The following is a 243,793-nucleotide window of genomic DNA, read 5'->3' as shown; positions in this document are numbered from 1 at the left end:
TTGAGCATCACGCTGCGATAGACACTGTCCCGGGCAGTGCGGGAAGCAGTAGCTGCCACAGGCCTGGCAGGGTGTTGTGGCAGCAGGCTAGACAGACATTTCAGTAGAAAGGGGAGGTGAGAGGTTGTGACAACAGCTTGGGTAGAATGGTATGTACCAGGCAGGGCATGGGGCGGGGGCAGCTGACTCAACTGGAGTATTTTGGAGCAGCCTGGGTAGGATGTTGTGACTGTAACAATGATGGGACAAAAGCTAGGTTTGAGACTGTGGAAGATGGAAAGCAAGATTTTTAGGGCAGCATGCTGGGATTAATACTGTAGCAGCAGACCCTTCAATATACTGTGGCACCAGGTTAAGCTGGATGTTGTGGCAGAAGGTCGGTATTCTAACAGTTGGATGAGCAGAAAGATTTAATAACACAGTAGATACAGTTGATGCTGTTAGAGCGGCTGGGCTTTAAGTTATGGAAGGTGGCCAGGTCTGAGGTTATAGCAACAGGCCGGTCTAGATGTGTGACAGCTGGACAGAAGAGGTTTTGTGGCAGCCGGCTGATAGAGATGCTGTGGCAACAGGGCTGGCAACATGTAAAGGCAGCAGTCTGGACAGGAGGCTCTGTGAGGCCCTGTTGGATGCATACGCAGTACAATGGTCTACCAGCTGTGGTAGGAGGCTGGGCTGGTGCTGTGACAGCAGGTCGGGCTGGATGTGATAGGTAGAGGCTGGATGGGATGTTGACTGTATGAATACCACACATCCAAGGGTGAAGGTTTTGCACATATCAAGTCGTATGAGAAATTTGGAAGGTCTGTGTTTCAACTAACCAAAAACAGTCACTCCTGTTTGTACACTGAACATCTGTCTTATTTACTCACATCACTCGAATCCAATCACTGTTGCTGTGTTTCTTAACCTGTGGTCTTTGGACTCCTGGGGGTCCCCAAAGTCTAGTCAGCAGGTCTGCATTAGATAATTAATGTAGTACATGTACCTAAAAAAACTAAATATACAAGTGACTATATTAACACTTTGCAAATGTGAAGGATTTTCTAAAATTGGAGGCTAAAAATGCAGTTGGTATCTTTAACACAATGTGTGGAAGCAGTGCAAGTGCAGTAAACAGAATCTGGTTTGGACGATTGGTGCACTCAGTTAAAGCACTGATATACGTGGACAAAAGAAACGTGTTAAGTGCAACAAAAAAAAAGTGAAATGCTAGAGTGTGGCATATTTCTTCATCTTTTAGGCATAAAAAACTAGTTGCTGACCTTAGGTAATGCTCTTTCTTATTAGGGATTCTGTCTAGCTGCAGATTCCTCACCTTTTGAATATTATTACCCAAGTGTCAGACAGGATCCGGAAGCTTTTCTTCAGTACTTCTGCAAGCAGATAGGGGGCACTGTGTGGCTCCACACTCATGCCGTTCTGCTCCAGAAATTATGTGCTGAGCCTTTGTAGGAGTGATCCTATGGAGGGTCATCAACGTAGCTGCCTAGCAAAAGTCAAGGACAGGGACTCCATGTGTCAGCCCAGAGGTAGTAGCTTTGGCCCTGGCAGAATGAACACATAGTCCTGTCCGAGGCTGCTTTCTGGCCAGTACATAACAGATCTTAATGCAGAACACAACCCACAGAAGCTGGTACTCTTTTGCCTGTGTCTTTTCTTGCTCCAGAGAAACCCACAAAGATCTGATCATTCAGCCGGTGTTCTTTGGTACGATCTATGTAACAGTTCAGTTCTCTCTTAGGATCCAAGCGGTGGGGTTTCTCCTTCTTTAGAGGAGGGAGGCAGAGCATAGAACGTCAGCAAGGTGATGTTGTGACTCGTGAAACAGCATCACAACTTTAGTCAAGAAAGATATCCATGTTCACAATACCAGCTTGTCTAGCAAGAAGATGGTAATGGTGGGTTGACACAGAGGGCTTGAACCTCTAAGCATCATTCTGGATACATCTGATGCTCGCTTTGTCTCCTCCACTACTTATCTGGGGATGAGACTTTCAGTGGATATGACAGAGATGATTTATTGAATTATGAGGCCACATTTGCAAGTTTGCTTGGGTTATCTAGGAAATGGGATAGACTACATCTTGGTCTTATTGGCAGATGCAATTTAATTAAAATACTAATTTTACTGTGTTTTCTTTATTTAGGTATATTCAGCTGTTTCTGCTGGAACCCTTTTTACAAACGGTGGAATCAAGTTGGCAGACATTCATATGAAAATGGGATATAACATTCTCAATCATTGTGGCCCCTGGTAAATGTGGCAAGCTGTTGGCTACAAAGGGAAGCACAAGATTTCAAAACATGGCAGAAGGAGATTATATCCTTAGTTGGCCTTGAGAAGTCGTTTTTAGCTGTAATCGAGCCGCCTAAAATTCTGGAAAATGTGTGCCCCTTTTAATTAATGGATGGCTGCCTGCAATCCGAGCTACGTAGATGCAGTTTAGTTTTCTCTGTTGAAATTTTCATTAGCTTGTTTTTTTCTGTTTATGTTCTATGTTTGACAAACTTGGCACTTTTATCCCACAGACTCTCGTCTCTTTTATAATTTTTTGTACTGAGATGGGAATGGAGTTTTGTTTTGTTTTCTGATACTTTCCTAATAAAAAAGAGAGAGTCTGAGACTCACTCATGCTGCACCGATGTAATGGCTACAAACAACACTTGAGGGTGAGAAGCCGCAAGGTTGCAGATGTGAAGCAGCTCAAATGGAGTGCGCACCAGGAAAGTAAGGACCAAGTTAAAGTCCCACTGTGGTATGACAAATGGACAGGTAGGAAACAAATGTTGTGACCCTTGAAAAAAAACATAACTGGAGACTTAAACAATGTTGGCAGATCTGCCAACTGCAAAAAAGCTGAAATAGTCAAAAGATATCCTTACACTGTGCTCAGAGCAAAGGCTTGCTGGACTACGGCTAAAACCCCCCAAAAATTCAGAAAACATCGCCTGTAAGGCATGTATCTGCAGAGTGCCTCAGTAAGTCACAGAACTGTCCTAACAACAGGTGCATACAGTTTTTCTCAGGGGATACCTGGCTGCCAAGATGATATCAACCACCTCTGGAGAAAAATCAAATGTGGTCAGCTTTTAACGCTCAGTCTCCAAGCACGAAGGTGGAAATTGTGAAGGCCCGAGTGCTGAATCAGGCCGAGCTGCTGCAACAGCAGATCCTCCCACAGGGGCAGCCTGATTGGAGGCCAAGCCCAGGATTTCTAGATACATATATTCTCCATGTCCAGTCTGGAGCCACAAGGATGACTTGGGTCCTGTTGGTGCTGGTCTTATTGAGAACTCAGGGCAGGAGTGATATCAGCTAAAAGGCATACAAGAGTTCTGAGTTTCACTCTAGGTGGAGCGCTTCTCAGACCGATAGACGCCATGGAAATTCCAGCATGCAAAAGTGCTGACATTGCACATTCTCAGTGGTGGCAAAGAGATTGGGCAAAGGTTCTCCCCATTCACAGAAGAGACCTTGCGCCACCTTTGTGTGTAGCTGCCACTTGTGATCCGCTAGGCACAGATGGCTGAGTTTGTCTGCCTTGGCCTTCAAAGAGCCTGCCAGATGGAAAATTCCTTTCTGGTCCAGCCATTTCCAGAGGCACATGGCCTTCTGGCACAAGGTCTGTGACCCCAACCCTGACAAGCTTGTTGCAGTATCACATGGCGGTGGTGTTGTCTGTGAGCACCTGCACCAGCCTCCCCTTGATGGATGGAAGGAAGGCTTTCAATGACACAGCTCTAGCTCTAGAAGGCTGATATGGAGCCAGGATTCTGCCAGTGACCATAGGCATCTGATCACCACCTCTCCCAGATGGCCGCTCTAACCTAGAGAAGATGCATCAGTCACCACTGTCAGCTCTGGGCAAGGAAGGAAGAGGGGTCTCCCGCTGACCTATTTGCAGTCAGTAACCACTACTGCAGATCTTTTGAAGTCTCCTAAGAAATATGAGCATGGTCAGAGAGATCCCCTTGATGTTGAGCCCACTGAGACTTCAGATCCCACTGCAGAGCACAGATATGTTACCTGGTGTGCTCCAACAGCAGGATGCAGGAGGCCGTCAGTCCCAGCAGCCTCAGAGTCAACTTCACTGAATGCCGGGACTGAGGCTGAAGGATTGGGATCATAGCCTGAATGTTACTGGGAAAGGAACAAAACCAAACCGTGTCAAGAATGGCCCGCTGAAGGGGAGCATCTGAGAATAAGTCAGATGTGACTTCGGCATGTTCATAGTGAACCCCAAAGATGACAATTGATTTGCATAGTCCGGAGATGATTGGTGACTGCCTGGGGCCAGCCCACATTTAACATTGAGTAGTAGAGGTAAGCAAAGACTGGCACCCCACCCTCCAAAGGTGTGTTACTACCACCAACATCACTTTTGTGAGCACCCGAGGGCTGCTGAGGAGAACCAAAGGCAAATCGCAGCTAGCACCAATGGGTCTGCAGCATGAGTGTACAGGAAGAGGGGTACTGCAGGTCCAATGCCACCCCCCAGTTTCCAGGGTCGAGGGCAGGCGAGACTTGAGCCAGGGTGAGCATTTTGAATTTCTCCTTCCAGAAGAAGGTGTTGAGAGAGCACATAATCAAAATAGGATGAAGGCCTCTGTCCTTTGTGGCCACCAAGTAGCGGGAATTGGAACAATGTTCTACATCTTACCCTGACAGGATCTCAATACCCCTTTGGCCAAAAGGGCAGACATTTCCTGCTGCAAATGTGACGGTGGTTGGTGCAGCGATGAGAGAATGAAAGGTAGGTTATATCCTTGCTGAACAGTTTGCAGAACCCACCTGATGTTATGGCTCCCAACCCAGCAAGAATTGTTCGATTCAACCTCCTACCTGGAGGCTGAGCTCCACTAAGGGCACACTAAAGGGGTTTGGTAAGTGGGGCTGCAGCAGTGGGCAGTCCTGTGACCTTGACGGCGGGGGTTGTGGGAACCATGGGCAAACAACTGCTGAGCATCTTCCGAAGGTTGGATTAGTTGGTGGGATGTGCTATCTCTGCTGAGACGCGAAAGGCACGATAGGGCTGATGTGGCTGGCAAGATGGGTCAAATAAGCTCAGCGAGCATGCCGTGGCCATGCTCTCCTTGAACTGCTCAAGATCAGAGTCTGTCTTGTCCCCTAACAGGGGAGTCTTGTCAAACGGCATGTCCACAAGGGACAACTGGACGTCACCTGAAAAACCAGTGGATCGCAGCCAAGCTTGGCGGCGAATGGCAACACTGGTGCCAATGGACCATCTGATGTAATAGGTGGTGTCCAAGCCAAAACAAATTGGGAACTTGGCTGCATTGTGACCATCCTGTATGCCCTGTGTGAGGACTGGTCAGAGATCGTGGGGGACACCTGAAAGTACTTGAACCACTGAGTCCCAAAGAGCAGCAGCTGGCATTCATTGAAATGAGCACCAAGCTGGTGGATGAAAAAACCCTCTTTCCGAACGTCTCCATTCATTTTGACTCCCTATCGGGGAAGTCTTGCTAGAAGATGCCTACACCACCATGCTTTCAGGTAGGCGGTGCGGAGATGAAAATACAGGGACGCCTTGGGCAGGTCATGAAATTTTGTGGTTGACGGAGTTCCAGAGCAAGGTTTGGCCAAGGACCCCATCAAAGTGTCTGTAATAACCTCCTTAAATGGTAAGAGTTGCTCAGTAGACATTTTTCCTGGCTGAAGTACCTCCCTAAGTACATTGGTCCTAGCCTCCAAGGTGGGGAGCTGGAGGTTAAGAACTTAGGCTGACCTATGCATAACTATGGCATAGGAGGTACTCTCCACAGTGGCAAGGCCAGGGAGTGACAGGAGACCGGACTCAGGGGAGGTATCCCGGCCACTAGCTTTCTGCATGTTGTCATACTATTTCTTCTCCTGATATGGTTGGTCAATCTCATCACCCTCATTGTAATCGTTATCTGAATTCATGCCGAACAGGGAATGCAGGTGTGCTGTTATTGTTGTATAAGCAGAGCAAGTAAAGGAATTGGAGCCTCATTGGCAGCCAGGAATGACTTTGTTCAAGGTCGACTCGACATCTGAGAAGACCATTGGGGCCTCGTTTTTTGGCATCGATGCCCCAGGAACCCGTGTGGACCATAGAATGACCCCTGGAATGACTGGCGACTTTTGGATCTCAAACAAGACCGGGACCAAAAACTTGGACCAGTGTTTGCACAGTCTTTTGGTGCCTGGCGATGAGAGTTTCGCTGCGCAGTCTAGTAGAGGCTGTGGTTCACTGACGTGCAGCCAGGCACCACTGGCAAATTTGGTATCTGACATGGAATTTGTGTGAGACAATCCTTAAAGGGTTTATCACCTCCCGAAACAACAGATTATGTAAAAGTCTAAAAGAGATGAGGTAGCTCTGGATCCACATCTGTTGGAACAGAAAGGAAGGAACTGGCGTCAACGAGTGGGAGTGGCACCTATCTATGCTCCTGCAAGTCATTTCTGGAGTAAATGGTGTCAATGTTGAACCACATGGCACCACCTAGTGTCATGAAGAGGTATTGCTGAAAAGTTTCACGATCCAGTCTGACACCTGAGGGTATATTCAAAGGTGAGGAACCTGCGGCTAGATATCTGTTTCAGGAACCACATTTTGAAAAGCTCCAGCCTTAATATTAAAATTTTCAATTTGATTTTTGTATTTGTTTTGTTTGTGAATTAAATAAAGTAGTTCTTAATCTGTGTATTTGTTTGATGTATACTTGTTTCTGTGTTGTTGTGGATTGTTTTGAGGTGTAAATCGTAGAAATTGCTAAGACTGGGGTCCCCACTTTCGTCTAGTGATTCAATGGGAATCCCCATAAGTCAAAAGGTTAAACCACTACCTAATGTTTTATTGCTCCCCTTTTCCTCGTGCATGTACATAGCACCCTTGCCTCAACATGACAGACGTGTAATAATGATAAAGGTGATTGAATGCTTCTGCAGTCAATATGATTGCCTCCTTGTTTCAAAATACAACGTACAGTGCTCTGAAATGTGTAGACAAATGTACTACGGTTTTGTGTGGATGCTCACATAGTGCAATGTGACGCAAAATGTAGACCCTATCTACCACACATATTAATGACAGCCCTCGAGGGCAGTGCAAAACTGCGTTGTGCTGTCATGAGCACAAACATTAATACATGGGTGCCTTGGTTGGGTAATGTTTGTGCAATTCTAAGACAAGAGAGACACAGATAAATAACTAGAGCACTTTGACCAAGCACATTTAAATTAAATTAAGTTTAAATGAAATGCAGTTAAAGAAAAATGAAAATATGTGTAGGATAACGGAACTAGTTTAACTTCGCACTGCAAGCCTGTGACCTGACAGCAAGGGGGATGCCATGCACTGAGACCTGAGCTTCCACTGCACTCTGAACCCATTTAAGTGTAGGGCTTCTTCACAAACAGTTGTTTGTGATAAGTAAGGGAAGGACAGTGACATTGAGATCTGAAAGTAGTGTAACACTTCCTTACACATAAGCTGTTTCTGTGGAGAAGAACCCACATGCACCTTTTTATCCCGCATAGTTTGATATGGCGCTTTATAACCATTTATCCGACATTCTTGTGATTGAATCATACTTTTTATCCCATATGTTTCTGGAAAGAAGTATTCAGTGGCAGATACTTTTACTATGTGATTTGTACACTTAGCAGGTCACTTTTATTGAGCTAACTGAATAGGCAGGGCCACTGATATTAGGTGGTAACGCAGGGGCACCTTATGCAGCAGCATTAACTAGATTATGCAGCAAGGAAAGGCAAATGGTCCAACATAATGGGGAGAAATCTGTAATATTGCAAGAGTTTGGCATTTAATACCCTTGCCCCATGTCTGGGCGTACGTTTCATCTCAGTAGTCCCTTTGTAATACTTAATACAGCAATCAGCAGCCGAAAGGTCACCAGTTAACCTTTGCAGAGGGTCTACCACTCAAACATGATGTTTGTTATTTAAGTAACTTTTAATCCGCTTGAGCTAGAAACACTTTTTGGCGAAATCTGCAAATGATGCCAAGGATGGTGGGTTATGTGCCCTGTGTGGTAAAACCATAATTATGCAAACATGCTGCAGCTACATTACAGCATAATGCCAGTGGCCCCTACTATAGTGCCCTGACTTAGCTCTCAAAAGAGGTAGACGCACAGAATGATCCTTTCTTGCAAAAATACAAATAAGAGGAGTTAACACCTTTTGCGTAATTTCAGACTGTGACTGAAAACTCTCTGCTTCCACACTATGCCAAGTTGTGTGATCCTGGGCAAACAACTTTATGACACTGCACCCGATAGTCCTGAACGGCAGCATTTGGACGCAATGACTAGCAAATTTAACAAGGATCAGTCCTGTACCAAAATGCTTACTCACTATATATTTAATTGAGTGTAATGTTTCTCAGTGTATAGGAATATGAGTGACCACTTGTATGCTGCCCACTAAAAGTATAACATCCTGTTGTTTCACTCGTGGAAAATCACCCAGGCATTCTTTCTAGGTTTATTGTTAGAAACTATGAATTTCAATAAATGTGTCTTGATACAGTGACATGAAATAACGCATTATTTGGAAACAAAAAGGTAAAAAGTACAATTTAAAAAAAAAATCTAAGCACTCATATATGTCCTTTGTTGTCTTATTGACAAGTATTTATTTGGCTCTTACAACGTCAGATCTCCATCCCAGTCCTGACTTACTGTCCTTTTGAACTGGACGGCTTGTCCACCTCTAACTGGTAATGACTGGGTGGAATTTAGCAATTTGGCTTTGACAATAGCCACCATGCGATACTGAAGGATGAAATCCAACAGTGGACTGAATACATTTGTTGCAGTGAAGGGCAATTCAATGACCTTATCAGCGTCCTCCACTTTAAAGAATGTAACCACCCTTTCTGGTGCATGCAAATTCTGGTGTTCATGTTTCTGGCAGTGGTGTCACTGAGATTCCCTGACTGTCAGTTTTTACTCCACCACGTCAGTGCTCGCACTGGACAGTCCTGCCTTGCCACAAAAGTCTATAACATGCCTTAGAATGTAAGTCAGGGTATCCCGCTGCGGATTTCACCAACTTGTAATGGTAGTGTGAAATACGCGCTGAGACCCGCAACTCTCAAAGCAAGTATGAACCATACTGTCCTTAAAGCAGATAACCAAAGACACGGGGAGCATGACAAAACCTCAAGGCAGTAAAGCACATTCCGGCTTGGCTCATATGTGGGTTCAGTAAACACGCCTGGGAAAATGTTGGGGGGTGTTTTTTTTTTTTTTTTGCTGGTGTGGTGCTGCCTCCCCTCTTTGAATTCCTCGGGTCAGAATGGGGGATATATAGATGTGTACATGGCAAGAGTGAATTACGGGGAGGTTTTGAACGATGGATTGTGAGTGATATCAAATAGACAATAGCGAAGGGCGAGTTGTCTATGATGTCACTCAGTATCAAGAGGTGAAAAAACATCCCTGTAACTCACTTTTTACCCATCTACAATTATAGGTTATGTATGGCACCCATAAACTGCTGCCCATGTTTTCAACTGCTACGAGGGGCTGAGGAATAATGGGAAGCCATACACAAAATGGCCTCTCGTTCCTGTCCCAAATGTGTCTGAATTTATGATGGGACTCAGAACCCAGAGGTGGAAAACGTCCTCTTAATTCACTTATTACCCATCAATAATCGTCTGCTGATGCTTTCAAGTGCTATGTGGGGGCAGTGGAGTAATAGGAAGCCATACATAACATGGCCTCTCATTCTGGTCCCAAATGTTAAAAAAAAAACTTGCCTCCTCCCCCCGCCACTCTCTGTGCCTTCCCATCTCCCTGCTCTCCAGCTCTGCTCTGACGGGCTCTGCGAGGGCCCAGCCACAGCAGCCTGGAACTCCTTTGTGACGCAGCAACTTTTGTTACCAACTGTTGTTACGTCATAGCAATGAATTACCAGATTTAGATTCTGGCTCTCAATGGGAGCCACACATAACGCCATGATTGTACCACACACACTGCAGGTTAAACCAGAATGGGGCACCATAAGTTCCTAACAGTAACATCAGGCCAAGCCTTGCTGCCCTTGAAGCTATTTAAACGGGGGAGCAGCTGGCTTGTGGAATGAGCAAGCACACCGTGGATGCTGCAACTCTCATGCGCCTCCTCTTACCTTTGGGTCCAACCCCGTCGTATTATTTACAGTGCTTAACTTGTGCCAGGGACTTATTTTTCATTATCAGGCTTTGACCCAGTGTAACGTAGAGACGGAAAAGTTAGGGAAGGAAGAAGCAGAGCGGAAGAGACAGGTGAGAAAACAGTGACAACGGGAGATAACGGGGATAAAAAAATAACCTACACGAGTGAAAGAGAAAGGCAGGAAGTAAATGCAGGGTGGTGGAAGAAGCCTTGGTATTGAAAAACTTTGAGAAGCTGCCATTTTAAAAACAGAAAAGTAAGCAAACGTGAACAGAAACGCTAGGTCTTCGCACATCAGCAGCTTTGCTACGTCACATGCTTTGAAATCCCAGCGCAACATCCGAGGGCACGTTTTGCATTAAACATAGGCCTGCGTTTGCTTGTGTAAGCTCCGAGTTTGCGTGCAGGTACACCGAGGCAGATCTGTGTTTGCCTCCAGTAAACAAACACTGGATTCGCCGGGTTCTGAGCACACATGCAGGCGGTGTGGTTGTGTACCTACTCCCCTGGGCTGTGGACATACACTTACCTGTTCTTGCTCGAGGCAGGCGTCAAGGGCTGTGTAACTTTGCTGCAGGTGCGTGTGCAGATCTCTCTCTCGCTCTCCACGTCTCTTTCCAGTAGTACTCACACGTGAACGAACGTCCGATTATGGAAAGTCGGGAGTAGCAACTCATACCCCTTCGCTTCCTAGCTGTTTGTTACCCCTGGCACTTCCCTTGCTGCCCATGGTGTGTGAGGGGTCCCGAGTTTAGCAGCACAGGCAACGCCCTGCTCCCCTTCTAGCGCCTCGGCAGCAAACAGGAGGCTGACGAGGAGCTAAACTCGTGATGTCACCGAGAATCCCTGACGTACATCATGCCACTTAAGCCAGCCACGCCATTTTGGTGAATCGACGTACATGATGACACTCTACTGATCCAAATCCGTCCCAAACGTTTATCCACCCTGTGGCCTCACTCATCAGTGTCTCTCCATTCTTCTCTGTCTCCCTCACCCGTTTGCCACTCTTCCGGGTTTCTGCCTTCCCATCCTTCATCATTATCCTTCCTCTTCTGCCCATCATCTCTCCACTCACTCCTGTAGTTCAGTTTCATCATTCTTTCCCTCACAGAGTTCACTTTCTGCGCTCCCACCCCTCCCTGCTGATCATTTACTTCGTGGCCTCTTTTCTTGCTTTTCCTCTTTGCGGCTGACCCTTTCTATCACAGCCATACTCTCCTCAGTGTTTGTCCGTCCCTTCTCTCACACTCTTTCCTTCTCCCTCCAAAGCATAGAAGATTTTGATGCAGAGCACAATCCATCTAGAGATGGTCCGCTTCTGTATCGCCTGACCTTTCTTCACACCAGCATACCCCACAAAGAGTTGGTAGTCCACCCGGGACTCTTGTGTGCCGTCAAGTTAAAACACAATACTCTTTTTGGGTGTGGTGGAGCAAAAAAATGGTTAGCAGAGTAATCAACTGGCCTACATGTTTGATTTGATTTCGATTTGAAATGTATAAATGGCGCCAATGCCCCAAGGCATCTTGGCGCTGACATAAGCTGAAGCCATCATCTTCTGCTCTGCCAGAGAATTAATAGTTCACATGTCAACAATTGTTAAATAGATATCGTAAACAGCCAGGTCTTTAGCATCTTAAGGAAACACAGAAAATTATCTTGAGTTTTAAGAGATAGTGGCATCATATTCCTGAGTGTGCTGGTGGAATGAACAAAGCTACGACCACCCCAGGTCGCTTTCTTAAATCTGGAAACAGCCACTGATCTAGTTGATGCAGATCGCGGGGCTCTTTTTGACGACTACCATCTAAATTTCTCTCTAAGGTACTCTGGCTCATGTCAAAATGTGAAAACATGAAACGTAACATGAAACATGGGATGGGGTAACAACTTTCGGTAGAAAGGAGGCCCTTGTGCAAAGCACAAGTTTGACAGGTAGACAGAGAGGTAAGGCAGCTTAGATGATAATGTCAGCAGCTCACTTATTCTGCAGGAAGATGTTATTGACACAAGGAAGCATGAGGGGACATTTATGGAGAGGCTCGAAAGGAGCACACATGAAAAATGTCAAGACCAGATTGAGATCCCACTGAGGCATGTTAATGGGCAAAGGAGGATAAAGATGAACAGGGCCTTTCAAAAATCCATGTACAATAGGGGATTTGAACAAGGAGGGTTGGTTAAGCAGCCGCAGGTAGGCAGAGAGATAGCCCTGAAGAGTGCCTAGAACAAAGGCCTGCTGGGCTTGGGAAAGAAAAAAGAGTAAGACTTCAGAAAGGATGCAGAGAGAGGATCAACATGTTTCTCTCCACACCACGTCACAAATTATTTCCAGCGGCAGGCATATACCATCTTGGTGGAGGGCCGCCCGGCAGTCAAGATAACATTACAGACTTCGGGAGGAAGATAGAAAGCTGTTAGCTGCTTCTGTTCAATCTTCATGCAAGAAGGCTGAGAGTAGACAGATTCGGGTGAAGAACCCTCCCCTGCTGCTGCGAAAGAAGATCCTCCTGAAGGGACAGCCCGATTGGAGGATCGATACCATGCTTAGTAGCTCGGGCTACAAGATTCTCTGTGCCCAGACTGTGGCCACAAGGATGACTTCGGCCTGGTCGTTCCTATTCTTCTTGAGAACTCTAGGCAGGTGTTGTATGGGCAGAAAGGCGTACAAGAGGCCTGAGCTCCGATCAAGATGAAAAGCATCTCCGAGCGAGAGCCGCATTGGAAACTACAGCATGCAAAACTGCTGACACTTCCCCTGTGGAGGCAAACAGATCTAACCAAGGCCCTCCCCATTGCTGAAAGAGACCTTGCACCACCTCTGGCTGGAGATGCCATTTGTGATCCGTTAGGCATCAACGGCTCAGTTTGTCTGCCCTGGCGTTCAGAGAGCCCATCAGGTGGTTGAACCATCAGGGATATTCCCTGCTGTTCCAGAGGCGCAGGGACTCTTAACAAAGTGTTCAAAACTCCACCTGCCCTGTTAGTTGCAATACCACATGGCAGTGGTGTTGTCAGTGAACACCTGCACTAGCCTTCTCTTTATGGAGGGTAGAAAGGCTTTCAATGCTAGTCAGATCGAACGGAGCTCCAGAATGGTGATGTGGAGTGTGTTGACCTGCCCTAAACTGGAGATACCGCCAGTGGGAGGGCAGGACGGGAATGTGGAAATAAGCAATCTGCAAGTCCAACACTACCACCCAGTCTCCTGGGTCCAGGGCAGACAAGACCTGAGCCACCATGAGCATTTTTAATTTCTCCTTGAGGAAGGAGTTTTTTAGAATAGGACAAAGGCCTTTGTCCTTTTTTGGAACCAGAAAGTAGTGGGAATAGCAACCACAGCCTATTTCTGGCGCTGGAACCCTCTCTATGACTCTCTTGGCCAAGAGAGTTGTGACAGCCTCGCTGAGAAGGACAGATGATCCTCCGCCAGCTGGTCGTATGATTGGGGTAAGGGGTAGTCTTGAGGCGAGGGAGAACCCCCTATGGACAATCTGCAAAACCCGGCTGTTTGATGTTATGGACTGGCTGCGAGGCAAGTGATGGCGAATCCTGCTGCCAACTGGATGCCCTATATAGAAAGGGGCAGATTAGGAAGGCCTGAAGCTGTCAGGAGGTACCAGACTGCTGGCTACCTGACCCACAAGGCCAGTGGGTATTGCGCCCTAAGCCTCACAGAGGCTGGGAAGCATATGTGCTGCGTGGCTGGGTGGGAATCGGCACAGCTGGAAGTCCCATCCGTAGCCACAAAAGGAGCAAAAGGCAGATTGTGGGTGATGCAGGGCCACAGCAGTAACCATGGATCTGGCCATAGCACAATAGCCCTTGAAGCGCTCTAGTACCGAATCTGCCTTGTCTCCGAAGAGATGGGTGCCATCGAAGAGCATGTCCATAAGGGAAGCTTGGACATCCCGTTAGAACTTGCATGCCTGTGGACTGTTTGTTAGGTAATGACCTAGAGTCCTCTGCATGGAAGAAAGTGGAACTCAAGGCTCATGGGGGGATGGTGAGGTTACCTGACTGGATCTGTGCTACCACAAGATCCATGGCTGCCCAGAAGGGAAGTCAAGTAGGGCTGGAGCCTGGAACAGTGGCACAGCCAGCTGCTAAGAAAGGGAAAGGCAGAGGGTGTGGTAAACCAGCTCCTGAGTGTACCCCTAGTGAGGTGAATGGGGCACCCACAGAGGCTGCCCCAGAGTCCACTGAGGATGGCACTGCTCCCCTTGGTGACCTGCCTCCACCTGCAGACTGGCATGTGAAAGGAGGACCCACCAAGGAGGAGTTCTCTAGGATACAAATGGAGTGTCCAACACTTGAGGGCATGAGGCGACAGGCCAAAGCCCAAGCAACAGGTGATGTCTCTAGGAGCTATCACATTTTACTAGGACAACCTCCTACACAGTGAGGCTAAGGCTCTTGTGCATGGGACAATAAGGGCCCTGGTGGTCTCCCTAATGTTACCGGGCCTTCCTACTGGAGCTGGCTCATGAGATACCCATGGCAGGACACTTGGGCCAGACCTTTGTTAGGCTTGTCCCCAATTTTACTAGTCCAAGATGAGGACCTCCTCAGACATGTTCTGTAGGACCAGCGTGACCTGCCAGGCCAGTGGAAAGACAGAGCAGAACCTGAAAGCAATGCCACTAATTAGCAACCCCTTTGAAAGGGTGGGCATCTACATCATTTGGCCTATGGCTCCCCAGACTACTTCTGGTCACATGTGCATCCTTGTTATGGTGGATCATGCCACACAGTACCCAGAGCTGATACCTCTGAGGACCACCACTGCACATGAAGTAGCATGAGCCCTATTGTGGATTTTTACCCGAGTAGGGTTCCCCAAGAAAGTGGCGTCTGACAGGGGAACCAACTCCATGCCTGGTTTTATACAGTCCATGTGGAAGGAGTGTGGAGTAACTTGCAAGTTCTCCACTACTTACAACCCCAAACCAACAGGCTTGTTGAGAGGTTCAAAAAGACCCTAAAAGGCATGATCAAAGGTCTGCCTGAGGGCCTGGGGAAAAAGTGGGATATCCTCTTGCCCAGTGTGTTGTTTGCCTACAGGGAAGTACAACAGAAGGGAGCGGGCTTCAGTCCCTTCGAGTTTCTGTATGGGCACCAGGTCAGGGGACCTCTTAGCTTGGTAAAGAAGGGTTGGGAGCAAGCTCCCAAGAAAGTCCCCCAGGATGTAGTGAACTATATGCTGGGCTTCGTAGCCAAATTATTAAGTTGTGGAAGCAAGCTTCTGACAACTGAGAAGCCAGCCAGACTGTAATGAAGCAGTGGTACGACCAGAATTCTACTACTGTGGAATCCCAACCTGGGCAGAAAGTGTGGGTGATGGGACCTGTGGAAAGTGGGGCCCTCCAGGATTGCTGGACCAGGCCCTAAGAGGTGATTGAGAAGAGGGGTAAGGTCACCTCTGTAGTAGATCTTAAGACTCCCAGGCACCCGTGCTTCATATCAATCGCCTCGAATCCCACTTTGAGAGATGTGAAGTCACCCTGTTGCTGGTGACTGATGGAGCTGATGAGAAGGAGTGAACCTCTACCTGACCTATTAGCCTTCAAAGAGAAGGAGTGATCCTTTCCCCCACCTTGACTCCTGAACAGCAAAGGAACTGTTGCCAAGTCTCGGAACAGTTCTCCTCCCTTTTTTCCTTACACCTGGGATTACCCAGCTGTGTACCTATGATGTGGACACAGGGGACAACCTCCCTGTCAAGAACAAGTCTTACAGGTTGTCGGATAAGGTGAGAGCCAGCATCAAGGGTGAGGTTGCTAGATGCTGGAGTTGGGGTCAATGAACCCTCCAGTAGCCCTTTGTCCCGTCCTGTGGTTCTGGTTCCAAAACCTGCCCCCTTGCACCATACCTGAACTAGGGTTCTTTGTGGATTACAGAGGGCTAAATTCTATAAGAAAGATTGATGCTCATCCCATCCCCGGGCAGACAAGCTGATTGACAGATTAGGGGCTGCCAAGTACTTAAGTACCTTTGATCTTGCATCAGGGTATTGGCAGATTGCCCTAACTGAAGAAACCAAGGAGAGGTCAGCCTCTCCACCCCAGAGGGCCACTACCAGTTCAGGGTGATGCCCTTTGGGTTATAAAACGCTTCTGCCAACTTCCAGAGGCTCGCGGACAGGTACTAGCTGAGTTGGAGGCCTTCTCTGCTGCCTACTTGGATCACATAGCTGCCTTTAGTAGTATCTGGAAGGAGAATATCTATCACCTCAGGGAAGTGCTTCAGGGCCTGCAACAAGCAGGCCTGACTATCAAGGTCAGTAAGTTCCAGATAGTGCAGGGGTAAAGTGCAGCCCCTCGAGGCCATGATTGAGATTATCATGACCTGGGAGCCCCCCAAAAGCCAGACTGATGTCAGAGCATTCTTGTGCCTTACTGGGTATTATAGGAGGTTTGTCAAGGGATATGGCACAATTGTTGCCCCCTTGACTGAGCTGACGTCTAAGAAGCAGCCCAGAAATGTGAACTGGACAGAGGCATGCCTCTGACTCCCTGAAGCAAGCCATGTGCACAGCTCCTGTGCTCAAGGCTCCTGACTTTTCCAAGGAGTCCATTGTACAAACTGATGCCTCAGAGCATGGTGTAGGGGCAGTACTGTCACAACTCAATGAAGACAGCCTGGATCAATCTGTAGACATAGGGCCTCATTCCGAACCTGGCGGTACAAGACCGCCAGGGCCGGGGGCAACGGAAGCACCGCCAACAGGCTGGCGGTGCTTCATTGCCCATTCTGACCGCGGTGTTAAAGCCGCGGTCAGAAAAGGGAATCCGGCGGTTTCCCGCCGGATTTCCCCTGCTTGGGCAGAACCTCCATGGCGGCGCTGCCATGGAGATTCCGACCCCCTTCCCGCCATCCACAACCGCCAGGAACAGGATGGCGGGAACGGGTGTCGTGGGGCCTCTGGGGGCCCCTGCACTGCCCATGCCACTGGCATGGGCAGTGCAGGGGCCCCCTAACCGGGCCCCAGGGAGATTTTCACTGTCTGCATTGCAGACAGTGAAAATCGCGACGGGTGCAACTGCACCCGTCGCACCCCTGCAACACCGCCGGCTCCATTCGGAGCCGGCCTCTGTGTTGCAGGGCCTTTCCCGCTGGGCCGGCGGGCGCACCCTTGGCGGGCGCCCGCCGGCCCAGCGGGAAAGTCAGAATGGCCTCCGCGGTCTTCTGACCGTGGAGCGGCCATGTGGCGGTTGCCGCCAGGCGGGCGGCGTCCGCCGCCCACCAGGGTCAGAATGACCCTCATAATCTCTAGTAGGTTACTTCCCAGAGAACAGAGGTGGAGTACTGTAGAAAGAGAAGCTTTTGCTGTGGTTTGGGTCCTAAAGAAGTTGAGGCCATACCTGTTTGGCACTCACTTCCTTATTCAGACTGACCACAGGCACCTCAAGTGGCTAATACAAATGAGAGTTGAAAATCCTAAAGTGTTGAGGTGGTTGAATCCCCTACAGGGGATGGACTTCAGGGTGAACACATTCCTGGGGTAGACCACTCCAATGCTGATGGTCTAGCTAGGTTTTTCTGTCTTAGTGATAAGAACTCCTTAGAGGTAGGGTAGTTCTCCCCACTTTGCCTTTACCTCCTGTTTTGTTGCTGTAACGTTTTGTTGGCCTTAGGACTCTGAGCACTTTCCACTGCTAACTGCTAAACTCCATATTCTGTTTGGCTGTCGAGTGCTTAGCGCCCCTGTGCTGGTGCAGATTAGTCCACCGAGGTACTCAAGTACTTATCAAGGGGTTGGGCTGCCTTCCTTTCCATTCCTGTGAGTTAATTTGAATTAATATATTAGAAGATACACGCAAAAAAGTCAGGACTTCACTTGGACATATGGTCCCTTGTAATTTGATTACAAAATGCTTTTGGGGATCTGTGGTTATTCCCCTATAATTTGATCCTATCTGTATGGAACAGTAATTGATGGCATTATTGAGAAAGTAAATTTGGAGCCCTGAAGATGTCTTCTATAAAGATGAAACATGTGTTGGGGACTGTTGGTTCTACATACCAACTTGATTCCGACTCCAAGGACTGTATGGACTCTAATTTTTTAAATAGAAGCATTATGCCACTGGATACAGCTTTTTAATTGGCACATTATGTATCTTTGGACTTTTATTATGCTTACCTTGCATTTCATTGGTAATAGAGTGTTCACAATAATACATTTGTTCTTTCATATGAACTTCTCAGAGACATTACAAAATTCTTCTAGATTTGACAAAAAAACTGTTCAGTTGGACACTCCTGATTTGCAAATATTTTAGTGTATGTGGCTGTGCTTTTTGGCACTTCCTACAATTGAACCTTTGCAGCAGGGGTACCGTCAATTGTAGTGCTCTAGTGTTTCTTACTGTAACCACTGTAGTGGGTGGGTTGGTGCACAGGTGATAATCCTATCGCTGCAACCTTGTAATAGTTCTAAAGTGCATCAAAGACATGTTCTAGTATAAGTGCTGGGTCTCTGACCCACTCAAATCAGTACACCTCTGGACTCGGGGAAACTGCTGGAGTAAAAACTGCTGTGTGCCAGGATTGCCATTCTGACAGATCTGACTGTTCTCAGGGACTGCTGCTCTGCCCTGTTGTGCTGCCCTGCTGATCTCTGCCCTGCTCAAGGACGACAAAACTATTCCTAACTCCAGAGTGAATCCAAGGGCTTGTTGGCTTGAACCCGTTCTTCGCGAGGTCCTAGGGACATCAAAGACCTTATCTCGTGCACCTCTCTCATCACCCCTGGTGCACAAGCTCATCTTGAAAGACAAGCGTCTCCCTGCTGGAGACCGCTGGACTGCTATTGCCTTCTTGTAATCAGTGCAGTGTGTGCTTGTGAAGCTGCAAACTGACCCAAGGAGAGGAAACCTCCTCCTCACTGACCAACTAGAGCTCTGCGCCCCCCACCCATAGCATATTTGACCACGGACTGCCTCCCCCCATGCACTTGGCAGGAGGGCAAAGAACGTGCAGGGCAAGGAGCAACATGCAGTGCACTTGATGGTAACAGCTGCCTTTCCGCAGGTACAGAAGGTTTCGGGGGCCAGATCATCCTGTGGGAGCGTACTGCACCACTGGAAGTCATCGCTTCACCACATCCTACAGAGCAATCTCTCTTTCCTTGCTGCACCGCATTGACACCCAAAGCCGTGTTTCACTCACCAAGCTCTAGCAGCATTAACAGACTATGCAGTCTTTCTTTGCGCAATACCCTTTTCCTGTAGAGGGTGCCAGGACGTTGCATTCCTGCAACCAAATGCAGCATTTCTCTTCACTACTTCCCCATTCAAACCAAATGCTCTCCGGAGCAAAGCACAGCTGAAGATGTTACCATATAATTCCTAATCCTTCCCGCGTTACTTGAATTCCGCAACTTATCCAAAGCACTGCAAAAGGGTGAAAAGTTCTTATACCAATTGGATTTGTATCCTTTTGGTGATATTTTTTTTCATCAGATAAAACAACTTATTTTTTAAAATCTGTGTGGTCTTTTTGTGGTGTTATCATTGTATTGCTGCATGTGAGTGTTGCACAAATACCTTACACATTGCCTTAAGCCTGCCTGCTCTGTGCCAATCTACTAAAGCGTGAGCACAGGTTAATTTAGGTTGTGTATTTGTCTTCCCCTGACTTGGATTGTGGTCCCTACTTGTACAGGGTACATACCTCTGCCAACTAGAGACATTGGGGGTTATTCTAACTTTGGAGGAGGTGTTAATCCGTCCCAAAAGTGACGGAAAAGTGACGGATTTACCACCAGCCGTATTACGAGTCCATTATATCCTATGGAACTCGTAATACGGCTGGTGGTATATCCGTCACTTTACCGTCACTTTTGGGACGGATTAACACTCCTCCAAAGTTAGAATAACCCCCATAATTTCTAACATCCCCCGAAAAACCAGTTGTCCTCAACCAGGCGAGGCACCTCAAGGTCACAGTTGATGAAACCGCCCTGCCCAGAGAGTCGGTCGTAATGAGTCAACAGCGTATTGTGAACTTTGCTGCGTCTCTCCCATCTGCAACAGTCTGAGAGTGCATGACCTGGCCTCCTCCAGGACCTGTGGCAGCACTTGCGCAACTGTGTACCACAAAGTGTGCCCAAAAGGCATGCAGTGTTCACAGACCACAATGCAAGGCTGGCTGAAGACAACTTCTTACCCAAACAGCCCAGCCTCTTGGATTCTCTCTCTGGTTCGGAGGGAGGGGTGTGTGTAGGGGGGAAGGTCAGTAGGGAATGCACTTTAGGATGTTGAGGCTTGGAACACCAACCTCTCAAGGGTAGTGTGTTAGGTGAGCAGGTTTGGGTCCCCTGGGCAATCGTCCTATTCACAGTAGCCCCTGTGTTGAGTTTGGACCAGGTACCCAAAAGGACGTCAGTGAGGGCATCATTAAATGGGAATAGAGGTTCGGTGAGGAAACTCCGGTTTTAACACCTCTGTCACGATGTTAGTCTTGACTGCAACCAAGGGCAGCAGAAGGTCAATGACCTCAGCTGCCCTCTACACCACCAAGGCATATGAGGCTCCCTCTTCCGTAGCCACAGTAGGGGGAGAAAGCAGACCCGTATATGGAGAAGTATCAAGTCCACTGGCTTCATCTAGTTCCTCACACCAGTTCATACTTGGGTCCTCCTCATACAGCTGGTATTCTACAGGGTCCAGAAACCCCTCTAATTCCTCCCGAGGCCTAACATGATGGATAGGGCTCAGGCTTTGATCTAAGAAGCAAAATTCCTGCTGGCGTCGGATGCAGTATCTAGGGTCACCCCTCCAGCTCCATGCTGGAGTTGGGGATCCCAGTGGGGATGGAACTGTGGGTGGGCGCCAGCAGCGCAGAGTGTCGGCATCAGAGCAGGCACAGGGGAAGGTAGAGATGGCATGACTAGCGCCGGTCCAGATCCAGAAGTGAATCCCTGGGGGCCCAAAGGAGCTGGGGCGCTGGTGCAGAACCAGATGGGGCTTCCTCCAAACCTGCGGGCCTGAAGGCATGTTGGAGGGTCAGACCGCTCAAATATGAGGTATATGGTATCGTAGAACTTTTAAAGTTGGGCGAGGGTCGCTTCACCTCCTGGACAGTTGGGGAGGCGCGGAGTGGGCCCAGGCACAGGTTCCAAAGAACTTGAATGCTGATGCTGTCTCGTCTCATCGGCCGATGGATGAGGCAAAGTCAAAGACTGCTTAGACTTCTTGCTCTTCTTCTCTTGCATCAACTTACCCAACTGCCCTGAGGACTTAGAGTGGGACCATGATGCCTTCGAACTCTGCAACAGGTCCCAAGATCTTCCTCTCAACCGGGACATTAATTTGTGTGGAGTCGCATGCCAGACCACCATGAACTTTAAGGAATGCTTCTGCAAAGCTTTTGGATGCATAGTGCGGCACTCGGAACACAACTTCGGGTCGTGGTCATGCTCTAGATACGACAGGCAGAGAAGGTTTGGTTCCATCACAGACACTGGCAGGTGACGGGCTCTGCAGGGCCTGAATCCTGTCTTCCTAGAGGACATCCTATCACACCATAAGGAAACCTAAAAATAAAAACGCTTGACAAAACATCAAAAAATTCAGTCAAAAAATGACTGAGGCGTAGCTCTTTTCCTGATCAGAGCTGATTGGCGCAGAAATAAAAGAACTGACGTCAACATGCCTAGGTGGTGTCTATATAGGTACTGTGATATCACTTCTGGTGCCGATGACACAAACAACACTCCGAGGCCATCAACTCCACTTACTGGCACGTAGGGGTACTGCTCATGAAAAATCTTCCAGATTTAGTCTGACGCCTGGGAAATTCAAAGGTAAGGAATCTGAAAATAGAAGTCCCTATAAGATTAAAGAGGTTCCCGCCAGCTCGGATCAACCAGGGTTCAAAGTCACTCCTCCGACTTCTGTCCTTTCACGTATATGCTCTGAATTAGACAGCGTGGAGTTTAGCATCGCAGAGAGCTTGATGATGCTGGGCGTGTGCCACAAGATTAGGCGATCTATGTCCCTGCTTTAAACAGGTGACTAGAGGGCAGGACAAAAGTTTGGAGGGTGAAGTATACTTTCTAGAGTTTAATGAACAACATATTTTAATATTCAGTGGAAATTACGAAGAGTTGGTCACGTGTACAAATGTAGGGGCAGCCAAACAATCATGTTTCATAACTAAAGCTACAAAGCTTAGAATCATACTTTATAAGAATAATATAAACACTGCGGTCCACTTTAATTTCCATATTTCTTTTATTCGCCTCATTCCTATGACTAAACCGTATGTAACTGAAGCATAAAGGCAAAAATTATTAAATTATCAGCAGACAACTAACATGATCAGTTGCAAAATGTGCAGTACCATTTTATTATTCAGCTTTTTTTGCAATTAACTCTTGAAAATATTCTGCCTAAACTGAATATTTCAATTTTAAATGGATGCTGGTTGAAAACTATTCCTCCTTCTGTATACCAACTGTCTTTTTGTTTTCTCATTCCTTCTCTATGACAGTCTCTTCCTCTCCCTCATATCCCTTCTCTCACCTTGTTTTTTTCTTTGCATTCCTACACTAGATCAATTTCCGTTGAGGCATTTTTAGTCTCTTTTGAACAAATGTTATACCAACTGGCACAATTTTAAACATTTAATCTTCAAATCCATAAAAAAATATTTTTATCACAAAATATGTCAACAGTGAGGTGAATCAGTGGAGACCGAATATTAACGCCTTAATGAAGTCAAGCCAGGAAGCTTGATGGAAGAGAGAAAAATGAAGGTTCATAGATCAATTGCTGAAGTTAGTATAAAAGTTGTAATTGGTGAGAAACAGACACAATGTGGATTACGAATTAATATAGTGTAGTTGACACATACCCTTAGAGGGAAACACTGATTTAGTTGGTGAAGTAACTAATAAATCAGTCCTAAAGATTGTGAAGTTGATGGAAATACACGAGGACGTCTATGTGGTCAACTGGACAGACATGGATAGATGGACAATCAATAGCTAGATTATTGGATGGGCAGATATAATGAGAATATAGTAGATGGAATCGCCATTTGGTGGTTGATTTCATAGATTGATACATGTTTTATTTACTGCAGATCACATCACTGCAGAATAACGTGTTTTGATCGACACATGGGTGATTGGTGGCAGGGATAGGCCCATGCTAAAGATCTGCCAAACAATCATTCTTTGCTCTGGGCGAAATCTGCATGGTCATCAACGAACAAGTTGTCACGATTCAGATAAGATCAGTCCTCGAGGTCCACTTTTGCATGAATTGTCCACTTTTCGTTTAGAATCTGCAGGCTACAGAATCGACTCATCTGCTTCTTCACGTGTCTCGTCATTCAGGTCTGAAAATTTTAGAAAGAAGTTAATCAATCAAGGATTCATTTTTGCACATGGCTTGAAAAGAGCTCTTTGAGAAAGGGCCTCAGTTTGTTGCTGCAACAAATTTGATGTTACCACTTAGGTACACTTATTTTAGACAGGTTAATGATCAACTTTCAAATAGTTTAGGAAACGTTTCATTATCAGAACTACCAAATAGCTGTAAATATTCCACAGAAGTAAGCACCACTGCACGCTGCTCTTACAGTCCCTTGCTGCTGATGGGTCTGAAGACTTGTCAGAACAGAGTAGGTAGCAGGTCTTTCTCGTTTGTGACAGCCAGACCATGGAATGATCTTCCAATTCTGCTTCATAGATTACACAGCCTTCCACAAACAACTCTAACCTTGGTTGTTTCCATCCTCTCTTACCCTCTAATTTGCCTCTCCTTTAGAGTCAATGCTTCTTAGCAGATGGATGCCCTCTGGTATCACTGTTTGAGCTTTATAAATCCCAGTCATTTGTTCAGATAATGGAGCAGCAGACTGCGCAACTGAGGCAATGGTCATTTTGTTCCCCCCACCCGTGGAAGGACTAATGGGGCTTTCAATACTTTCAAAGTCACATTTGAAGAGATTTGCCTTTTTTTTTTTTTTTTAGAAAAGTCCCAGTCAGAAAATTATTTTCATTAACTAATGTGCCTCTTAGGGGGTCACTCTTGTTAACCCAGGCAATTCAGCTCAGCACTAGATAAACATGAACTGGCCATTCCTTTAATTGCACAGTTATGACACAAGGATCATTGCTTGTTTGTCTGAGTGACATCCAAAGCATATTTCTCACCTCACTTAGGCACAGCTGGGAATTAATTCCTGCTAATCAAAACTCTGTAGCTGGGCTTTCCCTCAATTTGGAAAACATGGCTGAGACCTTTCCTATTATTTTAAGCTTATCTGAGCATCTAATCGTTCTTCCCCTAGGGCTTATAAAAGACTATTCTTTAGACATGTACTCAGAGCTAAGGGACCTTGAATCCCTCTTTCAGACGGCTAAAATAAATTTGCTTATTCCGCTCAGTATGTTTAAATGACTGAGGCATGCAATGGTAACTGGAGGAAATATGGACAGTAGTGGTAAAGCAAGTTCACTTTTATCTAGTGCCATATATTAGATGTACGAAAACGAGGATCTTTGCAGATGGGTCCCACACTTTTTGCCCCCATTTGAACTGCTGGATGCTGGTTTTGGACTCTGACTGTGCATTGGGGCCCTGCTAAGCAGGCCACAGTGCCAGTGTTCTTTCCTCTCAAAGTACCAAAATTCTAACTGCAACCCAGTGGGCTAGGACTTTGGCACCCCTGTAAGCCCTTAGTAAATGGTATACCAGGTACCTAGGGCGTGGTTACTAAAGAGAGTCCCTAAGGGCTGCCGCATATATGATGCCACTCTAGGAGACCCACACACAAATTGCATACAGACTGCCATTGCAGGATGCGTGAAATGGTGCAAACCATTTGGAAAACACAGCACTGCACGCACCCGGTGTGCAATGCTCACTACCTCTGCATGTGCTATGGGTACATCACCCCTACAGCAGGCCTTAGAGCCCTAAAGCAGGGTGCACTATACTACATGTGAGAGCCCATCTGTATGAGCAGATAGGCCCTTGTGATGTCTAGTTCCATTGCTAGATGTTACAAATGAACATGCAGCCATCTTAAGAACATGTGCTAGACACTGGTCATTACGAGTTACCCAGCTACATGATGGCTGCACTGAAACTAATTGTGTTTGGTATCAAACACCTTGTCTTAATAAATCTGTACTAATGCCAGTACCAGATTTATTGTGTCATGCACCCAGAGGCCACCACAGACAAGTTTCTGACCCCCTGCAGGTGAGAGCCCGAGCTCTCAGAGGTCAGAAACAGTACCTGCTCCAGAGGAAGGTGGTCACATCTCCTCCAGCAGGATGGGTAGCTATTTAGCATATCAGGGCCAGGGGCTTTGAAGCCTCTGCTGCCTTTAATATGCAACCCTGGCTAAACCCCAGACCTGGGGAATGCTCCTGGGGCCCAGCTGGCACCAGAGCAGATGGGAAATTAGTTATTCAGGAGGTGTGTTTCACACCTCTAAGATGGAGTACCAGAAGTGGACACTCGAGGAAGGGTTTCACCACCTTGTTTTTGGTGAAACTAGGTACTCTGGGACAGGGTGATGCCCACTCTGCACAACAAGTGGTCATATAGGGGGTGTAGACACCCCAGGGGTACATAGCCCATTGGCTACTACCCTACCTTCCCCTAGATGCCCCTAAATTCAGTATTTAGGGGTCCCCCTGACACCAGGACTTCAGATTCATCTACTGGTAACCAAAAAAGGACAAAAGAGCAGTCACCGTGAGAACAGAGGACTTAACCACCACTTGGAGCCAAACCCTACCCTGCTGCTGGAATCAACCAGGCAGCATCTCCCTTGAGGTGGAAGAGCCATCCCATGCATCTGCAGGTACTGACCACGTCTGTCCAGTAACAAGTGTGTAGGAAAGTGCCCCTTTTTGCATGGTTTCCCCCCATACTTTTTGCCTGATACTGATGCTGACTTGACTGGGCATGTGCTGAGATCCTGCTAAACAGACTCCAGCGCTAGTGTTCTTTCCCTAAACTGTACCATTGTTTCCACAACTGGCACACAGCTAAGTCCCTTGTAAAAGGTATCAGTGGTACCAAGGGCTCTGTGACCAGGGAGGGCCCCTAAGGGCCGCAGCATGTTTTATGCCACCCTAAGGGGCCCCTCATGAAACACATGCACACTGCTATTGCAGACTGTGTGTGTTGGTGGGGAGAAAAAGGAAAAGTCGACATGGCATCCCTCTCTGGGTGCCATGCTCACAAACCACTGCCTGTGGCATAGGTACGTCACCCCTCTAGCAGGCCTTACAGCCCTAAGGCAGGGTGCACTGTACCACAGGTGAGGGCATAGATGCATGAACAATATGTTCCTACAGTGTCTAAGTCCATTCTTAGACATTGTAAGAGCAGTGTGGCCATATTAAGTCCATGGCCTGGGAGTTTGCCAATACGAACTCCACAGCTCCATGATGGCTTCACTGAAGACTGGGAAGTATGGCATCAAACTTCTCATCACAGTAAACCCACACTGATGCCGGTGTTGGATTTATTGTAAAATGCACATGGAGGGCACCTAAGAGATGCCCCCTGTATTTTACCCAACCTTTTTGTGCAGGACTGACCGTTCTTTGCTAGCTTGCCACTAACAGACAACTTTCTGACCCCATGGGGTGAGCCTTTGTGCTCTTTGAGGTCAGAAATAAAGCCTGCTCTGGGTGGAGATACTTCACACCTCCCCCACCTGTAGGAGCTGTAACACATTTGGCGGTGAGCCTCAAAAGCTCAGGCCTCCTGTTACAGGGCCCCAGGGCACTCCAGCTAGTGGAGATGCCCTCCCCCCAGATCAAGCCCCACTTTTGGCAGCAGGTCCAGATGGAAAATTAGGAAAAACAAGATGGAGTGACCACTTCAGCTGGGACAACCCCTAAGATGTCCCTAGTAGGGGTGGGCGGCGAGCCAGTTTTTTTTGGCACATGCAGAGTTTGCCCAAAAACTCCGCTAGCCCCGCCAGCAGAGCGGAGCTCACCGCAGCCCAGTTATGGGCCACACAGCGCAAGCGCAAACTGTCTGCAATTGTGCTGTGTGGCCCATAACTGGGCTGAAGTGTGCAGTCTCATCCTGATGGAGCTGGTGCCAGTTGCTCTGGATCCAGGAGGAACATTCCGGGCCGCCCTCTGCCAGCAGCCCGGGACAGGGGCAGAGCGATGCAGATTGCCAGGCCGCTGGCAACGAGGACCCAGGAGAGTCCTCCTTTTTTTCTTCTTCTTTTGGGTACACTGGTGCACAAGAGGCCTGAAACTGCTGCTTTCGCTGCCTATGGCCCTGGCCTGCATTCAGGCCAGGGCTGTAGGCAGCGAAAGCTGCTTTTTCAGGCCTCTTGTGTACCGGCCTGCCCAGGACTCTTGTGTACCAGGCTGCCCCGTGTGCAGTGCACACATACGAGGCCGGTGCACAAGTGGCATGACACTGTAGTTTTCACTGCCTACGGCCCTCTCCTGAATCCGCCTGATCTCATAAGCGCTGATCTCATAAGCTAAGGCTAACTAAGCCCGATCCTGCTTAGCGCTTCTGAGATCGAGCACACTCAGGGCAGAGTGCCACCCCGCGGCTCACGGAACCCTGCCTCCGTGGAGTTTTAAATCAACTCCGCAGAACTCTGCAGAGTGGAACTCACTGAGGTCTGCCCAGGCCTAGTCCAGAGCTGCAGAGATCACCTCCTTGCAGAATCCTCTTTCTTATTTTGGAGGATAGGGACCAATAGGGTTAGGAATGTGCCTCCCTCGCCAAAGGGACTGGGCACAGGAAGAGTGTAACCACCCTCGGGGACAGCAGCCATTGGCTACTGCCCTCCGACCCCTGTAACTCCCCTAAATCTTGTATTTAGGGGCTCCTCTGAACCTCACTCGCCAGATTCCTGGTGACCCCAAGAGGAAGAAGAAAGAAGAAGGACTGCTTAGCCGACCACAGCAGTGAAGACTCCAAACAACAACTAACTTGGCCCCAGCCCTACTGGCCTGTCTGCAGCTTCAAACACCTCTGCTCTAAGAAGGTAATGCATCCTACAGGACCAGCGACCTCTACAAACCCCCAGAGGACTGCCTGCCCAGCAGAGGACCAAGAACTCCAGAGGAAAGAGGCCCTGTCCAGAAGAAACCTCCATAAAGGACTCCAGAACTGCCCTGGATCCGCAAGCCTTGCCCACTCTGCACCCGACATCGAAGGCGTAAGTCATTGTGGTCCACCAGTCCAGAAAAGGTCCCCAGGCAATTCCCACCTCGAGTCCACCCTGGGTAAACCCCTCCTGGCCAACACAATGACACCTGGAGCCTGAATCCGGAGAACCCCATCTGACCATGACCGTATCCGGCGAAGATTCAAAGGAGACCATTGCAGCCCCTGGGGAATCCAACCGACAGTCAAGCAACATCCAGCGGGCACTTGTACTTCCTGTCCAGTCTTTGTGTTCCTGGAACCGACCCCCTGGGTCCAACCAGCAGCATCTTTTGTGACCCCCGGGATCCCTCCACTGAAAAGCATTGGGCGCCCAGCTCTGTGTTTCTATCCTGCACGAGGCTGCCCCTCTGCCGCTGAGTGTGTGTGTTTGGTGTGATCCTGTACCCGCACCAGTGCTGACCTAAACCCCCAGGCCTGTGTCCTGGAACCGCAGGTACTTACCTGCAATCTGTTTTCTACCAAGCACCCCCACTGCAAACCCAAAGCCAACTTCGACCTCTGCACCCACCCGGCCCGTGTTGCTGGTGGTGCACTTTTGGGGTTATCCTAAACTTTGACCTATGGACATCCTACCGCCCGATGACTGGAATTGTAAGTTGTGTACTTACCTGTTAACTGCTAGCACTTCCTCTCCCCGTTCTCCTCCCTCCCCCCCTCTGATAAGCCTAATTGCTCGACCACAATCCCAAAAAAAGAGAGCATTAGTGGTAGCTACTTTAACCTCTGTTAAGCCTCTGGGGAACCCCTAGAGTCTGTACACACTATACCTCATTTTGGTACAATATATACAGAGTCAGCTTCCTACGCCGTGCTGTTGGCTATTGGGTCCACCGAGAGAGCAGCATGACAGGAGAAGTTTTTTGATGCTCTAGGAGGTCAGCCCTGTGTCACTGGCGAGTTTCTAGACCCTCCAGGAGCCCCCCTGCACCAATACCCTGACTACCTAGGCACTTGCGTACACCAAGGCTTGTTTGTGTCCAGCAAGAACACCGCCAAAACTTACCTGCATGTCAAGGGTCTTCTAGACAGTCAAGCTCCACATCCAGAGTGGCACTGCTGTTTTGTTTTTCGCCCCTCTGAAGGATAACCAAGAACCGTGGGAGCCTCTAATTCTAAGTAGCCAGCCAGCATCTCTGCACCCAAGCCCCCCAGCCCAAGTACAAGTCTTCTGCCTGCGTCCCCTTGATCTATGAGTCCCAACAAGCTGAGCCCCACATTGGGTTTTGCCAGACGTGTCCCCAAGTTCCCCTTGCAGACTCTGTTTTGACAGGTCCCTCTCAACTTTAACACTATAGCACTAGAGGCTATCAACGCAACCACTACCTCTGCACCAGGACACAACAGGGCAGGTAAACCCGAACTGCTGGTGGTGCTTGAGAGCTTGGCCTCCAAGCAGCCTAAGTCCTAAAGGAAACCCTCTACAACTGTTTGCAAGTATACCTATGCAGTGTATGTTTCTCCCATAGAATAACATTACTGCATTCCAGGCTCATATCTTAAATCTGACATCTTTGCTATTTTCACTGTTTTGTTATAAAAATCAATAACCTTTAAAGCACTTACCCAATATTGATGATCCTGGTGTCTAAATAAATATAAAATTCTGTATTATTTTCCTAAATTTGTCTTGGATTTCTATTTGTGTGTGCCTCATTTATTGACTGTGCCTTTACCACAAATGCACAACACTCGACCACACTACCACAAATAGAGCACTTGGGACTATTAAAGTAAGTCCCTGTAAACAAATAAGGATCGTCTGTACTTTTTACATGGTACACTACATAAAAAGCCAGCTTCCTACATTAGATAGCACTCAGATGGAATAGGGCATTAAAACAGTAAGGTGGCAGAAACATATATATAATTATATGAGCTTGTAGATTTTGACTGGTTTGCACATTAAGTAAATTTGAAAGTTTCCACTGGCAGATTGCTTCAGAGGCCCAAAAACTTTCCTCCTGCTCCTGTACTGCATTATGGGAATATAGAATGACCTGCTAATTATGTAACGGAGGGAGAGGCTGAAATATACTCACTGTGTTTTTGTAGATGGGAGCAGTCTCATAGATATTTTTCAGGGTTAAGGGTAGAAATTGAATAATACAATATTTTCTCTTATGGTCTATTGGTAAACACAGCGAACAGTGGAAGAAATATGATCTGGTTTGGAAGTAGAGTTTAACAGCTTTACCAAAGCAGAACACATAGGGCCTCATTACAACTTGCAGCCCGCCAAGTTGTAACCGCTGCACTCCTGCGGTGGCCATTTCGACATCCTCGCTGGGCCGGAGGGCGGAAACCGAGTTTCCACCTGCCGGCCCATCAGGGATGACAGCCGCAACATGGTAGCCGGCTCCAAATGGAGCCAGCGGTGTTGCGGCGGTGCGACGGGTGCAGTTGCACCCATTGCGCTTTTCACTGTCTGCTATGCAGACAGTGAAAAGATTCATGGGGCTGTGCCAGGGGGCCCCTGCACTGCCCATTCCTAAGGCATGGGCAGTGCAGGGGCCCCGCGACTCCCCTTTCTGCCAGCCTTTTCATGGCGGTTCCTACTGCCATGAAAAGGCTGGTGGGAGGGGGACTCGAAATCCCCTCGGCAGAGCTGCAAGCAGTGCTGCCCTAGAGGATTAAATCCACCGGGACGAACGTGGTGGAAAACCGCCGGTCCCGGCAGTGCGACCACGGCGCTTCCGCCGCGGTCGTAATTCCCAAGATTGCACCGCCAGCCTCTTGGCAGTGCAATCGACAAAACAGCCCTGGCGGTCTTTGACTGCCAGGGTTGTAATGAGGGCCATAGTGCCCCCAGATCAGTGTTAGGCTTCATCCTTTCAGGGTGCAATCATCTCCTTGCTTCACTTGTCCAATTTGGGATTCTGAAATCTCTGCTCCTGCTCACTGAAAGGAATTTACTTCCCCGATCCCTGCATAGGACCATAAAGGATCTCCCCCCCTCCCATACCATAGGCCTACCTCTTAGTGAGCTGGAGGTTGCCCTTTGTACTACATCCACATACAAATAAATTGCAGCCATTGTCTCCCAATTATTAGATGTCCATCGCTACCCCCAATATACTCATTACCACAACACTTCCAAAATTGCCCTTTTGATCAGCTTCCTGGCTGGGTGTCAAATAAACATGTCCGCCCAATTATGGGTATTGAGTCAGTTCTGGTAACCAGCGTGCAAAACCTGTGATTTGTGGTTGATGACATCAGTGTCAGCACACTGGTAGCAATATACAACACTGTCAGTAACAGAGTTAGGCGATCTTGCCCCTGTTGCTCGAGTTTCATTGTTGTATCACTGAACTGGCTCAGCTTCTTGTACAACTGTACGCTAGATACTTATTTCACTGTTACTATCGGAAGTCTACAATGAACTTAAGGACTCCCCTTTTCCATGAATTACTGCAAAATCTATCTCTGTCACCAGTAGATAGCTATATACTGGTTTTCCTTCACTCACTCACATATGTGAATGATACACAAATTATGCAATTGCTCTATTGGGCAACACCTATTTTTAGTCTCTCAGCTGCAGAGAATTCAGATGTTAGCAGCGTGCCAGTTAACTGACATAGGCAGCCACTACATGTTGTAAGAAGGAACCTGTGGCTGAAGCTCCACAGAAGGCAATCATGCTTCAAACATCTCCATACACTCCCATGAGACTTCTGGCAGATGGTTTAAGTGGGTCCCAGGACTAATGAGGAAGAGCTTAGTAATTCTGCCTTTCCCTTCTTCAGCCCGAAGGGAAGGAGATGTTAAGGTCCAAACAGCCTAAAATACAAAAGCAAGCTACCCGACATCCTCAGCTTGTGGACAGCTGCTAACTTTAAGACTGTAAGAACTTTTCCTTTCCTCATTTGTTCTAGGGAATGGCTGAATGAAGACCAATCACAACTGCATAAGAAGGGGAAGGGGTACAAGCTCACCACTATTGGAGGGACCCCATACCTTAGATAACTTGCAAGATAATATGTTTGCTACAACCTCATGTGTTCTGGCTCCCAGACACTACCTGGAGAGAGACAAGCAGCCTCATCTTCAAGACAATATCTGGGTGCCAAAGTGACCAACACACTCTCACTGACTCCTAATTGCCTTTGCTGCAAGTGTTTCAGTGGTAGAGAATAACATCCGTCCTCCCATCCAAGAGCAACTACAGTCTGGGCTCATCAACCCAGGATCACAAACAATCTACAAGCATCACCTTGATACCACAAAAGGCACTGCTTTGTGTGTTGACTTGCACTCTGCGGTAGAACTCAACATGGGAATCTTTATGTTCAAGTCCTATATTGCAATGTATATAGTAGCTTATTGCCAATCCTCATCCTTCCAATTACAGAGGACAAATGTGAGTTTTACTTTATATTCCGGTAACCTATAGAGAATGAAATTAGTTAATTTATGCATATGAAGCATACCACAGTTTTGAGCAGTGAGAAGGAACTTACTTATAAACATAGTTCTTCTCCCTGGCTATTCATTTCGAATTCATAAAAGTTAGAATATCTTACTGCATGTGTAAGATCACAGCACACAACCTTTCAAAATGTTCTTTAATGTTTTACATTTAACCAAGTAAATACAAAACATAACCAATTAGGCAACAGTTGGGTCTCTTTCTTATAATGTACGCAATTCACTATATATACAGTACATTTGGTAGAATCAGCACAGTTAAAGGTGTACCTAAATGAAGAAAGAAAGAAGCCCTGATGCCCACTACTCCATATACTGAAATACAGACTCTTCTCTTTTAAGAATCTTGGAAGATCTCATCATGCCCAACACTGTGACAGCCTGTTTTTTTTTTAGCAAAAATGAAGACACATTCCATACAAGTTAAAAATCTATATTCACAAAAGCAGGGAGACGGGTGGGTCTTTTATGAATTCCACCATGGGTATGCAGAAATAGCCATTATGACTTAACTTTTCCTTCTCCACCATGGGATTCATATTTAAGAGATAGATTCGTGTAGGAAGCCATCGCAACCCCAAAAGGCAAACAGGCTCACAGATTTGAACCTTTCAAGCTAATAAGTTATGGCGAGAAGTCTTGCCTAGTGCAGTATGTCCAGTTAATGTTTAGCAAAGGTATGGACTGACCTCCAAGTGGCAGCCTTAGACGTGTCAGGGATAAGGGCAGTTTTCATCAAAGCATCCGTGTAATGCATTCTACGATTGCTGGGTAGGGGCCTTTTGGCTTTCAGTGATATGACACAAAACAATTTACCTGTCTATGGTCTGTTTAGAAGAAGCTAGACATGTATAAACAGCACTATAATTTGCAAAGGGTTGTTTGAACTTTTAAGTCTCTTTACTCGTATTCAAATATTAATATAAAGTTAATTTAACATCCAAGGTATGTAATAACCTCGCTGCAGGGACCACGTATTCTGGTGAATCCTATCTTGTTTGAATGGGAAACAGGAGTTAGCTTAGTCTTTGGCTTGCAGACTCATGCCCCCATCACCGTGTAACTTTTACCCTACTTAGTGTGCTTTGATTCAGCGCATTTATTTAATTATATATTTTAAGATGGCTGCCTTGTTTCTAGTTAGGCCAATGTTTTAGTTTTACGTTATCAGTACCACTGCGCTAAAGCGTCAATATCGAGCGGAAAGATAAACAAACTGTAGGTGTTCACATTAGGTACTTTCTCTCTTCATGCCTTCAAGGGAACTGTTTACATAAATTGCCGTCCCACGCATGTCTTATTATCTATTGTTTGGGAACAAACCTACGTCAGGGGTCCGAGCAGATCTGTATAAATGCACCTCACTTAGACAGTCAGAGGGATTCCGACCAGATGACATCGCTGCTATAGATGCTGCACATCGACTTGACCCTGACCCAGTCTTTGTGTCCCTATGGAGTCTGAGTAAGGGACCTCAGGGTTAGGGGCTCTTCTCATGGACATGACATTGGCAGATTAGGTTTAACACACCTAGCTTTCTTCGGTTAGAGATTAGGTTCATTTTCTTAGGGTATTAGGACATATTATACATCTCATGTCACTACATTTCATTGCAAGATGGTGGGGGTCTTTGTATTAATGACTCTTACCTTTACCATTCTGTTTGTTGCATTATTCATTATTATCCTAATCATTGCAGCCCATGCAACTTATCGTAGATTGCAGTTTTCTTAAATAAAACCTATTGAAACCTAAATGCATCTTCTTCATTGGCTGTGTTTGAAAGAGACATGTTGTTCATGTGAGAAAGGGGTAATCTCCGTTCAACCATGACATTCCCTGAGATGTCACACTCTTGATTCCATGCATAAAGGTTGCCACAAATCACCATTTACTGTTTGGGTTTTTGGTGAGGTGCTGCTTGTCGGAAGGGTTGGGACTAGAGTTGCGACTTGTTGAAGGACTGGCATAGTCGCCTACAAACATAAGTACTGTCATCCTTAAACCAGCAGTCTTGCCTAGAGCAAGAGTCAAACTACGACATGGCACCACCAAGGATGGTATCCCTAAGTACCATTATACTGAGACGTCCGTGGTCTTGGGGAAGATCCTCCTCAGTTGAACAGGGAGCACCTAATTAGGCTGTAGGTTGTTCGAGCTCGAATCATTAATAGGATTTTTCTCCCCACTTGGTGTTCCATCTCTTTACCCACTACACAATACTGGCAAGCTAGACAAGCATTAACATTACATCAAGTAACACATTGCTTAACAGACGAGGGCGGGAATGTTACATTCATAGTAGAAGCTAGTGAAGCTTACCAAACAGAAACATTCTACTCTCGGGTCACCTTTCCCGAGGAACACCAAAGATCATTCACATTCCACACATACAGAATTGCAAACGTACCTCAGCGGTATCAAGCATACCAGTATCTTGAAATCCCAATTATTTATCAAGGATATCAAAACTGGTTTAATGGCGCCATACCACATGTAATACAAACCGTGAGATTAGGTCCTTTAGGTAATGACGGACCTACATGGCCTATGTTTGCCACATACACACCTCACCCAGGTATACAAAACATGCAAGCAGCTGACCTGCAAAACTTATACATTGAGCTAGTAACACTTTACAGACTTGTTCAGTTCATAATGCGAGCTCTGAAGACTACACCAGTGCGTCCAGCACCACCAGCACCTGCTGGATACCAATTGGCTACTGGGGATCAATCCACAAACAGTACATACTATCATGGGTATGGTACCCACGGAATGAGAGAAAATCCCATTCTGGATAGCCCAGAAAACAAATCAGCTGGAAGCTGTGATTCCTCATATGGGACCACAAGAGAAACATAGAATTCTCACAATGTGAAAGCCCTTCGGGATGGTTCCCTCGGTGGATGACTGCGCCACATGGGGTACAGTCTTCGCTGTAATTTATACTACCACACATGGTACCCTGACACTTGCCAATTTACTGGCAGTTCAGAATGAGCAGGGGGCTGCACCAGCCCTAGATTAAGGGATGAAATTAATGCGTAACTTTGACGCAGTCTCCTCAATCATATTCAGTAATATTAAAGGCAAAGCGGTAGCACTGGCTATACGCCAGCACGTCAGAGAGATTCCACATTTGTACCAGGAGAAATAGCTACAGAAAATTATTTCTGACACCTATACCAGTATAGGACGGGATAGTTTGGGAGCCAAGCCGAAGAAGCTCGAAATACAGAGTACCACCCATAAGGAAGGTACTAAACAAGCACAGGAGGATTCTAAGAAGCACTGGGATAAACAAAAACAATTTAAAGATAGACAAAATCAGAGAGCAGATTCTCCAAACCCGGAGAACTACAACAGGAGATATACTCTCAGAAATAAAGAATATATAAAAGCCCCTGACAGATATACTGATTCACGCCCCTCTTGTTCCTTTCAGGACGCACCGGATAGACATAGCGAGAGAGGGGGCCATTCTGATCGACGTCCTGAATACGTGAAACAGAAGAAAGACTCAACACAGTCTTCAGACAAAAAAGAAGATAAGTCCCCACAACAAAAGCCACAGTTTAAAAAGAAAAAGGTGGCAGCACTGTCAATTTAAAATGCCAGCACACTTGAGAACATTGCTGAAGAACGTGGGCAGTGACACTGTTAGACAGCGCAGCAGAGGTCACGATATGTCGCCAGAGTCTGGAAGATCATCTGGATGCAACAGCAACTAGCGATTTCATTGTATTTGAGACTGTGGACGGGCGCCTTCTCCCACCCGACAGGGTTTATGATTTAAATATCCAAATTGAGAGAGACGTAGAGCGCACCACTGGTGTGATATTCTGGGATGAACTTAGTTGTGATATCCTACTGGCCGAAAGGGAATGGCCTCCCGAGCACGTCCGTAAGCTCCCACATGGGGAAGATGTAATTTTGCCTTCTTTCTCTGATCTTGTTCCAGAAGCAGTAAAACAAGCCTACACTGTTAACTGGGCTTTAGCGCAGGCATCTGCATTATACCGCAATAATGTAGGTTGGGACAAGGACTCACCTTGCCATGTAATACCTATCAGGTCTACACCCCAAACTCAGCCAGAATATCCTGTTAAACATGAAGCAAGAGCTCCAGTGAGGGAGATCCTCACTCAGCTCGAGTACCAGGGAGTAATTGAGCCCTGTGTATCTGCAATGAATAACCCGTTATTCCCCATTGCAAAGCCAGACCATTCCTATAGAATAGTCTTGGATTACAGACATTTAAACAGTCATGCATGTACATACGCTATACAAAATTCACATAGCACAGCACTAATTAACAACATAGTGCACAAAAAATAAAAAACAACCTTGGATATTTCCAATGTTTTTTTTCTGCCAGAACCTAGCACACAAAAGTTGGGACCTGAGTGCAGTCTTATTTGGCTCCCAAAAACTCTTGTTGTTTGCCCCAAGGCTACAAGAAGAGCCCAGGGCTGTTCTCAGCCCGTGTAACATCAATATTACATGATATTGATCCTGAGGCATTGTCCTACGTGGATGACATCTATCTCACAGATGAAGACCTCAACATTCAACTTGCCAGAATCGATCGGATCGTTTAGGATTCGTAGCCCTTGGCTACAAATTCAGTTTCAGGAAGACTAAAATAGCCTTTCTCAGCGTATTGTTCCTGGGACATGAGCTATCAAATGAGGGGAGGAGCTTGGCCCCGCACTTTCTAGAAAAATTTGCTTAACTCCACCCACCTAACACTCTCAAGAAACTACAGTCTTTACTTGACTACGCACAACGTGTCAAGCCACTTTATGACTTGATACACCCTGATTTTTCTAGCAGACACTGGACAGTTGAACACACATGCATCCTTAGGGAACTGCAACAGGACATGCCAGAAGCAAAACACTTGCACACCTGTGATAACAAAGCAAATTTGGTCACCAGAATAATTGCTGGTGTTATTGGGTTCACTTATGTTACCTTTAACGAGGGCAACACAGTGCCCATAGCATATAAATCACATTTATACTCCAATGCAGAACGTTTTGTACCTACTGAAAAAATTCTAACTGCAGTTCAGATGGCTGTCATTAAGGAGAGGCCACTTGCCCAAGGGAAACACATTGTTGTCGTTACCCCGGTGCCAGCCTTGGAGGCTGTCACCAAAGCAAGCGTTCCTAACGCTAAAGCATTACATCACCGCTGGATTCAGTGGGCAACATCCCTGACTGCCACCGATGTTGATTACACCTTTGATCCAAAATTTCAGACTCAAGAATTTCTCCAATACAAACAGGAGTGGGAAACCGCCTTAACAACGCGGGTCGAGTCATATTGTGCCTTTACAACGCGGCCTGAACCACAAATGCATCTTTACAACGCATTCCTTTACCACTCAAGTCATTACAACGACTTGCCTTAGGGAAAGTGTTGTTGGACTGATGTTGGACTTTAAGTCCAACACTTTTCCTACTGTGGCGCTGACTGGCGTTGGAATAGTAAACTATACTATTCCAAGTCCAGCGCTTTCCCCAAGACAAGTCGTTGTAATGATTTGCGCGGTAAAAGAATGCGTTGCAGAGAAGCATTTGTGGTTTCGGGTGCATTCTTAAGGCAGGCGTGCTAAAGACCTGCGTTGTTCCGACACACAACCAACAGGAGTACCCCGCTCCTCTAGATATTTTGCCACTTGACAGATCCCATGCTGTCATTTACACTGATGGTTCGGCACAACCAGCTGTAGGTACCAAACATCAATATTCAGCCACTTGTGCAGTCGTGAGCGGAGTGATGAAGGATGGAGTCTTCTACCCTCACAATACCTACTTGCAGACCTTAGGGAACTGCACAGCTCAGCTGGCTAAACTCAAAGCCCTTATCTTAGCGCTAGAACACCGAGAGCCAGGATTACTGACTTTAATTGTCTGTGACTCATACTACTGCGTCTAGTCCTACAATGATTATCTTAATCATTGGTGAGTAAACGGGTTCAGAGATTCCAAAGGGAACAATATAAAACACAAAACTCTGTGGGGGAGGGTGGCTGATCTTAAGGATAGGCTACCTTGTGTCCATGTAGTACATACATTGGGCCACCAACATGTAGGAGTGCACGTTATTGTTCACACTTTGACTGATGAAGCAGCTAAATCCGCAGTAGCTATGGCTTCTGTGGCTGCAGTGACTTGTTCTCAGACGAGATTGGATAATTAAATTCTGACTGCCGTGAAAGCTTCGTCTGAAGGAAAGTCTCTTCCAAAAGGATACCCTACAAAATACTCTTACCATATCAGTGCACAGATTATTGCCTACGCAACAATTCCTGGGGTAGGAGATCAAGTGGTCCCCAATCAAGACTAGAGATTAGATCTCATTAAAGAAGCCCATGAGGGTGTCGCTCATGCTGGTATTTCAGCCACAGTAACACTCTTACAGAAACGCTTCTGGTGGCCAGGTCTATACAAACAGACAAAACAATACGTCCTTTGTTGTGACATTTGCAGCAAATCAAGGGCTCCAAAATCAAACGCCCACCGCAGACATCCCTCTTAGTGTCCAATAGGCCACTACAATGTGTGTACCTAGACCACTGCGGTCCCCTTCAACCTGATGGTGCATACAAATACATCCTAATCGCTGTAGATTCTTGTTCTAGATTCCTGTGAGTATGGTCTCAACGGTCGGCTGATGCGCTAACTGTTATAAAAGACCTGCTGATCATTATTGGTACATATGCGGTTGCAGCAATCCATTCGGATCAGGGCCCTTCCTTTGCCTCTAAGTCATTCAGGGACACCATGGGGACGATGGGCGTTGAACTCCATTACTCATCACCATACCAGCCCGAGGGAAATTCGGTTGTGGAGAGGAGGAATCGTGATATAAAGCAGTCTTTAATAGCTAGAGTATTAGGTTCTGGCCGCAGTTGGCTTCATCACCTATATGGGGTCCAGAGAGCACTGAATAATATGCCAAGATGGTCCTTGGGGGGGCGCACTCCCCATGAGGTTCTCTTTGAGATACCTATGTATGTCCCAGATCTTGATGGCACTGGTTTGGTGGCAGCAGACACAACTTTTGACATAAATGAACGTCTCACTGTTTTACAGGAGCTTTAGCAATTTTGTGATGATGAATCATTCGCCAGTGCTGCCACTTCAGGAATAAGGGATTTACCAACAACTTCCACTGACTGGATTCCTAAAGTCAGGGATCTGGTGCGTGAGAAGATCGCTGTCAAGAAGGAATTCGGTCCATCCTACAGAGCACCGGTCCCAGTCCTGGGTGTACAAAGAACCAGAACTATCATCTTACCACCGCTGCCTGGTTCCAAAGCAAACAGATTCATTTCCATTAACGATGTCAAACTTCACCATGTGGCCGATCCTGCACAGTAGACCCAGAGGTCCCTTGGGTAGTTCCCGATCCCCTCTGACTACCCAACAGGACAGACCTCTTCAAAGCAGAAATAACATTACTTGTGACTACACAAGCATGTCCAATGAGGCTACAAATATCTCCTCGACTGTGGGGAGGGCGGAAAATGAGATCTTGCTGATTCCAGTTACCACTTCAACGACAACGCCTGTCCAAGATTTGGCTGTTTTTTACACCAACACAACACAGACCGACAACAGCATCTACTATGAGCTTCCACGTGAAGTGGATCCATACACCAGTAATGCACCTGCTCCTGCGTTTGCAGAGACTGCTTCTGGTTACTTCATCGACATAGGTGTCTTTTCTTCAGACTCATCTACTCCTGTGATTGAAAATGTTTCAAAGACATGTAAGCTGTATCTATGGCTTAAAAATAACTATTTAATTCACCCATGGCACTATTTATGGTTATGTTTGATATTTTTTGCATTGTTTCTATGGATTGGTTTCGTGACTGTTTTCTTTTTACTTATAAATGGTCATTACCTTCCTGATTATCCTCTGGATGAAGCTGTGGATGAAGTCTTAATTCTATACCGTTCCTCACATAAGGCCCGAAGAGACTTGCCCCTTGTGAACATTTCAGCTGTACCTATTCCTGATGGGATTGTGTGGGACAACGTTCCATTCAATTTATAGGCGCCTACTGAGGTCATTCAAATTCCATATGTCTTCAAAATTTCTATGACTGATGTAATTACACCTGGTGTTATATCTGATGATTAGGATGTTCAGACAGTTGATTCTATGTTAACTGAAATGAAGGTCTATTCTGTATTTGAAAGTGATGATGTATACACAAATACAATGTTTTATGGGGAAATGTTCTGCTATAACAACTGGGGACAATACTACCTGCACTGTGATACTAGACATAGACCAGTACCTAACTACACACAGTGGGAACACTGCTTAACACCACCTGTGGGGAGCCCAAAACGTTATTCAGATAAATGTACTTATTTTTCTGGGCATGACCCAAAACATCGAGCCATATTATTTAAAATAACCGCCTTCAAAAATTAGGAAACTTTTGCTAACTGATACAAAACTGATTTATTCAGACTCCTTTATTTCCCGTCTTGCAGTTGAAGGTTACGAATACTGGAAGAACACTATTGATTTAAAGAGTGTAGGAGGAACAAAAGATTGGCAAATACAGCTTTGTTTAGAGCGTGTCTTATTCATGTGCAAATGGTCTTTTTGAATGATACCATTCAACAGACCTCCTGTCTGGGGTTAGCAAAAATAAAATAAATGAACACGCCCAGTATCCCTACTCTGGCAAAGTTTAATAATTGGCAGTCCTTCCTGAATGTCACCGAGGAAGAACTGGATGCAAAGGTTCAGGTTGGTACCTATAACTCATCACTTTCCAGTCCCAGCGGGTGGTTAATTTGGAGGTGTCAGGCACATTTTCTGAATTCCTCGGGGAGTTTCAAGATTAGCCGGCCAAACCCCCACTTTGTCTCGGGTCAACACAAGAGTACAGTTACTACATACAGTGTGGGTAAACTGTGCCAACAATAGGTACAGACTAAAACGTTAGCCGCAGTTAAAGAACATATTAACACTCTTTCTGAAGATATAGACTTGCAGGACTTCCTGTTAGGTCCTAGAAAGCCACGCTGTAGAAGATTCATCTATGCCATATATAATGAAATCTGGAAGCGTTCTCAGATAGAAGCTGCTGCATGTTTAAGGCAAATAGATAAGTGTAGGAGGCTGGCCTGGCTTATAGTGGGTACCTGATGGTACTTACACCTTGTGCCAGGTCCAGTTATCCCTTATTAGTAGATTAGTAGTGTTCTAGCAGCTTAGGCTGATAGAGGTAGCTATAGCAGAGCAGCTTAGGCTGAACTAGGAGACATGCAAAGCTCCTACTATACCACTTATATCATATAGCACTATATCATAAGAATCACAATACTCAGTTACTAAAAATAAAGGTACTTTATTTTAGTGACAATGTGCCAAAAATATCTCAGAGGATATACTCCCTTAGGAGGTAAGTAAAATACAAAAACCAAAATCAGTTAAGTAAACAGTTAGAAAAGTAGTGCAAACACTGTAGAGTACAATAGGATGCAATGGGCCTAGGGGCAACACCAACCATATACTAAGAAAGTGGAATGCACACCACTTAGGGACTCCTGGCCTAGGGTAGGGTATAGAGGGTCACTGGGAGTGTAAGAAAACACTAAGGGTGTCCAAGATACTCTACCACAAGACCCTGAAAAGTAGGAGTAAAGTGCCCCTACTTCCCCAGAAACACACTAAAGTCGTGATAGGAGATTCTGCAAAGACCACAACAGACTGCAAAGCTCTGAAGACGGATTCCTGGACCTGAGGACCTGTAAAGGAAGGGGACCAAGTCCAAAAGTCACAAAAGTGTCCAGGGGGGAAGGAGCCCACTAAACCCCAGATGACGGTGCAAAATGGCTGCCTCTGGGTGGAAGAAGCTGAAGATTCTGCAACAACGGAAGGTGCCAGGAACTTCTCCTTTGCACAGAAGATGTTCCACGGAATGCTGGAGGATGCAGAGCTGTTTCCTTGCAGAAAGACCGCAAACAAGCCTTGCTAGCTGCAAAGGTCGCGTTTGAAGAAAAAGGGTGCTGCCTGGGCCCCGGAAGGACTAGGAGGTCGCCCCTTGGAAGAGGAGACAGAAGGGGCCCTCAGCAACTCAGAGAGCCCCCACAGAAGCAGGCAGCACCCACAGAAGTAATTGAACACGGGTTCAAGAAAACTGAGCACAGCGGTCGTCTCAACACTACAAAGGAGGGTCCCACGAAGTCAGTGGTCAACTCAGCGAGTTGAGCAATGCAGGACGGAGTGCTTGGGACCTGGGCTAGGCTGTGCACGAAGGATTCCTTGCAAAAGTGCACAGAAGCCCTAGCAGATGCAGTTCACGCAGTACACAGGATAACTGTCTGGCAAGGGGAGGTGAGGACTTACCTCCTCCAAATTTGGAAAGATGGGCCACTGGACTGTCGGGGTCACTTGGATACACCACCTGTGTTCCAGGCATCACGCTCGTCACGATGAAAGAGGACCCAGAGAACCGGTGAAGCTGAAGTTTGGTGCCTGCGTTAGCAAAGGGAAGATTCCGTCGACCCACAGGAGATTTCTTCTTGGCTTCCAGTGCAGGGTGAAGGCAGACAGCCCCCAGAGCATGCACCACCAGGAAACAGTCGAGAAAGCCAGCAGGATTAGGCGCTACAATGTCGCTGGTAGTCTTCTTGCTACTTTGTTGCAGTTTTGCAGGCGTCCTGGAGCAGTCAGGGGTCGATCCTTGGCAGAAGTCGAAGAGGGAGATGCAGAGGATCTCTGGTGAGCTCCTGCATTCGTTATCTGATGAGAAGCCCACAGGAGAGACCCTAAATAGCCCTCAGAGGAGGATTGGCCACCTAGTCAGGTAAGCACCTATCAGGAGGGGTCTCTGACGTCACCTGCTGGCACTGGCCACTCAGAGGCCTCCATTGTGCCCTCACAGCTCTGGATTCAAGATGGCAGAGGTCTGGGATACACTGGAGGAGCTCTGGGCACCACCCCTGGGGTGGTGATGGACAGGGGAGTGGTCACTCCCCTTTCCTTTGTCCAGTTTCGTGCCAGAGCAGGGCTTGGGGTTCCCTGAACTGGTGTAGACTAGTTTATGCAAGGACTGCACCATCTCTGACCTTCTAAGCATTTCCAGAGGCCTGGAGAGGCTACTCCTCTCATGCCCTTAACACCTATTTCCAAAGGGAGAGGGTGTAACACCCTCTCTCAGAGGAAATCCTTTGTTCTGCCTTCCTGGGACTGGGCTGCCCAGACCCCAGGAGGGAAGAAGCCTGCTGTGGGTTGGCAGCCGCGGTAGCTGCAGTGAAAACCCCAGAGAGCTGGTTTGGCAGTATCCGGGGTCCATGCTGAAGCCCCGGGGATGCATGGGATTGACACCCCTATACCAGATTTGGCTTGGGGGGACAATTCCATGATCTTAGACATGTTACATGGCCATATTCGGAGTTACTATTGTGAAGCTACATATAGGTATTGACCTATATGTAGTGCACACGTGTAATGGTGTCCCTGCACTCACAAAGTCCGGGGAAATTACCATGAACTATGTGGGGGCACCTTGGCTAGTGCCAGGGTGCCCTCACACTTAGTAACTTTGCACCTAACCTTTACCGAGTGAGGGTTAGACATATAGGTGACTTATAAGTTACTTAAGTGCAGTGTAAAGTGGCTGTGAAATAACGTGGATGTTATTTCACTCAGGCTGCAGTGGCAGTCCTGTGTAAGATTTGTCTGAGCTCCCTATGGGTGGCAAAAGAAATGCTGCAGACCATAGGGATCTCCTGGAACCCCAATACCCTGGGTACCTAGGTACAATATACTAGGGAATTATAAGGGTGTTCCATTGTGCCAATTAAAATTGGTGAAAATGGTCACTAGCCTATAGTAACAATTTTAAATTCAGGGAGAGCATAAGCACTGAAGTTCTGATTAGCAGAGCTTCAGTGACACAGTTAGTCACTACACACCAATGCTGCTGAGGCCACGTTGGCGCTATTAAGATCAGCGTGCATGGTTCCCTCTTCATTTTGATGAGAACCATTGGAATCAGGGGAATGGGCGGAAAGGCGTAGGCAAAGACTGCACACCATGCCATTGAAAACGTGTTCCCCCATGATCCCCGATGGTGATGCCAGCTTGCGTAGTATTGGCATTTGGTGTTTGACGGGTTGGCAAAGAGGTTGAGGTAGGGTGTTCCCCACAGACAATATTTATATAGCGCTTACTACCCCTGACGAGGCGTCGAAACAATGTGGTCGACCCTCCGCAGATCCAATTCCCATTCATGGCAGACTGATTCTAATCTGCTGAGAGAATCTGCTATTTCGTTTTGCTTCCCTGGAACATGTTCAGCTCGTAACATGGCCCATTCCCAAATTTCCTATGCTTCTCTGGAGAGGAGTAAGGATCTTGTACCTCCTTGCTTGTTGAGGTAATGTATTGTAGTGGTATTGTCCATTCTTGTTAATACCTCTGAATTGGACATTTTTGGAAGGAATGCCTGCAAGGCTAGATGGACCGCTTTTAGTTCTAGGAGGTTGATGTGTAGTTTCCGAAGAGGTGGTGGCCCCTTGCCACTGATCTGTAGGTCCTGCAGAAACGCTCCCCATCCGTCTAATGAGGCATCTGCGGTAATGACCCATGGAGATGGCCAAGTTTGGAAGAAGAGGCCGGTCGATAGGTGATCCTTTTGGGTCCACTAGCCCAGAATATGGGCGGAGTGATCTTGACTTGATCGTCAAAGCTGCCTGTGGCTTGAATCCACTGTAGGTTGAGCTGTTCCTTTCGGGGGTGCATTTATAGTTTGCAAAATGGTACCAGCGGGATGCATGAGGACATCATCCCCAATACCGACTTGTAAAGACATATTGAAATGTATTTTCTTCTTTGAAATGTCTTTGCCAAAGCCATTAGCTTTTGCTGCCTTTCTGTAGTGGGAGGGCTATGTTGGAGTTGGTGTTCAGGTTTGCTACGGTTGAGGATTGGGCTTCTCTGAATTTATGGTTAGGCACCCCCTGTTGAGCAGGGCTATGCAGTTTTTTGTTCACTTGCGCACTGCTGAGAAGGACTTGGTAGAACTTGAAATTAGTAGTCACTGCCAGCTACCGTGAATCTTAGGTATTGTCTGCGTGAAGGGTGGATTGGGATGTGAAAATATGCATCCTTCAAATCTAGGGTGGCCTGGTAGTCTCCATGGTTCAAACGGAGGAGGACATTCTGCAGAGTTATCAAGTGGAATTATTGTTTTTTTAGATAGGTGTTTAAGAATCTGAGATCAAGGATAGGTCTCCAGTCTTTCCATTTTTTGTGACTAAGGAAGAATCTGGTATAAAATCCTTTCCCCTGCTGAGAAGATAGAACTTTCTCTATTGCGCCTTTGAGATCATCTTGATGACTTCCAGTTTGAGTTTTGGAGATACCTGGGAGTAGATTTGCTAGGAGGATTGGGTGGTGGCATTTGGACAAACTCCAGAATGTGTCCGATTTGAACCAGTTGCAAGACCCACTGGTCTGATGTTATGGCTTGACACTGCTGGAGAAATTAAAAGATCTTGCCCTGTAGTTTGAAAGGTGAAGGGATGGGAGTAGCCAGAGCCTTGGATGGATCATTATCTGCGAGTTGAGTCCTTTGCTTGACAAGCCGATTGTCCTCTAGAAATGGTCCTACTATAGGCTGCTTGCGGCGGTTGTCTCAGAGTATATTGGTGGCAAAATTGTTGGGAGGTGAAAGAGTTTGAGGGATATCTGTATTGTTGATAGCCTCCCCTATATGAAGGCATCCCACGTCCTCTGGTACCACGCAAGGAAGGCTTTCTTAATTGTAGCATACCTAGAGATGGCAGTCTCCGTATCAGTTTTGATTGCCTGAAGAGCTTCATCAGTATGTTTGCCAAATAGGGCTTGCCCATCAAAAGGAAGGTTTAGAACCTTGTTTTGCGCCTCTGGGCGAAAAGACCTTCAACCAACCTTGTTTCCTAAGCACAGCAGCCCCTGCCAGCTGACAGAATGCAGTGGTGGCAATATCCATTGCACAGTCAATAATCTCTGCCGATGTGCATTCTCCTTCTTATAGGATTTTTCTAGCTTCCAGCTTAGTGTCCTCAGGTAGCTGGTCGGTATATGGGGAGATGTCAGCCCATAGTTGTCTGTCGTATCTAGCCAAGACCCGCAGATAATTTGCAGCTTTTACCGTTAGACTTGACATTGAGGAGAATCGCTTGCCAATATTATCTAACCATCTTCCTTCTTTATCAGGAGGTGCCGAAATTGATGTGGATGGGTTTTTGGATCTCCTTTGGGCCACGAGTGCTATCACGGAATCTGGATGAGGGAGACAAGTTAAGCATGCCGGGGCATCTACCAGCTCTTTATATTTTTATCCAGATGATGTTGCTGGGTTATGCATAACCTTCATTCCCTCTTCCCATAAATAATTGACCATTTGCATGAGTGTACTGACTTTTGGAATGGCTCCTTGAAGTCATATAAAGAAACAATTCATCTGTTTGGATGGCATCGGAAGCGCAAATCTTTTGGCAGCCCTTTCCAGCAGATTGTGAAATCCTCTGATGTCCTCTGTCTACCTTCAAAGGTGAAGGAGATGACATAGTTGGGAGGACATAATCATCCCAATCTGAGTGAGTGTCTTGAAGTTCACCTTCCACCTGCTCTCCTTCTGAGTTGTCAGTGTTGTGTAACAAAGCTGTATTAGGTGTATAAACATGAGCCAAGGGTACAGATGTGGGCCTCTGCAGCAGGGTTGTTACTTGAGGCATTGATGATTTTTCTGGCAAAGCCAATTGAGGCACTGCTTCATCAATCGGACAGTAGATTAAAACATGAATAATAGAACATTTCATCCTCAAAGGGCATACACAAAAACCTTTCCTTTATGTAACAATTGTAGCCATCCATGAGACGCTCCACATGGGGTTATAACTCAAACTATACAATAACATTTCATGTTGGAGCGCAGGATCCGGCAAGTAAAAAATATAGGGAAACATTACACTTGCCCAAAGTATCCAATATAAGCCTTATCAAGGATTTGTGTGCAAGGACCATCCTGTCTTTCTGAACTGACAATGCTAAAGCTCCATGCTTGAAAGACTATTTAGATGTGAATGGGTCCCAAACACCCCTGAGGACAGAAAGTATTCCGTATTACCTTTTATGTATTTCAAAGTACCCTTGGCCAGTTTAGCTGCCTACATTGTGCTTCCCAACAATATGTCCGGGATAGTTAAATTACTCCATTGTCTACAGACAATGTATTTAAAAATGTAAAAAAAACATAGACCGGAAATATGTACCCAAGTTAATAAGTTCATTTCACAACAAATGGTATGAATTATTGACCCACATGGATGATTTAACAGTCTCCTTAGACAACTACTCTTGTCTGGCTCTAACACCTCACTTCTTTCTATATATACAATTTCTGACTCAAAGTGCTAAAGGGTGGATTTTGTGAAAAAATGCTTTTGAAAAAGGAGTAAGTGACAGTCCTCCAAAACCCCAAATAAATTTCACTAGGGAACTTGACTGCAAAGGTGCTCTGGATGTACTTGCTTTTATACGTTCGCTCCAAGATAAATTTGTAGAGAAATGCAAACCCAAACATTTATAAAATCTAACTTCCTCTATTTTTATGCATCTCAAAACCAACTAAAATGCGTCACCTTTTCCCCAAAAAGCTAGCACTTTTGTTTTTTCTATGTTTATCGTTAAAAGGTTTTCTTTACAATAGTCTAATAAGATATAATTTTTTTCTGAAGCCCTTTGGGCCTATAAGTCTATCAAAACGAGGTAATATGTGTACATTAAACAGGGCTTGTGGATATGTCCCATTTTAGGTGAATAGGAGCTTGATCTACCTAGTGCAGTAAAAGGTACAGTCACATATAATCTAAAAAGAATCAGAACTAATACAACAACTTTGCACAATCCAACTGAGATATATATGTGTGTGTGTATATATTAAAAAGCACTGGCTCACTCACACCTGCGTTTACTTACCTGTGAACAAGGCATGCTGTTGCCGAAACGCGTCAGGATTTTTTGTCTTGCTGCTCAGAAATGCTATAAAATGCTTGGATTTTAACATGGACTGGTGCCTGGGCTTTTCGTGTTTGGGAGATATTTTCTGTGGGATGCTTCGCCCCAGTAACCCAGGCCGCCCTGCAGGGTCTGTGGCGCCTTACAGAGCAGGAGGTGACAATGATAGTTTTATGGAAGGGGCCCAACCCGCTCACCTTCATGCAAACAAGGCATTTATACGAGAAATATATTGTGATGGAGGTGAGCAAGGGATAGGAGGGAGACAGTGTGCCTCTCCTCTTACTTTTCATGTATTCCTTGTATTGCTGTTATCATGCTGGGCAGCAACTGTAAAAGCAAGTGGACTATGAAGTAATGGATACCTAATGCACATAAGAACATTTGTATGGTGATCTGAAGTGCCTGTGACGCTATTGCAGCTACATGAAAATTAAGCGCTCCAGTTCAGGAAGTTATTTATATGGAACTGTGCATTATGGGAGTTAGAGTTTGGTTATTGAAGTCACATGACTGCGTATTTAAAAAGCACTGGCTCACTCACACCTGCGTTTACTTACCTGTGAACAAGGCATGCTGTTTCCGAAACGCGTCAGGATTTTTTGTCTTGCTGCTCAGAAATGCTATTAAATGCTTGGATTTTAACATGGACTGGTGCCTGGGCTTTTCGTGTTTGGGAGATATTTTCTATGGGATGCTTCGCCCCAGTAACCCAGGCCGCCCTGCAGGGTGTGTGGCCCCTTACGGAGCAGGAGGTGACAATGATAGTTTTATGGAAGGGGCCCGACCGGCTCACCTTCATGCAAACAAGGCATTTATCTGAGAAATATATTGTGATGGAGGTGAGCAACGGATAGGAGGGAGACAGTGTGCCTCTCCTCTTACTTTTCATGTATTCCTTGTATTGCTGTTATCATACTGGGCATCAACTGTAAAAGCAATTGGACTATGAATTAATGGATAGCTAATGCACATAAGAACATTTGTATGGTGATCTGAAGTGCCTGTGACGCTATTGCAGCTACATGGAAATTAAGCGCTCCAGTTCAGGAAGTTATTTATATGGAACTGTGCATTATGGGAGTTAGAGTTTGTTTATTGAAGTCACATGACTGCGTATTTAAAAAGCACTGGCTTACTCACACCTGCGTTTACTTACCTGTGAACAAGGCATGCTGTTGCCGAAACGCGTCAGGATTTTTTGTCTTGCTGCCCAGAAATGCTATTAAATGCTTGGATTTTAACATGGACTGGTGCCTGGGCTTTTCGTGTTTGGGAGATATTTTCTGTGGGATGCTTCGCCCCAGTAACTCAGGCCGCCCTGCAGGGTCTGTGGCCCCTTACGGAGCATGAGGTGACAATGATAGTTTTATGGAAGGGGCCCGACCCGCTCACCTTCATGCAAACAAGGCATTTATCCGAGAAATATATTGTGATGGAGGTGAGTAAGGGATATGAGGGAGACAGTGTGCCTCTCCTCTTACTTTTCATGTATTCCTTGTATTGCTGTTATCATGCTGGGCAGCAACTGTAAAAGCAAGTGGACTATGAAGTAATGGATACCTAATGCACATAAGAACATTTGTATGGTGATCTGAAGTGCCTGTGACTCTATTGCAGCTACATGGAAATTAAGCGCTCCAGTTCAGGAAGTTATTTATATGGAACTGTGCATTATGGGAGTTAGAGTTTGGTTACTGAAGTCACATGACTGCGTATTTAAAAAGCACTGGCTCACTCACAGCTGCGTTTACTTACCTGTGAACAAGGCATGCTGTTGCCGAAACGCGTCAGGATTTTTTGTCTTGCTGCTCAGAAATGCTATTAAATGCTTGGATTTTAACATGGACTGGTGCCTGGGCTTTTCGTGTTTGGGAGATATTTTCTCTGGGATGCTTCGCCCCAGTAACCCAGACCGCCCTGCAGGGTCTGTGGCCCCTTACGGAGCAGGAGGTGACAATGATATATATATATATATATATTTGTGTGTGTGTGTATTAAACCTACAATAAGTAGCTATAGTTAGGACCTAATTCCCATAGATGCAGTTTTTGTTTTGCTAATAACCATGGTGCCATTTGATGAATGTTCATGAAATTTTCAAAACTAGTTTGCCATTCACCTCAGCTGCTGTCTGGAAAGTTTCAGGATAATTTGTCAAGAAGTAGCGAGAAAAAGGGGGTATTTCCCATGCAATTCTTCATAGGGATTTTGAACACAACTACAGCCCAAACCGCTAAACACAATTACACCAAATCTAGCAGAAAGGTAGATCTTGGACCAGAAAGATCTCTTTTTGTTATTTGATGTAAATCTTTCAGTGATTTTAAAGATATTTAAAGAAAAAATATAGATATCTAGGGACATGGATATGACAGTCCCATACTGACATCTGATTGGCTGCCAACACTTAAACCAGGAAGTGTTGGCAGCCATTTTGGGACTCTGACTCAGCTGAGTCCCAAAAACAAAGCTTAAAAAAAGAGAAGAGGCAGGGTTGGAATACCCTGCCCCCCTCGGCCTGGTGGTGGGACTCCACACACCCAGTTAGGGCCAAAATGCATTTTCTTAAATTAGTTTTCCAGCCAAAAACGCAGAGGATCCACGGATCTGGGTGGGTCAGGTTCCGGGGTTATATGTAATAGTTTATTTTGAGGAGGGAGGTGCATGTGGCACCCCTTCCCTATGTTCAATATCAGCCCGGGACCGCCACCTCCCTGAGGTCATGTCAATGTGAAATCAACAGGAGGGGTTCCCTGGGGCCAAAACATTCCCCTTTCAATAACTGGCCAGGCCCCTGGGAATGGGACACCCAGGGCCAAAATCAGCCAGGGGAAGGAGGCCTAATGGCTCCTCTTCTCCTTTCAATAATTGGAAGGTCCCAAGGAATGGGGGCTCTGGGGCAAAAATCGACTCAGGGAGGGAGGCTGCGTGGCCCCCTCCCCTTTTATTAACTGGCCAGGCCCCAGGGGATGGGGTCTCTGGGGCCTAAATCGGCCCAGGGAGGAGGGCCACAGGGCCCCCTCCCCACTGTGACCCCCTCCCTTTTCACAAGTTAGCTGAGCCCCAGGGTATGGAGTCCCAGGGGCCTAAATCAGCCCAAGGAAAGGGGGCTACCCACCCCCTCTCCTTTCACCAATTGGCTAGGCCCTTGGTGATGGGGTCTCCAGGGCCAAAATTGGCCCAGGGAGAGCGGCCGCCTGGACCCCCTCCCATGTTAAATATTGGACTGGGCCCCCCTTGGGACTGGGTCCCAGGGGCCGAAATCAGCCCAGAGACAGGTGCTTTACCACCATGCGGCCCCTCGCCAGGCACTGCTAATTAACCACAAATTAAAGCACTCAGCACATCTTTGATAACATCATTGATAATACCAATGTGATATCTGAAGTAAACATTTTCATAAAAAATGTGCATGACGAGGGCGCAAGTTATAGTTACTTTAGGGCACAAGTTACAGTTACTTGAGATAACTCTATAACTATAACAGGTCAATTTCTGTGGTTTTGTATGTTTAAATGTGAAATCTACATTTAAGGCACACACCTATAAGCAATTCCAAGACATTATTCACTCATATTGTGGATAGTCCATATATAAAATAATGTTCATTCATCAGATGGCACTCAAACTTCAAATCCAAACACCAGTTAATTACAGGAAATAAACACAAACACAGGACTACTACCCAATTCCCTACTACATAATAGACACAAACAAAGGACTTCCCTAACCCCTGATCACTGGATTAGGGCAGACGCCATGTTTGTGCAGTATTACTTCAACTGTTCCCAAGTATCGTTATTGCACTGATATCTCCTATATCACACAAAGGACATAACTCATATGTCCAGTACTCCCCCAGGTAACCATCCCATCCCTGTGGAATGATTGCTTTTCCAAAAAACATAATGATAAGCGTACCAAAGTGCCGTCATCGATCTACTGTACAAACAACCCCTTAGGAAGCATAAACAAAGGACTCACTATTGTAGTTACAATTGTAAGCTCCATAGTCATTTCATCTATGTGTGTGCACCTCTAATCATTATTTAAATTTATGAACATAGTTCCAGAATGTAGGAAAGTACCATCTTGCCTGGCATGTTACCCCCATTTTTTACTTGTATGTATGTTTGTTTTTGCCTGTGTCACTGGGATCCTGCTAGCCAGGACCCCAGTGTTCATAATTTGTGCCCTGTATGTGTTCCCTGTGTGGTGCCTAACTAGATCACTGAGGCTCTGCTAACCAGAACCTCAGTGTTTATGCTCTCTCTGCTTTTCAAATTGTCACTGCAGGCTAGTGACTAAGTTTACAATTCTAATTGGCACACTGGAACACCCTTATAATCCCCTAGTATATGGTACCTAGGTAACCAGGGCATTGGGGTTCCAGGAGATCCCTTTGTGCTGTAGCCTTTCTTTTGCCACCCATAGGGAGCTCAGACAATTCTTACACAGGACTGCCACTGCAGCCTGAGTGAAATAACGTCCACGTTATTTCACAGCCATTTTACACTGCACTTAAGTAAATTATAAGTCACCTATATGTCTAACCCTCACTTAGTGAAGGTTAGGTGCAAAGTTACTAAGTGTGAGGGCACCCTGGCACTAGCCAAGGTGCCCCCACTTTATTCAGGGCAATTTCCCCTGACTTTGTGAGCGCGGGGACACCATTACACGCGTGAACTACATATAGGTCAATACCTATGTGTAGCTTCACAATGGTAACTCCGAACATGGCCATGTAACATGTCTAAGATCATGGAATTGTCCCCCCCTAGCCAAATCTGGTATTGGGGTGCCAATCCCATGCATCCCTAGGGCTCCAGCATGGACCCGGGTACTGCCAAACTAGCTCTCTGGGGTTTTCTCTGCAGCTACCGCTGCTGCCAACCCTCAGACAGGTTTCTACCCCACTGGGGCCTGGGCAGCCCAGTCCCAGGAAGGCAGAACAAAGGGTTTCCTCTGAGAGAGGGTGTTACACCCTCTCCCTTTACAGATGGTGCCCTCCTTGCATAAACCAGTCTACACTGGTTCAGGGATCCCCCAGCCTCTGCTCTGGCGTAAAACTGGACAAAGGAAAGGGGAGTGACCACTCCTCTGTCCATTACCACCCCAGGGGTGGTACCCAGAGCTCATCCAGTGTGTCCCAGACCTCTGCCATCTTGAATGCAGAGGTGTGAGGGCACAATGAAGACCTCTGAGTGGCCAGTGCCAGCAGGTGACGTCAGAGACATCTCCTGATAGGCACTTACCTGGTTAAGTAGCCAATGCTCCTCTGAGGGCTATTTAGGGTCCCTCCTGTGGGTTTCAGATAACGAATGCAAGAGCTCACCAGAGTTCCTCTGCACTTCTCTCTTCAACTTCTGCCAAGGATCGACCACTGACTGCTCCAGGACGCCTGCAAAACCGCAACAAAGTAGCAAGAAGACTACCAGCAACATTGTAGCGCCTAATCCTGACAGCTTTCTCGACTGTTTCCTGGTGGTGCATGCTCTGAGGGCTGTCTGCCTTCACCTTGCACTGGAAGCCAAGAAGAAATCTCCTGTGGGTCGACAGAATCTTCCCCTTGCTAACGTAGGCACCAAACTTCTGCATCACTGGTCCTCTGGGTCCCCTCTCATCTTGATGCGCATGGTCCCTGGAACACAGGAGCTGGATCCAAGTGACCCCGACAGTCCAGTGGTCCTTCTGTCCAAATTTGGTGGAGGTAAGTCCTTGCCTCCCCAAAGCAGACAGTAATCCTGTGTACTGTGTGATCTGCAGCTGCTAGGGCTTCTGTCCACTTTTGCAAGACTTCCTTCGTGTACAGCACAGCCCAGGTCCCCAGCACTCCGTCCTGCATTGCCCAACTCGCTGAGTTGACCTCCAACTTCATGGGACCCTCTTTTGTTGTGCTGAGACGACCGCCGTGCTCAGATTTCCTGAACGCCTGTTCAGGTGCTTCTGCCGTTGCTGTCTGCTTCTGCGTGGGCTCTCTGTGTTGCTGTATCCTCCTCCCAGGGGCGACCTCCTTTCACCCCATGACGTCCCTCTATCACTTGTATCAAATGATGCATGGAAAACCAATACGCAGCAAAACAGCCTTTGATTTATTTTGATGGACCTCTTCACAGTTGACCATAAGGCAAAGCAATGATCTGTTGTGGAATGGCATGCTCAAAATCCTCCTTGTTCTATAGCAGTGGTCTCCAAACTTTTTAATGCCGTGCCCCCCCAGTTGAAAATAAAAATCATTGGGCCCCTGTGGAGGAATGAGCGGCGGTACAGAGGACTCTGAGCCGTATTTTAGTAAGAGAGTTTATTTTAGGAGGTTGAAAACAAGAAGTAACGGAAATGAATGAGGTAACAAAAGTTTGATAGCTGTACTCCAGCGGATTTCTTCTTTAACGTCTCTTTTCTTGTCTTTATAGGTTCCTAGTGGACGGCCCCGGATTGCGTGAACTCCCAGATGGAACCGGAAAAAGAAAAACAGGAGCGAAAACAAAGGTAAGTGGGTTGTGGGGACAACTGCGCAGTTTTAGAATTTAGACATGCAGGGTGGGGGAAAAAGACCTCGAGATAGAGGTAGAGAGGGTATATAGAGATAGACCCGGCTGTGAGTGGGTGCGAGGATTGATGCACTTGTGGTAAAAACGACTCTCTCCGTGCTTTCCCCAAGTGTTCTACTAGTTCTAGACACATTCTCTCTGGTGTCACCGTTCTTAAATACCCTCCTCAGCACCCTCCCCTCTCTCGGCCCCCTCTCCCCTGTGTCCCGGTATTGAAACAGGTTTGCGGTGTCCTTGGAACAAGGACCGTACCTTGTAAAGCCACGACCCTCCGGGGTCGTGGAGGAAATTGCTCTTCTCCGGGACTTCTCTGGAGATTCCCTGCCGGTTCCTGGAATCTCGTCTGGCTCGACTTCCTCGTCTTCCGTACGCGGCGACTTGCGGTCTTCCTCCGTTGGTGTAGTTCTCGTCGTTTCTTTTAATGCCGGGACCCGGAAATCCAGGTTCCAAGCGTCAGTAGGCGTTCCCATGTCTCCATGGGAACGCAAGATTCCTCCGGCTGAGGCGCGCGAATGGTGCCAGTCGGAGGAGCTGGAAGGCGAGGTCGAGGAGACCCACCTACACTCCCTATCCCATGATCGGGACTGGCTGAGGACCGAAGAGTCGGGAAACCGGGAAAGAAAATCGGCAGGACCCTGCTGGGCACCCAGAATGTGGCTGACCTGGAAAGTAAAAGGTTGAAGCTCTAGAAACCAACGTAATACCCTAGAATTTGTGTCCTTATGTGAGGCTAACCAGGTCAACAGGGCATGGTCAGTATATAGGATGAAAGGTCTGCCCAGTAGATAATACTGTAAATTCTCCACGGCCCACTTAATAGCCAGGCACTCCTTCTCAATAACGGGGTAGTGGCATTCTCTGGGAAGTAGTTTTCTACTGATAAATACTATGGGATGTTCGTGACCCTCATTGTCGGGTTGAGTGAGGACAGCCCCTAGACCGACGTTGGAAGCGTCCGTATATAAGTGAAAGGACTTGGAAAAGTCTGGACACCTAAGAACGGGCTCGGTCGTGAGGGACCGTTTGAGCCGGTTAAAGCTTATGAGTTGAGAGTCGGTGAATGTGGGTAATTTGGTGGGATAGTATTTCTTTAGGAGATCAGTGAGAGGGGTGGCAATCGTGGATTACTGGGGAATAAACCTGCGATAGTATCCCACCAGACCTAAAAAGGATCGAAGTTCTTTCTTGGTTTTGGGCACTGGCACTTGCAATATAGCCTCAATCTTGTCTTTCTGTGGCTGTAGAACCCCGTTTCCTATAAAGTAACAGAGATAGGCGATGTGTGTGTTTCCTAAGACACATTTTTTTTGGGTTGGCCGTAAGGCCGGCCTCATTTAAGGTGCAGAACACCTTCTCGAGATGTTGTAGATGGTTAGTCCAGGTGTCACTGAAGACTACAATATCATCTAAGTAAGCCGCTGCAAACGCTTGGAACGGTTTTAAAAGCCGATCCATTAAGCGTTGAAATGTAGCTGGAGCCCCGTGAAGGCCAAAGGGAAGGACAGTAAAATGATTAAGGCCTGACTGGGTTGCAAAGGCTGTCTTCTCTTTGTCGGAAGAGGCGAGTGGGATTTGCCAGTAACCTTTCGTTAGGTCCAGGGTGGACATATATCGGGCATTTCCCAATTTCTCCAGTAAATCATCCACTCATTGAATGGGGTATGTGTCAAAGAGAGATATGTCATTTAGCTTCGGAAGTCGATACAAAACCAAACAGATCCGTCCGGTTTAGGAACTAGAACCACCGGGGAGCACCAGGGGCTTGTGGATGGTTCGATAACTTTTAAGGCTAGCATTTTCTTTACTTCTTCTTCAATAAGATGTTTTCGTGCTTCGGGGATCCGGTAGGGTCGTAGGCGAATGGTTTGGCCCTCCGGTGTTCTAATACGGTGTTGGATTAATGTAGTTCTACCTGGTGTACCAGAAAAAAACTGTGAATGATTATGTAACAGGGTTGATAGTTGGGTTTTTTCTGCTTCGGTAAGAGAAGCGTTTATACGTGGACCTTTCCGCTGTTCTTCGCGATTGGTGGGATAGAGGTCCATATCTAAAGCTGTGGTTGGGGTTATTAAAAACCCGGTAGCAGAGGGGTTGGGAGTGTCTTCTGGTTCCTCCCACTTCTTCAGTAAATTAACGTGGTATATTTGGGTCCTTTTCGGGTGCTGATTTAATTCGATTAGATATGTGACGGGGGAAACCGCTTTTATCACCCTGTAGGGCCCTTGCCATCTAGCTAACAGCTTGTTTTCGGAGGTGGGTCACATTATTAGGACTTGGTCATTAGGGTGGAAGGACCGTAGCTTGGTCCCCTGATCATAATAAGCCTTTTGGTTCGCCTGAGCCTTCTCTAGATGTTTCCGTACATCTTCCCATACTACCTGTAAGTGTGATTTCAATTTACTGACGTATTCTAATAGGGGGTTTTCTTCATCTCCTTCTTCTTCCCACATTTCTGCGGCCATATCAAGTAAATTACGGGGTTGCCTCCCAAACACTAGTTCGAAGGAACTATGGTGGTCATTCTGACCCTGGCGGTCTTTGACCGCCAGGGCGGAGGACCGCGGGAGCACCGCCGACAGGCCGGCGGTGCTCCAATGGGGATTCCGACCGCGGCGGTAAAGCCGCGGTCGGACCGGCACCACTGGCGGGGTCCCGCCAGTGTACCGCCGCCCCATTGAATCCTCCGCGGCGGCGCAGCTTGCTGCACCGCCGCGGGGATTCCGACCCCCCCTACCGCCATCCAGATCCCGGCGGTCGGACCGCCGGGATCCGGATGGCGGTAGGGGGGGTCGCGGGGCCCCTGGGGGCCCCTGCAGTGCCCATGCCACTGGCATGGGCATTGCAGGGGCCCCCGTAAGAGGGCCCCTACATGTATTTCACTGTCTGCTGCGCAGACAGTGAAATACGCGACGGGTGCAACTGCACCCGTTGCACAGCTTCCACTCCGCCGGCTCGATTCCGAGCCGGCTTCATCGTGGAAGCCTCTTTCCCGCTGGGCTGGCGGGCGGTCTGAAGGCGACCGCCCGCCAGCCCAGCGGGAAAGTCAGAATTACCGCCGCGGTCTTTCGACCGCGGAACGGTAATCTGACGGCGGGACTTTGGCGGGCGGCCTCCGCCGCCCGCCAAGGTCAGAATGAGGGCCTATGTCCCGTGGAGGATTGTTCATGAGTCCGGATGGCATAGAGAACCAGCGGTAGTTTCTGGTCCCAGTCCTTTCCGGAGTCTTCAACTGTTTTCCTCAGCAGAGTTTTGATGGTGCGGTTATAGCGTTCCACTAAACCGTCAGTTTGGGGGTGGTATACTGAGGTTTTTATTTGTGTGATCCCTAGGATTTTACAGATCTGTTTCATAAGGGCCGACATAAAAGGAGTACCTTGGTCTGTTAGTATCTCCTGGGAAAATCCTACCCTAGAGAAGAAGGTTATCATGGCTTGGGCTACTGATTTCGTGGTCATACTAGGTAAGGGAATTGCTTCCGGATATCTGGTAGCGTAGTCTACCAAGACTAGTATATAAGTGTGTCCCTTTGATGATGACAAGAGTGGTCCGACTAGATCCATACCAACACGACAAAATGGAATCTCAATAATGGGCAGGGCTTGTAAAGGGGCTTTCCTCAGAGCTCCTGGGTCTATTAACTGACACCTAGGACACTGTGTGCAGTATTTTCTGATTTGAGCATAAACCCCTGGCCAATAGAATCGCCTTAACAGATATTCCTCAGTCTTTTCCCGACCGTAATGTCCTCCTCCTGGCTGGTTAAGGGCTAAGAATAGGACCTGACTCCGATAGGTTTCGGGTACCACCAGTTGTTTCTTTTCTCCGTTTGTGGACGAGGTGATTCTATAGAGAAGGTTCCTATGTACTGAAAAATAAGGACCCACCTCATTTGTAGATCCCGTTTTGGCATTTTTCCATGCATGATATAGAGTGGGATCCTCTCGCTGGCTAGCTCGGAAAGAGATAGTGGCGTTGTCTGTACTGGCTACTAGTTTCTCCGGGTTTTGTTCGGACCTTGAGTTTTGATATTTTTGCTTCTCTTGTCTTTTCTCCCTTCTAGTCAGTTTTATGCGAGCTGGGGACCCCTCAATATGACTGTTAGAAAACGGTGCTTCCGACCACCAATAAGGAGATGACACGGGGAACCTTGTTTTATCTAAGAGATCAGTGAACCTGATATAGTCTGTACTTATGACACAGTCTTCTACCAATCGGTCCATAATTCCTACTGGAAGAAAACCTTGATGCTCTCCCCACTCTACTCTGACCAGCCCCAGTGGATAGTTCTCTTTATCCCCATGAATACAACAGATAGTAACCCACTGGTTCAGGGTCCGGTCCGCTTGGCTTAATAGGTCTCTGCGTATTATTGACTGACTACAGCCAGAGTCGATCAGCGCTTCTATTAGGGTTCCGTTTACTTTTATAGTCTGTTTGAACTTAAGGTTTCCTCTACCAGTACACAATACCCTACCCCTGATGACCCCAATTTCCATGGGTTCTACCCGGTCGCCTTTTCTTGGGCACATCCTCGCAATGTGACCCCACTCCCATCAGCTAAAACATTGGGGTTGTTGCATGGGTTTGCCTCTCCTGGTCTATGGGTCCCTGGTTCTTCTGGTGGTCGTCGTGGAGAATATTTGAGGGGTCCCACGGGAGGCTTGACATTGTTCCTGGGGCCTAGAGTCTTAACGTCAATAGACCTGTGATAGGCGCAGGCCAGGTCTACAGCCAGTTCAGTATCTATTTTGGGGTGCTGTCTTATCCAACTCCTTGTACTGCCTGGGAGGGAATCTAGGTACTGTTCTAGAATAACAGCTTTAATGACGTCTTCTCGGTCTGTTCCTAACGGTCCCAGCCATTTCAGCCCCAGATCCTTAACCCTGAAATAGAAGGTACGGATCCTTGCTCTGTCCCCATTTCACCTTCCTGAACTTCATCCTATAGTACTCTGAGTCATGTCCCACCCTTTCTAGGATACTACTCTTAATATCCTTGTAAGGGGTAGTACCCCCGGGATTAGCAGCCTGGTATGCTGTTTGGAGGATGCCCGTCAGGAGGGGAGCGATATATTGAACCCAGCGTTCTTCTGGCCATTGGGCCGAGGATGCCACACGTTCGAAATTTGTGAAGAAGGAGTCAGGGTCTTCACCTTCTTGGAACTTTTGTAGGACAGAGCTCAGGACATTAGGATGTACTTTGCTGGCTGCGATGGTATCAGTTAATTTCTGGAGCGCTGTCTCATGCACCAGCTGATTATTAGCCATGATGGTGGCTTGGCTTTTTAATGCCGTTTGTAGGGCCTCTCGGTCCTCTTTTGCTTCCCTTTGATGAGCCTCCCACACCAGTTGAAGGTGTCGCTGACCTTCCGCCAATTGCTTAATCATATCCTCTAGGGTAGGTTTCTCCCCCATCCTGTTTACCTCTATGTACCGCCTATGGACTCTATCCCACTTCTGACACCACCGTGGTGGGGTGAGCGGCGGTACAGAGGACTCTGAGCCGTATTTTAGTAAGAGAGTTTATTTTAGGGGGTTGAAAACAAGAAGTAACGGAAATGAATGAGGTAACAAAAGTTTGATAGCTGTACTCCAGTGGATTTCTTCTTTAACGTCTCTTTTCTTGTCTTTATAGGTTCCTGGTGGACGGCCCCGGATCGCATGAACTCCCAGATGGAACCGGAAAAAGGAAAAACAGGAGCGAAAACAAAGGTAAGTGGGTTGTGGGGATAATTGCGCAGTTTTAGAATTTAGACATGCAGGGAGAGGGAAAAAGACCTTGAGATAGAGGTAGAGAGGGTATATAGAGATAGACCCGGCTGTGAGTGGGTGCGAGGATTGATGCACTTGTGGTAAAAACGACTCTCTCCGTGCTTTCCCCAAGTGTTCTGCTAGTTCTAGACACACTCTCTCTGGTGTCCCCGTTCTTAAATACCCTCCTCAGCCCCCTCCCCTCTCTCGGCCCCCTCTCCTCTGTGTCCCGGTATTGAAACAGGTTTGCGGTGTCCTTGGAACAAGGACCGTACCTTGTATAGCCACGACCCTCGTGGGTCGTGGCGGAAATTGCTCTTCTCCGGGACTCTGGTCTTCTCTGGAGATTCCCTGCCGGTTCCTGGAATCTCGTCTGGCTCAACTTCCTCGTCTTCCGTACGCAGCGACTTGCGGTCTTCCTCTGTTGGTGTAGTTCTCGGAGAGAACTCCTCCTCCTCGTATCTGGAGTCCGTCGTTTCTTTTAATGCCGGGACCCAGAAATCCAGGTTCCAAGCGTCAGTGGGCGTTCCCATGTCTCCATGGGAACGCAAGATTCTTCCGGCTGAGGTGCGTGAATGGCGCCAGTCGGAGGAGCTGGAAGGCGAGGTCGAGGAGACCCGCCTACAGCCCCCCCTTTAGAATTTTTCACAAATATTTTATAAAAATGGCAATGTTTAAATATATCTAGATGTATTTAAACATTGCAGTTGAGTACTGTTGCCATTTTAAAAATGCAATAACATGTTTCTGCTCAAAACAAAACACTGTTATCTGTGAAATGCTTCTTTTGGCCAGAGCCTTGCGCCTCCCCTGGGAACACTTGAGGCCCCCCAGTTTGAAGACCCCTGTTCTATAGGTTAACAATTATGATCTGACACCCATTTGTCAAGTTTAGAGAGCAATATTTTGCAGATGATCTTCCCAGAGACATTTGAAAGAGTAATTAGCCTATATCTGATTTGGTACTCCCATCTCCTTTCTTTAATAAAAGGCTTAATAGTAGGGCCCCTCTGAGTATCAGAGATCTTACCTGTTTTTGCTATCCATTGGAATAAAAATTCTAAAATTTTCACCCACCAGTCAATATTCTCCTTAAGTAAGACTGCAATAACATTATCAGGCCCTGCAACCTTACTCAACTTAAGAGATTATGGGGGTCATTATGACTCCGGCCGTCGGTGCAATAGTGGAGGTAGTACCGGCAACAGGCTGGCGGTACATACCTCCACTATTATGACAGCGGCCAAATCGCCAAGTTAACACACTGACTGCCACGGCGGTAACGGCTACTGGGCTGGAGACTGCAGTCTCCAGCCCGGCGGCCGTCACTAGGCCGCCCATGGCATTTTGACCCCACCCACCGCCATGGTTTCCGTGGTTTCTGTACCGCCATGGTTCTGTACCGCCACGGAAACCATGGCGGTAGGCATTATCAGTGCCAGGGAATTCCTTCCCTGGCATTGATAGAGGTCTCCCCATCTCCCCTCCCCCTGGCAGCAGCGCCACCTTACTGCTGTCTGCCGCCATGACCGTAGCCGGAATTCCGACAGCCTTCTGGCAGAATTCCGGCTGCGGTCATAATTCAATGGACGGTCGGTAGCGACTGTATTTTGGCACCCGTCGCTGTGGCGATAGGCGACATTTGCCGCCAATGTCATAATGAGGCCCTATATTTTTTTTAAATGTTTTTTATAAGAAAAGAACACAGTTATCTCTGATTTATTACCAAGTACATTTTGAAAGGGCAGGCCTTGTAAAATTTCCCCATGGAGAACCCACTTATTTTTGGATACCAAGTGAATTGCAGACCCAGCATGCATAATAAATGTTTCCTTACCAGATCCCAACATTTTTTCTAGTCCCCCATCTGGATCACCTCTAGCATTTCATCCATGATGCTTATAAAAAGCCTCTTTCTTATTGATAGTAACGTGTTTATATTGTAAGGTAGAGGCAGTTAGATTCAGTGATGTAAGGTTGGATGAAAGATTCTGCCTGGCATCCTGAAAAGCAGATTCACATGATTGTCAGCTTCTTGTGGGGCAGAAGGGACACCTGGAGAAGGTCTGGATACCACCATGGGCAAGGCCAGTGCAGGGAATGAGTATCAGCAGTAGAACAGGCTTTGTCAGGGCCTTTCCTAGAGCCAGGAAAGGCTCCTGACCAGATCTTCTTCCACAAGTGGACTTTTGCTGCTGAAAGGACTGATGTTGCTGTGGCTTTTGTTCTTGAATCTTACCTTTCCAGAAAAGTATATGTGCAGATTGGTTACCCTTCAATAGGCCATTTAACTGAACACAAGGGAACTCTTTATTTCTTTCCAGATCTACTGACTTTAAGGTCTCTGCCACCATTTTATTTTTTTGAATTTGGCACTCAGGTTGTCGTTCAAATAAGGATGAGCAACTGAAAGGTAGTTCTGACATTTTTTGTATGTGTATGGCGCCAAAGAGGTAAGTCAAAGCCAAGACAAACACCTGATGGAGATAGCATGACAGATATCAGCAGTGGCTAGGACAGCCGTATCATAAGCAACTCCAATCAAGCTATCTGAAAGGATCATTCTATCTTTATTGATCTCAAAGAAATCTTCTCTTGGGAAGAAGTTCCAGGAACTTGTTCATGGAATCCCAGAAATACCTAAAATAGGGCCTTAAAAGGAGAGAAAACCAGCAACCGTGATAATGCAGCTGAAGCCTCACAAATCTTGATGAGGTAGTCCCAACCTCTTTTCTATTTCTCCAGAGCATTTCAAGAAATAATAGCTACAGCATTCTATATCGTCTTTGCTGGAGCTGCTACCAGAGAATCAGCCGGTACTATATCGCTGAGAAACTTTGGATCTTAACCTTTCCCACCCAACATTTCACTGGCTGTATGTATCAAAATCTTTCTGACAAGGTGGAGCAGGAGACTGATCCACCTCCACCAAGTGCTTTGTAGGCTAGCACATTGTGCAGAGCTTAGCTCCACAAAAGGGTCTGGCTGGGCATCATCCTCAGCAGAGAGAAATAACATTGACTAGTGATAGAGGCAATTGTGAGGGCTAGCCAAGGAAGGAGACACTCTAGAAGATGGGGAGCCACCCAACGTTGAAAGGACTCTCAATGTCTAGTGGTGTCTTGACAAGGCCCCTGAATGCTTTGATTCTTTTGATGTCGAGATATGGGCATGCTTCAACACTAAACGCTTCGATGCTGAATGATGTTCTAATGGGCCTCTATACATCATCCACATCAATGGCGACCAACAGTGGGTGATGGCTTTGAGATACTGAAGTGGCAGAGGCTGTGCCATGGGAGGGTGAATGTGGTAAATGGACCCCTTTTTCTCCAAGGCAGAAGTTTGAAGCTGAAGGAGACTATTGTCTGTCAATATCACCATTCTTATCCCCATGGTGGACAAATTTCCTGTCCCTCATCCTCCATCAAATATTGCAGTCTTTAATGGAGTGAGAGTCAGGAAGAGAGGCCGCACAAACATCATTGTCATCATTCCTTCATGTCTTTCATCTACAAAGGGGGCATTTATCAAAAAGAGCTGGCATGACTGCTTGAGAAAGTAGGGAGATGAAAATGCACAGGAACTGAGCATTGGCAAAGCCAATCAGTTGGCTGCCAGCCATATGGCTTTCTCAAAGTCTGTTTTGCTATTTTTTTTTATGAAACATTGTTGTGGGAGATGCCAGGCCCTTATCAATATTAAAAAACAACATTTTAAAAACAATGGGAAAAAGTTAATAAACTTTTTTGGTCCCAAAAGAACAAATTAATGTTAATTACCTTCGGTAAAGCCTTATCTGGCAGACAGTCTATCTAGCCACAGATTCCTTACCTTAGAATTTTTTCCAGGAATCAGAATGGATTTGAAAAGTTTTCGTGACCACCACCCCTGTGCGCCGGTAGGTGGCATCGTTCAGCTCCGTGTGGCATTGTCTGCACCGAAAGTGACATGAGAGTTGCCTTTACAGGTGCTACCCCAGCGTGCTGACATCAGTTTCTTTTCATGACTTTCCACCCCAAGAACACAGAGCCAATGGTGTAGGAAACTAAGGCACTGAAAAGGGAAAAGCACTCTCCCTAGAAAACCACTCACAGAGCAAGAAGGATGGGTGGGTCAGTAAGCAATCTGCGACAAAAGGGTCTACCAGATAAGGCATTAAAGAAGGTAGCTTGTTCATCTGCTAGAGACCTCTAGCCGCAGATTCATCACCTTAGAGCAGACACCCAAGCAACACTTCCCCGGAGGTGGGTCTGCGAAAAAGTTTTACACTAAAAAGTCATGCAGAACCAAATGAGCAAAGTGCCCATACAGACGGACATGACTGTCCAGGCAGCAGTGCTTCCTGAAAGTGCAGAGAATCACATGTTGCTGCCTGGCAGATGTCCAGGACCAGAACTCTGCATACTAATGCAGTGGCTGCAGCCTTAGCTCTGGTGGAATGAGCACGCAAACCCTCAGGAGGGTTGTTTCTTGGCCAGTGCATAGCAGATTTTAATGCAGCCCAAATAATCTGGATATGGTTAATTTCTGCGCAGCCTTCCCCTCTTCGCTGCAACATAACCCAAAAAGAGTTGGTTGTTTCCCTCAGAACTCTTTCCTGCGGTCAAGATAGAACGACAACGCTCTTTTTGGGTACAGTCAGTGTAGTCACTCCTCTGTCCTACATGCAAAGGAGTGATAATGTTCAGCAGGGAGGATGCTCTACTGTGAAGAACCAGCTTGTTTTTAGGTACAGAGGCTTAGATGATAAGGCTTAGATCTCACTGACCCTCCGGGCAGATGTTATTGCCACTATAAAGGCTGCTTTGATGGTAAGGAGCCAGAGAGGACAGTTGTGCATTGGCTCAAAAGGAGCAAACATCAGAAAGGTAAGTGCAAGAGTGAGGTCCCACTGAGGTAAGATGAAGGATGAAGGTGGAAATATGTGTTGAAGACCTGTCAAAAACCTATTTGCAATAGCGCATTTGAAAAGAGTTGGCTGATATGGCAACTGGAGAAAGGCTGAGATGGTAGAAAGATATCCCTTCCCGGTGCCCAAAGAGGAGCTCTGCTGGGCAAGAGAAAGAATAAATAGAAGGATCTGAGAAAGGGGAGCAAAAAGCGGGTCAACTTTTTCTGCACCACATGTCAGAAACTTGCCCCAGCAAGCGCATACCGTCTTGGTGAAGGGACACCTGGCTGCCAAGATGACATTACAAACTTCAAGGGGTGGGGAGCAGAAACTGTCAGCTGTAGGCACTCAGTCTCCACGCATGAAGGTGGAATATTACCATGCTGAGGTTGAGGATCCTCCCTTGCTGTTGCAACAGGAGATCCTTCTGAAGGGGGAGCCTGATGGGAGGACCAATGGCCATGCTCAACAGCTCAGGATACCAAACTCTCCGAGCCCAGCCCAAAGCCATAAGGATGGCTTGGGTCTGGTCATTCCTGATCTTCTTGAGAACTCTGGGTCAGGAGCTGTATGGGCTGAAAGGCTTACAGGAGGCCTGAGCTACACATGAGACAAAAAGCATCCATGAGCAATAGCTGGCTTGGGAACTCTAGCACGTAAAACCACTGACATTATGTGTTCTCAGGTTGGACAGTTCATGGGAGCCCCTGTGCAAGGGCCTGGATCAGGCCCCAAGCAGGACATCCGTGAGGGCTTTGTTAAATGGGGGAAAGCTGTTCTAAAGGGGTGACTTCCAACTGAAGCACTTTTGTTGAGACATTAGCCTTGGCAGCCACTGGGCCATCTGAAGGTTCAGGACCTCAGCCGCTGTCCTCACCACCATAGCAAATATGGCACCCTCCTCCATATCCAAAGAGACCAAGCCAGTATCTGGAGAGGTGTCCAGTCCACTGGCATCCGCCAATTCCTAACACCAATCCATGTCAGGGTCTATGGGCTGGTATTCTTCAGGATCCAGTGGCCCCTTCCAATCTTGCCTGAATCCTAGCCCCTAGGAATAGGGCTCAGGCTTCAGCCTGGAGGCTCCAGTCAGACAATGTCCATCCAGCTCTGCGTTGGGGATAAGAATGGAGCCAGTGGCAGGAGCTTCAACAGTGGGACTGGTGTTGGGGAAGGTTGAGGTGGGATGACCGGCACTGGTCTGGATCCATCATTGGATCCAAGGGGTCTGACTGGTGCCGAGGGAGGACCCATCAGCAGGGACCAGTGGAGGCCCCTCCAAAATCCGTGGGGACCAAAGGTGCGTTAGCAGGCACAGGCCACCCAAATATGAGCTGCATGTCCTCATAAAATTTGTGGTGTTGGGCAGGGGTCACTTCAGCTCCCGGAAAATCAGGAGGTGTGAAACTGGTGCAGGCCCAACCGTGGAGCCAAGCCTTGAATGGCGAGCTCTTGTCTCGTCAGATGACTTTGACGGATGGGGTGAAGAAAAAGAAGAACTCTTCCACTTTTAACTCTTCTCTTTCTTGTGGGACTTAGCCGAACGCCCGGATGACTTTGACTGTAACGAAGATCAATGGCTCTGCGACCGATCCTGGAACATTCTTCTCAGCCGGGATTGCAACTGTGAGAGGGAATGCTCCATCAAGGTCTTGGGGTGCATGGCGCGGCAGTCGAAGCAGGTCTTCACTTTGTGGCTGAGCTCAAGACACCAAAGGCAGACAAGATGCGGGGCGGTCACAGATACGTAGACCTTGAAACCAGCATTCCTAGTGGACATCTCTGCCACACCAGAGAAAAATCTCAAACAATTTAGATAAAAACTAGAAAGAGATCAGTTAAAATATGACTGGGGGTAGCTCCCTCTGGATCTGCAGTGATTGGTATGGAAAGAAAAGAACTGACGTCAGCATGTTTCGTTGCACCACTTCCAGTGAGGACGACATCACATGGAGCCTCGGGATAATAATTCTAAGGTATGGAATCTGTGGCTAGAAGTCTCCATCAGATAAGCACACATTGCAATAGTTGTCCATGGCACTGTAGGGATCTACTTTGTATGTAGATGGGCACCTTGTGAAAGAGCAGAATGCCCTTACTCAAAGGAAAGCTAGTCAATGGCTGAATTAGGCTGGCCCACTGTGTAATGCTCTATGCTGTAGTGGGCACAATACAACTGTGAATGAGGCTATAACAGAGCAAGGGATAAAGTGAGGGCTAGCTGAAAGTCACTATAAATAAGTATCTATATAAATACTGTTTAATAAAAATTAAAAGCCTCCTAATGCCAGACCTACAAAAGGGTGATGAAACCCCTTTTTAAAAATGCTTTAAAACAACCACAATGCCTAAAGACATAAAGTGAAAATTGAAATCCCTCAAAAAAGTGGTGTTTTAGGGCAAAAATACCTTACTAAAAAGCAGTGTACTGAGCAGGGTGTTCTTCACAGAACGGAAAAACACAGAATGTCTGTCACTCGACTGAGCATGGTGGCATAGTGCAGCTTCCAATAGAGTTTTTTTTAGCCAAAAGCACTGCAGGTGTAATACATTGGTTAAAAAAAACCACAAGAACATTGTGTATTCAGGGGTGTTTACTATTCATTTGGTTAACTGAAAAACATTAAAAGAATTCTTGAGAAATTGTATTCTAGGATCTCGTACATAAGCGGATATATGCTACCTTTTATGAACATCAGATGGAAAGATAACCAAATCTGCTAGTAATGCATTCTCACCTTTCAAGGCAGCATCAATCTCCGGCTCCTCCTCCTCTTCTACCTTCTTCAGCACAAGAGCAAAGAAAATTGCAAATCCCACAACCTAAGGACAGAATGAGAGAAAGAAAGAGAAATGGAGATGAAGAATCTAGTGGAGATCAAGATGTCATGGGACAATAGCCCATATTATTATACTATATATGTGACTAGTTGCCTGTTCATTTCAATTCAGTTATTTAGACGTTAAACCTTTAATTGGTGGGAACACAGCATAGTCTTTGTCTGAATAGGCACTGAGATATTATTAACCATAGAAGGGATCTCACTGTCTCAGCAATATGGCTGAGGCTAAGTCCACCTAAATTCTTTGTAAACGGAAAGGGTATGTAAACCAAGCATTTCCACATGAGGTGATAAACAAGATCCTTTTATAAAAATAATAAGCATATCTATTTCAGCTAGGTCTAACTAAATATGTAAATTATGTGTTCATATTAAGCAAAACGGGCAAATTCATCATTGCGAATATAAGTTGCAGAGTGCTCTGCAACAAACAATTGTTCACACCATGTCCTTGGCTGTAAAACGTTCTTTTGTTAAGGCAACAGGACGAGCCACAGTCTGCTGGTCCAATCATTATTTACTACAAATATGTTCAGGTAATATTGATAATTTAATCATTGTTTGGGTAAACTACTAAGAACATGCTTTGAGTTAACACCTTTCACACTTCTTGGTAATAAAGTATGGTGGCTAACGTATAGCCAGTTTGATAAATATCAGTTCCTATAACTGTGGTGAGTTTATGAGTGAATAAGCTAAAGATAGTGGTATTGTCGCGTACGCTCTCATTATCCTAATGAGACTACTGGATTTTGAGCAGCAAAATTGTCCGCGGTGTGGGAGACTGAGTCCAACCCACTGCGGGTGACACCTGTTGCTCTAATCCGGATTTTGCTCCGGCCAACTAGCAGTGCCTCATCCCTACCACAGGATAGTGATGATTGGGCAGCCGAGTGCATGACATACTAGGCTTCTCAGGAAGTCGTGGTCACTCAGGTCACATCCGGTTCTCTCTCTCATTTACAACTTAGTCTCATATAGAAATGACAAACAGAAGTAGTATATGTTTCAATTATTAGTTTAATAAAACAACTGCATCTTAGATAGCATCTTAGATAGCAAAGTGTGAGCTGCAATAACCAGGACGACACAACATGACAGTATTAAAATTGTGACGAGAAAAGTGAAGCGTAAAAACAGCACTATCATATTTTCACTATAATCGAAGGACTATTTCCTATCTAAGGTATAATTTGAGCACAGCATGTTAAGCTCTAATTCTGCCTTTCAGGTTCCCCAGGGAAGACATCAACCCCCATAGCTGAGCAAAGGCTTGTGGTCTGCGTTAGCATCTGTAGCAAAGCATTCAGCATTCAGCATTCAGCAATCAGCATACAGTCCTGGTTCCCTGGCTGGAATCTTCCTCTGACGTGTAAGGGACAATGAAGTGTTTATGTAATAACGCAGCTGATGTTCTGAGAAAATGTCCCTACGTAAGGATGTGTATTTTCCACAAATGTTGGAGACTAAACGTCTACCACGTTCACCGGCAATGTACCGAACTGCAGCCTTGAATGAAGCACAGAGTGATCAAGAATGTCTTGTTTAAGAACAGAGTGCTGGCCTAGGCAAAAACAGTTAGATAGGTGAAAATAAACAAGACCATAAAAATGGTTATTGTAATAATAATAAAGCGAAGCTGAGTAAAATATATCTAGGTTAAAGTGCACAGCGGCCTAGTGTGTTAAAATAACGTGCATGGAGCTAAAACTAAAATGGCTACACAACAGTATGATTCCTCTGTTTTTTCGCATACCCCTTCAACACCATGCCAGTCCCACCTGACTAGTCCTCTGACGTATTAATGGGTAAACATGGAAATAACTCTGTTTCCAAAGTGCTGCTGGAACAGCGGGAAGGAAGGATAAGTTACTTACCTGTAAATCCTAGTTCTCTTCCAGGGGTATCCTCATCAAAGTCATAAACATTGAATATTCCCGCCCTCATGCGGGGACCCCAGAGCATACATAAAATACACACATGTATAAGTATGAAATATACACGAAAAATATAAAGCATTTTTAGTAGACAATTTTCATACCAAACTCATATATACATGTGTACAACAGCAATGCAGACTATATTGATAAACAGGCTAAAATGCTTTATTTCTATGGAGTTTATTTTTTTTTTAAACACTCCCTTTCAAAATTACAAGAAGAAAAAGCTTTCCAAAGCCCCATAGCTGGGCCCAGGGAAAGAAGCAGTAGCTACACAAGTGAAAAAAGAGAAAAAACTACATTGAAAACAATGGAGCATTATAAGCCAATAGGCTGCATGCAGGTTAACACAGCAGAACCATACAATTTTGGCACCGTGCCTTTAAGATCCTGAGCACCTTCAGTATCCCACCATGCCTCAGGGGTGAAGGAGAGGTGACAGTTGGTTCACAGTTAGGTAAGTACTTTTTTACGGTGACAACGCATCCAACAGATTAGAGAGATATGGTCTGTCCCTGCACTTCTAGGAGACTTGCGTCCAGGGAGGAGGGTGGGTTGTTTATGACTTTGATGAGGATACCCCTAGAAGAGAACTAGGATTTACAGATAAGTAACTTATCCTTCTCTTCCAAGGGATCCTCATCAATAGTCATAAACATTGAATAGATTAGCAAGCCCATCCCTTTACTCTGCGGACTGTCTAATAGAAGGGCAGGAAAAGATATACACTGTGCAAACAAATTTCTCAGAGACGCTTTCCCCACTTGAGCGTCTGCTCTGGCATCTGAGTCCAAACAGTAATGCCTAGTAAATGTATGTACAGACTTCCATGTAGCAGCCTTACAGATTTCAGAGATTGGAACATTATTAAGGAGGGCAGCAGTAGCCGCTTTTCCTCTTGTCGAATGAACCTTAGGCCTAGCCAATAACTGTTTGTTAGCCAATTGATATGCAGTAACAATACATTAAACTATCCATCTAGAAATGGTTCGTTTTGAGGCTGCATCGCCTGTTCTCTTATGACCGTAATTTACAAATAGGTGGTGAGAACGTCTGATCAATTTTGTCTTATCCAAGTAAAATTTTAGCACTCTTTTCAAATCTAGAGAGTGCAAAGCTTTCTCCGCCGGAGTATCCGGATTGGGGAAAAAAGTTGGTAGTGAAATAGTCTGATTAATGTGAAAATCCGACACCACCTTCGGTAAGAATGATGGATGAGTTCTTAGAACCACTCTATTTTCATGGAAAACCATGTACGGTTCCTTGGAGGACAAAGCCTCAATTTCACTGACCCTCCTCGCTGAAGTAATGGCTACGAGAAAAGCTGTCTTCCACGTAAGGTGTTGTAAAGAAGCTTTGTGGATAGGCTCGAAAGGAGGGCCCATGAGTCTAGATAATACTATGTTCAGTTCCATTGGAGGCGAGGGTTTTCGAATGGGTGGAAAAACCTTCTTCAAACCTTCTAAGAAATCCTTGACTACTGGCCTTGTAAAAAAGGATTCCTGAGAAGGTGACTTACAATAGGCTGTAATGGCAGATAAATGTACCTTAATAGGTGACACTTGCAGACCTGATTTCGCCAGATGGAGCACTTAAGACAATATGGCCTCCTCCTGAGCCAGATTAGGATTCTGACCCTGCTGACGACACCATATGTAGAATCTCTTCCACTTGAACACGTAAGAGCGCCGCGTGGAAGGCCGTCTGGACTCCTTTAAGATGTTCATGCATTCCTGCGAGAGCCCTAGATGCCCATACTGCAGGAATTCAGGAGCCATGCTGTCAAGCTCAGAGAGGGAAGGTTGGGGTGAAGTATCCTGCCTCCCAGCCTGCAAAGGGGATCCGGTCTGCACGGCAGCCTCTTGTGCGGTTGTTCTGATAGGTTGAGGAGATCCGTGTACCAGAACTGACGAGTCCATTGCGGGGCTATGAGAATCATTCTGGTGCTGGATCTGCAGAGTTTGTTTATCACAGCTGGTATGAGGGGAATCAGTGGAAAGGCGTAGAGAAATATCCCTGACCAGTCGATCAACATGGCATTCCCTCGAGACTCCGGACGGTAGAACCTGGACGCGAAGTCTGGTCATTTCTTGTTTACCTCGTCTGTGAAGAGATCTAACTGAGGCCGACCCCACTGAACGAAGAGGTCTTCGACGACCTCGTCGTGAAGAACCCAATCGTGGGCGTCCTCGAGGGTTCTGCTTAGGAAGTCTGCCTCCACGTTTTGCAGCCCTGGGAGGTGAATTGCTGTAAGAGACGTTCCCCTCACTATGAGCCAATGCCAAATGGCCTGAGATTCCCGAGACAGGGGCAGGGATCTCGTCCCTCCTTGCTTGTTCAGATAATACATTGTCGTCATATTGTCCGTCTGTACCAGGAGAGATTTTTCCTGAATCGATGGAGCAAAAGACTTGAGAGCCAGATGAACCGCTCTGAGCTCCAGCAGGCTGCTATGGTACGCTCTTTCTTTGTTGGACCACAAGCCCTGAGCTTGAAGGGAACCCAGATGAGCTCCCCAGCCCTGAAGCAACGCATCCGTTACCAGAGTGTCAGACGGGATCAGCTGATGAAAAGGAACTCCTACTGACAGGTGATGTCTGTGCATCCACCATCGTAATGATTGACGCGCTCCTACCGGAAGAAGCATTCTGTCCTCCCAGTGGCCTGTGTGTTGACTCCAGTTTTCCTCCAAAGCCTCTTGAAGAGGCCTAATATGCAATCTGGCGTTCGGGACAATGAAAATGCAAGAGGCCATGGAGCCCAACAGAAATGTCACCTGACGGGCCGTAGGCGCAGGGGAACTCAGAAGGTCTTGACACTTCCTCCTTATTGATAACAGTCGTTCCTCCGAAGGATACACTCTTTCGAGCTCTGTATTCAGCATTGCTCCCAGGTAGTGGAGGGTTTGTGTTGGGATGAGGGTGGACTTTTGGAAGTTGACTTGTAGACCTAGAGATCGGAAAACACTAAGCACAATGTCCAGAAGGTTTTTCGCCTGCTTCGGAGAGGAGGCTTTCAGCAGCCAGTCGTCTAGGTATGGATAAATGAATATTTTCTGCTTCCTTAAATGCGCCACTACCGTTGCTACACATTTGGAGAGTGCGCAAGGGGCAGATTTTAGGCCGAAAGGAAGCACCTTGAACTGATAGTGTTGGGAGGCTATCACAAATCGTAGGAATTTCCGATGTTTGGGAATGATCGGGATATGAAAATACGCATCTTGCAGTTCTATGGAGCACATCCAGTCTCCTTGATGCAGTTGAGGGAAAATCTGTTGGAGAGCCAGCATCCTGAACTTTTGTTTCTTTATGTACTTGTTCAGCAGCCTCAAGTCTAGAATCGGTCTGAAAACTCCTTCCCGACCCTTTTTTGCTACTAGAAAATAGCGGGAGTACACCCCCTTTCTTCTTTGTGCGACTGGAACCTTTTCTATTGCTTTTTTCTGTAACAGAGCATGAACCTCTTTGCGTAATAAGCTCATGTGAGCAGGACTGGATTTGGTTGGTGGCAAGTGAGGAGGAGGTTGCCGGAAAAGAAGAGAGTATCCACTCTCTACAATGTTCAGCACCCATTTGTCTTTTGTTATGCCATGGCACGCGTGAATGAACGCTGTGATACTTCCCCCAACCGGAGTGGTGTACGGTATCAAGGGAAGCGAATCCTCATTGTTTTGCAGGGGCTTTGAGGGTAGACTGCTGAGGTCTGCTTGACCCTCGGTCTCTTGTGGCTTTACGAGACTGGAAGAGGGGATGTCCTTGTTTCTGTTGTTGTCTTTGGGACCAATGAGGGGTTTGAACCCTCTGTTGGAACGGGTGCCTGTCGTAAGGCCTAAACCTTCGCCTGAAGTCTTTCCTTTTCTCGAGGCCCACTGCCCTCATGGTGTCAACCTCCGCCTTCATACGTGCCATCTCCTCATCTGTGTGGGTTCCAAATAGCGAGTTTCCATTAAACGGAAGATTCAAGATACGCTGCTGCGCTTCCTGCTTCAATCCTGTGAGTCTTAGCCAGGAAGACCTTCTCGCACAAACCTCATGTGCGTAACCATGTGCTGCCAAGTCTGCACCATCTGCTGCTGCACTGATGGCCTGATTGGACACCAGACTTCCCTCCTGAAGGATCTCCTGAAAATGCTGTCTGTCCTCTCTAGGCAGCTTTTCTGCAAACTTGCTCAGTGAGTCCCAGAGTGACCGATCGTATCTGCCTAGGAGTGCTGAGGCGCTGGAGACCTTCATCATTGACGCCGCCGTGCCACACATCTTCCTCCCCAGAGAGTCCAGGTGTCTACTCTCCTTGTCCGGTGGAACCGTCGAGGATGATGCCACTGAGAGTGTCTTACGGGCTGCGGCCAATATGACTGAGTCTGGTGGTGGATCAGCCCTGAGAAACAAAGGATCTTGATCAGGTGCCTTGTATTTCTTTAAGATCCTAGCGGGAGCTGAATGGAGGTTTGCTGGTGTTAAAAAAGTCTCCATGGTTGGTTGTAGAAGCCCAGGCACCAGCGGTAACAATTTCTTTGAAACCACCCTATGTTGCAGGGTTTCAAAGATTACGGATGAGGAGGTTGTAGGCTCTGGGACCTCAATATTCAGCTTTTGTGCTCCCCTGAGAAGCACCTCGTTGAAAGTTGTGATGTCGTCCACTGGGGAAACTCTAGCTGGTGGAGAATCCGTTAGAGTCGGGGGGTACCCTCTTACTGAAGACCCCAACGATGTGGACCAAGAAGGAGACCTTCTGTGACGGCGCGAACTTGATCTTCTCTGGGAGCGTGACCTGTTCCTAGATCTTGTTGTAGTGCTCCGAGGCCTAGTGGCAGACTGGCGAGACGCAGAACGAGCCCGTTCTGTACACGCTGTTGGCGATGGTGTCCTCGGGAGAGAAGCCGATGGTGAGTACATCCGCGAGTATTGAGAGTCTGGAGAAGCAGGTGTTTTATTAAGACTCTCCAACCACCTTTGCGATAGGTTTATGGGCGAGATGTGCCCAGACGATGCGGTTCTCGACCGCCCAGATAATCCACTCCTTATGGAGACCACTGGACTTGTTGGAGTGTTCTCATCAGCTGGTGGTAGCTGACGCTCTTCCCATTGCGATATAGGCAACACCTGTGTCGACATTGGAAGATGTACCGACGTCGAAGGGAGTACCACGGACTGCTCAGGTCTCGACGTCGAGCGCCTCGACGGTGACCAGTGGTCCCTTGAATGCGACCTGCTCGACGTCGTGTGCCTCGCCGTCGAGTGATGGGCCGCAGATGACGGATGTCTTTGCTCTCGCCGTTGAGGCGATCTCGACGTCGTCTTCCGTGCCGTCGAGGGATGTGAGGGGTTAGACGGCGAATGAGCACGGCAGGGCTGGCTCGACGTCGATCGGTGGGTTGCCGTCGACGGAGATCTGCCCTTATGATGGCTATGCACTTTCGACGTCGTATTCATCGACGTCGGTCGGGTCGCCGTTGCGAAGGTGGCAGCAATGACGTCGACGGGGAACAGACAGGCACCTTCTTACCAGCTGACGTCGATCTAGCCTGTCTCTACTGAGAATGGCTTGTTGACTGCCTGGGAAGTGAAGAGGACAATGTCTTCTGCCTCTCATGAAGACCATGAAGCCTGATTTTCTCTCTGTCTTTCAGAGTCCTTTTTGACATGTTCTTGCAGTGTCTGCATGTGTCAGGGCAGTGGCTCTGAGGCAGACACACAATACAGAGAGAGTGTGGATAAGACTGGGCCTTCTTCATCCCACAGGAAGGGCACTTCACAAAAAGAGAAGGCATTTTCCAGTCAGGAAAAAATCCCTTGACTCAGACAAAGGTGAAAAATGTTGAGTGAAGGTAGAAAAAATGCTGTTTTTAAATATTTTTCTGTGAAAAACTCAGAAAAAGTGAGAGCTCAATGCTCCAGGATCCACTCAGAGGAAGCCGGAAAAAAGAACTGACCTAACTGTGAACCAACTGTCACCTCTCCTTCACCCCTGAGGCATGGTGGGATACTGGTGGTGCTCAGGGTCTTAAAGGCACGGTGCCAAAATTGTATGGTTCTGCTGTGTTAACCTGCATGCAGCCTATTGGCTAATAATGCTCCATTATTTTCAATGTCGTTTTTTCTCTTTTTTCACTTGTGTTGCTACTGCTTCTTTCCCTGGGCCCAGCTATGGGGCTTTGGAAATCTTTTTCTTCTTGTAATTTTGAAAGGGAGTGTTTAAAAAAAAAAAAAAAAAAGCTCCATAGAAATGAAGCATTTTAGCCTGTTTATCAATATAGTCTGCATTGCTGTTGTACACATGTATATATGAGTTTGGTATGAAAATTGTCAAGGATTTCTTAGAAGGTTTGAAGAAGGTTTTTCCACCCATTCGAAAACGCTCGCCTCCATGGGAACTGAACATAGTATTATCTAGACTCATGGGCCCTCCTTTCAAGCCTATCCACAAAGCTTCTTTACAACACCTTACGTGAAAGACAGCTTTTCTCGTAGCCATTACTTCAGCGAGGAGGGTAAGTGAAATTCAGGCTTTGTCCTCCAAGGAACCGTACATGGTTTTCCATGAAAATAGAGTGGTTCTAAGAACTCATCCATCATTCTTACCGAAGGTGGTGTCGGATTTTCACACTAATCAGACTATTTCACTACCAACTTTTTTCCCCAATCCGGATACTCCGGCGGAGAAAGCTTTGCACCCTCTAGATTTGAAAAGAGTGCTAAAATTTTACTTGGATAAGACAAAATTGATTAGACGTTCTCACCACCTATTTGTAAATTACGGTCATAAGAGAACAGGCGATGCAGCCTCAAAACGAACCATTTCTAGATGGATAGTTTAATGTATTGTTACTGCATATCAATTGGCTAACAAACAGTTATTGGCTAGGCCTAAGGCTCATTCGACAAGAGGAAAAGCGGCTACTGCTGCCCTCCTTAATAATGTTCCAATCTCTGAAATCTGTATGGCTGCTACATGGAAGTCTGTACATACATTTACTAGGCATTACTGTTTGGACTCAGATGCCAGAGCAGACGCTCAAGTGGGGAAAGCGTCTCTGAGAAATTTGTTTGCACAGTGTATATCTTTTCCTGCACTTCTATTAGACAGTCCGCAGAGTTAAGGGATGGGCTTGCTAATCTATTCAATGTTTATGACTATTGATGAGGATCCCCTGGAAGAGAAGGATAAGTTACTTACCTGTAAATCCTAGTTCTCTTCCAGGGGTATCCTCAAAGTCATAAACAAACCACCCTCCTCCCCGGACGCAAGTCTCCTAGAAGTGCAGGGACAGACCATATCTCTCTAATCTATTAGATGCGTTGTCACCATAAAAAAGTACTGACCTAACTGTGAACCAACTGTCACCTCTCCTTCACCCCTGAGGCATGGTGGGATACTGGAGGTGCTCATGGTCTTAAAGGCACAGTGCCAAAATGTTATGGTTTTGCTGTGTTAACCTGCATGCAGCCTATTGGCTAATAATGCTCCATTGTTTTCAATGTAGTTTTTTCTCTTTTTTCACTTGTGTTGCTACTGCTTCTTTCCCTGGGCCCAGCTATGGGGCTTTGGAAAGCTTTTTCTTCTTGTAATTTTGAAAGGGAGTGTTTAAAAAAAAAAAAAAAAAAAAGCTCCATAGAAATTAAGCATTTTAGCCTGTTTATCAATATAGTCTGCATTGCTGTTGTACACATGTATATATGAGTTTGGTATGAAAATTGTCAAGGATTTCTTAGAAGGTTTGAAGAAGGTTTTTCCACCCATTCGAAAACCCTCGCCTCCATGGGAACTGAACATAGTATTATCTAGACTCATGGGGCCTCCTTTTGAACCTATCCACAAAGCTTCTTTACAACACCTTACGTGAAAGATAGCTTGTCTCGTAGCCATTACTTCAGCGAGGAGGGTCAGTGAAATTCAGGCTTTGTCCTCCAAGGAACCGTACATGGTTTTCCATGAAAATAGAGTGGTTCTAAGAACTCATCCATCATTCTTACCGAAGGTGGTGTCGGATTTTCACACTAATCAGACTATTTCACTACCAACTTTTTTCCCCAATCCGGATACTCCGGCAGAGAAAGCTGTGCACTCTCTAAATTTGAAAAGAGTGCTAAAATTTTACTTAGATAAGACACAATTGATTAGAAGTTCTCACCACCTATTTGTAAATTACGGTCATAAGAGAACAGGCGATGCAGCCTCAAAACGAACCATTTCTAGATGAATAGTTTAATGTATTGTTACTGCATATCAACTGGCTAACAAACAGTTATTGTCTAGGCCTAAGGCTCATTCGACAAGAGGAAAAGCGGCTACTGCTGCCCTCCTTAATAATGTTCCAATCTCTGAAATCTGTAAGGCTGCTACATGAAAGTCTGTACATACATTTACTAGGCATTACTGTTTGGACTCAGATGCCTGAGCAGACGCTCAAGTGGGGAAAGCGTCTCTGAGAAATTTGTTTGCACAGTGTATATCTTTTCCTGCACTTCTATTAGACAGTCCGCAGAGTTAAGGGATGGGCTTGCTAATCTATTCAATGTTTATGACTATTGATGAGGATCCCCTGGAAGAGAAGGATAAGTTACTTACCTGTAAATCCTAGTTCTCTTCCAGGGGTATCCTCAAAGTCATAAACAAACCACCCTCCTCCCCGGACGCAAGTCTCCTAGAAGTGCAGGGACAGACCATATCTCTCTAATCTATTAGATGCGTTGTCACCATAAAAAAGTACTGACCTAACTGTGAACCAACTGTCACCTCTCCTTCACCCCTGAGGCATGGTGGGATACTGGAGGTGCTCAGGGTCTTAAAGGCACGGTGCCAACATTTTATGGTTTTGCTGTGTTAACCTGCATGCAGCCTATTGGCTAACAATGCTCCATTGTTTTCAATGTAGTTTTTTCTCTTTTTTCACTTGTGTTGCTACTGCTTCTTTCCCTGGGCCCAGCTATGGGGCTTTGGAATTTTTTTTCTTCTTGTAATTTTGAAAGGAGTGTTTAAAAAAAAAAAAAAAAAACCTCCATAGAAATAAAGCATTTTAGCCTGTTTATCAATATAGTCTGCATTGCTGTTGTACACATGTATATATGAGTTTGGTATGAAAATTGTCTACTAAAAATGCTTTATATTTTTCGTGTATATTTCATACTTATACATGTGTGTATTTTATGTATGCTCCGGGGTCCCCGCACGAGGGCGGAATATTCAATGTTTATGACTATTTATGAGGATCCCCTGAAAGAGAATAGTTTCTTACCTGTAACTCCGGTTCTCTCGTAGGGGAATTTCCATGATAATTCATAAGCACTGAACAGTCCCGCCCATATGAGGGGACCCTGGATCAGTTCTTTAATATAGCTTCTTAAGTGGAAATGTTTGCCTTTCTTCAGGAAGGCCTGTAAAGACAATTAAGAAAGCGACAGATAATACAGTCTACATATCTAGGCTGCAATGGCCTAATTCTTCATCAAGAAGTCAAAAAAGGACCAATACATTAAAATTGAATATAATTTAAGATGTTTTGCAAACAGTATAAATCTCCTTCACTAACCCTTTTTTTGATAGAGATGAGGGAGAGCTGGGCAGAGTAGCCTTATAGGCTGCCATTATATGGCTAAAATAGAAGCTGTACCTTTAAGAGCCCAGAGACCACCAGTATCCAATCATGCTCAGCTCGTGGCAGTTGCTTCAGTTCTTTTTGAAGGCGATACAGGACATAGAAAGATTCCAGGATACCTCTGTCCATTCCACCGGGGAGGAGGGAGGGTTGCTTAAGACTTATCATGGAAAGTCCCCTACAAGAGAACAGGAGTTACGGATAAGAAACTATCCCTTCTCTCGTAAGTGATTCCCATGTATAGTCAAAAGCCTTGAAAAGAATAGCAAGCCCATCCCCACATCTTTACCTGGAGAAGACAGAGAGTCACTTATATAGTTTAAGCAAATATATTTCTGAGGGAGGCCTGCCCTACTTGAGCATCTGCTCTAGCGTCATAATCTAGGCAGCAGTGCTTGGTGAATGTATGTACCAATTTCCAGGTAGCTGCCTTGCATATTTCTGGATTTGTGACGTTATGCAGTAAGGCAGCAGTAGCTGCTTTACCTCTAGTAGAATGTGATTTATGTTTAGCTATTAGTGGCTTTTTAGCTTTTTGGTAGCACAATAAGATACAAGAAAATATGCATCTAAAGATGGATTGTTTGGAAGACGCCAGACCAGTGCATATTGGACCATAGTTAATAAACAACTGGTTCATTTGGTGGATATCTTTTGTTTTGTCAAGGTAGAACTTCAGAACCCACCTAACATCCAAAGAATGGAGAGATCTTTTTGCTGGAGTAGGGGGATTCTGAAAGAATGTAGGCAATTAAATTGTCTGGTTAACATGAAAGTCTGACACTATTTTAGGAAGGAATTTTTGGGTGAGTTCTCATATCCACTTTGTTAGAATGAAAAACAGTATATGGTTCATGAGAACATAGCGCTTGTATCTCGCTGACGACACGCTGAAGTTATTGGAACCAGGAAAGCTGCCTTCCACGTGAGATGTTGCAGGGAAACCTTGTGGATGGGTTCAAAGGGATCTCGCCTAAGGCGAGAAAGCACTATATTGAGTTCCTAAGGAGGCGAAGGAGACGTCTAATGGGAGAGGAAACCTTCTTCAAGCCTTCTAAGAAATCTTTTATGACAGGGAGTTTGAAAAAGAGGTTTGTGATGGACATTTCCTGTAGGCAGTAAAAACTGTAAAATTAACCTTTATGGAAGAGAATTGCAAGCCAGGTTTGGTCAAGTGTAGAAGGTATGGTAGAATCACATCCTCTTGGCAAGTAGTCGGGTCCACATTCTTACAGGACCACTAGATGTGAAATCTCTTCTATTTGAAGGCGTAAGTGGAGCAAGTAGAAGGCCGCTTAGCCTCCTTGAGAATCTCCATGCACTCTTGTGGCAAGTTCAAGTGTCCATACTACACTAGTTCAGGAGCCATGCCGCCAAATTCAAGGAGGAGAGATTGGGGTGTACAATCTGTCCCCTACATTCCATTAGTAGGTCTGGCCTGCATGGCAGCTTGAGATGTGTACGCTATGGCCAGTGAAGAAGGTGTGGAAACCACCATTGCTGTGGCCACTTTGGAGCAATTAGGATCATCTTTCCTTCAGAGTGGAACAGCTTGATCAGGATTTCCGGGATCAGGGGAACTGGTGGAAAGGCAGAAAGAAATTTGGCTGACTGGTTGATCTACAGGGCATTCCAAAGTTTCTTTGGATAGTGATACCTGGAGGCAAAGGTACAGCATTTTCTGTTTTCCGATGTGGCGAAGAGGTCAATAGAAGGGGCGCCCCACAAGCGGTAGATACTTTGAACGACTTCTTCCTACAGGACCCACTCGTGATTTGTGTTGGAAGCTTTGCTTACAGCATCTGCTTGAACCTTTTGGGCACCTGGGAGGTGAGTTGCTGTTACCCTCAGGTTCCTGGCCAAAAGCCATTTCCAAATTGTTTGGGCCTCTAGTCACAAGGCTTTGGACCTGGTGCCCCCTGCTTGTTCAGGTAGTACATGATGGTTGTTTTGTCTGTCTGAACAAGCAGGGTGTCAGTGGTGAATGATGAGTTAAAGGCCTTGAGCGCCAGATGAGCTGTACTGAGCTCGAGGAGATTGATATGAAAAGAGCTCTCTCAGACAATGAGCCTTCAATCTGGAGATGATCCATGTGAGCTCCCCATCTGAGCAATGATGCATCCATCACAGTGGTTTGAGAAGGTACCTGTTGGTGAAATGGCATCCCTTTGGAGGAGATTGCTTGAAGAACACTGCCACTTGAGGGATTGTATAGCGTGCTGGGATAGTGTGATCTTGTCTTCAAAGTTGCCCATCAGCTGGTCCCATTGGTCCTTTAGACACTCCTGGAGAGGCCCCATGTAGAGGTGGATATTGGGAGTGAGAAAGATACAGGAGGCTATCGAGCCAAGAAGAGATGAGACTGCTCTTGCTGTTGGATGAGGTACCCTCCTGAGATTGTGACATTTCTGAAGGATCGAGAAGCATCGCTCCTCCGAAGAACACACCTTTGCATGAATGGTGTCGATGGAAGCGCCCAAGTAATGCAACATCTGGACTGGTGTTGATGTGGACTTGTTGAAGTTGATGTGAAGACCCAAACGATGAAGGAGCTCACAGTCCAATTGAAATGCTGTTGGGCTTAGTGAGAAGTGGACACCTTTATAAGCCAGCCGTGTAGATATGGGTAGACGAAGATTGTGTTTTCTTAGATGGACTGCCACCACAGCCATGCACTTGGAGAATTTTCTGGGTGCTGACTTGGGGCCATATGGTAGTACTGTGTACTGGTAATGGTCAAGGCCCACAAGAAATCTGATACATTTCTGATGCTTCCTAGCAATGGGAATGTGAAAGTATGCATTGTGAAGATCGATGGAGCAAAGCCAACCCCCCTGATGAGGTTGGGGATATATTTGATGTGAAGCCAACATCCTGAACTTCTCCTTCTGAATCCACTTTTTGCAGACTTTTAGATCGAAAATGGATCTGAATTTGTGCTTGCCTTTCTTAAATACCATTCTGGCGTTGACTGTTGGGAATAGGTTCCACCGTCTTCTTTTGTAACAAGATGTTGACTTCCGTCCTGACTAAGTTGAGATGGAAAGTGGACTGGCTCTGGTGGAACGGATGGCGGTGGAGTGGTAAACCTGAGACAGTCTCCATTCAGCACATAGTCAATATCCAGGAGTCTGTTGTGATGTGTTGCCACTCTTTCAGGGAATGTGTATTGCTTCCCTGTACTGCCATTTGATAAAGTTTTGTTTTGACCAATGACTTTGTGTTTCACCACTGCGCATATTAGTTGCTCAATGTTCACCAGTAGCACATGGTATGTTTTGTTCAGTTTAGCCGCCTATGGGCTTTGACATTGCATTAGTCTGTATTCTGCCTATTGGCTTTGACATGGCATTAGCCATTACTTTCTGTATTCAGTTGAGCCGCCTATGGGCTTTGACATTGCATTAGTCATTACATTCTGTATTCTGCCTATTGGCTTTGACATGGCATTAGCCATTACTTTCTGTATTCAGTTGAGCCGCCTATGGGCTTTGACATTGCATTAGCCATTACATTCTGTATTCTGCCTATTGGCTTTGACATGCTGTATCCAGTCTAGCCGCCTATTGGCTTTGACATTGCATTCCTATTGGCTTTGACATGATATTCAGCTCCGCTGCCTATTGGCTTTGACATGATATTATACATTGCATTTTATATTCAGCTCGGCTGCCTATTGGCTTTGACATGATATTATACATTGCATTTTGTATTCAGCTCAGCTGCCTATGGGCTTTGACATGATATAAGACATTGCATTTTGTATTCAGCTTAGATGCCTATTGGCTTTGACATGACACTAGACATTGCATTTGATATTTAGGTTAGCTGCCTATTGCCTTTAACATGACATTGCATTTGATATTTAGGTTAGCTGCCTATTGCCTTTAACGTGGAGTTAGACATTGCAGTTGAGAATCCAAGCTGTATTTTTCCAAGCTGTGTTTTTGCACCAGAGAACCAAGATGTTTTTCTCACAGTAGACTAGACATGATAAGAGAGAGTACATGGGTGTTGTTTTTCTCTTCGCTTGAGCTTGGGAACAGGAGTAGTCTTGGAGACCTGGCCAGTCTCCAAAAGGCTTGCTCAGTTTCCCAGGTCTGAGAGGAGGGGGCACACCTTTGTAACGAATGTAACAGGCTGCAGAGATTCAGATTCGAATCTGCCGGACCTCGTGCTGGAGCTTGGCGCCAGCTGCCAGCAATCCCGTGCGGGTAGATGAAACTCTTTCTCGCGGCTGACAGGGGTCATCAGCTTGCAGACCTTAGAAAGATGTAGCTGTAAATAGTTCCCACACGGTGAAGTATTTGTTTTGCTTTGCATTCAATATCTTATAAATATAACCTGCTGTGTATATTGCAAACTGATATATTTTGTTTGATTAACGCGGACTTGAAAGCTACTAATTCGTCATACATAAAATATTGTGGTTGGGGAAGAATTAACAACAATAAAAGTCTTCTTTGACCTCAGAAGTGCATTTCTGTTGTGTTATGTTAGTGCTTAGAAACTAAATAAGAGGAAAGCACTACAATTGGTACCTGGAGTCGTGGGGTCGGTCATTAAGAGGTGATTAAGAAGGGGTTTGACGAGTTAGTAGATTTCTAAGTGCACACTTTAAAAGTGTAATTGTTTTTTTGTTGTTTGGAGAGTTACAGAAATTGTTTTTTGTTGTTTGGAGAATCACAGTAGCACGGCAGACCATGTCATGTGTTGTTAAACTGCCTGATGGTGCTACGAAAAACTGTGAATTGTTTGTTGTTTGGAGAATCACAGTAGCACGGCAGACCATGTCATGTGTTGTTAAACTGCCTGATGGTGCTAAGAAAAACTGTGAATTGTTTTCTGTTTGGGGAATTACAGAAGAAAATGCATGTGTAGAAAACGTGTGTTTTGGAAGTAATGATGACAGAAAGGTCTGGATACCTTTATCTGCTTACAGAGAAATGCAGGAGAAATGTAGGAAGTTGGAACATGAAAATAGGAATTTACGTGAGCAAATTAGCCCGACTGAAAGTTATAAAAGGGCTGTTTTTGAAGAATCTTTCTTGTCCCATTCCAGTAATGAGGGGGTTAAGACAGCTCCGAGCTGCACTGAATTTTCGTGTGAGCCAGGGTTTTTGGCAGCCAAAATGCATTCCTTAACTGATAACACGGACGAGAGAGACCAGAATGTGATTTACGAGTTACCGTTGCAAAATGCACAAGTAAAACAAAGGATTTTAGAGCAAGCCACCCCGACTTTCATTAGCTTGTTTGATTTTTGGAAAAAGAATAGCCCTCATTTGAGAGAAATCCTAACACTTTTGTATATGGTCACTGTGAAAAATAATATGCAGCTGCGCGCTTGTGATTTGGCAAATGAAATAATGCAGACTTTAGGTTTTTGCGCAGTGCAAGAAGGAAATACTTATGTACATTTAAATCATGAACAAGGAAAGAAAATAGTGCCCCTAGCTAGAATCATACAATGGATCTGGTACTTGCAAGACAGGGCTAGAGTACCACAGGTAAAAAAGTTATCAATGAAGTTGTGTGCACCATTTGAATTCGTGTCCACTGAAGATAAAAAGCATGTTTGTTTTACTAATGATTCATTGACTGAAATGTTGTTTTCTGGCACAGTAGAAGGAACAGCGTTGTATAATGTGTGTCAGATTTTAAAGCAAGAGCTACGTGAGATGTGTCATTTTTATGCTGATTTTTGGTTCTTTGATAATGTTTTAGCCACATGGCTTGCACCTAACTGGTTCAATTACTTTGCAGATGTTAATGAGAAAAATTCAGAGAGAGAAGTGTTCACCCAGAATTCTGCCTTAGTGGGGATGGCTAAGTGGGTGCCCCAGAAATGTGAACAGCTGAGAGAAAAAGCCACTTACAGGTGGGCAGAGATGAGAGAGATGCACATTCCCCTAGTTTTGATAAAAACTGTGCAGTACGCACAAAAGCAATCTGTCATGCAAGCAGTCACAGAGCAGTTGGGGAGAGGAAAGTTACCAGGACAGGAATGGGAAAGTGATCAGGTTTTAGGGAGAGTGATTGCTGCAGATTACCAAGGAAAAATCGAAATTATGCTGATATCTAGAAAAGAATCTGATTCATTCATACAAATTGGAGACAGAATGGCCCAAATTGACAAAAATGCAGTGAATGGAGGTTTGTTAAAGAAGGAGTCTGCCCCAGCCCTTCTGACAGTGCAAGAAAAGGGAAGCTGTGGTGCAGCAGATAAAAACCTCAGTGCTGACGTGTGGGCTGAAGCCCCAAGTGATCCTCCAGAACCTGCAGTGAATATAACAAAGGGCCCCAAAAACGTCCTGCTGATTATAAAACAGGGAAAGAAAGAGGAAGGGTGCAGTTTAAATGAAAAATGTTATTTGCAAGAAAAGTCATACTTGTTTCTTTTGCAAATCCTACCACGTTTCGCCACTGTCCCTGAGTGTGCTGTGTGGTCCCCCTTCCGGTGTGTGCGTGTGGGGTCGGGGAAGGGTCCGAATCCCCAACCTGAACCTGGCTGAGTAAAGTGCCAGCACCATGGATCCATTTTGCGCAAACTGCGCCTTCAGTTCAAGTTCAACTTGTTTGATTGCATTCTTCCACGGGAACTAAGCTGTGTTTTTTTTTTTTTTTCCCTTCTCGTATGGAACTCTGACTTTTGCTTACCTTCCAGAAAACCTTTCAGGTGGACCGTGCACCTTTACATGAGCAGAACTCATGCCACATCAAATTGCTAACACTGTTGAATTAGAGACTCACTCAGAGTATAAAAATTGCCATGAAATCAATGTGTTAATTCACTTCTATTGCTTTACAGGGATTGCTTTGATCATTCAAATCTGACTTACTGATAATGTTTTTTTTTTTGTGCCGATGTTTTTTGTTTTTGTTTGAAACAAGAGATATGTGAAACAAAAATTCATTGGTCAAAGGGCGGAATGTACTGCCATTTGATAAAGTTTTGTTTTGACCAATGACTTTGTGTTTCACCACTGCGCATATTAGTTGCTCAATGTTCACCAGTAGCACATGGTATGTTTTGTTCAGTTTAGCCGCCTATGGGCTTTGACATTGCATTAGTCTGTATTCTGCCTATTGGCTTTGACATGGCATTAGCCATTACTTTCTGTATTCAGTTGAGCCACCTATGGGCTTTGACATTGCATTAGTCATTACATTCTGTATTCTGCCTATTGGCTTTGACATGGCATTAGCCATTACTTTCTGTATTCAGTTGAGCCGCCTATGGGCTTTGACATTGCATTAGCCATTACATTCTGTATTCTGCCTATTGGCTTTGACATGCTGTATCCAGTCTAGCCGCCTATTGGCTTTGACATTGCATTCCTATTGGCTTTGACATGATATTCAGCTCCGCTGCCTATTGGCTTTGACATGATATTATACATTGCATTTTATATTCAGCTCCGCTGCCTATTGGCTTTGACATGATATTATACATTGCATTTTGTATTCAGCTCAGCTGCCTATGGGCTTTGACATGATATAAGACATTGCATTTTGTATTCAGCTTAGATGCCTATTGGCTTTGACATGACACTAGACATTGCATTTGATATTTAGGTTAGCTGCCTATTGCCTTTAACATGACATTGCATTTGATATTTAGGTTAGCTGCCTATTGCCTTTAACGTGGAGTTAGACATTGCAGTTGAGAATCCAAGCTGTATTTTTCCAAGCTGTGTTTTTGCACCAGAGAACCAAGATGTTTTTCTCACAGTAGACTAGACATGATAAGAGAGAGTACATGGGTGTTGTTTTTCTCTTCGCTTGAGCTTGGGAACAGGAGTAGTCTTGGAGACCTGGCCAGTCTCCAAAAGGCTTGCTCAGTTTCCCAGGTCTGAGAGGAGGGGGCACACCTTTGTAACGAATGTAACAGGCTGCAGAGATTCAGATTCGAATCTGCCGGACCTCGTGCTGGAGCTTGGCGCCAGCTGCCAGCAATCCCGTGCGGGTAGATGAAACTCTTTCTCGCGGCTGACAGGGGTCATCAGCTTGCAGACCTTAGAAAGATGTAGCTGTAAATAGTTCCCACACGGTGAAGTATTTGTTTTGCTTTGCATTCAATATCTTATAAATATAACCTGCTGTGTATATTGCAAACTGATATATTTTGTTTGATTAACGCGGACTTGAAAGCTACTAATTCGTCATACATAAAATATTGTGGTTGGGGAAGAATTAACAACAATAAAAGTCTTCTTTGACCTCAGAAGTGCATTTCTGTTGTGTTATGTTAGTGCTTAGAAACTAAATAAGAGGAAAGCACTACATTCCCCCTACAGGAGTGGATAATGGAAGAGGGGGCAGGGAGGACTCAAGGTTTTGTGCCTTCTGGTTGTTTAGCACCTTGGATGGGTTGTTGGTTAGAACGTCCTCTTAATGGTTTACATTGTGTGTGGTAAGATCTCTGATGCTGCTGAGATCTGCTTGGAATCCATTGAGGGGTTTGAACCCTCTGTGAAGGAAAATGACGTTGGTAGGGTCTGAATGATTTGATTGTTCCCTGGGCTTCCCCAGCCCTACTGCTTTTAATGTGACGATTTCCATCTTCATTCTTGTCATTTCGTCATCAGTATGACTGCTAAAAAATGTGGAACCAGAGAATGGACCATTTTTAATACACTGTTGCGCTTCTGGTTTTAATGACGTCAGTCTGAGCCAAGCATGCCTCTGCAGAGTTATTACATGGCAATAACCATGTGCGGAAAGTATGGAAGACTATGCCAATCCACTGATTATTTGGGTTGATACCATTGCTCCCTCATTTACTATTTCTAGGAAGTGTTTCCGTATATCCTTTGAAAGGCGCTTGGCAAATTGTTGGATCGAATCCCAATAGGCCCGGTCGTACCTTCCCAAGAAGGCGATAGCACTGGCTACTTTCAATGACGTGGCAGCTGTGCTGCAGACTTTGTGGCCTGATGAATCCTGTTTTCTACTCTCCTTATGTGGAGGTGAAGAAGCTGATGGAGAGGTAGAATGTACTTTTATGGCAGCGAATATCACAACAGAGTCGGAGAAGGATCCGAATGTAAAAATAAAGGATCTTGATCCGGAGGACTGTATTTCTTCTGAAGCCTGGACGGTGCAGGCGTAGCAGTGGCTGGAGTTAAAAACAGGTCCATAGCCGGCTCAAGTGACCTGGAACCAGGGGAAGTAACTGTCTTGAGATAGAACGTATATGTAGCGTTTTGAAGATCACCAATGTGGACAGTGTAGGGATTGACTTTGGTATATTTCGTTTGGCAGCTCCTCAGACTAACACCACTTGAAAAGTGGATATGTCATCTATTGGAGAGACACATAGTGGTGGAGTGTTCGTAAGGTTGGTGAGTAATTTCTTGTTAAAGAAGAGGAATGGTCGGAATGTTGTTGATGAGAACGTGACCTTGATCTATGGTGAGATTCATGACGGTGATGGTGATGTGAAGTAGTAGAAGAGCGCCTTGATGTTTGACCATGAGAGTGGTGGCGCACCCATAAGAGCATTGGGGTCCTGGGAGCTGGCGTTCTCCTAGAATCTGGAGGAGGAGGTAAATTAGGAGGCACTACTGGTGGAGGAAGCACCAGTGGAAGAGGTGGCGGCAGCAGAGGAGATGAAGCTGGTGGAGGAGGTGACGAGGGTGGAGGAGATGAAGAGGAAGGTAACATCACAAGAGAAGGTGATGCATTAGTTGAAACATAAATTCTTCTCCTTTTTCTTCTCTTCCTCAACGTCGACAAACTCCTCAACATCGAACTTTTACATCGACGTTTAGATCTCGATGTCAATCATCCACAGTGTCATGGCAAACCAGCACTCCTCGACCCCCAAGTACTTCTCGACATCGTCCGTGCATAATCCCTTGACGTCGACTGGTGTTTTGTCAACGGCGAGCGCAGACTTTCCTCCGATACCGACCCAGCCGTTGATGGCAAACAAGTTGGAGCAGTTCCGTATCTTGACATCAATGTCCTGGACATCGATGGGGACCGATGTTGTTTCTGGCTATTCACATTCACTTTCGATTTTGCATGAGCACTTGAGATTGAAAGTAGAGCCCTGGTGGAAGACTGACTGAAGTCCCACTGGTAGGCTGTTTTTGTTTTCTTTTCCTTTCTTCTGTTGCTTGCAGTCAAGTTTTTTCCCCTTTCGAGCAGAGTGCTTTTAGAATATTTTCTACAAATGTCACAGGAGGCAGAAAGATGAGAGGAAAGAAGGCGGATAATGCAGACCTCAAGGGGGTCTGTTTTAGCCTTTTTCCTGCCACAGCAAGGACACTTGTCGAACAGTAAAGGCATTTTATCCAACAAATTGCCTCACTTTTCTGTCTGAAAATAACAGAAAATAGCAGGAACAGATAAAAGACGTCAAAGTGTTGTCACCAATTTCTGATCAAAAACTTTTTAGAAAAAACCTATAAAAGGTTGAGCTTCACGCTTCAGGGTCTCGTTTGGAAAAGATCTTAAATTATATTCAATGTTATTGTTTTGGCCCTTTTTTGACTTCATGATGAAGAATTGGGCCATAGTAGCCTAGATATAGAGGCTCCATTATCTGTCTCTTTCTTTAGTGTCTTTACAGGCCTTCCTAAAGAAAGGCGAAAATCTCCGCTTAAGAAGAAATATTAAAGAACTGATCCGGGGCCCTGGCATGTGGGTGGGACTATTCAGTGCTTATGACAATACATAGAAATCCCCTACGAGAGAATTCTGGAAATGTATCTCTCTAATCAGTGTTGATACTACTGAGGAACAGGGATTAGATCACTGAAACACATCTGAGGTTCCAGGAACCTGGGACCTCTTTCAGAATAAGCATGAAAAAGACCCCGGGTAGCCCTTATGTTATAAGTTACCTCAAGGACTATCTGTACAGAGGCTCCTACCAAGATTACCTCTAGTGACTGTGGTTAATATCCTTGTGCCATAACTTCTTCAGATCTGGTCGCTGGTCACACCAGCCTCCTACTACCTACTGCCAACTGACGTTCTACTGATGACCCCAAGGAGACTTCAGCACTGGCTGACACTAGGATACCCCTGTACATCAGCACATTCATCGACATCTGTTGCACAATAAAACAGTAAACGACCCTCAGGAACCTAACTCCCAATCAGTAAACCAATGCTGCAATAAATGATGCACATATTACAGAACACAGAAATATCACTTAGTGCACCAGCATTTCTCCTACTATAAACCATTACCTCTGTGCAGGCAGTAGAATGGTCCTCCTCATTAGTGCTACACATACCTTAAGAGGCTGAAGGATAAAGATGCTCTGGAACAGGGACAGTGCCATGGAGATGATCCAGCGGATGGAGCTCTGCTTGCCGTACTTGAAGCCGTACATCATTGTGAAGTAAGTGGACACTCCGCTCATGGAAAGCAGGAGAGCCCAACCTACAAATATGAACCACCAGGGCAGGGGCTTCTTCTTGGGGACCCGCTTCGGAGTAGAGCCACTGCTGGTTTGAGAAAGCAAGGGAGAAGCACTGCTTGAAAGATGAACTATTAAAACCAATCATGGGAGAGCAATACCAAACTACAGTACTACAAATCCTCTTTCACCGTCACCGGACCTAGCCAACACCCAACAGCTATCTTAACTCCCCTCATTCTCACCCATCCTTAATGCTTCCCCTCCTGCCCCAGCTGAATTGCTGGCCTTTCTCTTTTACAACTCTCTGTTGCTTTGTAATGCTATATAAGTCACACATACATACATATTTTGCAAATCTTAGACTCTCCATGAAAATTGCTACTTTCACATATGGTAGAACACATCCATTATATATATATAATAATAATATGATAGCTTGCATTTGTGCATAAATTCAGGAACTACTACAACATAAATTAAAAACACAATAAATACTAAGACAATTATGCTGTTGGTGATTGTGAAAAGGGAATTAAGAACAAGACTGTGTGCTGTTATAATCACTCTATTTTTCTACTTTAATGTCTCTGCAGTCAATTAAACTAATGTTAGTTATTAGCATTTATTACAAGCGTAGGATCCTAACCTGAAGATCTTTTGATTTGTTACGCTTTTTGTTTACACTGTTTATGCAATGAGCAAAGATTGTATAAATATTTGAAATATGTTTAACATATCTGTCCAATATTTAACTTTTAAAAAGACTAACAAGAAACGGACTAATGTTAGAATATGTATCAAATATATCATTTTACGTGGAGTTACAATTTTATACGACGATCCTAAACAGAAAAAACAAGCACTCTTTTAAAAAAGAGAGTTCATCAGCCCATTTAGACTGTATTCCTTTGAGTCAACTGGTCCCTCAAATTAAATACAAGACCACTAGGCTCCGGGAAAGTTCCACTACGTTAAGGTACATTAATCTCAGCTATCTATTTCTAACAATTCTGCCGGATCTAGCACTGCATGCATCTGTGAGACCCAATTACCAGTTTGAAGCCTGGGACCTATACCTGTGGATACATTTAGTATCCCATGCGAAGACTCAGTCAATTCCTTGAATCATAGGATGGAAAAATACAACTTCTCAGCGGTTGACTGAATTCTCCGTTTTGGTTTTCGACCGAGATAATGCACAAAATAAGCAACTTCATGCAGCCCGTATTCAGCATTGTGACTGAGGGTGTCGTGCTTGTATTTGGCTCAGTCTCCTCTGAAGGAGGTGAAGGGGATAGCAGTACGAAAGAATCCACGATCACAAAACGTCTAACGAAGTCTTGCTTTTCTTCCTAAAATGTGAATCACCTCACGGTGAGCTGTTAAAGTTTAATGAGGTCTTGCACTTTCTTTTCTTGTAGATTAGCAGACTGGGAGGTGTTGCACGCCACGGTGTGATACGTAAGAGTAAATGAATTGTTCTCAAAGCAACAATTATTCTAGAGGAAATTAAGGAAACCTTTTTTCTTATACAAACTATGGCTATTTTTACAGCCACAAAGGTGTCAATTTGGCTTTTGTGACCATAAACCTGCTTTATCGAATTTACTAATCCTGTTTTAGGAGTTGGAAAAGCTCTACAGTGGAATGGTGAATAAGTACTGATGTTGTATCTGAAAGTGGAGTGTTCTAGGTGTTCTTTCCAAATACCAAATTGGTTTGCTATATACCCAGGTTTTGCGACTAAATGTAAAATTTCCTAGATAACATGTAGATAAGTTTAAATTCTATTAAGGACACAGAGGCAAGGACTATGCATTTCTCTTTTCATTTTATTTCTTATTACTCAGAGCCAAAAACAAACACTACAAAAAATGTCCTGAATAGAGACTACATATCCCATGAGTCTTTAGAGTTGAACGTATAACATCTATTAGCATAGAGTCAGTCCGATATATATTCATCCACCAAGAAAAAGCACTTCCCCTTTCTTCGTTCCATAGTTATCCAAGCCACTATATCAAAAATCTTGTTTCTGTTCCAATCCTAAGAAGAAAAAAAAGACATAACAGAATAAACTGACGTAAAGTACTCTTATAAAGCAGCACTAAAGCACAGTAAGGAACAACATAATTGTAGAATTATCACACAGTACCAGATTATAGCATGACCAAAATACTCATCCTCATGTCAGGAGCTTCACAGTAGTGAGGGAGGGTCCTCTGAGAATAATCCTCATCTTTGTTTCCTTATTCAAATTGACACTTTCCTTCACGTTAGCTAGGAAATTTTACATTCTTTGTTGGGACCAAAGGCTTAGATTATGCTAGTTCAAAGCTGCCTGACTATCAGAGATGCTATTCCTGGGACTGGTTTAAAGGAAAAGTCTTAAATATAGCGTCAGAGACCAGTATGCAGCTCTGAGAATATCCTCCAAGCAACCCCCAAAGAGAAGGCTTTTGACGCCACTGTGCCTTTAGCAGAGTGCACTGCAAAAGAGGACATATCAATGTCTGCTTCTTGTAAGACCCATCTCACCCAATGTGCAATAGTAGCTGATTAAACTGGCTTAAACAGCTTCTTGAGAGCTATGAGAAGTTGCGCCGTCCCTGGAGGACGGTGTTCTTTAGTCATGGTCTCATACGCACTAAGGAACAGAACCACACAGTTTGGGATGAGAAGAAAAGGCCAAGTAATGAACCTCCATGGAACTGGATTTGGTTCTCCTAGAAACAGTGAATGAGACCCCGTCCAGGGTAAACATACGCACCTTGATATCCAGCATTCATACATCTGGCAACCTTCTACAAGAAATCAGACATAGTAACATTACTAACGTACCCAACACCTCCCTCCGTGAAAGATATTCGTTGTCTTGCCATGACTGCAGCAGATGTAGAACCACATTACCATCCCACAGGGAAGAATAACGCCATTCAGGAGGAGTTGAAATGTGAATACCCCTCAATAGTCTGCATACAAGAGGATGTTCACCGGGTGGTACATCATGAAACTGCACATTTCCTGCTGAAACAGCAGAACCACAGGCATTGATTGTACAATATGCCAAGCCAGCACCCGCAAACTCCAACAAAAACATTCACAACGTAAACTACAACTGCCCCCATGGCATCAAGATCCCATCACAAACATCAACCTGACCATCTTCGCCAAGCTTAGCCGTATCGCTTGACAGTAGAGTCTGCCCATGCACTCTTGAGGAGCGCAGCGTGTGACGAAAGGTCTGGGATGTCACAGCTTCCCTTGTAATCTTCCATGCCATCAATTAGAAATAGCACTCCTGAACCAGTTAGTGCAAGTTGCTGCGACTGTATTTCAGAAGATGTAGAGTCTGGGGAAGTGGGACTGGAAAATCCATAGCAAGATCCAGAAGAACTGGATACCAGACTTACAATTTCCACAATGGTGCCTTCAGGATCGCCTCCGCTTTCTGCTATCTGATCAGCACCGTGAGTCTGGCAGTCATCGAGAAAAGAGAAAATGCTTACCCCTGCATGTGACTCCAGTCCTTTAAGAAGGCATCAGTCACCTCCACTAGACTGTCTGGAAGCTAGCTGAAGAACTTGGGTAGTTGATGATTGAGACATGAAGTGTAGAAGTCCACCTGACATAGACCCCATCTGTCCATAATCCTCTGAAACAGAACTGGGTCTAACTTCCATGCCCTGGAGTCCTTCAGATGTCTGAAGTGCAAGTCTGCTGTCTGATTCAGTCGACCCAGTAGGTACTTTGCTTTGACAGATATCTTGTTTAACACGCAGTGGTTCCAAAACTTGTTGGCCAGATCCACCAGTGCCTTGGAGCAAGCGCCGCCAAGGTGATTTATGTGACACACTGCTGATATATTGTCCATCTTCAAGAAGATGGAGCAAGAGATTCTGTTCTCTGTCACACTTTGCACCACAAAGTACCCTGCCAGGAGTTCCAAACATATGAAGAGCCTCTTTGTTTTCTGGCCACGGTCCTTCTATGGCAACATCTCCACAACGAGCTCCCTATCTCTGATGGCTGACATCAGATTCTCTAATCAAGTCCGGGATTTTGCCAATGATGGCTTTGCCTTTCCATGCATGCATGTGGTTGCCACCAACGAATCTCTATCTGAGCTGCTGGATAAAGAATGATCTCCTGAGCATTAGTCAATCCCCTTCTGAGGTGCAGTGCCTTCAGGCATTGGAGCATTCTTTAATGCAACAGCCCTGGAAAAATAGCCTGGACAGACTATGAAAGAAGCCCTACAATCCTGGCTAGATGACGTAGAGATAACTGTTTCCCTTTTAAAAGTGTTGTGCAGTTCCCTGCGAATGAGGAGCATTTCTCTATTGGGCAGTTTGCAGGACTGAAGTAAAGTATTGTATCCGAAGTCTAAGAAAACAGTTTCTGGGTGGGGACAAATTACGATTTCTGAATGTTGACAATAAAAGCTAGGTTCTGGAGAAGAGATATTGTCAGTTGGAGTTGATCCACCAAGGTGTGGCGGTCTTGATGCATCAGGAGAATGTCATCTAAATAGGCGATAAGCCGGACTCCGGTCATGCAGGGCCACTCTATAACCGGTCAGAGCACTTTGGTGAAGCACCATGGAGCGGAAGAGAGACTGAAAGGGAGATGTGATTTCAAAGATTTGTCCCCTCCACTCAAATTGAAGAAAGCATTTGTGGAGGAAAACAATTGGTAAGGTGAGGAAGGCATCCAAATCTAACCCGACCAGCTAATCGTTTGGGAGCGGTATATCTCAAAGGAAGTGAATACCCTCCATCATGAAGTGCCGATACACTACCCATTTGTGAACTCCTTCAGACTGATTACCGGGTGGAATCCTTTGTCTTTTTTCTCTACAAGGAAGCTGCTGCTGACAAATCCCATGGGATGGAGGATCGTGGGAATGATCACCCTTTTTAGCAACAATTTGTTCACTTCTTTGTCTACCATCTGCATACCCTCCTGTGAAAAAAACAGGGGCCTAGGATGTGAGCCTTGACAGGGAGGGGAGCTACCACAGAACTCTGTGTGAAAACCTTTCACTGTTTGAAGTACCCAAACATCCCCTGTTATTGATGGCCAATTGTGAAGGAACCTTTGCAACCTACCCCCACTTCTTGTGGGGTAAAAGGCGTACTGCTTACCTTGGGACCAATAGGGGTATTGCTGACTCCTTGGAAGGCTCCCTTGTGGCGTGACCTCAGCTGTTGCTACGGGAGGGGAAAAAAAAACCAAAGTCCTTCTGGTTCTACCACTGCATTGAACATCTGATCTGGAGCTTGTGGGGGTTTGGAATTATAGCCTCAGCCGGAGGCATGCCCCGTACCTCTTCCAGACCTCCAAAAACCTTTTGGCCAAAGACTTTTTGCATAGACTGTTGCGCCTAATGGAGAGAAGAAAAAAGTATTGACTAATTTGGTAAGTTATTTAATGAAAGGGTCTCAGAAGAGACCTCAATCTGCCACTGATCCTGCTTCAATGGTAGTCAATTCCCCTAGTTTGGGATCAATTTTTATAAGCAATGGGCATCTGCACTTGGTTGACAACGCACAGTTGGCATTTCCCAAAAAACACAGAGCCCATTGGGCCCAACTAGAGAGTACTGTGGAATCGATCAAGATGCCCGACTTGTGGGCCTCTTCAGCCATGTCAAGTATCCTAGTGTGGGGAACTAGGACATCAAACACTTTGTCCTGGCAGGACTTCCATTAATGTTTAAGGCAGTTTTTTGAGTCCTTAATACACTTGGTGATGAAGGTCAGCATTGTGCTATCAATCTCAGAGGTACAAGCAACTTTGCTGGCCAATGAGGATCTAGGACATTCCACCCTCAGACGACCCCAGACCTCTTTGTCTATGGACTTGTGAATGGGACTGGCCCAGGGTCCTCCAACGAGTACCAGTAGCTCACAAGCTACTCGTTGGTCTCCAGCTACCTATAAGTACCACTCCTCTTTGCAGCCCAACCTACTAACATAGAAGCTTTTGCTTGGTTTAATTAATATATGCATACCGAAATTCATAATGTGTATTCAAGATGAAAATGTTTGTATTTTCAAAATTCATAAGGTGAGGTTTTCAGAAAAATGCCTGAATTTCCAAAATATATTTAAATGTGAATGTAGTGTGTGAATGCTTATTACTAATATAATTACATTGGTTCCAGAGGCAATTGACAAATACTTTTTACATTACTGCTGGCAATCGTCCAGATGCACCAAAGCGATCACTGGTAGTAATCTTGCATATGATGGCAATAATGTAGTGACATGGTCACTATTACAACACTAATAATATCAGTAGCTCAGGATGAGTTTCATTGAACCTAAGTAGCTCTTATTGCAGAAAAAGTTGGAGATCCCTAGGCTGGCCAAATACAGCGCTACCTTATTGGCAGGAACCCAGTCCTTAGAGTAGGGATGATAAATGTCCTCCGGATTTAACCTGTCCGACGCACCCGCAGAATCCTCCGGGGTAGACACACCCTACTCGTCCACATCCTAGGTCGTTTGTCGCCGCCCTGCAATCACCAGGATCTACTGGTGCCTGGTTCATCGCTAGAGTCCCCATCAGGGTTATATGAATCTTCCTCTGTAGTCCTGTCCATTACTTGTAGTGAATAGGAATCATCATCAGGAGTAAATCCAGGTTGGGAATCGACTTCCTGTTTCTCAAGGGCGTCAAGGTGCCTTTTCAGGAAAGCTTTGCACAAGCTCTCGAAAGCGTTTGAGGGTGAGAAAACAGCCCTAGCCTACGTGGAGGATTTAGCTGTGCTCTAACACGGACCGGCACCCTGAGTGTCATTAGGAGGCGAAGGCTCCTCACCTTCCCCTTTTGGGGGTATAACATTACGTTGGGCAGTAAGCTGTACAATTTGCCTACCCAAGGGCTCCAAGGCTGAGGAAATCGATCTCTGGATAGAGGCATCAGAAGAGTCCACTTTTCCCCGTGGATGGGAAGGAGCGTCTGCTCCTTCTCCACAGACTCCCAGTTATAATTATCTGCACCTGCCATGGAAGCTCAGGTACAATATAGAGGTCAGCGGCACAAATGAGGAGAACAAAACCCGGATGGTCTTACAGTCAGTACTTGCATTGGCCCATTCTTTCTTGAGCACTGATAATAGTCAGTAGGTAAATTTGCCAGAGCTTGTTAGTCAGGGAATAAGGACTTGCACACGATCTCTAAAATACAATGGTCCGCAAGCTATAGCTCCACGGGAAGGAACCACTAGAATGGAGGAAGGCTAAGTGCTAAAGAACAATGGCAAGATCTCAAGGCTCTCCTCTGCATGTTTGTTTCAAACAAAACGTTTCCCTTTGATGAAACGAAAGGAGGAGACAATGAGCCTTGCAGAGGCCTGGAAAGCAACGTGCTGCTGGCTCCTGAGGAGTCCCTGCACAAGTAGAGGAGCTGGGCGCCATGCACCACTTGGAGGGCCCGACAGTGCACCGTGAACAGCCATATGACAGAGCGGGTTCGTCACAGGCTCTCGGACGCCCTCTAGTGGTGCTAATGGGCTACCGTATGGGAGGCTATGTCAGAGCCCAGGAGGGGCTGAATGCTGGCCTCAGTAAATACACAGGAGAAAGTAACTCAAAGACCACACACCTCCATAAACCAATCGCGCCGACAGAAATATTGCAATTACAGTACACAATAACAACTATTTAGCAGAAAGCACATCCAATAAAGAAAAGCACTTATCTGGCTTCTGAGCAGCGAAGAAAGAGGAAGAGCTTTTCTTTGGTGCATAAATATATAGGACTGGCTATATGGTTATGGATGCTATAAATTCAACCCTGAAGACTCAAGGGATATGTAGTCTTTATTGAGTTCAAGCTTTTTTCTAGTGTTCATGGCTGCTGAGTAATTAAAAGGAAAGAGAAATGCATAATCTGAGCCTCTGGTCTGGACATAGAATTTCGGTCGAAAAACTATGAAAGGTTACTAGGACCTTAAAGCAGACGGTAACCCATTAGGGAAGGGGTCTTCTTCGGACTACATTGCGAACTAAAACAAATAGACAGTCGTCTACGAAACCACTGCTAACTCTCAAACAAATAAAATTACTTTTCTTTTTAAATGCAGCCTCACAAACAAGCTGCATTAAAAAAAAGATTGCCTTTTTCACAAGTAATTACAGAAATGGTGTTTTTCTGACCCCCGCGGGCCACCATCCTTGAGCTGGCCTTCAATCGTACAGAGTCGCAATTTATGACCTACCTCAATAATATTTAAAAGGTAGATCATAAATGTGAGGCACGGCAATTCAGAATATTACAAGCGGACTTATTAGTGCACAGGCCGCTTCAAATGATTCTTCATTAGTGGCAAAAACGGTGCAATTTGCAACCAGTGTTTTGTGACCAGTTATTTGTCTACCTGACCATTTGTCATTGTTTAGGCTGAGACAGCTTTATGTTATTTAATGATTTTTTGGAGATAGTATAGGAAACAGTTTGTTTTACTTTTACTTCTAAAAACGTACACACGTGAAGACCAAATCCGATCTACATTCGCAGTTTGTTTCATTCATTGGTGGGTGTTTGACAGACTTACAAAGATCCACATATTAGACAAAGGAAATAGCAAATATGACATGTTGAAGTTTGCAACTGAAAAGGTTTGGGATGCCCGACAGTACATTTTGCTTACTATTGGAGTTTGGTGTGTTTCAAACGTCTTCCAATTTTGGTAGCTACAGGACTTGACACACAGGAAAGTAATACAATTAACCCAATTTTATTGAAATTCATTGTTTCACAATCTGTTAAAAAAAGCGTATACCTCTAATGTTTAGAAAGGCAAAGTTGCCTGGCTCGGATGCTATAGTACAATGGAGGAAACAGATAGCAGAATGCACTTGGGAAAAGCATCTTGTATTTCAGCGACACTTTGACCCTAAATGTTACCTAAGAGACCCTAAAACAAACTAAATGAAAAACTGGTGAGCACAAACAAAAATCTGGTCAGTAGGGGGAGATGCCATTACCTTCACATACCTCAGTCTATTTATTCCAACTCCCATCTAAATATGGAGAATTCTGGTAATACATGTGACCAAATTCCTACAACTTGCAATGTTAACGAAGGGTACTATGATGACCATTAGTTTAGATTTAAGAGGTGTGTTTCTCTCCTATTCGAAACCATGATCCTTGCTTCATTTCAAAGGCCTTGGAAATTACGGTAGTTCTAAATTACAATACCTGAACTGCAGGGAGGCTTTACCTTGCACGTGACTGGAGTGGTGGGACAGACTTTTCCAAGACTTGTAAAAATTCTTTAAACTGATCCACAGCTCGTTCATACTGGCCCTGATCTGGAAACTCCTGTGGCCCCAGCCTCTGGAGGTCGCTGGAAATCTTCCGCAACTTTTGGTATGTGAAATGCCCACAAAAAAAGTCATGCAGCTCCTCCTCCGACGAGAACTTATCAGGGGCAGAGACCTTGTGAATCTCTGTGCATACAAGAGACATGTTTGTTTAAAAGACATACATAACACAATATTATGATTGCAGCGATTAATAGAGGGACAATTTTCAAGGACATACCTTAAAGCTGGCACGCTATGTAGGGTTGTGCATGTATTTGATATAGCTCTGCAGGACGTGTTACAGGTCATCAATGAATATATATGATAAACATAAAAATACACAGCAAATAATATACAAATATAAACGGTTTATACATGTACATTACATTTCATAGGCCGCCCACATCGACGTTTATCCTTTTCAGTCTCTAGTGTAATAATACTGCAGATGATAAACAGATAAATAGTTGGAAGAAAACCTCGTAGCTGCAAATCTTGCAGTAGCCACATGGTATGCAGACGAATCAAGAATATGCTAACATTCTGGTAGGAAGAAACAGCCCTAAGAAACAACTTGTTTCTCCAGTGTCTCTCCAAAATGCATGAAGCTTGGTGGTGGCCTGCAGGGAAAGCACCATCTTATATGGATTTCCCTGCATATCGAAGGTTGAGCATCATGGCTTTTCTCTAACAGAAAGGATCCGTAAGCCACTGCAAGTCCTCTGAGCCAATAAAACAAGAACATATTGTAGAGACAGAACTGTTTTACAAATGTAATCTTTTTATACCACACAGACTGGCTGTAAGAGCAAAACAGTCTGTTCCCCTTCCAAGGTTGCCGCTTACCAAGATGAACTGCAGAGGTTCAGTGTGTTAACCTGCTGTTTCCTGTTCACAGCCACTGAACCAGAATAGAAGCCCTTGTTTGCGGCCTTCTTCGACTTCTCTTCTGGCTCTGATCTCAAGAAGACAATCATGAATCCCCATTTGGTGAAAATAAAGCAAATCTATAACAGGGGTCTGATAATTCAAAGGAACAAGTCGGTTTTGGAGCAAAAGGTCAGTTGTCTGAAGGTTTAAGACAAACATAAAGATGGATTGTCTGATAGGACGCCTACAGTTCCATTTCTAATCTCACCTTTCATTTGCCCTTTCTGTAAACCCTCTAACATTAAAATGTGTTTCTCAAAACTAGGGCCGTATCTCTGCATGTTCAGTGAATACCTCCCAGTCTTGGCTAGGACTGGAAACAATTGTCAGCTGGAGCAACAAAGGTCTGCAAGAATACATGGTTTAGATACCTAAAGAGAAATAAAAGATCCTGGCATGAGGGCGCATAATACAAAATGACAGTAGTTCTGCTAAGTGGCAGCACTCCAGGACGAACACGAGATCACATAAATGGAGATCATGGTAAGGATAGGCATAAACTGGGCACCACGCAAAGAAAATCAGGAAAAAAACAGAAGTGGTGGAAGTGTGTATCCTCGGGTTTGTCACAAGCAGAAATCCGAAAGGGTAAAACAGCTGGAGTATATCTTCGAGGCGAAGATGGGGAGTTTTATGCTGTATGGCAGTGGTTCCCAACCTGTGGGCCGGGGACCCCTGGGTGTCCGCGAAGCCTCCTCAGGGGGTCCGTGGCTGCTTAAAAAATTTAATAATATTAGGTCCCAGCTATCAGTAATGACTCCTTGGGGGTCCCCGTGTTCCAGTAACGATTCAGTGGGGGTCCCCGGGCTCCAGTATTGATAAAATGGGGGTCCGCAGAAGTCAAAAGGTTGGGAACCACTGCTGTATGGAACGGAAATCCGCAACCGATCAAGGCAAATCTGAGCACTTGCCAAAAAAACTCTGTGAAAGAAAGCTTCGTAACTCAGGAGGTAACTTTTAATGCACACTTGGAACAATATGCATTACTGTGGATAATGGAAATGTGTCTCAGAAGAAAATAATCAATGTTTGCTAAAAAAGACTTTGCAGAGAAGACCTACGAGAATTCTCAGAACAGTAAATTAAGATAAAAAGATGACATCCGGAGCGATCTGAGGATATATTTGTGTTGAAAAAGAACCTCAATTTCTAACAATGGCAAGATGGTTTAAGCGATTCCAGATGCAAATAGAGATTTGAGACAACAATGAACTTTAAGCCACACAATGTATCCCATGGAAAGGCAGACAAGGGCAACATAAGTACAATATGATAGCTGAAAACCTGGAAGTAATGAGATGTTTCCCACTGTTTAAACTGAATATTGTGGAGAGAAATGAATAAAAACACAGGCCGAAAATCCTAAAAACGCAAACTGTAACTGCAACTAAAATCACTGGGTGCCCTGTACTGCATCCTAGACTTTTGCCTAAATTTGAAGGTGCTAATTCAGAATGTTATAAAAACACATAGCTTCTAAAAACATTTAGGATATGATTGTGTCTCTGCAGTGCAACCATTACCACAGGTATTCACAGTGGAGCCAATCTTCCTAAATAAAGCAATCCCTGTAAAGTAGGAGACTAGTAACACAGAGTGACTAAAGATCTAAGTGCAAACAGATTCTCAATAGTGGCTGTTCCAGAGGACTTCAGTGCAATTCCTCGTCACTCTTTGTTTGCTTTGATATCATTACTCTTTCTGTTCCGTGGAGGCTGTTTTCCCTACCAATGCTCCCAGTATGCCATTGTCTTCTCTTACAATTATAATGAAATACAAATTACACGTTCATCCTATTTGAAGAGCAAATGCCAGCCTTTAAAAAGTTTAAGTGAAAAACAACTTAATACTTTTTCTCTGTTATTTAAATCATTTCTTCTTGGCTTCACTTAAACAGGTGCTTCAAAGATGTCTTAAACAAGGACACTAAAATAATATTCGGTAAATAATCGCACTACTGTGGTCACCAAATTTCATCATGTGGACCTTCCACCATCTGCTTTTTGGTTATTTATAGGTCGGAAAAATTCCAAAGGTCCATAAGTAAGCAATCATCCATACATACATTTTGGGGCACTTCTACTGACGTTTACACAATCTTTGTATAACTATTTTGCTTTTGACCTGTCATTGCTCTCGGAGAGTGCCTACAATTGTGAACTGTGTAATTTGTTTCTAGCTAAAGACAAAACAAATTCACTTCTTTCAAAGATTTGCAATTTGTAATTACTTATGTGGCACCATAGATATATCCCATTTCTATACGATACCCTGTATTTGTTTAAAGCACTGCAATTACCCCAGAGCACCTTCTTGGGGTATAAAGAGGTGGCATGTGCAAGGACGAGATCAACTGGGGTCTGTGGCTATGACCTTCAAGCAAGTTGGTGTAACTACACAAATAAGCCAATGCAATACCCTTAGAGGGGAGTCTTCTTTGAGAGATAGGGGCTTATAGGCAGATCTTCAGCATCTGACCAGCTATGTGTGATAGACAGAACAAACCTAAAGCATATCTACAAGATCTGCACTTGGCAGTTCATAGAGTTAGAAGACCTTTAGTTATTTTCTACTGAGAAGAGCTGAGATGTTAGGCGTTGTGGATGTTGAGAGGGGCAAGTTGGACCCTCAGGTTTGCATGGAAGGCATTCCTCAGGGACAAGCCATGGATGTGGAGAAATCGCCACATAAATGTTTTTATGTGGCTGGAATGATGGCAGTAATGTATGAGCACCTGACTTCCAGCCTCAGGATGATCGGTAGTGCCATATGAGTTAGTTTTCAGGTACTGAATTGTGATATCTGTCTGATGAGGAGCCAGCAACCAATCTTATAGATATGAATGGTTTTGGTGTGGTTGCTCAATCACAGTGAATCAGGTAGATCAGTGGATCCTTCACATTTTGAAAGGTTCCTTTTCTGAGACTCTGGTGTAGAGAGTTTTGCAGTGGTCTAGTCTTGTAGGAGTCGCTGTAGTTGGTGAAGGTGGCCGTATGAGATCTTCATGGTTGCACTGACATGAGGAGTGAATACTAGGAGGCTGTCAAACAGCATATTCAATTTTGAAAACTTTTCGGACCCGAGTTTTAGGTGGCATTACTTTGTCAGAGGGGTAGTGGAAAAGAGGATCACCTTCAAGCTTCTGACCCACGCACACAAAGCTCTCCACAACACAGGCCCTGCCCACCTCAAAGACAGACTCACTTTCCACGCTCCCATCTTCGCTCTGCCAGCCTCGCCCTCGCCAGCGTCCCCCGCATATGCCGCACCACTGCCGGAGGAAGATCATTTTCTCGCCTCGCTGCCAAGACCTGGAACTCCCTACCACTCCACCTTTGCCAGACCCAGGACCTCCTGACGTTCAGGAAACGCCTCAAGACGTGGCTCTTCGACCAGTAACCTCCCCCCGCGCCTTGAGACCCTAACGGGTGAGTAGTGCGCTTTATAAATAGACTGGTTGATTGATTTAAGTGTGAGTTTTACCGGACAAAAGAGAATGCCGGGCTTCTGGCTATTAAGGCAGATAATTTTGACCTGCAATCAATTCTTAAATGGCTTTAAGCAGTGTATTACGTGACCTGATTTCCAAGATCACTCTCATAGTCTGAGGGTGATCTGCATATCATTAGGGAGATGCAACTATCTTCTAGAATGTAGGCCAAATTGGCCATGTAGTTGCACACACCAACTGATGTTCATGGAGGTTAATAGAAAGGATGCCAGGCTGACGTGCTGCATGTGGTTGCACAGGACAGTAGAAACCCATGGCCTGACAGTTACACCAAATCTGGCGAGTAAAACAAGGTGGTTGATCACTCCGTGTTTCTGAGATTCCTACTACATATGGTTAGGTCCTTCCACAAGATATGCATTATCGGGTGGCAGGAGATTTGAACACTGGCCAGGGTTTCCAGAGACTGGGGGATGCAGGGGAGCCAAGCAACAGTTTGGAAATGGGACAAGGTTTCAAGGGTCAAAATTACTTTCTTCCTGAAAGGAAGAATTATTGCATGTTTGTGTTTGTGTTCGTGAAAAACACCACTTGTGGTGAGGGAGGTTTTTTATGAGAGAGGTGGTGGAAGAAGGAGAAATTATGCCATGCTAACACTGATGAACCTTTCTGTTACATATGTCTGAGGCACAGGAGATAAGTAGAGCTCTTAGAAATGTAGACAGTATGGGTTCGGATTTTGAAATGTTACACAAGGGATGGTGTGCCACCTTTGTAGTAGCACTGATCTGAAGCAGAAAAAATATCTTCAACCTTTTCACTTTATTGGGATGTAGTAGATCATTACAATTTGTTTGTGAAAGAGGATTTGTCTGGTACCTTAGATTAAGGAAAACTCTTTGATGGGGCTCTCTGTAATGGAGCAGGCACGCATGACAACGATGGCTTAGTCTATTGATTAAATTAGAAGGAATTAGAAGGAAACTGTAGACCTGGAGAACCAGTAATGTTGATTTATAATTGAACCTTTCAATCTCTCCCTCCATCTTATGTGGCCTTTCATCAGAGTGGGCTCTACCACCACCTCTGAAGTAGTAGAACAGTCATATGCCTATCTCTGTACATTTTACTAGTGAAACCTTTAATTATTTCACACTAATCTGCATCTTTGCATAATAAATGACCGTCACCATTGTGCTGAAAATAAATGTATTTTCCCCACATTTATTTGACAATACTTCAAGAACGAATTATGTTGTAGCGAAGTAGCTTCGAAACAGATGTGTATATGTATATTATTCAGTCTCTAGTAGCCTTACTTAAAAGCCTGAACTCGCCACACAACCTGAAATTTAGGTTTTACAGACTGAAGAACCCTGACAACCAAATAAAAAACGAAAAACGCAGGAAGTCAATGCTTTCAAAGTGAGGACATTCCCAACTTAGTCTGAGCTGAAACTGAGGATCCCCTCAACTGACATGTCATAAGGTGAAAGAATATGATGGTGGCTATCAGCAGGCTCGGACTGGCCAACAGGGCAGTACGGCAGATGTATGCAGTCTCCCATTCCTTGCAAAACACTTGTACTGCATACAGGTTCAAAAAAGCCCTACCTGCAACTTTTGTAGCTATGTAACTTCTGGAAGGGGGGCCACATTGGTTTCTGGTGTCCTGGCCTGTTTTCTGTCCCAGTTCGACCCTGGCTGTCGGTGTGTAAAGTAGATGAACAGGCCGAAATGAGGTGGGTGTGCTACCCGTATTACATATGTTTTAATGCAACTATGTTAATATTGCACCGATAATTTCCATTCTGATGATGGGGTGTTATTCAGAGTGTATGCACACTCTTATAAACTCCATATTACTACTCCTTATATTAACTCACAATGGCACATGCTGTAATAAATGGCTATACCTACGGAAGGAGGAAGACAACAAAGAGACTTGAGGATATGAAGTAGTAGAAGTCATGACGCCAGAGAACAGTGGGAGAATGTATGTGTGCTACTCACTCTCTGCTTCTCGCTGGTTCTGTAACATCCGCTTCACGAGCTGCAGCAGGCTTGTTACATCACCGGATGCTTCCAGCTGCTTCTCCAGGTCTGGCAAGTGATTCCTAGTAGCCTTGCTCAGGGACTGAACCAGTTGTTCCATACTCTAGTTAAAGAGGCAGTAGGATAGAGGCACAATGTTACAGTATTCAGTGATGGGACAGGCATACAGAGCACAAAAGGAGCAAACATATTTAAGGAGTGTCAAAGATGCTAGCTGAAAGGTAGAGATCATCCAGTAAGTCCTTTTTATTGCAGCTAAAGCATTGTGTGGGTTTGGGGATTTCTTACCCAGAGCTTGTTTGTACATTGCTATTGACTGCTATGAGTGACTGCCCCAGACTGCATGCAAACGTGAGTCGCAACCTTGCTAAAAGTCCATGAACTGGTGGTGTCAAAGCCTTTTACCTAAGATCTAATGTTGCGAAATGCTGGTGTAGGGCTTGCACACTAAACAGTTCCACCATTTTATTTTATTCATTGAGAGCTGCATAGCATTCGGGGAGACAGGCTTGGGGGGCTGCACTTTGAGTTAACGACATCTGCTGGGAGTCCAAAGCCTGATGTCCTATTGAGAGCAAGTGGGCAATGTAATTTGGAGTTTAGGGGGGGAAGGCAGCAGGTTGTCTAAATGTGGCTGCCCCTTTCAGGTATTCTGTTGAGACACTCTGACCTTGAAGATCTCAGATTAGAACTTTATTGGGGCCTTCCCCATGTTACTCATGAGGGTGACCACGAGCCTGAGCTTCAGGGCCCGTATATGGTTGCTCTGAACCATTTTGTCAGACCGATGCCTGAGTGAGTGGTCAGGATCCAATGTGGATTCATTAACAGTGTGATGTCATTATTATGAGAGTACTGAGAAATGGTAGGAAGAACTAAAGAGTTAATGTGAGCAGAGAGGGTTAATGAGATATTTGACAGATGGGTGCAGGACGAGCAAACGTCAGTCTTTCAGGTATCCTACAGAAGGCCCGTACACAAGTATTACCACCTTACAAAAACAACGCGATCATCCTAGCCAAATGTACACATCAGAAGGTAATTCTGCTTGCACCAAGGCTACAGCATCTCTCTGATTCAAAAGCAGGGTGTGGTTAGCCTCCTTATGTCTCCTTCTTGATTTCGCTCTTTCATCCTTTAAACTCCCAAATTATGGTATGATCTAATATTAGGACATTGCAGAAAGAGCCTTTTATGCCTTTAAATATGTTTTATTTATTTACATCATGACATAGTTAATTTAAACTATACATAAATAAGGTATTAAAATCACTTTGTTTTTCAAAGACACAAGAAAAAGCCACACGATTGTAAAAAAAACAAAAAAAAGTGCAAATGCTAGTTAATAATCAATGAAGTGCCATGGGTACTTGATATAACCACAAAAAGGGAACCAAACTATGATAGTAAGAGACATTTTGACACTAGTCATAGATTTGAGATGTTATTACAAACAGAAGTGTCATCTATGCTAAGTTAAAAATCATTCCAATTGGAAAAGCCCTCATTATAAAAAGTTCACTAGAAGAATATATTATTGCCAGCTTGATTAAATAATAAAACAAGGAAACCAACACAATTTGTTTCTTATGTTTTACTGTTGCTAGAAATGAACCTTGACTCTTTATGGGCCGGGATGCAGCCATGTATATACTTTGGCCCTTGATGGAGCAAGCCGCGTTAATGGACATAGTTCATCGTATTTTTCTTAAGGCATTATGTTTATCGATGCACCACTGTTGATAATTAAAGGTATCGAACAACCATTTATTTTCAATGTAATCTTAGGACAGTGTTTATATGATTTAATGGCTTTGGCATGTCAACTTTTCTTTGACTGACATTTTTTTTCACATGCAAGCAGTCCAATATGCTCACGTTTCTTTGAGGTAAATATCGACATGGTACAATCACTTTTTTCACTTTCACTTGTTATTGAGGCAGATGAGCATTGTGATGATGATTTAGATGATAATCAACTTTGTTTAGTATCAATTTGCCTCAACTGATGTCGCCACTTGGCCTTGTGGGTGTGCGTCAAACTTTGCTTCTGGAACGTTCTGGCAGCCATTTTGTCTTCAGGCCATGAGGCACTTACCTTTTCCTCTTGCCCTCAGCCTTTACATATCTGTCCAAAGGCAGAACACTTTCCCTCGTGTGGAAATGAAAATCCACATCTAAAACACAATTTCTCTTTACGTGTTGACATCACTTTGTGTCATTCAGTGTGGGAAATTGGGTTGTTGGTTGACTTGTAAATTTTAAGGTTCAAAATAGCAAGTCCTCAGTTTTAGAACATGGTCACCTGGGCACCTTTAGCACCAGACCCAAGGGTCTAGGAGTGGATGGAGACTGCTTGGGGGATCAAGACTCTCTCAGGCAGGATCCAGGTGCAGGTTCAAGATGGTAGGAGCCTGTTATGACCCTATGTCTCTGAACAGTGGGCCAGCTAAACTACCATTGGAGGCACTTCTGGAAGTCCTGGGTGCAGGTGAAGATGTAGAGCTCCACAGCAGGACTGGCCTCTGAAGGTTTAAGGCAGGTTTAAGGCAGGCTCGAGGCAGCAAAGCAGTCATTTCAGGGACAGCAGCAGTCTGGCAGAGTGCACAGCATGTCACAGCAGCAGGCAGTCCCCTGAGAGCCCTTCTGCAGGTCCAGTAGTGAAATGTGCAGTAGGTCTGAGAGACCTATTTTCATACCCTAGTGCCCTGCTATTAGAAGTTGGGATAAGTCTCCAGAAAGTTTCTCTGAAGTTCCAGGAGTTTCCTGCCTCCCCTGCCCTGGCTCCTAGCTGGCTGCACTGACAATACAGGGGCGTTAAGACTATTGTGTGGTGGCAGAGCCCAGTCTTTTTATGCGTAAGTGGGTCTGTGTTTAGTTCTCCCCCTCCCCATCAAGTCAGTCAATGGCCCATTCAGGCTCTGCTAATCTTTCTTTTTTTGTGACTGTCTGGGGTGAATTCAAAAAGTCTCAACTGTCAGTTACACCCAGTCGTGTGACCTAAGGCAGGCTGCAGACACAGAGGGCTAAGGACAGGAAAATGCCAACTTTCTAAAAGTAAGCAAACACAAATGATGGACAGAATGCAGAACCAATCAAACATTCACCCTCAGTCACTGATCTGGGTTTAATCCATCAATTCTTTTGCTCACCATGCCACCCCAGTTTGGGCCCAGCCATATGCAAATCAGTCTTGACCCTGTTCCCCATGGGAACAGTCCAGCCTGAACTGCCAGGCCAGGTCCTCACTGGACCGGAAACAAGCATCCTGGGACCGGTTTCAGGGTATCACCTCCCACCTCCATGTCATCAGTTTGTCTCTCAGCTCCCGCCTTATTTCTGGCAGCTATGAACACTCGCTTCAAACTAAGAATTTCTATCAGTATTTGTGCCTGAATAAATCTGACAAGCATCCATCAATAACTCTAAGGTGTATAGTCTCTTCAGCATTAAATTAATTGAACTTAAAGTGTTTGATGATGCATCGCGTCTTTTCATAAATTCATTGATATTTTCATCAATTCTTTGACCTTCTTGACTGAAAACCTATTGTCTGTAATCAACGTTTGAACCGGATTGAATTTGAGATTCTAAACATTTTTAATCTGTGGTATGTGACTTCTTCGTCAGTTCTAAGCATTTTCTTTATAACTTCTTTCACACCATCACCAGCAAGATTTTGAGATCTTTATTAATCGTTCTGTAATCAGTCTTTTCAAGTGCATCAATGAGCTCTTCAAATGCCTCTATCCACAAAGTCCATCTATCGCCAATATTTGGCTTTCTTTAGCGGTATAGAAAGGTAGTGGTGGTTTCAGGAAGGAGACAGCATTGTAACTGTTCAAGGGAGCAACTGGCATTGAGGCTGGAGCTCTTTCAGATGCCGTTGGCTGTCCCTGAGAGTCTGCATCATCACTGTGGTCCAACAATGGATCAGCCTCTGGGTCACCCAAGCCAATCTTTGGAGTGTTGAACTTCTTCTTGGTCTCAATCGGACCCTTGTCACTCATAGAGACCTCCGGAGTTTTTCTGAGTCACCACCTGGCAGCGTTGGTGGTATGCCACTTCAGGTATTCAACAGCCCAGTAAGCACAACCCCAGTGCTTTTTCTGGAGCTCTCCGCCCAGTGCTGAGGTTGTAATGCTCTACTTATCAAAACTCTGGTAAGTGTAATAACATTATGCTTCCAATACTATCAGCCAGCACTACTATTCACAATCTTATGTAGTAAATTGATTGTCTTTGACAGCACTTTGTAAACCTAGTTGTACCTGCCTTCAGTGTTGTACAATGTGTACAAATGTAAAATGGAAATGTAAATTTTGCACTTGTATAGTGCACTACTCACCTGTTAGGGTCTCAAGGCACTGTACACATACCACTGTGGAACCCCTCCTGGCTTTTCCCTGTGAGACACCCACTCCTGAACAACCCCCAGGGTGAAGCCAGGCATGCGAGCGCTGTCAGGACCATTGTGGAGATTAAGCAAGCTATTGCCCAGAGTTACAGAGTGGGACCCATTAATTAGGCACCAAGGCAAAAATTATCTGGTCCAAGGGAATTGAGCCCAAGACCCGCGGAGGCGGGAATTGAACCCTGGTCCCGGCCCAGATCTCTGCATCAGGGTCTGCCGCTCTAACCACTGTGCCACACTTCTCCGTGTAACTTTATTTTGTGCGGCAGTGTAGTACCTTTTAGTATGGTCTTGGTCATGACTTCTTGACCAAGGATGTGTAGACTTCTCAGTGAAGCCTTGTTTGTTTTCCAATGCTTCACACTGGCTGGAGTTACAACTTGCGACTTTGATGAAGGCACACATGGCACCCACAAGCAGTTTGCTTGGGCCACAACAAACTCTCTAGAAGAACACTGTCCTTCTTTGGGTTACTTAGCCCCTATCTCGTTGTCCTCCCCAGGCTGTGTACCCACCAATGGCTACGCCACACACACACACACGGAGCTGTAAATCACGTCTTTATTCCTCTGTGTGTACCTGTGAACCCAAGGGTTCTAAACCAAGCTGTCATTACACTCTATTCTAGAGATTGTCACACTGATAAGGAGTCTGTTTGGGGCCAAAAAGGTTCCATCCTAAAATATGGAAGACACTATACTTTTGTAGTGGTCTGTAACCCTTTTGGAATTCATTCCAGTACTGGCAACCTTCCTATGCGAAAATGCAACAATTTATACTTCAAAATTGTGGTGAAAGTACAGCTCAGAATTGTGTGGGGGCTATCTTCATGTCATCATTTAGGATCATCCAGGTCTGTGTGTGTTTTGACAACAGCTGCTTGTCCTCCACCCATGACTGTTGCTGAATACTTTTGGTTAGCATTCATTTGGAAGTAGGAAACGACACTGGAGTAGACCATAACTTCTTCATCTTCAACTCAGTGAGGGGCCTGTCAAGGTAGGAACGTGTGGCTGACTTTTTACTTGAATCTGTAATTTCCATCCATAGGTGATGTTCTAATGAGCTCTCCTTGGCTGCTCTTGGTCTGAAATAGATTTTCATAAATTGTTTGTGACTTTCAATGGATTGTCTTGTTAAACCAAATGCCAGCCTTATCTGGGATGGAAGACTGTACTTCGGAAACCTAAAGACTCATCTATGTATGTTAATGACAAGCTGATCCAAAAGCTAGGCTGTTTTCCTAACAAGGATTCTGACTCATTTGCAATGGCCAATAATTTGGCACTGCTGACTTTTATCATTGAGTCTAATGTTCGTCACCAGAGTTTTTATGAAGCGCTAAGAATGTGCGAAGCAGGGTGGAACTTTTGCTTTTATCAGCTGTTTCTGTTACAAGAACATTTCACGACTGTCAATTACTACCCCAAATTACCTGTATTTTGTTACTCTTTTAACTGATGTACCATTTATATTCCAGGGTCCTGGCACCTTAATTTATCTCTCCATGACCATGTCTTTAGTTTTCTCTATGTTTACAGTTAATCTACTAAGTGCAGTATAACCTTGGAGCTTGTTTAAGAGTCTCTGTAGCCTGATCCTTGTGCGTGAAATCAACAAAGCATCATCTGCATAGAATAAACATGGGATTGACTTTCCATCAAGCTTCAGGGTGTGTGCAGTTATGTTCCCTAGTTGTGTGCATAAGCCCACAATATAGATATTTAACAGTGTTATATTAGGACACAGCCCTGCTTCAGCCCAACTGTTGTGTACATTTTACATGTAACACTACTACCATCCCCAATTTTTAACTAAAGGCAAGTATTTGTATGGAGCTCCATAATGTTTTTTAAGAGTACTTACGGGATTCCACATTGTTCAAGTTTCTCCCATAAATGACCTCTATGGACAGAGTTGAGAGCAGCTTTAAATTCTACCAAGCAGAGGTAGAGCATGAGTTAAACAAGCCTCATTGTTTGTTGTAACTGCTTCGACTGTGCTTAAAAAAATTCTGTACTGATTGTCCTTTACAGTACAAATTAATTCCTACTAATACTGTACTCCTATTTCCCTATACTAATCCACCACTAATCGTTTTGGGCTCCAGAGTAGCGTGCTACTTCCCGAAAAGCGCTTTGATGCCTCGTCAGGGGTAGTAAGCACTATATAAATATACAATATCCCAATTTCTTTCATATGAGCAGCTTCACTTCATGCATACATGTAGTTACATGTCTAAAGAAGCACGATATTGGCAGTCTCTACCAAACACACACAGCACTAAAACGCTTCCCACAAAGGTCACACTGCATTCACACACCTCTCCATCTTTTATTAGTGCCTTTTAAGTTTAAGTGCCCTAGCTCTCACTTATTGTGCTCCACTATACGCCAAAATGGCAGGCATACAAACACGATAAAAGCACAACTCTGTTCATTACGCACAACATTGAAGCATCTTCCATATAGGCCGCTCTACAAAACCACACTCTTCTTTCCAAAAGCATCCATGGATTACCATGCTGTCTGCCCCCGTAAGCACTCCCAAGTCAGGGAAATGGCAGGATATATCAATTTAACTTAAAAACAATACAGTGACACTCACTCCCAAATAGGGCACGAGTCCAATAGATACATACAAACATATTATCCAAGGTCATAGGGAGGTGAAGAGTAAGCACACTTATCCAGCTCACTAAAAGTAAAGAATGAACATGCAATCACAGAAGAACATATCATTCTACAGATAAAGCAGGAAGTATACAAAAATCACACACACATACATGAAGACACAGAATCCCAAATCCCATTTGATGATCCATTTGTGGTGCAAACACAAAAGCAAAAAATCACAAGAGATATGTGTGAAACTTTTAGGGTATTGTCATTTAATTGCTTTACACAAAAATCTCACTTTATCATGGATGACAAATATGATATAAAATTACTTTGCTCTTAAAGACTTAACTGGGCCTTTGTTTTGAAGCAGGAACATGCACGTTTTAGGGCGTTAGGGGAAAACAAGAATGTGCTCATGGATCTAGCTTGGGCCCAGTGAGAGAGCTTATCCTGGGGTTAAAAAAAAAGGAACAGAGGAAAAAAAATGCCTCCAGAGGACTTTGTGCTGTGTTAAATATATCAGGAAAGTGTCCTTCACTTATGAAAAATAATGCTCCTAGAGACACATTTCCTGTGTGGGACCATCTGAGTCAGACAACACTTTAAAAAGAAGACATCTGGCACAGTACACGCTTGTGGAACAAGCCAACACAACAAGGCACATTGGACAGATACAGTGGAGGAAGCTCACAGAGATACATATAGCCATTTCAAAAAACCATGTCAAACAGAACCTAGGAGGTAACAGTGACTGCAAGGAATTTTGTCTGACCTCCAACTATTATGGATATTTGTAAGCATGGGTACTGTTTCCAGTCAGCATTGAAACACTAGATTGAAAAGTACTACTCGGAAACTGGGTCTTCCAAAACAGTAGTAAATGTTCTTCATCCCAGCCTTGGAGTAAGTTAAGCACCACACATGGTCACTCAGAGGTACTGCAACACACTTCCATAGAAAATAATGAAGGCAGGGACTTAAAATAACTCCCCATAGGAAATAATCTTAAATACATAGAATTAATTAAATATATATACATGAGCAAGGCTTTTTTGCCGAAATGAGTTGGGTAGACGCCATACTGCCGCCACTTTAGTTGGGCAATAAAAAAAGCATTTTCTACAAGTTTGAGTGTGCGTGTCTTCTTCACAGTACGGAGGGAGCGGAAGGCTGTGCACCTCCACCCTTAGGAATAAAAGGAGGGTCCTGCAAGTGAGACTGTTCATTTACATCTATAGACACGCACAGCTTAATGTTAAAAAAAGTAATTGTTAAAACATTTTTTATTACAAAACTATAAACATTAACTTAATTTAAAAATTAAAATAAACTTTTGAGAATTTGTTCAAAAATCTAATTAATTCAAAAACATTACTGTGGAAGGGATTCTTTTAAACCTTCATAAGAAATATTATTTACAAACGGAATAAATATATTTGAATTAATTAAATCATACACATTTGATTTAATTAGTTGATGTGCTGTAATATTTTTCTGTATTCATTCGATGTCCATAATAAATATTTTAAAACATTTTACATATATTTGATATTAAAATAAATGTATCAAGTTTTTTCAAGAATAATGCAGTTTAATAATTTCCATACACTTTTCCATAGCACAGTGCTTCCCAAACTTTTTAGATCAACAACCCACCTTCTAGTATGACAAACTTTCCAGACCCACCTAGCTTTAATAGACATGAGGCAAGTGATTTTTTAAAGTATTAAAGCAGCATGTGGTAGCGCATTGTTATTTGCAGACAGCACATTTACCATTGAAAAAGTCACTAAATTTGCACAGACTTACATTTTTATAGCTAAAACTATACTGCACTCAAATAATAAAGTGTGGAAATCGGATTTCAGTGAAGATTTATTATTTGTGCATCACCAAAGGAAAGTGTCTTGATTTGTTTTGATCCTACTAAAATTTTTGTTTCCTCCACACTTCAGAATTACAAACAAAGTGTGTAATTTTGTTTTCCTAACTGCTGAAGGTATACAGTACATTTGCAGTTGTTTACATTTTGTTGTGTGTTAGTTAAAAATTACACTCTCCAGCTTTCCTTTTACACTTCATGTAACCTAGCAGGATTGTCACATACTTCACTTTATTTTTCTTTCTCGGATTCAAAAGTAAGAGGAGCTTGTCCTGGTGTTAACAAATAAGCAGCAGAAGACATAGCCTGACATGTGACCTCTGACTTTGAAGTGCAGCAAATGTGACACAATTAATACAAAATTTAAAGGCATCTTTATTTATTGCCTGATCTCGGCAATCCACCAAAAATCAGGTCACGACCCAAGATCACCATAGAGGTAGTGATCCTCACCTACTTGTGAGAAGTTAATAGTTGTAACTTTACACATGTGTAAGGAAATGCCTCCTTGGCATGGTTACCCCCTGACTTTTTGCCTTTGCTGATGCTATGTTTTGAATTGAAAGTGTGCTGAGGCCTGCTAACCAGGCCCCAGCACCAGTGTTCTTTCCCTAACCTGTACTTTTGATTCCACAATTGGCACACCCTGGCATCCAGATAAGTCCCTTGTAACTGGTACCTCTGGTACCAAGGGCCCTGATGCCAGGGAAGGTCTCTAAGGGCTGCAGCATGTATTATGCCACCCTGGAGACCCCTCACTCAGCACAGACACACTGCTTACCAGCTTGTGTGTGCTAGTGAGAACAAAATGAGTAAGTCGACATGGCACTCCCCTCAGGGTGCCATGCCAGCCTCTCACTGCCTATGCAGTATAGGTAAGACACCCCTCTAGCAGGCCTTACAGCCCTAAGGCAGGGTGCACTATACCATAGGTGAAGGTACCAGTGCATGAGCACTGTGCCCCTACAGTGTCTAAGCAAAACCTTAGACATTGTAAGTGCAGGGTAGCCATAAGAGTATATGGTCTGGGAGTCTGTTTTACACGAACTCCACAGCACCATAATGGCTACACTGAAAACTGGGAAGTTTGGTATCAAACTTCTCAGCACAATAAATGCACACTGATGCCAGTGTACATTTTATTGTAAAATACACCACAGAGGGCACCTTAGAGGTGCCCCGTGAAACCTAACCGACTATCTGTGTAGGCTGACTGGTTCCAGCAGCCTGCCACACTAGAGACATGTTGCTGGCCCCATGGGGAGAGTGCCTTTGTCACTCTGAGGCCAGTAACAAAGCCTGCACTGGGTGGAGATGCTAACACCTCCCCCAGGCAGGAGCTGTAACACCTGGCGGTGAGCCTCAAAGGCTCACCCCTTTGTCACAGCACAGCAGGGCACTCCAGCTTAGTGGAGTTGCCCGCCCCCTCCGGCCACAGCCCCCACTTTTGGCGGCAAGGCTGGAGGGAACAAAGAAAGCAACAAGGAGGAGTCACTGGCCAGTCAGGACAGCCCCTAAGGTGTCCTGAGCTGAGGTGACTCTAACTTTTAGAAATCCTCCATCTTGCAGATGGAGGATTCCCCCAATAGGATTAGGGATGTGACCCCCTCCCCTTGGGAGGAGGCACAAAGAGGGTGTACCCACCCTCAGGGCTAGTAGCCATTGGCTACTAACCCCCCAGACCTAAACACGCCCTTAAATTTAGTATTTAAGGGCTCTCCCTGAACCTAGAAATTAGATTCCTGCAACTACAAGAAGAAGGACTGCCGAGCTGACAAACCCCTGCAGAGGAAGAACAGAAGACACCAACTGCCTTGGCCCCAGACTTACCGGCCTGTCTCCTGCCTTCCAAAGAAACCTGCTCCAGCGACGCTTTCCAAGGGACCAGCGACCTCTGAATCCTCTGAGGACTGCCCTGCTTCGAAAAAGACAAGAAACTCCTGAGGACAGCGGCACTGCTCCAAAAGAACTGCAACTTTGTTACAAGGAGCAGATTTAAAGACCCCTGCAACTCCCTGCAAGAAGCGTGAGACTTGCAACACTGCACCCGGCGACCCCGACTCGACTGGTGGAGAACAACCAACTCAGGGAGGACCCTCCGGCGACTCTATGACTGTGAGTAACCAAAGTTGTCCCCCCTGATCCCCCACAGCGACCCCTGCAGAGGGAATCCCCAGGCTCCCCCTGACCGCGACTGTCTGAACTCCATTTCCCGACGGCTGGAAAAGACCCTGCACCCGCAGCCCCCAGCCCCTAAAGAAACGGAACTTCTGTGCAGGAGTGACCCCCAGGAGGCCCTCTCCCTTGCCCAGCTGGTGGCTACCCCGAGGAGCCCCCTCCCTTGCCTGCCTGCATCGCTGAAGAGACCCCTTGGTCTCCCATTGAAAACTGAAGGAAACCCGACGCTTGTTTGCACACTGCACCCGGCCGCCCCCGCGCTGCTGAGGGTGTACTTTCTGTGCTATCTTGTGTCCCCCCCGGTGCCCTACAAAACCCCCCTGGTCTGCCCTCCGAAGACGCGGGTACTTACCTGCTGGCAGACTGGAACCGGGGCACCCCCTTCTCTCCATTATAGCCTATGTGTTTTGGGCACCTCTTTGACCTTTGCACCTGACCGGCCCTGAGCTGCTGGTGTGATAACTTTGGGGTTGCTCTGAACCCCCAACGGTGGGCTACCTTGGACCAAAAACTCAAACCTGTAAGTGACTTACTTACCTGTGAAAACTAACAATAACTTACCTCCCCCAGGAACTGTGAAAATTGCAGTGTCCACTTTTAAAACAGCTTATTGTGTTTTATGTGAAAAGTATACATGCTAAAGTAATGATTCAAAGTTCCTAGAGTACTTACCTGCAATACCTTTCAAAAGAGCTATTACATGTAAAATTTGAACCTGTGGTTCTTAAAATAAACTAAGAAAAGATATTTTTCTATAACAAAACCTATTGGCTGGATTTGTCTTTGAGTGTGTGTACCTCATTTATTGTCTATGTGTATGTACAACAAATGCTTAACACTACTCCTTGGATAAGCCTACTGCTCGACCACACTACCACAAAATAGAGCATTAGTATTATCTCTTTTTACCACTATTTTACCTCTAAGGGGAACCCTTGGACTCTGTGAATGCCATTCCTTACTTTGAAATAGCACATACAGAGACAACTTCCTACATTGGTGGCAGCGGTGGGATACAAGACTTTGCATTTGCTGGACTACTCAGCCAATACCTGATCACACAACAAATTCCAAAATTGTCATTAGAAATTGATTTTTGCAATTTGAAAAGTTTTCTAAATTCTTTAAAGTCCTGCTAGGGCCTTGTGTTAGTCCCTGTTAGCATTTCTTTTAGAGTTTAAAAGTTTGTAAAAGTTTGAATTAGATTCTAGAACTAGTTTTAGATTCTTAAAAGCATTCCAACTTTTAGAAGAATAATGTCTAGTACAGAGATGAATGTGGTGGAACTCGACACCATACCTTACCTCCATCTCCAGATGAAAGAGCTAAGGTCACTCTGTAACATAAGAAAAATAACAATGGGCTCCAGACCTACCAAAGTACAGCTCCAGGAGCTGTTGGCAGAGTATGATAGAGCCAACCCCTCTGTGGATAACACAGAGGAGGATGATAGTGAACTGGAGGAAGAATCCCCTCCACCAGTCCTATCTAGGGAGAACAGGGCTTCTCAAGACCTGACTCCAAAAATAATAGTCAGAGATGCTGGCTCCCTCACAGGAGGGTCCAGCCTCTCTGAGATCACTGAGTATAACTCCAGTGAAGAGGACCTCCAGTTAGCCAGGATGGCCAAAAGATTGGCTTTGGAAAAACAGATCCTAGCCATAGAAAGGGAAAGACAAGAGATGGGCCTAGGACCCATCAATGGTGGCAGCAACATAAATAGGGTCAGAGATTCTCCTTACATGTTGAAAATCCCCAAAGGGATTGTAACAAAATATGAAGATGGTGATGACATCACCAAATGGTTCACAGCTTTTGAGAGGGCTTGTGAAACCAGAAAAGTGAACAAATCTCACTGGGGTGCTCTCCTTTGGGAAATGTTCACAGGAAAGTGTAGGGATAGACTCCTCACACTCTCTAAAAAAGATGCAGAATCTTATGACCTCATGAAGGGTACCCTGATTGAGGGCTTTGGATTCTCCACTGAGGAGTATAGGATTAGATTCAGGGGGGGCTCAAAAATCCTCGAGCCAGACCTGGGTTGACTTTGTAGACTACTCAGTAAAAACACTAGATGGTTGGATTCAAGGCAATGGTGTAAATGATTATGATGGGCTGTACAATTTATTTGTGAAAGAACACCTATTAAGTAATTGTTTCAATGATAAACTGCATCAGCATCTGGTGGACCTAGGACCAATTTCTCCCCAAGAATTGGGAAAGAAGGCGGACCATTGGGTCAAGACTAGGGTGTCCAAAACTTCCACAGGGGGTGACCAAAAGAAAGGGGTCACAAAACCTCCCCAGGGGAAAGGTGGTGAGACAGCCAAAAACAAAGATAGTAAAGAGTCTTCTACAGGCCCCCAAAAACCTGCACAGGAGGGTGGGCCCAGAGCCTCTTCACAAAACAATTCTGGGTACAAGGGTAAAAACTTTGATCCCAAAAAGGCCTGGTGTCGTAACTGTAGTCAGTCTGGACACCAAACTGGAGACAAGGCCTGTCCCAAGAAAGATACCACTTCTAACTCCCATCCAGCTAAAACTGGAATGGCCAGTCTCCAAGTGGGATCAACAGTGTGCCCAGAGCAAATCAGGTGTCACACTGAAGCTACATTAGTCTCTGAGGGTGGGGTGGATTTAGCCACACTGGCTGCCTGGCCCCCTAACATGCAAAAATACAGGCAGCAGCTCTTAATTAATGGGACAAGTGTAGAGGGCCTGAGGGATACAGGTGCCAGTGTCACCATGGTGACAGAGAAACTGGTTTCCCCTGGCCAATACCTGGCTGGACAAACTTATCCAGTCACCAATGCTGACAATCAGACTAAAGTACATCCCATGGCAATGGTAACTTTAGAGTGGGGAGGGGTCAATGGCCTGAAACAGGTGGTGGTCTCCTCAAATATCCCAGTAGACTGTTTGCTTGGAAACGACCTGGAGTCCTCAGCATGGGCTGAGGTAGAACTGAAAACCCATGCAGCCATGCTGGGTATCCCTGAACTGGTGTGTGTCAAGACTAGGGCACAGTGCAAGGCACAGGGTGAAAAAGTAGAGCTGGAGTCTGGAAAAATGGCCCAGCCTACCAAGAGAAAAGGAAAGTCAGCTGGGAAACCAGCTGCAACACAACACCAAAAAGAGAACCTCTCTTCTCAGGAAGAAGTTCTGCCCTCTGAGGGAACTGAGCCTATGGAGCGGGAACCTTATCAGGTTGAGCTCTTGGGCCCAGGGGGACCCTCAAGGGAAGAGTTGTGTAAGGGACAAGAAACCTGTCCCTCTCTTGAAGGCCTTAGGCAGCAAGCTGATGAAGAGTCCAAAGGCAAGAAAAATGGAACACATGGGGTCTATTGGGAAGATGGACTCCTGTACACTGAGGCAAGAGATCCCAAACCTGGTGCCACTAGGAGAGTGGTAGTGCCTCAGGGTTTCAGAGAGTTTATTCTGACCTTAGCCCATGATATTCCCCTTGCTGGGCATTTGGGACAAACCAAGACGTGGGAGAGGTTAGTCAACCACTTCTACTGGCCCAATATGTCCCAGAAGGTTAAGGAGTTTTGCCTCTCCTGCCCCACCTGTCAAGCCAGTGGTAAGACAGGTGGGCATCCAAAGCCCCCCCTCATTCCACTTCCAGTGGTGGGGGTCCCCTTTGAAAGAGTGGGTGTGGACATAGTTGGTCCACTAGAACCTCCCACAGCCTCAGGAAATATGTATATCCTAGTAGTAGTGGATCATGCTACTAGGTATCCTGAAGCTATTCCCCTTAGGTCGACTACTGCCCCTGCAGTAGCCAAGGCCCTCATTGGTATCTTTACCAGAGTGGGCTTCCCTAAGGAGGTGGTGTCTGACAGAGGTACCAACTTCATGTCAGCATACCTAAAACACATGTGGAATGAGTGCGGAGTGACTTATAAGTTCACTACACCATATCATCCACAAACTAATGGCCTTGTTGAGAGATTCAACAAGACATTAAAGGGCATGATCATGGGGCTCCCAGAAAAACTCAAAAGGAGATGGGATGTCCTCCTGCCATGTCTGCTTTTCGCTTACAGAGAGGTGCCTCAGAAGGGAGTAGGATTCTCACCCTTTGAACTTCTGTTTGGCCACCCTGTAAGGGGACCACTTGCTCTTGTTAAAGAAGGCTGGGAGAGACCTCTTCATGAGCCTAAACAAGACATAGTGGACTATGTACTTGGCCTTCGCTCAAGGATGGCAGAGTACATGGAAAAGGCAAGTAAAAACCTTGAGGCCAGCCAACAACTCCAGAAGTTGTGGTATGACCAAAAGGCTGCACTGGTTGAATTTCAACCAGGGCAGAATGTCTGGGTTATGGAGCCTGTGGCTCCCAGGGCACTTCAGGACAAATGGAGTGGCCCTTACCCAGTACTAGAGAGGAAGAGTCAGGTCACCTACCTGGTGGACCTGGGCACAAGCAGGAGCCCCAAGAGGGTGATCCATGTGAACCGCCTTAAGCTCTTCCATGACAGGGCTGATGTAAATCTGTTGATGAGGAAGCTGAGAGTGAACCTCTCCCTGATCTCCTCTCATCAGACCCTAAAGATGGCTCATTAGATGGAGTGATCTACTCAGACACCCTCTCTAGCCAACAGCAGTCTGACTGTAGGAAGGTCCTGCAGCAGTTTGCTGAACTCTTTTCCCTAACCCCTGGTCAGACACACCTGTGTACCCATGATGTGGACACAGGAGACAGCATGCCTGTCAAAAACAAAATATTTAGACAGTCTGACCAAGTTAAGGAAAGCATCAAGGTGGAAGTCCACAAGATGCTGGAATTGGGAGTAATCGAGTACTCTGACAGCCCCTGGGCTAGCCCAGTGGTCTTAGTCCCCAAACCTCACACCAAAGAAGGAAAGAGAGAGATGAGGTTTTGTGTGGACTACAGAGGTCTCAACTCTGTCACCAAGACAGATGCTCATCCCATTCCTAGAGCTGATGAGCTAATAGACAAATTAGGGGCTGCCAAATTCTTAAGTACCTTTGACTTAACAGCAGGGTACTGGCAAATCAAAATGGCCCCTGGAGCGAAAGAAAAGACAGCATTCTCCACACCTGATGGGCATTATCAGTTCACTGTTATGCCCTTTGGTTCAAAGAATGCCCCTGCCACCTTCCAAAGGTTGGTGAATCAAGTCCTTGCTGGGTTGGAATCCTTTAGTGCAGCTTATCTTGATGATATTGCTGTCTTCAGCTCCACCTGGCAGGATCACCTGGTCCACCTGAAGAAGGTTTTGAAGGCCCTGCAATCTTCAGGCCTCTCTATCAAGGCATCCAAATGCCAGATAGGGCAGGGAACTGTGGTTTACTTGGGACACCTTGTAGGTGGAGGCCAAGTTCAGCCACTCCAGCCTAGGATCCAGACTATTCTGGACTGGGCAGCTCCAAAAACCCAGACTCAGGTCAGGGCATTCCTTGGCTTGACTGGGTACTATAGGAGGTTTGTGAAGGGATATGGATCCATTGTGACAGCCCTCACAGAACTCACCTCCAAGAAAATGCCCAAGAAAGTAAACTGGACTGTAGAATGCCAACAGGCCTTTGACACCCTGAAGCAAGCTATGTGCACAGCACCAGTTCTAAAAGCTCCAGATTACTCCAAGCAATTCATTGTGCAAACAGATGCCTCTGAACATGGGATAGGGGCAGTTTTGTCCCAAACAAATGATGATGGCCTTGACCAGCCTGTTGCTTTCATTAGCAGGAGGTTACTCCCCAGGGAGCAGCGTTGGAGTGCCATTGAGAGGGAGGCCTTTGCTGTGGTTTGGTCCCTGAAGAAGCTGAGACCATACCTCTTTGGTACTCACTTCCTAGTTCAGACTGACCACAGACCTCTCAGATGGCTGATGCAAATGAAAGGTGAAAATCCAAAACTGTTGAGGTGGTCCATCTCCCTACAGGGAATGGACTTTGTAGTGGAACACAGACCTGGGACTGCCCATGCCAATGCAGATGGCCTTTCCAGGTTCTTCCACTTAGAACATGAAGACTCTCTTGGGAAAGGTTAGTCTCATCCTCTTTCGTTTGGGGGGGGTTGTGTAAGGAAATGCCTCCTTGGCATGGTTACCCCCTGACTTTTTGCCTTTGCTGATGCTATGTTTTGAATTGAAAGTGTGCTGAGGCCTGCTAACCAGGCCCCAGCACCAGTGTTCTTTCCCTAACCTGTACTTTTGATTCCACAATTGGCACACCCTGGCATCCAGATAAGTCCCTTGTAACTGGTACCTCTGGTACCAAGGGCCCTGATGCCAGGGAAGGTCTCTAAGGGCTGCAGCATGTATTATGCCACCCTGGAGACCCCTCACTCAGCACAGACACACTGCTTACCAGCTTGTGTGTGCTAGTGAGAACAAAATGAGTAAGTCGACATGGCACTCCCCTCAGGGTGCCATGCCAGCCTCTCACTGCCTATGCAGTATAGGTAAGACACCCCTCTAGCAGGCCTTACAGCCCTAAGGCAGGGTGCACTATACCATAGGTGAGGGTACCAGTGCATGAGCACTGTGCCCCTACAGTGTCTAAGCAAAACCTTAGACATTGTAAGTGCAGGGTAGCCATAAGAGTATATGGTCTGGGAGTCTGTTTTACACGAACTCCACAGCACCATAATGGCTACACTGAAAACTGGGAAGTTTGGTATCAAACTTCTCAGCACAATAAATGCACACTGATGCCAGTGTACATTTTATTGTAAAATACACCACAGAGGGCACCTTAGAGGTGCCCCGTGAAACCTAACCGACTATCTGTGTAGGCTGACTGGTTCCAGCAGCCTGCCACACTAGAGACATGTTGCTGGCCCCATGGGGAGAGTGCCTTTGTCACTCTGAGGCCAGTAACAAAGCCTGCACTGGGTGGAGATGCTAACACCTCCCCCAGGCAGGAGCTGTAACACCTGGCGGTGAGCCTCAAAGGCTCACCCCTTTGTCACAGCACAGCAGGGCACTCCAGCTTAGTGGAGTTGCCCGCCCCCTCCGGCCACAGCCCCCACTTTTGGCGGCAAGGCTGGAGGGAACAAAGAAAGCAACAAGGAGGAGTCACTGGCCAGTCAGGACAGCCCCTAAGGTGTCCTGAGCTGAGGTGACTCTAACTTTTAGAAATCCTCCATCTTGCAGATGGAGGATTCCCCCAATAGGATTAGGGATGTGACCCCCTCCCCTTGGGAGGAGGCACAAAGAGGGTGTACCCACCCTCAGGGCTAGTAGCCATTGGCTACTAACCCCCCAGACCTAAACACGCCCTTAAATTTAGTATTTAAGGGCTCTCCCTGAACCTAGAAATTAGATTCCTGCAACTACAAGAAGAAGGACTGCCGAGCTGACAAACCCCTGCAGAGGAAGAACAGAAGACACCAACTGCCTTGGCCCCAGACTTACCGGCCTGTCTCCTGCCTTCCAAAGAAACCTGCTCCAGCGACGCTTTCCAAGGGACCAGCGACCTCTGAATCCTCTGAGGACTGCCCTGCTTCGAAAAAGACAAGAAACTCCTGAGGACAGCGGCACTGCTCCAAAAGAACTGCAACTTTGTTACAAGGAGCAGATTTAAAGACCCCTGCAACTCCCTGCAAGAAGCGTGAGACTTGCAACACTGCACCCGGCGACCCCGACTCGACTGGTGGAGAACAACCAACTCAGGGAGGACCCTCCGGCGACTCTACGACTGTGAGTAACCAAAGTTGTCCCCCCTGATCCCCCACAGCGACCCCTGCAGAGGGAATCCCCAGGCTCCCCCTGACCGCGACTGTCTGAACTCCATTTCCCGACGGCTGGAAAAGACCCTGCACCCGCAGCCCCCAGCCCCTAAAGAAACGGAACTTCTGTGCAGGAGTGACCCCCAGGAGGCCCTCTCCCTTGCCCAGCTGGTGGCTACCCCGAGGAGCCCCCCCCCTTGCCTGCCTGCATCGCTGAAGAGACCCCTTGGTCTCCCATTGAAAACTGAAGGAAACCCGACGCTTGATTGCACACTGCACCCGGCCGCCCCCGCGCTGCTGAGGGTGTACTTTCTGTGCTATCTTGTGTCCCCCCCGGTGCCCTACAAAACCCCCCTGGTCTGCCCTCCGAAGACGCGGGTACTTACCTGCTGGCAGACTGGAACCGGGGCACCCCCTTCTCTCCATTATAGCCTATGTGTTTTGGGCACCTCTTTGACCTTTGCACCTGACCGGCCCTGAGCTGCTGGTGTGATAACTTTGGGGTTGCTCTGAACCCCCAACGGTGGGCTACCTTGGACCAAAAACTCAAACCTGTAAGTGACTTACTTACCTGTGAAAACTAACAATAACTTACCTCCCCCAGGAACTGTGAAAATTGCACTGTGTCCACTTTTAAAACAGCTTATTGTGTTTTATGTGAAAAGTATACATGCTAAAGTAATGATTCAAAGTTCCTAGAGTACTTACCTGCAATACCTTTCAAAAGAGCTATTACATGTAAAATTTGAACCTGTGGTTCTTAAAATAAACTAAGAAAAGATATTTTTCTATAACAAAACCTATTGGCTGGATTTGTCTCTGAGTGTGTGTACCTCATTTATTGTCTATGTGTATGTACAACAAATGCTTAACACTACTCCTTGGATAAGCCTACTTCTCGACCACACTACCACAAAATAGAGCATTAGTATTATCTCTTTTTACCACTATTTTACCTCTAAGGGGAACCCTTGGACTCTGTGAATGCCATTCCTTACTTTGAAATAGCACATACAGAGCCAACTTCCTACATTGGTGGCAGCGGTGGGATACAAGACTTTGCATTTGCTGGACTACTCAGCCAATACCTGATCACACGACAAATTCCAAAATTGTCATTAGAAATTGATTTTTGCAATTTGAAAAGTTTTCTAAATTCTTTAAAGTCCTGCTAGGGCCTTGTGTTAGTCCCTGTTAGCATTTCTTTTAGAGTTTAAAAGTTTGTAAAAGTTTGAATTAGATTCTAGAACTAGTTTTAGATTCTTAAAAGCATTCCAACTTTTAGAAGAATAATGTCTAGTACAGAGATGAATGTGGTGGAACTCGACACCATACCTTACCTCCATCTCCAGATGAAAGAGCTAAGGTCACTCTGTAACATAAGAAAAATAACAATGGGCTCCAGACCTACCAAAGTACAGCTCCAGGAGCTGTTGGCAGAGTATGATAGAGCCAACCCCTCTGTGGATAACACAGAGGAGGATGATAGTGAACTGGAGGAAGAATCCCCTCCACCAGTCCTATCTAGGGAGAACAGGGCTTCTCAAGACCTGACTCCAAAAATAATAGTCAGAGATGCTGGCTCCCTCACAGGAGGGTCCAGCCTCTCTGAGATCACTGAGTATAACTCCAGTGAAGAGGACATCCAGTTAGCCAGGATGGCCAAAAGATTGGCTTTGGAAAAACAGATCCTAGCCATAGAAAGGGAAAGACAAGAGATGGGCCTAGGACCCATCAATGGTGGCAGCAACATAAATAGGGTCAGAGATTCTCCTGACATGTTGAAAATCCCCAAAGGGATTGTAACAAAATATGAAGATGGTGATGACATCACCAAATGGTTCACAGCTTTTGAGAGGGCTTGTGAAACCAGAAAAGTGAACAAATCTCACTGGGGTGCTCTCCTTTGGGAAATGTTCACAGGAAAGTGTAGGGATAGACTCCTCACACTCTCTAAAAAAGATGCAGAATCTTATGACCTCATGAAGGGTACCCTGATTGAGGGCTTTGGATTCTCCACTGAGGAGTATAGGATTAGATTCAGGGGGGCTCAAAAATCCTCGAGCCAGACCTGGGTTGACTTTGTAGACTACTCAGTAAAAACACTAGATGGTTGGATTCAAGGCAATGGTGTAAATGATTATGATGGGCTGTACAATTTATTTGTGAAAGAACACCTATTAAGTAATTGTTTCAATGATAAACTGCATCAGCATCTGGTGGACCTAGGACCAATTTCTCCCCAAGAATTGGGAAAGAAGGCGGACCATTGGGTCAAGACTAGGGTGTCCAAAACTTCCACAGGGGGTGACCAAAAGAAAGGGGTCACAAAACCTCCCCAGGGGAAAGGTGGTGAGACAGCCAAAAACAAAGATAGTAAAGAGTCTTCTACAGGCCCCCAAAAACCTGCACAAGAGGGTGGGCCCAGAGCCTCTTCACAAAACAATTCTGGGTACAAGGGTAAAAACTTTGATCCCAAAAAGGCCTGGTGTCGTAACTGTAGTCAGTCTGGACACCAAACTGGAGACAAGGCCTGTCCCAAGAAAGATACCACTTCTAACTCCCATCCAGCTAAAACTGGAATGGCCAGTCTCCAAGTGGGATCAACAGTGTGCCCAGAGCAAATCAGGTGTCACACTGAAGCTACATTAGTCTCTGAGGGTGGGGTGGATTTAGCCACACTGGCTGCCTGGCCCCCTAACATGCAAAAATACAGGCAGCAGCTCTTAATTAATGGGACAAGTGTAGAGGGCCTGAGGGATACAGGTGCCAGTGTCACCATGGTGACAGAGAAACTGGTTTCCCCTGACCAATACCTGGCTGGACAAACTTATCCAGTCACCAATGCTGACAATCAGACTAAAGTACATCCCATGGCAATGGTAACTTTAGAGTGGGGAGGGGTCAATGGCCTGAAACAGGTGGTGGTCTCCTCAAATATCCCAGTAGACTGTTTGCTTGGAAACGACCTGGAGTCCTCAGCATGGGCTGAGGTAGAACTGAAAACCCATGCAGCCATGCTGGGTATCCCTGAACTGGTGTGTGTCAAGACTAGGGCACAGTGCAAGGCACAGGGTGAAAAAGTAGAGCTGGAGTCTGGAAAAATGGCCCAGCCTACCAAGAGAAAAGGAAAGTCAGCTGGGAAACCAGCTGCAACACAACACCAAAAAGAGAACCTCTCTTCTCAGGAAGAAGTTCTGCCCTCTGAGGGAACTGAGCCTATGGAGCTGGAACCTTATCAGGTTGAGCTCTTGGGCCCAGGGGGACCCTCAAGGGAAGAGTTGTGTAAGGGACAAGAAACCTGTCCCTCTCTTGAAGGCCTTAGGCAGCAAGCTGATGAAGAGTCCAAAGGCAAGAAAAATGGAACACATGGGGTCTATTGGGAAGATGGACTCCTGTACACTGAGGCAAGAGATCCCAAACCTGGTGCCACTAGGAGAGTGGTAGTGCCTCAGGGTTTCAGAGAGTTTATTCTGACCTTAGCCCATGATATTCCCCTTGCTGGGCATTTGGGACAAACCAAGACGTGGGAGAGGTTAGTCAACCACTTCTACTGGCCCAATATGTCCCAGAAGGTTAAGGAGTTTTGCCTCTCCTGCCCCACCTGTCAAGCCAGTGGTAAGACAGGTGGGCATCCAAAGCCCCCCCTCATTCCACTTCCAGTGGTGGGGGTCCCCTTTGAAAGAGTGGGTGTGGACATAGTTGGTCCACTAGAACCTCCCACAGCCTCAGGAAATATGTATATCCTAGTAGTAGTGGATCATGCTACTAGGTATCCTGAAGCTATTCCCCTTAGGTCGACTACTGCCCCTGCAGTAGCCAAGGCCCTCATTGGTATCTTTACCAGAGTGGGCTTCCCTAAGGAGGTGGTGTCTGACAGAGGTACCAACTTCATGTCAGCATACCTAAAACACATGTGGAATGAGTGTGGAGTGACTTATAAGTTCACTACACCATATCATCCACAAACTAATGGCCTTGTTGAGAGATTCAACAAGACATTAAAGGGCATGATCATGGGGCTCCCAGAAAAACTCAAAAGGAGATGGGATGTCCTCCTGCCATGTCTGCTTTTCGCTTACAGAGAGGTGCCTCAGAAGGGAGTAGGATTCTCACCCTTTGAACTTCTGTTTGGCCACCCTGTAAGGGGACCACTTGCTCTTGTTAAAGAAGGCTGGGAGAGACCTCTTCATGAGCCTAAACAAGACATAGTGGACTATGTACTTGGCCTTCGCTCAAGGATGGCAGAGTACATGGAAAAGGCAAGTAAAAACCTTGAGGCCAGCCAACAACTCCAGAAGTTGTGGTATGACCAAAAGGCTGCACTGGTTGAATTTCAACCAGGGCAGAATGTCTGGGTTCTGGAGCCTGTGGCTCCCAGGGCACTTCAGGACAAATGGAGTGGCCCTTACCCAGTACTAGAGAGGAAGAGTCAGGTCACCTACCTGGTGGACCTGGGCACAAGCAGGAGCCCCAAGAGGGTGATCCATGTGAACCGCCTTAAGCTCTTCCATGACAGGGCTGATGTAAATCTGTTGATGGTAACAGATGAGGACCAGGAAGCTGAGAGTGAACCTCTCCCTGATCTCCTCTCATCAGACCCTAAAGATGGCTCAGTAGATGGAGTGATCTACTCAGACACCCTCTCTAGCCAACAGCAGTCTGACTGTAGGAAGGTCCTGCAGCAGTTTGCTGAACTCTTTTCCCTAACCCCTGGTCAGACACACCTGTGCACACTTTGTGCATGCCTGTCAAAAACAAAATATTTAGACAGTCTGACCAAGTTAAGGAAAGCATCAAGGTGGAAGTCCACAAGATGCTGGAATTGGGAGTAATCGAGTACTCTGACAGCCCCTGGGCTAGCCCAGTGGTCTTAGTCCCCAAACCTCACACCAAAGAAGGAAAGAGAGAGATGAGGTTTTGTGTGGACTACAGAGGTCTCAACTCTGTCACCAAGACAGATGCTCATCCCATTCCTAGAGCTGATGAGCTAATAGACAAATTAGGGGCTGCCAAATTCTTAAGTACCTTTGACTTAACAGCAGGGTACTGGCAAATCAAAATGGCCCCTGGAGCAAAAGAAAAGACAGCATTCTCCACACCTGATGGGCATTATCAGTTCACTGTTATGCCCTTTGGTTTAAAGAATGCCCCTGCCACCTTCCAAAGGTTGGTGAATCAAGTCCTTGCTGGGTTGGAATCCTTTAGTGCAGCTTATCTTGATGATATTGCTGTCTTCAGCTCCACCTGGCAGGATCACCTGGTCCACCTGAAGAAGGTTTTGAAGGCCCTGCAATCTGCAGGCCTCTCTATCAAGGCATCCAAATGCCAGATAGGGCAGGGAACTGTGGTTTACTTGGGACACCTTGTAGGTGGAGGCCAAGTTCAGCCACTCCAGCCTAGGATCCAGACTATTCTGGACTGGGCAGCTCCAAAAACCCAGACTCAGGTCAGGGCATTCCTTGGCTTGACTGGGTACTATAGGAGGTTTGTGAAGGGATATGGATCCATTGTGACAGCCCTCACAGAACTCACCTCCAAGAAAATGCCCAAGAAAGTAAACTGGACTGTAGAATGCCAACAGGCCTTTGACACCCTGAAGCAAGCTATGTGCACAGCACCAGTTCTAAAAGCTCCAGATTACTCCAAGCAATTCATTGTGCAAACAGATGCCTCTGAACATGGGATAGGGGCAGTTTTGTCCCAAACAAATGATGATGGCCTTGACCAGCCTGTTGCTTTCATTAGCAGGAGGTTACTCCCCAGGGAGCAGCGTTGGAGTGCCATTGAGAGGGAGGCCTTTGCTGTGGTTTGGTCCCTGAAGAAGCTGAGACCATACCTCTTTGGTACTCACTTCCTAGTTCAGACTGACCACAGACCTCTCAGATGGCTGATGCAAATGAAAGGTGAAAATCCAAAACTGTTGAGGTGGTCCATCTCCCTACAGGGAATGGACTTTGTAGTGGAACACAGACCTGGGACTGCCCATGCCAATGCAGATGGCCTTTCCAGGTTCTTCCACTTAGAACATGAAGACTCTCTTGGGAAAGGTTAGTCTCATCCTCTTTCGTTTGGGGGGGGGGTTGTGTAAGGAAATGCCTCCTTGGCATGGTTACCCCCTGACTTTTTGCCTTTGCTGATGCTATGTTTTGAATTGAAAGTGTGCTGAGGCCTGCTAACCAGGCCCCAGCACCAGTGTTCTTTCCCTAACCTGTACTTTTGATTCCACAATTGGCACACCCTGGCATCCAGATAAGTCCCTTGTAACTGGTACCTCTGGTACCAAGGGCCCTGATGCCAGGGAAGGTCTCTAAGGGCTGCAGCATGTATTATGCCACCCTGGAGACCCCTCACTCAGCACAGACACACTGCTTACCAGCTTGTGTGTGCTAGTGAGAACAAAATGAGTAAGTCGACATGGCACTCCCCTCAGGGTGCCATGCCAGCCTCTCACTGCCTATGCAGTATAGGTAAGACACCCCTCTAGCAGGCCTTACAGCCCTAAGGCAGGGTGCACTATACCATAGGTGAGGGTACCAGTGCATGAGCACTGTGCCCCTACAGTGTCTAAGCAAAACCTTAGACATTGTAAGTGCAGGGTAGCCATAAGAGTATATGGTCTGGGAGTCTGTTTTACACGAACTCCACAGCACCATAATGGCTACACTGAAAACTGGGAAGTTTGGTATGAAACTTCTCAGCACAATAAATGCACACTGATGCCAGTGTACATTTTATTGTAAAATACACCACAGAGGGCACCTTAGAGGTGCCCCCTGAAACCTAACCGACTATCTGTGTAGGCTGACTGGTTCCAGCAGCCTGCCACACTAGAGACATGTTGCTGGCCCCATGGGGAGAGTGCCTTTGTCACTCTGAGGCCAGTAACAAAGCCTGCACTGGGTGGAGATGCTAACACCTCCCCCAGGCAGGAGCTGTAACACCTGGCGGTGAGCCTCAAAGGCTCACCCCTTTGTCACAGCACAGCAGGGCACTCCAACTTAGTGGAGTTGCCCGCCCCCTCCGGCCACGGCCCCCACTTTTGGCGGCAAGGCTGGAGGGAACAAAGAAAGCAACAAGGAGGAGTCACTGGCCAGTCAGGACAGCCCCTAAGGTGTCCTGAGCTGAGGTGACTCTAACTTTTAGAAATTCTCCATCTTGCAGATGGAGGATTCCCCCAATAGGATTAGGGATGTGACCCCCTCCCCTTGGGAGGAGGCACAAAGAGGGTGTACCCACCCTCAGGGCTAGTAGCCATTGGCTACTAACCCCCCAGACCTAAACACGCCCTTAAATTTAGTATTTAAGGGCTCTCCCTGAACCTAGAAATTAGATTCCTGCAACTACAAGAAGAAGGACTGCCGAGCTGACAAACCCCTGCAGAGGAAGAACAGAAGACACCAACTGCCTTGGCCCCAGACTTACCGGCCTGTCTCCTGCCTTCCAAAGAAACCTGCTCCAGCGACGCTTTCCAAGGGACCAGCGACCTCTGAATCCTCTGAGGACTGCCCTGCTTCGAAAAAGACAAGAAACTCCTGAGGACAGCGGCACTGCTCCAAAAGAACTGCAACTTTGTTACAAGGAGCAGATTTAAAGACCCCTGCAACTCCCTGCAAGAAGCGTGAGACTTGCAACACTGCACCCGGCGACCCCGACTCGACTGGTGGAGAACAACCAACTCAGGGAGGACCCTCCGGCGACTCTACGACTGTGAGTAACCAAAGTTGTCCCCCCTGAGCCCCCACAGCGACGCCTGCAGAGGGAATCCCCAGGCTCCCCCTGACCGCGACTGTCTGAACTCCATTTCCCGACGGCTGGAAAAGACCCTGCACCCGCAGCCCCCAGCCCCTAAAGAAACGGAACTTCTGTGCAGGAGTGACCCCCAGGAGGCCCTCTCCCTTGCCCAGGTGGTGGCTACCCCGAGGAGCCCCCCCCCTTGCCTGCCTGCATCGCTGAAGAGACCCCTTGGTCTCCCATTGAAAACTGAAGGAAACCCGACGCTTGTTTGCACACTGCACCCGGCCGCCCCCGCGCTGCTGAGGGTGTACTTTCTGTGCTATCTTGTGTCCCCCCCGGTGCCCTACAAAACCCCCCTGGTCTGCCCTCCGAAGACGCGGGTACTTACCTGCTGGCAGACTGGAACCGGGGCACCCCCTTCTTTCCATTATAGCCTATGTGTTTTGGGCACCTCTTTGACCTTTGCACCTGACCGGCCCTGAGCTGCTGGTGTGATAACTTTGGGGTTGCTCTGAACCCCCAACGGTGGGCTACCTTGGACCAAAAACTCAAACCTGTAAGTGACTTACTTACCTGTGAAAACTAACAATAACTTACCTCCCCCAGGAACTGTGAAAATTGCACTAAGTGTCCACTTTTAAAACAGCTTATTGTGTTTTATGTGAAAAGTATACATGCTAAAGTAATGATTCAAAGTTCCTAGAGTACTTACCTGCAATACCTTTCAAAAGAGCTATTACATGTAAAATTTGAACCTGTGGTTCTTAAAATAAACTAAGAAAAGATATTTTTCTATAACAAAACCTATTGGCTGGATTTGTCTCTGAGTGTGTGTACCTCATTTATTGTCTATGTGTATGTACAACAAATGCTTAACACTACTCCTTGGATAAGCCTACTGCTCGACCACACTACCACAAAATAGAGCATTAGTATTATCTCTTTTTACCACTATTTTACCTCTAAGGGGAACCCTTGGACTCTGTGAATGCCATTCCTTACTTTGAAATAGCACATACAGAGCCAACTTCCTACATTGGTGGCAGCGGTGGGATACAAGACTTTGCATTTGCTGGACTACTCAGCCAATACCTGATCACACGACAAATTCCAAAATTGTCATTAGAAATTGATTTTTGCAATTTGAAAAGTTTTCTAAATTCTTTAAAGTCCTGCTAGGGCCTTGTGTTAGTCCCTGTTAGCATTTCTTTTAGAGTTTAAAAGTTTGTAAAAGTTTGAATTAGATTCTAGAACTAGTTTTAGATTCTTAAAAGCATTCCAACTTTTAGAAGAATAATGTCTAGTACAGAGATGAATGTGGTGGAACTCGACACCACACCTTACCTCCATCTCCAGATGAAAGAGCTAAGGTCACTCTGTAACATAAGAAAAATAACAATGGGCTCCAGACCTACCAAAGTACAGCTCCAGGAGCTGTTGGCAGAGTATGATAGAGCCAACCCCTCTGTGGATAACACAGAGGAGGATGATAGTGAACTGGAGGAAGAATCCCCTCCACCAGTCCTATCTAGGGAGAACAGGGCTTCTCAAGACCTGACTCCAAAAATAATAGTCAGAGATGCTGGCTCCCTCACAGGAGGGTCCAGCCTCTCTGAGATCACTGAGTATAACTCCAGTGAAGAGGACATCCAGTTAGCCAGGATGGCCAAAAGATTGGCTTTGGAAAAACAGATCCTAGCCATAGAAAGGGAAAGACAAGAGATGGGCCTAGGACCCATCAATGGTGGCAGCAACATAAATAGGGTCAGAGATTCTCCTTACATGTTGAAAATCCCCAAAGGGATTGTAACAAAATATGAAGATGGTGATGACATCACCAAATGGTTCACAGCTTTTGAGAGGGCTTGTGAAACCAGAAAAGTGAACAAATCTCACTGGGGTGCTCTCCTTTGGGAAATGTTCACAGGAAAGTGTAGGGATAGACTCCTCACACTCTCTAAAAAAGATGCAGAATCTTATGACCTCATGAAGGGTACCCTGATTGAGGGCTTTGGATTCTCCACTGAGGAGTATAGGATTAGATTCAGGGGGGGCTCAAAAATCCTCGAGCCAGACCTGGGTTGACTTTGTAGACTACTCAGTAAAAACACTAGATGGTTGGATTCAAGGCAATGGTGTAAATGATTATGATGGGCTGTACAATTTATTTGTGAAAGAACACCTATTAAGTAATTGTTTCAATGATAAACTGCATCAGCATCTGGTGGACCTAGGACCAATTTCTCCCCAAGAATTGGGAAAGAAGGCGGACCATTGGGTCAAGACTAGGGTGTCCAAAACTTCCACAGGGGGTGACCAAAAGAAAGGGGTCACAAAACCTCCCCAGGGGAAAGGTGGTGAGACAGCCAAAAACAAAGATAGTAAAGAGTCTTCTACAGGCCCCCAAAAACCTGCACAGGAGGGTGGGCCCAGAGCCTCTTCACAAAACAATTCTGGGTACAAGGGTAAAAACTTTGATCCCAAAAAGGCCTGGTGTCGTAACTGTAGTCAGTCTGGACACCAAACTGGAGACAAGGCCTGTCCCAAGAAAGATACCACTTCTAACTCCCATCCAGCTAAAACTGGAATGGCCAGTCTCCAAGTGGGATCAACAGTGTGCCCAGAGCAAATCAGGTGTCACACTGAAGCTACATTAGTCTCTGAGGGTGGGGTGGATTTAGCCACACTGGCTGCCTGGCCCCCTAACATGCAAAAATACAGGCAGCAGCTCTTAATTAATGGGACAAGTGTAGAGGGCCTGAGGGATACAGGTGCCAGTGTCACCATGGTGACAGAGAAACTGGTTTCCCCTGGCCAATACCTGGCTGGACAAACTTATCCAGTCACCAATGCTGACAATCAGACTAAAGTACATCCCATGGCAATGGTAACTTTAGAGTGGGGAGGGGTCAATGGCCTGAAACAGGTGGTGGTCTCCTCAAATATCCCAGTAGACTGTTTGCTTGGAAATGACCTGGAGTCCTCAGCATGGGCTGAGGTAGAACTGAAAACCCATGCAGCCATGCTGGGTATCCCTGAACTGGTGTGTGTCAAGACTAGGGCACAGTGCAAGGCACAGGGTGAAAAAGTAGAGCTGGAGTCTGGAAAAATGGCCCAGCCTACCAAGAGAAAAGGAAAGTCAGCTGGGAAACCAGCTGCAACACAACACCAAAAAGAGAACCTCTCTTCTCAGGAAGAAGTTCTGCCCTCTGAGGGAACTGAGCCTATGGAGCTGGAACCTTATCAGGTTGAGCTCTTGGGCCCAGGGGGACCCTCAAGGGAAGAGTTGTGTAAGGGACAAGAAACCTGTCCCTCTCTTGAAGGCCTTAGGCAGCAAGCTGATGAAGAGTCCAAAGGCAAGAAAAATTGAACACATGGGGTCTATTGGGAAGATGGACTCCTGTACACTGAGGCAAGAGATCCCAAACCTGGTGCCACTAGGAGAGTGGTAGTGCCTCAGGGTTTCAGAGAGTTTATTCTGACCTTAGCCCATGATATTCCCCTTGCTGGGCATTTGGGACAAACCAAGACGTGGGAGAGGTTAGTCAACCACTTCTACTGGCCCAATATGTCCCAGAAGGTTAAGGAGTTTTGCCTCTCCTGCCCCACCTGTCAAGCCAGTGGTAAGACAGGTGGGCATCCAAAGGCCCCCCTCATTCCACTTCCAGTGGTGGGGGTCCCCTTTGAAAGAGTGGGTGTGGACATAGTTGGTCCACTAGAACCTCCCACAGCCTCAGGAAATATGTATATCCTAGTAGTAGTGGATCATGCTACTAGGTATCCTGAAGCTATTCCCCTTAGGTCGACTACTGCCCCTGCAGTAGCCAAGGCCCTCATTGGTATCTTTACCAGAGTGGGCTTCCCTAAGGAGGTGGTGTCTGACAGAGGTACCAACTTCATGTCAGCATACCTAAAACACATGTGGAATGAGTGCGGAGTGACTTATAAGTTCACTACACCATATCATCCACAAACTAATGGCCTTGTTGAGAGATTCAACAAGACATTAAAGGGCATGATCATGGGGCTCCCAGAAAAACTCAAAAGGAGATGGGATGTCCTCCTGCCATGTCTGCTTTTCGCTTACAGAGAGGTGCCTCAGAAGGGAGTAGGATTCTCACCCTTTGAACTTCTGTTTGGCCACCCTGTAAGGGGACCACTTGCTCTTGTTAAAGAAGGCTGGGAGAGACCTCTTCATGAGCCTAAACAAGACATAGTGGACTATGTACTTGGCCTTCGCTCAAGGATGGCAGAGTACATGGAAAAGGCAAGTAAAAACCTTGAGGCCAGCCAACAACTCCAGAAGTTGTGGTATGACCAAAAGGCTGCACTGGTTGAATTTCAACCAGGGCAGAATGTCTGGGTTCTGGAGCCTGTGGCTCCCAGGGCACTTCAGGACAAATGGAGTGGCCCTTACCCAGTACTAGAGAGGAAGAGTCAGGTCACCTACCTGGTGGACCTGGGCACAAGCAGGAGCCCCAAGAGGGTGATCCATGTGAACCGCCTTAAGCTCTTCCATGACAGGGCTGATGTAAATCTGTTGATGGTAACAGATGAGGACCAGGAAGCTGAGAGTGAACCTCTCCCTGATCTCCTCTCATCAGACCCTAAAGATGGCTCAGTAGATGGAGTGATCTACTCAGACACCCTCTCTAGCCAACAGCAGTCTGACTGTAGGAAGGTCCTGCAGCAGTTTGCTGAACTCTTTTCCCTAACCCCTGGTCAGACACACCTGTGTACCCATGATGTGGACACAGGAGACAGCATGCCTGTCAAAAACAAAATATTTAGACAGTCTGACCAAGTTAAGGAAAGCATCAAGGTGGAAGTCCACAAGATGCTGGAATTGGGAGTAATCGAGTACTCTGACAGCCCCTGGGCTAGCCCAGTGGTCTTAGTCCCCAAACCTCACACCAAAGAAGGAAAGAGAGAGATGAGGTTTTGTGTGGACTACAGAGGTCTCAACTCTGTCACCAAGACAGATGCTCATCCCATTCCTAGAGCTGATGAGCTAATAGACAAATTAGGGGCTGCCAAATTCTTAAGTACCTTTGACTTAACAGCAGGGTACTGGCAAATCAAAATGGCCCCTGGAGCAAAAGAAAAGACAGCATTCTCCACACCTGATGGGCATTATCAGTTCACTGTTATGCCCTTTGGTTTAAAGAATGCCCCTGCCACCTTCCAAAGGTTGGTGAATCAAGTCCTTGCTGGGTTGGAATCCTTTAGTGCAGCTTATCTTGATGATATTGCTGTCTTCAGCTCCACCTGGCAGGATCACCTGGTCCACCTGAAGAAGGTTTTGAAGGCCCTGCAATCTGCAGGCCTCTCTATCAAGGCATCCAAATGCCAGATAGGGCAGGGAACTGTGGTTTACTTGGGACACCTTGTAGGTGGAGGCCAAGTTCAGCCACTCCAGCCTAGGATCCAGACTATTCTGGACTGGGCAGCTCCAAAAACCCAGACTCAGGTCAGGGCATTCCTTGGCTTGACTGGGTACTATAGGAGGTTTGTGAAGGGATATGGATCCATTGTGACAGCCCTCACAGAACTCACCTCCAAGAAAATGCCCAAGAAAGTAAACTGGACTGTAGAATGCCAACAGGCCTTTGACACCCTGAAGCAAGCTATGTGCACAGCACCAGTTCTAAAAGCTCCAGATTACTCCAAGCAATTCATTGTGCAAACAGATGCCTCTGAACATGGGATAGGGGCAGTTTTGTCCCAAACAAATGATGATGGCCTTGACCAGCCTGTTGCTTTCATTAGCAGGAGGTTACTCCCCAGGGAGCAGCGTTGGAGTGCCATTGAGAGGGAGGCCTTTGCTGTGGTTTGGTCCCTGAAGAAGCTGAGACCATACCTCTTTGGTACTCACTTCCTAGTTCAGACTGACCACAGACCTCTCAGATGGCTGATGCAAATGAAAGGTGAAAATCCAAAACTGTTGAGGTGGTCCATCTCCCTACAGGGAATGGACTTTGTAGTGGAACACAGACCTGGGACTGCCCATGCCAATGCAGATGGCCTTTCCAGGTTCTTCCACTTAGAACATGAAGACTCTCTTGGGAAAGGTTAGTCTCATCCTCTTTCGTTTGGGGGGGGGTTGTGTAAGGAAATGCCTCCTTGGCATGGTTACCCCCCTGACTTTTTGCCTTTGCTGATGCTATGTTTTGAATTGAAAGTGTGCTGAGGCCTGCTAACCAGGCCCCAGCACCAGTGTTCTTTCCCTAACCTGTACTTTTGATTCCACAATTGGCACACCCTGGCATCCAGATAAGTCCCTTGTAACTGGTACCTCTGGTACCAAGGGCCCTGATGCCAGGGAAGGTCTCTAAGGGCTGCAGCATGTATTATGCCACCCTGGAGACCCCTCACTCAGCACAGACACACTGCTTACCAGCTTGTGTGTGCTAGTGAGAACAAAATTAGTAAGTCGACATGGCACTCCCCTCAGGGTGCCATGCCAGCCTCTCACTGCCTATGCAGTATAGGTAAGACACCCCTCTAGCAGGCCTTACAGCCCTAAGGCAGGGTGCACTATACCATAGGTGAGGGTACCAGTGCATGAGCACTGTGCCCCTACAGTGTCTAAGCAAAACCTTAGACATTGTAAGTGCAGGGTAGCCATAAGAGTATATGGTCTGGGCGTCTGTTTTACACGAACTCCACAGCACCATAATGGCTACACTGAAAACTGGGAAGTTTGGTATGAAACTTCTCAGCACAATAAATGCACACTGATGCCAGTGTACATTTTATTGTAAAATACACCACAGAGGGCACCTTAGAGGTGCCCCCTGAAACCTAACCGACTATCTGTGTAGGCTGACTGGTTCCAGCAGCCTGCCACACTAGAGACATGTTGCTGGCCCCATGGGGAGAGTGCCTTTGTCACTCTGAGGCCAGTAACAAAGCCTGCACTGGGTGGAGATGCTAACACCTCCCCCAGGCAGGAGCTGTAACACCTGGCGGTGAGCCTCAAAGGCTCACCCCTTTGTCACAGCACAGCAGGGCACTCCAACTTAGTGGAGTTGCCCGCCCCCTCCGGCCACGGCCCCCACTTTTGGCGGCAAGGCTGGAGGGAACAAAGAAAGCAACAAGGAGGAGTCACTGGCCAGTCAGGACAGCCCCTAAGGTGTCCTGAGCTGAGGTGACTCTAACTTTTAGAAATCCTCCATCTTGCAGATGGAGGATTCCCCCAATAGGATTAGGGATGTGACCCCCTCCCCTTGGGAGGAGGCACAAAGAGGGTGTACCCACCCTCAGGGCTAGTAGCCATTGGCTACTAACCCCCCAGACCTAAACACGCCCTTAAATTTAGTATTTAAGGGCTCTCCCTGAACCTAGAAATTAGATACCTGCAACTACAAGAAGGACTGCCGAGCTGACAAACCCCTGCAGAGGAAGAACAGAAGACACCAACTGCCTTGGCCCCAGACTTACCGGCCTGTCTCCTGCCTTCCAAAGAAACCTGCTCCAGCGACGCTTTCCAAGGGACCAGCGACCTCTGAATCCTCTGAGGACTGCCCTGCTTCGAAAAAGACAAGAAACTCCCGAGGACAGCGGCACTGCTCCAAAAGAACTGCAACTTTGTTACAAGGAGCAGATTTAAAGACCCCTGCAACTCCCTGCAAGAAGCGTGAGACTTGCAACACTGCACCCGGCGACCCCGACTCGACTGGTGGAGAACAACCAACTCAGGGAGGACCCTCCGGCGACTCTACGACTGTGAGTAACCAAAGTTGTCCCCCCTGAGCCCCCACAGCGACGCCTGCAGAGGGAATCCCCAGGCTCCCCCTGACCGCGACTGTCTGAACTCCATTTCCCGACGGCTGGAAAAGACCCTGCACCCGCAGCCCCCAGCCCCTAAAGAAACTGAACTTCTGTGCAGGAGTGACCCCCAGGAGGCCCTCTCCCTTGCCCAGGTGGTGGCTACCCCGAGGAGCCCCCCCCCTTGCCTGCCTGCATCGCTGAAGAGACCCCTTGGTCTCCCATTGAAAACTGAAGGAAACCCGACGCTTGTTTGCACACTGCACCCGGCCGCCCCCGCGCTGCTGAGGGTGTACTTTCTGTGCTATCTTGTGTCCCCCCCGGTGCCCTACAAAACCCCCCTGGTCTGCCCTCCGAAGACGCGGGTACTTACCTGCTGGCAGACTGGAACCGGGGCACCCCCTTCTCTCCATTATAGCCTATGTGTTTTGGGCACCTCTTTGACCTTTGCACCTGACCGGCCCTGAGCTGCTGGTGTGATAACTTTGGGGTTGCTCTGAACCCCCAACGGTGGGCTACCTTGGACCAAAAACTCAAACCTGTAAGTGACTTACTTACCTGTGAAAACTAACAATAACTTACCTCCCCCAGGAACTGTGAAAATTGCACTGTGTCCACTTTTAAAACAGCTTATTGTGTTTTATGTGAAAAGTATACATGCTAAAGTAATGATTCAAAGTTCCTAGAGTACTTACCTGCAATACCTTTCAAAAGAGCTATTACATGTAAAATTTGAACCTGTGGTTCTTAAAATAAACTAAGAAAATATATTTTTCTATAACAAAACCTATTGGCTGGATTTGTCTCTGAGTGTGTGTACCTCATTTATTGTCTATGTGTATGTACAACAAATGCTTAACACTACTCCTTGGATAAGCCTACTGCTCGACCACACTACCACAAAATAGAGCATTAGTATTATCTCTTTTTACCACTATTTTACCTCTAAGGGGAACCCTTGGACTCTGTGCATGCTATTCCTTACTTTGAAATAGCACATACAGAGCCAACTTCCTACATTGGTGGCAGCGGTGGGATACAAGACTTTGCATTTGCTGGACTACTCAGCCAATACCTGATCACACGACAAATTCCAAAATTGTCATTAGAAATAGATTTTTGCAATTTGAAAAGTTTTCTAAATTCTTTAAAGTCCTGCTAGGGCCTTGTGTTAGTCCCTGTTAGCATTTCTTTTAGAGTTTAAAAGTTTGTAAAAGTTTGAATTAGATTCTAGAACTAGTTTTAGATTCTTAAAAGCATTCCAACTTTTAGAAGAATAATGTCTAGTACAGAGATGAATGTGGTGGAACTCGACACCACACCTTACCTCCATCTCCAGATGAAAGAGCTAAGGTCACTCTGTAACATAAGAAAAATAACAATGGGCTCCAGACCAACCAAAGTACAGCTCCAGGAGCTGTTGGCAGAGTATGATAGAGCCAACCCCTCTGTGGATAACACAGAGGAGGATGATAGTGAACTGGAGGAAGAATCCCCTCCACCAGTCCTATCTAGGGAGAACAGGGCTTCTCAAGCCCTGACTCCAAAAATAATAGTCAGAGATGCTGGCTCCCTCACAGGAGGGTCCAGCCTCTCTGAGATCACTGAGGATAACTCCAGTGAAGAGGACATCCAGTTAGCCAGGATGGCCAAAAGATTGGCTTTGGAAAAACAGATCCTAGCCATAGAAAGGGAAAGACAAGAGATGGGCCTAGGACCCATCAATGGTGGCAGCAACATAAATAGGGTCAGAGATTCTCCTGACATGTTGAAAATCCCCAAAGGGATTGTAACAAAATATGAAGATGGTGATGACATCACCAAATGGTTCACAGCTTTTGAGAGGGCTTGTGAAACCAGAAAAGTGAACAAATCTCACTGGGGTGTTCTCCTTTGGGAAATGTTCACAGGAAAGTGTAGGGATAGACTCCTCACACTCTCTAAAAAAGATGCAGAATCTTATGACCTCATGAAGGGTAGCCTGATTGAGGGCTTTGGATTCTCCACTGAGGAGTATAGGATTAGATTCAGGGGGGCTCAAAAATCCTCGAGCCAGACCTGGGTTGACTTTGTAGACTACTCAGTAAAAACACTAGATGGTTGGATTCAAGGCAATGGTGTAAATGATTATGATGGGCTGTACAATTTATTTGTGAAAGAACACCTATTAAGTAATTGTTTCAATGATAAACTGCATCAGCATCTGGTGGACCTAGGACCAATTTCTCCCCAAGAATTGGGAAAGAAGGCGGACCATTGGGTCAAGACTAGGGTGTCCAAAACTTCCACAGGGGGTGACCAAAAGAAAGGGGTCACAAAACCTCCCCAGGGGAAAGGTGGTGAGACAGCCAAAAACAAAGATAGTAAAGAGTCTTCTACAGGCCCCCAAAAACCTGCACAGGAGGGTGGGCCCAGAGCCTCTTCACAAAACAATTCTGGGTACAAGGGTAAAAACTTTGATCCCAAAAAGGCCTGGTGTCGTAACTGTAGTCAGTCTGGACACCAAACTGGAGAGAAGGCCTGTCCCAAGAAAGATACCACTTCTAACTCCCATCCAGCTAAAACTGGAATGGCCAGTCTCCAAGTGGGATCAACAGTGTGCCCAGAGCAAATCAGGTGTCACACTGAAGCTACATTAGTCTCTGAGGGTGGGGTGGAGTTAGCCACACTGGCTGCCTGGCCCCCTAACATGCAAAAATACAGGCAGCAGCTCTTAATTAATGGAACAAGTGTAGAGGGCCTGAGGGATACAGGTGCCAGTGTCACCATGGTGACAGAGAAACTGGTTTCCCCTGGCCAATACCTGGCTGGACAAACGTATCCAGTCACCAATGCTGACAATCAGACTAAAGTACATCCCATGGCAATGGTAACTTTAGAGTGGGGAGGGGTCAATGGCCTGAAACAGGTGGTGGTCTCCTCAAATATCCCAGTAGACTGTTTGCTTGGAAACGACCTGGAGTCCTCAGCATGGGCTGAGGTAGAACTGAAAACCCATGCAGCCATGCTGGGTATCCCTGAACTGGTGTGTGTCAAGACTAGGGCACAGTGCAAGACATAGGGTGAAAAAGTAGAGCTGGAGTCTGGAAAAATGGCCCAGCCTACCAAGAGAAAAGGAAAGTCAGCTGGGAAACCAGCTGCAACACAACACCAAAAAGAGAACCTCTCTTCTCAGGAAGAAGTTCTGCCCTCTGAGGGAACTGAGCCTATGGAGCTGGAACCTTATCAGGTTGAGCTCTTGGGCCCAGGGGGACCCTCAAGGGAAGAGTTGTGTAAGGGACAAGAAACCTGTCCCTCTCTTGAAGGCCTTAGGCAGCAAGCTGCTGAAGAGTCCAAAGGCAAGAAAAATGGAACACATAGGGTCTATTGGGAAGATGGACTCCTGTACACTGAGGCAAGAGATCCCAAACCTGGTGCCACTAGGAGAGTGGTAGTGCCTCAGGGTTTCAGAGAGTTTATTCTGACCTTAGCCCATGATATTCCCCTTGCTGGGCATTTGGGACAAACCAAGACGTGGGAGAGGTTAGTCAACCACTTCTACTGGCCCAATATGTCCCAGAAGGTTAAGGAGTTTTGCCTCTCCTGCCCCACCTGTCAAGCCAGTGGTAAGACAGGTGGGCATCCAAAGGCCCCCCCTCATTCCACTTCCAGTGGTGGGGGTCCCCTTTGAAAGAGTGGGTGTGGACATAGTTGGTCCACTAGAACCTCCCACAGCCTCAGGAAATATGTATATCCTAGTAGTAGTGGATCATGCTACTAGGTATCCTGAAGCTATTCCCCTTAGGTCGACTACTGCCCCTGCAGTAGCCAAGGCCCTCATTGGTATCTTTACCAGAGTGGGCTTCCCTAAGGAGGTGGTGTCTGACAGAGGTACCAACTTCATGTCAGCATACCTAAAACACATGTGGAATGAGTGTGGAGTGACTTATAAGTTCACTACACCATATCATCCACAAACTAATGGCCTTGTTGAGAGATTCAACAAGACATTAAAGGGCATGATCATGGGGCTCCCAGAAAAACTCAAAAGGAGATGGGATGTCCTCCTGCCATGTCTGCTTTTCGCTTACAGAGAGGTGCCTCAGAAGGGAGTAGGATTCTCACCCTTTGAACTTCTGTTTGGCCACCCTGTAAGGGGACCACTTGCTCTTGTTAAAGAAGGCTGGGAGAGACCTCTTCATGAGCCTAAACAAGAAATAGTGGACTATGTACTTGGCCTTCGCTCAAGGATGGCAGAGTACATGGAAAAGGCAAGTAAAAACCTTGAGGCCAGCCAACAACTCCAGAAGTTGTGGTATGACCAAAAGGCTGCACTGGTTGAATTTCAACCAGGGCAGAAAGTCTGGGTTCTGGAGCCTGTGGCTCCCAGGGCACTTCAGGACAAATGGAGTGGCCCTTACCCAGTACTAGAGAGGAAGAGTCAGGTCACCTACCTGGTGGACCTGGGCACAAGCAGGAGCCCCGAAGAGGGTGATCCATGTGAACCGCCTTAAGCTCTTCCATGACAGGGCTGATGTAAATCTGTTGATGGTAACAGATGAGGACCAGGAAGCTGAGAGTGAACCTCTTCCTGATCTCCTCTCATCAGACCCTAAAGATGGCTCAGTAGATGGAGTGATCTACTCAGACACCCTCTCTAGCCAACAGCAGTCTGACTGTAGGAAGGTCCTGCAGCAGTTTGCTGAACTCTTTTCCCTAACCCCTGGTCAGACACACCTGTGTACCCATGATGTGGACACAGGAGACAGCATGCCTGTCAAAAACAAAATATTTAGACAGTCTGACCAAGTTGAGGAAAGCATCAAGGTGGAAGTCCACAAGATGCTGGAATTGGGAGTAATCGAGTACTCTGTCAGCCCCTGGGCTAGCCCAGTGGTCTTAGTCCCCAAACCTCACACCAAAGAAGGAAAGAGAGAGATGAGGTTTTGTGTGGACTACAGAGGTCTCAACTCTGTCACCAAGACAGATGCTCATCCCATTCCTAGAGCTGATGAGCTAATAGACAAATTAGGGGCTGCCAAATTCTTAAGTACCTTTGACTTAACAGCAGGGTACTGGCAAATCAAAATGGCCCCTGGAGCAAAAGAAAAGACAGCATTCTCCACACCTGATGGGCATTATCAGTTCACTGTTATGCCCTTTGGTTTAAAGAATGCCCCTGCCACCTTCCAAAGGTTGGTGAATCAAGTCCTTGCTGGGTTGGAATCCTTTAGTGCAGCTTATCTTGATGATATTGCTGTCTTCAGCTCCACCTGGCAGGATCACCTGGTCCACCTGAAGAAGGTTTTGAAGGCCCTGCAATCTGCAGGCCTCTCTATCAAGGCATCCAAATGCCAGATAGGGCAGGGAACTGTGGTTTACTTGGGACACCTTGTAGGTGGAGGCCAAGTTCAGCCACTCCAGCCTAGGATCCAGACTATTCTGGACTGGGCAGCTCCAAAAACCCAGACTCAAGTCAGGGCATTCCTTGGCTTGACTGGGTACTATAGGAGGTTTGTGAAGGGATATGGATCCATTGTGACAGCCCTCACAGAACTCACCTCCAAGAAAATGCCCAAGAAAGTAAACTGGACTGTAGAATGCCAACAGGCCTTTGACACCCTGAAGCAAGCTATGTGCACAGCACCAGTTCTAAAAGCTCCAGATTACTCCAAGCAATTCATTGTGCAAACAGATGCCTCTGAACATGGGATAGGGGCAGTTTTGTCCCAAACAAATGATGATGGCCTTGACCAGCCTGTTGCTTTCATTAGCAGGAGGTTACTCCCCAGGGAGCAGCGTTGGAGTGCCATTGAGAGGGAGGCCTTTGCTGTGGTTTGGTCCCTGAAGAAGCTGAGACCATACCTCTTTGGTACTCACTTCCTAGTTCAGACTGACCACAGACCTCTCAGATGGCTGATGCAAATGAAAGGTGAAAATCCAAAACTGTTGAGGTGGTCCATCTCCCTACAGGGAATGGACTTTGTAGTGGAACACAGACCTGGGACTGCCCATGCCAATGCAGATGGCCTTTCCAGGTTCTTCCACTTAGAACATGAAGACTCTCTTGGGAAAGGTTAGTCTCATCCTCTTTCGTTTGGGGGGGGGGGTTTGTGTAAGGAAATGCCTCCTTGGCATGGTTACCCCCTGACTTTTTGCCTTTGCTGATGCTATGTTTTTAATTGAAAGTGTGCTGAGGCCTGCTAACCAGGCCCCAGCACCAGTGTTCTTTCCCTAACCTGTACTTTTGATTCCACAATTGGCACACCCTGGCATCCAGATAAGTCCCTTGTAACTGGTACCTCTGGTACCAAGGGCCCTGATGCCAGGGAAGGTCTCTAAGGGCTGCAGCATGTATTATGCCACCCTGGAGACCCCTCACTCAGCACAGACACACTGCTTACCAGCTTGTGTGTGCTAGTGAGAACAAAATGAGTAAGTCGACATGGCACTCCCCTCAGGGTGCCATGCCAGCCTCTCACTGCCTATGCAGTATAGGTAAGACACCCCTCTAGCAGGCCTTACAGCCCTAAGGCAGGGTGCACTATACCATAGGTGAGGATACCAGTGCATGAGCACTGTGCCCCTACAGTGTCTAAGCAAAACCTTAGACATTGTAAGTGCAGGGTAGCCATAAGAGTATATGGTCTGGGAGTCTGTTTTACACGAACTCCACAGCACCATAATGGCTACACTGAAAACTGGGAAGTTTGGTATCAAACTTCTCAGCACAATAAATGCACACTGATGCCAGTGTACATTTTATTGTAAAATACACCACAGAGGGCACCTTAGAGGTGCCCCCTGAAACCTAACCGACTATCTGTGTAGGCTGACTGGTTCCAGCAGCCTGCCACACTAGAGACATGTTGCTGGCCCCATGGGGAGAGTGCCTTTGTCACTCTGAGGCCAGTAACAAAGCCTGCACTGGGTGGAGATGCTAACACCTCCCCCAGGCAGGAGCTGTAACACCTGGCGGTGAGCCTCAAAGGCTCACCCCTTTGTCACAGCACAGCAGGGCACTCCAGCTTAGTGGAGTTGCCCGCCCCCTCCGGCCACGGCCCCCACTTTTGGCAGCAAGGCTGGAGGGAACAAAGAAAGCAACAAGGAGGAGTCACTGGCCAGTCAGGACAGCCCCTAAGGTGTCCTGAGCTGAGGTGACTCTAACTTTTAGAAATCCTCCATCTTGCAGATGGAGAATTCCCCCAATAGGATTAGGGATGTGACCCCCTCCCCTTGGGAGGAGGCACAAAGAGGGTGTACCCACCCTCAGGGCTAGTAGCCATTGGCTACTAACCCCCAGACCTAAACACGCCCTTAAATTTAGTATTTAAGGGCTCTCCCTGAACCTAGAAATTAGATTCCTGCAACTACAAGAAGAAGGACTGCCGAGCTGACAAACCCCTGCAGAGGAAGAACAGAAGACACCAACTGCCTTGGCCCCAGACTTACCGGCCTGTCTCCTGCCTTCCAAAGAAACCTGCTCCAGCGACGCTTTCCAAGGGACCAGCGACCTCTGAATCCTCTGAGGACTGCCCTGCTTCGAAAAAGACAAGAAACTCCAGAGGACAGCGGCACTGCTCCAAAAGAACTGCAACTTTGTTACAAGGAGCAGATTTAAAGACCCCTGCAACTCCCTGCAAGAAGCGTGAGACTTGCAACACTGCACCCGGCGACCCCGACTCGACTGGTGGAGAACAACCAACTCAGGGAGGACCCTCCGGCGACTCTACGACTGTGAGTAACCAAAGTTGTCCCCCCTGAGCCCCCACAGCGACGCCTGCAGAGGGAATCCCCAGGCTCCCCCTGACCGCGACTGTCTGAACTCCATTTCCCGACGGCTGGAAAAGACCCTGCACCCACAGCCCCCAGCCTCTAAAGAAACGGAACTTCTGTGCAGGAGTGACCCCCAGGAGGCCCTCTCCCTTGCCCAGGTGGTGGCTACCCCGAGGAGTCCCTCCCCTTGCCTGCCTGCATCGCTGAAGAGACCCCTTGGTCTCCCATTGAAAACTGAAGGAAACCCGACGCTTGTTTGCACACTGCACCCGGCCGCCCCCACGCTGCTGAGGGTGTACTTTCTGTGCTATCTTGTGTCCCCCCCGGTGCCCTACAAAACCTCCCTGGTCTGCCCTCCGAAGACGCGGGTACTTACCTGCTGGCAGACTGGAACCGGGGCACCCCCTTCTCTCCATTATAGCCTATGTGTTTTGGGCACCTCTTTGACCTTTGCACCTGACCGGCCCTGAGCTGCTGGTGTGATAACTTTGGGGTTGCTCTGAACCCCCAACGGTGGGCTACCTTGGACCAAAAACTCAAACCTGTAAGTGACTTACTTACCTGTGAAAACTAACAATAACTTACCTCCCCCAGGAACTGTGAAAATTGCACTGTGTCCACTTTTAAAACAGCTTATTGTGTTTTATGTGAAAAGTATACATGCTAAAGTAATGATTCAAAGTTCCTAGAGTACTTACCTGCAATACCTTTCAAAAGAGCTATTACATGTAAAATTTGAACCTGTGGTTCTTAAAATAAACTAAGAAAAGATATTTTTCTATAACAAAACCTATTGGCTGGATTTGTCTCTGAGTGTGTGTACCTCATTTATTGTCTATGTGTATGTACAACAAATGCTTAACACTACTCCTTGGATAAGCCTACTGCTCGACCACACTACCACAAAATAGAGCATTAGTATTATCTCTTTTTACCACTATTTTACCTCTAAGGGGAACCCTTGGACTCTGTGCATGCTATTCCTTACTTTGAAATAGCACATACAGAGCCAACTTCCTACATTGGTGGCAGCGGTGGGATACAAGACTTTGCATTTGCTGGACTACTCAGCCAATACCTGATCACACGACAAATTCCAAAATTGTCATTAGAAATTGATTTTTGCAATTTGAAAAGTTTTCTAAATTCTTTAAAGTCCTGCTAGGGCCTTGTGTTAGTCCCTGTTAGCATTTCTTTTAGAGTTTAAAAGTTTGTAAAAGTTTGAATTAGATTCTAGAACTAGTTTTAGATTCTTAAAAGCATTCCAACTTTTAGAAGAATAATGTCTAGTACAGAGATGAATGTGGTGGAACTCGACACCACATCTTACCTCCATCTCCAGATGAAAGAGCTAAGGTCACTCTGTAACATAAGAAAAATAACAATGGGCTCCAGACCTACCAAAGTACAGCTCCAGGAGCTGTTGGCAGACTATGATAGAGCCAACCCCTCTGTGGATAACACAGAGGAGGATGATAGTGAACTGGAGGAAGAATCCCCTCCACCAGTCCTATCTAGGGAGAACAGGGCTTCTCAAGCCCTGACTCCAAAAATAATAGTCAGAGATGCTGGCTCCCTCACAGGAGGGTCCAGCCTCTCTGAGATCACTGAGGATAACTCCAGTGAAGAGGACATCCAGTTAGCCAGGATGGCCAAAAGATTGGCTTTGGAAAAACAGATCCTAGCCATAGAAAGGGAAAGACAAGAGATGGGCCTAGGACCCATCAATGGTGGCAGCAACATAAATAGGGTCAGAGATTCTCCTGACATGTTGAAAATCCCCAAAGGGATTGTAACAAAATATGAAGATGGTGATGACATCACCAAATGGTTCACAGCTTTTGAGAGGGCTTGTGAAACCAGAAAAGTGAACAAATCTCACTGGGGTGCTCTCCTTTGGGAAATGTTCACAGGAAAGTGTAGGGATAGACTCCTCACACTCTCTAAAAAAGATGCAGAATCTTATGACCTCATGAAGGGTACCCTGATTGAGGGCTTTGGATTCTCCACTGAGGAGTATAGGATTAGATTCAGGGGGGCTCAAAAATCCTCGAGCCAGACCTGGGTTGACTTTGTAGACTACTCAGTAAAAACACTAGATGGTTGGATTCAAGGCAATGGTGTAAATGATTATGATGGGCTGTACAATTTATTTGTGAAAGAACACCTATTAAGTAATTGTTTCAATGATAAACTGCATCAGCATCTGGTGGACCTAGGACCAATTTCTCCCCAAGAATTGGGAAAGAAGGCGGACCATTGGGTCAAGACTAGGGTGTCCAAAACTTCCACAGGGGGTGACCAAAAGAAAGGGGTCACAAAACCTCCCCAGGGGAAAGGTGGTGAGACAGCCAAAAACAAAGATAGTAAAGAGTCTTCTACAGGCCCCCAAAAACCTGCACAGGAGGGTGGGCCCAGAGCCTCTTCACAAAACAATTCTGGGTACAAGGGTAAAAACTTTGATCCCAAAAAGGCGTGGTGTCGTAACTGTAGTCAGTCTGGACACCAAACTGGAGACAAGCCCTGTCCCAAGAAAGATACCACTTCTAACTCCCATCCAGCTAAAACTGGAATGGCCAGTCTCCAAGTGGGATCAACAGTGTGCCCAGAGCAAATCAGGTGTCACACTGAAGCTACATTAGTCTCTGAGGGTGGGGTGGATTTAGCCACACTGGCTGCCTGGCCCCCTAACATGCAAAAATACAGGCAGCAGCTCTTAATTAATGGGACAAGTGTAGAGGGCCTGAGGGATACAGGTGCCAGTGTCACCATGGTGGCAGAGAAACTGGTTTCCCCTGGCCAATACCTGGCTGGACAAACTTATCCAGTCACCAATGCTGACAATCAGACTAAAGTACATCCCATGGCAATGGTAACTTTAGAGTGGGGAGGGGTCAATGGCCTGAAACAGGTGGTGGTCTCCTCAAATATCCCAGTAGACTGTTTGCTTGGAAACGACCTGGAGTCCTCAGCATGGGCTGAGGTAGAACTGAAAACCCATGCAGCCATGCTGGGTATCCCTGAACTGGTGTGTGTCAAGACTAGGGCACAGTGCAAGGCACAGGGTGAAAAAGTAGAGCTGGAGTCTGGAAAAATGGCCCAGCCTACCAAGAGAAAAGGAAAGTCAGCTGGGAAACCAGCTGCAACACAACACCAAAAAGAGAACCTCTCTTCTCAGGAAGAAGTTCTGCCCTCTGAGGGAACTGAGCCTATGGAGCTGGAACCTTATCAGGTTGAGCTCTTGGGCCCAGGGGGACCCTCAAGGGAAGAGTTGTGTAAGGGACAAGAAACCTGTCCCTCTCTTGAAGGCCTTAGGCAGCAAGCTGCTGAAGAGTCCAAAGGCAAGAAAAATGGAACACATAGGGTCTATTGGGAAGATGGACTCCTGTACACTGAGGCAAGAGATCCCAAACCTGGTGCCACTAGGAGAGTGGTAGTGCCTCAGGGTTTCAGAGAGTTTATTCTGACCTTAGCCCATGATATTCCCCTTGCTGGGCATTTGGGACAAACCAAGACGTGGGAGAGGTTAGTCAACCACTTCTACTGGCCCAATATGTCCCAGAAGGTTAAGGAGTTTTGCCTCTCCTGCCCCACCTGTCAAGCCAGTGGTAAGACAGGTGGGCATCCAAAGGCCCCCCCTCATTCCACTTCCAGTGGTGGGGGTCCCCTTTGAAAGAGTGGGTGTGGACATAGTTGGTCCACTAGAACCTCCCACAGCCTCAGGAAATATGTATATCCTAGTAGTAGTGGATCATGCTACTAGGTATCCTGAAGCTATTCCCCTTAGGTCGACTACTGCCCCTGCAGTAGCCAAGGCCCTCATTGGTATCTTTACCAGAGTGGGCTTCCCTAAGGAGGTGGTGTCTGACAGAGGTACCAACTTCATGTCAGCATACCTAAAACACATGTGGAATGAGTGTGGAGTGACTTATAAGTTCACTACACCATATCATCCACAAACTAATGGCCTTGTTGAGAGATTCAACAAGACATTAAAGGGCATGATCATGGGGCTCCCAGAAAAACTCAAAAGGAGATGGGATGTCCTCCTGCCATGTCTGCTTTTCGCTTACAGAGAGGTGCCTCAGAAGGGAGTAGGATTCTCACCCTTTGAACTTCTGTTTGGCCACCCTGTAAGGGGACCACTTGCTCTTGTTAAAGAAGGCTGGGAGAGACCTCTTCATGAGCCTAAACAAGACATAGTGGACTATGTACTTGGCCTTCGCTCAAGGATGGCAGAGTACATGGAAAAGGCAAGTAAAAACCTTGAGGCCAGCCAACAACTCCAGAAGTTGTGGTATGACCAAAAGGCTGCACTGGTTGAATTTCAACCAGGGCAGAATGTCTGGGTTCTGGAGCCTGTGGCTCCCAGGGCACTTCAGGACAAATGGAGTGGCCCTTACCCAGTACTAGAGAGGAAGAGTCAGGTCACCTACCTGGTGGACCTGGGCACAAGCAGGAGCCCCAAGAGGGTGATCCATGTGAACCGCCTTAAGCTCTTCCATGACAGGGCTGATGTAAATCTGTTGATGGTAACAGATGAGGACCAGGAAGCTGAGAGTGAACCTCTCCCTGATCTCCTCTCATCAGACCCTAAAGATGGCTCAGTAGATGGAGTGATCTACTCAGACACCCTCTCTAGCCAACAGCAGTCTGACTGTAGGAAGGTCCTGCAGCAGTTTGCTGAACTCTTTTCCCTAACCCCTGGTCAGACACACCTGTGTACCCATGATGTGGACACAGGAGACAGCATGCCTGTCAAAAACAAAATATTTAGACAGTCTGACCAAGTTAAGGAAAGCATCAAGGTGGAAGTCCACAAGATGCTGGAATTGGGAGTAATCGAGTACTCTGTCAGCCCCTGGGCTAGCCCAGTGGTCTTAGTCCCCAAACCTCACACCAAAGAAGGAAAGAGAGAGATGAGGTTTTGTGTGGACTACAGAGGTCTCAACTCTGTCACCAAGACAGATGCTCATCCCATTCCTAGAGCTGATGAGCTAATAGACAAATTAGGGGCTGCCAAATTCTTAAGTACCTTTGACTTAACAGTAGGGTACTGGCAAATCAAAATGCCCCCTGGAGCAAAAGAAAAGACAGCATTCTCCACACCTGATGGGCATTATCAGTTCACTGTTATGCCCTTTGGTTTAAAGAATGCCCCTGCCACCTTCCAAAGGTTGGTGAATCAAGTCCTTGCTGGGTTGGAATCCTTTAGTGCAGCTTATCTTGATGATATTGCTGTCTTCAGCTCCACCTGGCAGGATCACCTGGTCCACCTGAAGAAGGTTTTGAAGGCCCTGCAATCTGCAGGCCTCTCTATCAAGGCATCCAAATGCCAGATAGGGCAGGGAACTGTGGTTTACTTGGGACACCTTGTAGGTGGAGGCCAAGTTCAGCCACTCCAGCCTAGGATCCAGACTATTCTGGACTGGGCAGCTCCAAAAACCCAGACTCAAGTCAGGGCATTCCTTGGCTTGACTGGGTACTATAGGAGGTTTGTGAAGGGATATGGATCCATTGTGACAGCCCTCACAGAACTCACCTCCAAGAAAATGCCCAAGAAAGTAAACTGGACTGTAGAATGCCAACAGGCCTTTGACACCCTGAAGCAAGCTATGTGCACAGCACCAGTTCTAAAAGCTCCAGATTACTCCAAGCAATTCATTGTGCAAACAGATGCCTCTGAACATGGGATAGGGGCAGTTGTGTCCCAAACAAATGATGATGGCCTTGACCAGCCTGTTGCTTTCATTAGCAGGAGGTTACTCCCCAGGGAGCAGCATTGGAGTGCCATTGAGAGGGAGGCCTTTGCTGTGGTTTGGTCCCTGAAGAAGCTGAGACCATACCTCTTTGGTACTCACTTCCTAGTTCAGACTGACCACAGACCTCTCAGATGGCTGATGCAAATGAAAGGTGAAAATCCAAAACTGTTGAGGTGGTCCATCTCCCTACAGGGAATGGACTTTGTAGTGGAACACAGACCTGGGACTGCCCATGCCAATGCAGATGGCCTTTCCAGGTTCTTCCACTTAGAACACGAAGACTCTCTTGGGAAAGGTTAGTCTCATCCTCTTTCGTTTGGGGGGGGGGTTTGTGTAAGGAAATGCCTCCTTGGCATGGTTACCCCCTGACTTTTTGCCTTTGCTGATGCTATGTTTTTAATTGAAAGTGTGCTGAGGCCTGCTAACCAGGCCCCAGCACCAGTGTTCTTTCCCTAACCTGTACTTTTGATTCCACAATTGGCACACCCTGGCATCCAGATAAGTCCCTTGTAACTGGTACCTCTGGTACCAAGGGCCCTGATGCCAGGGAAGGTCTCTAAGGGCTGCAGCATGTATTATGCCACCCTGGAGACCCCTCACTCAGCACGGACACACTGCTTACCAGCTTGTGTGTGCTAGTGAGAACAAAATGAGTAAGTCGACATGGCACTCCCCTCAGGGTGCCATGCCAGCCTCTCACTGCCTATGCAGTATAGGTAAGACACCCCTCTAGCAGGCCTTACAGCCCTAAGGCAGGGTGCACTATACCATAGGTGAGGATACCAGTGCATGAGCACTGTGCCCCTACAGTGTCTAAGCAAAACCTTAGACATTGTAAGTGCAGGGTAGCCATAAGAGTATATGGTCTGGGAGTCTGTTTTACACGAACTCCACAGCACCATAATGGCTACACTGAAAACTGGGAAGTTTGGTATCAAACTTCTCAGCACAATAAATGCACACTGATGCCAGTGTACATTTTATTGTAAAATACACCACAGAGGGCACCTTAGAGGTGCCCCCTGAAACCTAACCGACTATCTGTGTAGGCTGACTGGTTCCAGCAGCCTGCCACACTAGAGACATGTTGCTGGCCCCATGGGGAGAGTGCCTTTGTCACTCTGAGGCCAGTAACAAAGCCTGCACTGGGTGGAGATGCTAACACCTCCCCCAGGCAGGAGCTGTAACACCTGGCGGTGAGCCTCAAAGGCTCACCCCTTTGTCACAGCACAGCAGGGCACTCCAGCTTAGTGGAGTTGCCCGCCCCCTCCGGCCACGGCCCCCACTTTTGGCAGCAAGGCTGGAGGGAACAAAGAAAGCAACAAGGAGGAGTCACTGGCCAGTCAGGACAGCCCCTAAGGTGTCCTGAGCTGAGGTGACTCTAACTTTTAGAAATCCTCCATCTTGCAGATGGAGGATTCCCCCAATAGGATTAGGGATGTGACCCCCTCCCCTTGGGAGGAGGCACAAAGAGGGTGTACCCACCCTCAGGGCTAGTAGCCATTGGCTACTAACCCCCAGACCTAAACACGCCCTTAAATTTAGTATTTAAGGGCTCTCCCTGAACCTAGAAATTAGATTCCTGCAACTACAAGAAGAAGGACTGCCGAGCTGACAAACCCCTGCAGAGGAAGAACAGAAGACACCAACTGCCTTGGCCCCAGACTTACCGGCCTGTCTCCTGCCTTCCAAAGAAACCTGCTCCAGCGACGCTTTCCAAGGGACCAGCGACCTCTGAATCCTCTGAGGACTGCCCTGCTTCGAAAAAGACAAGAAACTCCAGAGGACAGCGGCACTGCTCCAAAAGAACTGCAACTTTGCTACAAGGAGCAGATTTAAAGACCCCTGCAACTCCCTGCAAGAAGCGTGAGACTTGCAACACTGCACCCGGCGACCCCGACTCGACTGGTGGAGAACAACCAACTCAGGGAGGACCCTCCGGCGACTCTACGACTGTGAGTAACCAAAGTTGTCCCCCCTGAGCCCCCACAGCGACGCCTGCAGAGGGAATCCCCAGGCTCCCCCTGACCGCGACTGTCTGAACTCCATTTCCCGACGGCTGGAAAAGACCCTGCACCCGCAGCCCCCAGCCCCTAAAGAAACGGAACTTCTGTGCAGGAGTGACCCCCAGGAGGCCCTCTCCCTTGCCCAGGTGGTGGCTACCCCGAGGAGCCCCTCCCCTTGCCTGCCTGCATCGCTGAAGAGACCCCTTGGTCTCCCATTGAAAACTGAAGGAAACCCGACGCTTGTTTGCACACTGCACCCGGCCGCCCCCGCGCTGCTGAGGGTGTACTTTCTGTGCTATCTTGTGTCCCCCCCGGTGCCCTACAAAACCTCCCTGGTCTGCCCTCCGAAGACGCGGGTACTTACCTGCTGGCAGACTGGAACCGGGGCACCCCCTTCTCTCCATTATAGCCTATGTGTTTTGGGCACCTCTTTGACCTTTGCACCTGACCGGCCCTGAGCTGCTGGTGTGATAACTTTGGGGTTGCTCTGAACCCCCAACGGTGGGCTACCTTGGACCAAAAACTCAAACCTGTAAGTGACTTACTTACCTGTGAAAACTAACAATAACTTACCTCCCCCAGGAACTGTGAAAATTGCACTGTGTCCACTTTTAAAACAGCTTATTGTGTTTTATGTGAAAAGTATACATGCTAAAGTAATGATTCAAAGTTCCTAGAGTACTTACCTGCAATACCTTTCAAAAGAGCTATTACATGTAAAATTTGAACCTGTGGTTCTTAAAATAAACTAAGAAAAGATATTTTTCTATAACAAAACCTATTGGCTGGATTTGTCTCTGAGTGTGTGTACCTCATTTATTGTCTATGTGTATGTACAACAAATGCTTAACACTACTCCTTGGATAAGCCTACTGCTCGACCACACTACCACAAAATAGAGCATTAGTATTATCTCTTTTTACCACTATTTTACCTCTAAGGGGAACCCTTGGACTCTGTGCATGCTATTCCTTACTTTGAAATAGCACATACAGAGCCAACTTCCTACATTGGTGGCAGCGGTGGGATACAAGACTTTGCATTTGCTGGACTACTCAGCCAATACCTGATCACACGACAAATTCCAAAATTGTCATTAGAAATTGATTTTTGCAATTTGAAAAGTTTTCTAAATTCTTTAAAGTCCTGCTAGGGCCTTGTGTTAGTCCCTGTTAGCATTTCTTTTAGAGTTTAAAAGTTTGTAAAAGTTTGAATTAGATTCTAGAACTAGTTTTAGATTCTTAAAAGCATTCCAACTTTTAGAAGAATAATGTCTAGTACAGAGATGAATGTGGTGGAAGTCGACACCACATCTTACCTCCATCTCCAGATGAAAGAGCTAAGGTCACTCTGTAACATAAGAAAAATAACAATGGGCTCCAGACCTACCAAAGTACAGCTCCAGGAGCTGTTGGCAGAGTATGATAGAGCCAACCCCTCTGTGGATAACACAGAGGAGGATGATAGTGAACTGGAGGAAGAATCCCCTCCACCAGTCCTATCTAGGGAGAACAGGGCTTCTCAAGCCCTGACTCCAAAAATAATAGTCAGAGATGCTGGCTCCCTCACAGGAGGGTCCAGCCTCTCTGAGATCACTGAGGATAACTCCAGTGAAGAGGACATCCAGTTAGCCAGGATGGCCAAAAGATTGGCTTTGGAAAAACAGATCCTAGCCATAGAAAGGGAAAGACAAGAGATGGGCCTAGGACCCATCAATGGTGGCAGCAACATAAATAGGGTCAGAGATTCTCCTGACATGTTGAAAATCCCCAAAGGGATTGTAACAAAATATGAAGATGGTGATGACATCACCAAATGGTTCACAGCTTTTGAGAGGGCTTGTGAAACCAGAAAAGTGAACAAATCTCACTTGGGTGCTCTCCTTTGGGAAATGTTCACAGGAAAGTGTAGGGATAGACTCCTCACACTCTCTAAAAAAGATGCAGAATCTTATGACCTCATGAAGGGTACCCTGATTGAGGGCTTTGGATTCTCCACTGAGGAGTATAGGATTAGATTCAGGGGGGCTCAAAAATCCTCGAGCCAGACCTGGGTTGACTTTGTAGACTACTCAGTAAAAACACTAGATGGTTGGATTCAAGGCAATGGTGTAAATGATTATGATGGGCTGTACAATTTATTTGTGAAAGAACACCTATTAAGTAATTGTTTCAATGATAAACTGCATCAGCATCTGGTGGACCTAGGACCAATTTCTCCCCAAGAATTGGGAAAGAAGGCGGACCATTGGGTCAAGACTAGGGTGTCCAAAACTTCCACAGGGGGTGACCAAAAGAAAGGGGTCACAAAACCTCCCCAGGGGAAAGGTGGTGAGACAGCCAAAAACAAAGATAGTAAAGAGTCTTCTACAGGCCCCCAAAAACCTGCACAGGAGGGTGGGCCCAGAGCCTCTTCACAAAACAATTCTGGGTACAAGGGTAAAAACTTTGATCCCAAAAAGGCCTGGTGTCGTAACTGTAGTCAGTCTGGACACCAAACTGGAGACAAGGCCTGTCCCAAGAAAGATACCACTTCTAACTCCCATCCAGCTAAAACTGGAATGGCCAGTCTCCAAGTGGGATCAACAGTGTGCCCAGAGCAAATCAGGTGTCACACTGAAGCTACATTAGTCTCTGAGGGTGGGGTGGATTTAGCCACACTGGCTGCCTGGCCCCCTAACATGCAAAAATACAGGCAGCAGCTCTTAATTAATGGGACAAGTGTAGAGGGCCTGAGGGATACAGGTGCCAGTGTCACCATGGTGACAGAGAAACTGGTTTCCCCTGGCCAATACCTGGCTGGACAAACTTATCCAGTCACCAATGCTGACAATCAGACTAAAGTACATCCCATGGCAATGGTAACTTTAGAGTGGGGAGGGGTCAATGGCCTGAAACAGGTGGTGGTCTCCTCAAATATCCCAGTAGACTGTTTGCTTGGAAACGACCTGGAGTCCTCAGCATGGGCTGAGGTAGAACTGAAAACCCATGCAGCCATGCTGGGTATCCCTGAACTGGTGTGTGTCAAGACTAGGGCACAGTGCAAGGCACAGGGTGAAAAAGTAGAGCTGGAGTCTGGAAAAATGGCCCAGCCTACCAAGAGAAAAGGAAAGTCAGCTGGGAAACCAGCTGCAACACAACACCAAAAAGAGAACCTCTCTTCTCAGGAAGAAGTTCTGCCCTCTGAGGGAACTGAGCCTATGGAGCTGGAACCTTATCAGGTTGAGCTCTTGGGCCCAGGGGGACCCTCAAGGGAAGAGTTGTGTAAGGGACAAGAAACCTGTCCCTCTCTTGAAGGCCTTAGGCAGCAAGCTGCTGAAGAGTCCAAAGGCAAGAAAAATGGAACACATAGGGTCTATTGGGAAGATGGACTCCTGTACACTGAGGCAAGAGATCCCAAACCTGGTGCCACTAGGAGAGTGGTAGTGCCTCAGGGTTTCAGAGAGTTTATTCTGACCTTAGCCCATGATATTCCCCTTGCTGGGCATTTGGGACAAACCAAGACGTGGGAGAGGTTAGTCAACCACTTCTACTGGCCCAATATGTCCCAGAAGGTTAAGGAGTTTTGCCTCTCCTGCCCCACCTGTCAAGCCAGTGGTAAGACAGGTGGGCATCCAAAAGCCCCCCTCATTCCACTTCCAGTGGTGGGGGTCCCCTTTGAAAGAGTGGGTGTGGACATAGTTGGTCCACTAGAACCTCCCACAGCCTCAGGAAATATGTATATCCTAGTAGTAGTGGATCATGCTACTAGGTATCCTGAAGCTATTCCCCTTAGGTCGACTACTGCCCCTGCAGTAGCCAAGGCCCTCATTGGTATCTTTACCAGAGTGGGCTTCCCTAAGGAGGTGGTGTCTGACAGAGGTACCAACTTCATGTCAGCATACCTAAAACACATGTGGAATGAGTGTGGAGTGACTTATAAGTTCACTACACCATATCATCCACAAACTAATGGCCTTGTTGAGAGATTCAACAAGACATTAAAGGGCATGATCATGGGGCTCCCAGAAAAACTCAAAAGGAGATGGGATGTCCTCCTGCCATGTCTGCTTTTCGCTTACAGAGAGGTGCCTCAGAAGGGAGTAGGATTCTCACCCTTTGAACTTCTGTTTGGCCACCCTGTAAGGGGACCACTTGCTCTTGTTAAAGAAGGCTGGGAGAGACCTCTTCATGAGCCTAAACAAGACATAGTGGACTATGTACTTGGCCTTCGCTCAAGGATGGCAGAGTACATGGAAAAGGCAAGTAAAAACCTTGAGGCCAGCCAACAACTCCAAAGTTGTGGTATGACCAAAAGGCTGCACTGGTTGAATTTCAACCAGGGCAGAAAGTCTGGGTTCTGGAGCCTGTGGCTCCCAGGGCACTTCAGGACAAATGGAGTGGCCCTTACCCAGTACTAGAGAGGAAGAGTCAGGTCACCTACCTGGTGGACCTGGGCACAAGCAGGAGCCCCAAGAGGGTGATCCATGTGAACCGCTTTAAGCTCTTCCATGACAGGGCTGATGTAAATCTGTTGATGGTAACAGATGAGGACCAGGAAGCTGAGAGTGAACCTCTCCCTGATCTCCTCTCATCAGACCCTAAAGATGGCTCAGTAGATGGAGTGATCTACTCAGACACCCTCTCTAGCCAACAGCAGTCTGACTGTAGGAAGGTCCTGCAGCAGTTTGCTGAACTCTTTTCCCTAACCCCTGGTCAGACACACCTGTGTACCCATGATGTGGACACAGGAGACAGTATGCCTGTCAAAAACAAAATATTTAGACAGTCTGACCAAGTTAAGGAAAGCATCAAGGTGGAAGTCCACAAGATGCTGGAATTGGGAGTAATCGAGTACTCTGTCAGCCCCTGGGCTAGCCCAGTGGTCTTAGTCCCCAAACCTCACACCAAAGAAGGAAAGAGAGAGATGAGGTTTTGTGTGGACTACAGAGGTCTCAACTCTGTCACCAAGACAGATGCTCATCCCATTCCTAGAGCTGATGAGCTAATAGACAAATTAGGGGCTGCCAAATTCTTAAGTACCTTTGACTTAACAGCAGGGTACTGGCAAATCAAAATGGCCCCTGGAGCAAAAGAAAAGACAGCATTCTCCACACCTGATGGGCATTATCAGTTCACTGTTATGCCCTTTGGTTTAAAGAATGCCCCTGCCACCTTCCAAAGGTTGGTGAATCAAGTCCTTGCTGGGTTGGAATCCTTTAGTGCAGCTTATCTTGATGATATTGCTGTCTTCAGCTCCACCTGGCAGGATCACCTGGTCCACCTGAAGAAGGTTTTGAAGGCCCTGCAATCTGCAGGCCTCTCTATCAAGGCATCCAAATGCCAGATAGGGCAGGGAACTGTGGTTTACTTGGGACACCTTGTAGGTGGAGGCCAAGTTCAGCCACTCCAGCCTAGGATCCAGACTATTCTGGACTGGGCAGCTCCAAAAACCCAGACTCAAGTCAGGGCATTCCTTGGCTTGACTGGGTACTATAGGAGGCTTGTGAAGGGATATGGATCCATTGTGACAGCCCTCACAGAACTCACCTCCAAGAAAGTAAACTGGACTGTAGAATGCCAACAGGCCTTTGACACCCTGAAGCAAGCTATGTGCACAGCACCAGTTCTAAAAGCTCCAGATTACTCCAAGCAATTCATTGTGCAAACAGATGCCTCTGAACATGGGATAGGGGCAGTTGTGTCCCAAACAAATGATGATGGCCTTGACCAGCCTGTTGCTTTCATTAGCAGGAGGTTACTCCCCAGGGAGCAGCATTGGAGTGCCATTGAGAGGGAGGCCTTTGCTGTGGTTTGGTCCCTGAAGAAGCTGAGACCATACCTCTTTGGTACTCACTTCCTAGTTCAGACTGACCACAGACCTCTCAGATGGCTGATGCAAATGAAAGGTGAAAATCCAAAACTGTTGAGGTGGTCCATCTCCCTACAGGGAATGGACTTTGTAGTGGAACACAGACCTGGGACTGCCCATGCCAATGCAGATGGCCTTTCCAGGTTCTTCCACTTAGAACATGAAGACTCTCTTGGGAAAGGTTAGTCTCATCCTCTTTCGTTTGGGGGGGGGGGGTTGTGTAAGGAAATGCCTCCTTGGCATGGTTACCCCCTGACTTTTTGCCTTTGCTGATGCTATGTTTTGAATTGAAAGTGTGCTGAGGCCTGCTAACCAGGCCCCAGCACCAGTGTTCTTTCCCTAACCTGTACTTTTGATTCCACAATTGGCACACCCTGGCATCCAGATAAGTCCCTTGTAACTGGTACCTCTGGTACCAAGGGCCCTGATGCCAGGGAAGGTCTCTAAGGGCTGCAGCATGTATTATGCCACCCTGGAGACCCCTCACTCAGCACAGACACACTGCTTACCAGCTTGTGTGTGCTAGTGAGAACAAAATGAGTAAGTCGACATGGCACTCCCCTCAGGGTGCCATGCCAGCCTCTCACTGCCTATGCAGTATAGGTAAGACACCCCTCTAGCAGGCCTTACAGCCCTAAGGCAGGGTGCACTATACCATAGGTGAGGACACCAGTGCATGAGCACTGTGCCCCTACAGTGTCTAAGCAAAACCTTAGACATTGTAAGTGCAGGGTAGCCATAAGAGTATATGGTCTGGGAGTCTGTTTTACACGAACTCCACAGCACCATAATGGCTACACTGAAAACTGGGAAGTTTGGTATCAAACTTCTCAGCACAATAAATGCACACTGATGCCAGTGTACATTTTATTGTAAAATACACCACAGAGGGCACCTTAGAGGTGCCCCGTGAAACCTAACCGACTATCTGTGTAGGCTGACTGGTTCCAGCAGCCTGCCACACTAGAGACATGTTGCTGGCCCCATGGGGAGAGTGCCTTTGTCACTCTGAGGCCAGTAACAAAGCCTGCACTGGGTGGAGATGCTAACACCTCCCCCAGGCAGGAGCTGTAACACCTGGCGGTGAGCCTCAAAGGCTCACCCCTTTGTCACAGCACAGCAGGGCACTCCAACTTAGTGGAGTTGCCCGCCCCCTCCGGCCACGGCCCCCACTTTTGGCGGCAAGGCTGGAGGGAACAAAGAAAGCAACAAGGAGGAGTCACTGGCCAGTCAGGACAGCCCCTAAGGTGTCCTGAGCTGAGGTGACTCTAACTTTTAGAAATCCTCCATCTTGCAGATGGAGGATTCCCCCAATAGGATTAGGGATGTGACCCCCTCCCCTTGGGAGGAGGCACAAAGAGGGTGTACCCACCCTCAGGGCTAGTAGCCATTGGCTACTAACCCCCCAGACCTAAACACGCCCTTAAATTTAGTATTTAAGGGCTCTCCCTGAACCTAGAAATTAGATTCCTGCAACTACAAGAAGAAGGACTGCCGAGCTGACAAACCCCTGCAGAGGAAGAACAGAAGACACCAACTGCCTTGGCCCCAGACTTACCGGCCTGTCTCCTGCCTTCCAAAGAAACCTGCTCCAGCGACGCTTTCCAAGGGACCAGCGACCTCTGAATCCTCTGAGGACTGCCCTGCTTCGAAAAAGACAAGAAACTCCCGAGGACAGCGGCACTGCTCCAAAAGAACTGCAACTTTGTTACAAGGAGCAGATTTAAAGACCCCTGCAACTCCCTGCAAGAAGCGTGAGACTTGCAACACTGCACCCGGCGACCCCGACTCGACTGGTGGAGAACAACCAACTCAGGGAGGACCCTCCGGCGACTCTATGACTGTGAGTAACCAAAGTTGTCCCCCCTGAGCCCCCACAGCGACGCCTGCAGAGGGAATCCCCAGGCTCCCCCTGACCGCGACTGTCTGAACTCCATTTCCCGACGGCTGGAAAAGACCCTGCACCCGCAGCCCCCAGCCCCTAAAGAAATGGAACTTCTGTGCAGGAGTGACCCCCAGGAGGCCCTCTCCCTTGCCCAGGTGGTGGCTACCCCGAGGAGCCCCTCCCCTTGCCTGCCTGCATCGCTGAAGAGACCCCTTGGTCTCCCATTGAAAACTGAAGGAAACCCGACGCTTGTTTGCACACTGCACCCGGCCGCCCCCGCGCTGCTGAGGGTGTACTTTCTGTGCTATCTTGTGTCCCCCCCGGTGCCCTACAAAACCTCCCTGGTCTGCCCTCCGAAGACGCGGGTACTTACCTGCTGGCAGACTGGAACCGGGGCACCCCCTTCTCTCCATTATAGCCTATGTGTTTTGGGCACCTCTTTGACCTTTGCACCTGACCGGCCCTGAGCTGCTGGTGTGATAACTTTGGGGTTGCTCTGAACCCCCAACGGTGGGCTACCTTGGACCAAAAACTCAAACCTGTAAGTGACTTACTTACCTGTGAAAACTAACAATAACTTACCTCCCCCAGGAACTGTGAAAATTGCACTGTGTCCACTTTTAAAACAGCTTATTGTGTTTTATGTGAAAAGTATACATGCTAAAGTAATGATTCAAAGTTCCTAGAGTACTTACCTGCAATACCTTTCAAAAGAGCTATTACATGTAAAATTTGAACCTGTGGTTCTTAAAATAAACTAAGAAAATATATTTTTCTATAACAAAACCTATAGGCTGGATTTGTCTCTGAGTGTGTGTACCTCATTTATTGTCTATGTGTATGTACAACAAATGCTTAACACTACTCCTTGGATAAGCCTACTGCTCGACCACACTACCACAAAATAGAGCATTAGTATTATCTCTTTTTACCACTATTTTACCTCTAAGGGGAACCCTTGGACTCTGTGCATGCTATTCCTTACTTTGAAATAGCACATACAGAGCCAACTTCCTACAACATGTACATTTCGGTCCAACCCCTGCTTTCTGAAGCTGGAGACATGTAAGTCTACACTTTTGAGTACATTTCTAATGGTGAATAACCAAAAGTAGTAAATTTACTCCGAATTGTAAGGGTAAATTTACATGTTTAGATTTTCTGAGGTGTAAATTCGCTTTTGTGAATAAGCCTGCTGTATCACAAGTGGTGTGGCTAGAAATGCATCTTTTTCCACTGCCCTTCTAAAAGATTCCCAATACCAACTACACAAGTACATTTCTTTAAACTCAGTCCAAAAATATGTATTATTTTCTTTTCTACTTCACCATCTTCTGTGATCCCGGTTTCTATGGATTTTCCTCCAGTTGATGTGTGTTTTATTAATCTTTTAACTTTTGGTCACAGATTTCATCAGTGGCCAAGACGTATTATTTTCATTTGTGCAATATCCACAAGTCTAAACCATTTCTCTCTTTCTCTTTGACTAGGTTGCCTCTTTATTTATTGGGTCTCCTCACTTTAGTTACTGCTCATGCTTCTATATTAATCTTCCTACATATTTGCTTGGGCTTTTTTCAGATTATTCAAATTTCAGGCATTCATCTTCTGTTTTAGCTTCCCTATCGTGAGCATATCTCCTTATACCTTCCTCAACTCTTGTAGCTTTCTCTTTTGGTTCATTTTATGTTTCATTTTCTTTGCATATCTTCACTTTCTGACTCCTCCTTATCTGTTATTGATTGTCTCTTATTACATTCCCTCTCAGTTCACTTAATTCTACCTCCACGTAGCTCCAGCCAACTTGTGACCCTTCTTTATTTGGCTAATTTATCCTTCCTCCTCCTAAACTATGAAAGAGGTTCCCTTTTCTGCCAGGTATGCTCCTGCCATATCTAATAATAAGATGATGCTGAAAGAACCTTTTAATCTTCAATCAAGTATGAACATTTGTTTTAGCTGCTGTACATGTGCGCGCAAAGAATTTGTATTGATTTTCCTTGTACACCATTTTGGATAAAGGCAATATGATACATATATAATGAATAAATAAATACATTGAACAGGCAGTCACAGCTTGCTGGGTGACACAACAGATACATCCCTTCTGATGGCAGATGAGGTGGGGGAGTTCTGTGGAGCATAGTGATTGGCAGTGGCATACTGATGGCCTCCCCACCTTACAGTGCCTATGGGCTCTGGTTTAAGTTGTTTGGAGCAGGAAATGAACAAACTGAAGTAAATATTACTTCCAGTGTTTGAGCTACTCACTTATAGTTAAACAAGGAGACGTTCAGTTTGTTACCATTCAATATCTCTCTGCTCTCTTATTTCAAATCTGCGTGCCTGAATTGGACTCTTACTATTCTCAATGGCAGCTCTGACTTCTGTTTTGCTCTTTTAATTTGAAACTATCAACTCTTAGTCACTTCAGATGTTCAACTATTGACCTTAAACTCAAGGTTTTAGCTAATTAGGGCATTCTTTGAATGTTACTAGAATTAGTTTGCATATCACAATGAAAACATTTTCCAGTTCTCTAGTAGAAAGAATATTAACATACAAGAATAGTTATTTCAAAGTTAAAGAAATCCTGTTCACATAGGTAAATTAATGTCTGAGGCATGGGTGGCTGTAGATGCACATTCTGTGCATACTCCTGCCATCTAGTGTTGGGCCCAGATGTGTGCAAGTTGTTTTTCTTCAAAGAATCATTTCGAGTCACGCGGTTTGGCAACTTCTCCTCCTGCTGTTAATGTACATACGTGCATAGGCATCAACTCCACTGTTAGATTGTTTTCTTTCTGCAGCCGGTTTCAGATGCGTGCTCCTGTTCTTTGGTGCAAGACCGTTGTCAGCACTTTCTCAGTTCCAACTGGTAACTCCTAATCATAGGTATTGTTTTCAATCGGGTATTCCATTTTACATCCATTCTGGGTCAGTGACTCAAGCTGCGCCCGGGTGATGTTCGGATCGATCTCAACCCCTTGTGGGGCCTGACCCTGTGGAGCCCTCTTTTCCCAAGACTTCCAGTTGTTTACATGCCATGCCAAGTGGTTAATGGAATGAATACCTTTTACATATTGTCCTCTGTGCCACTCAAAATACCCACAGACAACCTCCATCAGGTCTATAACCTTTGTCTTTGGCCGAGTCTAATGAACTTGTGTGCAACGCTTGCCGCTCCTTCAGTTCAAAGAAGACCCTCTTTGACCGTCAGGCCAGATGCTTGGAGATGCCGTCGAGGAGCAGTGAGAAATCGGTGGACCGCTTTTGTGCTAAAAAACCTGAAGTACATCACACCAAGGCACCTGCAGCTGATGAGGAGGCCTATTGACTAGAGGACAGCTCTGGCTCCGGCCTGGAGGTCAGAGGGTTTCCATCAACCCAACAGGTCATGAGCACAGACTTTTTCTCACATCGTTATAGATCACAGGCCACGCAGGCCTCCAATACAGTCCACTCATCCAACCAGGAACACAAGAGGCAGGCCGTCAGTCCACTACTGCTCTCGGACCATGGTTGGAACCAACCAACAACTTTGGTCACTACACCCAGCTCCTGTTTGGCACCGAAGAAACACCCCCCAGATCCTGCTAGGCACCAAAGAAAATAAACACCCCAAGCCATCCGGCTTGGCACTGACCGCAACGGGCTCGGCGGCGACCAAATTGTCAGAGCCGAAACTATCAGCACCAAAACTATCTGCACCAAAGACAGTGTCGTGGCAGAAGTCGACCACATCAACTGTTGGTGCTGAAACAGTCAAGCCACTCCTCCATTGGCTCCAAGAGGAAATAGATGCTTGACAAAGCATCTGGTTATCCATGTATACAGCCTCTAAAATGGCAGCTTTCTGTCCAGGAAGCCCTCGATCTTGCCCCACCAGCAAAGGAAGAGAATGAAAAAAGACCAATATACTTTCTCTTCCTCCATCTCCACCACAGGACATGCAGGATTCACCCTCTCCACACTCCTCTCACAGAGACCCTCTTCCCTGCAATCCACAGGGGTCAACTTTTCCATGCACAGGGGACAGAGAGGGGGAGGACCCTATTCCCGTTTCCACACAGTCAGATCCCTGGGACACGTATGATCAGAGCCTTCAGGGGATACCGGCTCTGACCTTTACCCAGCTCGCCTATCCCCCCAGATGATTCCTCCACATTCCAGGAAACCATCACCCAATTGAGGAGGGTTTCCCCTTCAAGACCCTCTCCTCCACACAACGCACCACTCAATACCTGCCTATGCTAAATGGTATAATGTGCCACACAGGGGGGAATTTTTCAGGATCCAGTGCGTGCTCAGGTAATTACTCCCTGAGTGGACAAGAAATATTAGGCACTCCCATCAGATCCTGTTTATATTCGAGGCCAGCTTCCTTCAGACTCCCTTGTCGTTCATATGGTGCGCAAAAGGGCCAACTCCCAAACAACTGGAGACGTACCCTGCCAGATAAGGAAAGTAAACAATTAGACGTGGAGGGGAAGAGAGTGGCAGCTTTGTCTGCTAACCATTGGCCTATTGCTACTGTGGGACTCTTGAGCAGATATGACAGAGCCACCTAGGATGAGATGGAGGAACTCCTTCAGTACCTCCTTGAGGAAAACAGAAAAAGAGGGCATAAATTGGTTTCTGAGTGGAAATTGATTTCCAATACCAGAATATGTTGTATCCTTGATGCAGCCAATACTGCTGCTTTGGATGTTAATGCCAAGCTCCTTCACCTCTTGGGGGAGTCTACAAAGTCTCTTGCCCACTTTCCAGGCCATCACCTATGACCAGTGGGTGCTAGACATCATACAGCATGGTTACTGCCTGCAGCTGACTTCCACACCACCTATCATAAGGTCCCGCAGACACACACTCTCTTCAGAGCACATACAACTTCTCAAAGAAGAGGTACAATTGCTCCTTCACAAAGGCGCCATTGAGCCAGTGCCTCCTCAACCTCAATCCTCAGGGGTGTACTCTCTTTATTTCCTTATTCCCAAAAAGGACTGGCCCCTTCTGGACCTCATACTCCTCAGCAAATACATCCTCTCAGAACATATTCATATTTTCACCCTTCAGGATGTCATACCTCTTCTACAGCGGGGTATATTCAGCCCTAGAAAGGAGCAATCCTAAACTCAGAATCCGGGATGGCCTACCCCAACCTCACATGAATACAGTCTTTTCAGACACTCCTTCCGCTTTTTCAACCAGACAGACAAGTCACAGCCAGGGCTGTCACACGCCTTCTAGGCATGATGGTATCCTGTACTGCAATAGTGCCTCACACAAGACTACACATGTGCCCTTTGCAAGAATGCTTAGCGCAACAATGGTCCCCAGTGGAGGGTCACTGGGAAAATCTAGTGTTGGCCAACTGCCGCATTTGTTCCTCTCTGCCGTGGTGGAACAACAAAAACCTGTTGCAGGGGCAGTCTTTTCTCGACCCAGTTCCACAGGAGACCATCAGAAGAGATGTCTCCCTCTCTGGGTCGAGGGCACATCTGAAAAATCTGACTGTCCATGGCCAGTGGGAGCCATAACACCAGGTCCTACATATCGGTTACTTATAACTCCTAGTCATTCACTCCACATTGAAGGCTTTCCTTCCCTACCTCATGAGCAAAGTCATTCTTGTCTGTACTGACAGCACCACAGCCATGTTTTATCTCCAAAAACAAGGGGAACTCATTCTCCTCAGCTTTCTCAGCTCGCACACAACACACCTGGCACTGGGTTCTCTGACACAAAATCCACCTCCTGGCAGAGTCCCTTGCCCTCATTCTAGCGGCCTCCACTTGGGCCCACCAACCGTGGTTCACAAAACTTCTGGAACTCTCAATAGTTCCGCACAAGAGGCTCCCGAACAGGTTGGACCTTCTTATGGAGAACCATGAAGACATACAGCACCCAGATCCCAAATCGCTTAACCTAGCTATCTAGCTCCTAAAATCTCTGAATTCAAGTATCTCCAGTAACCGGCAGAAAGCATGGCCATCTTGAAAGGAGCACGTAGACCCACCACCCATGCATGCTATGCGGCAAAATGGAAATGATTTGCCCACTACTGTCACTCAAAACATAATAATTTTCTCATAGGAGCAGTACAGGGAATTGCCTGCTACCTATTGCATCTACAAACCTGCGGCCTAGAATACAATTCCATCTGGCTCCATCTAGCACCTGTGGCTGCTTGCCTAAAGAATAGGTACATGGCATTAGGGTATTAGGACATATTCCACATCTTATGTCATTTCATATCACTTCAAGATGGTGGTGGTCTTTGTATTAATGACTCTTGTCTTCACGATTCTGTTTGTTGCATTATTCATTATCCTAATCATTGCAGCCCATGCAACTTAGCGCAGATTGCAGTTTTGTTACATAAAACCTATTGAAACCTTACTGCATCTTTTTCATTGCCTATGTTTGATTGAGACATGTTGTTAATGTCAGAAAGGGGTAATCTCCGTTTAACCACAACAGTCCCTGCGATGTCATACTCTTGAGTCCATGCGTATAGGCTGCCACAAATTACCTTTTACTGTTTGGGTTTTTGGTGAGGTGCTGCTAGTGAGCTGGAAGGGTTGGGACGACAGTTGCGACTTGTTGTAGGATGGGCATAGTCACCTACAAACATAAGTATTGTCATCCTTAACCCAGCAGTCTTGCCTACAACAAGAGTGAAACTACGACACTACAACACCCAAAGGTTAGCCACCGCTTTTGGAGGACTGCTTTACAGTCTATGGAGAGCATGAGCATGTGTATCTACTGCCACATGCCTCGAAGGGAAAATGTTACTTACCCAGTAGACATCTGTTTGTGGTATGTAGTGCTGTAGATCCACATGCGGCCACCCTCCTTCCCGGACACCTGTGGCTGTTGCAGTTTTTGGTCTTTTCTATATAACCTTCCTCTTTTGCATGGACATCTCTCTAGCCCTCGCTTCATTTCACATTCCATCCTCACCTGCCTTACGGGGAAAACAATCTAACAATGGAGTTGATGCCCACGCACATTATCAGCAAAAGGAGGAATCACTGAACCTCGTGACTCAAAAGACTTCTTTGAGGAATAACAACTTGCACACATCCGGGTCCAACAATAGGTGGCAAGAGTGTGCACATCATGTGAATCTACAGTACTACATGCCATGAACAGATGTCTACTGGGTAAGTGACATTTTCCTTTTTGAGTACAAAAGCAAATTTAAACAAATTGGTCATATACATTAAAGGACAAGAACTTAATGTTGGTGATTCAGTGGTGTGAAGGATTGATTTATTTCTTCATTCTTCATGTTATAGGAGAGACAGTCATCAGAAAGAAAGACAGACAGCAGGTTATGCTCTGTAACGGCATGCTACTCTAGTGCCTTTTCAGGGTTTTTGTAAAACAGTAGTCGCTCTAACATGTTTGAAGGTATGCATCACTTAATAGTCACTTAATTATCGTAGCTGTCCGTATGAGCATCCTTAGATGTAGTATTTGTATGATCCCTAACCGTCATGTTGAGTCTTGTCTCATGTGGTCTGGTCAGGAAATGTCATCTCTAGCATATAATGGTGGTGTTTCTTTTTGTCTGTAGACCTATTAGGATTTGCTGCTCAGTTGACTTTATGATTTGTCCCTTGAATAAGGGGGGATCTTTTTACCAAATTCACAAGGCAGTTAACCCATTTCCTGGTCACTGAAGTTCTCTTATTTTGTTATTTGTGTACCCTATTCAGGATCAAATGGTGACACATACATACCAAAGTATTTAATAAGGATAAAGACCTGACTATTCAATGCTTACCTTTATAATTATGCCCAAACTGACAGCAGAGGTGATCTGGCTCGGCCTGCAATTTGGCTCTTTACAGTTAATGTTGCCCTTTTGTTTCCAGAATAGTTTTGTGTTTTTCTGATTGCGCCCAGATTTTTGGTCAGATTTGGTAGGTTTTGGGTTTGTGTTGCGGAAGATGTAAATAATAAGGATATTGACTGGAAACATCATAAGGGCACTTTCAAACCCAATCATGATGTCCTTCCAGGTAAGGGTGAAACTGCCTAAAAGAAAAAACACAGTGAATGTAAGAGAAGAAGATGGGAAATTGTCACACAAAGAACTCAAATGATGAGTGAAATCAGAATAGAACACCCATCAGCAAAAACAAACTCACTTCTCTCAGTGATATTGACAATGATGTGCATGGCCTAAGAGAAAAATGGTTAAGTAGTGCTCCCTTTTCAGTACTGAAGGAAGTCTTGATTACTTACCGGTAATTGTTGCTACTGTTCATCCCACACGCCCTCGTTCCAGTCATTAATTATGAGGTGGGGTGACCTCACAATTAATGACTGTTGCAAGGATGGGCAGAGGTAATGCATCTCCTTTAATGAGATGCAGTAGCATCTGAACATATTCTGTGGTCTACAGGGGACAGCTCACTGTCTATTTTGAGGGTTGTCTTGTTAACAGTCTGCAAGATGAAATCAGTCCAAAGAGACGAGCTGAACATAGAGAACAATATTTTAAGTGCTATCACATCTCAGCCCATTAGGATGGGTTTAGAATGTAATGAGAAATAATTCACATACTGAATGAGATGATCAGAGAAAGGTGAGATAGCGAGACATGCAAACTTGCCATGAGGAGTCAAATACAATCTTTACCATACTATATGGAATCTTGAGTCTTACTAATATAACCGAGCAGACACAAAACATGGAGATGAATGAGCATAGCACAAGATTAATGTGGGAGACAAAGTAACTGCCTTCTGTTGCCTTTTTGGCTTAAAGCTCACCTCATCTTTCTATTACGCTGGATAGGTTGTACGAAAACTAGGATGGGAGATACAGCAAGGTCAGTGGTGCAAATAGGAACATTAAAAGTGCACAGTGCGTCCAGAATTCTTACCAATACTGATGATGACTGGATATGAGGCCTGCGGAAGTTCCCAGAACATGAGGTTGATCACCACAGTGCAGAGTAGCAGGCACATGCAGCAAGAGACACGCTGCACTCGTGTGAAAGAGCTCCGAGTCGGGTGGCTGATAATGGAGATCCAGATGTTTTCATCCTGGAGACCTTTTTTAGTCTTGCTCATGAATATATTTCTGAAGGATAATATTGAAAGGTCAATGTCAGTGCACATTTCTTTCAGTGTGATCACTGCATATACTTCAACATGCAAATTAGGGTTGTGCTTGCTGACAGACTGAATGGGTAAGTCTAGTCAGGTATACACGATATCCACAATAAACAACTGTGAACAATTGTGAAATAGAATGAATTTCAATGGGGTTTCTCTGTTTACTCTTTGGTAATTGAAAACAACCTGACTGGATTTACTTGTCAGTAAGTAAACAAGTCTAGCCCTAATTTGTTTATTAAGTTAATACACATGGCTCTACATTAAAAAATACTGTTTTGTCCAACTTTAATGAAACTTTTAAGTTAAATCATTGTAAGAATAAACAATGCGTACACAACAGAATCTCAGGGTAACAAACAGTACACACAGAGCCCAATCCTCATCCAATCCTTGCCACGTACACAGTCTTCAAAATCAAACCCTAAATTACTTTTTGACATGCCACTCTCGCTCAGTCCTATTCGCCTATTAAATACCACTAAGTTCTTCTCCGTCTATAGTCTCATTACTCCTGCTTGCATTATGGTCTTCTGACTTTCTTGCCTAGTTAAATAAATATATATAGAGAGATCCAACTAGTAATACTGAGGAGTACGGAAATGTGTGCAGCTCAGTATGTGCACCCAAACCTGTGGCCTACGACAGCACAAAAGACGCCCAAAGGAGAGCACTAACGGCTAGTTAACCATTGCTCCATGTCCAAGAGTCAGCATTCAAGTCTGCAATTTGCCATGCAATGCCAAGGCACATACAACTCAGAAGAGTAAGCCCAGAACCTCTCAGTCTCATTTTATGATATTTTATATATTTTAATGTATCACAAGGGCACAACGGAGTATGTGTGGACATTCTTCAAAATTCCACCCAATAAATGGAGACATGACATTAGCAATGTGGACAGGACTGCTTGCCCATGAACCTGTCCTGTGACAACAAACATTTTACACATCTTTATACAACATGCACAAGTGAACCATTAAAAAAGAGCTGGTTAAGTTGTTATTCTAAAATAGTCATATACATTTAGCAAAATACAGTTTTCACTTTTTCGAAGTCCACAGTGGTTGTCATGTTGTGACAATATAAACCCTTTGAAGAAACCTTCCATATATCCAAATCATCATTTATCATCAGTATGGGCTTTTTAAGTCATTGTTTCTAGCACTATGGACCATTTATTATACTCTTCGAGCCATCTGTTTATCGTAGGAGGCTTTCCATGCATCCACCGAATGCCAATTCTGTGTCTAGCTAACACCAAAACCAATAACACTGCCTACTTTTTAATCTTAACCTTCATTTTATATGTCTTGATAACCAACAAAGATATTGGGAGTGAGCTGTGACTTAAGTGACACTGATCTTTTCGGTCTGTTATATACATTTGTATAATGTCTAGCACTGTGGGGGGAGTTTCGTACGATGTAATAACAAGCACAGGCAAACCAGCAGGTTTGGCCTTTTTGCTGTGTTTTTTTTTTTTTTTTTACAATTGAGGGTATGCCACAAAAAGAAAAACAAAACAAAAGAGACTGCCCCTTAAGTGTGGCCACCATATACTTGCAAATAAAAATGCTAATGTTACAATATATTTACTGAGGTGGCTGTATTAGTAGGGATGCTTTTTATTAAAGGCTTCATTGTGCCATCATTTTACCATTATTTACTATTATTTTTTGTGAAGGCGACAAGAAGTAATCATCACTTAAACAAGCACTCAAATTGCAGGCATCTACAATGTCACTAAGACAAATCTTGAAAAGGAGATGGGAAATAAACTGGATCTTACTGGATACATGAAGTGCAAGCAAAATAAATAGCATTTTTTAAAGATTATATAAAAAACTACAATTTAAAAAGTACACTTTGAAAGAGGTTTATCACTAAAGAGAAAGGAACTATTATTGATGGAATAAGAACAGTGAGCACAAGCTTTGTGCATCCATTCAGAGTGAAGGGAGTCTGTGAGTAAAGTGGGCTACCCTCTGCCCAATTCTGTATGCTGTGGTGGGTGGAAGTAAAATGTGAAGTAAATTTCAACAAACTAATGGAGCTAACCAAAAGCCCTCTTCCATCTGTATATTATGTAGGATTATTTTGGAACACAATAGTCTTTCGGTATAGCTAAAGCTGTCTTAAAGGACAGAACTAAAAGGTGGTACTGCACCTGTTGTATTTAAGACATTTATCTTTGTCTTGTATTAAACATCTTGTGTAATGTACGTGGATTTTAAAAAGCTACTTACCTCTTATATTGTTCTGATGGATAATCTATCTACCTGCAGATTCCTCACCTGTAGAACAACCCCAGGGGTCAGATGGGATCCAGAAACTTTAAAGCTTAGAGGTCGCCAGTAGAAGACGCTGGATTCAGTCAGCGCTGGAAGTGATGTCGGAGGACGTCATCCAGCCCATATAGGGCCCACCCTGACATACCAAAAGTTAGTTACCCTTCGTTTTTTCCAAGCCCTCAAGGAGGGAGGATATAATGACAATAGGAACACATTTCGCAGTACCAAAAGAATGCATAAAGGGTTCTTATTAATCAGTGTACAAAAATCATCCATCAAAGGGAGAAGTGGGTAGGTAGGTGAGGAATCTGCAGGTAGAGTATGACCAGAAAGATCACTAACACAGGTAAGAAACTTATTCTTCTGATGGATACCTCTACCTGTTGATTCCTCACCTGTAGAACTAGAACAGATTTCACAGCAATACCCCATCTAGGAGGAGAGTTGATGGGTGATTATACCATGAAGTCCTGTAGGACCGACCTGGTGAAGTGACCATAATTTCTCACTTCAGAGTCGAGACAGCAGTGTTTAGAAAATATATGCAAGGAGGTCCAGACTGTCGCTTTGCAAATATTCACAACTGGAACACCCCATGCAAGAGCAGAAGTGGTAGATTTGGCTGTGGTGGAATGAGCACGGATCTCTTCAGATAGTTCTTTCTTGGCCATGGTTTGGCTTGTTTTAAGGCAGAGAATTATCCATCGGGATAGTGTCCTCTTTTATATTGCCTTCCCTTTTTTGGCACCACTGTAGCCAATGAAGAGCTGATCATCCAATCTGTGTTCCCTGGTGCGATCAAGGTAGTAACTGATTGCTCACTTAGGTTCTAACTTATGCAACTGCTCCTCTTATGTGGGATGAGGGAAGTGTGAAAAGACATAAGGGTGATGGACTGGGAAAGATGGAAAGGAACCACCACCTTCAGAAGGAAAGCAGCCCTGGTGTGCAACACCAACTTGCCTGGGGAAAAAAGAAGTGAATGGAGGACGACATCTAAGGGTTTTTTAACTCACTGACACTCATAGCAGAAGTTATAGAAACCAAAAATAGGATTTTGATAGTTAACAAATGAAAGATACAGCTGGGCTGTGAATGGGCTCAAATGGAGCCTCCATCAAAAATGTAAGAACCCGGTTCAAGTCCCATTGCGGAACCACAAAGGGAGCGGGAGGAAAAAGGTTTATCAGGCCCTTCAGAAAATGAATGACCATTGGGGACTTAAAGAGGGATGGCCGATCAGGCAGACATAAGAAGGCAAAAAAGGTGGCTGTATGATCCTTCACAGTGCCAACGAAGCATCCCCTCTGAGCCAAGGAATGCACAAACTGCAGCACATGGTATAACATGCTCTGCAAGGGATCCAGACCATTGCCTCCACACCATGGAACAAAGTTGCCCCATCTGCTGGTATAGATCATCTCAGTGGAGGGGCAATGCACAGATAAGATGCTGTTTACCACCTCCGGTGGCAGCTGAAAGGAGCCCAGCTTTTCCCGCTCAATCTCCAAGCATGTAGGTGGAGGTCTCGGAGATTGAAGTGCAGAACCATTCCCCCCGAATAGGAGAGAAGATCTGGCCTCCATGGCAGAAGGAGCGGGGGACATATGAAGCAGCGCAGGAGATCTACACATTCCACAACCTTCTCTGCCAATCCGGGGTGATGAGAATAACTTGGGTCCGCTCTTGGCAAATCTTCCTCGGAATCCAAGGAATTAAATGGGAAGAGGGGAAAAGTGCAGTGCAGTTGAAAGTTCTACTTCACCTGAAACACGTCCACCAAGGCTCCCCTCAAACGATACTGGAGGGCTCAGAAATGTGGGTATTGAGCATTTTCTGAGAAGGTGAACAAGTTTACCTCAGGAGTGCCCCACTGGGAGAAGATGTACTGGACTACGACTGGCAGAAGACGACACTCGTGATAGGCGAGATGATGTCGACTCAGACTGTCGGCTCTGACATTCAGAGAACCGGCTAGGTGACTGGAAGTGAGTCAAATCTCTTGGCGGTGTGCCTAAAACCACTGTCTCAATGCTCCCAGACAAAGGAGGTGAGACCCTACTTCTCCTTGCTTGTTAATATACCACATTGCCATTGTGTTGTCTGTCGAGGTCTGGATGGACCGACCTACGATACAGGGGAGGAGGGCCTTGAGTGCCAGCTGAACTGCCTGCAATTCTAACAGGCTGATGTGAAACACCTGCTCATCCAGAGGCCCCTGATATCCAGATCCTCCAGATGAGCATCCCACCCAGGGTAGAGCCATCCATGCCTACAGTAGCCACAACTGGCCATGAAGTAAAGGCCAGATTCGCCTCGTTTCCACTCCAAATGACTTCCCCTGCAGCGCTGAGAGAGATCATGATGGAATCTGCCAAATCTCCCCTGTGCTGTAGCAACTGCCTGTGGAGGCGTCACTGCAGGGCCTTCATGTGTCAGTGTGCGTGTGTGACGAAGAGAATGCAGGAAGCCAGCGGACCTAGGAACAGAAGCACTCTCAGGACTGGAATTCGCAAAAGGTTGATGTCCAGTACTGACTCTATGAACTGGATTTGTTGGGAGGACCACAAGTGAGATTTTGGCTTGTTGATCGAAAAGCCCAGGTCGAACCTCAGAGATGCAATCGACTAAAAATGGAGCAACACCAACTTGAGGATCCAGATGTCCAGATACGGAAAGATGGGGATGCTCAACCAACTGAGATGGGCCGCCACCACTGCCATCACCTTGGTGAAGACTCGAGGTGTTGATGTCAGTCCAAAGGGTAGTACTGCAAATTGGAAGTGACTGGAGCCCACCACAAATCACAAGTACTTCTGATGAGAACACAAGATAGAAATAGGGAAGTCCACAACCTGCAAGTCTAGGAACACCATCCAGTTTCCAAGCTCTAATCAGCGACGTAGCTTGGGCAGTAAGATTTGGGGGCGGGGATGTAAATATGACATATAATGCTAAACTACATTATACAACCACAGCGCATGAGAGAAAACACAATATTTGGTAAAATAATCAACAGTTTTAAAGATTTTCAAATCAAAGAGCATGTGTGTGCTTCTTTGTCAGTGTGCATGTAAAAATTCCTGGTGAAAACCGACAGACACCTCACAATACCGGACTGAAAGCACTTGAACCCGACCATTTATCAGAAATTATATTTATTGGAGGGGAGGGGGTAACAACTGAACCGCACCTCCAAAACACCTCGCAGATCCCCCCAGACACACACCCAAAGCTACTTCCCTGGCTCTAACACCAGCAGAACTTGAATCAGGGTCAGCATCTTAAACCTTTCCTTTTTGAGGAAGAAGTTCCGGCTCCTGATATCCAGGATGGTGGGAGACCGCCATCCTTCTTGGGCACAAGGAAATACTGTGTGTAACAACCTTGGCCCTTTTCCTTCTCTGCCACTAGCTCCAACACTCATTTGATAAGGGAAGCTGCCACCTCCTGTTGCAGGATAGTCAGATGGTCGGAAGGGGTCAAGATGGGGGGGGGGGCAGGATATTGGGGATGGTAGTTGGAACCTGAAGAAAGGGAGAGGGGTAACCCTTTCCTACAAATTGTAGGACCCATTGCTCTGAAGTAACAGCCTTCCAGGCATGTAGATACTGGGACACACTTCTTACTACTGGCCTCACGTGGGGTTGAAGATGAGAACTAGGCCTGCTTTACTTGGGGTGCTGAGGAAAAGGATGAGGAGGAGGGTTGCTGAGTAGATCCCTGACCTCTTGCCTTGCCACAGCCTTTGTACTGTCTGACACACAGGTTCTGCTGCTGTTGTTGCTGCAGGAGAATAGGGAGTACTGACGGAGACAAAAGGAGAATCCTCTTCTGAAGCCTCAAAAGTGACAAGAGCTAAGAGTCCCTAGCAGGCGGAGGCTGCAAGACTAATGATCTTGCAGTGGCTTTGCAGGCCTTAAACCTCTCCAGTGCAGAGTTTGCTTTAGCTCCGAAGTGTGGAACGCTGTCGGAAGGAAGATCCATGAGCCTGGCTTGGACATCTGAGGAAAAAATTGACGTCCGTAGCAAGTGTGATGTCTTACTGAGATGCCCTTTGCTCTGGCGACCAAGAACATGGTAACCAAGCCCGATTTTATGATGTGCCACAAAGATTCTGGCCATCCGCTATGACTTCTTGGAAGTATTCTTTCATATCAGGTAGTAAATAAGGGAGTATCATTTGCCCCATGTCCCACAAAGCATGGTTGTATCTAGCAAGCATCTGCATTAAGGGGTTTGAAGGCCATGCTCCCTGCTGAGAAGACTTGCTTCACCCAAGCCTCTATCCATTTAGATTCCCTGTCAGAAGGGACTGTCGGAATGGTGCTGCTAAATTGTGTCCCTGAAGAAAAGGCTTGTACAACTAGGCTTTCCAGGGATGAATGAAAAGTTAAGAAGGCTTGGTAGCCAGGAGCCGACCGATACCGGCGGGCCACAAGGCAATTTACTGCTGGCGATGAAGAGCGTTTCTCCCATGCTGTCATACTAAGTCTAAAAGAGCCTCATTAAATGGGAGAAGTGGCTCAGTTGAAGCCAACGAAGGAAGTAGAACCCCAGTGAGGACATTTGTTTCAGTCTCTGTCAGTGGTGTCCTCCCCATGAGTTTGAAAGTCCTGCGGTGGGACTGCCAAACTCATAATGAGGCTGATAGTCTTTATCACCGAAGCACACCAGTTCTACAGATCGCTGCCCTAATCTTTGCCCTGGCACAACAACGACGATTGTGCTGCAGCAACCTGAGATCTGAACACTAAGTAACTCCATCAGTGTCACGTCAGGTTGCAGCGTGGAAGCACAACAGGAACAAATGTGGGTCAAAGCGGCAATAAAATGCAGCTGTTTTTCTGACTACGAACTCCTGCAAAGTCTAAACAGCTGATGGGCTTGACGACATCACACAGATCTGAGTGGCTTTTGGCAAGGAGAAGCAGCCACGAGCTTTCGGGCTGCAGCAGAGGTCCTGTCAGACAGATGCATGGCTGCCCTATGGCAAATAAGAGGTGACGAGGCACTTGAGCTCCTATGGGTGATGGTTCCTTATTGTTAAGTCGTAAAAGAAGTTCTGGATAATGTGACTGTAAGTAGGATCTTTATTGCAGGAGCCCTACTGTAGATGTTTCACTCCCAATCCAGAGAAGAAGCAGTCTTCCAGCAGGTCAATCAAGGACACTTGCTGAGACGTGAACATAGTGAGACGGGGGCACCTCACACAGCTATAATAAGGTAAATGCAAATCTATACCACAATATCCTTACCTGAAACTTGTGAGCTCCTCCTTGTCTGCTGCTGGGAAGGACATGCTGAGGGAGATGCCTTTAGGCTGTTCAGCCAGCCATGTGTTACAGAGGAAATGCCAGCGTTGCCGTTGTTCCAGGTCTTGTATCGTCACTTGGAGAACATACCTAACAGCATGAGGGGTAGAAGGAGAAATGGAAAATTTAAGGTCCATCAGCAAAGGAGATTGTTGTGGATCTTCAGGACACATGGTGGACTTTGTCTAGTAGTGAAACTCTTTGAGGTTATTGTCTTCCCCGTACTAAAGGGGAGACTGGGCTTTTCTAAGGTGTTGGCTAAATGTAAAGCAGCCCATCTACTTGGGCTAGGGGCATGGACCCAAAGAGCTACTCACAAAATCTTCCACACAAAGGGGGCAATATCCTATGTGAAATTATATGGTCTCCAAACATCTAAAGCCACAGAGGCAATAATAAAGTCAAATAACATGGTACCCTGTAGTAAAGATGCAACATCTCATAACGTGCTCATCCCTAGACATTTCTATCCTGGCTTTACATCTGCCATCAACGGGACAACAAAGCATGGATGGACACTAGGTGCAGAACGTTGAGGGGCTTCTTTGTAGACAGGTTACATCCTTCAACAATTGTAAAAGAGCACTTGGAGTGTCTGGAGGAGAAATATTCAGGTACCAACAGTTGAGATGCTAAGGACATAATCCACTTAAACCAGTAGCCACAACTAGGAAGAAAATGTTATCCCAGGACAGACTGGGACTAGGTAGAGGAGGAGTTTGTTTCTTCCGTACATGGAAATTATGGCTACCTCACCTGAAAACGGTATTTAAAAAATCAGATGGACTATCTCTGCGTTTACATTCAAAATGAAAAGCTATTTTTTTTTTTTAAGGCAAGTCTCTCTGAAAGGGACTGTGTAGCGTTAAAAAAAAAACCACATTGTTTGGGAAAACAACAGTGAGGATGCTGTGGTTCCCTTGACTACTGTCTGCTCTCCTTAAGGCTGTCAATACAAATCACAAATTGGGACACCTTGCTCTTTCCGAATCACTCAGATCCCACCCAGACTCCTGCGTTGTATTTGATTAATGATTTGCAACCGCAATTCTGGTTGGAAACCATTGATACCTGTCATTTTGACTCTGAATTAGGTGATGCCTCTTTCAAGTTACGACCTAATTGGAATCTGGAATGAGTAGCAGAACCCCATTTGCAAGTCGAAATGACTTTACCGACTCGTAAAAGCGGTTTTGTGCAACCTAAGACAATCTTTGCGTTCACAAATCCTGTGATTTTGTAAGTTGTAGGGTTTGTGATGGTAAAACTGTTTTACAAATCAGGACCTTTATTCCTTACAATATAGGACCCTACTGCATCATGTGTTATCTTTTTAGCACCCGCCCCCTCTTGCCCCAATAGTTAACAAATGGACCTATACTGTGTTTGTGTTCGATTGATGGTGTCAGACTGGATACGGTGCCTTTTGGCTGATGCTGGAGAGCAGTCTCCAAGCAACAAAAAAAGAATTCCGCTAGAGTACAATGAGTACAATACTGATTCGAGATTAAAACAAATGACTTTACCATATTCAAAAGTACCCGTTTTGAAGAGTATTTTGTGTTGCCAAGTACTACCATGCTATTTATTGTTTTTTTTTTTTTTTTTGTAGAGAAGATGGTTGCAGTGCACAATAAAAGCAATATTGTTGCTTAATGCTTCAAATCAGCTCAGTGTTGCTGCTTTGGTCTGCTACATACTCTGTGAGGAAACATATTTGTCCAGGATCAAAAGTAGAGTGACAGTGTCACGGTCGAGAGACAGCTCCTCATTTCTCCAGAATTTGTGAGGGTAAAAGTGAACAACTGAACAGTATCTCTGCGCCAGAACTAATACCAATTTGCATTTCCCCCTGCTTCTGGCACTGAGTGCATGTGTGGACTGCAAAGTTCAGTTTCTTCGTAATAGGTTCCGAGAGAGAAAGTCTGTGTGCTGCGTGCTGCTGTATACTACAGGGTCCTGTGGCATCACTACTTCCTTATAATAGATTAATACAAGTGAGTAGTGACACTGTTTTCTTGTTACAGATATATTGTGTCAGGACGCACCAATTAGAAGACAATATATATTATGAAAACTTAAAGAGCGCACATACACCCAATGGTTTCTTGGCGCTATGACAACTTAAAGGGAGAGGAGAGAGGGTTCAGGCTAATCAAAAGCTTGCTTAAACATCCAGGCCTTCAAAAGCTTCTTGAACGTCAGGAAGTTAGGTTCGTGTCTGATCGTGGAAGGGAGAAAATTCCAGAAGATGGAGGCCAGTACACAGAAGCTTCTACCCCCCCTGCTTTATGTCGCTTGAACCGAGGGATACTCTACTGGTTGGCAAGAGAGGTCGAGGAGGAACATACCTCTTAATTCTGCTTGATACAAAGGCTGGAGCTTGGTTATGAATGAATCTGTAAATAATACAAGCTGTTTTGAAAAAAGCCCTCTATTTCTTGGGAAGCCAACAAAGCTTCATTAAGGTGGAGGGATATCAATCAATCAATCAATTATTTGTTGAGCACGCCACTCACCCAGAAGGGTCTCAAGGCGCTGGGGTGGGGAGAGGTGCTACTGCTCGAAGAGCCAGGTCTTGAGGCGCTTCCTGAAGAGATATGCAAGTGTCTATGTAATTTACAGATTATTCTCACTGCTGTATTTTGAATGATTTGTAATTTGTGTAAAGAAGTTGCAGGGAGACCTAAAGACGGGGAGTTTGCATAATCCAAGTGGGAAATAATTACCGCTACAATAGCTGGAACAACCTTTCAAATGGATTTAAATAGGCAGAGTACTTTGCCATGACGGCTATGATATTGGGGATCATGGACAGTTGATTGTCAACCACAATTCCCAGGTTCTTGGCAGAGGCCCCTAGAACAAGACGGGCACCAAGCTCAGAGGGCCAGTTGGTATTGGCACAGAAATACGTCCTGTTATTGAGAATAACCAGCTCTGTTTTATCAATGTTTAGCTTGAAGGACATAGTGCCCATCCAGTTCTAAATGAACTTCAAGGTAATCGAAATTCCTGGTGGGACTAGGTAGTAACCTCAAGCCGGAAGATTAGCTGGCAGTCGTCACCGTAGTTATAGAATCTACAACAATCACTAGCCAGGGCTAAGTCAAATTGGTGGATGTAAACTTTAAACAGCAAAGGAGATAATGCTGAGCCCCAAAGGACCGCACAAATGACATGGGAGAGCTGCTTTTAATAGTTGATGGGATATAAATTAGCAAGATGGACATTTAATACCAGAATCAGAGGAATGAGTCACTCCCCTTATATGGTAGGTCAACTGTCAGTATGAATGACAGGTTATTATAATAGTTTGGAAACAATATACAGAGAGAGAGAAGAAGAGAGAAAGAGAGGGACGGCACTTAGGGATGTGTGGGATCTGTTAAATTTCACAGAGTTCGCAGGATCTAAAAAAAAAAAAATCACCAATCCAATCTCCTCCCATTTTATCTTTTCATACTAAAAGTAAATTAACATGAGGAGCCCTATCACACTGAATCCATTCTGTAGAAGCTACATTTTAAAATTAAAAATGTAACTCATGAATAACATTGTACTTGATACCAAGACTGAAAGGGACAGTTTCCTGACATTAATGTAGTCATCTGTCATTAGTACTACTGGTGCTGCCTTCAGTACAATTATCAGGACTACTATTTCTTTCTCTTCCCATACCACTGCTTTCCAAAGTAATACCAAAAATGCTACTACTTATACTGTAGCTGATGCTACTACTAAAGGTACTATCAGTACTACTACTACTGGTAGCAGTACATCATGTTCTAAAACTAAAATCAGTACACTCACTTGACAACATCAATAACTAGTGATCATTACTTTAACTGTACTAGTTTCAACATAAGATTATATAGATACATAGCAGACACCAGTAAATTATTGATCCTTCTACAGGGATAGCAAGAAGATTACACATATGATAGCTATGCAGAAGAAAGAGGGATACCTCTGGATAAATATGCTGGAGAAGCAATAGTGCAATTTTTATTTGCCTTACCAAGACTTGTGGGATCCTGATGCATCATGGCGTAAAGTGATGCTCTTAAGTTCACCCAGGGGGAAAGGAGTAGTCAGCAAGAACACATCTATGTTGCCACTTCTGAATGCCACCTTTTTTGGGTCTGAAAGGTGGTGTGTCGCGCTCTGTCCTGCTGAGCCAGTTAGCTGAATGAACACCTGCCAAATAAAATCAATAGATGGGACACTCACTTAAAATCTTTTACAAGCAAAATGTAATACACAAAGAAATCTGAAGTTGGGTAATGATGTAATAGCCAAATCCGTTACTCAACTAGGAGAGAAGTTCCAGTTTGATTTATTCTGTGCAGTGTGAAAAAGGACTTAGTATGTGTACAGTGTGCCAAGAAGATGGTCTTCAGGCACTAATACATAGAGCATATGTATGCAATAGTGATGTAATTGTTTTGCCCATATTTATGCTACAACTGGGCAAATTATGATAGCTATATGTATGCTGTACAAGGCTATGGGACTATGGGGGTTATTCTAACTTTGGAGGAGGTGTTAATCCGTCCCAAAAGTGGCAGAAAAGTGACGGATTTACCACCAGCCGTATTACGAGTCCATTATATCCTATGGAACTCGTAATACGGCTGGTGGTATATCCGTCACTTTACCGTCACTTTTGGGACGGATTAACACTCCTCCAAAGTTAGAATAACCCCCTATGTCTCCTAATACTAATCCAACTGCATCAAGGAATGAGATATTGTCTCATGGCTATGTTTCCATCCATGGAGCCAGGAGACCCGAGTCCAATCTTTGGCTGCCCTTTTAACTACATTCTATGATCTAAGGCAGAGTAACATGATAATTTTATGCCTCTATAACCATATATGCTAATAGTGGAAGTGCACAAGACATGTTTAATGCATGTATACAGCGCAGTGTAAACAACTGGAGGCTCACATTCACCAAGGAGACATGATACCTGCAAGATCAACACTGCACACAGGATTAGGAACAGGTATGATACCACCTGGTCATCTTATAACATGGAAAGAACATGTTACTGTGCAAACTAGTCTCTTTATCTCACCCATCCCCTAGCTTTATCTTGAACACATCAGTTGTACTCTTATTCTTAGTACAGCCCTGTGATAACACCATGGGATTGAGAGGCTCGCTGCCCTTTTTATCCCCACATACATGGTTTGCACAAATTAATTCCACCTAGTAACTTGTGCACTACTTCTTTCTATGTCATGCAAGGATTAGTCTTTCTCCTTCTCCTATTCTTAGCATCAAACTGCAAGATTACCGGGCCCCTGCAGACGAAGCTCCCCACCACAACCTATATAAAGTACTTTCATCTCTCCTAGACCGCTCCAGCATTTGGATGGGACACTCCACAAATTTCCTACACTGATCTTCAATGTGCATGAGCAGATATCATCCCAAAATCCTTTAATTTCTTTGACTTCCTAAAAATTGCCCTCAGTCTGGTAGGATGCCATCTTCCTTGGGGCTGTCCTTCCTAGGCCTCATTGTACGTAGACAATAGTAGACTGTGCTATTTCTTGGAGCTTTCTATCCGTCTCCACCTACTTTGTTACCTTGCCTTCATTATTCCATACATGGCTGGCCTCCTCACCTCAATCCCTGTATCCCACTAATGCTACAATATTCTCAATAGCATGGCAGTCATAGATGTAATTCAACGTAGGGGATCTACACCCACCTCTAAGCACCAAATCATATCATACCTGGATAAACACTCTTTCATTATTCCAATCCAATACCCCTTTACCTCACCATATCAATCATGTTTCCTTCCCTCTCTGGATGCTCCCCACATCATCCACCTTTCATGTAATCCAGAGGCTTCCATCCTGGATTGCACAAATCCCTCTCCCTTTTAGCATTCTTTTCCATGCCACATTCTGCCTTTCCATGTCGTCATCGGTCAACAATACTCACCTTGGAAGTTGTACCAGCTCCCTTGTGGCGTCCCGTGCAAACAGTCAGCAGGTAACGGTAGAGGGCACAAGGATCATTGTCTGGCAGAACAGTAACTCTGGTCTGGTACAGGAGATAAAGCCCATTAATGAAGACAAAGCCCTACTTATCACATATAAAGCTCAAAGCAGTAAACACTTCAGGCTACTCCTATCACATGGTCGTCATACCCACTTGCGTTTGGGCCATTCCTCCCAAAGTATTACCTCCACTATATATTCCTTTTCTCCAAGACCTTACCATGGCAGAAAAGGTGCCATTGTTTCATCATACTCTCCAACTCTCTTCTTTCTTACAATTCCAACTCCTTCATTACCTACACTGTAAAACGTCAGCCATACTCTGTCAGCACCATAACCTTCCTGGGATCCCATTTACTATATCAATATTTATCCTCGTATCCTTTTGCTTTAACACCCCTTTCTCTGCTAATTCAATTCAAATGTGGGTCAACCTAGGTTTGTGAGGAGTTGATATACTCAGACTGGGTCCTCCTCCTAGAACCTGCAATGAGAATGAATCACATTAGAAGTTGCTCCATTCTGGTAGGCATGGGATATTTCACCAGTATTTTTGCTGAAAGTTATTTCACCTTGAATAACACTTGCTGTAGTGGCTTTCTGCTTGGGCTTGACAGTAATTCTCCAATCTATACCCCTAGACTGATTTAAAGTGCTGGTAATATACACTGAGAACAACCACAATTCTATTGTTTGATCTGCATAAAATGTCAAATGAGACATGTGAAAGGGTAGAGACCATGAAGAAATTAAATCTGGCTGGTATCTGCAGGTGAAATGCACTGTTTCTTTCTCATTGTCACGATTAAGCAGACATTTACTCTAGAGCAGTGGTTTTCAAACTTTTTAATGCTGCACCCTTCCCCCCACCAGTTGGAAAAAAAACGTCAGGCCCTCCTCAGAATTTTTTCACAATTATTCTACTAAGTTGCCAATGTTTAAATATTTCTAGACTTATTTAGACATTGCAGTTAAGTTCTGTTACCATTTTAAACATGCAATAAATTATTTTCTGCTTAAAACAAAGCACTGTTATCTGCATAATACATCTTTGGGCCAAAGCCTGGCGCCCCCTCTGGGATCACCTGAGGTCCACCTAGGGGGGCCCGCCCTCCAGTTTGAAGACCCCTGCTCTAGAGATTAGAGACTCTCCTCAGCTCAGAGTAACTAGGAATGGAGATATCCAAGTGGTTGGAACATAGATGGAGGATGAGCACTCACATTCCAATCATCAATAGGGCCTAGTGTCACCTTAGAGTTGTTAGGTCAGTGGACACCAGTCCTGTGGATGCCCTCAGGCACACATGTAATCTCTACTATTTGCCAGGTTTCCGCATGGGTATAGCGACCCTACAGAGTTATCACTAGAAAGGCAAGATTATCTTTCTTCCTACAGAATCATATTCATGTTCAGTCACTGCTGGGGAATGCAAGTATGATTGAACACACACAACCATTATAAATATGGACATGGCACTGCTGAAGTGCTACAGAGAGCCAATGGAACACTTCTATCTCTCAAAGGTGTAGCATACAGAATATTACTCCCGGATTACCCAGTAACTCTAAAATGGGAATGGTGGAAATTTTAGTACATGGTCCCTCAAACAGAGGAGGGGGCAATAGTTAGCCCTTTTCTTAGTATATTGAATATATTAATATTTTGGGAGTGGATAACAAGTCGCTAAATGAATACTGCAGGTAAGATCCTAGAAGATCCAATTACATTTATCTCCTGCTAGGCCAGTGGCATTTTTATCTGGAGGGTCCTACTTATCACTGAATGTCTGTTGTGGTACAAACTGAGACCCAGCACTGGCCAGGAATCTCCAGTTGGCTTTTACCCCAGAGATACTGTGGAATAGCCACTGAGGTCCTTGCCGGATATGGATGATAGAAGCATTGCTGCCTAATTCACCAGAGCCCATATTCTTAGCAGAGGAGCCAGCTGCTTCACCTGAAGGCAAGGTATAAGGATAACACAGATGTGAATGTGAGTGTGTGGTGAAGAACTCAATTTTGTAACATGATTGACCCGTGTCCAGGGCCCAGGCATCTGAGCTAGAGACCTCCCACTGTATTGCATATAGCAACCGTCAATCTCCTACTGGTAGGGGCACCCCCTAGACCATGCTGCCAAAGTCACAAGGAGAGGTAGGGCGAAGGAATTGGAACTAAGACTTGGCGAATTATACGGTTCCAATCCTCAATTAGGCCTCTTTGACCCTCTTGTGAAAAAGGTCCAAAAGTGGGTTTTTAGAAAAGAGGTAAGGAAGACAAACAAGTAAGCAATGCCTATATGCTCTCCAAATTGTTTTGGCATTGTAGAAAGATTCAGGCACAGTGGTTGTCCCCAGACTGTTGACATCAAGATTAAATATGTTTTCCCACTTTATGGGGTCATGTACTATTATTTCTATTTCCAAGACAATGTTGCACCTTTAGCCTTATGGCAAAGTGGAATGTGATTTCACTCTGGTCAGAAAGTGGATACTGGTGTTTAGACTGAGAGGGGCCAATTCTGAAATTCGCTCCAGAGATTGCACCAAGGGAAGGCAAATGATGACATGCATATAACATCTACAAAGTAATGTACTGGGGCTCTCTGCACTACTCAGTCAGCTGCAGGAACGGGCACATGAACAGGCTGGGACCCTGAAATGCTAAGGAAAGGAGGGCTCCACAAGTCAAAGTCTACCAAAATGAACTGGAAGACAAAATATAGCCACAAGTCTAGGACAATTATCTATATGAGGTCAGCATGAAGGAAGGTGTTGCAGGAGACAGACATGTACCTGATAAATATCTTTAAGTCCACAGAGCACACTAAAAAAGGAAAGCCTATAAAGCAACTTAAAGGTGCAGGGCAACAGCATGGGGAAATGTGTTACGTGGTAAACAAGACTCCAACCATGGTCCCAATGCAGCTATGCCCCTATGCTGCCAGGCTAGGTGGTGCAAGTCTGAGCTGGTGGATTGCTGCCAGATAATGTCTGGTGTGTAACCTGGAAAAGCCTTGACAGTAGACGTGGTGAGCAACACCCAATATCAAGGTGTCCTTTTTACTTTCTCACAGAGTGAGAGAAAGAGATTACATCATAGCATGCTATTTGTGGATACAGGTTTCCCATTGTGGGCATTACTGCCACATTTTTTTTAAAGACCCCAAGTGACCACATTTACATACACTAGCAGATGAACAGGGCAGGGATATCAGATGGAAGAAAGGAATCCACAATCATCTGTGAGGAAAAACAGAATCTAAAGAGTACAATCAGAACTTGATTACCTTAGTTTCTACTTAAACCCATAGTGAAATCTAGGTATACAATCCTAAGTACTGTGCCACTTGCATTGTAAATCCCTTTAAAACCTCTTTTTTTGTTTGGAAGTTATATCTACTCTTCTACTCAGTCATATGTCCTGTGGCCATGAGGGCAATTACATGGAATCACATCTTCTATCTTCATAGCAGAGCTACTTAAATTGTCTTTCACTGCAAGGAGAGGAAAATTACATTTTATAATCTCAGAAGGAAAGGGACGCATGCTACTGTGCATCATAACCAAAGAAAACAGTCACCTTAGACTTATCTATCCTGTCCATTCTTCGTACCCAAATCAGTGACAAAAGATAGCATGCGTAGAAGCAGGCCAACAGGATCACAATGACAGGGTTCTCCGAGATATTTGAGAAATACTCTGCGGTCTTGGTCAGATCAAGCTGTGCAGGCAAGATAAAGAAAGAGCTGCCGAAGATCGAGAGGTGGTTGCAGAGACACTGAATCTGCGATATGTTCGTCTGTGGCCCAACCTGAAAACAGATTAAGGAGTGGATTACTGCAATGGGACAGGGATTAACAGAGAATCATTTATATGTTCAGATCCCTCTCCAGCCCAAAAGTCCATATGCCCACCTTTCTGTCCAGAGCTTCTAGAGCTCAAGGATCAATGTCTAAAGGTATTAGTGTCAACATTTTCCATGGGGAGATCATCAAGGTAGTCTCAGCCTTGTCCAGCATAATGCATTGTGGGAAATGGTGCATGCTGTGCAGGAGTCCCCACGTCACTTTGCACCAGCTTTAGTCTGCAGCCATCACTCTGCTGACTGTCAGAACAGCACAATTTGAAAATTGCCTATCTCACTCTCATTAAACACTATCCCTCATTGCTGAACGGTCAGAGAAGAACTCACTATCTGCCATCCAGAGGTCAGTGCTAGAATTGGGCCACCTCAACTCTAATAACACTAATAAGAATGCTATTCTCAGAGCAAGGAGGATCTCAGCACTCATTATAACTCTGTACCTAAAACCAAGTTTAGTATGATCATTACACAGCTAATAAAACATTTCAATTACAAGGGTACACAACTGCATGCGTTTACCTTAAAACAGATAGCCATTAAAATCAACAATCAACTTGTACATTTGAATCCTGCAATATCTCAGTAACCTGAGAAAAGCAGTTACCTGCCCTTGTATAGAAAGGCTGGAAAGGTCCATTAATCGTTCTTACATATGTATGCTGAGTGCAATGTCATATTAAGTTCAACATGTTTTCCTTTGCTTTCCAGCAAAACGTGTATGCAACAAAGGTTCTTTATCTTTCCACAACTGCCCGTACTTGCCCTTATCAAACCATGCAAAACGCAACCTTACACAGGGCCCTATTTAGAGTTTGAAAACATAACGTTTGGTGAACATCTGTCAAAAAAAAAAGACTGAGTTCTTCCACCTAACTTTAGGTATCTTTAGAGGAGCTGTCATGACAGTGGTTTATCGAAGGTACATAGATCACCACTGGGCCGACATTGATCTCTAAATTTGGCAGGCAATGGTCCACCAGGGTGGGGGATATACTGTCCTTTTTCACCCTGATAGAAAGTGTATCACCCACCAAGTTCTAAATTAGGCCCATAGTCTTTTTTAAATTGAAAAGGAATAGATCCAGAAAAATAGGGTTATGTATTCCCTTATGAGGCTGAGCAAGAGCAGAAAACCTATTTTTCTTACAAATCTTGTAATCTTTCTCAAAGGACTTTAAGTGCAATTTCTGCTTAACACTTGCCTTCAAAGCACTGAGAGCAGTTTCCTTTTCCCAAGTCTGCTTGAGATCTAATGCATGCACATTATCTGTTCTTAAGGTAAATGTATTTATCAGTTTTGTAACTTTGAAATTGATAAGTATTTTTATGAACTATTCAATAGACTTACTTGATTTGTTGGAACTTAGGTAACTAATTTTATATCCATAGGGTACCACGTTGATGCACAGATACTTCCACCCTTCTGGTGTTTTCTATTTCAACAGGACCTACCTGTATATCTAGCAGAATATGAAGGCTTGAAACAGGCTCAACTTACATTCATTGGAACCTTATTGTCAAAAAAGGCCGTGAATGGACTATGTGTGAATTCACCATAACTACTTGCACAGCAAAGAAAGTCATTAAAAGAAATCAGAATAAAATTCACATATAAGATTACCTGGTGCTAATCACATAATCACTCACAGATGAAACATCTTCATTGCACATATTAGAAATCCAAGATCAGCAAAAGGTTCATAACCATTAGAATGCCATGCTGAGAAAAGGGCGAGTCACACGCACCAGGTATGTTCAGATTTAAGGTAGACTGTACAGCCATCTGCTCTCCCAGTTAAAGTCAGGGATTTGCCTCATATATTCAGAGTGTGTATGAACACATTGGACATCTTATGGCCATGACTAGAACCACTGTAGCCTCAACAGAATGCCATATCCAGCCACCCTTCAAACCATTAGAATCCCATCCTCGAATAGCATGAGTGACTCAACTTACACCTATCAAAATACCAAAGAAAGGAGCCAGTAATGCTACAGTCATTGCAATCATACAGCCTTCTAAAACTCTTCCGAACTTCAGAACAAATACCCTTTAGCATTCCATGGCAAAGTGGGAGTCCCAATGAAACATTCGCAACTCAAGAATAACTAGGTTATTATATCTATCAAAACCTATGGAAAAGGCAAATGACTAAATGGACGTCTGTCACAACTCTGGGCTAAGGAGTTACTGACCGCATACTCATCACTATTCATGGATAAGGAGTGACTCTTTGACTACCCAGTCTACATGAGTAACTGAACTTATATCCATCACCAATCCATAAAAAAGAGTGATTCCCCTTATATCCGTCAGAAGTCTATGACAGACTCCCTTTACACCTCTCAAATTTCCCAAGTATGGATTGGGTCATCTTATGCCCATGTTAACTCCTGAACAGGAAGGAGTAAAAGTAGTTCCTTATACTTGTACTCCCTCAGATATCCATATCAATAGAGACATTCACTTACCTTGCATCCGTCTGAAAACCAAGCTCTTGCACTTTCATTCCAATAGGCACACTGGGTACTGAAGGAGATGATGTGGAAGGTCAAACTCTTGTTTCCAAAATTGTTTCCTGGTTTCAGGTGAAACTGGCACAACATACCCACGTCATTTCTCAACTCTGGAGGGATGATCCAGGTATAGGAGTCTGTAAAAAGGTCAGAAAAAAGTGAGAAAATAAGCAGACATTATCCACAGAGCTGCATCCTCTTCACCACCATCCTCTCTGCATCTAGCATCTAGTTCTAAGATGCTGAGCAGCTGTCGGTAGAGATTGTCTTTCTATTTCATTTTTCTTTTTTTTGTATGAGTGGAGAGATCAACTATACTACTATCAATCTATCCTCAGCACAAAAACGAATTACATTCTTAACTCTGACATTGGCGACTCCCTCTCCACTACACAGCACGACCAGGGATCACCATCTTGAGTGACCGTACCCCCCAAGACCAGCCCCTCCTAGTGCCATCAGAGGTCCATACTGCAGCACTTGGGTGTCACTGGGCTCCAATACTATAGATCTTCTCCCAGCTGTGGTGCCTCCAGCCATCTCCATGAGGGCAGCGGAGCATCACCCCTCCACTGAAAGTGAAGGAAACACGAAAAATAAAATGGTAATAAAACAAATGTATTACCATTTTATCTTTCATTCCGGGCAGCAACCGAGTCTGAAAGGGCAGGACCATTAGCAGGGAGGAAGTGTGCACTTCAGTTTAAAGTACGTATGTCACTTTGGCCGGCTGTCTTGCGAAGTCCAGCCTAACGTGCATACTTTAAGCACTCCAACCCGAGCTGTCTTAGACATTTGGGTGTGTAGTGGATCGTATTTGGATTTATTGGGAATCAGGAATTAGCTTAGCCTTCTGGCTTGCAGGCCTGTGCCCCATCACATAGTGATAGACCTACTTAGTCTGCTCTGTTTTGGAGCATTTATTTAATTATTTCTTCCAAGGTGGCTGCTATGTTTATAGGTAGGAAGATGTTTTGATTTCACGTTATCAGTGCCACTCTATGAAGGCATCACTATCGGCATCAAAGACAAGTGATGTGAAAGTTGGTTACTTACTTGTAACTGTAGTTCTCCAATATTGATATCTTTCATAGATTCACATCCTTGAATCATTCCCCTCGTCGAGGTGGGAGTCCCACGGTAACCTTAAATATACATAGCAGTGAGTGTTTTACACTAGGCCTCAATGGCCTAAGCAGGCACTTTTAGAGCCTATCCATGTACATTTATAAAAACAAAAAACAAATCTGAACTACAACCAATCAGGCGACAGCACCCTCTAGAACACTCTCAACAGAGGCTGTTTCCCTCAGATTTTCCCATACGAGTGTGAAGTACACAGTCTTAGAAATAAGGGGAGCCTCTGAGGGGAGGCGGGTGGGTCACATGTGAATCTATGAAAGATACTAATACTGAAGAACTACAGTTACAGGTAAGTAACCAATTTTCTTCTCCAGTATTGGATTTTTCATAGATTCACATGCTTGAATTAGAGTAGCAAGCAGTAATATCATTTATTCTAGCTATAACATCAATAACAATAGGAATGATGCTACATTCAGCTAATATCAGAAAGCAATATACATCTGTATAGAGAATGATAAGAACAATAATAACAATAACAATAATAATAATATAAATAATAATAATAATATAAATAACAATAATAATAGCAATATTAACAACAATAACATTAGACACATACAGATCACATACCTTTTAAGTGGAAGGTGGGATAACCAGAGAGGCTCAACTTAATGGAATAGATGTCTTAGCACTGCTTGCCCAACGGCTGTATCCATTTTGTTCGTCTCATCCAGGCAGCAGTGCTTTGTAAATGTATGCTGGCTGGACCATGTTGCTGCCCTGCAAATGTGTTGAAGGGGTACTCACGCGAAGAGCGCTGCTAATGTGGCTACCGCTCTGGTAGAGTGGGCTTTAACCTTACTGTGCAGCGATTTTCCTACCTGGGCATGACAAAATTGTACAGCTAATCCAATCCACCTGGCAACGGTCTGCTTAAATATCGCAGAGCCTTTTCTTGTATCTCCATATGCTATGAATAGCTGGTCCGATTTTCGAATGCTCTGTGTTTTTTGAAGATAAAACTTTAAAGATCTCCTTACATCTAACGAATGTAGCGCTTTCTCTGCAACCATCTGTGGGTTAGGAAAAACGTTCTTAAGAACACTGGCTCATTTAGATGGAAGTTTGATGGTACTTTTGGTATATACTTAGGGTTTGTTTCAAGTATAACACCATTTGGAGGGAACTGAAGAAAAGGTTCCTTGATGGTGAAGGCTTGTATGTCACTCACTCTTTTTGCTGATGTGAGGGCTAGTAAAAGCGATGTCTTCCAAGAGATGAATTTTAACTCTGACATGTGGATTGGTTCGAAAGGAGGCTTCCTGAGTTGTCCTAACACCATGTTTAAAGACCATAATGGTGGAGATTTACGCACCGGTGGAAATACTCTAAAAAGGCCCTCGAGGAATTGTTCTACGATCCTCACAGAATAGACTGAGGAGGACTGCTGAGAGCAGCGGAATCTTGAAATTGCCGCCACATGTACCTGTATTGAGAAGTAAGAAAGCCCCAATTTTGCTAAATGTAATAAATAAGGAAGTATTTGTTCCGGGGGTGAGGACATAGGATGGACTCCTTCCGTAGCACATCCCAAACAGAAACGCTTCCATTTCAGTTTATAGGTCTTATTGTGTTGTCCGCTCTGGCTTTGGACAGTATTTCTCTACATTCCAATGAAATGTTCAAGGTGGAGTATTCATTGAATTCAGGAGCCAGGCCGATAAGTGTAGAAACGAAGGATCCGGATGCCTGACTTGGCCCTGGTGCATGGTCAGTAGGGCTGGTGTCTGTCTGAGTAGAACATGTGGTTGTTCCAAATACAGAAGGAGTTCTGTGAACCAGACCTGTCTGGGCCACCTAGGTTCTACTTGGAGGAGACGGTATCCCTCTGCTTTCATTTTGCTGATCACTCTGGGGATGAGCGGAATCGGGGGGAAAGCATAGGCATAGATTCCTGACCATCTCATCAAAAAAGCATTTCCCCATGACCCTTTTTGGCACTTTTGGAAAAGTTGGTTGAGAACTTGTTGGTCGAGTTCCCACTCGTGATACGGGATGAATGTCCTGCTTAAAGAGTCCGCTAGGAGGTTGGCATGTCCTGGCAGGTGTTGATTTTCTATGGCCCATTCCCATATGCTCTGAGCTTGATGTGAAAGCTCCAAAGACTTTGTGCCACCCTGCTTGTTCAGGTAAAACATACTTGTGGTATTGTCCGTTCTGATGAGAATTTTTGAGTTTCGTATTTTTGGTAAGAAAGCCTTCAGTGCCAGATCTATTGATTTCAGCTCCAGTTGGTTTATGTGAAACTGTTTGTCCTTTTGTGTCTAGTTGCCATTTATCTATAGATTTTGAAGGTGGGCACCCCAACCATCGAGCGTTGCATCTGTCGTCATTATATATTCCGGCACTTGTTGAAGAAAAGAAAGGACATTGGATAAGTTTGTCTGTTTTTCCCACCAAGACATGGCAGTTTTTATTTGCGGTGTGATCTGAATTCGATCGTAGAAGGAGACATTTATTGGAGCCACTGAGTGTCTAGTTGCTCCTGTAGAGGTCGCATATGCAGTCTCCAATTTGGGATCAGTGGAATACATGAAGAAATCATTCCGAAGAAAGATTTGTAATTCCAAACTGAAACAAACTTTTTTGTTGATAGCTTTTGAGCCATTTTGGAAATCTTTTGCTGTCTCTCTGGAGATAGAAATGCTTTGAGTTGGATAGTATCCAGTATCGCTCCTAGGAAATTCAGCTTCTTTGTGGGATGATGGAAGTGTGATTTGCGATATTGGATGGTAAGGTCTAGAGTTTTGAACAACTGGAGGCAAGTGAATGTGTGCTTTACCACCTGAGTTCTTGTGGATGCCATTATGAGCCAGTCGTCCAAATATGGAAAGACTTCTATCCCGAGCTGACGTAGGTGAGTCACTACTGGGGCCAGCACTTTGGTAAAAATTTTGGGGGCCGATTTTAATCTGAATGGAAGGACTGGAAACTGTAGATGCATACCAGCTACCTTGAACCTGAGACATTTCCGATGGTTTAGATGTATTGGGATATGGAAATACGCATCCCGGAGGTATAGAAATGTCATGTGATCTCCTGTGTTCAAGAGGCATAGAATGTCCTGAAGCGTTACCATACGAAATGTTTGCTTTTTCTGGAACTTGTTTAAGGTCCTCAAATCGAGTATGGGACTCCAATCCCCCAAAGGCTTTTTTACTAGAAAAAAGCTGGAATAGAATCCCCGGTTCCTGTGCAGAACTGGAACAACTTCTATTGCCCCTTTGCGTATCACTGAATATACTTCTTTGAGGAGCTGTTTTAACCGTAGAGGTGATGGTCCTGATGAAGGGGTGTTTGGAGGCTTCTGAATGAATTCTAAAGTATGTCCCCTAGATACTTTATCTAGTACCCACTTGTCTGATGTTATCCTTGACCACTGAAGGATGTGGTAAGTGATGCGGTCTCCAATCTTTGAAACACAGGTGGAGCTGGTATGAATGCGTGGTCATTATTTTCTGCCTGTGTCTCAGCCACGGGCAGCGGTTCTTCCCCTCGTGGGGTGTCTATAGGCAGCGATAGGTGGTAATCTGTTTTGCTGATGCTGTTGTCCCTACTGCTGTTGAAAACCTGTTTGAGCAGTTTGGTATTGTTGTCTATATGTTTGGAAACCACCACGAAAGGAGCAACTTCCCTCTGCTTCTAGCCCCTCGAAATGGCTGTCTTTTGTACTGCAACGTACCTAGGGATTTGGCCGTGTCTGTATCCTCCATTATGGATTGTAACATCTCATCCACATGCTTGCCGAAGAGGCATTCTCCATCATATGCCATGTCAAGTATTTTGCTTTGTACCCATGGCCTAAAAAAAGAAGATTTCAGCCAGCCCTGTCTGTACAACACCGCTGCCCCTGCCAGTTGTCTAAATCCCTTCAGTGAGATATTAATCGCGGAATCAATCACTCTCCCTCCTGCAACACTTTCTTTGCCTCTAGTTTAGTGTCCTCAGGCAAGAGGTCAATGTAAGAGGACATGTCTGCCACATTTGTCAATAGTATCTGCCTAGAATGGCTAATGAGTTGGCAGCTTTGACTGTTATTGCTGCTACTGAGGAGAACCTTTTTCCTATGTTGTCCAGACGGTGTCCTTCTCTGTCTGGCAGGGATGATATTGGTGGTTAAGGGTTTTTCGAGCAGTGTTGCGCCGCCTGAAATACCACGGAATCCGGCTTTGGTACTGCAATTAAACAAGCTGTAGAATCTTCTGGGGCTTTATACTTTTTCTCTAAACGCAGTATCTGGGAAGGTATTGTAGCTGGGTTTTTCATTGCTTTCAATCCTTCCTGCTACATAAAGTCAACTATAAGTATGACTCTAACTGACTTTTTTGATGGTTCCTTAAAGACATACAAGAAACAATCAGTTTCTTCTCGAGAGAGAGAATGGGCAGTTCGAAACGTTCAGCCGCTCTTTTCATTAATTTATGGAAATAGATTTATGTCCTCCGAGGGTGAATCCACTGGTCCTGCAAATGGTGGCGATAGCACAGGAATCAGGTATTCGTCTCACTCACTAGAAGTGGTTTCAGGTATTTCTCCCTCTTCCCTTTCTTCATCTGTGGATTGAGGGTGGCTATACAAAAGGCATGTTCGTATCCAGTCTGAGCGGTGTCCCTGGATGGCTAGCGATAGGGGTCTGCAGTCCTGCTTGAAGGTCATACTGCTGTCTGGTCAACTTGCTGGTACTAAGGGTGGAAATCTTCTATAGTAGGCATGCAACATGTTTTGAAAATCTGTCATTAATGACCTTGCCATAAGTCATCCGGGTCCTGGCATTTGACGTTAAGTTGTGACGGACTGTTGGCCACTCCAAACATTCCGTCATCGTGAGAAGATCTGTTGACGTCGTCATCTACTAGGTGTTGAGGAGGATACGGTAATACCTTACTTAGGGAGGTATACATTGGCAGGATTGGAGAAGCTTTCTTTCCTACCGTTAAGAAAGAGGGAGAAACTTTGACATTCCTGAAGTGGTCATCGTCGGATCGATCGTCGACATTTCTCGCGTTGTTGTGTCCATCGTCGACGGTTGTGTCATCAACGTGTCTGTCGTCGATGGACATGTCTTCGACAGTTGCGCCGTGGATGGTTGCGTCCTTGACGGGTCCCTCGTCGATGGGTCTCTCTTCGATGGGACCCTCGTGACGGGGTTTTCAATTTGTGTCTCGTCAACGGGTCTGATGTTGACGCAGTCTTAGGTGGTTTTTGTCTTGTCGACGATTTCCTCGTCGATGCGTGCATAGCTGATGGCTGAATAGTCACCGACGGTGCCTTTTTGTAGATTTTAACTGTTATGATCGTCATCAACGATAGTGGTGATGGCTTGAATATCATAGGGGACACTGCTGTGGTGAACGTCAACGTGATCGTCGTTACTGTAGACGTGGTTGTCAACAGCATTGCCGTCGAGGAGCCTTTTTTGTCAGAGTCTGAAGAGTATTTTTTCAATTTTCTCCTCGATAACAAAGACAGAGAAGCACTTTTTGAAGGTGCTTTTCCCCCAAAGGTGTTGTAGGTTCTGAGTGAACCCTTTTAAAGGCTTTTAACTGGGTTTCTGACGATGATGAGGCATAGCTTTCTTGGCCTTTTTGATTTTCTAAAGAAAGGTGTTTTTATTTTTTTTAAACTTTCTTTGGAGGTTCTACAGAAAGTCTTTCTTTACTTTTAGGCCTTTTTAGGGATTGAGAAGTCTGTGAGGAGGCCTCACTCTACTCAGAAGGAGGGTATTCCATAGCCTTCTGCTTTTAAAGCCATAACATAAGTCTACCCTCTCTGTCTTTTCAGGGTTTTATGACTGAAGGTGCGACAAATCTTGCAATCTCTCACCTTATGGTCTGGATGTAGGCAGTAGATGCACTTCTTGTGGGGGTCATCAATATGATGTTGTTTGCTCCCACAATTGTCACAATTTCTGAAAAATCCTTTTTTATTTTGTTGGGGCATCCTGTCCACTGGAAATCCAAGATATCTGAAAGAAATTTTCCTGTCAGAATAGCTGCAGAAAAAGAAACTGAGCAGAGCTCAGGGAGACTCCCTTCACACGACGTGCAGTAGAAAATCTGAGGGAAACAGCCTCTGTTGGGAGTGTTCTTGCGGGTGCTGTCACCTGATTGGTTGTAGTTCAGATTTGGTCTTTTTTAATAACAGAACATGGATAGGCTGTAACAGTGCCTGTATAGGCCATTGAGGCCTAATGTAATACACTTACTGCTATGTATATTTAAGGTTACCATGGGGCTCCCCCCTCGATGACGGGGATGATTTAAGCATGTGAATCTATGAAAGATCCAATACTGGAGAAACGTAGGTATTCACATTATGTTCTTTCCCATTTAAGTGCAAGAGGAACAAAATGTACTTTTGGAGTGAATTGTTTATGTAATTGCCACCCCAAGCATGCCTTCTTATCTATTGTTTGGGAAGATACCTGTGTCAGGGGTCCTACAAGGTCTGTATAAATACATCTCACTCAGACAAGGTTATCAGAGGGATTCTTGCCAGATGCCATCAAGGCTATCTATGCTACACATCGCCTTGATGCAGACCCAGCCTTCATGTCCCCACGGAGTCTGATCTAGAGACCTCATTCCAAGGTAACAAGGGTTGGGGTACGCTTCTCATGGACATAGTACTGGCAGATTAGGTTTATCACACCTAGCTCTCTTTAGGTTAGGGATTAGGTTCATCATGCTATGGTATTAGGGCCTATTTCACATCTCATGTTATTGCAAGATTGTGGGGGACTTTATATTCACAACTCTCATCTTTACAATTCTGTTTCTTGCATTGTTCATTATCCTAATCAGTGCAGCCCATGCATTTTACAGTAGATTGCAGTCTTGTTAATAAAACCTATTGAAAACTTTACTGCAGCTCCTTCATTGCCTGTGTGTGACTGAGACCTGTTGCTCAAGTGAGAAAAGGGTAATCTCCATTTAACCACGACTCCCCTGTGATGTCGCACTCTTGAGTTCATGTGTAAAGGCTGCCACAAATCACCTTTAACTGTTTGGGTTTCTGGTGAGGTACTGCTTGTGAGCTGGGAGTGTTGGGCCGACAGTTGTGACTTGTTGTAGGATTGACCTAGTCGCCTACAAACAAAAGTGCTGTCATCCCTAAACCATCAGTCCTGCCTAGTGCAAGAGTCTAACTAGGACAGGTGGAGAGCAAACACAAGCCCCCAGGGCCTGAAGGAGCATCAAACCAGGGTGCTCCAGCCAATCCTAGTGTTTCTCATGCTGCCTGAGCAGCATGAGAGCAGCGTCAGGATTGGTACAGGGGAGTTGGACAAGCCTCTGTGAACCTTCTGCCTGTGCGGTGCAGCTATAGCTCCAGCCTTTGATTGTTCACAATGGAAACACAGCTATAACTGGTTCAAAAATAATGTTGCACTACTGTACACCTAAAGTGGAAACCAACGAGCATTGTCAACTAACAAATTGTTTCCAGGGTGCACCATATCTGGCCCCTGTTTGTTTACAACTTTTTTTATATTTGCAACTTGAATCTAGCCATGACTTGGCTTCTGTATTAACAATCAGGAACAGCCTTGATGGCAAGATAAGCATGTGTGCTTTAGAATAGTACACCCAGTTCCAATATGACCGCCACTAAGACCTCACTTTCCAACACAGAGGTAATTAGTCACCTGCTGAATGCACTACAATACACATTTTACTTTGAAAGCCCTGCCCGTAGGTGTTGCAGTCACAGATTTATACGACTTGGATGTCTTCCAGTAAGCTGTCTGACCCGTGAACGACCACATGATTATACGCACTGCATCTCGACAGAGGATCACTCTGACCCAATTGAGCAGCCCTAGGTCTCACGCAATTGCTGCACGGTTCAAGTAAGTTTACTTTGGACACAGTAAGCAACTTCACTTTTAAATCTGATACAGCTGCCTGACTGTTACTCTTCACTTTAGGAGCACCAGCTGTTTTTAGTTGTTTGTCACTGTACCAAGGTTAGACGGAGGATAGTTTTGACCCAGCTGAGCAGCCCCAGGTGTCCCACATTTCTGTACAGTGCAAGTAATTTCATTTTGAACGCAGCAGGCAACCCTACGTTTAACCTGATAGTGCTGCCTGGCTGTTACCCTTTACTTTAGGAGCACCGATTGCAGTTGCTGTCGGTCTCATTGTTCGGCGCTGTCCAAACTGATGAGTTGTGCATAAAGAGTCCCATGGCACTAATAGAACAATACCAGTGCCTGTCAGTGGGTTATATATTTGCCCCACCAGTTTAGTTTGCCACTGGCCGCCAGTGTCTTCTCCGCCTAAGCGGCATGCAAGTCTTTGGGAGCTGAATGTTATACTGAGCCTCACTTACTGTTAGGACTTCCTCTCCCAGGTGGCTCTGGGAGGCCTCCTCCCTCCTATTCGAGAGGCTGGGCCTTCCTCCTGACCACCTTGACCACTAGAGCCTTGCCTGGCATTGCAGCCACAATGCTACCCAAGGAGCCCTTGCCCCTTTTTTTTACAGTTGTTTACAAGGTTTAGACAGCTGGCATTGCGCCTTCTGCCCACAGTATTTGTGTTGCTTCTGGTCTCCTCTAATACTCTTTGTAGGAAAGCAGGATCTTTCTGATATAGTTACCCCCAGTTTTTGCCTTGTGTCAGTGTGTTTAGACTGTAGTACACTGGGATCCTGCTAACCAGGACCCCAGTGTTTGTGCTTTCTCCCCTAAAATTGACTTGGCAAGGGATTCTTTCACCCACTATTGGCATACTGAGGTCCCACTGTAAGTCCCTGCTAAATTGTACTTAGGTGCCAGGGCATTGGTACCCCAGGGGTCTCACATGGGCTTCAGCCTGTATTATGCCACCCATGGGAGCCCATGAAAACTGTGTCTTGCCATTGCAGCCTTCGTGAAAAGGTGCATGCACCTTTTACTTTAATTATAAGGTTTGCCTTATATTGTGGTCACTGCACTTGGACACTGTAAGTCACCCCTATGGTAGGCCCATCAGCCCAAAAGGCAGGATGCATGGTTCTAATTGTGAGGGTACCCTTGTATGAGCAGTGGTACCCCAACAACCCCCCAGACTCCATTCTCTGGGCTTTGTAAGTGTGGGGAAGCCATCTTAAGATATGTAGTGGACACTGGTCAACACGAGATGTACAACTACATAATGGCTTTCCCGAACCTAGGCATGTTTGGTATCAAACATGTTGGAATCATGCAACTACACCAATTCCAGTGTTAGGTGCATGATACCATGTACTATGGGGGTTCCTTAGAAGATCTCCCATATCTGCCTGTACAGCCTTGCAGGGTCTGCACACCATCCCGTGCGGCTGCTGACCCTAGACACTGTTCTGCCCTCCTGCTGATGAGGCTAACTCGAGCAGAGGAAGGCAGAACAAAGGATTTCCTGTAGAAGAGAGGTGTGACTACCTCGCCCTTTGAAATAGATCTCTCTGCCGAGTGGACGCTTGATTCTGCCATCTTGGAAGCAAGATGGGCAGAGATCACCGGGAGCATCAGACTGGCCAGTTAGGTGACATCCCTTACCCCCTCTGATAAGTGGGTCACAGCAGACAGTGTCCAACCCCCTTTCTGGGTTACTTAAGGGCTCCCCTGAAGTTGGGACCCTAGATTTGTCAAGCAAGATTCGAGAAGGAACTCTCTACAAGACACTTCCTCAACCTGGCCTCAGAAACCACTGCTGGTCTGGCTTAGGAACTAAAACAAGACTGTATCCAGTGGGAGGGCCCCTGCTGCAACATTGTTTCTCCAGCTCCTGCAAGAATTCTGCAACATCCGTGGCTGTGCATCCGCCAGGGTCACAAGTACTCTGCCTGCATCAGGAAGCAAGAAGGAATCTCCCTTGGATTGAAGGAGTCACTCCCCTGCATCTGCAGGCACCTCGACGACAATGACTGCCTGGTGGATCCTGCTGTTCCATGGACAACAAAAGATTCTGCATCACAGGTGGTGGTTCTGTGGCCCTCTTTCTTCTGTCCAACTTGGGAGACGGTGAGCCCTTGCTGCAGTCATTGGGACGGGACCCCTGTGCACCACTTTTGTTGCTGTTACCAAGGCTAGGTGACTCTTCCTCCAGAAGATCTTCAAGCTCCAAGAAGCCCCAGCCTCCTGCACTCTGTAACTCCATAGCGACCTCCCTGCAAATCCTGTGGCGTGGGACTCCATCTTTGTTCTGTGCTGCTGAGGCCTCTCTGCGACTCCCTGTTCCTGTTGCTCGTGGGTCCTTGTTGGGGCTTCAATGATTCCTCCTGGCTCTAATGCTTGCAAATGGCCAGCCCTAACTCCAAGGGTCAAGTCATTACAACCTTGCTGCTCCTCAAACTTCTGTTCAGCTTCTTCCTACTTTTGCCAAGGCTTGTTGATGGTTCTGCTGACCACTGACCCCTCTGCAATCTGGCAACCGACATGGGACAGCTCATGGGTGACTCCAAGAAACTTCCTGCATCACCTGGATTCCGCAGCAGTGCTCCTTCCATCACCTTCCTGCAGGAACTTCATCCCAAGAAGGGTGGGCATTGCGTACCTGCACCCCCTGGACTTTGTCCCCCTTTTTTTCAGGTACTTCTTGTCTGGAATCCGCCCTTGGGTTCCACCGACCTGGTCCACGGGACACGACAGCAGCTGAGCAAACGAGACCCCCACTGACTCCAACAAAGGTTTCCGACTTCATTTCACCACTATGCACCCAGGCTCCCTGATGTAGGTACTCCACTTTCCTGGGTTTTCATGGGTGGGGGCACTATCGAACCTTCCTGGTGCCAACTGGTTTCCTCGTGTTCCTCTGAGAAAGGTCCTGAAAATTCCAACTGCAACAGTCCTATGTTTGCCTAAGGGACATCAGGCTAGATAACACCTCTGCACACAGGTGCCAGGGGGATTTCTACTACTTATCTTAAGTACTTCCATACTTCCCCAGCCCATGGGATCCTAACACACTTATCTTTGTTCGACACCTCCATCTTATACCATTTTCTTAGTATATGGTTTGCCCCCCATAGAGCCCCATGTATTTCTATGCTTTTCCCCTTTGTTACTAAGTATATTTGTTGTGTGTAGATATTACAGAGTGGGGATATACCACAGTTAGGTTGGTACTAGTGTTATAATAAAGAATACTTTATTTTTGTAGCACTTGGTGTGGTTCTTTCTTGGGTGAACATCACTGACTGACTATTGTGGAATTGCAAGTGCTTTACACTCCTCCCTGATAAGCCTGAGCTGCTCTCCACAGCTACCCCTGGACAGCTTTAGTTACCTAGGCATCAAAACACTATCACTAACGGTTGCATGGACTCAGTATAGGATGCCACACCATAGGTGTACAACATAACCTGAGCCAGCCTCCTACACTTCCTTCCACAATCTTGTATTCCTCCCCCAATGGTTCCTCCTGCCACAACCCTTTTCCTACTTCTCCTGCCATCACCAGCTCCCAAGACGGAGACGGCACACCGGCCTGGTGGTCACTAGAGGGCACACTAATAATTATTTATGTCCTACTTTCGACACCTATATTGCTGCATGATAAAGTACTTTGGAACAAATGGCATTCTGGGGTCCTGTTACATACCTGCATGTCTTTGTAACCTGAAAAACTAGTAAAAACGTTTATAAAAAGAAAAAAGAAAGGAATTCAGTTCTTATTTCCTCCAGACTACTTATGAAATCATTACTCTCTCTGACATATCAGTAAACCGCAGCTTCTTTTCTCTCAAAAACCTCCTCTAGCCACCCCGTTCCATTGCTAAGTTGACCACAGATCATCGTCAGTGATAGGCACTTGCTTGAGTCGCAGTGCTAAATTTGTTTACTTGACTTCTCTGTTATGGCCTGTCTTTTCTTTTTGGAAGTGTACACTGGCATAGTCCTGGAACCTAGAGTGTCAGTGAGAGGCAGTGGAAGCAGAGATTCTAGTGAGTTGGGACCAGCCTCTGCTCGTGCCCGCATCCTAGCGGCATTCAAGTACCTTGGAATAAATCTCAACTTCCACACTACCTGCGTGTCCATGCATTCATGGGAATGTCACTTTAAGAGCTTCACACCCATTTCGGGAATGCAGGTGTTGAGGCTCTTGTTTTAAAATGTGTGTCCTATCCACATTATCACTTCACCAAAAGGCTCCAATTTCTTATTCTTTTAATCTTTATGTGTATGTGGTTTGGCTTCCACCAGTACATGGTGAACTCTGAAACTGAAATAGACATACACACACTTGTGACAGATGACTAAAACTGGTTAATTGTCAGCCTCTTAGTGGTCTTTTAATTGGCTGCTACTGAGTATGCCTATTGGTTTTAGTTAAAGGCACAAGTGTTTTTCTTCAGCTGTGAATCCTGAGCATATGTAGTACCTTTATAACTACTACAGCCATATGGTGAAATGGGGTAGGTTAAAGATACATTCCTACTAACACGGCCATTTGTGCTGATGAATTCAGCTGGCAAACCCTGGCAGTGTGGCTTTTTGAGTTGGTGGGTAACAAGATGGCCACTGCCACTTTAAAGTGTGACTTTCTTTGATGCTCCTAAGCTATGGCAGACCTATATGTAGAGACCCACGTAGCGGAGGGCCTTCATGAAGCACTGCAGCATGAATTGACATGTACTCAGGATCACTGGTCAGAGTAGAAGACCACAAGCGGTCTTTCCCTCATTTATTTATCACTTCGGGCCACACCAGATCTGAGGGTGATTGCAAGTACTTCCGGTGTGCTGTCAGGTGACTAGACCGTAACCCATCAGCACACTACACTGTAGACTTTGTGGGAAAGAGGGTACAGCTGCTAAAAAACAGACAGCAGGGTGTGCTACCGTGGAAAGAGCAAGAGAAGGATTGTCTTAGTGCAGAAGTCACATTTTAAGGCAACACATATTCAACATAATTACACACTAGAAATGTTTCCCGAGGTAGGCATGTCTGTCGTGTCTTAGAATTAGAATTTTCATGGACATTTAGGAGGGTCCCATGCTAAGAAAAAATATATGTTCAATTTATGGGGCACACGAGATAGGACAGTGCAATAAATAAACAAATGATTCCATGAAATGATGACACTTCCAACCTAGGGGTTTATTGATCACATTGCAAAACATTAAGGGGGTCATTATGAACACGGCGGTAAACACTGCCGTGTTCATGCTGGCAGTCTTTTCATAGACCGCCAGCCCCCCTGAGACCCCGTCGGCCGCATAAAGAACATTCTGCTCGGCTGGGACATTGCCGACGGCTCCACATGGAGCTGCCGCCAATGCCGTTGTGTGGCGGGTGCAGCAGCACCCGCTGCGCAGATCACTGCCCGTAAATCGGCAGTGATTTACCCCTGCACTGCCCATGCACTGGCCATGCCACTGCCCCTGCACTGCCCATGCCAAGTGCATGGGCAGTGCAGGGACCCCAAGGGGGCCCTGGAGCTCCCCTTCCGCCAGCCTTTCTGGGGGAAACAGGGTACATTATCCAGAGGGCAGTGCTGCCCTGTCGTATAATGTAATCCGCCATCGTCAGGCTGCCTGTCGGCGCGGCCCTCCCTGTGTTAATAATATTGCGGTTCAAACCGCCATGCTGGTGGCGGTCTTTTCCGCCACCGCCGGCATGGCGGTCTGAACCGCCAAGTTCATAATGAGGGCCCAAATGTTTTATCCAATGTCATCCTTTTGATTAAAATTCAGATTTAACTCGTATTTCAATTTATTCCATTTTATAATTTTTCAAAACCATCCTAGTTTTTATTTTTTTAAATAAATATATGCAAAAATGACTATAACGTTAGTGCCCCGTTTTGCATTTATAACGATGTGATGTTTGTTAAGGTGTCAAGATGGTCCTAAGTGGTTTCTGCTGGCCACGTTACAGTATGGAGACCTATGTTCTTCATGCTGACTTGCAAGCACTGAGGGAGCAGCTCAGTAATATGAGGGACGAAACAGCTACTCAAGGTTTTTCGACGCAAGACTGGACTGAAATGGACTCTGTCCTGAATATCGTCTCCGATCTTTTGCATTTTGTCTACAAATGAAATTTTTGTGTACCTGCATGCTGAAACAATCAAAACAGCAACAAGGCATACATACTACAAGCATATTTGAAGGATGGGTACCACAGACAATATCACCATTAGAGCAACCGCCCCTGAAAACAATAGTCCCCAATCATTTACCAAAACATGAATAATTGTCACAGAATTAAAATACATGTACAATACATTATGAAACGTCACACTGACGGTGCTTTGGGGGTCGGTCCCTGGGGCATACCGACTCAAGGGCCATCAAAAACAGTCAGCGCCAATATTAATTGTTTCAATCTCATCCTTTTCAATGCCAGGAGATGCAGCAAATCTCATCAATAGCTGTGTATTGATGGGGAAGAGGGTGTGTGAATGGAATGGGCAGGAGCACTAGAGTGGCATGTGGTATTGGTGAGAGGAGAATGGGCCTAGGTTTAGGTTAGTGTAACAACCCATAACGACATGATACAAATGTTCTCCATGTGTGCTCAGAAAGCTGGGTGCTCGGTTATGCTTCACTCTAGAAAGTTGTTGGGGAGTTCCTTGTATGGACAGCTGACCAGCACAGGGTACAGCAAGTTGTATGGTAGCCTACTTATTAGTCTCATGAATTCAGGATCCAGATGGTTGAAAAGTGGTAGGTGCCAAACCAACGCTTATGAGCTTTGTTAGAACTGGTCTGTTAAGAAAAGCAGGAGGAGAAGGTATGTTGATGAAAGTGGACACTGGCAATGTAAAGGCTGTCATGTCTTCTGCCTGGTCACTGTCTGAAACATCCATAAACTCAATATAGATCTTGTGCCAGCACTGGTTACCTAGCACCACCACCTTTACCTTCCTTACACATAAAGGAACACTGTGGAATTACTGGTCATCTGGTTGGCAGATGCTTTGTCTTCCGTCAGGATGGTGGTAAGATCTAAGACCCTGCTCACTGTCATATGCCACAGACACTTTAGACAACTAGCTGAGCTGTGAATGCACATACAGCACTGAAATATACCGATGTAGGTAGTTCTTCCAAAACCTACAGATCTGGCTCTCAGTGAGCATGTCACTTGTGGATCATGTAGTTTAGACAAAAACGAATGGCATTAACATTGCTTTGGATGTGTGTGGTGTAGAACATGGCATGCTTCCGAACACACATTACATCAGGTTTTGAGATGTACATGCCAATGGTAGCACAAGCGACTAGCAGTACAAGTACTCATTCCCCTGGAATGCATGTGTATTTATAGCAAATTGCCATGATACTCAAATGACTGGAATGCAAATAACACCACCACTCCTACGTGGGACTAGTAACACTGCCAACTGTAGCGGCAGTGCAAAGTATAATAACAGGGAAACACAACTGACTGATATAATGTGTCTCAACAGTTTACTTCACGTTCAGTGTCAATTATATTCTACAAATTCTGTGCCATTATCCAACTACGTTACATATGTATGTACTTTAATATTCAAGCAGGAAACACCAAGGGCAATGAGTCTTTGCTTACTATACAAGGCTCGCATGGACTCACAATACAGATTAAGCAGACTTAGTATATGCCTGTGTAACACGCATCACGTAAGCAGTACAATTCCTAAAGACAAAAAACACATTTTGGAACATATGAGAGCCATCAGTCACAATGATAAGCAATATCCGGTTGACAGACACCTCTTTGAATCACATCAGCAGAATATCCACAATTTAAAGTTTTTTGTTATTTATCGTATTGCTACCAATATCAGGGGTGGCAACAGAATTCTCTCAATATGTACATTGGAATCGAAATATATTTCGGATTTTGACACTTTGATTCCCAACAGTCCCAATTCCAACTAAGCAATGGCCGTTCATGTTACTTAAAGGAGGCGTAACAATGGAACACTTGGTTGCCATGATTAATCCTGTACCTTCTGCCTAGGATCTCTTACAGGTCAATATCATTTATGTGTATTACACACAAAGAGAGAAAAGGGAGTGTATCTTCCCCATACAAAATCCCTAAAACAAGCAACAACAACACAAAGTGTATGGGGAATACTGTGAACAGGCAAATCTGGCCCGTTCAATTCATCATCAGATCACAAACGTGGTGATCTAGTTATCGGCATGGGATTTGGTAATAGTGGTCGTGTGCTCAATAGGCAACAAATCAATAACCTAACGAATCACCGATGTATCCTATTACTTTAATGGCTGTGTTTATTGGTAAGATTACAAACCATTGAGACACTCCTGAATATAATGGTTCAAGGTGCCATCTAAAATTACATGGCCAACATGTTTCTGCCCTCTCATATAGCCAAAATGGTCTGGGGTATCCGGTGATTTGTTAGGTCATTTTAGCTTTATCTTCCCATTCAACTGGATCCCAGCTCTATCCAGCAAGATTGAATTTCAGCACTCCCTCAGAATTCTTTTAACAACAAACCTGAGTCCACCCAGATGGTACCATCCTACCTGGGTGGGGATAGGTGGTCAAATGATGAAGCATGACACTATAATGTGTGTGAGACCACCTATTCCGTAAGGGGAAAACCCCATCACCTATTGAGCACATGGCCACTATTACCATATCCCATGCCGATAACTAGATCACCACGTTCGTGATCTGATGATGAATTGAACAGGCCAGATTTGCCTGTTCACAGTACTCCCTATACACTTTGTGGTCGGACACATAGATTTTTATTTTTTATATTTTATACAGGTGTGTGGGGTGCACTGCAGTCTTGTACTGGAAGCAGCTTGATCTGAGAATTTCTTTTTCTTAGACTTTATGTAGCCGTGCTGTTTGCTAATGACCAATGTTTTATTATTGTGTTTTTGTAATACAAATTCAGTTATCTTGCCCAGTCGTGGAAGCTTTGCTATGCAGTCAAGCCCACTGGGGCTTGAATGACTAACTGTTTGCGCATTTGCACACCTCGTTTTTCACACGTGTCCAGTGCTTACTATGGTGCTTTAAATTGTATATGGTCAGTCTGGGTCGTAAATTCTGCAGCACAGCTTAGTGATTTTCCACACGCCAGTTTACGGATAGTATTTACAACCCAAACTGACCTATTTCAGCATACTTTGAATATCTGCCATCAAAATACAAGTTAACTGAACCACGAGCTTTGAATCTGCTGTCATGAACGTGCGCCACAGTTTAAATTGACGGCTCCACCTGGGGCTTCGGCCCCACGTACACCGACATAAGCACAAGATGGGCTCCCTAAAAAAGACAGCAACCTCAGTGCTTCCTTTAAACAGTTTTACATGGTACTATTCTTTTTTCTGAGATCAATCTTCATTTGGATAGCTTCCTCGACGAGTTATGATGTAATCAACTGATTGGATTTTTCCTGATTTAAAGACTGGGTGACATGGACTCTGCAAAGTCATGAAAAGGCCACAAAGTACAAGGGTGAAACGCATTAACTTGCATCTTCCAGGATTAACACCTAATAAGATGAGCCAATGCATAAAGTAGAATGGTTTAATAGACCAATATTATAGTCATAGTTTGATACAATTTAGTTGTTTATTTTATTAGCAGGTCTATTGTAATTAGGTGTTTCTACCTGGAGAGAGTTATTATCTGGTCACCATTATTAAAGGTCTATTGTCCGTCATTGTGAATACACTATCCACCTTTATATTATTGCTTTTTCATAACATTTGTGTTTTTCTAGAAATATTAGCAATTTTTTAGGCACTCTTTGCAAGTTTAATGTATCAGTTGCAGTTTTGTTTTCTCGTTTGTTAGTTTTGATTGTGAAAATAATTCATTGTTGACGTTTTATTTTTTACTGCAGTACAGCAATGCCTCCATGTTAAATTTTATATAGAGCATTAGACTAGCTTTTGATTTAATCCCTCTGGGTGCCTTTTTGCACCATTGAGGCGACAAATAATAAGTTGATCTTATTCTTGAACATTACTGATTTGTTCTGCTGAGAGTCTTGTTCTTTGGTGGTGTTTTCTAGTAGTGCAGCCTAGGTTCTAGAGGGTTATATAGGCTCTCCCCTTTCTTTTGCTTACACTTGCTAAAATAGTAATAACATGCTGCAGTTGCTCCTCTCTGATCAGGAATTACAGCTTAAAAGTATTTAAGAAATTCCCAATGCTGGCCTATGAGAGGGGCAGGCCTCACAGTAATGAAAAATGACTTTGGTAGTTTTTCATTACCAGGACATATAAAACTTAAAAGTACATGTCCTGCCATTTACTTACGTGGCACCCTGCCCTGATGGCTATCTTGGGACTACCTTAGGGGTGATTTGTTTGTAAGAAAATGGGAGTTTAAAGCTTGGCAAGAGGTTTTAAATGTCAAGTCGAAGTGGCAGTGAACCTGCAAATGCAAGCTCTGCAGTGGCAGGCCTGAGCCATACTTACAGCGCTACTTGACTGGATGGCACAATCAGTGCTGCAGGCCCACTAGTAGCATTTATTTTACAGGCCCTGGGTATATGGTACGTCACTTTACAAAATAATTACATATAAATTAAATATGCCATTGTGGATACACCAAGATTACCATGTTTAAGGGAGAAGTACAAGTACTTTATCACTGATTAGCTATGGTAAAGTGCTCAGAGTCCTAAGGCCAACAATAAGATACAACAACAAAACAGGAGGTAAAAAGCAAAAAGGCTGGGGTAAGACCACCTTAAGGATACCAGGTCTAACAATGGGGAAAAAGTGTTTTGGAACCCACACTTTTTCTCAGCCCCTGCTTGACGAATCACCCCCAGAACATTCAAAACAGCAGCTGAACTAGGTAGCGTACTAGTTTTGAACATTTTGTGAAGATTTGTCAAACAGCGCCAAAGTTATTGACAAAGCAAAAACCCTCCATCTATTTGAAAAGTTGGTCCTAACTCTAAATACCTACTGGTTTCCATCAGGTAATGAATATGTATATACACACACGCACACAATATATTAGGTATTTCGGGGCAGGATCTTTGAGCCCGTTATGTTTGAGCCTAGGTCGTGGTTTATATATAGACTGGGCAGTCGGCCGTGAAAAAGCGAAACATGTGAATAAAGTTGCACAGATTGGTTACATTATGGCAGTCTTGAAGAGAACAGAAGTAGGGAAGCAGCAGATAAACTGTTTGACCTCAAAACTGTTATCTAATTTGGAGAGTACCACAGCACAACTAGGAGGAGATGATAGCGTTTAAAAAACACAAATCTGGGAGAAACTTAAAAAAACATATGAAAAAGAACCTTCCAAATGGTGGGAAGCCATGTTGTGGCAAAAATATGTTAACTGTGGCAGAATTTCATGGGGCCTCAGAATTTTAACAGTGCCAACATATGAAATCCCAGACCCTGAAATACTGCAGGAGTGGGCCACTAATTCCCATGATTGTTCAATAGCAGTGCTACGTATCTTAATCAAGTACGCATAGAAGGATAGGTTGAAATTATTATTAGAAATCAAAAGGTTAACCATGGAATTAAAGAAAATCACAGATCAGAAGGAATATGAAGAAGGCATAGCAAAAATCACTGAAAGAATCAACAAAATAGAGGATGAAATTAAAAAGAAGCAAAGGAAATTTTACAAAAATTACAAGGAATATCAGTCCAGACGTATCCTCACTTTTGCTTAGAAATATGGTGCACTGAGCAAACGGAACACATAGAATAGTACTTCATTATCCCAACCAAAGATGTGTTACAAACATAGGATCTGGCAAAGAGACCAGGCAAGAGGAATTCATAGAATGGACTAGAGCCTCAGACAGTGGTACATCGGGAGGTTCGGACATGTTAAGATCAAAAGAAACACTTTTAAAGGAGTTCCAAGTCTTGACCATGAGTCGTATGGAGCTACAGCTACATTGTGGCAGAACAAGAGGTTGAGGAGGAAGAAATGGAAACAAAAAAGCAAACAGGAAAAGAAGATGACTCACTGGGCATGCCAACAAGGGCCTAAACCACTACAAAATAATGGGGCCCTGTACTAATGTGGTAAATTTGTCTGACTTTCCCTTTTCCAAAATTCATGAAGAGGTGCTTTCTCTGGCCTTTCTTTCCCTCCTACTTCTTCTTTCAACTATACTGAAAGTCATATTGATTTGTTTAATCTTACAATAAAACTCAAAATGAAAAAATGATTTGACTTAAAACATAATGAGCAATCACAAAAAAGTTTAATGACTGAGCGATCACCCGAACTGTGCGATTTAGATGAATTCACTATGTGTGAGAGGATGCTTTTATGAATTTGGAACATTTGAGAATTCCACTGGATCTATGTTGTCCTAGTGGGGTTCGTCCCGAATCAGCCTTCCTGCCTACAATGCCTTTTGATAGCATTGATGTGTTTGAAAAGGGACTCATAAGAGATTTTAAGAAGCTCAGATTCACTAGCAGCAACAAGGTTTTCAATCTATCCTTAGCACAGAAGAATGCATTACTAGAATTACAGGTTAGAGATGACATTGTGATCCGTAATTCTGATAGGGAAGGTAAAATTGTAATGTCTAAAGAGCAATATCTCGATGAGGGTCACAGACAATTAGCTGACATCACTTGTTATACGCCTTGCCTCAAATCTGACATTGACACTGCCAATAGAACATATTGGGACAAACCAATGGATTGGTGGGAGCAAGGGCTCTTGGAATGGGAAGAATATACATTTCTCCTTAATAAACGTCCTAGAATCCTGATTTTATATCTTGTTCTAAAAATATATAAGAATCCCACAATGTACCCATTGTGCTTCCATCAACTGTCTTCTGGAAAACACTTCCAGATTTGGTAACTATTTTTTACAACCTCTTGTTGAAGCTTTAGACAGTGGAGACTTCCTTCGCATTATTGTGGGTATTACATGGGAAAAGAATTACCTATTAATGAACGAGTTACTTACCTTCGGTAACGACTTTTCTGGTGGATACATAAGCTACCTGTGGATTCCTCACCTAATGAATACTCCCATGGCGCCAGCATTCGACGGAAATCTTCTTCCTAGTCTCTGCACGTCGACGAGGACGTCACTCTAGCCCACGCGACGCCGTCTGACGTCATACAGGCAATAAGAGGTCCTCGCCGACGTGCCGACGTCAGTACCAACAATTTTTTACGTGCATGAGAACAACAACCCAATGCAATGAAAGAGCAAGGTAAAATACCATAACATTGTAAAATACACAACATTGCAATGAATAGCTGTAAATTTAATATAACTCTCTTATTTTTTTTTTTTTTTTTAAAAACAACAAATATATGCAAATCATGTATATACACAAAGATATATATATATATATATATATATATATATATATATATATATATATATATATATATACAGATAAATATACACAAATATCCATATATACAACATCTACTGCAACCTTGAAGACCAAGAGGAGCTCACTCAAGGATTACTTGGTAAGACCAGAAAGGCAACGGGGAGGCGGGTGGGACCGTGAGGAATCCACAGGTAGCTTATGTATCCACCAGAAAAGTCGTTACCGAAGGTAAGTAACTCGTTCTTCTGATGGATACAACTACCTGTGGATTCTTCACCTAATGAATAGAGTCCCAAAGCAGTACCACGCCCGGTGGCGGGTGCCTAAATGGTCAAACCAAGAAATCCTGCAGCACTGACCGTGCAAAATGGCCGTCCCTTCTAACCTCAGAATCCAAACAGTAATGTTTCGCAAAAGTGTGAAGGGACGACCAAGTTGCGGCCTTGCAGATGTCGACCACAGGAACACCTCTGGCCAAAGCCGAAGTGGCCGACTTAGCTCTGGTGGAATGAGCTCTAATGCCCTCAGGAGGATCCTTCTTTGCCAAAGAGTAACAGATTTTAATGCAAAGAACAACCCACCTGGATAGTGTTCTCTTGTGGACTGCCTTTCCTCTCCTCTTGCCCACGTATCCAATGAACAGCTGATCCTCCAGCCTGAAATCCTTCGTTCTATCAATAAAGAAGCTTAACGCTCTCTTTGGGTCCAGCCGGTGCAGTCTTTCTTCCTCTTTAGAAGGATGAGGCGGAGGATAGAACGTGGACAAAGTAATTGTCTGAGCCAAATGGAAAGGTGAAACAACCTTCGGGAGGAAAGCAGCCTTGGTCCTCAACACCACCTTATCCCCATAAAAAGTTGTATAAGGGGGCTTTACCGATAAGGCCTGCAACTCACTCACTCTCCTTGCAGATGTTATAGCAACCAGGAAGACTGTTTTTATAACCAAATACCTTAAGGGGCAAGAATGCATAGGTTCAAAAGGGGACCCCATAAGGAAAGTCAAGACCAAGGACAAATCCCATTGCAGCATAACGAATGGTTTTGGAGGATATTTATTTAGAAGACCTTTCAAGAATCTGACAACAATAGGGGATTTAAATAACGATGGTTGGTCTGGAAGACATATGAAGGCTGACAAGGCCGACAAATAACCCTTAATGGTAGCCACTGCACAACCTTTCTGCGCTAGAGACAGAGCAAAAGACAAAACGTCCGATAGATGAGCATGTAAGGGATCAATCTGCCTCTCTCCACACCACGCAACAAATTTAGACCACCTATTAGCGTAGATAGATTTAGTGGAGTGTCGCCTGGCCGCTAATATAACATCCACTACATCAGGCGGGAGAGAGAAGGAACTCAGGTTGCCCCGTTCAATCTCCAGGCATGTAGGTGCAGACTCTGGAGGTTGGGGTGTAAAACCTGCCCCTGCGACTGCGAGAGGAGGTCTGCCCTGAAAGGGAGACGGAGCGGAGGGCACATTGAGAGTTGGAGAAGGTCGGAGTACCACACCCTCCTTGGCCAATCCGGAGCTATTAAGATGACTTGGGCCCGGTCTTGGCGAATCTTCCTCAATACTCGAGGAATCAAGGGTATGGGAGGAAACGCGTAAAGCAACTGGCCGCACCAGGTTATTTGAAACGCGTCCCCCAACGCTCCCTGCATCGGATACTGGAGGCTGCAGAATAACGGACAATGCGCGTTCTCCAGAGTGGCAAACAGATCTACCTGAGGAAACCCCCACCTTTGGAAGATCAAACGGGCTTGATCTGGATGGAGACGCCACTCGTGGTCTGCCGAGAATTGGCGACTGAGACTGTCCGCACGTACATTCAAGACCCCGGCCAGATGATTTGCTACCAAGCAAATCTGATGGTCCTCTGCCCAGGACCACAGTCGAAGAGCTTCTCTGCAGAGAAGGTACGACCCTAGTCCTCCCTGTTTGTTTATGTACCACATCGTGGTAGTATTGTCCTTCAGGACCTGTACCGACTGACCACGAAGGGAAGGGAGGAAGGCCTTGAGAGCCAGACGTACAGCCCGTAACTCTAACAGATTGATATGAAACATCTGTTCCTCTGGAGACCAAAGGCCTTTGATCTCCAGATCCCCCAGATGAGCTCCCCACCCTAGAGTGGAAGCATCCGTTATGACCGTGGCCACTGGTGGCGACTGCGCGAACTGCTTCCCCTGTGAAAGATTGTTGCTCGCAATCCACCACTTCAAGTCCACAGCAGCATCTCTGGAGATCTTGACAGCACCTTCTAGATCTCCTTTGTGTTGAGACCACTGCCTTCGGAGGCACCACTGAAGAGCCCTCATGTGCCAGCGAGCATGCGTGACCAACAGAATGCAGGAGGCAAACAGACCGAGCAGACGAAGGACCTTGAGGACTGGAACTACCGCTCCACTTCGAAACATTGGAACCAATTCCTGAATATCTTGAATCCGCTGAGGCGGAGGAAAGGCTCGACTCAATGTTGTATCCAGTACTGCCCCTATGAACAGGAGGCACTGAGAGGGCTCCAGGTGAGATTTGGGCTCGTTCACCGAAAAGCCCAGGTCGAACAACAACTGAGTCGTTGACTGCAGATGATGCAACACAAGCTCCGGAGACTTGGCTTTGATCAACCAGTCGTCCAAGTAAGGGAATACTGCTATCCCCTTCCTTCTGAGCTCTGCCGCAACCACCGACATCACCTTCGTGAAGACTCGAGGTGCTGAAGTAAGACCAAACGGAAGGACCGCAAACTGATAATGCTGCAATCCTACCACAAACCGGAGATACTTCCTGTGTGACTTGAGTATCGGGATATGAAAGTAAGCATCCTGCAAGTCGACAGACACCATCCAATCTTCCTTGTTCAACGCCAAAAGCACCTGAGCTAGGGTCAGCATCTTGAACTTTTCCTGTTTGAGGAACCAATTCAAGATCCTCAGATCCAGGATTGGTCTCAACCGACCATCCTTCTTGGGAATCAGGAAATACCTTGAGTAACAACCTCGACCCCTTTCCTGCTCTGGGACCAACTCTACAGCGCCCTTTGAAAGGAGGACTTGTACCTCCTGTTCTAGCAACAGGAGGTGTTCTTCTGAACAATAAGATGGGCGGGGCGGGATGAGGGGCGGGAACTCCCGAAAGGGAAGGGTGTAGCCTTTTCCCACAATACTGAGAACCCAAGTGTCCGTTGTAATAGTCTTCCACTTGCGGAGAAAATGCTGTAACCTTCCCCCTACAGGAGAGGAGTGATTGGGAAATGGTGGAAGCCTAAGGCTGCTTTCCCTGCTGCACCCCTCCAGAGGACGAGGAAGAGGCAGAGTGCTGCTGAGAGGCTCCTCTGGTGCGGGCCCTCCCTCTCCCTCTAAAAGATCTATAGGGATGGGAAGAGGGAGGTTGCTGGAATCTCCCCCGAAAGGAAGAGGAGGAAGAGCCACGCCCAAATCCCCGAAACCTCCTGAAAATCCTGGAAGAGGCAGAGGAAGAAGGAGCTTGGAGTCCTAACGATTTGGCTGTGGCCCTGCTCTCCTTAAAACGTTCCAAGGCCGAATCTGCCTTGGCGCCAAACAACTTGTCCCCATCAAAAGGGAGATCCAATAGGGTTGACTGCACATCCGCAGAAAACCCCGAATTACGGAGCCAGGCCTGTCTCCTTGCCACCACAGTCGTGCCCATTGCTCTGGCCACCGAGTCGGTCGTGTCCAGCCCAGACTGAATAATCTGGGTCGCGGCAGCCTGGGCATCTGAAACAACATCCAAAAGACCCTGGGGAAGCTCCGTAAATGATGAGGAAATGTCATCCATAAGAGCATGAATATATCTCCCCAGGATACAAGTTGCGTTGGTGGCCTTCAACGCCAGACTGCAGGACGAAAAAAAATTCTTGGACTGCGCATCCAGTTTCTTCGAGTCCCTGTCCCCAGGCACCGTCGGGAAAGAACCAGGCGCTGATTTGGATGAACAGGAGGCCTGCACCACCAAGCTCTCCGGTGTAGGGTGCCTAGAAAGAAAGCCAGGGTCAGTTGGTGCAGCTCGATATCTCCTGGCTACGGCTCTGTGAACCGCTGGGGAAGATACTGGTCTCTTCCACACCTCTAGCACCGGATCCAGCAAAGCGTCATTAAACGGCAATAGAGGCTCTGCCGCAGCTGAGGCCGGATGAAGCATCTCTGTCAGAAGGTTCTGTTTTGTCTCTGCCACCGGCAAAGGCAGGTCCAGAAAACTAGCTGCCTTCCGTACCACTGCGTGAAAGGAAGCAGCCTCCTCCGTGTATTCCCCTGGAGACGAAAGATCCCACTCAGGGGAAGTGTCCAGCCCACTGGCTGTATCTAGACCATGCAGTCCATTACCCGAGTCCTCTAGTTCTCCTTCTTCCAGGACTCGTTGGTACTCCTGCTCCTCTAATAGACGGAGAGCACGTCTCCTCGAATGAAGCCTCTGCTCGATACGCGGAGTCGACAATGCTTCAGCCGAAGCCGAAGATCGGCGCCGATCTTCAGAAGCCACCGACGCCACGTCCGGCGCCACAGGTAACTTCGGCACAGATGAAAGAGCACTCGGAGCGGATGGACCCACCGGAGTCACAGGACGAAATCCCGACGTCGACGGGATGGAAATCTCCGGGGCCAATCCCTCTGAAGCCACCGGAGCAGCCACCGGCGCCGACACCGGCGCCGAGCCCACGTTCCCAAAAGGGAGAAAGGGCATAAAGGGTGCCGGCCGTAGAGGCGCAGGATCACCCAATGAAAAGGCCAAAGGGCCAGCCGGAGCACCCCCTGGAGCCATCTGTTGGAAGATGGTATACACCGCATTTAGTAATGCGGTACTATCGGCTCCAGGGGTGGGAAAAGCCGGATACTGGGGTGCCTGTATTGGAGGCGATCCCGACGCCGGCCTCGACGTCTGCGACGCCGGAGACAACACCAGAGGCTGCACTACTTCAATCACCGACGCCTGTCCAGGTGAAGTCGGTGACGCCGGAGAGGGCAACGGCGTCGACGGATGCGGCATGACTGTGGGACTGACCTCCCAAGTCCTCCGGCGCCAATCCGAAGACCTGGAACGAGTCTCCTTGCTTGAATGGCGCCGTGAATCTCTACGGCGCCGGGAGTCTCGATGACGCCGATGCCTTGGCGAAGAAGACTTCTTGCGATGTTTTTCTTTCTTCGACTTCGCCATAAACAACTTCGCCTCACGTTCCTTGAGGGCCTTTGGATTCATGTGCTGGCATGAATCGCAAGTCGAGACGTCGTGGTCGGAGCTCAAACACCAAAGGCAGTCGGAGTGAGGATCCGTAACTGACATCTTGCCCCCCACACTCACGACAAGGCTTAAAACCCGACTTTCTCTGCGACATTATTACTGCAGCGAAGGACTACGCAGCAAAAAATACACTGTAACCACGAAAGTAACAGTAGCTCCCTCGAAGATAACCGTTTCGAATGCACGGAAAAAAGGGAACTGACGTCGGCACGTCGTCGAGGACCTCTTATTGCCTGTATGACGTCAGACGGCGTCGCGTGGGCTAGAGTGACGTCCTCGTCGACGTGCAGAGACTAGGAAGAAGATTTCCGTCGAATGCTGGCGCCATGGGAGTATTCATTAGGTGAGGAATCCACAGGTAGTTGTATCCATCAGAAAAGAGTGGATGTATGCCGCCTCTATACAAGTATTCCTCATCACTTGGGAATTAAGGCTTGCCATCATTTTTTATGAAGATTATCTTACTTTTTCTACAATTAATTGATCCTGGATATGAATGAATATTGCTTAAAGAACAACTTTTTTTGCCTTGATGGCCAATACTACCACCAAACGCAAGGCACCACAGTGAGTACTTGTTTTGCCCCCGGTTATGCATGTATGTGCATGGGCTGGTGGATGAACAGGTAGTGTCAAATATTCATCTCTACACAACCACATGGTGCTCTGGGTTGGGTATATCGATGAAATATTTGTTTAATGGAAAGGATCTGAACAGCTTGCCTAGGATTTTGTGAGGGAGCTCAACATCAATGACATGAACCTCAGTTTTACCAGTCACATTCATAAGCAATGTTTAGAGTTCCTTGATCTCACACTGGAGTGATGTAATTCCAATGTTGCAACAAATCTTTTTTACAAGGAAACTTCTGGCAACAGCATATTACATGTGGCCAGCAGCCATCCAAGGAACTCTATACACAGTATCCCACTTATAAGAGCAAAATGCAATTTCAGCAGTGATGAGGATTTTGATAAAAACAAAAGGGATTATGCTGGACAGATTTCGACACAGAGCATATGATACCAATACTTTATCAGATGCAGTGTAAAAGATAGATGTAATTAAAAAAAAGCTTACTTATTGCCCCCACAAGAATTAGATGTGATTAAAAAAAAAGCTTACTTACTGCCCCCAGAAGAATTACGGCAGAGAGAGAGAAAGTTTGGTTTTTCACTACCTACAACAGCCAGGCTAACAAGGTGAGAGGCATTCTTTGGAAACACTGGCATGTCCATCACACAGAAGACATCTTATCCATATACTTATCAACTGACCCAAGTATTACCTTTACAAGAAACAAAAATCTAAAGGTATACTATGCAAAAACATGATTACAAAAAACAGCTTCCTCAGGCCATGATAAGAACACCTAGCTTTATCCCACCTATGAACTATAAATCCTGTAAGTACAGCAAAATGGCACAGTCCTTTATTATACCTGGTACCAATCAAGAATTTAAGATAATGAAAGGTTTGTCTTGCAATTCAGACTTTTGCGTATATCCACTACAATGTCCTTGTAATTTGTTATATGTAGGCAGTACGATTCATAGTGCAAAAAAAGGGATCCTGGAACACATGCAGGTCATTAACTATCATGACAAGCAATATCGTTTGGCCGGACATTTCAAAGAATATCATTCCAGTGACAGCAGTCTCTCAAGGTTTTTGTTATGGACCAAGCTCTTCGTAACATTTGTGGGGGTGTCAGTGTTATAACTGCATAGGCTGGAATCGAGGTATGTTATCATGTGCAATGCTCTTCATCCATCGGGACTGAATATGGATGAAAAATTGGCAGTACATTTAGGATAATGGATGTCAGGACTAAGTTTTTCTGCTTTCGTTCCGTCCATGAAGTTTGGTTTTTAACGTTACCTTTTTATTTCTCACACAGGTAGTGCAGGGATCACTGTGGAGATGCTGCCTGTCTGCTTGAGTTAAAAACCTTTTTGGATTATTACTGTTCAGCATGTATTTACTGTTATGAATGGGTTTGTAACAACAAAGCACTGATGCAATTTCTCTCCAGATGTGGTAAATTAGTTGTTTGTCAGGGGTGCCCACTGGGGCTTAATTCATTGTTACAATCAGTATTGAAGACACATTGGGGGTCATTACAATATTGGCGGTAAAAGCCGCTTACCGCCGTGCAGAAGACCGCCAACACACCGCAGTGGCCGCGGAATTCCACCACAGCTATTACGACCCACATCCCGAAATCCGACAAAATTCAGACACCCACACAAGTCCACTACACCAAAGGTCAGTGATAAACTGGCGAAAACAAAACCTCCACCGTCACGCCAACAGAAATACGCCCATGCTATCACGACCCACGAATCCACGTGGCGGTCTTTCAACCGCGGTATTCCATTGGCGGTACACACCGCCGCGCTCAAAATACACACACTCTTACAAAACACAGCCACATTGGACAATTCCAAATACACACACCTGATACACATACACACACCACTCCCACACACCCAATACAATATAAAACACACACCCACATCACCCACAATCCCCTATGACAAATAATTCAGAAAGAAGGCGAGAGAGAGACACCACCCTCCACAAACTAGCAGCCACAGGCACACAACACCATCACCCACACTACTTCCACGCACAAAACACCACACACCACTCCTTTTCACCACACTTATCACCACATACACCACCCCACACATCACCTACACCACCCCATGGCACGGCAAAGACACCCCAGGTTCTCTGAGGAGGAGCTCAGGGTCATGGTGGAGGAAATCGTACAGGTAGAGCCACAGCTATTTGGATCACAGGTGCAGCACACCTCCATAGCTAGGAAGATGGAGCTATGGCGAAGAATTGTCGACAGGGTCAACGCAGTGGGACAGCACCCAAGAAATCGGGACAACATCAGGAAGAGGTGGAACGACCTACGGGGGGAAGGTGCGTTCCGTGGTCTCAAGACACAACATCGTGGTACAGCGGACTGGCGGTGGACCCCCACCTCCTCCCCCACAACTAACAGCATGGGAGGAGCAGGTCTTGACTATTCTGCATCCTGAGGGCCTCGCAGGAGTCGGTGGAGGAATGGACTCTGGTAAGTCAAATCTTAACTATCATATCCCCCACCCTACCTGCATGCTATCACAGACCCCCACCCTCGCCCCCTCCCCTATCACTGCAACTCCTCACAAATGTACTATTAACACAAACCACCCATCCCAACACCAAGCACTGCATGACACAACAAAGCATGGACACCCATCACCAAAGCATGCCCACTGCACATACCCATAACACCCCCCTCAACCATCATCACACAAGCCCCCACACAGGAATGCTAGCACTGGGGTACACGCTCACCCACCCATTGCCCACCATGACACACACAGATGCAATAATCATGCTTTTATACCCCTGCAGGACCACTACCCAACGTCACCAGACAGGAGGGTCCAGACATCTCCACCCCACCCACAGAAGAGGCCCACAGTGATGACAGCAGCTCTGTCCAACTGGATCCAGATGACCAGCCCGGACCATCGTGGGCCTTGGGACAGTCGGTTCCCCACACCCAGTCACAGGCCACCACAGACCTTCCACCCTCTGGTAACACCAGCACAGCACCCACCCAGCGGGCCCATACCTCCGTCCCCAGGACACGTCAATCAGCTGTGTGTCCACCACTACAGGGAACCCAGGATAACCCACCACCCCAACAACAACAGGGACCTGGGGGCAGTGGTAGTGGGCACACGGTCCAGGGGACGGAGGCACAAGAACACAGGGGAACTGGGAGGGCTGCTGTGCGACATGGGGCGGACAGGCCAAGGGAACCCACTCTCCACGAGGCCCTCTCCTCCATCATGGGAGCTTACCACCACTCCCAGGAGACGATGGCAATGGTACTGACCAAGTTTCAGGAGACCCAGCGGCTGCAGGAGGAACAGTATTTGGGGTTCAGGGAGGAACTCAGAACCATCAGCTCCGCCCTGGGCACCATCGTAGGGGTGCTGAAGGAGATACTTAACACCAGGAGGGACACTGTGGCACTGCAAGGGGACCCTGACACTAGCATGGATGATGATGAACTGCCCACCACGTCCGCCGGCGCTAGTGGACAGGACGCCCCGCCACAGGACCACCACACCAGCACACCACCCCCTGCAGACGGAGAACCACCCCGCAAACGGTCCCTGAGATCCAGGAACAAGACAGAGCACGATGCCAAGACCCCTGCCAAGAAATGAGACCATCCTGATTGTCATCCTACTGTCCTACTTTGTAACCCTGTCCATCTTGGAACTACCCCAACTCCACTTCCTATGCCCATATGGGCAATGCACCTGTGAGACTAATAGACTGGACTCTGCCATGGACATTCTTCCACCATCACCCCTCACCATTTTACAACCCCCCTCCAATATTGAGAACTTCAATAAACACCCTTGAACCACAAAACAATTTGGAGTCAGTCTGTGAGTTCGAAAATGTGTATTAGCAATGACAGTGACAAAATGCATTTTCAAATGTAATGTCAACATACCTATGTCACAAATCACAAGTCCATGAGGAATCTAAGCACATGACACACGTTGTAAACCACACCTGTGAAACCGTAATGGAAATGTACAACTCAGTTACCATATACTGGATGATCGATAGACAGGATAGAGGTAGAAGTGTGAAAGTACTTGTAGTAGGCAGGAATGTGTTCTCACCTGTGTGTCACTGGAAATATTGCTGTATAACTGAGTCCCTGTTGTCAATGTCTTCTTCCTCTGCTTCCTCCTCATCACTGTCCACAGGCTCCACAACTGCTACAGCACCGTCATCTGGACCATCCTCCTGCAGAAAAGGCACCTGTTGTCGCAAATCCAAGTTGTGAAGCATACAGCAGGCCATGATGATCTGGCACACCTTCCTTGGTGAGTAGAATAGGGAACCACCTGTCATATGGAGGCACCTGAACCTGGCCTTCAGGAGGCCGAAGGTGCGTTCGATCACCCTCCTAGTCCGCCCATGGGCCTCATTGTAGCGTTCCTCTGCCCTGGTCCTGGGATTCCTCACTGGGGTCAGTAGCCATGACAGGTTGGGGTAACCAGAGTCCCCTAACACCACACCCGGTGCCTCTGGAGTTGACCCATCACATAAGGGATGCTGCTATTCCGCAGGATGTAGGCGTCATGCACAGAGCCAGGGAACATAGCATTTACCTGGGAGATGTACTGGTCTGCCGAACATACCATCTGTACATTCATCGAATGATAACTCTTCCGGTTCCTGTACACCTGTTCACTCCTGTGGAGGGGACCAGAGCTACATGGGTCCCATCAATGGCACCTATGATGTTGGGGATACGTCCAAGGGCATAGAAGTCACCTTTAACTGTAGGCAAATCCTCCACCTGAGGGAAAACAATGTAGCTCCGCATGTGTTTCAGCAGGGCAGACAACACTCTGGACAACACGTTGGAAAACATAGGCTGGGACATCCCTGATGCTATGGCCACTGTTGTTTGAAATGACCCACTTGCAAGGAAATGGAGCACTGATAGCACCTGCACTTGAGGGGGGATCCCTGTGGGATGGCGGATTGCTGACATTAGGTCTGGCTCCAACTGGGCACACAGTTCCTGGATTGTGGCATGGCCAAACCTGTAGGTGATGATCAAATGTCTTTCCTCCATTGTCGACAGGTCCACCAGCGGTCGGTACACCGGAGGATTCCGCCATCTCCTCACATGTCCCAGTGGACGGTGCCTAGGAATGACAACAGCGACCACAGAGTCAAACAACTCAGAGGTATGTACCCACAGTCTACACAGAACACCATTCATACCCAAAATCTGGCCTGTAGTTGTGTTGCGCGACAAGGCCTAGGTCTGTGTGACGCAGTTGGTAATGAGGCCATGTGGGCCCCTGAAATGGCAGCTGCCTGACCTCTAAAGTGGGACAATGGGATGTGAGGTAACTGCGCTGCCGTTGTACACCGTCGCAGTAGGCGGTTGAAGACCGCGGCGTAATGCTGCATTGGTTTACATTGGACCCTATGGGTCCCAGGAGCCAATGGCGATGTACGCCGGCGGTGATGGTAGGCATCGACGCGGACGTGACCGCCATTTTCTATCTGTTCAATCACTCGATACCTGATCTTCGACAGGAGAGAACCTACACTGCAAGTGCTGCTGTGACCTCGGTCTGGAAGAGACAATGGCTCGTGCGTCTGGGGAAAGGACCCCTGCCTTCACTGCAGAGGAGTTGGAGAAGCTCGTGGACGGGGTCCTCCCCCAGTACACGCTACTCTACGGTCCTCGAGACCAACAGGTAAATACACAGGGAGCACGTTGTATGGGCTATGCCTGTGTGGATAGGGCTGGTTGTAAGAATGAAGGGGGCACAGTTCTGCATGCATGAAGGACTGTGAATGCATGTGCCACATGGCAAGGGTAGGGATGTAGGCCACTCACTTCCACGGTGCAGTTGGTAATGACTTCTCTTCTTTCCCTGTACATGTCATGTAGGTCAGCGCCCACCAGAAGAAGGATATTTGGCGTGCCATCGCCAAGGACGTCCAGACCCTGGGGGTCCACCACAGACTGAGCACCCACTGCTGGAAAAGATGGGAGGACATTCACCGCTGGAGCAAGAAGACGGCGGAGGCTCAGCTGGGGATGGCCTCCCAACGTGGGAGGGGTGCCCGTCGAACCATGATCCCCCTGATGTTCCGGATCCTGGCGATGGCCTACCCTGAGTTGGATGGGCGGTTGAGGGCATCACAGCAGATACAAAGGGGTGAGTACAACATCATTCAGCGGACTTTGCGCGCAGTGAAGGTGTCTGGGTGGGGGAGGAGGGCTGTGGGTTTCCCTAGGCCAGGGCGAGTTCCGTAGGCTAGGCCCCTCCGTAATGCAGGCCATGTGGCACCCCACCCCACCTCTATAGAGTGCCAAGTACAGGTATACATGCCCCTGTGTCATCTATGTGTGCAGATGTCGACCATAGCCATGTAGGACATATCGCAGGAATTACATCTGTAGAGCCCAACAGGGCGACGTAGTGCAGGGGGCTGCTGTGTCTGTATTGTCTGCCAACGGTAGCGGTAAGCCATGCACTCAAACTGTCTTTCTTCTGTCGTTCCCCCCCTTTTTGTGGTCTCCCTGTTCTTGTGTGCATCAACATCATCAGGCGGAGGTACAGTGGCACCGGAGCACGAGGGAGCTGCATCCCACATGGCCTTGGAGGGCCACACCATGGACTCGGAATACACCAGTGGGACAGAGAGCGAGGGGAGCTTCACGTCAGGGACAGGATCAGCAACCAGTGACACAGACTCATCCTCCGATGGGAGCTCCCTTGTGGTGGCGGCAAAATCTGTGCCCCCCACTTCTACAGGTACAGCCGCCACCCCCCCTACCAGCACCGCCCTCCCAGCAGCCCCTCAGCCTTCGCCCCGTGCCCGCTTACCCAGGAGGGTGGGCATCACCTTCGCCCCAGGCATCTCAGCCCCTGCCCCTGTCACCTCTGCTGCCCTCAGTGAGGAGGCCATTGACCTCCTCAGGTCCCTCACTGTTGGGCAGTCTACCATTTTGAATGCCATCCAGGGTGTAGAAAGAGAATTGCAACACACAAATGCATTTCTGGAGGGCATTCATTCTGGTCAGGCTGCCCTTCATCGAACCCTGCAAACTCTGGCCTCAGCACTGATGGCAGCCATTGTACCTGTCTCTAGCCTCCCCCTCCAACTTCCTCCACCCACACCCAATCCCCTGTACCTCAGCCTATCCCAAGCACACTATCAGACTAGCCTGCACACACCTCACCACACAAGGGAAGCTCAGGCAAACATAAGCACCACACATCCCACAGGCACTCAAGCAAGCATCACACACATACAGACACACCAACATCCACTGCCTCCACTGTGTACCCCTCCTCGTCGTCTCCCTCCTCCCTCCCAGTCTCGTCTACACTCTCACCTGCATGCACTACCTCTACAGCCACTACGTCCCGCACCAGCACACCCACCACCACACCCCACTCACGTGCAGTCACCACCCCCACTCCCATTTACACGTCCCCTGTGTCCTCTCCCAGTGTGTGTGTGACGCCCCCTCTGAAGATACACAAACGCAGGCACACACCCACCCAACAGCCATCCACCTCACGACAGCCTCCAGCGCATGCACCTTCACCCAAAGTCACCAAACGTACACCTCCTACAGCCACTACCTCTTCCTCCACTCCCAAACCCCCTCCAGCTACCCGTCCCAGTGTTCCTAGGAAACTTTTCCTGGCCAACCTTGACCTCTTTCCCACCCCCCACTCCAACTCATAGGGCCCGTGCTAGCACCTCAGGTAAAAAATCGCCGGGACCAGTGGTGCCTGTTACAGGTATGTGGATTGCACCGGCCACCAGACCAGCCAGTGTGGCACGGAGCCACAGCACAGCCAGTCCCCCCCCTGTGAAGCACCAGAAGTTGGACAGTGCCCGGCGGGAGAGAGGGATGACTCCAGCCAGCAAAGCAGCACACAAGGGTCCCGGGGGTAGTGTCGACTCAGCTGTGACTCCTCCCAAGGTGGGGAAGGGGCAGAAGAAATCTCCAAAGTCTGGGAGGGGGCAGCACGGCGGAGAAGACCACCATCATCCCCGCTGCCCAGGAGGCCACCGCCAGCCCAATCGTCACTGGCCAGGAGGCCACCGCCAGAGTCACTGCCCAGGAGGCCAGCCCAATCGTCACTGGCCAGGAGGCCACCGTCAGAGTCACTGCCCAGGAGGCCAGCCCAATCGTCACAGGCCAGGAGGGCCCCGCAAGCCACAGCCCAGCTGACCCATGAAGGACCGCCAGCCACAGGCCTGCTGGGCAATGAAGGACCACCTTGGCAAACACCGCTGAACAGGCCAGGGACCGCTGAACAAGGCAAAGTTCGCCATGGCAAGCACCGCTGAACAGGGCAAGCACCGCTGAACACATGGAATGCACCGCTGAACAGGGCAAGCACCGCTGAACAGGCCAGGGACCGCTGAACATGGCAAAGACTGCCATGGAATGCACCGCTGAACAGGGCAAGCACTGCTGTACAGGTCAGAAACTGCCAACTCAAGCACCGCTGAACAGGGCAAAGACCGCCATGGAATGCACCGCTGAACAGGGCAAGCACCGCTGAACAGGTCAGAAACTGCCAACTCAAGCACCGCTGAACAGGGCAAAGACCGCCATGGAAGGCACCGCTGAACAGGGCAAGCACCGCTGAACAGGTCAAAAACTGCCAACTCAAGCACCGCTGAACAGGGCAAAGACCGCCATGGAAGGCACCGCTGAACAGGGCAAGCACCGCTAAACAGGTCAGAAACTGCCAACTCAAGCACCGCTGAACAGGGCAAAGACCGCCATGGAAGGCACTGCTGAACAGGGCAAGCACCACTGAACAGGTCAGAAACTGCCAACTCAAGCACCGCTGAACAAGGCAAAGACCGCCATGGCAAGCACCGCTGAACAGGCCAGGGACCGCTGAACAAGGCAAAGACCGCCACGGAATGCACCGCTGAACAGGCCAGAAACTGCCAACTCAAGCACTGCTGGACAAGGCAAAGACCGCCATGGAATGCACCGCTGAACAGGGCAAAGACCACCATGGCAAGCACCGCTGTACAGGGCAAGGACCGCCGAACAGGGCAAAGACTGCCAAGACGAGCACCGCTAGCCCATTAGCGGCAGGGGCAGGGGCAGTGACGCAACTGGGACCGTCACGGGGTGAGTGCTGCACTCTGGGCACCAGTCCCCCTCCAGAACCAGTGGAGACATGCATCCACTCCGCCTGTCCTGCACAGGATGAAGCACTCTGGGCACCAGTCCCCCTCCAGAACCAGTGGAGACATGCATCCACTCCGTCTGTCCTGCACAGGATGAAGCACTCTGGGCACCAGTCCCCCTCCGGAACCAGTGGAGACATGCATCCACTCCGTCTGTCCTGCACAGGATGAAGCACTCTGGGCACCAGTCCCCCACCAGAACCAGTGGAGACTGTTATTCACTTGAGAGATTGTGCTTTGCACTCTCCAGGATGGTACAGTGGGCAATCCACCCACTGTAGAGACTTGAGAGACTGTGGCTTTGCACTCCCCAGGATGGTACAGTGGGCAACCCACCCACTGTAGAGACTTGAGAGACTGTGGCTTTGCACTCCCCAGGATGGTACAGTGGGCAACCCACCCACTGTAGAGACTTGAGGTACTGTGGCTTTGCACTCCCCAGGATGGTACAGTGGGCAAACCACCCACTGTAGAGACTTGAGAGGCTGTGGCTTTGCACTCCCCAGGATACATCAATGGGCATGGAGCCCCCTCATGGATCTAGCGTGGTGCACTCATCCGGCTGAGGTGCCCCCCTTCCCTTCCCCCTGAGGTGCCTGTTGTATTTCTATCTGATGCCCCTGCAGTGTTCTCTTCGTTTTGATCAGGTATCTAGTGTGGGCCTCGCCCATGCATTTTGGGCCCAGTGGTCCACGGACAATGAATGGTGCATTACCTGCACTACTAATAGTGGTGTATATTTTGTTTAATGTGTGTATGTATATATATATATATATATATATATATATATATATATATATATATATATATATATATATATATATATATATGTATATATTTGGTTACTGTATTTTGATATATTACAATGGTTCAACTCATTTCCTTTTGTCTTTGCATTCTTCCGGGGGGGGTTGGGGGTTGTTACTGTAATGTTTGGTTATGCATTGGTGTGTGTGTTGTAGTGGGTGAGGGTCGGGTGGAGGTTGTGATGTTGGTTGTGTGTGTCCCTGTTTTTTTCCCCTCCCCTATGTCGTAGGTGCAGTACTCACCGTGGTCTTCGCTGCCGGCGTTGTTGATCCTCGTATAGGAGCAGGAAGACTATCGCAGGGAGAATATGGAGTTCCGGCTCCATGGTGTCGTCGTTCCTCGTGGGGTGTGTAGAGGTGAGCATTTTCCCTTCGAAATGGCTGTTTCCGCCATGTTTTTATCTGTGGTGAATCCGCCCTGGAAAAGGTGTTGGATTGGCCTGTTGTGATACTGTGGGCGGTACACTGTCCTCCGCCTGTCTGTTGGCGGTGACCACCACGCTGTTTGTCTGTACCGCCGTGGCGGTCGGAGTGTTAAAGTGGCTGTCTTTGTTGGCGGTTTCCGCCACAGTTATAATTCCATATTTTTTACCGCCGGCCTGTTGGCGGTTTTACCACCGCTTTAACACCGACCGCCAGGGTTGTAATGACCACCATTATGTTTTGAATAATGCATGATGCTTGCATGATTGTTTACTAATTGATGTTGTTCGCCCACTGGGGCTCTATTTATTACTTTTTCTGAGTTGTGCATTTATTTTCTTTAATTTCATTATAACTCTTGGCATCACTACGTTTAGTATACTAACATGCAGGCATGGATGACGCAAATTATTTGTTTGTCTTTGCTATCTTGCATTTTTTGCTATTTTCATGCTTCATATAACTGAGAGAAAGCAGCAGAAATATGTTGGTACTAAGGGTATTATTCGTTGTTCAAACTGGCAATACGTTTTCACATTATTTTTATATGTTTCTACATGCTGTTATATAGTGTGATGAACTTTCTAACTTGTCTCAAGATGGAATCTGATTCAGCACATCTCCATAGTCCTTTATTTATGTTATTGATTTGTTTCTCTATATTCAGGCCTGATGTTTATGTTCACCATTTACTCATGACCAAGACACCCCTGCGTGTTGAAACACGTTGAGTGTGTTACCATTAAACCTTTAATTTCATCTACCCTGCCATTAATGTGCGTATTTCTCTTCTGTATATGAGGGAATCGATGTTTGGTTGTTGCGGGTTCCCACACCGGGGTACGCGCTGATTTCTGGGGCCTATTGAGCTTGTGGGACCCAAAAGAGTGAAGGATATATATATATATATATATATATATATATAGTTATATATCCCTTTTTGAAAAGTAAAATGAAGAAATTGGCCATTGTAGCATTTTCTTATAGGCTGCAAACTATTCATGGCCTAAGTGTTTTTCCAGGCCTTCCTGCAGAAAGGTGAACATTTACACTTAAGAAGACATATTATAAGAAGTGTTCTAGGATCCCCGTACGTGGGTGGGATTATTCTGTGCTTATGCCTATCAATGGAGATCCCCTGAGAGAGAAGCCTTTTCTCCCCACTTAGTGTTAATATCTATATCTATATCCATATATATATATCCATATATATCTTTAAGGGTATAGGATATATAATACGATTGGACATAGTATAGGAAAGATAAAATGAGCCCAGAAAACCAAAGACTTAAGACTTAAAATCATAGGTGGTAACACAAGATTTTAGGTGAAAACTATGAAGCAAGCTAAAGATGATCTGCAGCAAATGATAACAAGAAGAAATTATAAAAAGAAGAGAAGTCTTGAAGAACAAGCTTTTATGACTGTCTAAAGCAGTGGTTTCCAACCTGTGGGTGTCTCTGAAGCCTCCTCAGGGGGTCCACGACTGCTTAGAAAAATAAATAATATTAACAGATTAGAGCCCCAGATTTCAGTAATGACTCAGTGGGGGGATCCCAGATTCCAATAATGATTCAGTGGGTGTCCCTATCCTCCAGTAATGATAAAGTGGGGGTCCACAGAATTCAAAAGGTTGGGAACCACTGGTCTAAAGCATGAAAACAGTGACAAAAACAATAGCAGATTTTTTTTGGGGGAAAAAACATATCATTGAATCACTTCACTGTAAAATGGAGTATGCGTGGAACAGAATATTCAACTGAAAGAAAGTGGTAGAAAATAAAATGTGAATAAATCCATTCTACATTTTGTAAGTATTGTCAAAATAATTATGAAATTATTTATTAGAAAACAATCTACTACATTAAATCAGTGTCAAAAAACATGCAGGGAGTCATCTTTACTCCCACAAACTTCAGGTGTGTGCATGTTCAAGTATTCCTCTATTGGTCAGTATGTTTAACTACATTGCTGAAAACACTGGAAGTGTGGGTGTCACAGTGTTTCATTACACAAACAAGTAACAAAAACACTTAACTTAATCATAAAGATTAATCAAAAGAGACAAGATGAAGAAGAGCTCATTAGGTATTAACAGCTAATACAGGGATGCATAATCCCAGACACATGTAGATTGAGTTTTAAGCTCTGGCACAAAGAAACAGACAGTAGGAAAGGAAGACATGAACAGTGTAGCTGAGATACATAAAGTTTCAGATAGGGACACGCTGACAGACGCAAGGAGAGGCTGACAAGAACATCAGGGCTAGGATATAAGAGCATGAACACTAAGACAAAGCGCTTCGTTGAGACAGGGAGACAATGGTACTGGTAGAGGGCCAGGGACATGAAGACTGACATACATCAGCTAACAAACTGATATTCAGTCGGTTCTTAGCACAAACAATAGCAGTAGAACACTGAAGAGAGGATATAGCTCTTGTACTTGGTCATCCTAGGGTCATTACCTGAACTAGTAGAATTCTGTGTACTCTTGATCAAGGTGGAGATGTTATTGTGCCATAGAGACAGCTCCAGGGTAATATTTTCAATCGCTTTAACTATTACCACCAGTGTGCTGCTCGGTGGCGTAACTTGGAAGGTTAGCAGCACCATGTTTCCTCCATTTGCTTTGATAACGGACGGGGTCACTGGAGCCGTCTCTGGCCTCGGTAGAAAGATCTAGGTTTTGAAAAACCAATACCATGATTAGACTGACATGTAGTTCCAAAACACTGGTACATGGATATCTAACACCCAGACAACATCAGGACATGAGGCCACAAGACAATGACTGTTCTCCATTTTACAAATCTCCAGTCCAACCTCTGATGAATGCACATTTCATTTAATTTGTACAGGATGTGGTAATAATTATTAATAGGATTTTCAAATTCCTAATTCAAAACATGATATAAACTCTCAATATTTACTGTGCCAATAAAGGTCTCTGCATATAATGGACACTGAAATTGAGCTCAGTTCTAGTTACAAGTTGTCTGTCCTTGCAGCATTAATTTTGTCAGGAATTGATCTGGAGTATCTGAAAACAGGAGTGCCTCCGTAGTCGGGCGTAGAGTGCTTAAGACAATCCAATGAAAACAGCACTAGCAAGAGTGTCTGTAGGTGTGAATGATGTGTCAAATAATTCTGTGCATCCCAAGATGGTGACACCAAGTAGAGTGATTCTAAAGCGTTAGTGTATCAAGTTATGGACATAAAAAAAAAAAGTGGAACACTAATCCCTCTCAGAGTCCAATGAGTTAACAGAAAGAAAATACATGGTACTGTGTCCAGGTTCCCAGGCTGTAGCATAACAAATACCATACATTGATAATAACATTAAATGCATATCACAGTGAAGAACTGCATGTTTGTGAAAATCAAACAATGTTACACATTGAGCGCATATTGCATTATTAAAATATGAATATGGAACTTTACAATATAAATTTTACCTATAAATATACTAACTCAGTAGTACACATTAAAGGCTTTGCAGCAAACTTTAATAAGTATTAATTGCAAAAGTCAGGGTCAATAAAACTTTCAGTGACATACACAACTGCCACACTGAAAAGGGTCTCATACATGCCACAATATGACTATATCAAAGTTACTTGCATGATGTAATTTCTTCAAAATACAGCATTACATAATTTCAATGTCTCCAGTCATGCAAGCAACCTGTGGACAGGGGCTTGAATTCTGTGAGTGCAAGGTGCCCTTTCTTGAGGCTATATTTAATTTGATAGGCCCTTAGCGTTGGGGCAGGAATGCCCTTTGCATGGTTTGCGGGTGTGTTCCTCTGCCTTGAGTGCACAACTGTGTGCAAGTGTGGGCTTTTCATTTTGCCACTTGTGTCACACTTATTTTATGTGCAGAAGCCTAGGCCTGTTGCTAACTCTGAGCGGTCCTTAACCTATTCTGTGACCTGGGAGGGCTCAGCACTACCAGTGAATGAAAATGTCACTTACCCAGTGTACATCTGTTCGTGGCATTAGTCGCTGCAGATTCACATGTTTGGCACAGTCCGCTGCCTGGTGTTGGGCTCGGAGTATTACAAGTTGTTTTTCTTCGAAGAAGTCTTTTTGGTCATGGGACCGAAGGACTCCTCCCTCTTTGGCTCCATTGCGCATGGGCGTCGACTCCATCTTAGATTGTTTTCCCCGCAGAGGGTGAGGATGGAGTTGTTTGGTATAAATAGTGCCCATGCAATGGAGTGAATATGTATGTATGATAAGAGTTTCTAATAATTATTTACAAATGTTCAGATGTTTAAGGTTTATGATCTACTTCTAAACGGCTACAGGCTTCCCGGGGAGGTGGGAGGGTACATGTGAATCTGCAGCGACTAATGCCACGAACAGATGTACACTGGGTAAGTGACATTTTCAGTTCGATGGCATATGTTGCTGCAGATACACATGTTTGGCATAGACTATAAAGCAGTTACCTCCCCTAAAAGCGGTGGTTTAGCCTGTAGGAGTTGAAGTAGTTTGGAATAATGTTCTTAGTACAGCTTGGCCCACTGTAGCTTGTTGTGCATTTAGTACGTCTACACAGTAGTGTTTAGTAAACGTATGAGGCGTAGACCAGGTTGCAGCCTTACATATTTCGCTCATAGGAATGTTTCCTAGAAAGGCCATTGTAGCACCTTTCTTTCTGGTTGAGTGTGCCTTTGGTGTAATAGGCAATTCTCTTTTGGCTTTAAGATAGCATGTTTGAATGCATCTGACTATCCATCTAGCAATGCCTTGTTTAGAGATTGGATTTCCTATGTGTGGTTTTTGAAAAGCTATGAACAGTTGTTTTGTTTTCCTGATTAGCTTTGTTCTGTCAATGTAATACATTAGTGCTCTTTTGATGTCTAGTGTATGTAGTGCCCTTTCAGCCACAGAATTTGGTTGTGGGAAGAACACTGGCAATTCTACTGTCTGATTTAAATGGAATGGTGAGATTACTTTTGGCAGAAATTTTGGATTTGTTCTTAGAACTATTTTATTGTTGTGTATTTGAATAAATGGTTCTTGTATGGTAAATGCCTGTATTTCACTTACTCTTCTGAGGGATGTGATTGCAATGAGAAATGCGACCTTCCAGGTTAGATATTGCATTTCACAGGAATGCATGGGTTCGAAAGGGGGACCCATGAGTCTTGTTAAGACGATGTTAAGGTTCCATGAAGGAACTGGTGGTGTTCTTGGTGGTATAATTCTTTTTAGCCCTTCCATGAATGCTTTAATAACTGGTATTCTAAATAGAGACGATGAATGAGTAGTTTGTAGGTAAGCAGATATAGCTGCGAGGTGTATTTTTATGGATGAAAAAGCGAGATTTGCTTTTTGCAAATGTAGTAAGTATCCTACTATGTCTTTAGTAGAGGCATGTACTGGTTGTATTTGATTGGCATGGCAGTAGTAAACAAATCTTTTCCACTTAGATGCATAGCAGTGTCTAGTGGAAGGTTTTCTAGCTTGTTTTATGACCTCCATGCATTCTTGTGTGAGGTCCAAGTGTCCGAATTCTAGGATTTCAGGAGCCAAATTGCCAGATTCAATGATGCTGGGTTTGGATGTCTGATCTGTTGTTTGTGTTGTGTTAACAGATCTGGCCTGTTGGGTAGTTTGACATGCGGTACTAGTGAAAGGTCTAGTAGAGTTGTATACCAAGGTTGTCTTGCCCATGTGGGTGCTATCAGTATGAGTTTGAGTTGGTTTTGACTCAACTTGTTTACTAGATATGGAAGGAGAGGGAGAGGGGGAAAAGCGTACGCAAATATCCCTGACCAATTCATCCATAGAGCATTGCCTTGTGATTCGCGGTGTGGGTATCTGGATGCGAAGTTTTGGCATTTTGAGTTTTGTCTTGTTGCGAACAAATCTATCTGGGGTGTTCCCCAAATTTGAAAGTACTTGTTCAGAACTTGGGGGTGAATTTCCCATTCGTGGACTTGGTGGTCTCGCGAAAGGTTGTCTGCTAGTTGGTTTTGTATTCCTGGAATAAATTGTGCTATTAGGCGAATGTTGTTGTGAATCGCCCACTGCCAAATTTTTTGTGTTAGGAGGCACAATTGTGTTGAGTGTGTTCCTCCTTGTTTGTTTAGATAATACATTGTTGTCATGTTGTCTGTTTTGACAAGAATGTCTTTGTGTGTTATTATGGGTTGGAAGGCTTTTAACGCTAGAAATACTGCCAACAGTTCTAGGTAATTGACATGAAGTTTTGTTTCGTGTATATCCCATTGTCCTTGAATGCTGTGGTGATTGAGGTGTGCTCCCCACCCTGTCATGGAAGCATCTGTTGTTATAACGTATTGAGGCACTGGGTCCTGAAATGTCCGCCCTTTGTTTAAATTTTTGCTGTTCCACCATAGAAGCGAGAGGTATGTTTGGCGGTCTACCAACACCAGATTTTGAAGTTGACCCTGTGCCTGTGACCATTGTGATGCTAGACACTGTTGTAAGGGTCGCATGTGTAGTCTTGCGTTTGGGACAATGGCTATGCATGATGACATCATGCCTAGAAGTTTTAGCGCAAATTTTGCTTGTATCTTTTGGTTTGGAAACATAGCACTTATTAGCTTGTGGAATGCCTGCACTCTTTGTGGACTTGGAGTGGCAATTCCTTTTGATGTGTTGATGGTTGCTCCTAGATATTGTTGTGTTTGACACGGTTCTAGGTGTGATTTTGTGTAGTTGATGGAAAACCCCAGTTTGTGAAGGGTTTGTATGACAAAGGTGGTGTCGTTTGCGCATTTTTTTACTGTGTTGGTTTTGATTAGCCAGTCGTCTAGGTAAGGGAACACATGTATCTGTTGTCTCCTGATGTGTGCTGCTACTACTGCTAGACATTTTGTGAACACTCTTGGTGCAGTTGTTATTCCGAATGGCAACACCTTGAATTGGTAATGTATTCCTTTGAATACGAACCGTAGGTACTTTCTGTGAGAAGGGTGTATTGGTATATGAAAGTACGCATCCTTTAGGTCTAATGTGGTCATGTAATCTTGCTGTTTGAGCAGTGGAATGATGTCTTGTAGTGTGACCATGTGAAAATGGTCCGATATGATGTAGGTATTTAGTGTCCTGAGATCTAATATTGGTCTCAATGTTTCGTCTCTTTTTGGAATTAGAAAGTACAGGGAGTAAACTCCTGTGTTTTTTTGTTGTACTGGTACTAATTCTATTGCATCCTTTTGCAGTAGTGCTTGAACTTCTAGTCCTAAAAGTTCTAAATGATGTTGTGACATTTTGCGTGTTTTGGGGGGGATGTTTGGTGGGAAGTTGTGGAATTCTATGCAATAGCCATGTTGGATTATTGCTAATACCCAATTGTCTGTTGTAATCTGTTGCCAAGATTGGTAGAATTGGCTTAGTCTTCCCCCCACTGGTGTTGAGTGAAGGGGTTGCGTGACTTGAAAGTCACTGTTTAGGTGGAGGTGTTTTTGGAGTTTGGAATCTTCCCCTACTCCTTGGGAATTGACCCCCCCGATATCCCCTGAAACCACCCCTTTGGAAGGAACCCTGATATGGTGTGGTTCTTGATTGTTGGCTGGTGGTGTCTGTGGGTTGGCCACGAAACCCCCCTCTAAATGGAGTTTTTCTGAAAGAGCCTCTGCTCTGCGGGGAGTAGAGTGCGCCCATGGCTTTGGCCGTGTCTGTGTCCTTTTTAAGTTTTTCAATGGCTGTATCCACTTCCGAGCCAAACAGTTGTTTCTCGTTGAAGGGCATATTAAGGACAGCCTGCTGGATTTCAGGTTTGAAGCCTGAAGTGCGTAGCCAAGCGTGTCTCCTTATGGTGACAGCAGTGTTGACTGTTCTTGCTGCAGTATCGGCTGCGTCTAGTGAAGAGCGGATTTGATTGTTTGAGATCGTTTGTCCCTCTTCCACTATTTGCTGCGCCCTTTTTTGGTATTCCTGGGGAAGATGGTCTACGAGAAGTTGCATCTCGTCCCAGTGTGCGCGGTCATATCTGGCCAGCAGCGCTTGTGAATTTGCGATGCGCCACTGGTTGGCTGCCTGTGACGCCACTCTTTTCCCTGCCGCGTCAAATTTTCGGCTTTCTTTGTCCGGAGGTGGGGCGTCGCCAGATGTATGTGAATTTGCTCTTTTGCGAGCTGCCCCTACTACCACAGAGTCGGGTGGTAACTGCGAAGTAATAAACACTGGGTCTGTGGGTGGTGGTTTGTATTTCTTATCCACCCTTGGGGTGATGGCTCTTGATTTTACGGGCTCCTCAAAAATTTGTTTTGCGTGCCGTAACATCCCTGGTAGCATTGGGAGACATTGATATTGGCTATGTGTAGCCGAGAGGGTGTTAAATAAGAAATCATCCTCTATAGGATCGGAATGCAGTTGGACATTGTGGAAGTCTGCAGCCCTAGCCACCAGTTGCGAGTATGAGGTACTGTCCTCTGGCGGTGACGGCTTTGTGGGGTATGACTCGGGATCATTGTCCGGCACTGGGGTGTCATACAGGTCCCAAGCGTCTTGATCCTGATCGTCATGACTTATAGTAGTTTGCGCTGGTGAGTGCATTTGTGGCGGTGTTTGTGCCGGCGATGCCTGTGGAGGAGAGGGCGGAGGCGTGACATTTTTAACCACTTTGGCTTGTGGTTGTGTGTTATCCTTTGGAAGTCCGATCTTTCTTTTCCTCATGATTGGGGGAAGGGTTGATATCTTCCCTGTATCTTGCTGGATGCACAGTCTCTTTTGTGTGTAGTCCGATTCTACACTTTGGAGCTCTTGTCCAAATTTGTGCATCTGGCCACTTAGTCCTTGTTCCTCTGAGTAGGATGAAGGTGTGGTATTTTTCGGCGCCGAGAGAGAATCTTTTTTCGGTTTCGGCACCGACAGAATTTTTGTTCCTTTCGGCATGGATTCTCGGTGCCGATGTTTTTCGGTGCCGGTATCTTGTTTTTGTCTCTCGGAGCCGCTTTCTCGGCTCCGAGGTTGCTCCATGGCGGTCCCTCGACCGGAGTCGGGTGTCTTCGCTATGGGCGTGCCCTTTTTCGGCCCCTTCGACGGGTCGCCTGATTTATGGGTCGAGCCATGGCCTGTTGGCAGTGGCGTCCCCTGGGCTTTCGGTTTGTCGATGGATTTACTTTTCGACGTCTTACTCACAGTTTGTTGCTGTTGTTCGACGTCGGAGTCTCCGGATTCTGATTCCGGAACCGAGAATGTTTCCTCTTCGTCGTCGAAACGTTGTTTTGTCGACGTGGACGCCATTTGGTGACGCCTGGCTCTTCGGTCCCGGAGTGTTTTTCTGGACCGGAAGGCTCGACAGGCTTCACAGGTATCCTCCTTGTGCTCGGGGGACAAGCACAAGTTACAGACCAAGTGCTGATCTGTATAAGGATACTTACTGTGACATTTTGGGCAGAAACGAAACGGGGTCCGTTCCATCGGCTTCGATGTCGCACGCGGTCGGGCCGACCAGGCCCCGATGGGGGATCGAAACTGCCCCAAAGTCTTCCGATGATCGGTGTCGATGTACCTAACTATCCCGATACCGAACGGAACAATACCGACGCTTTCTTCCGAGATTCTGACTAACTTTCCGAACCGAAACACGGAGCGAAAAGGAATACGTCCGAACCCGACAGCGGAAAAAAACAATCTAAGATGGAGTCGACGCCCATGCGCAATGGAGCCAAAGAGGGAGGAGTCCTTCGGTCCCATGACCAAAAAGACTTCTTCGAAGAAAAACAACTTGTAATACTCCGAGCCCAACACCAGGCAGCGGACTGTGCCAAACATGTGTATCTGCAGCAACATATGCCATCGAACATACTATTTCTGTCATGAGCATAGTATATAAAGTGATGGTGGCACCATACCAAAGTTGAAAGAGATCTATAACGTAATCATACCTTTTTAAGTGGGTCATTTGGGTTAAGGCCTACTAGCCCACTTATATAAAGTTCCACTACTTTGCGTGTACCAGGCCTTTGTGCTGACATCCTGTGCTCAAGCTTGTGTGTGTACTGAATGCAGCACATGTATGATGTTTGATTGAACCACAATAGTGGAGGCCAGAGCAATCCATTTTGGATTCCCCTGGCCTGGCCTAGAGCGTGCAGTCTGTTCCCCCAGCCAGTGGACATTTATTACTTGCTTTCTTCCTGTAGCTGGAGGGAAGACACCCAGACACTAATTTAAGGGACGAGAGACAAGGCTGCCTGTAAGAAAAAATAGTCAACCTGAGTAATGCCATTTAGTGGTTGGTAGGGTTGAGGGCTGGCACTGCGTACTGTGTTGTTTAATTTTAGGAAGTTTCTAGGTGGGGCCTTCACTATTGTCTTTCACTGATAACTCTTTCAGTTGGACTGATGACAGCTAGTTGCAGAAACCTCACACCTCTTTGTGCCTCCGCTGTGGGAGTTCCACAAAGGGGATAGCCCTAGTGTTACTTGCTGTGAGAAGCATGACTCTACACAAAGGCTGTGACTGGAAGGCGGCCTGGAGAGAGCACTTGAAAGTAGAACCACCCCAAACCATTTGAGGCAGTCAATCCACATCCCCGGTCTAGAAGTTGTGTGTAAAAATGGGAACCAAACCACCCTACTTTGTTCCAGTTCCAAGTCCTTTATGACCAAGAAAGAGAGTGCTCAGTAGAGTACCCCAAGGACTGCTGTGCAACTAGGGTTGTTGTGTGTCTGATAGCTAGTCTGCTAGAAGTGAGGAAACCTGGACTTTAGCTGCATAAGCAGTGGACCTGCCCTGAAGTGCCTAGAAGCCTGCCTGCTGAGAGAGAAATGGAGTTTAGCCCTGCTGAACAATAGACTGTCCA

The 243,793-nt window shown here is 46.0% G+C and overlaps 1 protein-coding gene across 1 annotated transcript; it reads right to left on the bottom strand.

Moving 5' to 3' along the window:
• Window positions 1-22,533: 22,533 nt before the first annotated feature.
• Window positions 22,534-199,221, bottom strand: LOC138267110 (polycystin-1-like protein 2). The gene is made up of 13 exons (XM_069215959.1): window positions 199,131-199,221; window positions 194,258-194,439; window positions 191,501-191,731; window positions 187,860-187,961; window positions 185,917-186,095; window positions 181,839-181,985; window positions 174,052-174,251; window positions 172,945-173,198; window positions 107,543-107,687; window positions 101,064-101,292; window positions 91,698-91,911; window positions 68,803-68,887; window positions 22,534-23,538 (listed from the first exon to the last, which is right to left on the bottom strand). Exons 1-13 carry the CDS (start codon window positions 199,219-199,221, stop codon window positions 23,492-23,494), a joined length of 2,106 nt encoding a protein of 701 aa, XP_069072060.1. The 3' UTR covers window positions 22,534-23,491.
• Window positions 199,222-243,793: the final 44,572 nt, after the last annotated feature.

Source organism: Pleurodeles waltl, chromosome 12, assembly GCF_031143425.1.
Source record: "Pleurodeles waltl isolate 20211129_DDA chromosome 12, aPleWal1.hap1.20221129, whole genome shotgun sequence".
Classification (NCBI taxonomy): Eukaryota; Metazoa; Chordata; class Amphibia; order Caudata; family Salamandridae; genus Pleurodeles; species Pleurodeles waltl.
The sequence above is the reverse complement of the archived record's forward strand: the minus strand, read 5'-3'. Positions and strand labels throughout refer to the sequence as shown.

What these genes read in the sequence shown, in the direction of transcription:
- LOC138267110 (XM_069215959.1), bottom strand. Translation starts at nt 199,221, where the DNA reads ATGGCATATGATGGAGAATGCCTCTTCGGCAAGCATGTGGATGAGATG. An exon ending in GGTTTTCAGACGGATGCAAG is followed by an intron (nt 191,732 to 194,257) that starts GTAAGTGAATGT and finishes ATCTGTTTTCAG; the next exon opens with GTTGGGCCACAGACGAACAT. An exon ending in GAACCAGCGAGAAGCAGAGA is followed by an intron (nt 101,293 to 107,542) that starts GTGAGTAGCACA and finishes TTGTATGCACAG; the next exon opens with AGATTCACAAGGTCTCTGCC.